The sequence below is a fragment of the Tachypleus tridentatus genome, chromosome 7 (assembly GCF_004210375.1).
Source record: "Tachypleus tridentatus isolate NWPU-2018 chromosome 7, ASM421037v1, whole genome shotgun sequence".
NCBI classification, from domain to species: Eukaryota; Metazoa; Arthropoda; class Merostomata; order Xiphosura; family Limulidae; genus Tachypleus; species Tachypleus tridentatus.
The window spans coordinates 195,964,698-196,224,053 of record NC_134831.1 but is presented as its reverse complement, the minus strand read 5'-3'; the positions used below and the strand labels follow the sequence as shown (position 1 = coordinate 196,224,053).

General features: G+C 34.9%; 2 protein-coding genes and 1 long non-coding RNA gene across 6 annotated transcripts; 2 read left to right on the top strand and 1 right to left on the bottom strand.

Moving 5' to 3' along the window:
• Positions 1-100,738: 100,738 nt before the first annotated feature.
• LOC143257899 (uncharacterized) lies at positions 100,739-103,991 on the bottom strand. The gene is made up of 5 exons (XM_076516924.1): positions 103,917-103,991; positions 102,882-102,960; positions 102,339-102,750; positions 101,987-102,233; positions 100,739-101,622 (listed from the first exon to the last, which is right to left on the bottom strand). Exons 1-5 carry the CDS (start codon positions 103,989-103,991, stop codon positions 100,975-100,977), a joined length of 1,461 nt encoding a protein of 486 aa, XP_076373039.1. The 3' UTR covers positions 100,739-100,974.
• A 2,687-nt stretch (positions 103,992-106,678) lies between these two features.
• LOC143257644 (trithorax group protein osa-like) lies at positions 106,679-259,042 on the top strand. Of its 4 annotated transcripts, XM_076516685.1 has the most exons (17): positions 106,679-107,897; positions 154,398-154,574; positions 160,717-160,806; positions 213,827-214,013; positions 221,935-222,033; positions 222,737-222,853; positions 223,574-224,302; positions 228,600-229,003; positions 230,278-230,316; positions 232,141-232,329; positions 235,975-236,185; positions 245,088-245,646; positions 246,423-246,717; positions 250,333-250,513; positions 253,492-253,542; positions 254,714-254,925; positions 255,848-259,042. In XM_076516685.1, the coding sequence occupies exons 1-17, from the start codon at positions 106,923-106,925 to the stop codon at positions 257,984-257,986; spliced, it is 6,654 nt and encodes a 2,217-aa protein (XP_076372800.1). In that variant the 5' UTR covers positions 106,679-106,922; the 3' UTR covers positions 257,987-259,042. The 4 variants fall into 4 exon arrangements, with proteins under 4 accessions (XP_076372800.1, XP_076372801.1, XP_076372803.1 ...); XM_076516686.1 differs by lacking the exons at positions 106,679-107,897; positions 154,398-154,574; positions 160,717-160,806 and adding an exon at positions 170,499-170,666; XM_076516688.1 differs by lacking the exons at positions 106,679-107,897; positions 154,398-154,574; positions 160,717-160,806 and adding an exon at positions 197,783-198,854.
• Positions 216,109-221,718, top strand: LOC143257645 (uncharacterized). The gene is made up of 2 exons (XR_013031974.1): positions 216,109-216,466; positions 216,672-221,718. It is a non-coding gene; the product is annotated as an uncharacterized LOC143257645 (long non-coding RNA).
• Positions 259,043-259,356: the final 314 nt, after the last annotated feature.

Sequence of the window (259,356 nt, the reverse complement as noted above, 5' to 3'; positions counted from 1 at the left end):
GTTTGTTAATTCGTGGTTATACAAGCCCTGACTTGGTTTGTTAATTCGTGGTTATACAAGCCCTGACTTCGTTTGTTAATTCGTGGTTATACAAGCCCTGACGGCGTTTGTTAATTCGTGGTTATACAAGCCCTGACGGCGTTTGTTAATTCGTGGTTATACAAGCCCTGACTTCGTTTGTTAATTCGTGGTTATACAAGCCCTGACGGCGTTTGTTAATTCGTGGTTATACAAGCCCTGACTGCGTTTGTTAATTCGTGGTTATACAAGCCCTGACTTCGTTTGTTAATTTTGTTAATTCGTGGTTATACAAGCCCTGACGTTTGTTAATTCGTTTGTTAATTCGTGGTTATACAAGCCCTGACTTCGTTTGTTAATTCGTGGTTATACAAGCCACGACGTTTATTAATTCATGGTTATACAAGCCCTTACTTGGTTTTTAATTCGTGGTTATACAAGCCCTGACTTCGTTTGTTAATTCGTGGTTATACAAGCCCTGACGGCGTTTGTTAATTCGTGGTTATACAAGCCCTGACTGCGTTTGTTAATTCGTGGTTATACAAGCCCTGACTTGCGTTTGTTAATTCGTGGTTATACAAGCCCTGACGGCGTTTGTTAATTCGTGGTTATACAAGCCCTGACGGCGTTTGTTAATTCGTGGTTATACAAGCCCTGACTTGGTTTGTTAATTCGTGGTTATACAAGCCCTGACGGCGTTTGTTAATTTGTGGTTACACAAGCCCTGACGGCGTTTGTTAATTCGTGGTTATACAAGCCCTGACTGCGTTTGTTAATTCGTGGTTGTACAAGCCCTGACTGCGTTTGTTAATTCGTGGTTATACAAGCCCTGACGGCGTTTGTTAATTCGTGGTTATACAAGCCCTGACTTGGTTTGTTAATTCGTGGTTATACAAGCCCTGACGACGTTTGTTAATTCGTGGTTATACAAGCCCTGACGACGTTTGTTAATTAGTGGTTATACAAGCCCTGACGGCGTTTCTTAGTTCGTGGTTATACAAGCCCTGACTGCGTTTGTTAATTCGTGGTTATACAAGTTCTGACGTTTGTTTGTTAATTCGTGGTTATACAAGCCCTGACTTGGTTTGTTAATTCGTGGTTATACAAGCCCTGACTTGGTTTGTTAATTCGTGGTTATACAAGCCCTGACTTCGTTTGTTAATTCGTGGTTATACAAGCCCTGACGACGTTTGTTAATTCGTGGTTATACAAGCCCTGTGTTAATTCGTGGTTATACAAGCCCTGACGACGTTTGTTAATTCGTGGTTATACAAGCCCTGACTTGTTTGTTAATTCGTGGTTATACAAGCCCTGACGGCGTTTGTTAATTCGTGGATATACAAGCCCTGACTTCGTTTGTTAATTCGTCGTTATACATGCCCTGACGACGTTTGTTAATTCGTGATTATACAAGCCCTTACTTGGTTTGTTAGTTTGTGGTTATACAAGCCTTTACGGCGTTTCTTAATTCGTGGTTACACAAGCCCTGACTGCGTTTGTTAATTCGTGGTTATACAGGTCCTAATGGTGTTTGTTAATTCATGGTTATACAAGCCCTTACTTGGTTTGTTAATTCGTGGTTGTACAAACCCTGACTTCGTTTGTTAATTCGTGGTTATACAAGCCCTGACTTTGTTTGTTAATTCGTGGTTATACAAGCCCTGACGGCGTTTGTTAATTCGTGGTTATAGAAGCCCTGACGGCGTTTGTTAATTCGTGGTTATACAAGCCCTTACTTGGTTTGTTAATTCGTGGTTATACAAGCCCTTACTTGGTTTGTTAATTCGTGGTTATACAAGCCCTGACTGCGTTTGTTAATTCGTGGTTATACAAGCCCTGACTGCGTTTGTTAATTCGTGGTTATACAAGCCCTGACTTCGTTTGTTAATTCATGGTTATACAAGCCCTGACTTGGTTTGTTAATTCGTGGTTATACAAGCCCTGACGGCGTTTGTTAGTTCGTGGTTATACAAGCCCTAACGGCGTTTGTTAATTCGTGGTTATACAAGCCCTGACTTCGTTTGTTAATTTGTGGTTATACAAGCCCTGACTGCGTTTGTTAATTCGTGGTTATACAAGCCCTGACTGCGTTTGTTAATTCGTGGTTATACAAGCCCTGACGGCGTTTGTTAATTCGTGGTTATACAAGCCCTGACTTCGTTTGTTAGTTCGTGGTTGTACAAGCCCTGAGGGCGTTTGTTAATTCGTGGTTATACAAGCCCTGACGGCGTTTGTTAATTCGTCGTTATAGAAGCCCTGACGGCGTTTGTTAATTTGTGGTTATACAAGCCCTTACTTGGTTTCTTAATCCGTGGTTATACAAGCCCTTACTTGGTTTGTTAATTCGTGGTTATACAAGCCCTGACGGCGTTTGTTAATTCGTGGTTATACAAGCCCTGACGGCGTTTGTTAATTCGTGGTTATACAAGCCCTGACGGCGTTTGTTAATTCGTGGTTATACAAGCCCTGACTGCGTTTGTTAATTCGTGGTTATACAAGCCCTGACTTTGTTTGTTAATTCGTGGTTATACAAGCCCTGACGGCGTTTGTTAATTCGTGGTTACACAAGCCCTGACTGCGTTTGTTAATTCGTGGTTATACAAGTCCTGACGACGTTTGTTAATTCGTGGTTATACAAGCCCTGACGGCGTTTGTTAATTCGTGGTTATACAAGCCCTGACTTCGTTTGTTAATTCGTGGTTATACAAGCCATGACGGCGTTTGTTAATTAGTGGTTATACAAGCCCTGACGGCGTTTGTTAATTAGTGGTTATACAAGCCCTGACTTCGTTTGTTAATTTGTGGTTATACAAGCCCTGACGGCGTTTGTTAATTCGTGGTTATACAAGACCTGACTGCGTTTCTTAATTCGTGGTTGTACCAGCCCTTACTTCGTTTGTTAATTCGTGGTTATAAAAGCCATGACGACGTTTGTTAATTCGTGGTTATACAAGCCCTGACGACGTTTGTTAATTCGTGGTTATACAAGCCCTGACGACGTTTGTTAATTCCTGGTTATACAAGCCCTGACGGCATTTTTTAATTCGTGGTTATACAAGCCCTGACTTGGTTTGTTAATTCGTGGTTATACAAGCCCTGACTTCGTTTGTTAATTCGTGGTTATACAAGCCCAAACGACGTTTGTTAATTCTTGGTTATACAAGCCCTGACGGCGTTTTTTAATTCGTGGTTATACATGCCCTGACGACGTTTGTTAATTCGTGGTTATACAAGCCCTGACGGTGTTTGTTAATTCGTGGTTATACAAGCCCTGACGACGTTTGTTAATTCGTGGTTATACAAGCCCTGATGGTGTTTGTTAATTCATGGTTATACAAGCCCTTACTTGGTTATTAATTCGTGGTTATACAAGCCCTGACGGCGTTTGTTAATTCGTGGTTATACAAGCCCTGACGGCGTTTGTTAATTCGTGGTTATACAAGCCCTGACTTCGTTTGTTAATTCGTGGTTATAGAAGCCCTGACGGCGTTTGTTAATTCGTGGTTACACAAGTCCTGACTGCGTTTGTTAATTCGTGGTTATACAAGCCCTTACTTGGTTTGTTAGTTCGTGGTTATACAAGCCGTGACGGCGTTTGTTAATTCGTGGTTATACAAGCCCTGACGGCGTTTGTTAATTCGTGGTTATACAAGCCCTTACTTGGTTTGTTAATTCGTGGTTATACAAGCCCTGACGGCGTTTGTTAATTTGTGGTTACACAAGCCCTGACGGCGTTTGTTAATTTATGGTTACACAAGCCTTGACGGCGTTTGTTAATTCGTGGTTATACAAGCCCTGACGGCGTTTGTTAATTCGTGGTTATACAAGCCCTGACTGCGTTTGTTAATTCGTGGTTGTACAAGCCCTGACTGCGTTTGTTAATTCGTGGTTATACAAGTTCTGACGACGTTTGTTAATTCGTGGTTATACAAGCCCTAACTTGGTTTGTTAATTCGTGGTTATACAAGCCCTGACTTGGTTTGTTAATTCGTGGTTATACAAGCCCTGACTTCGTTTGTTAATTCGTGGTTATACAAGCCACGACGTTTGTTAATTCGTGGTTATACAAGCCCTGACGACGTTTGTTAATTCGTGGTTATACAAGCCCTGTCTGCGTTTGTTAATTCGTGGTTATACAAGCCCTGACGGCGTTTGTTAATTCGTGGTTATACAAGCCCTGACTTCGTTTGTTAATTCGTCGTTATACATGCCCTGACGACGTTTGTTAATTCGTGATTATACAAGCCATGACTACGTTTGTTAATTAGTGGTTATACAAGCCCTGACGGCGTTTCTTAGTTCGTGGTTATACAAGCCCTGACGGCGTTTGTTAATTCGTGGTTATACAAGCCCTGACGGCGTTTGTTAATTCGTGGTTATACAAGCCTTGACGGCGTTTCTTAATTCGTGGTTACACAAGTCCTGACTGCGTTTGTTATTTCGTGGTTATACAAGCCCTTACTTGGTTTGTTAGTTTGTGGTTATACAAGCCGTGACGGCGTTTGTTAATTCGTAGTTATACAAGCCCTAACGGCGTTTGTTAATTCGTGGTTATACAAGCCTTTACGGCGTTTCTTAATTCGTGGTTACACAAGCCCTGACTGCGTTTGTTAATTCGTGGTTATACAGGTCCTAATGGTGTTTGTTAATTTATGGTTATACAAGCCCTTACTTGGTTTGTTAATTCGTGGTTGTACAAACCCTGACTTCGTTTGTTAATTCGTGGTTATACAAGCCCTGACTTCGTTTGTTAATTCGTGGTTATACAAGCCCTGACGGCGTTTGTTAATTCGTGGTTATATACAAGTCCTGACGGCGTTTGTTAATTCGTGGTTATACAAGCCCTGACTTGGTTTGTTATGGTTATACAAGCCCTGACTTGGTTTGTTAATTCGTGGTTATACAAGCCCTGACGGCGTTTGTTAGTTCGTGGTTATACAAGCCCTGACGGCGTTTGTTAATTTGTGGTTATACAAGCCCTGACTTCGTTTGTTAATTTGTGGTTATACAAGCCCTGACTGCGTTTGTTAATTCGTGGTTATACAAGCCCTGACTGCGTTTGTTAATTCGTGGTTATACAAGCCCTGACGGCGTTTGTTAATTCGTGGTTATACAAGCCCTGACTTCGTTTGTTAATTCGTGGTTATACAAGCCCTGACTTCGTTTGTTAATTCGTCGTTATACATGCCCTGACGACGTTTGTTAATTCGTGATTATACAAGCCATGACTACGTTTGTTAATTCGTGGTTATACAAGCCCTGACGGCGTTTGTTAATTCGTGGTTATACAAGCCCTGACGGCGTTTGTTAATTCGTGGTTATACAAGCCCTGACGGCGTTTGTTAATTCGTGGTTATACAAGCCCTGACGGCGTTTGTTAATTCGTGGTTACACAAGTCCTGACTGCGTTTGTTATTTCGTGGTTATACAAGCCCTTACTTGGTTTGTTAGTTTGTGGTTATACAAGCCGTGACGGCGTTTGTTAATTCGCGGTTATACAAGCCCTGACGGCGTTTGTTAATTCGTGGTTATACAAGCCCTGACGGCGTTTGTTAATTCGTGGTTATACAAGCCCTGACTGCGTTTGTTAATTCGTGGTTATACAAGCCCTAATGGTGTTTGTTAATTCATGGTTATACAAGCCCTTACTTGGTTTGTTAATTCGTGGTTATACAAGCCCTGACTTCGTTTGTTAATTCGTGGTTATACAAGCCCTGACTTTGTTTGTTAATTCGTGGTTATACAAGCCCTGACGGCGTTTGTTAATTCATGGTTATACAAGCCCTGACTTGGTTTGTTAATTCGTGGTTATACAAGCCCTGACGGCGTTTGTTAGTTCGTGGTTATACAAGCCCTGACGGCGTTTGTTAATTTGTGGTTATAGAAGCCCTGACTTCGATTGTTGATTTGTGGTTATACATGCCCTGACTGCGTTTGTTAATTCGTGGTTATATAAGCCCTGACTGCGTTTGTTAATTCGTGGTTATACAAGCCCTGACGGCGTTTGTTAATTCGTGGTTATACAAGCCCTGACTTCGTTTGTTAATTCGTGGTTATACAAGCCCTGACGGCGTTTGTTAATTCGTGGTTATACAAGCCCTGACGGCGTTTGTTAATTCGTCGTTATAGAAGCCCTGACGGCGTTTGTTAATTTGTGGTTATACAAGCCCTTACTTGGTTTCTTAATCCGTGGTTATACAAGCCCTTACTTGGTTTGTTAATTCGTGGTTATACAAGCCATGACGGCGTTTGTTAATTCGTGGTTACACAAGCCCTGACGGCGTTTGTTATATAGTGGTTATACAGGTCCTAATGGTGTTTGTTAATTCGTGGTTATACAAGCCCTGACGACGTTTGTTAATTCGTGGTTATACAAGCCCTGACTTGGTTTGTTAATTCGTGGTTATACAAGCCCTGACTTCGTTTGTTAATTCGTGGTTATACAAGCCATGACGGCGTTTGTTAATTAGTGGTTATACAAGCCCTGACGGCGTTTGTTAATTCGTGGTTATACAAGCCCTGACTTCGTTTGTTAATTTGTGGTTATACAAGCCCTGACGGCGTTTGTTAATTCGTGGTTATACAAGCCCTGACTGCGTTTGTTAATTCGTGGTTATACAAGCCCTTACTTCGTTTGTTAATTTGTGGTTATACAAGCCCTGACGACGTTTGTTAATTCGTGGTTATACAAGCCCTGACGACGTTTGTTAATTCGTGGTTATACAAGCCCTGACGACGTTTGTTAATTCGTGGTTATACAAGCCCTGACGGCATTTTTTAATTCGTGGTTATACAAGCCCTGACTTGGTTTGTTAATTCGTGGTTATACAAGCCCTGACTTCGTTTGTTAATTCGTGGTTATACAAGCCCTGACGACGTTTGTTAATTCGTGGTTATACAAGCCCTGACGACGTTTGTTAATTCGTGGTTATACAAGCCCTGACGGCGTTTGTTAATTCGTGGTTATACAAGCCCTGACTACGTTTGTTAATTCGTGGTTATACAAGCCCTGACGACGTTTGTTAATTCGTGGTTATACAAGCCCTGACGGTGTTTGTTAATTCGTGGTTATACAAGCCCTGACGACGTTTGTTAATTCGTGGTTATACAAGCCCTGATGGTGTTTGTTAATTCGTGGTTATACAAGCCCTGACTTGGTTTGTTAATTCGTGGTTATACAAGCCCTGACGGCGTTTGTTAATTCGTGGTTATACAAGCCCTGACGGCGTTTGTTAATTAGTGGTTATACATGCTGACGGCGTTTGTTAATTCGTGGTTATACAAGCCCTGACGGCGTTTGTTAATTCGTGGTTATACAAGCCCTGACTGCGTTTGTTAATTCGTGGTTATACAAGCCCTGACTTTGTTTGTTAATTCGTGGTTATACAAGCCCTGACGTCGTTTGTTAATTCGTGGTTATACAAGCCCTGACGGCGTTTGTTAATTCGTGGTTATACAAGCCCTGACTGCGTTTGTTAATTCGTGGTTATACAAGCCCTGACTGCGTTTGTTAATTCGTGGTTATACAAGCCCTGACGACGTTTGTTAATTCGTGGTTATACAAGCCCTAACTTGGTTTGTTAATTCATGGTTATACAAGCCCTGACTTGGTTTGTTAATTCGTGGTTATACAAGCCCTGACTTCGTTTGTTAATTCGTGGTTATACAAGCCACGACGTTTGTTAATTCGTGGTTATACAAGCCCTGACGACGTTTGTTAATTCGTGGTTATACAAGCCCTGACTGCGTTTGTTAATTCGTGGTTATACAAGCCCTGACGGCGTTTGTTAATTCGTGGTTATACAAGCCCTGACTGCGTTTGTTAATTCGTGGTTATACAAGCCCTGACTGGCGTTTGTTAATTCGTGGTTATACAAGCCCTGACGACGTTTGTTAATTCGTGGTTATACAAGCCCTGACGACGTTTGTTAATTCGTGGTTATACAAGCCCTGACTTGGTTTGTTAATTCGTGGTTATACAAGCCCTGACTTCGTTTGTTAATTCGTGGTTATACAAGCCCTGACGGCGTTTGTTAATTCGTGGTTATGCAAGCCCTGACGGCGTTTGTTAATTCGTGGTTATACAAGCCCTGACTTCCTTTGTTAATTTGTGGTTATACAAGCCCTGACGACGTTTGTTAATTCGTGGTTATACAAGCCCTGACGGCGTTTGTTAATTCGTGGTTATACAAGCCCTGACGGCATTTGTTAATTCGTGGTTATACAAGCCCTGACTTGGTTTGTTAATTCGTGGTTATACAAGCCCTGACTTCGTTTGTTAATTCGTGGTTATACAAGCCCTGACGACGTTTGTTAATTCGTGGTTATACAAGCCCTGACGACGTTTGTTAATTCGTGGTTATACAAGCCCTGACGGCGTTTGTTAATTCGTGGTTATACAAGCCCTGACTGCGTTTGTTAATTCGTGGTTATACAAGCCCTGACGGCGTTTGTTAATTCGTGGTTATACAAGCCCTGACTTCGTTTGTTAATTCGTGGTTATACAAGCCCTGACGGCGTTTGTTAATTCGTGGTTATACAAGCCCTGACGGTGTTTGTTATTTCGTGGTTATACAAGCCCTGACGGCGTTTGTTAATTCGTGGTTATACAAGCCCTGACGGCGTTTGTTAATTCGTGGTTATACAAGCCCTGACGGCGTTTGTTAATTCGTGGTTATACAAGCCCTGACTTCGTTTGTTAATTTGTGGTTATACAAGCCCTGACTGCGTTTGTTAATTCGTGGTTATACAAGCCCTGACTGCGTTTGTTAATTCGTGGTTATACAAGCCCTTTGGTTTGTTAATTCGTGGTTATACAAGCCCTGACGGCGTTTGTTAATTCGTGGTTATACAAGCCCTGACGGCGTTTGTTAATTCGTGGTTATACAAGCCCTGACTGCGTTTGTTAATTCGTGGTTGTACAAGCCCTGACTGCGTTTGTTAATTCGTGGTTATACAAGCCCTGACGACGTTTGTTAATTCGTGGTTATACAAGCCCTGACTTGGTTTGTTAATTCGTGGTTATACAAGCCCTGACTTGGTTTGTTAATTCGTGGTTATACAAGCCCTGACTTCGTTTGTTAATTCGTGGTTATACAAGCCCTGACGACGTTTGTTAATTCGTGGTTATACAAGCCCTGACGGCGTTTGTTAATTCGTGGTTATACAAGCCCTGACGGCGTTTGTTAATTCGTGGTTATACAAGCCCTGACGGCGTTTGTTAATTCGTGGTTATACAAGCCCTGACTGCGTTTGTTAATTCGTGGTTATACAAGCCCTTACTTGGTTTGTTAATTCGTGGTTATACAAGCCCTGACGGCGTTTGTTAATTCGTGGTTATACAAGCCCTGACGGCGTTTGTTAATTCGTGGTTATACAAGCCCTGACGGCGTTTGTTAATTCGTGGTTATACAAGCCCTGACTGCGTTTGTTAATTCGTGGTTATACAAGCCCTAATGGTGTTTGTTAATTCGTGGTTATACAATCCCTTACTTGGTTTGTTAATTCGTGGTTATACAAGCCCTGACTTCGTTTGTTAATTCGTGGTTATACAAGCCCTGACGGCGTTTGTTAATTCGTGGTTATACAAGCCCTGACGGCGTTTGTTAATTCGTGGTTATACAAGCCCTGACTTGGTTTGTTAATTCGTGGTTATACAAGCCCTTACTTGGTTTGTTAGTTCGTGGTTATACAAGCCCTGACTGCGTTTGTTAATTCGTGGTTATACAAGCCCTGACGGCGTTTGTTAATTCGTGGTTATAGAAGCCCTGACTGCGTTTGTTAATTCGTGGTTATACAAGCCCTGACTGCGTTTGTTAATTCGTGGTTATACAAGCCCTGACGGCGTTTGTTAATTCGTGGTTATACAAGCCCTGACTTCGTTTGTTAATTCGTGGTTATACAAGCCCTGACGGCGTTTGTTAATTCGTGGTTATACAAGCCCTGACGGCGTTTGTTAATTCGTGGTTATACAAGCCCTGACGGCGTTTGTTAATTCGTGGTTATACAAGCCCTTACTTGGTTTCTTAATTCGTGGTTATACAAGCCCTGACTTGGTTTGTTAATTCGTGGTTATACAAGCCCTGACTTGGTTTGTTAATTCGTGGTTATACAAGCCCTGACTTGGTTTGTTAATTCGTGGTTATACAAGCCCTGACGGCGTTTGTTAATTCGTGGTTATACAAGCCCTGACGGCGTTTGTTAATTCGTGGTTATACAAGCCCTAATGGTGTTTGTTAATTCGTGGTTATACAAGCCCTGACTTGGTTTGTTAATTCGTGGTTATACAAGCCCTGACGGCGTTTGTTAATTCGTGGTTATACAAGCCCTGACTGCGTTTGTTAATTCGTGGTTATACAAGTCCTGACGACGTTTGTTAATTCGTGGTTATACAAGCCCTGACTTCGTTTGTTAATTCGTGGTTATACAAGCCCTGACGGCGTTTGTTAATTCGTGGTTATACAAGCCCTGACGGCGTTTGTTAATTCGTGGTTATACAAGCCCTGACTTCGTTTGTTAATTCGTGGTTATACAAGCCCTGACGGCGTTTGTTAATTCGTGGTTATACAAGCCCTGACGACGTTTGTTAATTCGTGGTTATACAAGCCCTGACGGCGTTTGTTAATTCGTGGTTATACAAGCCCTGACTTGGTTTGTTAATTCGTGGTTATACAAGCCCTGACTTCGTTTGTTAATTCGTGGTTATACAAGCCCTGACGGCGTTTGTTAATTCGTGGTTATACAAGCCCTGACGACGTTTGTTAATTCGTGGTTATACAAGCCCTGACGGCGTTTGTTAATTCGTGGTTATACAAGCCCTGACTACGTTTGTTAATTCGTGGTTATACAAGCCCTGACGGCGTTTGTTAATTCGTGGTTATACAAGCCCTGACTTCGTTTGTTAATTTGTGGTTATACAAGCCCTGACGGCGTTTGTTAATTCGTGGTTATACAAGCCCTGACGACGTTTGTTAATTCGTGGTTATACAAGCCCTGACGGCGTTTGTTAATTCGTGGTTATACAAGCCCTGACGGCGTTTGTTAATTCGTGGTTATACAAGCCCTGACTGCGTTTGTTAATTCGTGGTTATACAAGCCCTGACTTGGTTTGTTAATTCGTGGTTATACAAGCCCTGACGGCGTTTGTTTGTTCGTGGTTATACAAGCCCTGACGGCGTTTGTTAATTCGTGGTTATACAAGCCCTGACTTCGTTTGTTAATTCGTGGTTATACAAGCCCTGACGGCGTTTGTTAATTCGTGGTTATACAAGCCCTGACTGCGTTTGTTAATTCGTGGTTATACAAGCCCTGACTTGGTTTGTTAATTCGTGGTTATACAAGCCCTGACGGCGTTTGTTAATTCGTGGTTATACAAGCCCTGACGGCGTTTGTTAATTCGTGGTTATACAAGCCCTGACTGCGTTTGTTAATTCGTGGTTATACAAGCCCTGACTGCGTTTGTTAATTCGTGGTTATACAAGCCCTGACGACGTTTGTTAATTCGTGGTTATACAAGCCCTGACTTGGTTTGTTAATTCGTGGTTATACAAGCCCTGACTTGGTTTGTTAATTCGTGGTTATACAAGCCCTGACTTCGTTTGTTAATTCGTGGTTATACAAGCCACGACGTTTGTTAATTCGTGGTTATACAAGCCCTGACGACGTTTGTTAATTCGTGGTTATACAAGCCCTGACTGCGTTTGTTAATTCGTGGTTATACAAGCCCTGACTTGGTTTGTTAATTCGTGGTTATACAAGCCCTGACGGCGTTTGTTAATTCGTGGTTATACAAGCCCTGACTTGGTTTGTTAATTTGTGGTTATACAAGCCCTGACGGCGTTTGTTAATTCGTGGTTATACAAGCCCTGACGGCGTTTGTTAATTCGTGGTTATACAAGCCCTTACGGCGTTTGTTAATTCGTGGTTATACAAGCCCTGACTGCGTTTGTTAATTCGTGGTTATACAAGTCCTAATGGTGTTTGTTAATTCATGGTTATACAAGCCCTTACTTGGTTTGTTAATTCGTGGTTGTACAAGCCCTGACTTCGTTTGTTAATTCGTGGTTATACAAGCCCTGACTTCGTTTGTTAATTCGTGGTTATACAAGCCCTGACGGCGTTTGTTAATTCGTGGTTATACAAGCCCTGACGGCGTTTGTTAATTCGTGGTTATACAAGCCCTGACTTGGTTTGTTAATTCGTGGTTATACAAGCCCTTACTTGGTTTGTTAATTCGTGGTTATACAAGCCCTGACTGCGTTTGTTAATTCGTGGTTATACAAGCCCTGACTGCGTTTGTTAATTCGTGGTTATACAAGCCCTGACGGCGTTTGTTAATTCGTGGTTATACAAGCCCTGACTGCGTTTGTTAATTCGTGGTTATACAAGCCCTGACTGCGTTTGTTAATTCGTGGTTATACAAGCCCTGACGGCGTTTGTTAATTCGTGGTTATACAAGCCCTGACTTCGTTTGTTAATTCGTGGTTATACAAGCCCTGACGGCGTTTGTTAATTCGTGGTTATACAAGCCCTGACGGCGTTTGTTAATTCGTGGTTATACAAGCCCTGACGGCGTTTGTTAATTCGTGGTTATACAAGCCCTGACTTGGTTTGTTAATTCGTGGTTATACAAGCCCTGACTTGGTTTGTTAATTCGTGGTTATACAAGCCCTGACTTGGTTTGTTAATTCGTGGTTATACAAGCCCTGACTTGGTTTGTTAATTCGTGGTTATACAAGCCCTGACTTGGTTTGTTAATTCGTGGTTATACAAGCCCTGACTGCGTTTGTTAATTCGTGGTTATACAAGCCCTGACTGCGTTTGTTAATTCGTGGTTATACAAGCCCTGACGGCGTTTGTTAATTCGTGGTTATACAAGCCCTGACGGCGTTTGTTAATTCGTGGTTATACAAGCCCTGACGGTGTTTGTTAATTCGTGGTTATACAAGCCCTGACTTGGTTTGTTAATTCGTGGTTATACAAGCCCTGACGGCGTTTGTTAATTTGTGGTTATACAAGCCATGACGGCGTTTGTTAATTCGTGGTTATACAAGCCCTGACGGCGTTTGTTAATTCGTGGTTATACAAGCCCTGACTTCGTTTGTTAATTCGTGGTTATACAAGCCCTGACGGCGTTTGTTAATTCGTGGTTATACAAGCCCTGACTGCGTTTGTTAATTCGTGGTTATACAAGCCCTGACTTCGTTTGTTAATTCGTGGTTATACAAGCCCTGACGACGTTTGTTAATTCGTGGTTATACAAGCCCTGACGACGTTTGTTAATTCGTGGTTATACAAGCCCTGACGACGTTTGTTAATTCCTGGTTATACAAGCCCTGACGGCATTTTTTAATTCGTGGTTATACAAGCCCTGACTTGGTTTGTTAATTCGTGGTTATACAAGCCCTGACTTCGTTTGTTAATTCGTGGTTATACAAGCCCTGACGACGTTTGTTAATTCGTGGTTATACAAGCCCTGACGGCGTTTGTTAATTCGTGGTTATACAAGCCCTGACGGCGTTTGTTAATTCGTGGTTATACAAGCCCTGACGGCGTTTGTTAATTCGTGGTTATACAAGCCCTGACGACGTTTGTTAATTCGTGGTTATACAAGCCCTGACTGGTGTTTGTTAATTCGTGGTTATACAAGCCCTGACTTGGTTTGTTAATTCGTGGTTATACAAGCCCTGACGGCGTTTGTTAATTCGTGGTTATACAAGCCCTGACGGCGTTTGTTAATTCGTGGTTATACAAGCCCTGACTTCGTTTGTTAATTCGTGGTTATAGAAGCCCTGACGGCGTTTGTTAATTCGTGGTTACACAAGTCCTGACTGCGTTTGTTAATTCGTGGTTATACAAGCCCTTACTTGGTTTGTTAATTCGTGGTTATACAAGCCCTGACGGCGTTTGTTAATTCGTGGTTATACAAGCCCTGACGGCGTTTGTTAATTCGTGGTTATACAAGCCCTGACTTGGTTTGTTAATTCGTGGTTATACAAGCCCTTTTGTTAATTCGTGGTTATACAAGCCCTGACGGCGTTTGTTAATTCGTGGTTATACAAGCCCTGACGGCGTTTGTTAATTCGTGGTTATACAAGCCCTGACGGCGTTTGTTAATTCGTGGTTATACAAGCCCTGACGTTATACAAGCGTTTGTTAATTCGTGGTTATACAAGCCCTGACTGCGTTTGTTAATTCGTGGTTATACAAGCCCTGACTGCGTTTGTTAATTCGTGGTTATACAAGCCCTGACGACGTTTGTTAATTCGTGGTTATACAAGCCCTGACTTGGTTTGTTAATTCGTGGTTATACAAGCCCTGACTTGGTTTGTTAATTCGTGGTTATACAAGCCCTGACGGCGTTTGTTAATTCGTGGTTATACAAGCCCTGACGACGTTTGTTAATTCGTGGTTATACAAGCCCTGACGACGTTTGTTAATTCGTGGTTATACAAGCCCTGACTGCGTTTGTTAATTCGTGGTTATACAAGCCCTGACGGCGTTTGTTAATTCGTGGTTATACAAGCCCTGACTTCGTTTGTTAATTCGTGGTTATACAAGCCCTGACTTGCGTTTGTTAATTCGTGGTTATACAAGCCCTGACTTCGTTTGTTAATTCGTGGTTATACAAGCCCTGACTTCGTTTGTTAATTCGTGGTTATACAAGCCCTGACGGCGTTTGTTAATTCGTGGTTATACAAGCCCTGACGGCGTTTGTTAATTCGTGGTTATACAAGCCCTGACGGCGTTTGTTAATTCGTGGTTATACAAGCCCAAGCCCTGACGGCGTTTGTTAATTCGTGGTTATACAAGCCCTGACTGCGTTTGTTAATTCGTGGTTATACAAGCCCTGACTTGGTTTGTTAATTCGTGGTTATACAAGCCCTGACGGCGTTTGTTAATTCGTGGTTATACAAGCCCTGACGGCGTTTGTTAATTCGTGGTTATACAAGCCCTGACGGCGTTTGTTAATTCGTGGTTATACAAGCCCTGACTGCGTTTGTTAATTCGTGGTTATACAAGCCCTGACTAATTGTTTGTTAATTCGTGGTTATACAAGCCCTGACGTTTGTTAATTCGTGGTTATACAAATTCGTGGTTATACCCTGACTTCGTTTGTTAATTCGTGGTTATACAAGCCCTGACTTCGTTTGTTAATTCGTTAATTCGGGTTATACAAGCCCTGACGGCGTTTGTTAATTCGTGGTTATACAAGCCCTGACTTGGTTTGTTAATTCGTGGTTATACAAGCCCTGACGGCGTTTGTTAATTCGTGGTTATACAAGCCCTGACGGCGTTTGTTAATTCGTGGTTATACAAGCCCTGACTTCGTTTGTTAATTTGTGGTTATACAAGCCCTGACTGCGTTTGTTAATTCGTGGTTATACAAGCCCTGACTGCGTTTGTTAATTCGTGGTTATACAAGCCCTGACGGCGTTTGTTAATTCGTGGTTATACAAGCCCTGACTGCGTTTGTTAATTCGTGGTTATACAAGCCCTGACGGCGTTTGTTAATTCGTGGTTATACAAGCCCTGACGGCGTTTGTTAATTCGTGGTTATACAAGCCCTGACGGTGTTTGTTAATTCGTGGTTATACAAGCCCTGACTTGGTTTGTTAATTCGTGGTTATACAAGCCCTGACGGCGTTTGTTAATTCGTGGTTATACAAGCCCTGACGGCGTTTGTTAATTCGTGGTTATACAAGCCCTGGTTTGTTAATTCGTGGTTATACAAGCCCTGACTTCGTTTGTTAATTTGTGGTTATACAAGCCCTGACGGCGTTTGTTAATTCGTGGTTATACAAGCCCTGACTGCGTTTGTTAATTCGTGGTTATACCAGCCCTTACTTCGTTTGTTAATTCGTGGTTATACAAGCCCTGACGACGTTTGTTAATTCGTGGTTATACAAGCCCTGACGACGTTTGTTAATTCGTGGTTATACAAGCCCTGACGACGTTTGTTAATTCGTGGTTATACAAGCCCTGACGGCATTTTTTAATTCGTGGTTATACAAGCCCTGACTTGGTTTGTTAATTCGTGGTTATACAAGCCCTGACTTCGTTTGTTAATTCGTGGTTATACAAGCCCTGACGACGTTTGTTAATTCGTGGTTATACAAGCCCTGACGGCGTTTTTTAATTCGTGGTTATACATGCCCTGACGACGTTTGTTAATTCGTGGTTATACAAGCCCTGACGGTGTTTGTTAATTCATGGTTATACAAGCCCTGACGACGTTTGTTAATTTGTGGTTATACAGGTCCTAATGGTGTTTGTTAATTCATGGTTATACAAGCCCTTACTTGGTTTTTAATTCGTGGTTATACAAGCCCTGACGGCGTTTGTTAATTCGTGGTTATACATGCTGACGGCGTTTGTTAATTCGTGGTTATACAAGCCCTGACTTCGTTTGTTAATTCGTGGTTATAGAAGCCCTGACGGCGTTTGTTAATTCGTGGTTATACAAGCCCTGACTGCGTTTGTTAATTCGTGGTTATACAAGCCCTTACTTGGTTTGTTAGTTCGTGGTTATACAAGCCGTGACGGCGTTTGTTAATTCGTGGTTATACAAGCCCTGACGGCGTTTGTTAATTCGTGGTTATACAAGCCCTTACTTGGTTTGTTAATTCGTGGTTATACAAGCCCTGACGGCGTTTGTTAATTTATGGTTACACAAGCCCTGACGGCGTTTGTTAATTCGTGGTTATACAAGCCCTGACGGCGTTTGTTAATTCGTGGTTATACAAGCCCTGACGGCGTTTGTTAATTCGTGGTTATACAAGCCCTGACTGCGTTTGTTAATTCGTGGTTATACAAGCCCTGACTGCGTTTGTTAATTCGTGGTTATACAAGCCCTGACGACGTTTGTTAATTCGTGGTTATACAAGCCCTGACTTGGTTTGTTAATTCTTGGTTATATAAGCCCTTACTTGGTTTGTTAATTCGTGGTTATAGAAGCCCTGACTTCGTTTGTTAATTTGTGGTTATACAAGCCACGACGTTTGTTAATTCGTGGTTATACAAGCCCTGACGACGTTTGTTAATTCGTGGTTATACAAGCCCTGTCTGCGTTTGTTAATTCGTGGTTATACAAGCCCTGACGGCGTTTGTTAATTCGTGGTTATACAAGCCCTGACTTCGTTTGTTAATTCGTCGTTATACATGCCCTGACGACGTTTGTTAATTCGTGGTTATACAAGCCATGACTACGTTTGTTAATTCGTGGTTATACAAGCCCTGACGGCGTTTCTTAGTTCGTGGTTATACAAGCCCTGACGGCGTTTGTTAATTCGTGGTTATACAAGCCCTGACGGCGTTTGTTAATTCGTGGTTATACAAGCCTTGACGGCGTTTCTTAATTCGTGGTTACACAAGTACTGACTGCGTTTGTTATTTCGTGGTTATACAAGCCCTTACTTGGTTTGTTAGTTTGTGGTTATAGAAGCCGTGACGGCGTTTGTTAATTCGCAGTTATACAAGCCCTAACGGCGTTTGTTAATTCGTGGTTATACAAGCCTTTACGGCGTTTCTTAATTCGTGGTTACACAAGCCCTGACTGCGTTTGTTAATTCGTGGTTATACAGGTCCTAATGGTGTTTGTTAATTTATGGTTATACAAGCCCTTACTTGGTTTGTTAATTCGTGGTTGTACAAACCCTGACTTCGTTTGTTAATTCGTGGTTATACAAGCCCTGACTTCGTTTGTTAATTCGTGGTTATACAAGCCCTGACGGCGTTTGTTAATTCATGGTTATACAAGCCCTGACTTGGTTTGTTAATTCGTGGTTATACAAGCCCTGACGGCGTTTGTTAATTCGTGGTTATACAAGCCCTGACGGCGTTTGTTAATTTGTGGTTATACAAGCCCTGACTTCGTTTGTTAATTTGTGGTTATACAAGCCCTGACTGCGTTTGTTAATTCGTGGTTATACAAGCCCTGACTGCGTTTGTTAATTCGTGGTTATACAAGCCCTGACGGCGTTTGTTAATTCGTGGTTATACAAGCCCTGACTTCGTTTGTTAATTCGTGGTTATACAAGCCCTGACTTCGTTTGTTAATTCGTCGTTATACATGCCCTGACGACGTTTGTTAATTCGTGATTATACAAGCCATGACTACGTTTGTTAATTAGTGGTTATACAAGCCCTGACGGCGTTTGTTAATTCGTGGTTATACAAGCCCTGACGGCGTTTGTTAATTCGTGGTTATACAAGCCCTGACGGCGTTTGTTAATTCGTGGTTATACAAGCCCTGACGGCGTTTGTTAATTCGTGGTTATACAAGTGACTGCGTTTGTTATTCGTGGTTATACAAGCCCTTACTTGGTTTGTTAGTTTGTGGTTATACAAGCCCTGACGGCGTTTGTTAATTCGTAGTTATACAAGCCCTAACGGCGTTTGTTAATTCGTGGTTATACAAGCCTTTACGGCGTTTCTTAATTCGTGGTTACACAAGCCCTGACTGCGTTTGTTAATTCGTGGTTATACAGGTCCTAATGGTGTTTGTTAATTCATGGTTATACAAGCCCTTACTTGGTTTGTTAATTCGTGGTTGTACAAACCCTGACTTCGTTTGTTAATTCGTGGTTATACAAGCCCTGACTTTGTTTGTTAATTCGTGGTTATACAAGCCCTGACGGCGTTTGTTAATTCATGGTTATACAAGCCCTGACTTGGTTTGTTAATTCGTGGTTATACAAGCCCTGACGGCGTTTGTTAGTTCGTGGTTATACAAGCCCTAACGGCGTTTGTTAATTTGTGGTTATAGAAGCCCTGACTTCGATTGTTGATTTGTGGTTATACATGCCCTGACTGCGTTTGTTAATTCGTGGTTATACAAGCCCTGACTGCGTTTGTCAATTCGTGGTTATACAAGCCCCGACGGCGTTTGTTAATTCGTGGTTATACAAGCCCTGACTTCGTTTGTTAGTTCGTGGTTGTACAAGCCCTGAGGGCGTTTGTTAATTCGTGGTTATACAAGCCCTGACGGCGTTTGTTAATTCGTCGTTATAGAAGCCCTGACGGCGTTTGTTAATTTGTGGTTATACAAGCCCTTACTTGGTTTCTTAATCCGTGGTTATACAAGCCCTTACTTGGTTTGTTAATTCGTGGTTATACAAGCCATGACGGCGTTTGTTAATTCGTGGTTATACAAGCCCTGACGGCGTTTGTTATATAGTGGTTATACAGGTCCTAATGGTGTTTGTTAATTCGTGGTTATACAAGCCCTGACGACGTTTGTTAATTCGTGGTTATACAAGCCCTGACTTGGTTTGTTAATTCGTGGTTATACAAGCCCTGACTTCGTTTGTTAATTCGTGGTTATACAAGCCCTGACGGCGTTTGTTAATTCGTGGTTATACAAGCCCTGACGGCGTTTGTTAATTCGTGGTTATACAAGCCCTGACTTCGTTTGTTAATTTGTGGTTATACAAGCCCTGACGGCGTTTGTTAATTCGTGGTTATACAAGCCCTGACTGCGTTTGTTAATTCGTGGTTATACAAGCCCTGACTTCGTTTGTTAATTTGTGGTTATACAAGCCCTGACGACGTTTGTTAATTCGTGGTTATACAAGCCCTGACGACGTTTGTTAATTCGTGGTTATACAAGCCCTGACGACGTTTGTTAATTCGTGGTTATACAAGCCCTGACGGCGTTTGTTAATTCGTGGTTATACAAGCCCTGACTTGGTTTGTTAATTCGTGGTTATACAAGCCCTGACTTCGTTTGTTAATTCGTGGTTATACAAGCCCTGACGACGTTTGTTAATTCGTGGTTATACAAGCCCTGACGACGTTTGTTAATTCGTGGTTATACAAGCCCTGACGGCGTTTGTTAATTCGTGGTTATACAAGCCCTGACTACGTTTGTTAATTCGTGGTTATACAAGCCCTGACGACGTTTGTTAATTCGTGGTTATACAAGCACTGACGGTGTTTGTTAATTCATGGTTATACAAGCCCTGACGACGTTTGTTAATTTGTGGTTATACAAGTCCTAATGGTGTTTGTTAATTCGTGGTTATACAAGCCCTTACTTGGTTATTAATTCGTGGTTATACAAGCCCTGACGGCGTTTGTTAATTCGTGGTTATACAAGCCCTGACGGCGTTTGTTAATTAGTGGTTATACATGCTGACGGCGTTTGTTAATTCGTGGTTATACAAGCCCTGACGGCGTTTGTTAATTCGTGGTTACACAAGTCCTGACTGCGTTTGTTAATTCGTGATTATACAAGCCCTTACTTGGTTTGTTAGTTCGTGGTTATACAAGCCGTGACGTCGTTTGTTAATTCGTGGTTATACAAGCCCTGACGGCGTTTGTTAATTCGTGGTTATACAAGCCCTGACTGCGTTTGTTAATTCGTGGTTGTACAAGCCCTGACTGCGTTTGTTAATTCGTGGTTATACAAGTTCTGACGACGTTTGTTAATTCGTGGTTATACGTTTGTTAATTCGTGGTTATACAAGCCCTGACTTGGTTTGTTAATTCGTGGTTATACAAGCCCTGACTTGGTTTGTTAATTCGTGGTTATACAAGCCCTGACTTTATACAAGCGTTTGTTAATTCGTGGTTATACAAGCCACGACGTTTGTTAATTCGTGGTTATACAAGCCCTGACGACGTTTTTTAATTCGTGGTTATACAAGCCCTGTCTGCGTTTGTTAATTCGTGGTTATACAAGCCTTGACGGCGTTTGTTAATTCGTGGTTACACAAGCCCTGACTGCGTTTGTTATATTCGTGGTTATACAAGCCCTGGTGTTTGTTAATTCGTGGTTATACAAGCCCTGACGACGTTTGTTAATTCGTGGTTATACAAGCCCTGACTTGGTTTGTTAATTCGTGGTTATACAAGCCCTGACTTCGTTTGTTAATTCGTGGTTATACAAGCCATGACGGCGTTTGTTAATTAGTGGTTATACAAGCCCTGACGGCGTTTGTTAATTAGTGGTTATACAAGCCCTGACTTCCTTTGTTAATTTGTGGTTATACAAGCCCTGACGACGTTTGTTAATTCGTGGTTATACAAGCCCTGACGACGTTTGTTAATTCGTGGTTATACAAGCCCTGACGGCGTTTGTTAATTCGTGGTTATACAAGCCCTGACTTGGTTTGTTAATTCGTGGTTATACAAGCCCTGACTTCGTTTGTTAATTCGTGGTTATACAAGCCCTGACGACGTTTGTTAATTCGTGGTTATACAAGCCCTGACGACGTTTGTTAATTGTTGGTTATACAAGCCCTGACGGCGTTTGTTAATTCGTGGTTATACAAGCCCTGACTACGTTTGTTAATTCGTGGTTATACAAGCCCTGACGGCGTTTGTTAATTCGTGGTTATACAAGCCCTGACTTCGTTTGTTAATTTGTGGTTATACAAGCCCTGACGGCGTTTGTTAATTCGTGGTTATACAAGCCCTGACGACGTTTGTTAATTCGTGGTTATACAAGCCCTGACGGTTTGTTTGTTATACAAGCCCTGACGGCGTGGTTATACAAGCCCTGACGGCGTTTGTTAATTAGTGGTTATACATGCTGACGGCGTTTGTTAATTCGTGGTTATACAAGCCCTGACTTCGTTTGTTAATTCGTGGTTATACAAGCCCTGACGGCGTTTGTTAATTCGTGGTTATACAAGCCCTGACTGCGTTTGTTAATTCGTGGTTATACAAGCCCTGACTTGGTTTGTTAATTCGTGGTTATACAAGCCCTGACGGCGTTTGTTAATTCGTGGTTATACAAGCCCTGACGGCGTTTGTTAATTCGTGGTTATACAAGCCCTGACTGCGTTTGTTAATTCGTGGTTGTACAAGCCCTGACTGCGTTTGTTAATTCGTGGTTATACAAGTTCTGACGACGTTTGTTAATTCGTGGTTATACAAGCCCTAACTTGGTTTGTTAATTCATGGTTATATAAGCCCTTACTTGGTTTGTTAATTCGTGGTTATAGAAGCCCTGACTTCGTTTGTTAATTCGTGGTTATACATGCCCTGACGACGTTTGTTAATTCGTGGTTATACAAGCCCTGACGACGTTTGTTAATTCGTGGTTATACAAGCCCTGACGGCGTTTGTTAATTCGTGGTTATACAAGCCCTGACGGCGTTTGTTAATTCGTGGTTACACAAGCCCTGACTGCGTTTGTTAATTCGTGGTTATACAAGCCCTGACTTGGTTTGTTAATTCGTGGTTATACAAGCCCTGACGGCGTTTGTTAATTCGTGGTTATACAAGCCCTAACGGCGTTTGTTAATTCGTGGTTATACAAGCTTTTACGGCGTTTCTTAATTCGTGGTTACACAAGCCCTGACTGCGTTTGTTAATTCGTGGTTATACAGGTCCTAATGGTGTTTGTTAATTCATGGTTATACAAGCCCTTACTTGGTTTGTTAATTCGTGGTTGTACAAGCCCTGACTTCGTTTGTTAATTCGTGGTTATACAAGCCCTGACTTCGTTTGTTAATTCGTGGTTATACAAGCCCTGACGGCGTTTGTTAATTCGTGGTTATACAAGCCCTGACGGCGTTTGTTAATTCGTGGTTATACAAGCCCTTACTTGGTTTGTTAATTCGTGGTTATACAAGCCCTGACTTGGTTTGTTAATTCGTGGTTATACAAGCCCTGACTGCGTTTGTTAATTCGTGGTTATACAAGCCCTGACGGCGTTCGTTAATTTGTGGTTATACAAGCCCTGACTGTTAATTTGTGGTTATACAAGCCCTGACTTTTGTTAATTCGTGGTTATACAAGCCCTGACTGCGTTTGTCAATTCGTGGTTATACAAGCCCCGACGGCGTTTGTTAATTCGTGGTTATACAAGCCCTGACTTCGTTTGTTAGTTCGTGGTTGTACAAGCCCTGAGGGCGTTTGTTAATTCGTGGTTATACAAGCCCTGACGGCGTTTGTTAATTCGTGGTTATACAAGCCCTGACGGCGTTTGTTAATTTGTGGTTATACAAGCCCTTACTTGGTTTCTTAATTCGTGGTTATACAAGCCCTTACTTGGTTTGTTAATTCGTGGTTATACAAGCCCTTACTTGGTTTCTTAATTCGTGGTTATACAAGCCCTTACTTGGTTTGTTAATTCGTGGTTATACAAGCCCTGACGGCGTTTGTTAATTCGTGGTTATACAAGCCCTGACGGCGTTTGTTAATTCGTGGTTATACAGGTCCTAATGGTGTTTGTTAATTCATGGTTATACAAGCCCTTACTTGGTTTGTTAATTCGTGGTTATACAAGCCCTGACGGCGTTTGTTAATTTGTGGTTATACAAGCCTTGACTGCGTTTGTTAATTCGTGGTTATACAAGCCCTGACGACGTTTGTTAATTCGTGGTTATACAAGCCCTGACTTCGTTTGTTAATTCGTGGTTATACAAGCCATGACGGCGTTTGTTAATTAGTGGTTATACAAGCCCTGACGGCGTTTGTTAATTAGTGGTTATACAAGCCCTGACTTCGTTTGTTAATTCGTGGTTATACAAGCCCTGACGCCGTTTGTTAATTCGTGGTTATACAAGCCCTGACTGCGTTTGTTAATTCGTGGTTATACAAGCCCTTACTTCGTTTGTTAATTCGTGGTTATACAAGCCCTGACTACGTTTGTTAATTCGTGGTTATACAAGCCCTGACGGCGTTTGTTAATTCGTGGTTATACAAGCCCTGACGGCGTTTGTTAATTCGTGGTTATACAAGCCCTGACTACGTTTGTTAATTCGTGGTTATACAAGCCCTGACGGCGTTTGTTAATTCGTGGTTATACAAGCCCTGACTTCGTTTGTTAATTTGTGGTTATACAAGCCCTGACGGTGTTTGTTAATTCATGGTTATACAAGCCCTGACGACGTTTGTTAATTTGTGGTTATACAGGTCCTAATGGTGTTTGTTAATTCATGGTTATACAAGCCCTGACTTGGTTTGTTAATTCGTGGTTATACAAGCCCTGACTTCGTTTGTTAATTCGTGGTTATACAAGCCATGACGGCGTTTGTTAATTCGTGGTTATACAAGCCCAAACGACGTTTGTTAATTCTTGGTTATACAAGCCCTGACGGCGTTTGTTAATTCGTGGTTATACAAGCCCTGACTACGTTTGTTAATTCGTGGTTATACAAGCCCTGACGGCGTTTGTTAATTCGTGGTTATACAAGCCCTGACTTCGTTTGTTAATTTGTGGTTATACAAGCCCTGACGGCGTTTGTTAATTAGTGGTTATACATGCCCTGACGACGTTTGTTAATTCGTGGTTATACAAGCCCTGACGGTGTTTGTTAATTCATGGTTATACAAGCCCTGACGACGTTTGTTAATTTGTGGTTATACAAGCCCTGACTGCGTTTGTTAATTCATGGTTATACAAGCCCTTACTTGGTTATTACTTCCTGGTTATACAAGCCCTGACGGCGTTTGTTAATTCGTGGTTATACAAGCCCTGACGGCGTTTGTTAATTAGTGGTTATACATGCCTGACGGCGTTTGTTAATTCGTGGTTATACAAGCCCTGACTTCGTTTGTTAATTCGTGGTTATAGAAGCCCTGACGGCGTTTGTTAATTCGTGGTTACACAAGTCCTGACTGCGTTTGTTAATTCGTGGTTATACAAGCCCTTACTTGGTTTGTTAGTTCGTGGTTATACAAGCCGTGACGGCGTTTGTTAATTCGTGGTTATACAAGCCCTGACGGCGTTTGTTAATTCGTGGTTATACAAGCCCTGACTGCGTTTGTTAATTCGTGGTTGTACAAGCCCTGACTGCGTTTGTTAATTCGTGGTTATACAAGTTCTGACGACGTTTGTTAATTCGTGGTTATACAAGCCCTAACTTGGTTTGTTAATTCATGGTTATATAAGCCCTTACTTGGTTTGTTAATTCGTGGTTATAGAAGCCCTGACTTCGTTTGTTAATTTGTGGTTATACAAGCAACGACGTTTGTTAATTCGTGGTTATACAAGCCCTGACGACGTTTTTTAATTCGTGGTTATACAAGCCCTGTCTGCGTTTGTTAATTCGTGGTTATATAAGCCCTTACTTGGTTTGTTACTTTGTGGTTATACAAGCCGTGACGGCGTTTGTTAATTCGTGGTTATACAAGCCCTTACTTGGTTTGTTACTTTGTGGTTATACAAGCCGTGACGGCGTTTGTTAATTCGTGGTTATACAAGCCCTAACGGCGTTTGTTAATTCGTGGTTATACAAGCCTTTACGGCGTTTCTTAATTCGTGGTTACACAAGCCCTGACTGCGTTTGTTAATTCGTGGTTATACAGGTCCTAATGGTGTTTGTTAATTCATGGTTATACAAGCCCTTACTTGGTTTGTTAATTCGTGGTTGTACAAGCCCTGACTTCGTTTGTTAATTCGTGGTTATACAAGCCCTGACTTCGTTTGTTAATTCGTGGTTATACAAGCCCTGACGGCGTTTGTTATTTCGTGGTTATAGAAGCCCTGACGGCGTTTGTTAATTTGTGGTTATACAAGCCCTTACTTGGTTTGTTAATTCGTGGTTATACAAGCCCTTACTTGGTTTGTTAGTTCATGGTTATACAAGCCCTGACTGCGTTTGTTAATTCGTGGTTATACAAGCCCTGACTGCGTTTGTTAATTCGTAGTTATACAAGCCCTGACGGCGTTCGTTAATTTATGGTTATAGAAGCCCTGACTGCGTTTGTTAATTCGTGGTTATACAAGCCCTGACTGCGTTTGTCAATTCGTGGTTATACAAGCCCTGACGGCGTTTGTTAATTCGTGGTTATACAAGCCCTGACTTCGTTTGTTAGTTCGTGGTTGTACAAGCCCTGAGGGCGTTTGTTAATTCGTGGTTATACAAGCCCTGACGGCGTTTGTTAATTCGTGGTTATAGAAGCCCTGACGGCGTTTGTTAATTTGTGGTTATACAAGCCCTTACTTGGTTTGTTAATTCGTGGTTATACAAGCCCTTACTTGGTTTGTTAATTCGTGGTTATACAAGCCCTTACTTGGTTTGTTAATTCGTGGTTATACAAGCCCTTACTTGGTTTGTTAATTCGTGGTTATACAAGCCCTTACTTGGTTTGTTAATTCGTGGTTATACAAGCCCTGACTGCGTTTGTTAATTCGTGGTTATACAAGCCCTGACTGCGTTTGTCAATTCGTGGTTATACAAGACATGACGGCGTTTGTTAATTCGTTGTTAAACAAGCCCTGACGGCGTTTGTTAATTCGTGGTTATACAGGTCCTAATGGTGTTTGTTAATTCATGGTTATACAAGCCCTTACTTGGTTTGTTAATTCGTGGTTATACAAGCCCTGACGGCGTTTGTTAATTTGTGGTTACACAAGCCTTGACTGCGTTTGTTAATTCGTGGTTATACAAGTCCTGACGACGTTTGTTAATTCGTGGTTATACTAGCCCTGACTTCGTTTGTTAATTCGTGGTTATACAAGCCATGACGGCGTTTGTTAATTCGTGGTTATACAAGCCCTGACGGCGTTTGTTAATTCGTGGTTATACAAGCCCTGACTTCGTTTGTTAATTTGTGGTTATACAAGCCCTGACGGCGTTTGTTAATTCGTGGTTATACAAGCCCTGACTGCGTTTGTTAATTCGTGGTTATACAAGCCCTGACTTCGTTTGTTAATTCGTGGTTATACAAGCCCTGACTACGTTTGTTAATTCGTGGTTATACAAGCCCTGACGGCGTTTGTTAATTCGTGGTTATACAAGCCCTGACGGCGTTTGTTAATTCGTGGTTATACAAGCCCTGACTACGTTTGTTAATTCGTGGTTATACAAGCCCTGACGGCGTTTGTTAATTCGTGGTTATACAAGCCCTGACTTCGTTTGTTAATTCGTGGTTATACAAGCCCTGACGGTGTTTGTTAATTCATGGTTATACAAGCCCTGACGACGTTTGTTAATTTGTGGTTATACAGGTCCTAATGGTGTTTGTTAATTCATGGTTATACAAGCCCTTACTTGGTTTTTAATTCGTGGTTATACAAGCCCTGACGACGTTTGTTAATTAGTGGTTATACATGCTGACGGCGTTTGTTAATTCGTGGTTATACAAGCCCTGACTTCGTTTGTTAATTCGTGGTTATACAAGCCCTGACGGCGTTTGTTAATTCGTGGTTACACAAGTCCTGACTGCGTTTGTTAATTCGTGGTTATACAAGCCCTTACTTGGTTTGTTAGTTCGTGGTTATACAAGCCGTGACGGCGTTTGTTAATTCGTGGTTATACAAGCCCTAACGGCGTTTGTTAATTCGTGGTTATACAAGCCTTTACGGCGTTTCTTAATTCGTGGTTACACAAGCCCTGACTGCGTTTGTTAATTCGTGGTTATACAGGTCCTAATGGTGTTTTTTAATTCATGGTTATACAAGCCCTTACTTGGTTTGTTAATTCGTGGTTGTACAAGACCTGACTTCGTTTGTTAATTCGTGGTTATACAAGCCCTGACTTCGTTTGTTAATTCGTGGTTATACAAGCCCTGACGGCGTTTGTTAATTCGTGGTTATAGAAGCCCTGACGGCGTTTGTTAATTTGTGGTTATACAAGCCCTTACTTGGTTTGTTAATTCGTGGTTATACAAGCCCTTACTTGGTTTGTTAGTTCGTGGTTATACAAGCCCTGACTGCGTTTGTTAATTCGTGGTTATACAAGCCCTGACTGCGTTTGTTAATTCGTGGTTATACAAGCCCTGACTTCGTTTGTTAATTCATGGTTATACAAGCCCTGACTTGGTTTGTTAATTCGTGGTTATACAAGCCCTGACGGCGTTTGTTAGTTCGTGGTTATACAAGCCCTGACGCCCTGCGTTTGTTAATTTGTGGTTATACAAGCCCTGACTTCGTTTGTTAATTTGTGGTTATACAAGCCCTGACTGCGTTTGTTAATTCGTGGTTATACAAGCCCTGACGGCGTTTGTTAATTCGTGGTTATACAAGCCCTGACTTCGTTTGTTAATTCGTGGTTATACAAGCCCTGACGGCGTTTGTTAATTCGTGGTTATACAAGCCCTGACGGCGTTTGTTAATTCGTGGTTATACAAGCCCTGACTTCGTTTGTTAATTCGTGGTTATACAAGCCCTGACGGCGTTTGTTAATTCGTGGTTATACAAGCCCTGACTGCGTTTGTTAATTCGTGGTTATACAAGCCCTGACTTCGTTTGTTAATTCGTGGTTATACAAGCCCTGACGACGTTTGTTAATTCGTGGTTATACAAGCCCTGACGACGTTTGTTAATTCGTGGTTATACAAGCCCTGACGGCGTTTGTTAATTCGTGGTTATACAAGCCCTGACGACGTTTGTTAATTCGTGGTTATACAAGCCCTGACTTCGTTTGTTAATTCGTGGTTATACAAGCCCTGACGACGTTTGTTAATTCGTGGTTATACAAGCCCTGACGACGTTTGTTAATTCGTGGTTATACAAGCCCTGACGCCGTTTGTTAATTCATGGTTATACAAGCCCTGACGACGTTTGTTAATTTGTGGTTATACAAGCCCTGACTTCGTTTGTTAATTCGTGGTTATACAAGCCCTGACGGCGTTTGTTAATTCGTGGTTATACAAGCCCTGACGGCGTTTGTTAATTCGTGGTTATACAAGCCCTGACGGCGTTTGTTAATTTGTGGTTATACAAGCCCTTACTTGGTTTCTTAATTCGTGGTTATACAAGCCCTTACTTGGTTTGTTAATTCGTGGTTATACAAGCCCTTACTTGGTTTGTTAATTCGTGGTTATACAAGCCCTGACTACGTTTGTTAATTCGTGGTTATACAAGCCCTGACGGCGTTTGTTAATTCTTGGTTATACAAGCCCTGACGGCGTTTGTTAATTCGTGGTTATACAAGCCCTGACTACGTTTGTTAATTCGTGGTTATACAAGCCCTGACGGCGTTTGTTAATTCGTGGTTATACAAGCCCTGACTTCGTTTGTTAATTTGTGGTTATACAAGCCCTGACGGTGTTTGTTAATTCATGGTTATACAAGCCCTGACGACGTTTGTTAATTTGTGGTTATACAGGTCCTAATGGTGTTTGTTAATTCATGGTTATACAAGCCCTTACTTGGTTATTAATTCGTGGTTATACAAGCCCTGACGGCGTTTGTTAATTAGTGGTTATACATGCTGACGGCGTTTGTTAATTCGTGGTTATACAAGCCCTTACTTGGTTTGTTAGTTCGTGGTTATACAAGCCGTGACGGCGTTTGTTAATTCGTGGTTATACAAGCCTTTACGGCGTTTCTTAATTCGTGGTTACACAAGCCCTGACTGCGTTTGTTAATTCGTGGTTATACAGGTCCTAATGGTGTTTGTTAATTCATGGTTATACAAGCCCTTACTTGGTTTGTTAATTCGTGGTTGTACAAGCCCTGACTTCGTTTGTTAATTCGTGGTTATACAAGCCCTGACTTCGTTTGTTAATTCGTGGTTATACAAGTCCTGACGGCGTTTGTTAATTCGTGGTTATAGAAGCCCTGACGGCGTTTGTTAATTTGTGGTTATACAAGCCCTTACTTGGTTTGTTAATTCCTGGTTATACAAGCCCTTACTTGGTTTGTTAGTTCGTGGTTATACAAGCCCTGACTGCGTTTGTTAATTCGTGGTTATACAAGCCCTGACTGCGTTTGTTAATTCGTGGTTATACAAACCCCGACTTCGTTTGTTAATTCATTGTTATACAAGCCCTGACTTGGTTTGTTAATTCGTGGTTATACAAGCCCTGTCGGCATTTGTTAGTTCGTGGTTATACAAGCCCTGACGGCGTTTGTTAATTTGTGGTTATAGAAGCCCTGACTTCGATTGTTGATTTGTGGTTATACATGCCCTGACTGCGTTTGTTAATTCGTGGTTATACAAGCCATGACGGCGTTTGTTAATTCGTGGTTATACAAGCCATGACGGCGTTTGTTAATTAGTGGTTATACAAGCCCTGACGGCGTTTGTTAATTAGTGGTTATACAAGCCCTGACTTCCTTTGTTAATTTGTGGTCACAGAAGCCCTGACGGCGTTTGTTAATTCGTGGTTATACAAGCCCTGACTGCGTTTTTTAATTCGTGGTTGTACCAGCCCTTACTTCGTTTGTTAATTCGTGGTTATACAAGCCCTGACGACGTTTGTTAATTCGTGGTTATACAAGCCCTGACGGCATTTTTTAATTCGTGGTTATACAAGCCCTGACGACGTTTGTTAATTCGTGGTTATACAAGCCCTGACTTCGTTTGTTAATTCGTGGTTATACAAGCCCTGACGACGTTTGTTAATTCGTGGTTATACAAGCCCAAACGACGTTTGTTAATTCTTGGTTATACAAGCCCTGACGGCGTTTGTTAATTCATGGTTATACAAGCCCTGACGACGTTTGTTAATTTGTGGTTATACATGCTGACGGCGTTTGTTAATTCGTGGTTATACAAGCCCTGACGACGTTTGTTAATTCGTGGTTATACAAGCCCAAACGACGTTTGTTAATTCTTGGTTATACAAGCCCTGACGGCGTTTGTTAATTCATGGTTATACAAGCCCTGACGACGTTTGTTAATTTGTGGTTATACAGGTCCTAATGGTGTTTGTTAATTCATGGTTATACAAGCCCTTACTTGGTTATTAATTCGTGGTTATACAAGCCCTGACGGCGTTTGTTAATTCGTGGTTATACAAGCCCTGACGGCGTTTGTTAATTAGTGGTTATACATGCTGACGGCGTTTGTTAATTCGTGGTTATACAAGCCCTGACTTGGTTTGTTAATTCGTGGTTATACAAGCCCTGACGGCGTTTGTTAATTCGTGGTTATACAAGCCCTAACGGCGTTTGTTAATTCGTGGTTACACAAGCCCTGACTGCGTTTGTTAATTCGTGGTTATACAGGTCCTAATGGTGTTTGTTAATTCATGGTTATACAAGTCCTAAAGGTGTTTGTTAATTGGTGGTAATATAAATCCTAATGGTGTTTGTTAATCCTCGGTTGTATAAGTTCTATAGCTATTTAGCTTCAAACAACGTGCTTATAATAAACCTTTATCATATACAGCACGACGTACATATGAAAAATTACTTTTACTCGTTAAAGTTTGACAGTGGTGTTTGCTATATACTGGATGGATAGTAATGAATTGTACCGCTCGCTTGATTTAATAATCATAAACATAGTTTGTATATCGTAATAACTTGAAAGTTACCTAGTTCAGTATACACGTAAAATACACACATATGGATTGAAGCTGGCATCGAGCCTGCTAAAAATAGGTACCTTGCTCTTTGTTAGCCACAGTAAACCTTCGAGAACTATGCAGTTCTAAGAAGAATTAACAACAGACAGTATAGAAAGAAGAAATATACAACTAACCGAGATAGAATAAATACGTTCAGTTAAAATAATGAAATAAAATTACACATTTACATCATTATAGATTTAATGTTACACCAATAACCAGTATCCTGTTTTTGTTGTCGATCGATATATCTGTGTATGTGTGTCTGTTCGCGCGCACGCACACAATTTATAGCAAAACCTAAACTCTACATCTAGAAACTGGCACGAGTTCTTGTTTATTTCATTGTCTATATCCGTTATAGTTAGAAGTTTTGAGTTTTTTTTAGGTATGGTTTTGCTTCGGTTCAGTTTCTTGGATTTGGCCACGACCTAGTTAATTATTTGTATATATTCGTAAAAGTCTGAACTGTATTATTTTATATACAGTAATATTAATTGTACAGTATCTCTTTTCACAAACTTCATTAAATCAGAGCATTAGCTAACCCTCTTGATTCAACAACTCGATATATATCACTTGTAACAGAGACCCAGTATTAAACTCCTTAGAACCACAAACTCTCTTGGCTCAACAACTCGCTTTATATCTCCGAGCATAAAAAAACATAGTTGTTGATAGCTGTCAACTAGTTATCTATCGTTCCTTCATTCTCTAAAATTTAGGAATGACTAGCGCAATAAGCCATTGAGTAGGCTTGCGTGTATAACAAGTAAAAGGACAAGTCTCATAAGTTATATCTCTTTTTACAGATATTGGTAAGAGAGAACCCCCAAAAGACTCCCTTATTAGTTTCTTCTCTACGTTTCTCGAATATTCATCTCTTTCAACTCATTCTTAAATGAAAGAAAAATAAACTTTTTAATGAAAAAGTGGATTTAATTCCAAATATTTCCATTCGTACTCTACAAACAACACAAATTTGGTGTTTACTAACAGGTAACCCCATTCATTGTTTTTGCGGGAATTTACATTACGTCTGTTGTACTCTGATAACCCGGGTTTGAATCCCTATCTTATCCAAATAATACGTTCAGGAAGTAAGATTACGTGATAAAAAGTAAATAAACGTGTTAGTAGTAATTTAAAAAGAATACAGGCGAAGCATTGAATGTCGTGGTCCTATCGTAGAATAAATTACCGTCACCACACTGAAAAGAAATTTGGTAAGTATAAAAAGATTTTTTCTGTATATATTTAGTTTCAGAAATTGGATTATACAAAAGTGGACCACAGTAAACCCTGAAATGATTACATATTTACTGTATATTCATTGTTTTTGCTAGTACAATTAGTTCATACATCTTTTCATAGTGAAGGCAATAAAACTGAATTACCTCTTAGTACCGATGCGGAAAGTAACATCTTGCTAACCCTAACTACCTTTCGCATACTAAATAGTAATACGAGAGATAGTACATGCGGAGGGCTAGAGTATTATGGTCTTTTGTTCACGATATCATAGAAAACTTCTATACAGCTGCTTTCGTCTTTATTGTTCGATTGTTTACCATATTTAAATATTGATGGGTTTAGACAGAACATATAAATTAAGCTCAAAACCGAATATACCAGAATAATTCTGAAGAATTTGAAGAAACGTCATACGTAAATTCACAATAATATATTCACAATCAATGATTACCTTTGACGAATTAAACTAGCAACAAGATGGATCAAAATCGCAGGGGCAGCAGCTGCATTGGTTCGTTTTAAATTTGACAAAAAGAAAAAAGGCGCAACGCCATCAGGCTGACGCCGTGCTGGCCGCGTGATTCATAGGTTGATTGCTTACACATTGGATAAAGTTTTAAAGTTTCTGCGTGCCTTGACCACGCCTTCTATTTAAATAAGCCTATCATTAACCCGCACCAGTTGTGGGTGGGCGTAATAATATCAAGAGGAATAGGTGGAGTTATATGCAATCCGTAGAGATGAATGGGCGGAGCGATTTGCACGAGGATTTACCTTCTATGATAACATGCAATGGAGAGAATGAAAAACAAACAAAATAGAAAGAATAACAGCGTTAGAAGAATGGAGAAGAACGTAAGTCTAGAAAATGTAAAAACTAAAAAGAAAGAATCACTAAATAAGGTAGAAATAAAAGTATTTAAACAATAGTGTTCGCGTTAATAGTGGAACTTCACACAATCAGGTTTAAGCAACGGAAGAAAGGCAAAATATTAGGCCCGGCATGGCCTAGCGCGTAAGGCGTGCGACTCGTAATCCGAGGGTCGCGGGTTCGCACCCGCGTCGCGCTAAACATGCTCGCCCTCCCAGCCGTGGGGGTGTATAATGTGACGGTCAATCCCACTATTCGTTGGTAAAGAGTAGCCCAAGAGTTGGCGGTGGGTGGTGATGACTAGCTGCCTTCCCTCTAGTCTTACACTGCTAAATTAGGGACGGCTAGCACAGATAGCCCTCGAGTAGCTTTGTGCGAAATTCCCAAACAAACAAACAAGCAAAATATTATGATAAATAGTTAACTGTTATATGTACAACTCCAAGAAGAACTATTCTACGAATTTTATATGAACAGAAGATGAAGTGGATCTCTACATATTTATGAAAAATAACATCTGATATGACCAAATAGTAAAGAAATAAAAAATTTCGTATTCTGTTTTTGGCTAAGTTGGGATTGAACGTATAAGATATTTTACAATCTAAATCAATGTTTATGTTGTCGACTATTTCTGTATTGCTTCATTTAAAGATGTCATAGCTGTTCTAACAGCAGTTATTTCTATAGATAAAAAAGGGTTGGAAAAACTGCTGTACTGCTTAAAACAATAACACGTATTTAGAGTACAGTTTTTCAGGCTTGCCAAATGTTCCTAACACTACATGTTAATAAACACTATAAGGTTAAATGTAGCAATTAGCAGCAATGATCTTTTTACAGAACACATAATGAACTAAATCGGGTACGGTTAATAAACACCTTAAGGTTAAACAAGATAAGCAGCAACAATGTTACTTTATACGACCTTTTGTTCTCTCGCCTTAATGTCCTAACACTGCGAGGTTAATAAACACCACATTGTTACGTGTACTATTTACAATGTCACTTTGTAACGCGATTATATTTTTGTGTCATTTTTAATGTCTTGACATTTCGTTAAATCTAAATCGCTTCTCGCGTTCACTTATTAAAACAAAGCTGGAACTTTTTTTTTTTCAGTTCAGTATCTTAAGCAGTAATGAATTTTACTCCAACAATAATCCCCATTCTTCGATCTTATGAGAGAAACTAAATAAGATTTCATAACAACACATAAACCACACTATATCTGCCACATCCAGTGCCGACGAGGCTTTTTGTACAATACCAGGGCTTTTGAGACTGGATGGGATACGACAAACAAGATAAATGGTTGATATTTTATTTCTATCATCAAACAATGGTTATTATTCTGATGATATTATTCTCCACATCGGAGGACATACACAGCCAGCGAAGACTTTGTGGAGACATGAGAATGGTTGTTTCTTAATTGACTTCAATATACATACATACACACACATATATATATGTATATATATATATCCAATTACAGTATCAAAAAGGCTAAAGAGTGGCTCATATAAATTTGGTTTATGTTGAATATGAACAATTTTTACCTGTTGTATTTATTTTGAAATTTACAATAAAACTGGAACGAACTTATCTTCGTTGTCCGTTTTATTACAGCGACGACTTTCGATCGTGCGAGTCCAATGAGAGAAACTAAAAGCTTGATTTACAATTTATCTTACTGCTCTCTAGTGGCATATTTGGAAACAGCTAATTTATTAGACGTTTCGGCTTTTCTGGTTGAACCAATACTTTATCATTTCCATTAACGCCAGCTTTTTACTCGTATAAAACATAATCCTATTTTCTAGCTTATACAGTGAGTTAGTCAGATCTTGTTTTTTTGCGTTTTTTGTTTGTTTTTTTTGCTTTTTAAATAAATCTATTGAATAATAATGATGTCACAAAACATAAGTAATTCTATCAAGTATTGTAAAGATTTATTTCACTTAATATCTTTACCTTCGCCGAATATACTCTGAAGGATAAAACAGAACAAAAAACAAAGAAACCATTTTAACGTTATTGAAAACTTTATATTCAAAAGTCTGTTTCCTTAATACATGTGTTTAGGTATATAAAGAGAGAGATACTACAGAAAACCAATGTTTTGAATATATATACACACAGAGATAGACATATTATGCGTACAATGTATAATAGTATTTAATGAGCATAGCATAAATAACGGATGAAAATTATAATGGATATTAGCCCCTGACATTTATGACACCTTGCAGCGGTATGTTAGCGTGTCTGCAGACTTAATTACATCGTGCATTCTTGTAAAGAAAGCTGGCAAATAGACATGTGCGTATGAATGATCCTTCCAGCTAATTTGAAGCCTCGAATTAGGTAAGAAAGCACACTTACTAGCGAAATTCACGTCTCGATTTAGGTAGGAACGCCCACTTACTAGTCAACTTTAGGTCTCGAGTTAGAGAGGAACACCCACTTTCTAGTCAACATTAGGCCTCGGGCTAAGTAGAAACACCCACTTTCTAGTCAACTTTAGGTCTCGGGTTAGGTAGGAACACCCATTAGCTAGTCAATTTTAGGCTTCGGATTAGGTAGGAACACATGTTTGTTTTACAGTTCTCATGTTTGTGATGTAAATTTTGTATGTCTGTTGCTTGGATTTAATATCAGTTGGATGTTACTGATCTATCACGTGCTCTAGTGGTGCCATAAAGAGGTGTATCTCTGCTTGTTTGTTTCTTTCCAGGTGTCTGTGATGACAGAACTTGTGTTATAAGTTCTCTTTACTCCTTCTGATGTCTTTGGTGGCAAAAATATATGCTGTATTATTGCTATGCTTTCTGCTCTTGTTGTGTTACGTCTGTGTTTGTGTGTGCTCGAGGAAGGATTAATCTTAAGCAAGTATGTTGAAGAGTTACACGAAATTAATGGCACCCTGACTGCTGAAAGGTACGGAGATTCATATCCATTATATTATTCCTTCGAAAACAAAGGTTGTTGGACATGGTCTCATCTTTCATTACGACAGTGATTCAAAGAATGTGATGGTGAATTGATAGCTGGAACTAATCAAAGAGGTCGATATAGGCTAGGCCTGCCTAAAGTCTTAATATGAATGTTATTAAAGCTAAATGGACTTATGATCAAACTGTTAAGGTAAAACAGCAACCAGTCAACGCGACTGAATTTTGCACGGTGATATGGGATCGTTGGAACAATATTTTACAATCGTACATTGATAAATTCTAACAACCTACGAGTGAAAGTGAATAAGAATGTATAACAATACACCACTCACTCTATATTTGATATATCCAGCGCCAGAAACGCCTTTTGCGCAATATTAAAGCTCATTAGACCGGTTGGGATACAAAGACATGCAATTATTATTATTTGAGACATTAAACTTTTTTTTTTTTGTAATTAAGCACAAAGCTACAGAATGTGATATCTTTGCTCTGCTCACCACGGGTGTCGAAACCCGATTGCTAGCGATGTAAGTTCACAGACAAACCACTATGTTAGTGTGGGGGGGAGTGGCTTTGAGACACTGTACTATGAACAAACAGTTATTGTGATGTGAACTAAATAAATTGACAAGGAGTAAGTTTTATACATTTTATGCGAGTCTTTTAAAATTAGAGGTAACATAAGGATTAATAACGGTTATTAGGCTGATATAAAATAATAATGGAATGTATAAGATATGTTGCTTTCCTTTTCTTCTGTAATATCGTATTGTGCTATAATTTCGTCATTTAGCTAGAACCACCCCTTATTTATGTCCCGTTCTTGCGTACCAACCATTTTGTATTTCCACAATTGTTTCCCAAACTGAAATATTTACGATTCGGTTATAATGAGAGTAACATTATAGCAACACAGCACAAACGTATGGATGTTGCTAGTCAGAAAAAAATGTGTTATATGTTCATTATCACTAGCGGTTTAAACAAAAATTGTTTTATCAATCTTTACAAAATCGTTTTGAATAACTAAAAAAAAATGAAAGAGTCAATAGAAGTTTCACTGCCTCGAGCAGAAGAATAACTAATGATCCCGAAAACAAAATTAAAGAATTAATAGGTGTTTACAAAAACACAAACACAAGTGTGAAAAAGTGTCGTGTCAGACAATTGTACTTATACAAGATACAAAAGTATGTATGTGTAGAGAAGTGTCAAATACTTTGGTGAAATCCGACGGGGAGATCTCTGTTGTATGCCGTGAGTTAATCATCGTGAGGCGGTTCGTGTTGTTGTCAGGCTTCGTGTTCGGTAGATCCTGTTGTTGTATAGACCGCCTGCAGGTGTTATGTGATTCATGTAGGTAGTACTTATATTAAACATCAAGCGTTTTAATTTTTGTTATTATACGTGTATGTTTTTAGTCTACTGTTCAGCTTTATGTTCTTCTTCGGTAAACATGAATACTAAATTGCATCGTGTTCTTAATCTCGATGGCACCTTACGCGACGAATAAACCACACGGCCAGTTCTATAGCTACAAGGCTCGGAAAGAGGAATGTAACCTATTAGAAACACTCGCCGCCTGCACAGTAATTTTCAACCAGTACTTTACATGATACACATCAAACTGATTAGTATCTGTCAACGAATACTTTACATGATACACACCAAATTGATTAGTAACTGTCAACCAGTACTTTACATGATACACACCAAACTGTAAATTTCAAACTCACAATCAGATATACTGATATAGAGTAGAACACACGATTTTTACAGATTTTCGAGTGTAATATACTCTTATTTACTTCACAAACTAAACGGTAACGTTAAGTACTGGCGAAACTGAAAAGGTAAACACTCATCCATCTGTGAGAATCGCAAAGATTTTTTTTTAATATAGTCTGAGCTTCATAAAAATACTGGTGAGTGTGATAATTAGAGGTAGTGTTAACTACATAGATATGGTGATTGGCTTACCTTTCGAACTTACCTCGTTCTTAACCAATAAAACGTTTTACAGATATATAACAAAGATAAATTATGTTTTTTCAATAAAACTCCAAACATTTTCGCAGCATTTTTGTCAGGTCAGATTTTGTATTACAGATATCACAATTTTTCAGCTGACTTGGCCCTACAGCAGTTTAATAAGAAGAAAAACTGATTTGTCGGATATGAATTTAAAATGACATGCTTTACATATTAACCCTTAAATAGCATCCATCATCAGTTGATGCTGCTACCTACAACATTCCTGCTGTTTAAGGGTTAACGGCTGATGTTTAAAATATAAATGCACAGTTCAACAAGATACGAACTTCTTAATAAATTGAAACATGAAATGTGGTTTTTATATGAGATAAATTATGAGAATAATCAGCTGAGAACTGTAGTTACAAGCTACAACAACTCTCTTTTCAATGACTTTAATCAGCTGAGAACTGTAATTTTGGAATTTTTCATTATCTTGTGAGTGGTCTTTATATCACGTCTCTAAGTGTTTGATACAATCTGGTGTCGGTTCTGTTCGTGGAAACACACATTTTGTTTTATTCATTTTTTTTATCCAGGTGTTTGTTAATAAAGGTTAAAAATTAAAGATAATTTGAGGTATCTGTTAGAAAAGTGTTTAGCAACGGGGCCACTTGAACTGTCTGTTAACAAAAGGTTAAGATGCAGGTATAATTTGAGCTATCTGTTAACTATAGTATTTAGTAATAGGATCAATTACGCTGTCTGTTAATAATAGGTTAAATTAAAAAGGTGATTAATGCATTTTATTAATAAAAGTTAAGCGGCAAGATCATGTCTTTGAAGAGTCTCTAACATCTCAATCAAGTAGATTACTTATTAAGAGACTTAACTAATGCTTTTATATTATCAGTGTAAACCTGTTCAGCTTCTATTTTGCTAAAAATAACATAATCATTTTAGTGGCTCCCCTAATAGTGAAATCATTGATAGAAACTAAATTAGGTTTTTAAAGTGCAGACAGATGGAAAAGAAACTTTTAGAGTATTGTGAGAGAAAGAAAGCTGGAAAAAGGATAAACTTTCTATAAAATGCTTCGACATAAGATATTTAGGATTGACTTTAGAAAATGAGATAAAAAAGTATATTTAATTGCGTGTTGTGGAGCCTATACTTGATATCTGCTGTGTCCACTGTGGGGAATCTAATTCCCAATTTAAGCATTGTAAGTCGGTAAACTTACCACTGTCTTACCGAGAGACATGGAGATATACTAAACTTTTTCTTGAATTTTTTTAAACGAAATACGAACATTGAATATTTTGAAGATTTTTTATTTCTCCTAATTGGATGATTTCGATTCTCCGGAGGAGGGGAGGCTCTCCAATGTAGAGGTAGGGAAATCAACGGGAGGCAAACACTTCCTTATATCCGAGTAGCGAGGTCAGGTCATTAATATATGAGAGGAAGCGTATGTACATATAACAAAGACAATCTTCAATATTGGTCTTATCGCGCGCACACGTGCACACACAAATTCATTGATCTTAAGAGTTTGTTGAACAAAATCACATTTGAAAATCGAATCCCGAATGTTAGCACTGTAAGTCCGTAGGCTTACCGCTGCCCCACCAGAAGAATCTCGCGAGATAAACTTTAATGATTTTCTTTACGGGTTAATCACGTCTCACATAGTTATTGCAAGATTGTTAATCACACATTACAACATTTGTACTCTAATTTAGGACCTCTCCACATACACGCTTTTCAATGCACCAAAATTATGAAAATTTCTCTCACGGAAAGCAGGAGAATGCATAAAATGTAATCCACAACACAAGAGCTGTCAGGGCTCAGACACGAGCCCCAGATCCCGGCCGTAATGGGTTTGCGGGTGGCGTACAAAATATCGACCGAATTTGTCTGCTCCACATCTGTTAAATGAGAACAATTTTGATATAGGTTTTGCAGAGCTTTAGAAGAAAAGCTATCCATGCTATTAGACACATTTTATCTGTCATGCAAATAAACATTATCTCTTGAAGTATTATTTTACTATGACCACTACGTCCTGTAAAATTTAACAACGTACATAAATTTCACGAATTTTCATTACTGTACATTCTTCAGTGAAACATTATAAGTGCCAATCATACTTAGTTGCTTATGTAATTGACTGTTTCTCATTACAATTTTTGAAGCAATAAAATTATGGCGTCGGTCAAGTGAAAGCATGTACACGTTCGGGGTTTTTATATGCTAGTTTTCACGACATTCTATTTTATGAACTATAACCTAATGTCTTGCATAACGTTTGAATAGAAAACGTAGATAATGGAGTTTAGATATTACGAAATTAACTAAAATATTGATATGTAAAGTTTGAGTAAATTCAACTAGTACATTCTGCAGTGATGCCTATATAACTATGCATCTGTCAAAGTAGAACCATTAAATATTTCTTCTTTCTTTTCATCCCCCAATTCCCCTGGTGGAAGCTTATAACTTTAGTGAAATTTAAATTTTATGATTGGTTTGGTTTGTTTTGATTTCGCGCAAAGCTACACGAGGGCTATCTGTGCTAGCCGTTCCTAATTTAACAGTGTAAGACTAGAGGGAAGGCAGCTAGTCATCATCACCCACTGCCAACTCTTTTACTTACGAATAGTGGGATTGACCTTAACATTATAACGACCCCACGACTGAAAGGGCGAGCATGTTTGGTGTAATGGGGATTCGAGCCAGCGACCCTCAGATCGCGAGTCGAGTGCCTTAACCACCTGGTCATGCCAGGCAAAATTGGACAATACTTCAAAGAAAACTTCTGTCCTTTCCTCTCACGTGAGGTACAGAACACTGCCCTCTATCTACAAACATTACACGAAAAAGAGCTCAATTTTCTTGGCAATCCATCGATCAGCTGATGAACACTTTAACAACGAAAGAAACCATAATTTCTTAAGCTGTAATTTCAGTCTCTACAATGACCATTCATCATTGTCAACTCATACCTGAAAAACCTGGCTCCACGCTTGGAAACCAACACCTGGAAATACGGAGGAAAGAAACCGACGTCCGCGTGATTATTACATTAAGATTTCGAAAACATAATCTGATAATTATAATGAAACTGTAGCTTCATTTTTGTGACCCTCTGAGCCTTTTCACTGTAGATAAAGGTGCTTTAAATGGCTACTATTGTATGGTTCAGGATTTATTATCATACCAAAAATAATAGTATCATTTAGTTGCTGTTGTTTTATAAGCTTTTGAAACTTGGAAGATTTATGCAGTATCTTACATATACTTAATGTGAGTTGTAGTAAATATGTACTGTTAACATCTCGAGAGAGAATAAATCGTTAGTTTTCTTGTATCGACACCTGCTATGTTAAAATACACTAAACAATACCTACATGTATACATACACACAAACACACTTATTTTTATGTAACAAACATAATAATAAAAGTTGGGCTAAGATGAACCCAACCCCTAACGGAAAACGAAATTACTAGTACCACAATAAACACCTTTTTGTAATTACAGTGTACCTTGCATGATACTGAATCAGTCTGATATTATACTCGTTTAGTCTCCCTGACAGTTATTAATGCAGATATGAACATAAAAAGTTGCATGTACACTAAAACACACACATATATATTGTTATGTCGTTGGTTGGTCGGTTCTTTTGAATTATTTTATAAAACTAATTTTAAGTCCAATCTACTTAACTAATTAGTTTATTTCCTGTAAGCTTCAACACTTGCACATTGTCGTAGGGCTATGCTATAAATGACGTTCAAACCTCTCTAATAATCTAAGACTAACTTCAGATCAAATCAACTTACACAAAGTAATCACGATAGCTAACACACTGACTGATTTACCCGAATATCATCTTGAAATTACTTAACACACTTCACAAATGTTTCTTATTTATAATCTAGCTTCGAATATGCGAGAAACACAACGTCTGTTCATAGAGTTCTAGGTGTACCTCGCTGGTACAGGGTAAGTCTACGGATTTACAACGCTAAAATCAGGCGTTCAATTCCCCTCAGTTGACTCAACCAATAGCTCGCTGTGGCTTTGCTATAATAGACCACACCCTTTATAGGTCTATCTAAACATCATACATCCTCTAGCCAACTTATAAATTACAACGTTAAAATATAACTTACAGTATATATTTATACTTAAATCCAGTAATAATTGCGCATTCACATATATAATTCTTATTATTGTCCACAGTTAGGAGGAAATAGATTAATAGTACTTTACGATCATTTCTCGTTTTACTCTCTTGCTTGAAAAATTCTAATTCAGCTCTGCAATTCCAAAAAAAATAATTATATTTTTAACCTGATCATTAGAATTAGTAAGTCGGCAAATATATGACTAATAATATAAAAAGGAGAAAGAAATAGGTATAGAAGTATTTGTTTATTCTGTAAACATTGTTTTACATCTTAATTAACCCTGCAAGCTTAGTGATCTTTATAAACTGAAATTCGCAATAAGCTGTTTCATTTAAACCTTTATTCGTCCGTTCTACAGACTGTATGAGATAAATGGCATTTACAGAAAAAAAGAAAGAAAGAAAGCGGAAGATCAAACATGCTGATTAAGTGTTTATTTTGATTTGTTAATAAGCCTTTTTTTTCGTTAATAAATATTGTTATAGATGCATCAGGCAGCTGACGAACGATAAGGAAGCTTGTTATCTAACCCTAACATTTCATACCAAAGGTGAGATAGGCCTCGTTCTTGAAGTTAACTATCGGAAACGTGACTTCATGGGAGAAGAGATACAAGAAGAATAAAATATAGGGGTTCACTGTTAATAAATGTGCCTGTGCAGTATTTGACGAAAGGTAAATGAAATAAATAGTGATATTTGAAGTTGTCCCTGGGATACGAAGTGGATAAATCGTGTCAGGTGTTGCTATAATAACACGGTAGTTACCACGCTCGTTCATCAAACTGTAGTTGACTAAACATTTTCCATGCTTCTAGTTCTAAGTCTAGTAAGAGTTTTGTATGCTTATTTTTAAGTACTCTCAAGACACTGTCTCAAGTTTATTTGTTATACAAAACAAATGTTGCATTAACTAAAGAATTATTTGATATATGTTCGGGACGTTGTATTTTTCGTAAACTTCACCAGTTTACAATTTATTTTACCACTCTTAGTGCAGTTTCACTAAGCTGGGTTTGTAGTATTGTAAGTAGTACAAAAGGAAGATGTACAATAACTGTTTTCTTTGACATTAAATTCAAGCTATATTTACGTTTCCATGGCAACATCTAGCTATTTTTATGTTGCTATTCAATAACAGTAGAGCTACAGCTATTCTACGTTTAAGCAGGGCGAAAGTTTACGGACAAGTCAAACCTAGCTTAATGACGAAAACAGCCGAAGGGAGTTACATGATGAACGGTAGAGATTATATCTAAGTTACAGGATGAACCTCCTAGGCCTTATAGCATGTTTTCACTACTGTGATACGTTTGGGTAAACTTTTATTGAATTTCCTCCCCCACCATCTTTCCCACTACTCCGTTTTAATTTATATAGCTTTTTAGATAGTTTTAGCTTTTTCTTATCTATAATTTTCTTTTAATTTTCTCTCTGTGGTGAAAAACAATGAAATTACAGTAACAATTATGTATCCATCAAATCACACTATGCCTTAGGCTTATGTTCAAATAATGCTCATGTGAACCCGCGTTTATTCCAAATAAACTTAGACCTAATGAGAAAATCATGTTCATAAAAACGAAAACAACAGATTAAATTAGTTTTCGCTTTTCTTAACTACTTTTAGGTGTATGTTCCTTTTCTCCTGGAAGGAGACAACGAAAACATCTGTTGTTATGACCATTCAACTGTCCTTCAAATGAACTTGTAATGTTCTTCGTGTTATTATCAATTGCCAAAAACTTATTCTTATGCCTAGCATTTTTTAAGAAGTTAAACAACAGTCTTCAGTTGCTTTATATAATTTAAAACAATTTCTCAAGATGTTAAATTGTTTTTCATAATATATTTAATTTCATAAAAATCCTGAATTCGCTTCCATAAATTACACCAGCTTTACAAGATATGGAATTATTTTAGTAGATAATTACAATTCCCTGTGAAAGAACATACTTTAAGTATTGTTTTAGTCATCATGTTTGAGTAAACCATCTCAAAACACTGTGACTTATATAGATGTATCTAACGCATTCGTCTCACGCTAGTACAGCGGTAAGTCTACGAATTTACAACGCTAAAATCAGAGGTTAAATTCCCCTCCGTGGAGTCAGCCCGATGTGGCTTTGCTATATGAAAACACACACACTAGCGCCTTCATTTTGAATCATGTAAAGCTTACCTCCGAAACTGACCTTAAACAACTCCATTGTTAAGCATGTCAAGTTATCTGTATAACGGTGAACTATCACAAAGAAATGCATAAACCTGCAAGATAGCAAAATGCTTTTTCATACTCTCTTAAATGAACAGTACGTTTTTCGGTCTTGCATTCAAACCACATTTTTAAGAGATTGTTACGCGACAGAAATACAGTTTCTGTATTCTCATAATTGAAGAAGTAATCAAAAGACACAAACGTAACATAACTAAAGTTTCTTACTTTATGATTTAATGTGATTTGTTGACATGATTTAAATGATTTTATAAAAACTGTATTAAATAACAATAAACATTTCATTATGACGTCACAAAAAACTAGTATACTAAGGCAAGCCTAAACAATAACATATGCGTAAATACGTAAAATCTAACCAACAAAATACTTGAATTTTGTTGTACTTCATTACACACGTAAAGGAACTTTATCTTATGGAATGATAATCACAGCTTTTAATTAAAATAATTTAAAATTATAATTACCATAATCAGAAACGTATTTGCTGTGCAATTAATAGAATTAATTGCCTTGTGGGTAAATTTCCTGATTTTTTTTTGTCAATTTCAAATCATTAAATCATATCTCATTCGAAGTTTTATAACGTTTGGATTTTTGTTTGCTTCACAGATCTGCCGGATGGCGTCCCATGGTTTAATATTTTTACAGCTTGATATTATAATAAAAATATTTTTGAAATATATGTTATTTAGATAGCTAGACATACAGGTAACTCAAGATTACATTATGTCTTTATACAATTTTGGTTTTAATCATTCTATTAAGTATTCGGATAGATAGACAAAAGTACATGAAAGTTAAGCTCAATAACACGTCACACTTTCATATAACTGCTTTATATGCCTATGTATTCGTACGATTAATCTAAAGTCTACTATTCTGTTTTTTCTTTTTGTAATTAAGCCAGAGAACGAGTACAACAGATGGCAAAGTATTGTATGTAAAGCAACTCGTAAAGGAAGTTTGGAAACGAACTCGAGTAATAATGACTTATAAATTTAACCAGTAGCCTCGTTATAGCTATGTGCCAACGAACCGCGTCGGTGGATATTTAAGTATCTGATTAAATTGTCAATTGTATGTAACAACTACGAAAAAAAAATCGTTGTTCACTCACTTATTATTCCGTTAACAACTTCCCATTTCTCCTCTAATTCCCCTCAGCCCTGATAACACGTCTGAAGGGAACGGCTGAACGAGAACCAATTAAACAGACCAATAATATTAATCTACAAACTGTATTTGATAAGCGGGAAGGGAGTGAATGAATTTAGTGACAAGCACATTAATGAAACCACATATATTTGATTTTTAAAAATGCCGTTAGTCACGTAATAACACTAATAAACTTGTGATATTGAAGTGTATATATAAATATATGTAAAAGTATATTTGCCAGGTGCGTTTAGTAAACAGGTTGTGAAGTTAAAAATAACTTCCAAGACCTTTGGTAGACCTTTCCACATAGAGAAACAACAATCAGTATTATATATTGTAATTCTTAGTGCATTGTAGGGGGAGAGGGTAACATTGCATGTTTGTAAGGAGAACGATTTTGATGCGTAAATACAAACAGGAATGAGCACGCTAGACTTAAACCCTGCCCTTTTTACATTGTTTCAAACAAATAGGTATTTGACTCACACGTGACTTATTTAACCTAACGATAACACGTACTTCGCGAGGGATGAGGCTTATCGCTACACATAAGCTAGAAGAAAGTCGTTCTTCTCTCAGTGAAGAACATGATATATAAAGTGAATACCGAGCGCGAGGTACAAAAAAGTCTGAAATAACCGTTAAGAATTTAGTGTTAGAAAAATACGCCACCATGGTCATAAAAATAATTTAGTAATAATACATAAAGCTCGAGCATCGTGGAAATTCAATATTTATTTCTTTAAGTAAGGAAGGAACAGGCACTATGAGATTCTATTTCACTTTTGGGCATAAGTAGATCATGTATAACTAAATAAAATATTTCAAGGCGCATTACAACATATAGGAAACAAAAAAGAGTAGAATATCCAGATGGCAGGAAGGTTAATAAAGAGGAGTTATTTGAAATATAACACATTAATTACTTAACAGTAGGATTGCCAAGGTTTCCAAATAAAACATGCGCCAAAAACCACCCTATCCTATTCATACGCGAAAAATCGAACATGCAGTTGGTTACGATATATTATACGTATATGTACTAGTAATTTACTTAAAATGTCGCTAATATTTCCAGTATAACAATTCATAAATTTCGAAAACAACTTTTTCCCTTGCTTCCTACCTGTCACATCAGTACCGCTAGCCCGTAGACGGCTCGGCCTATCGCTACAAGGTTTCACCACCTTACTTATATGGTTTGTGTGTATCGCTTTTGATATTCCAATAAATGAGAAATGTATACAGTTTTTGTAATAAATGGTAAAGATATCGTGCACTTACTTAAATACTTTTAACTCCAATGCAACTCAACAGATGGCGATACATATCGATGAGTTTCTAAGGTAAAGGTAACCAAAGAAGAGTATTAAATGAAATATGAATTTTAAAGCGAGTAGGGATCCTGCTACAAAAGACTAATGAAACAAGAATTTAAATTAAAATCACAACTTTACAAACTCTGTTTTCTACTCTGGCAGCTTTATATATTTATCTGTAAGCCATTATAGAATCACGTTAAATAAATTTGTGATTGTGATTTTAATTCTTGTGAAAGTTATCAGCTGTACTGAACATTTATTGATGTTATGTGCATTCCTTGGTCACATAAAAACTGGAAAAATAAATAGGAAAACATTTTAAATTTTTAACGGAAAGTGTGGAACGTTGCTGCAGTAAAAAAGTAAACAAACAAGTGGTACTAGTTGAATAGCTTTTAAAACGATTTTCAATCACTACTGTAGTTGACATTGTTATCTGGATAGTTGATAAGGCAGTCTAAATTTCATGAACAATCCTTACCTTCTTTTAAAATTTTAATTCTTTTCCCCTCTTTGTAAACAGCACACACTGGCTGTAATATCTGTATCGGAAGTTTTTTTGTTTGTTGCTAAGTGCAGTGCTCACCACGGGTATCGAAACACGATTTATATGGATAGAAGACATATAGAAAATACGTCGTTACAAGGCTAAAGAAAGAGAAACTTCAATGAATGAAAACCTGTGAATGCTCCGTCACGAAATATTATCATCTTGATGTATCACAAAAATTGAAATAGCGTTCTATGATATTGCGATAAATAAAAAATATATGCAGATTTTTTAATAAATGGTAAACATATCGTGCACTTACTTAATTCTTACAGAATTGGTCTTGAAGATATATTGAAATCTATACTTAAAGATATGTTGTTAAACCAAAATATATTTACAAGTTGTTAATGTTAGAAGTATTGACATTTTACGAATTAAAAGTTTTCATAGATAAAATTCATAGATATAGTTTCAGTATAATACAAAAATCACTGAAAGCTGAAATTCCAGAAAGTCTCCGGGCCTAGTGAAATGTGCAAAATATCTTTAAAGAAGGAAACAGCTTTAACATTATGCATACTCGTATATGTATATAATATTTTTAACGGTGTTTCGTCTGCTGTCATATAGTTACTGTCATCAAGCACTGGGATACTAAAATTGAGTATATTTTTGTTTGCAAATGATTGATTGTCGCTCTCAGAACAGATTATTTAGACTTTATAGTTTTAAAAGTTTCTTTAAAACCAAATAGAAAAACATTCCGAACTTTTACACGTATTTAGTGTTTTCCTCAGTCGATGTTTTACAATTTACGTGGTTAGTCATTATGAATGATAAAAGACAATTACGTTAGTAATACGCGATATTCTAGTGGTATATTCGTACTGGTACCTACGTTCGTTTGATTTTTGTTTCCTAGGATACGTCATGATTTATTATTAGGTTTCTTTATAACTTTACTGTTTGTCTATACTATACTGTGTTTGTGTTAAGGGTAAAGCAACGCAGTGAGCTACCTGTGGTGTGACCATTATGGGTATTGAAACTGTTTTTAGTGTTAACAGTTTTTAGACTTTCTGTAGAACTACTGAGGGGTAAAGGTGGAATGAGATTTTGTGTATGAATGTGCTAAGCCTAAAGCGTCTATCCGGCAGGTTTTAATGTCATTTTTGAGTTATTTAAGCTTCACCGCAATATATTTCATGCTATGTTTCACTAGAAATTTTGTATACTTTACCGATTTCGTTTTTAAGTCTTAAAGTTAGACAGATTTTAACCATTTGGTTTTAATGAAATTTGTTTTATATTTGGTATTTTAAATTAAATTTTGTTTGATGTACCATTAAAAACGTCTTTTTTTATACATTTCACGAGACATAACACTTGTAACACTGTTAGTTTTTACCATAAACATAATTCTATACGGCTGTGTAGTGACGTCAGTAAAGTTTGTTTTTTTTTAAGTTGATATTTCAGGTCTAATGACTGCATTTTCAAAGTTTTTTTTGAAATTTTGATTTCTTTAATTATAACTGAATTTAAATAAAGTAATCTTGATTGAAATAAACTTTGCAATTTCTACTTTCTTCAGGATTCACAGGTGGCATGAAGTAAATCGCAGGAAATGTATTATAAAGTTAATCTTGAACGCTGAACCTAAGGGGTTATATGCTCATCTAAGACAGTGAGAAATTCAGTGAAACATATTTTAGCTGTTAATGGTTATGAGTTATTGAAGTGAGCATTTTTAATATATGCCCGGGATAAATTTTTATATCTTACTTGACATTCTGTATAAAATATCATTTGATTTTCAACTATATTTATTTAGCTAGATGTGTGTATATACGCGTAAACAAACAAGATAAAATAATTTTGTTCGGAGACTTTGTTCCATCTATTAGGATCAGTGCACCATTTTAAATGATTTAAAGCAGACGCTTCAATGCATACATTAAACTAGTCCGCACGATTGTATCTACGAAGAATAAAAAGTAGTTAGGAATAAATCTAGAAATTTTGTACTCATTACAGTTCTATTCAAGTACATCTGTAACCCTTGTGCAGTGATTAATGTTTTAGCAGTGTACTAAAATATCTCAATTAAAATTCCTAAAACCAGTGTGCTGTAACAGAATTAACCCTGTTTCTGAAAGTAATTTGTTAAATGTTATCTAGAAAGGAAGACTTATTTTAACAGCGATTTTATGCAGAAGTAGTAAAATGGGATTTATTTGCAGGTTGTGAAGACTAAAGTATCATGCGAGCTCTTATCAAGAACTTCGGAGAAACTAAAGATTAGGCCCAGTGAGACCCATTGTAAACACCTGCGTAGAAAGTGGTACTATAGTCTAATGAGCTAGTCTTTTAAAAATAGCTTGGCCAATTAGGCTAATTATGAATAATTTAGGATAATTATCTCCCTGGATAAAACTTTCTATTTTCAACTCTGTTGTAATGAAACGAGTTTTAGCGTGTGACCTTTCCACATTTAGCCTGAGTATCATAACGAGTAGATACAACTAGACCTAGACCCACACGATTGTAGTTAGGCCTAGCAGTAATCTGGAGGCAATGATTTCGTGTGATACGATCATTCATTGATGTAGACCACGAACACGAAGAGATTTGGTCTAGTAATTAAAGAACTTGTACCGCTTTTTTTTCTCCTTTTTTCTCTCTACTTTCTTTTTAATTTTTCTTTCTTTCGATACAAAACGAGAAAATTCTTTTAATGTTGAAAGTCCGTGCCACCCTCCTTCCTCGACAGCCATGCCATTTATCACTAAACCAAAGAATTCCGACAATTCTGAAGACGAGCCCTAATTAGGCTTACCATACTCAAACAGTAGTCCAGGAAAGTGTTTCCAAGAACACGCAATTCAGCTTTTTACAGTATTAACACAACGTACTAGATTTTTTTCTTCAACGTTCTGTCTCTTGTTATGTTACTCTACACCCCTCCTCCTTTGCTCTATTGTTATTTCATTTAAGCTCCTCCCCTTTCCATACCTCTGGAGTTTCTATCGGGAAATAGTCCACCCTGACTCCACTTGTGTAATATCGAACTTAAACACGAATGATTGGATTTGAAATGGACTCAAGAAATAAATAGGAAATCCGTTAACTCGGTAATAGGATTTCGAGAAGTACAAATTGTGAAATCACAGACAGCTGTTAGGCCGGTGGAAAACGTTTTTTTTTAACTTATAAAAAATGTGAAAGTTTTCTCTGATGCGTGAGCCGTTAAAATTGATCTTTTTTTGTTTTTTTTCCAGAGTGTCAGGAAGATTATTGTAGACCTGCATGATAGTTAATCAGGAAATTCGCTACAAATCACCGAAGTTTTTAATGGAAATCGTAGTACATAATTCAACTTTTTGATAGGATTACTTTCTAAATAAACGGAAGTTCAATTCGATTGTTCGGTTTTGTATGCTTCTTCTTGTTTTTTTTGCAAAACGCATTAAGGTTTCCTTCAACGTCAGTTCCGCCCTCTAGATGTTCAAGTTGCTCGCCTATTTTTGTCTAGTCCTCCCTGTTGGTATAGCTATTATCAAATAGTCTACTAACGAGAAGTACAAAAACACAAGACTCACATAAAATCAAGAGAGCTTTGGACAAACGTATGGATATTTGTACATTAATATTTCGTCATGGTGTTTATTCTTGTTGTGTCGTCACGATCTTTATACTCTGATATTTCGTCCCGGTATTTATACTATAGTAATTTCTTCACAGTGCAAATCTGATATTTTATCATGATGTTTATGGGCTGATATTTTTTCACGGTGCTTTATACTGTACTACCCCCACAATGGGACAGTTGTATGTCTGAGAACTTGTACTACTAAAAACCGGATAGCCCTTGTGTAACTTTTTGCATTAAAAAAAACCCACAAACAAACAAACAAAGAAACCTACTTTACTGTTTTTATACTTTAATCGCAAACAAAATACGAACACATTTTTAACCACTCAACTCTTTCGTTAGAAAATATTTTTATTTCTCAAAAAGATATATTTTAATAGCAGTTTCAGTATATTTTACGTATCATAAGTTGTTTTCTTGTATTATTGCGACACAATGAATACCTCAAGCAAATACGTAACATATTAAAATTTTTAATTTGATATCTGTAACATATCGTATTAAACTTGATACCGAGCGAGGTATTTTCCATTATAAAAAAGGCGACCTCATTACGTAACATAGTTGTATGTGCTCTTACTTAACTGGGCTGGACGTGGTCTGTTGGTTATCGTTTTGGGCTGACGATTGGGAGGTTGAAAGCTGAAACTGTGACACCGCCAGAGAAGTTCTACACTTCTCGCTGTAGGTGCATTATTAAAGTAACAGACGATCTCGGTCTTCCTTATCGTCAGGAACTGGACATAACACTTTGGCTACAAGTACTGCTTTCTGGTCAGTAGTGGGAAATTGGGAACAAGTACATCTGAACTAGCCGAGTAGCCTAAGTACTCATAAGGTGACTTTGAGGTTAAAAATACCTATATCTAATTAGCTTTGTTACCAGTATTAAGCTATTTTATGATTTTCATTCTCTCTAACATCTATTATACTTAAAAACAGTACTCGGCCTAATAGCCTATTTAATTTATTACTCGCTTCAGAAGTTTCTTGTCGGTTAACAAGCAGAGATGGAACGATTCCAAGGACGAAATATAACATTTCAAACTAATTGCATTTCTACAGATGGACGGATATCCAACAGGATATATTCCGCGCTCTTTTACTGATACCAGGCTATTAACCAATCGATTGTTTTTCAACTTTCACTGAATATCTATTATTAAAACTTCTTTGATCGAAACGTGCTCTGAATTGATTAACTTAATATCGTTGACCCATCAAAGCCATTGAATTCCACACACTCAAACAAAAAGAAAAACTTTGGGCATGATTGATGAAGGTATGTAGGGTCAGATTACAAAACATACTTTTACAATATAATTATATAAGCTGACATACCAATAAATTTGATTCGGCTAAAACATTCAAAATACAACATAAAAAAGCTTCATTCGAATATTTCTATACGTTCTGGGAAAAAATATCAGATGTAAACAATAGTGAGTGTTAGTATTGGATATGAGAAGTTACTGTAAAACAATGTATACTGTAACCAGTGTTAGTATTGGATATTAGAAGTTACTGTAAAACAATGTATAATGTAATCAGTGTTAGTATTGGATATTAGAAGTTACTGTAAAACAATGTATAATGTAATCAGTGTTAGTATTGGATATTAGAAGTTACTGTAAAACAATGTATAATGTAATCAGTGTTAGTATTGGATATTAGAAGTTACTGTAAAACAATGTATAATGTAATCAGTGTTAGTATTGGATATAAGAAGTTACTGTAAAACAGTATTAGTGAGTGGCTAAGCAAACCCAAGACCAGAAACACAGTTAACACTAAGGACATCCAACTAATGCTCTAAACTAGAGTACTTACAGAGATTTTATATATAATTTATAATTACTAGTAATTACATTTAATAATTATATTATTGAAGATTTTTAGCAACTCCTTTGACAGACGTTATTATACAAAATGTACATGTCACAACGAACTTCATCTAGCCCCCTGATGTCTGAAATTTAGATGATCATGTTTAACAGTACATAAGCTTGTTCATTTTGCCTTATAAGTCTACAAATAGAACATAAGATCATGTAAACGATTATACTCAGGCTGTAATAAGTCTATTTTAGATCAACATTTGGTCGATTCTACTGAAGCTGGAATAATTTTATTTTGGGTCAACCTTTAGAAAATTTTACTAAGTCACGAATAAGTCATCTTGGATGAACGTTAAATGATTTTACTTAGTAAAATCTCTCTGTTAAAGTTTCTGTTTCCTTTCTCTCTCCGCCTAGAATAAACTTCATTTGTCCGACACTAAATAACTGTCAAACTTATATATAAATAAATCTCTCAGTAGGAACTTTATACAATAAGAAACCAAAAAATTACTTATCTGAAAATTGAAACTAGTAAACTCTCTGAAGAAAAATAACTTTTCCTTATAGTGGTACAAATTAACCACATTGACATATGGTTAATAGTCTTCAAAGCTAAAACAAAACTTGTGTAATGTATCTAATACATTCTCTCTTGACAGTGAAACAGTTAATTCAACTTTGAAAAAAAATCCACTTTTACTCAGATCTAAGTGATTCGTAGTCTCCAAATCAGAAGTCCACCTTGATCCATACTAATATTTTTTTCAGTATGAAAGAGTCCATCTTAACTGACTCTTAAACATTTCAACTTTAATAACAGGAAGTCCACTTGTACTATGTTCGTGCAGTCTTGTTCACCCTAGACGAAGTCAACTTTGTTTAAGATTTGTTAGGTTTGACTTAACTCGTATTAATTTCATTTTGCGAAATCTCACACGTTTACTCAATGTAGAATAAGTCCACTTTTTTTAAAAAAAATTATAAGTTTTTACTTGCCTATAGGAATTCCATCTTGAAACAAGAGGGGCACTCAGAGGAGGACACGCCTCCACTGCACCTAGCGTTGATCATATTTGGCTACATGAGGTCACACAGGAAGTACAGCTTGAGTAAATCAAAATAAATTTACTTATGCTAGAAAAACGTGAACCCTGAGTCGAACTTGTAAGTTTCTATTCAGCTTTTATTGATCCTGTCTCGGGCACGCGAAAATCATTTTAATTAACACTAAAAATATTTTACTCAGGTGTGAAAAAGTTTAATTCAACAAAAACTTGGATAATTCTACTAGGTATGAGAAAGTCTAATTCGACTAAAACCTGTATGATTCTATTAGATGTGAGAAAGTCTAATTTAATCCAAACCTGGATGATTCTATTAGGTGTCAGAAATCCTAATTCAACCAAAACTTAAATGAATCTATTAGATGTAAGAAAGTGTGATTCTATCAAAATTTGGGTGATTTTTAATAATTTGACGAATGTGTAGATTATTTTATCCAGGTTACAAAAGATCTAATTTGACAAACACCTGGTTAAGTTTATTTGAATTGAAGAAGATCTACTTCGACCAACATCCGAGTGATTCTACTCAGGCAAGAGAAATCTATTTCAACCATAATTTTGATACTTTAAATCTCTTCACATGCCTGAAGTTGTTGATGCTCAATTAATAATGTAGCATTTGTGACAACACATGATAATTAAAACTGCATATGACTTCTTTAATTGGATGAAAGCAAAATTGGTCAAAATACTTTTCACTGAGGTCTTTTTTTTTTAAATGATAAGTGGTCTTATTACAATGGCATTAATTGTTTTGTACTGATTACCATTGCAGAGAATATTAAAATGTAAGATGTAAAAACTGAGAGTTGTCTTTTTTAAACATGATTTGTAAGGTGTATTTTGAGACCAGTGAATGTAGAGTAGAATGCTGACTAATCATTTATTGTAATTTAATCATTTTACTTTTATGAAAATCGGATATGCAAACTATAGAGAGTAAAATATCTTTGAAAATGGTCTTCTCAAATGACAGATAAAATATTGATTTAATGTTTATAATGGGATGATTAGGGTGGTTGTGCAAAAATACCAGGTCTATTGATTTACCACTTTTCGACTACATTCAAACCATAATTGTAATTAATGTACCGTTACGGGTGTTTCGAGATCTGGTAATACCGCTGCTTATTTCTTTCTTTCAGAATTTTTAACTGATGGACTGAAGGGAAGGCATCTACTCAACAGCGCCCACCGCCAACTCTTGAGATAGTGTCCTTAAGCTAAAGGGAAAGTTTTTTAATGTCACTCTTGATAACGCGGCGTTGGAGAGCGTTTTTGCGACAGTGGGATGCGAACCATGAAGCTTCTAATTTACGGCCGTGCACACTAATCACTAGGCCACATCCGTACTTCTAGTAAAATGATAACTTACCATCTTAGATTTAACAAATATAAAAACTTGTAAGTGAAAAAAAAACTGAAAACGTAAATAGTTAATAAACAAATTAGTAACTGCTTTCTCTATTACACCTCCCCACGTGAACTTTTATCTTCGTTAAAGAAGTTATCGTTTCCTCATTTCAATCAAAATGTTGTTTGTAATTAAATACGAAGCTACACAAGGGCTGTCTGTGCTCTGTCTACCACGGATATAGAAATCTGTGTAACTGGGATGGAAGGGTGGGGGTGAGAATTTCAATCAAATGTCGGAGTAATCTTTTTATTTTTTCCTCCGAATGATAAAAAAGATGAAATTATCATAATTAGTCTCTTCATACGAAGTGTAAGAGTTAAGACTAACTTATTACGTTCAAACAACAAATCGTTATTTACATTAGGCTCCAACTAGAGACTCATAAATGACCACCCATTACCCTACCTTCCCAGAACGCTGGCTTTTCACTGGATGCGGAACTGCTGTCACTCTGTAAATTACCTCCTTAAGAGGCGACGTGTTGCATGCTCCTTTCGTAGAGCTATACGTTAGGAAGGTAATAATCCAGTGCCACATGTTTTCTAATGTCTTTCACTTCTGTGAAGACCCAGACCGAGTCGATTTCCTGGGATATGTGTATTGTAATTGGTTTATATTTTACTCTGGAACTGTAAGTCATACTGTAATTTCATATGCACGTTGTTAATTATGTAGAAAGCTGAATTACTTTAGGGTGAAGAAGTTTCAAGAACCAAGAAACTCTTTAAAAATGTATAATTTACTGCAAAAACTATACCTGTTCACCAAATAAGACTGTACACGAGTTTCTCTTCCCAAATACGAATCGTGTCAGCAGTTTTGCAAACATGGTGTTTGTCTTCCCTAACATGAATCTTTTGGTATTTTTATAAACACGGTGCTTATCTGCCCAAATTAAATTATTCTGATTTCTGCTTATATTGTACATTTCATTTTTATATTAAGTTGTGTTGACCTCTGTTTCACATTGTATGTTTCATTGTTCATGTATTATTCCTCATGAAACATTGTTTATGTAGTTACTTTGGTAATTCTCTATAATTCTGTAAAGGAAAGAACAGAACTTCAAAAACCGACTTATGTTGAATTTTTTTTATTCTGGATATTCACGGTAACCAATAAAAAATGGCAGTAAAAAAAATGAAGACATCTATTTAACATCACACACAGAAGGTAGATATTAAACAATATACACAGAAGAAATATATTAAACAAACAACCAACTCTTAGGTTACTCTCACAAAGCATCTTTGTTTTTCGTTTTTTAAGGAGGTAAGTCATGGGCTCTGGATCCAAAGTCCGACATGCTAATTATGTGCCACAAGTATGGACGAAGCTAGGATCGATGTGTTTCTTTTACTTCAGTTTTTACTAAATTTTCATAATCACGTTTTACATTTCTTTCTACATACAGCTATCACTATTTATCTATCTGAATAATTAAAATATTGCACATATAGACTGTGTTCTTACTGTTACCTTTTCTATATTAGGAAAGACAGATATTAACCAGATTAATAAAACATATTTTACAATGGATGAAGAGTAAATGATTGCCAGTGAATTTTCGAATAGGGTGGTTAGAACTTTGGCCTACAATGTCCTTTGTAATGTCTGTCCGTCCATCTATCAGTTTATCTATTCATCCCACTAGATCAAATACTTCAAAAACTCTGTACGTAACATTTCAAGTTGATAGTTTGCAATAATATATATATATATATATATATATATTATTTTTATTTTAACTCAAAATAAGTTGTGTACTGAGACCTAATTGCATGAATTATCAGTTTAACTTTCGCATTTACTCTACTGACACCAACCATGCCAAAAATATTTTTTTTAAACAAATTCTTTCGTCAGGGTCATAACAAGTGCGAGAGAAAACGAACAGCGTGAGAGTTTCTGTTGAGCAATTTATAAAGTTAGCAGGTCATTTGTCAGATAACGCCCTCTTGTGATCGTACGTGACTACTCCGAGACTTAATCTTTGTCGCCATCTTGATGGGACGAGTAAGCGTCATCACCTTTCACTTGACTTAGACATTGAGTGAGAGGTTTTGTTACTAAAGTGGAACTGTTGCTCTACCTGACGGCGACACATCTAATTCAACCTGCTTTTTGTTGTTTTTTTTTCCGGTGATGTAACTCCAAGGGTTATTGCAATGACGTGTCGGATTTCCATTTAAAATTAAATGGATTTTTTTTTGTCTCTATTGCAAACAGGACCAAATGGTTTATGGAAGCTTCTAATTTAATTATTGACAAACGGCTTATCGCAACTTTTGACGTTCAACAATTACATCTTATGAATCTTGATAGGCATATAAATTTGTTTGTTGTTTTTTGTTGTGTTTTTTTTTCAATAATTGTAATTGAATTTCTTGGTATCGATTTGGGCCGTGGTTACTATCGACGACTATCTAAAATATTCATACACTTAAGAATCAAACATATTTTTTGATAACGTACACTCAACCCTTAAAACACATGAATCACTTTCAGATTCAAAATCAATAATTTTTTATTTATTTAGTATCTTCGTGTTCAGTATTTTGAAGGTTTATTATGAAAAATTAAAACAATATTTAAATCAAAAAGTTTTATATACGGTTGTACAACGTAATCAGTTCCCCAGTAGTACAGCGGTATGTCTTCGGCCTTACGATACTAGAAACACGGTTTTGATACCCATGGTGAGCAGAACATAGATAGCCCATTGTGTAGCTTTGTTCTTAATTACAAACAATCACAGTCTAAGGGTACTTAACCCTCTATTGTTCGTGACTAATACCGCTAGAAACAGGGTTTCAAAACTCGTGGTGAGTAGAGCATATATACCCCATTGTGTAGCTTTGTGCTTAATTGCAAACAAACAACTTATTTAGATTTTCTTACCAGCTTTTTGGTAAACTGGAAGAAAAAAAATTACCAGAGTTTAGATCTTTGTCAGATGTGTGAATAATATTTGATACCCGAACTTTCGTTATTTAAAGATTAGACATGAAATCTCGTGAACTAACTACATTTTGGTTGCAACTGATTAAAAATGTATATTTTCTTGAAAAACAAAATATCCGGAAAAGATAAGAAAAGAGAAATTCTAAGTAATCAAGCTATAGAACGACGAATAAAATAAAATTCCTATTGGAAAGAGAAGATATTACAATCCTTTAGTTGAAATCGAAAGTACCGACTTAAAACGCTAAAATCCGAGGTTCATATTCCCTCGGTGGACAGCGCAGATAATTGTGTAGCTTTGAGCTAAACCGTTTAGCTGTACTCCGTACTTTGTGTCAAACAATTCAGATTTGATAAAAAAAAATTGCTGTCGTTTAGTTGTACTTTACAGATTAGATCAAACAATTAAGATTTGATAAACAAAACATTTACAACCGTTTAGTTGTACTCTACAAATTATATCAAACAATTCAGATTTGATAAAAACAACTTTATAATCGTTTAGTTGTACTCTACAGATTATATCAAACAATTCATATTTGATAAAAACAACTTTGTAATCGTTTAGTTGTACTCTACAGATTATATCAAACAATTCATTTTTGATAAAAACAACTTTGTAATCATTTAGTTGTACTCTACAGATTATATCAAACAATTCATTTTTGATAAAAACAACTTTGTAATCATTTAATTGTACTCTACAGATTATATCAAACAATTCATATTTGATAAAAACAACTTTATAATCGTTTAGTTGTACTCTTCAGATTATATCAAACAATTCATATTTGATAAAAACAACTTTGTAATCGTTTAGTTGTACTCTACAGATTATATCAAACAATTCATTTTTGATAAAAACAACTTTGTCATCGTTTAGTTGTACTCTACATATTATATCAAACAATTCATATTTGATAAAAAAACATTTACAGTCGTTTCTCAACCCAAACTAGCCGTTTTTACATATAAATCGTTTAGTTATACTTTACATTGTGTGAAACAATTTATATTTGATAACAAACGTACAATCGTTTAGTTGTGCTCTACACATTGTGTCAAACAATTTAGGTTTTCCGATATTATGAAAAACTATAACAGCATATAAATATGCTAGAAACAATGGACTATTTCATCGTTAAAAGTGTAATATATGAAATAACATGTACCCAGTCTGATGATAAATACATTATTGAAAGCGGTCGTCCAGTACATGAGCATCATACGGAACATATCCTAGCCACCGCGAATTTCGATTCTAAAACCACTGTCGTACACTTTCTAACGAAACGTGCAGCAGATAAAACACTATTTAACATTAAGCTCGTACTAAAATGTCGTAGTTTTGTTGATCGTAAACGTAAACTGTCTATTCTGATTCAATCTTATTAAACTCAAATAAGCAGAAATAACTTTAGCCTTTGTAAATAACGTTTTTGTGTGTTTTTTACTACATTTGTTCATTAGTTTGCAATTTTCTTTCTATCATTTTTCTAGTTCCTTTCATGAACGTGAGATAACATGTGAGATTTCCATTGCTTGTTAATTTCTAATTGTTGTATGTGTTGTTCTCAGTTTTCAGTTTATATGTAAAAATTAAATAATAGGTTGAACGATTGCTAAGTTTTATATACTTTTAAATTTTTATTTAAAGAAAAGTGTCGTTTCAAGCTAGCGTTATTCGTTAGATCTAAATGTTTTAACTATATTTGTTTTCTTATCAGTTTATATATGACGAAGTAAGCCTTAAGAAAGGCGTAAGTCGAAACGTCAAGTTCGAGTTATTTTCCTTTTCTAAAAGTACAAATTCGTTTAAATGTGCTCTACAGTGCTTAACGAAATCTATCGGTGGATCCAACATGCGCGTCTCGTTACCGCACACAAAAAAGTAGGGAATAAAACTCTCTCTGTATTTGGGGGCCGTATGTGTATTATAAGAGTGATGGTCGAATCAGACAAGATTAGGCCAAGAGTTTGTCTAGTGGGTGTTGCTGATTACCACCTTGCTCTATCTATTTACCAGTTCAAAATTAAGGATGGCTAGCGCAGATAACCATTAAGTACTTTACGCGAATATCTGAAATACCTTTACTAGTTGCTTGAAGGTCATCAGTTCCGTTGTAAATTATTTACACATGACATAGGTTCTTTCTCAAGTGCCAGTGTGGGATTTAATGATATAAAGATTGTGATCCGAATATTTATGGTCCGCGTCCGCTTTCCGCAAAAATATGTAGGTGCGTTATAACAGTGGCGGTTAAATTGTATTACTCGGTCAGAAAAGAGTTGTTGTACAATACTTGGTGGTGGGTACCACTGAGTAGCTGTCTTCTCTCTAATTTCTCAGTTTATATTTAGCAACGGATAAGCGCCTGTGTAAGGTTTTTCCCCCAGTTTTATTTTAAACTTCTTATCTGAACATAAACTCGAAACCATGGTCCATAAACAGTCAATAAAAGAGTATTTTAAACGGATTTCTTATTTTAACAGATTTTGTTAACCGTGTCGTTTATTAGCATCTAAGAATACATCTTTCCAACTGTCAAACAACCATATATAAAGAAGTGTCGTTACAACCGTTCCACCTTTTTAGGACTTACATGTTAATAATGTTAAGATGAAATTAAAGAAACTTCTAAGCTATATATCAAAGGAGTGAATTAAGATTGATTTTAAAATTACAACCGAGGTGGAGGAAGCAATTTTTGTTTGCTTAAGATACTCAGAATAGTGTGCAAAGCATGCCAGTGTTGGGGGGAGTCTAGGGACATGATCCCCAGAAAAGAAATATGTGCTGTAATATTGAATTTTGTACTAATTTTACTAAAATTTACTGGAGGTATTAATTATTTGCAAGGACTTATTTATGATTCGTAAAAATAGGTGTTCACTGGCTCTTATACTTATAGATATAAGCAAGCACAATCATGTACACAGGTTACACTAGTAATTTAATATGCACTATTATAGTTATTTATACGTATTACTATAAATTTATCTATACACCTTGAAACAAGTGCAAGTTTAAAAAGTCGTACAGTTACTGTCACAAAATGTTGGTTTGGCTGCTGCCCTTTCTACCGGTTCTACTTTGTGTGCGTGAAGTATGCGTAATCTAAATAAATGAAGTAAGTCCACTACATGTGTATTTTCAACAGTGGTGTTTCCATGACAGTAAAAGCTTAGGCTTAAGTTCTTGACTATGTATTCAACTGTCGGTTGTAAATAATTGATGTATTCAATTGTCGGTTGTGAACAATTGATGTATTCAACTGTTGGTTGTGAACAGTTGAAATATTCAACTATATGTTGTGAACGCTGGCAAAACATTACAATTTCTTTAATTATCGCAGTACGAAAGAAGAAACCATACCGAGCATAAAGACTGGATCAATAAACTAGTTATTGTAAAAGGAGCTGTCATGATTCAGGCATGTAATATTCATCACTGTAAACCTGTTTCAGGCATGTAATCTTCATCACTGTAAACATATTTTAGGCATGTTTTATTCATCACTGTAAATATATTTCATGAATATAATCTTGTGAATCAGTATTGTTGTTGAGCAGTCTTATTAAAACATGCACTAACCTTTATCTTCTTCATTCTAACCTAAGTCAATATTGTTGTCAAACTTTCTTAATAAGAAGTAGAACATGATTTTGTCCTGTCCTACAAATCATTAGTGTTGGCTAATTGTTGAACGTCGTTTTATGCAATCTTTTCAAGCTTTGTGCCTTTACTTGATTTACTAACTAAAAATTCAAAAGATGAGATAACAATACATTTATCAGGGTTTGTAGAACTGCTCCATCATGGCACCCACGTTTCTTTTGTTTTTTCCTCTTGATTTGTTTTACAGCTTAAGTTTATTTTTACATCGACTGAAATCAAACTCTGACAAATTATCAATAAACTTAAACTCGAAAATTTAAAAAAAAAATTCATACAATTTGGAAGTTTTCGAAAATGTGGTATCAAAATAAATTAAAAATAATATATATAATATTTATAAAGGCATTCCTTAATATCACTGATATATTTACTCTTTTTTACTACACTTTTTTTTATAAAACTTTACCACATTCTGCAACATAGATTAACTATAACGGGATGGAATATTTAAAACAACAATGTTAGAATGTTTCATTGAAGAAAGTTTAAGTCGTAAACCCCAAATCCTATATTGACGTTTATGATGATTTTATGCGGATTTGTTAAGAAACTTTTACGAGGCTGTCGTTCTCGGCATGATAACCCAGCAAGATTTCACATTTGACATTTCTTTTTTTTGGCAACATGCCAGTAAAGTGGGTGAAGTTAGGCCTAATTAAAATTCAAATATCTAAATTGCTTGTTGAACGTATCGAAACTTTATTCTGGAATGAATCTAATTGGATGACGCACCATTCTTCGTCGAATCCTGATAAAGATCGTGGATAAAAAATACTTAGAAAGAGCTGTAGAACGTCTTGGATCAATGCCGATTTGCAATACTAGCTCCGCCCTCATTGTGCACGTAACAACTAGATTAACTCTAAGTATAGACATATTCATAGACTCGCGCTTTTTGTAAGCGTTGCCATAGTGACCAGCCCATCCCTTGTCCTATCGTTCTTTATCCCTTCTTTTGAACACTGTGCATCGTTAAGACTGAATTACCAGTCTAGCAAAGCTGCGCTGGCTATCGAGGGGAAGGTCGAGATATAATCAGTGGACCATCAACGAACGCTCAACTCCTCCTTTCTTCGAGCGAAACGACCGTTTAATGAGTTGGAAGAGCAATTTACCGAGCATATTTAGGTAACGTGATACGCTCAGACGTTGTGCTAGCATTCCATATTAACTAACAACATTACGTTTGCCACGTGTTATCAACGTTTCATAGAGAAACACACGTAGGAAATATCCTATACGTCCTTCGCCATGTGTGAATTTACACATTAATCTGAAGAAATGTACCGACTGGTGTTTTCACACAAAACATCCGTGGACTAGTTGATTGAAAACATTTTACCGAACGCGATAAATGGCTCATCGTGTTTAATTAGGAAGTCAAATTAAATAAATCTATAACAGATAACATCAGTAATTTGAGACTGTCTCTTTACTGCTGTGTCAGTTACTCTCACATACAAATAACTTGGTTTTATGTTTTAATTTGAGATTGTCTTTTACTGCTGTGTCAGTTACTCTCACATACAAATAACTTGGTTTTATGTTTTAATTTGAGACTGTCTTTTACTGCTGTGTCAGTTACTCTCACATACAAATAACTCGGTTTTATGTTTTAATTTGAAATTTTCTAATTTGTCTAGCAGTGACAAAACTATGTTGTTTTAACTAGTGGATATTTAATCACATCTTACTGGTTTAAAGTACATACGTTAGTCAGGTGTTATTGGTTTAAACCAATAGATTTGTTAGTCAGATCTTATTGGTTTAAACAATGGATTTATTACTCAGAACTCATTGGTTTAAACAATGGATTTATTACTCATATCTTATTGGTTTAAACAATAGGTTTGTTATTCAGATCTTATTGGTTTAAACAATAGGTTTGTTATTCATATCTTATTGGTTTAAACAATGGATTTATTAGTCAAATCTTATTGGTTTAAGCAATGGATTTATTACTCAGATCTTATTAATTTGAACAATGGATTTGTTATTCAGATCTTATTGGTTTAAACAATAGGTTTATTACTCAGATCTTATTCGTTTAAGCAATGGATTTATTACTCAGATCTTATTGGTTTAAACAATGGATTTGTTATTCAGATCTTATTGGTTTAAGTAGTGGATTTATTGCTCAGATCTTATTGATTTAAACAATAAGTTTGTTATTCAGATCTTATTGGTTTAAACCATGGATTTGTTACTCAGATCTTATTGGTTTAAACAATGGATGTATTACTCAGATCTTATTCGTTTAAGTAGATTTATTACTCAGATCTTATTCGTTTAAGTAGATTTATTACTCAGATATTGTTGGTTTAAACAATAGGTTTGTTATTTAGATTTTATCGGTTTAAACAATCGGTTTGTTATTCAGATTTTATTAGTTTAAACAAACGATGTGTTAGTTAGATCTTATTGGTTTAAACAAAGGATTTATTACACAGATCTTATTGCTTTAAACAATAGGTTTGTTATTAAGTTCTTATTGGTTTAAACAATGGATTTCTTAGTCAGATTTTATTGGTTTAAACAATGGATGTTATTCAGATCGAATGGGTTTAAACAATGGAATTATTACTCAGATGTTATTGGTTTAAACAATAGGTTTGTTATTCAGATATTAGTGGTTTAAACAATGGATTTGTTATTAGGATGTTAGTGGTTTAAACAATGGATTTGTTATTCGGATCTTATTGCTTTAAAGGATGAATTTATCACTCAGATCTTATTGGTATAAACTAGAGGTTTTGTTATTCAGATCGGATAGCTTTAAACAATGGATTTGTTCGTCAGATCTTATTGGTATAAACAATGACTTTTTTTTACTCAGATTGTGTTGGTTTAAACAATATGTTAGTTATTCAGATCGTATTGGTTTAAAGAATGTATTTCTTAGTCAGATATTATTGGTTTAAACAATGGATTTGTTATTCAGAACTTATTGGTTCAAACAATGGATTTGTTTTTCAGATTTTATTGGTTTGTGGATCTAAACAGTGGATTTATTACTCAGATGTTATTGGTTTGGAACAATGGATTTATTACTGAAATTTTTTTCATTTTAAGTAGTAGATTTATTACTCAGATCTCATTGGTTTAAACAATAGATTTTTTACTCAGATGTTAGTGGTTTAAACAATAGGTTTCTTTTTCAAATCTTATTGGCTTTAAACAATGAATTTATTACTCAGATGTTATTGGTTTGGAACAATGGATTTATTACTGAGATTTTTTTCATTTTAAGTAGTAGATTTATTACTCAGATCTCATTGGTTTAAACAATAGATTTTTTACTCAGATGTTAGGGGTTTAAACAATAGGTTTCTTTTTCAAATCTTATTGGCTTTAAACAATGAATTTATTACTCAGATGTTATTGGTTTAAACAATGGATTTTTTTTTCAGATCTTATCAGTTTAAACAATTGATTTATTTCTCAGGTCTTATTGGTTTAAGGAGTGGATTTACTTCTCAGATCTTATTCGTTTAAACAATTGGTTTGTGTTTTATATCTTATTTGTTTAAGCAATGGATTTATTATGCGATTCTTATTGGTTAAATAGTGGAATTATTACTCATATCTATTTGGTTTAAACAATTGGTTTGTTATTCAGATCTCATTGGATTAAACAATGTATTTGTTAGATTTTATGACTTTAGGTAGTGGATTTATTACTCAAAATGTATTGGTTTAAACAATAGGTTTGTTATTCATATCTTTTTGGTTTAAACAATGAATTTGTTATACAGATCTTAGTTGTTCAAGTAATTTATTTTTTTACTCAGATTTTATTCGATTCAACATTAGGTTTGTTATTCAGATCTTATTGGTTTAAACAAAGGATTTGTTATCCAGATCTTATTGGTTTAAACAATGGATGTGTTATTCAGATTTTATTGGTTTAAACAATGGATTTATTACTTAGATCTTATTCGTATACGTAGATTTATTACTCAGATCTTATTGGTTTTAACAATAGGTTTGTTATTTAGATCTTATCTGTTTAAACAATCGTTTTGTTATACAGATCTTGTTACTTTAAAAAATGGATGTGTTAGTCAGATCTTATTCGTTTAAGCAATGGATTTATTACTCAGATTTTATTGGTTTAAACAATGGATGTGTTAGTCAGATATTATTGGTTTAAACAATGGATTTGTTAGACTTTATTGCTTTAAGTAGTGGATTTATTACTCAAAATTTATTGGTTTAAACAATAGGTTTGTTATTCAGATCTTATTGGTTTTAAAAATGGATTTCTTAGTCAGATCGTATTGGTTTAAACAATGGATGTTACTCAGATCGAATTAATTTAAACAATGGAATTATTACTGAGATGTTATTGGTTTAAACAATAGGTGTATTATTCAGATATTAGTGGTTTAAACAATGGATTTGTTATTCGGAATTTATTGCTTTAAAGGATGAATTTATCACTCAGATGTTATTGGTTTAAACTATAGGTTTGTTATTCAGATCGTATAGCTTTAAACAATGGATTTGGTAGTCAGATCTTATTGGTTTGAACAATAGGTTTCTTATTCAAATTTTAGTGGTTTAAACAATAAGTTTATTATTCAGATCTTATTGGTTTAAACAATAGATGTGTTAATCAGATCTTATTGGTTTAAGCAATGGATTTATTACTCAGAATTTATTGATTTAAACAATAAGTTTATTATTCAGATCTTATTGGTTTAAACAATAGATGTGTTAATCAGAACTTATTGGTTTAAGCAATGGATTTATTACTCAGAATTTATTGGTCTAAACAATGGATGTGTTAGTGAGGTCTTATTGGTTTAAACAATGAATTTGTTAGTCAAATCTTATTGCTTTAAGTAGTGGATTTATTACTCAAATCTTATTGGTTTGAACAATTGGATTGCTATTCAGATCTTATTGGTTTAAACAATGGATGTGTCAGTCAGATCTTTTTGGTTTAATTACTGGATTTATTACTCAAATCTTATTGGTTTAAACAATAGGTTTGTTATTTAGATCTTATTGTTTAAACAATGGATTTCTTAGTCAGATTTTATGGTTAAAACAATGGATTTGTTAGTCAGATATCATTGGTTTAAGCAAAGGATTTATTACTCAGATTTATTTGTTTAAACATTGGATTTGTCGATTAGATCTTATAGGTTTAAAGAAGAGATTTCTTAGTCAGATCGTATTGGTTAAAGCAATGGAGTTATTACTCTGATCTTATTGGTTTAAACAATAGATTTGTTATTTAGATCTTATTGGTTTAAACAATAGATTTATTATTCACATCTTATTGGTTTAAACAATAGGTTTGTTATTTAGATCTTATTGGTTTAAACAAATGGATTTGATAGTCAGATTTTATTGGTTTAAGAAATGAAATTATTACTCGTAACTTATTGTTTAAACAATAGATGTGTTGGTCAGATTTGATTGGTTAAACAATGTATTTATTTCTCAGATCTTATTGGTTTAAACAATAACTTTATTATTCAGATCTTTTTGGTTTAAACAATGGATTTGTTTGTCAGATTTTATTGGTTTAAAAAGGGATGTGTTCGTCAGAGTTTATTGCTTCAAGTAATTGATTTATTACTCAGATCTTATTGGTTTAAATAATTGGTTTCTTATTCAGATCTTATTGGGTTTAACAATGGGTTTGTTATTCAGATCTTATTGGTTTAAAAGTGGATTTGTTATTCAGCTCTTATTGGTTTAAACAATGAATTTGTTAGTGAGATGTTTGTGGTTTAAGCAATGGATGTATTATTCAGGTCTTATTGGTTTAAACAGTAGATTTATTACTCAGATCTTATTGGTTTGGAACAATGGATTTATTACTGAGATTTATTTTATTTTAAGTAGTAGATTTATTATTCATATCGTACTGATTTAAACAATAGTTTTGTTATTCAGATTTTTTTAATTAAAATATAAATTTGGTGTTCAGATGTTTTGGATTCCAGTAATTGATTTATTACTCAAATTTTATTCGTTTGAACAATAGGTTTATTATTCAGATCTTATTGGTTTATACAATGGATGTGTTAGTCAGATTTTATTGGTTTAAATTATGGATTTGTTACTCAAATCTTAATGGTTTAAACAATAGGTTTGTTATTCAGATCTCAATGGTTTAAACAATAGGGTTCTTATTCAGGTCTTATTGGTTTAAACAATGGATTTGTTTTTCAGATCTTATTTGTTCAAACAATTCATTTATTTCTCAGATCTTATTGGATTAAGCACTGTATTTACTACTCAGATCTTATTGTTTTAAATAACAGGTTTGTTATTCAGATTCTTTTGGTTTGAACATTGGATTTGTTATCCATATATTATTGGTTTAAACAATGGATGTATTTTTCAGATCTCATTGGTTTAAACAATCGATTTTCTACTCATATGTTAGTTGTTTAAACAATAGGTTTCTTTTTCAGATCTTATTGGTTTTAAACAATTAATTTAATTCTCAGGTCTTATTGTTTTAAGCAGTGGATTTATTTCTCAGATCTTATTCCTTTAAACAATTGGTTTGTGTTTTAGATCTTATTTGTTTAAGCAATGGATTTATTATGCGATTCTTATTGGTTTAAGTAGTGGAATTATTACTCATATCTAGTTGGTTTAAACAATAGGTTTGTTATTCAGATCTTATTGGATTAAACAATGATTTGTTATTCAGATCCTATTTGTATAAACAATTGATTTGTTATTAAGAACTTATTGGTTTAAATAATGGAATTGTTATTCATATTTTATTTCTTTGAACAATGGATTTGTTATTCAGATTTTACTGGTTGAAGCAATTGATTTGTTATTCAGATCTCATTGGTTTCAACAATGGATTTGTTATTAAGATCTTATTGGTTTAAGCAGTGGATTTACTTGTCAGATCTTATTCATTTAAACAATTGGTTTGTGATTTAGATCTTATTGGTTTAAACAATGGATATTTTATTCAGATTTTATTGGTTTAAGTAATAGATTTATTACTCAGATCTTATTGGCTTAAACAATAGGTTTGATATTAAGATCTTTTTGGTTTATACAATGGATTTGTTATTCAGATCTTATTGGTTGAAGTAATTGATTTATTACTCAGAGTTCATTTGTTTAAACAATTGGTTTGTTATTTAGATCTTATTGGGTTTAACAACGGATTTGTTTGTCAGTTCTTATTGGTTTGAAAATGGATGTGTTAATCAGATCTTATTGGTTCAAGGATTTGATTTATTACTCAGATCTTATTGGTTGAAACAATTGGTTCGTATTCAGATTTTATTGGGTTTAACAACGGATTTGTGATTCAGGTTTTATTGATTTAAACAGTGGATTTATTACTCAGATCTTATTGGTTTGAAAGAATGGATTTATTACTGAGATTTTTTTGGTTTTAAGTAGTAGATTTATTACTCAGATCTTATTGGTTTGAACTATAGTTTTGTTATTCAGATCTTTTTGGTTTAAAATATGGATTTGTTATTGAGATCTTATTGGTTCAAGTAATTGATTTATTACTCAGTGTTTATTTGTTTAAACAATAGGTTTGTTATTCAGTACTTATTGGTTTATACAATTGATTTGATTGTCAGATATTATTTGTTTAAACAATATATGTATTAGTCAGATATCATTGGTTTAAACAATTGGTTCGTTATACAGATCTTATTGGTTTAAACAATGAATGTGGTAGTCAGATATTATTGGTTGAAAAATGAAATTATTACTCTTAACTCATTGGTTTAAACAATGGATGTGTTGGTCAGATTTGATTGGTTAAACAATGTATTTATTTCTCAGATCTCATTGGTTTAAACAATAACTTTATTGTTTAGATCTTTTTGGTTTAAACAATAGGTGTGTTATTCAGATCTCATTGGTTTAAACAATGGATTTTTTATTTAGAATTTTTGGTTTGAGCAGTGGATTTATTATTCGGTTTTTAATGGTTTAAGTAGTGGAATTATTACTCAGATCTAGTTGGTTTAATCAATAAGTTTGTTATTTAGATCATATTGTTCTAAACAATGAATTTATTACTCAGATGTTATTTGTTTAAACCATGAATTTATCACTCAGATGTTGTTTGTTTAAACAATGAATTTATTACTCAGACGTTATTGGTTTAAACAATAGGTCTGTTTTTCAGATTTTATTGGTTTAAATAATGGATTTGTGTTTCAGATGTTATTAGTTCAAACAATTGATTTATTTCTCAGATCTTATTGGTTTAAGTAGTGGATTTACTACCAGATCTTTTTGGTTTAAACAATGGATTTGTTATTCAGATGTTATTTGTTCAAGTAATTTATTTTTTACTCAGCTTTTATTCGTTTAAACATTAGGTTTGTTACTCAGATCTTATTGTTTAAATAATGGATTTGGTATCCAGATCTTATTGGCTTAAACAATGGATTTGTTTTTAGGACCTTATTAGTTTAAACCATTGATTTATTTTTCAGGTCTTATTGGTTAAGCAGTGGATTTACTACTCAAATCTTATTCGTTAAACAATTGGTTTGTTAGTCACATTTTATTGGTTTAAACAATGGATTTGTTATTCATATCTTATTTGTTTGAAGAGTGGATTTGTTATTCAGATTTTACTGGTTGAAGCAATTGATTTGTTATTCAGATCTCATTGGTTTCAACAATGGATGTGTTATTTAGATCTTAAGCTTAAGGTTTAAGCAATAGATTTAATACTGAGATTTTATTATTTCAAGCAATTGATTTATTTCTGATATCGTGTTTGAATGAATTTATTACTCAGATTTTATTGTTTTAAACAAGAGGTTTGTTTTTTAGATTATTTGTTTAAACAATGGATTTGTTTTCCATATCTTATTGGTTTAAACAATGTATGTGTTATTCAGATTTTATTGGTTTAAACAATGTAGTTATTAATCAGATCTTTTTGGTTTTAACAATAGGTTTGTTATTCCGATCTTAATGGTTTAAAGAATGGATTTGTTAGTCAGATCTTATTAGTTTAAACAATGGATGTTTGTCAGATCTTATTGGTTTAAATAATGGATTTATAACTCAGGTCTTATTGGTTTAAATAATGGATTTATAACTCAGGTCTTATTGGTTTAAACAATACGTTTGTTATTCAAGTCTTATTGGTTTAAACAATGGATGTGTTAGTCAGATCGTATTTGTTTAAACAATGGATTTTGGTTTAAACACAGATTTTATTGGTTAAAGCAATGTGTTTGATATTTAGATCTTTTTGGTTTATACAATGGATTTGGTATTCAGATCTTATTGGTTGAAGTAATTGATTTATTACTCAGAGTTTATTTGTTTAAACAATAGGTTTGTTATTTAGATCTTATTGGTTTAAAGAATAAATTTGTTATCCAAATCTTATTGGTTTAAACAATGGATGTGTTAGTCAGATTTTATTTTTTAAAAAATGAAATTATTTCTCGTAACATATTGGTTTGACAATGGATGTGCTTGTCAGATTTGATTGTTTAAACAATGTATTTATTTATCAGATCTCATTGGTTTAAACAATAACTCTATTATCCAGATCTTTTTGGTTTAAACAATGGATTTGTTTGTCAGATCTTATTGGTTTGAAAATAGTTGTGTTAGTCAGATATTATTGGTTCAAGGATTTGATTTATTACTCAGATCTTACTGGTTTAAACAATTGGTTCGTATTCAAATCTTATTGGGTTTAACAACGGATTTGTTATTCAGTTCTTATTGGTTTAAACAATAGGTTTGTTATGCAGATCTTATTGGTTTAAATAATGTTTTTTTTTCAGATCTTATTTGTTCAAACAATTTATTTTTTTGAGATATTATTGGTTTAAGTAGTGGATTTACTACTCAGATCTTAATCGTTGAAACAATTGGTTTGTGTTTTATATCTTATTGGTTTAAACAATGGATTTGTTATTCATTTCTTATTGGTTTAAGCAGTGGATTTATTATTCGTGTCCTATTGGTTTAGGTAGTGGAATTGTTACTCAGATCTCTTTGGATTAAACAATGGATTTGTTATTCGTGTCATATTCGTTTAGGTAGTGGAATTATTACTGAGATCTCTTTGGATTAAACAATTTATTTGTTATTCAGATCTTATTAGTTCAAGCAAATGATTTATTACTCAGATATTATTGGTTTAAACAATTGGTTCGTTATTCAGATCTTATTGGTTTAAACAATTTATTTGTTATTCAAATCTTATTGGTCTAAACAATTGATTTATTACTCAGATCTTATTTTTTTAAGCAATAGTTTTGTTATTCAGTACTCATTGGTTTATACAATTGATTTGATAGTCAGATGTTATTTGTTTAAAGAATGTATGTATTAGTCAGATCTCATTTGTTTAAACAAAGGATTTATACTCAGATTTTTCGGTTTAAACAATCGGTTTCTTATTCAGATCTTATTGGCTTGAACAAAGAATTTATTAATCAGATCTTATTTGTTTGAAAGAATGGATTTAGTACTGAGATTTTTTGGTTTTAAGTAGAGATTTATTACTCAGATCTTATTGGTTTGAACAATAGTTTTGTTATTCAGATCTTTTTGCTTTAAAATATGGATTTGTTATTTAGATCTTATTGGTTCAAGTAATTGATTTATTACTCAGATTTTATTCGTTTAAACAATAGGTTTGTTATTCAGTAGTGATTGGTTTATACAATTGATTTGATAGTCAGATCTTATTTGTTTAAAGAATGTATGTATTAGTCAGATGTCATTGGTTTAAACAAAGGATTTATTAGTCAGATTTTTTGGTTTAAACAATCGGTTTCTTATTCAGATCTTATTGGTTTGAACAAAGAATTTATTACTCAGATCTTATTTGTTTAAACAATGAATTTACTACTCAGATTTTATTGGTTTAAACAATAGGTTTTTATGCAGATTTTATTGGTTTAAACAATAGGTTTTTATGCAGATTTTATTGGTTTAAACAATAGGTTTGTTATGCAGATCTTATTGGTTTAAATAATGTTTTTTTCAGATTTTATTTGTTCAAACAATTTATTTTTTTGAGATGTTATTGGTTTAAGCAGTGGATTTATTATTCGTGTCTTATTGGTTTCGGTAGTGGAATTATTACTCAGATCTCTTTGGATTAAACAATGGATGTGTTAGTCAGATCTTTTGGTTTAAACAATTTATTTGTTATTCAGATCGTATTAGGTCAATCAATTGATTTATTACTCAGATATTATTGTTTTAAACAATGTATTTGTTATTCAAATCTTATTGGTCTAAACAATGGATTTCTTACTCAGATCTTATTGGCTTAAGTAATTGATTTATTACTCAGAATTTATTTATTTAAACAATAGATTTTTTATTTAGATCTTATTGGTTTAAAAATGAATGTCGTAATCAGATTTTATTGGTTTAAAAATGAAATTTTTACTCTTAACTTATTGGTTTAAACAAAAGATGTTTTGGTCAGATTTGATTGGTTAAACAATGTATTTATTTCTCAGATCTCATTGGTTTAAACAATAAATTTATTTTCCAGATCTTTTTGGTTTAAACAATGGATTTGTTTGTCAGATCTTATTGGTTTGAAAATGGATGTGTTAGTCAGATCTTATTGGTTAAAGGATTTGATTTATTACTCAGAGTTTATTCGTTTAAACAATAGGTTTGTTATTTAGATCTTATTGGTTTAAACAATAAATTTGTTATCCAGATCTTATTGGTTTAAACGATGAATGTGGTTGTCAGATTTTATTGGTTTAAAAATAAAATTATTACTCTTAACTTATTGGTTTAAACAATGGATTTGTTTGTCAGATTTTATTGGTTTGAAAATGGATGTGTTAGTCAGATCTTATTGGTTAAAGGATTTTATTTATTACTTAGATCTTATTGGTTTAAACAATTGGTTCGTATTCAGATCTTATTGGGTTTAACAACAGATTTGTTATTCAGTTCTTATTGCTTTAAACAATGAATTTGTTGATGAGATTTTTTGGTTTAAGCAATTGATTTATGATTCAGGTCTTATTGATTTAAACAAAGAATTTATTAATCAGATCTTATTGGTTTGAAAGAATGGATTTATTACTGAGATTTTTTTGGTTTTAAGTAGTAGATTTATTACTCAGATCTTATTGGTTTGAACAATAGTTTTGTTATTCAGATCTTTTTGGTTCAAAATATGGATTTGTTATTGAGATCTTATTGGTTCAAGTATTTGATTTATTACTGAGATTTTATTTGTTTGAACAATAGGTTTGTTATTCAGTAGTTATTGGTTTATACAAATGATTTGATAATCAGATCTTATTTGTTTAAACAATGTATTGATTAGTCAGATCTCATTGGTTTAAACAAAGGATTTATTACTCATATCTTAATCGTTAAAACAATTGGTTTGTGTTTTAGATCTTATTTGTTTAAACAATGGATTTATTATTCATATCTTATTGGTTTTAGCAGTGGATTTATTATTCGTGTCTTATTGGTTTAGGTAGTGGAATTATTACTCAGATCTTTTGGTTTAAACAATTTATTTGTTATTCAAATCTTATTAGTTCAAGCAAATGATTTATTACTCAGATATTATTGGTTTAAACAATTGGTTTGTTATTTAGATCTTATTGGTTTAAACAATAAATTTGTTATTCAGATCTTATTAGTTCAAGCAATTGATTTATTACTCAGATATTATTGGTTTAAACAATTGGTTTGTTATTTAGATCTTATTGGTTTAAACAATAAATTTGTTATGCAGATCTTATTGGTTTAAACAATGAATGTGGTAGTCAGATTTTATTGGTTTAAAAATTAAAATTATTACTCTTAACTTATTGGTTTAAACAATAGATGTGTTGGTCAGATTTGATTGCTTAAACAATGTATTTATTTCTCAGATCTCATTGGTTTAAAAATAACCTTATTGTCCAGATCTTTTAGGTGTAAACAATGGATTGGTTTGTCAGATCTTATTGGTTTGAAAATGGATGTGTTAGTCAGATCTTATTGGTTCAAGCATTTGATTTATTACTCAGAGATTATTGGTTTAAACAATTGGTTCGTTATTCAGATCTTATTGGTTTAAACAATGGGTTTGTTATTCAGATCTTATTTGTCTAAACAATGGATTTCTTACCCAGATCTTATTGGTTTAAGCAATGGGTTTGATATTCAGATCTTTTTGGTTTATACAATGGATTTGTTATTCAGATCTTATTGGTTGAAGTAATTGATTTATTACTCAGAGTTTATTTATTTAAACAGTAGGTTTGTTATTTAGATCTTATTGGTTTAAAAATGATTGTGGTATTCAGATTTGATTGGTTAAAAAATGTATTTATTTCTCAGATATCATTGGTTTAAACAATAACTTTATTGTTCCGATCTTTTTGGTTTAAACAATGGATTTGTTTGTCAGTTTTTATTGGTTTGAAAATGGATGTGTTAGTAAGATCTTATTGGTTCAAGGATTTGATTTATTACTCAGATCTTGTTGGTTTAAACAATTGGTTCGTATTCAAATCTTATTTGGTTTAATAACGGACTTGTTATTAAGATCTTATTGGTTTAAATAATGGAATTGTTATTCATATCTTATTTCTTTGAACAATGGATTTGTTATTCAGATTTTACTGGTTGAAGCAATTGATTTGTTATTCAGATCTTATTGGTTTAAACAATGGATGTGTTATTTAGGTCTTATTGGTTTAAGCAATAGATCTATTACTCAGATTTTAATATTTCAAACAATTGATTTATTTCTGATATCTTATCTTCATTGTTTAAATGAATTTATTACACAGATCTTATTGTTTTAAACAATGGATGTGTTATTCGGAATTTATTGGTTTAAACAATGGATTTATTAATTAGATCTTATTGGTTTTAACAATAGGTTTGTTATTCCGATCTTAATGGTTTAAAGCATTGACTTGTTAGTCAGATTTTATTGGTCTAAACAATGGATGTATTATTCAGATCTCATTGGTTTAAACAATCGATTTTTTACTCAAATGTTATTGGTTTAAAGAATAGGTTTCTTTTTCAGATCTTATTGGTTTAAACAATTGATTTGTTATTCAGTCCTTTTTTATTTAAACAATCGATGTGTTAGTCAGATCTTATTGGCTTAAAAAAAGGATTTATTACTCAGATCTTATTGGTTTAAGCAACAGGTTTGTTAATAAGATCTTAATTGTTTAAACAATGTTTTTGTTTTTCAGATTTTATAAGTTCAAACAATTGATTTTATTTTTCAGATCTTATTGGTTTAAGCAGTGGATTTCTTAATCAGATCTTATTGGCTTAAGTAATAGATTTATTACTCAGATCTTATTGGTTTAAACAATAGGTTTGATATTCAGATCTTTTTGGTTTATACAATGGATTTGTTATTCAGATCTTATTGGTTGAAGTGATTGATTTATCACTCAGAGTTCATTTGTTTGTTATTTAGACCTTATTGGTTTAAACAATAAATTTGTTACCCAGATCTTATTGCTTTAAACAATGTATGTGTTAGTCAGATTTTATTATTTTAAAAAATAAAATTATTACTCGTAACTTATTGGTTTAAACAATGGATGTGCTGGTCAGACTTGATTGTTTAAACAATGTATTTATTTCTCAGATTACATTGGTTTAAAAAATAACTTTATTATCCAGATCTCTTTGGTTTAAACAATGAATTTGTTTTCAGATCTTATTGGTTTGAAAATGGATGTGTTAGTCAGATCTTATTGGTTCAAGGATTTGATTTATTACTGAGATCTTATTGGTTTAAACAATTTGTTCGTATTCAGATCTTATTGGGTTTAACAACGGATTTGTTATTCAGTTCTTATTGGTTTAAACAATGAATTTGTTGATGAGATTTTTTGGTTTAAGCAATTGATTTATGATTCAGGTCTTATTGATTTAAACAAAGAATTTATTAATCAGATCTTATTGGTTTGAAAGAGTGGATTTATTACTGAGATTTTTTTGGTTTTAAGTAGTAGATTTATTACTCAGATCTTATTGGTTTGAACAATAGTTTTGTTATTCAGATCTTTTTGGTTCAAAATATGGATTTGTTATTGAGATCTTATTGGTTCAAGTAATTGATTTATTATTGAGATTTTATTCGTTTGAACAATAGGTTTGTTATTCAGTAGTTATTGGTTTATACAAATGATTTGATAATCAGATCTTATTTGTTTAAACAATGTATGTATTAGTCAGATCTCATTGGTTTAAACAAAGGATTTATTACTCATATCTTAATCGTTAAAACAATTGGTTTGTGTTTTAGATCTTATTTGTTTAAACAATGGATTTATTATTCATATCTTATTGGTTTTAGCAGTGGATTTATTATTCGTGTCTTATTGGTTTAGGTAGTGGAATTATTACTCAGATCTTTTGGTTTAAACAATTTATTTGTTATTCAGATCTTATTAGTTCAAGCAAACGATTTATTACTCAGATGTTATTGGTTTAAACAATTGGTTTGTTATTTAGATCTTATTGGTTTAAACAATAAATTTGTTATGCAGATCTTATTGGTTTAAACAATGAATGTGGTAGTCAGATTTTATTGGTTTAAAAATTAAAATTATTACTCTTGAATTATTGGTTTAAACAATAGATGTGTTGGTCAGATTTGATTGCTGAAACAATGTATTTATTTCTCAGATCTCATTGGTTTAAAAATAACCTTATTGTCCAGATCTTTTTGGTGTAAACAATGGATTTGTTTGTCAGATCTTATTGGTTTGAAAATGGATGTGTTAGTCAGATCTTATTGGTTCAAGCATTTGATTTATTACTCAGAGATTATTGGTTTAAACAATTGGTTCGTTATTCAGATCTTATTGGTTTAAACAATGGGTTTGTTATTCAGATCTTATTTGTCTAAACAATGGATTTCTTACCCAGATCTTATTGGTTTAAGCAATGGGTTTGATATTCAGATCTTTTTGGTTTATACAATGGATTTGTTATTCAGATCTTATTGGTTGAAGTAATTGATTTATTACTCAGAGTTTATTTATTTAAACAGTAGGTTTGTTATTTAGATCTTATTGGTTTAAAAATGATTGTGGTATTCAGATTTGATTGGTTAAAAAATGTATTTATTTCTCAGATATCATTGGTTTAAACAATAACTTTATTGTTCCGATCTTTTTGGTTTAAACAATGGATTTGTTTGTCAGTTTTTATTGGTTTGAAAATGGATGTGTTAGTAAGATCTTATTGGTTCAAGGATTTGATTTATTACTCAGATCTTGTTGGTTTAAACAATTGGTTCGTATTCAAATCTTATTTGGTTTAACAACGGACTTGTTATTAAGATCTTATTGGTTTAAATAATGGAATTGTTATTCATATCTTATTTCTTTGAACAATGGATTTGTTATTCAGATTTTACTGGTTGAAGCAATTGATTTGTTATTCAGATCTTATTGGTTTAAACAATGGATGTGTTATTTAGGTCTTATTGGTTTAAGCAATAGATCTATTACTCAGATTTTAATATTTCAAACAATTAATTTATTTCTGATATCTTATCTTCATTGTTTAAATGAATTTATTACTCAGATCTTATTGTTTTAAACAATGGATGTGTTATTCGGAATTTATTGGTTTAAACAATGGATTTATTAATTAGATCTTATTGGTTTTAACAATAGGTTTGTTATTCCGATCTTAATGGCTTAAAGCATTGACTTGTTAGTCAGATTTTATTGGTTTAAACAATGGATGTATTATTCAGATCTCATTGGTTTAAGCAATCGATTTTTTACTCAAATGTTATTGGTTTAAAGAATAGGTTTCTTTTTCAGATCTTATTGGTTTAAACAATTGATTTGTTATTCAGTCCTTTTTTATTTAAACAATCGATGTGTTAGTCAGATCTTATTGGCTTAAAAAAAGGATTTATTACTCAGATCTTATTGGTTTAAGCAACAGGTTTGTTAATAAGATCTTAATTGTTTAAACAATGTTTTTGTTTTTCAGATTTTATAAGTTCAAACAATTGATTTTATTTTTCAGATCTTATTGGTTTAAGCAGTGGATTTCTTAATCAGATCTTATTGGCTTAAGTAATAGATTTATTACTCAGATCTTATTGGTTTAAACAATAGGTTTGATATTCAGATCTTTTTGGTTTATACAATGGATTTGTTATTCAGATCTTATTGGTTGAAGTGATTGATTTATTACTCAGAGTTCATTTGTTTAAACAATAGGTTTGTTATTTAGACCTTATTGGTTTAAACAATAAATTTGTTACCCAGATCTTATTGCTTTAAACAATGTATGTGTTAGTCAGATTTTATTATTTAAAGAAATAAAATTATTACTCGTAACTTATTGGTTTAAACAATGGATGTGCTGGTCAGACTTGATTGTTTAAACAATGTATTTATTTCTCAGATTACATTGGTTTAAAAAATAACTTTATTATCCAGATCTCTTTGGTTTAAACAATGAATTTGTTTTCAGATCTTATTGGTTTGAAAATAGATGTGTTAGTCAGATCTTATTGGTTCAAGGATTTGATTTATTACTCAGATCTTATTGGTTTAAACAATTTGTTCGTATTCAGATCTTATTGGGTTTAACAACGGATTTGTTATTCAGTTCTTATTGGTTTAAACAATGAATTTGTTGATGAGATTTTTTGGTTTAAACAATTGATTTATGATCTTATTGATTTAAACAGTGGATTTATTACTGAGATTTTTTTGGTTTTAAGTAGTAGATTTATTACTCCGATCTTATTGGTTTGAACAATAGTTTTGTTATTCAGATCTTTTTGGTTTAAAATATGGATTTGTTATTGAGATCTTATTGATTCAAGTAATTGATTTATTACTGAGATTTTATTCGTTTAAACAATAGGTTTGTTATTCAGTACTTATTGGTTTATACAAATGATATTATAGTCAGATCTTATTTGTTTAAACAATGTATGTATTAGTCAGATCTCATTGGTTTAAACAAAGGATTTATTACTCAGATCTTTTCGGTTTAAACAATCGGTTTCTTATTGAACTCTTATTGGTTTAAACAATTAATTTACTACTCAGATCTTATTGGTTTAAGCATTGGATTTACTACTCAGATCTTAATCGTTGAAACAATTGGTTTGCGTTTTAGATCTTATTTGTTTAAACAATGGATTTCTTACCCAGATCTTATTGGCTTAAGTAATAGATTTATTAGTCAGATCTTATTGGTTTAAGCAATGGGTCTGATATTCAGTTCTTTTTGGTTTATGCAATGGATTTGTTATTCAGATCTTATTGGTTGAAGTAATTGATTTATTACTCAGAGTTTATTTATTTAAACAATAGGTTTGTTATTTAGATCTTATTGGTTTAAAAATGAATGTGGTAGTCAGATTTGATTGGTTAAACAATGTATTTATTTCTCAGATCTCATTGGTTTAAACAATAACTTTATTGTTCCGATCTTATTGGTTTAAACAATGGATTTGTTATTCATATCTTATTGGTTTAAGCAGTGGATTTATTATTCGTGTCTTATTGGTTTAGGTAGTGGAATTGTTACTCAGATCTGTTTGGATCAAGCAATGGATGTGTTAGTCCGATCTTTTGGTTTAAACAATTTATTTTTTATTTAGATTTTATTAGTTCAAGCAATTGATTTATTACTCAGATATTATTTGTTTAAACGAATGGTTTGTTATTCAGATCTTATTGGTTTAAACAATGGGTTTGTTATTCAGATCTTATTGGTCTAAACAATGGATTTCTTACTCGGATCTTATTGGCTTAATTAATAGATTTATTACTCAGAGATTTTTGGTTTAAGCAATGGGTTTGATATTCAGATCTTTTTGGTTTATACAATGGATTTGTTATTCAGATCTTATTTGTTGAAGTAATTGATTTATTATTCAGAGTTTATTTGTTTAAACAATAGGTTTGTTGTTTAGATCTTATTGGTTTAAACAATAAATTTGTTATCCAGATCTTATTGGTTTAAAGAATGAATGTGGTAGTCAGATTTTATTGGTTTAAAAATGAAATTATTACTCTTAACTTATTGGTTTAAACAATAGATGTGTTGGACAGATTTGATTGGTAAAACAATGTATTTATTTATCAGATTGCATTGGTTTAAGTAATAACTTTATTGTCAAAGATCTTTTTGGTTTAAACAATGGATTTGTTTGTCAGATCTTATTGGTTTAAAAATGGATGTGTTAGTCAGATCTTATTGGTTCAAGCATTTAATTTATTACTCAGAGCTTATTAATTTAAACAAATGGTTCGTATTCAGATCTTATTGGTTTAAATAATGGACTTGTTTTTCAGATGTTAGTTCAAACAATTGATTTATTTCTCAGATCTTATTGGTTTAAGCAGTGGATTTACTATTCAGATCTTATTGGTTTAAGTAGTAGATTTATTACTCAGATGTTATTTGTTTGAACAATAGTTTTGTTATTCAGATTTTTTTGGTTTAAAATATGGATTTGTTATTGAGTTCTTATTGGTTCAAGTAATTGATTTATTTCTTAGATTTTATTCGTTTAAACAATAGGTTTGTTATTCAATACTCATTGGTTTATACAATTGATTTGATAGTCAGATGTTATTTGTTTAAAGAATGTATGTATTAGTCAGATCTCATTGGTTTAAACAAAGGATTTATTACTCAGATCTTTTCGGTTTAAACAATCGGTTTCTTATTCAGATCTTATTGGTTTAAACAATGAATTTATTACTCAGATCTTATTTGTTTAAACAATGAATTTATTACTCAGATTTTATTTGTTTAAACAATAGGTTTTATGCAGATTTTATTGGTTTAAAAAATAAGTTTGTTATGCGGATCTTATTGGTTTAAATAATGTTTTTTCAGATCTTATTTGTTCAAACAATTTATTTTTTTTGAGATCTTATTGGTTTAAGCAGTGGATTTACTACTCAGATCTTAATCGTTGAAACAGTTAGTTTGTGTTTTAGATCTTATTCGTTTAAACAATGGATTTGTTATTCATACCTTATTTGTTTAAGCAGTGGATTTATTATTCGTGTCTTATTGGTTTAGGTAGTGGAATTATTACTCAGATCTCTTTGGAATAAACAATGGATGTGTTAGTCAGATCTTTTGGTTTAAACAATTTATTTGTTATTTAGATCTTATTAGTTCAAGCAATTGATTTATTACTCAGATATTATTGGCTTAAACAAATGGTTTGTTATTCAGATCTTATTGGTTTAAACAATTGGTTTGCTATTCAGATCTTATTGGTCTAAACAATGGATTTCTTACTCGGATCTTATTGGCTTAATTAATAGATTTATTACTCAGATCTTTTTGGTTTAAGCAATGGGTTTGATATTCAGATCTTTTGGTTTAAACAATTTATTTGTTATTCAGATCTTATTAGTTGAAGCAATTGATTTATTACTCAGATATTATTGGTTTAAACAATTGGTTCGTTATTGAGATCTTATTGGTTTAAACAATTTATTTGTTATTCAGATCTTATTAGTTCAAGCAATTGATTTATTACTCAGATATTATTGGTTTAAACAATTGGTTCGTTATTTAGATCTTATTGGTCTAAACAATTGATTTTTTACTCAGATCTTATTGGCTTAAGTAATAGATTTATTAGTCAGATCTTATTGGTTTAAGCAATGGGTTTGATATTCAGATCTTTTTGGTTTATACAATGGATTTGTTATTCAGATCTTATTGGTTGAATTAATTGATTTATTACTCAGAGTTTATTTGTTCAAACAATAGGTTTGTTATTTAGATCTTATTGGTTTAAAGAATGAATGTGGTAGTCAGATTTTATTGGTTTAAAAATGAAATTATTACTTTTAACTTATTGGTTTTAACAATAGATGTGTTGGTCAGATTTGATTGGTTAAACAATGTATTTATTTCTCAGATCTCATTGGTTTAAACAATAACTTTATTGTCTAGATCTTTTTGGTTTGAACAATGGATTTGTTTTTCAGATGTTATTGGTTTGAACTATAGTTTTGTTATTCAGATATTTTTGGTTTAAAATATGGATTTGTTATTCAGATCTTATTGGTTTGAAAATGGATGTGTTAGTCAGATCTTATTGGTTCATGGATGTGATTTATTACTCAGATCTTATTGGTTTAAACAATTGGTTCGTATTCAGATCTTATTGGGTTTAAACAATGGATTTGTTATTCATATCTTATTGGTTTAAGCAGTGGATTTATTATTCGTGTCTTATTGGTTTAGGTAGTGGAATTATTACTCAGATCTCTTTGGATTAAACAATTGGTTCGTTATTCAGATCTTATTGGTTTAAACAATTTATTTGTTATTCAGACCTTATTAGTTCAAGCAGTTGAGTTATTACTCAGATATTATTGGTTTAAACAATTGGTTCGTTATTAGATCTTATTGGTTTAAACAATGGATTTCTTACTCAGATCTTATTGGCTTAAGTAATAGGTTTATTACTCAGATCTTATTGGTTTAAGCAATGGGTTTGATATTGAGATCATTTTGGTTTATACAATGGATTTGTTATTCAGATCTTATTGGTTGAAGTAATTGATTTATTACTGAGAGTTTATTTTTTTAAACAATGAATGTGGTAGTCAGATTTTATTGGTTTAAAAATGAAATTATTACTCTTAACTTATTGGTTTAAATAATAGATGTGTTGGTAAGATTTGATTGGTTAAACAATGTATTTATTTCTCAGATCTCATTGGTTTAAACAATAACTTTATTGTCCAGATCTTTTTGGTTTAAACAATGGATTTGTTTTTCAGATGTTATTGGTTTGAACAATAGTTTTGTTATTCAGATATTTTTGGTTTAAAATATGGATTTGTTATTCTGATCTTATTTGTTCAAGTAATAGGTTTATTACTCAGATCTTATTGGTTTAAGCAATGGGTTTGATATTGAGATCATTTTGGTTTATACAATGGATTTGTTATTCAGATCTTATTGGTTGAAGTAATTGATTTATTACTGAGAGTTTATTTTTTTAAACAATGAATGTGGTAGTCAGATTTTATTGGTTTAAAAATGAAATTATTACTCTTAACTTATTGGTTTAAATAATAGATGTGTTGGTAAGATTTGATTGGTTAAACAATGTATTTATTTCTCAGATCTCATTGGTTTAAACAATAACTTTATTGTCCAGATCTTTTTGGTTTAAACAATGGATTTGTTTTTCAGATGTTATTGGTTTGAACAATAGTTTTGTTATTCAGATATTTTTGGTTTAAAATATGGATTTGTTATTCTGATCTTATTTGTTCAAGTAATTGATTTATTACTCAGATTTTATTCGTTTAAACAATAGGTTTGTTATTCAGTACTTAATGGTTTAAACAATGGATTTGTTAGTCAGATCTAATTGGTTTGAACAATGGATGTGCTAGTCAGATCTTATTGGTTTGAAACAATGGATTTATTACTCTGGTATTATGGGTTTGAAGTAGTAGATTTATTACTCCGATCTTATTGGTTTAAACAATACGTTTGTTATTCAGTACTTATTGGTTTATACAATGGATTTGTTAGTCAGATTTTATTGGTTTAAGCAATAGGTTTGTTTTTCAGATCTTATTGGTTTAAACAATTGATTTGATAGTCAGATCTAATTGGTTTGAACAATGTATGTGTTAGTCAGATCTTATTGGTTTGAAACAATGGAGTTATTACTCAGGTATTATTGGTTCAAACCATAAGTTTTTTTTCAGATCTTTTTGGTTTAAAATATGTATTTGTTATTCAGATCTTATTGGTTTAAACAATGAATTTATTACTTAGAGTTATTTGTTTAAACAATGAATTTATTACTTAGATTTTATTGGTTTGAAGAATAGGTTTGTTATTCAGATCTTTTTGGTTTAAACAATGGATTTATTACTCAGATGTTATTTGTTTAAACAATGAATTTATTACTCAGATCTTATTGTTTTAAATAACAGGTTTGCTATTCAGATCTTATTGGTTTGAACAATGGAGTTGTTATTGAGTTCTTATTGGTTTAAACAATGGATTTATGACTCAGATCTTATTGGTTTGAAGAATAGGTTTGTTATTCATATCTTTTTGGTTTGAACAATGGATTTGTTAATCAGATGTTATTTGTTCAAGTAAGTTATTTTTTTACTTAGATTTTATTCGTTTAAATATGAGGTTTGTTATTCAGATCTTATTGGTTTAAATAATGGATTTGTTATTCAGATCTTATTGGTTTAAACAAAGGATTTGTTTTTCAGAACTTAATAGTTTAAACCATTGGTTTATTTCTCAGGTCTTATTGGTTTAAGTAGTGGTTTTATTACTCAGATCTTATTGGTTTAAACAATAGGTTTGTTTTTCAAATCTTATTGGTTTAACAATTTATTTGTTAGTCAGATCTTATTGGTTTAAACATTGGATGTGTTAGTCAGATCTTATTGGTTTAAGCAATGGATTTGTGATTCAGATCTTATTGGTTTGAACAATGGATTTATTACTCAGATCTTTTTGATTTAAATAATACGTTTACTATTCAGATCTTATTGGTTTAAATAATGGATGTGTTATTCAGATCTTATTGGATTTGACAATGGATTTATTACTCATATCTTATTGGTTTAAGTAGTATATTTATTACTCAGATATTATTGGTTTAAACAAGATGTTTGTTTTTCAGATCTTATTGGTTACAACTATGGATTTGTTTTTCAGATCTTATTTGTTCAAGCAATTGATTTATTACTCAGATCTTATATGTATAAACAATAGGTGTGTTATTTAGTTTTTATTTGTTTAAACAATGGATTTGTTATTCAGATCTTATTGGTTTAAAAATATGTTTTTTATTCTGATCTCATTGGTTTAAACAATGGATTTGTTATTCAGATCTTTTTGGTTTAAAGAACGGATTTGTTATTCAGATCTTTATGGTTTAAACAATGGATTTATTACTCAGATCTTATTGATTTAAACAATAAGTATGTTACTCAGATTTTTTTGGTTTAAACAGTGGATGTGTTAGAACTGTTCTTTTTGAGTAGTAGATATATTAGATAGAGCTTTATTTCATTTATATAAATGAAATTTATATATAATTTAATAATTTTATAAAAATTATAAATTTATTGTATAATTGGTGGATTAGTGAATCATAACTTTAATTTTTTTAATCTGTGTATTTTTTGTTAGAATTTTATTGGTTTAAACTTTGTAATTATTAAATTGGATGTTGTTGTTAGCGCAGCAAAGAAAATCTAAGTGAAATTTGAAGTTTATACATATATATATTTGTTATGTCATTTCGTACGTACGTGTAGATTAAATCACTTTTTGAACCATAATTTTCGTGAAAGGCACTCTCGCACTTTTAAATCAATTTACTTTATCATAGTATATTTTGAATTTTAATTATAGTTTTCCATTTTCACAGTTTTAGCTAAAGTTAACGTTTTAATTGTGCATTTCAATTTCACGAACAATACTCTGTTATCGAGTTAGTTTTCACCGTATTATAATTTCAACATCAATTACAGTTTTCTAAACGATGTATAGAAGAACTAAATTCTGCTTTAAAATTTTTTTAGAGTGGTAAGAAACCAAACAGAACACAATAAACTTCAACATTTAAACTAATCTTAGAAAATCTACGTCGCCTAGGAAACCTGAATAGGAACAAAAGAAAAATACGATGGTATACTTAATTAATGATGTATAACGATAGAAATCGGAGCTACACAATAGATTACGAGTATCGAAACCCGATTTTTAACGTTATAAGGTTGCAGACTCTCCCCTGAATCACGTAGTGACTTGAGCATAAAGATAAATAATGCTGCAAACCGTAACATGAGGTGTCTAGTGTCCTACTTCTATAGGTAGAGCTTAAGTTATGTTTTCTAGGCTTGTCGGAGTGAGTCGAACAACTCAGAATGGAAACCAGAAGATGACAATATGGCTGTTGAGTTTTATTGTGTTTTCTGATATGGAAAAAAAAAAAAAAGAGGAAGAAAGATACAAACACGGCTCACAATATTGTATAAAACTCAGAATACAATGTATGCTTCCTTCTCTAAAAAGACACCATTAATTTCACAAGTTAATCTCGATTACAAAGGTTTCTTTCAATGAAAAGCTATTATTGTTGTTTTTTCAACATTTGAATTGAAATAAAATGTTCAGTATGTTTTATTTTTATATAGATTAAACTACCAGATCACACATCACTTTGGTTCAGGCATAGTCGTTCCTAACATTCAGATACTAACCAATGGGAAGACAGATAGCCAGTAGCACCCGTCGCCACGAGAGTTTTGTAACGAGACCGATTATAACTCTTATAACCCATTCACAGTTATAATTTAACGGATAATCTTGCTGTTCGACTAAAGGAACCCGATAGCTTAACACTTCTAAATAAAGGGCGGCTCATGCAGATAGCCGTCGAAACATTTTGCACGAAATTCAACAAAGAAACACTGTGGTTATTGAATACATTCGATAAATATTTATGTATCCAAAAAAGCTACCTTCAGTTGTACTACTTTACTTCATTTACAATACATATATATATATATTTCCTGTGCCCCCCCCCGTGCCATAATGATATGGGTGATCATTAACAAACTTGAAAGCTTATACGTTAAACTAAACACTGGAGTTTGATTTCTTTGTTGAGCAAAATACAGACAGCCCATTGTGTAGCTTTGTGCGAACAAAAGATGTTGCAACCAAAAGATGTCTATCAACCAGTAGAACAAAACCTTGTAAGCAATGCCAATCGACATAATTTTTGGAAGAACCCTGGCGGATCATGAGTAATCATATGGACTTATAATGTTAAAATCCAAGGCTTGATTTCTCACAGTAGGCATATCAAATAGCTGGTAGTGGCTTCGCTAAAAAAACAAAGAAACGCACACTCATTAGTAAAAGCATAAAAACAATTATTATAAAAAAACACTAGGTGCCTTCAGCTCTCTCCACAGCCATGAGCGCTTTTTCTCTCCTAATGACTACAATAATAGTAAACGCGAGATAACTTTAGTTAGGCTACTTACAGTTATACGTACACGGATGTATAAACTGTGCTTTGTTTTCTTGTAACTTAACAGATGGCGCTATGAGCCAGTCAAATGTTGCTCGTAAAACCAAAAAGATCACTTTCAATATTTATTCGTATATTTTCGAGTTAATTTCTTAAAAATGTATTGCTATTAGAACATATCAGATGTGTACTGTCTATAATTAAAATTATTTCTGTGAGTTAGCTATTAAAGCATATTTCGTTGACTGTTACGAAGGCCCATCATTTTTGTCACTTGCCCAAACTTAATTTTCTTATGCGTTAGTAGATGGAGCCACAAAACAGATATACCTGTTTAGATTAAAAATTCCTAGCAATTTGCTATCACACTACAATCTTTCTTAATTTTATGTTTCCATTTTGTGTTCATATAAGACAACCAAGTTTAACAACAACATTAAAAAAACGTTTACTAAGAACGTGATGTCAAGTAGTACAAAAATATAAAATCCTTCATATCTATTGTTTTTGATAGACATCATTGAAAGAATTGAGAGAAATGAAACAGCACATGTTAGGCATAATTTAACAAAATAGTTTATTTTCATACCAAATATACTCGCTCTTTCAACCATGGGGGCGTTATAATGTTTCAGTCAATCCCACTATTTTAAAAGAGTAAAAGAGTAGCCCAAGAGTTGGCGGTAGGTGGTGATGACTAGCTGCCTTCCCTCTAGTCTTACACTGCTAAATTAGGGACGACTAGTGCAGATAGCCTTCGTGTAGCTTTGCGCGAAATACAAAACAAACAAACAAAATCTATTACGAGATGTCGGTTGTTATCTTCAACTGTTCGTGAAGTTTATTTCACGAAAGAATCAACCTGACAACTTTTACAGACTACTAAAACATAGAACTTGCCTCAAATTTAAGTTGTAAGAGCGTTCTGAGATCGAAAGTCTGTTAGCAGCGTAACAAAAAGGTATCAGAAGCTCACAAAGTCCTAGAAACCAAAACTTTACAAGCACCCAGCAAAAGATGTTTTCACGTGAAAAGGAATTTAAAAATGCCTTTGATCTATTGTGAAGAAAACGTTTCAATTTACTGTATCTCAGAATGGCCGATATGGATATTAACGCTTTTACTAATTAAGTAGAGAACAACGTTTCGACCTTCCTAGGCCATCTTCAGGTTAACAAAGAAAGAGTCTGGAACTAACTGTTGCTGGGCACTTTTATAAAATACAATGCAATAACTGCCACGACTTCTATATTGGAGAAACAAGCAGAAAAATGGAAACTAGGTTAAAAAAAAACACCTTCACACATTTTTTGAGTACTGCAAATCCAATAAACACGACATAACCATAGAAAACACCCAGTAGGGAAACAAATATAAACAAACACAAAACCAAAGAAGCCTTACTAATACAACTAAAAGCAAAATTAAACCAATATAAAGGAACACCTCTATACCTATAGTAATTAATATGGCCCAGCATGGCCAGGTGGGTTAAGGCGTTCGACTAGTAATCTGAGGGTCACAGGTTCGAATTCCCTCGTACCAAACATGTTCGCCCTATTAGAAATGTGGGCGTTATAATGTGACGGTCACTCTCACTATTCGTTGGTAAAAGGGTAGCCCAAGAGTTGGTGGTGGGTAGTGATGACTAGCTGCCTTCCTTCTAGTCTTACACTGCTAAATTAGGAACGGCTAGCGCAGATAGCCCTTGTGTAGCTTTGCGAGGAATTTACTAATAAACAAACTAATTAATAACATAACATCTACAATTCCGTACCCATTTATACTCTCGTCCCTAAGACGTATGCCCCACAACAGTCAGTTGCAAACTCTCTCTTTGTTAACCTGAAGATGACCTAGGAAGGTCGAAACGCTGTTCTCTACTTTATTAGTGAAAATATTAATACCAATACCAACTGTTCTGAGATGCATTTTTATTTTAAGTGGGTTTCTCGTCATCAAGAGTTTCAGTTTATTATCTTTCTAATGCGTATTAGGTAGAAAGTAATTAGTTTCAAAAATATAAATCACCGACAAAGTTTACAGGATCAATATATATATATATATGTACGTATTTATGTATAACAATGAAGATAGTCATAGAAACGTAAAACAACACTTGTACAGAAGTCACGAAGGACGACCAAAGCAACAAGATGGTGAAATTCATAATGGTATAAAACTACCTCAGAAATGTGGCTGAGCGCTATCCAGTGGTTAACATTACGGACGATGAAACTGATGTCCTGTACTAATGTTCAGTTACCATTAAAAACTCATGCTTTGTACTTTTGAGCCATGGTTAAGTTATAAGTGTGACAGTCAAATTCCACTATGTGGCCTGACAAGAGTAGTAGTGTTGACTAGTTGCCTTTTTTCTAGTCTATCACTACTAGATTAAGGACACTCAAAGCTTCGTGTAGCTTTGCGCAAAATCCAACAAATAAAACAAATCGTGATACCAACGAAAAGCGAACAATGTATACAATGCACTATTACTTGAGTTATTTGCTTTACGCTTTGTTTTCAACGCACGGCACTAGAGTGTTGTTCCAAGTTTCTTATATTATTCTTCACGATTCTATAAAACATTTTGAACTTCTCAGCTTTTACATAAACCTCTCAGCCTTACGAATATGTACATCGGGAAACAAAATAAATTAGGTAACATTTTCGTGCAAATGTCGAGAGGAGTCTCGACCTACATTTACGTTAGAGGAAGACATCAGTTTCGCAAGTGAAAACATGCCTCGCTGACCAGGTTTAAAATATATTTCCAAATTTAATTGGTGTGTTGTATAGGATTGAGTTTTTCCCACCCCCAGAGGAAGGTATGCAGTGAGATTGTTCAATTGTACCAGAAGCCAAAATATTTTGAGATTTGAAACTACATCTTAGTCAATCAAAACCAACACTCGCATCTGTAAAGTGCAAGAGAGCTACGGTTACGAACGCGAATCCTCACACCCATTTATCCTTCATATCAAAGCAATTGTCATGAAAGTGGAGACTTTATCTGGTACTGTTAGCAAGAAGGATTAGAAGTTCACAAAAACTCGCCACCAACACCGCTGTTTTTAAGGGAAGTATATATATTTACAAGTCTATTAAAGTAGCTGTGAGAGACTGTTGCATCTTTGGCCTCCTGATACATGGCCTGGAAAAATGGAACCAATGCAACTATTATAAACTACATATCTACGAGTGTATTAAAGTAGCTCTATTGGACTGTTGCATCTTTGGTATACTGACGCGTGGGCAGAGAAAATGGAAGGAATTCAATCATAATAAACTACTTATCTACAAGTCCACTTAGGTAGCTCTGTTGGACTGTTCATCTTTGGTCTGATGAAGCGTGCCCTTGGCTGATGTCTGAAAGAATCCGATCTCATAGAAACATGGCTGCTGTTCAGAGGACACAGAGTATGATCACTTGGAACAATATTGTTGAATGTAATCATGATGTACAAAAGGTGTAAACGAATTTCCTTACCCAGAAGTCACTATTTTGTGGGAGCTTTGCGTACTGTGTAATTGGATGTTACTGTTGCCAGAGGTGAGAGTTAGGTTTAAGTGCCATTTAAACATAGAAAACCAAAGAACACGTACAAACTGTTATTGTCGTTCGTCATTTGACTCGAAGACGAGAAGTCATGACACGTTTAAACCGGCTTCGCCATTGACTCTCATGTGGCCAATTACAATGCACGGAAACTTTTTTGGTAACCGAAATTAATTAGTCGATAATAATGTTATAATTAAGCCATGATGGGATGGGCTGACAAGTGAATTCTGCAATGTTATCCAAGGACAGACCAAATTCATCCAATTGTGCCTCGATGCGAAGGCCAAAAGCAGTAATGGTATATTGTCTGTTCTGAAAAAGTATGGCCCACTGAGGAAGGAAAACACACCCCCAGGTGGGATATCTTGGTAAGGAACGAAGTTTAGAAGAATATAGTAAAGACAGTCGCAAACGGCGAAGATGCAGAGAAGGTTCATGAGATTCTACGAATAAGTTTTGAACTGGGGAGGTGTGGAAAGCCCCAGTGCAAAGTCGAAGTCCTTGATGATGAATGGATCCAGCATCTTTAAGGCTGAGGGTCTGGCAGAGCCATAGACCAGTGATCCATAGTCGAGTTTTGATCGAATAAGAGCACGATGTATCTTTAACATAGAACATCGATCCGCTCCCCAACTGGTGCTAGAGAGGACACGGAGGATGTTCAGTGCTCTTGTGCATTTGACTCGTAGCTGATTTAAGTGTGGTATAAAGGTCAGCTTACGGTCAAAGATAAGCCCCAATAACTTGGTCTCAGGGACCACTGGCAGCGAAACTTCACCAATACGGAGCTCAGAAACAGGGTGAATACCCCGTTGGCGGCAAAAGTGCATGCAAACGGTTTTATAGAGAGAGAAATTAAAGCCGTTCGCCATAGTCCACTTCAGTACACGATTTAGGGTAGTTTGTTGTTGCTGCTCAATATATCTCATGCTCGTCGACTGACATGAGATGTGAAAGTCGTCGACATAGAGCCCGTTTGCAATAGTGAGAGGGAGTTGTTCAGTGATGGCATAAATCTTTATACTGAAAAGTGTGACACTCAAAACACAGCCATAGGGGTCTCCAATTTCCTGTAGAAAAGTACGGGAAAGTGTCGAACCGACACGAACTTGGAATCTCCTGTTTGTTAATAAAAATTTGATAAAGATGAGTAAATGGCCACGTAACCCATTAAAAATGCCATACCTCCATGTTGTGTCATAAGTCTCCTCAATGTCAAAGAATATTGATACAAGATGTTGTCGTTTGAGTAAGGCTTCTCTGATTCATGTTTCAAGTCGAATCAGGTGGTCAATTGTGGAGTACTGTTGTTGGAACCCACACTGGGTGGCAGACAGGAGGTTGTTTGATTCGAGGAACCAAACAAGACGAGCATTAACCATCCTTTCTAAGGTCTTACAGAGAAACTCGTCAAAGCAATTGGACGGTAGTTTGAAGGAATCTTGGGATCTTTTCCAGGCTTAGAGAAAGGTAAGATAATAGCCTGGCGCCAGGCATTAGGAAAAACATTCTCCTGCCAGATCCAGTGAAAGACAATTAGAAGAACACCAAGAGAAGCAGGAGAGAAATAGCGTAGCATGTCATAGTGTACATTATCAGGTCCAACAGAGGTATTGCCAGACCGATGAAGGGCCATTTTCAATTCCACCAGTGTAAAGGGACAATTATAATCAAAGAGGCAGTCAGTTCGAAAGGAAAGATGTGAACGCTCTGCCCGAGTCTTGATGGCCAAGAAGGTGGAGGAACAAGCAGAAGTGCTAGATACCCGGCAAAAGCTTTCACTTGGAGTATCGGCGATGCTCCGGACATCAGCTACGAATTGGGCATCAGAGAGTGAGATCGAGAGGGGGACAGAATTGTAGTGCCCACTGATCTTTCGAACCCTGTCCCATATGACCTTGGAACTGGTGGTAGAAGATATGCTAGTTGTGAACTTAATCCAAGATTCCTTCTGGCTTTGACGTGCACACACCATGTGCACGGACCCGTTGGAAAGCGATGCGGTTTGAAAGTGTGGGATATCTACGGAAAGTATCCCAGGGCCGTTTTTGAGCCTTTCGTGCCATGTGGCAGGCAGGATTCCACCACGAACGAAGATATCATGGAAAACGTGTCGAGGTTTTAGGAATACACTGAGCATCTGCTTGTATAATACAGTCAGCTACCGCTGCCACACAGTCATCTATTGATGGCTGACTGACGATGGCAGGATCAAGTTCTGCGAGAGCAGTGAAAGTGAACCAGTCTGCCTGATCCAGCTTCCACCGGAGCCCGCGGGTAGGGTGGCATCGACCACGGCAAGTCTCTCTCAAAAGTATAGGAAAATGATCACTGCCTTGTGGATTATTGTCAACCCTCCGTGAAGAATGGGAGAATAATAAAGGGGAGCAAACCGAGAGATCAATAGCAGTAAAGAACTGACTAGGTGCGTGAAAATAAGTGGAAAAATCAGTATTGAAAAGAGAAAGCTTGTGATATGAGAGCATATGCTCAACAGAGCGACCCTTCCTATCTATAACAGCACTTTCCCGGAGGGGATGATGTCCATTAAAGTCCTCCAGGATTAGAAAGGGAGACGGCAACTGTTCAACGAGAGCATCAAGATCTGATTGATCATATGTCTCTCCAGGGGACAGGTAGAGAGAACAAACAGTGATGGTATGACCCAAGGAAACACGGATGGCTACGGCCTCCAAGGGTGTGTTGAGTGACAAAGATAGGGTGGGCACATGCTGATCAACCAACAGTGCCTCCCCTCCATGTACTCGTTCATCACACAGCCTGTCATTTCTGTACAGGGAAAACTGCCGAAAGAAGACTGTATCGGCAGGTTTCAGAAATGTTTCCTGTAAGGAAAGACATACAGGATGGTAGGAAGCAATGTTTTGATGTCATCCAGATTAGAACGTAAACCTCGGCAGTTCTATTGTATTAAGGTGGCCATTTTTAATGACGTGTAGGCGATTTGGCTGGAGAACCCTTCTGTTTACGACCACGTCTTTTTTCCTTACTGTCCTTATTCGGAGGAGATCTGTCGACCTCCATGGTTCCTGCCTTGGGTCGATTGGCAGGTCTTGATTTGTTGGAAGGGGATTCCAGTAACTTAGGACACAAACGAATGATTGTTTTGCATCTTGGGGTGGGAGAAAAAGATGTATCTGAAGAAATGCCTTTATTTGAAAGCAAAGGATGTGGATCTTGGGGTTTGTTGGAATGTATGGGAGGAAAAGAGATGGGTGTAGAAGTTGATTCATCAACCTCTTTAACCATGGAGGTCAAAAGTGTTTTTTGAGAACAATTATCTTGGAAGCACAGAGAGATCTGTCTGCACTCCCACTATAGTTGTGGAACAAAGTTCAGCAGCATATGTCCGAGATGAAGTGGCGGACAGCAATTTCCGAGTCTCAGGATAACTAATGTTATGAGTCGTTTTCAAACGCTTCACCTCTTTTTCTTTCAACCATTTTGGGCAAAAACGAAAGTAGGAAGGGTGAAAGCCATTGCAGTTGACACAATGTGGGTCCGTGCCACACTCATAAGCATCGTGGTGATGTAAATGTCAAAACGAGGATATTTGTCGGCAGTGTAGCTTCATCTTTGCGAGTGGAGATGCGCCTTACTGTAGAAACACCTTGAGTGGAGAAACCAGCGAGAATCTCTGACTCGGGGACGTTCTTCAAATCCCTCTCAACAAAACTCCTCGTGATAAATTCAAGGTAGCACGAGAGGTAACCTCAATAGGTACATCCCCAATTTTTTTGAATTCAAGAGAAGTTCACTGTGTTGGGATGTGGATGTTTCAACCAATATGTCTCCAGATCGAAGCTTTTCTACTGACTTTGGAAAGCTAGCAAGTCCCTCTAGTCCTTTCTGAATATAAAAGGGGGACATTTGCCCTAAAGGTTTTTCTGAAAGAAAATGTAATATAAGAAAATGAGGTACGTGTGTTACAGATGTTGAAGTTTGCTGCTCAGAGTCTTTAAGACGTGGTCGTTTACCTATTGACTGTTTTCTCACTATTTTATTTAATTTTTTCGTAGGAGGATCCATAGGAAAAAAGGAAAATTTCAGTACCCACTGACCCCACCTACCATGGAGTCCTACGAGGGGACATTGCAGCAATGCCAGGGTTTCTTGAGCACTATACCCAAAGACCAGCATCAGACACAATGTCCACAACACCTGTTGAGAACTTCCAACACTTGTACTTGGTTGACTCTAGACCAAGTGGACCAGCCGATTGACCCAAGAGGGCCACTCAAAGGCCGCCCGTCTACAGGAATTCAAGGCCAAAGTAGTGTGTTAGGGTTGGACCCCTCAACCACCAGGATCCTCTCCTCCCATTCACGGGTTGCCACGCACGGCAAACACGTAAGTGGATGTTTAGATCCCAGAGGAGGTAACCAGAAAGAATAGAACCTTCCTTGAGAGGTCCCCTCACCATGTACAAGAATCCACACCGAGGAGAAGCGGTCGGCCACACGAGCTCACAAAATGGACCGCCGTAAAAATCGTCTGTTCACAGTTGCAACACTCACTACCGAGTTCCAACCTGCCTCTGGAAGCAACGTCAGCACAAGAACTGTTCTTCGGGAGCTTCATGAAATAGGTTTCCATGGCCGAGTAGCCACACTCAGGCTTAAGATCATCTGCTGGAGTGGTGTAAAACATATCGCCATTGGACTCTGATACAGTGGAAATGCATTCTCTGGAGTGATGAATCACGTTTCACTACCTGGCAGTCTGATGGACGAATCTGGGTTTGGCAGGTACCAGGAGAACGCTACCTGCTTGAATACATAGTGCCAACTGTGAAGTTTGTGGAGGAGGAATAATAGTCTGGGGCTGTTTTTTTATGGTTTGGGCTAGGCTCTTTAGTTCCAGTGAAGGGAAATTTTAATGCTACAGCATACAATGACATTCTAGAGAATTGTGTGCTTCCAACTTTATGGAAACAGTTTGGGGAAGGCCCTTTTTTGTTTCAGAATGACAATATCCCCGTGCATAAAGCGATATCCGTAAATAGATGGTTTGTTGAGGTTGGTATGGAAGAACCTGGCTGGCCTACACAGAGCCCTGACCTCAATCCCATCGAACACCTTTGAGATGAATTGGAACACCGACTGCAAGCCAGGCCTTCTCGCCCGACATTAGTGCCAAACCTCACTAATACTCTTATGGCTGAATGGGAGCGAATCCTCGCAGCCATGTTCCAAAATCTAGTGAAAAGCTCTCCCAGAAGAGTGGAGGCGGTTATAGCAGGAAAGGGAGGTCCAACTGCATATTAATGCCCATGGTTTTGAAATGAGATGTTTGACAAGCACATATGGGTTTGATGGCCATATAGTGTTATCAATTTTCATAAAAAAACGACTGTTAAGGGGGGTTAGCCAGGTTAAGCAAACAAGTTCTAATTATTATCAGTTTTAATTCAAATGATTTGCAAATAGGATTTTATTAGGTGAAAATTGATGAAATAACACAATTTATTTTATTTCTTTAACACAATTTACTCAATCTATTTTATCTAATTATTTAATTTGAATACACGCCAACACGAGCAAATTTCACCAGTAATAGCAAGAAACCATGAGTGAAAGAAAAGTAGAATATATTATGATATGTAAATTACGATACATCTACAGTAAAATCTGCCTAAGGCGGAATCGTACGGGACCGAGTAAAATTTGCGGCTTAGACATAGTCAATATGCATTTCCTTAAGATTTATCATTTTTTAGTGGAACGTTATACTCGCTTGACTCAAGGGAAGTAAGACGTTTGTGAGTAAAGTTATTATATTGTTTATGCTATATTTATTAGAATAAGAACAAAAATAGATATTCAAAATATACATAAGTACACAAAATCTTAATCAAATTTATTTGAAGGTAGTGTCAAATTTCAACTGTTTTTTAATGAGCTTTCTCATGCGGTTAAAACAGAACGCCAGTTCTTCTGCCTTTTCACAAAGTTCATTTTCCCCCTTCATTTTTGCATACAATTTGATGGCGTTAATATAACTTAACACTTGCGATGAAGTAGGAATTTTTATTTCCTCACTATCTTTCTTTTGTTCATCTTCTGAATCTCTCATACTATTATAATTTTGCGATTCTATTATAGTTTAAATTAATTTCATCAGTTTCTGTTAAAACATTCTTGTCAACGTTCACAAAACTTACCGTGTTCACAGAATCATTTGCATCAATTTTCGCCATTATCAAGAATAAATCCACAGTTTCGAAAGCACTTTATTACGCATTCATCTTTTACGCATTTGGTTGAATGACTTAAAAATGCAATTGCACCTAACACGTCAGTTTTTATCATCATTTCAGATGCTCTTTTACAGTTATCCATGTTTGCAATAATATGATGAAGCATCAGTTTTCTGTATTTCAGTTTTATATACTGTATAATTCCATTACGTAGTGGCTGTAGAAGTGATGTTGTATATGGAAGTAGAAAGACTAAACGAACATTTGAAAGTTGAATTTTTGGGTGACAAGTTGCATTATCTAGGAAAAGTAGAATGTTCCTATTTTCTTGGTGATGGGAAACCCACTTGAAATCAAAACGTTTCAAAACGTTGTTCTTTCCTTATAAATAAAAGTGTTAATACCCATACCAGCAGTTCTGAGATACATTCCTATTTTCTTGTTCCATTCTTTTGTTTAACTGCAAAAATAATGACGGCAAAAAACAAAACAACAACAATATATTTAACCAATACTTACTGTAACAAAATGTCTAAGAATTTATTAATATTTAAACAAATTATTAATTAAATAAATTAATTTTTAATCAAAAACATTTTTTCCGCTTTACTCAGGTTCTAATCCTACTTGTTGATAGATGAGGTAGGTGAAAGATAGTTTTCCGTCCGTGTTACACAGGTTCCGCCATATAGATGGTCTTCTATAAGAGAAATCTTAAGATAATGCTGCAAAATTTTGGTACTTCCGGTTTTTACAATGTTTCTGCCTTATGCAGTTTCCGGCTTAGACAGCTTTTATTGTACTATATCCAGTGTCAACGAAGCCGTTTAGTTAATGCCAGACCTCATCAGGCCAGCTTAGATACAACAAACATTTATTTCTTCATGAAATGAATGTAACATCTTATATTTTTTCTTGCAATAGAAATACCATAAAATTTATGAGTAAAAGTACAAACAATCGCGACTCTCTTCCGTAATCATTATACTACTGCAGATTTAACTTGGACATTTAAAAACTTATTGGTCGGAATATTATGCCCAGAAAATCTTTTGTTTAAAAAATGTTATTAATAGACTTCTCTGAAGATGGTGCCGAACGATTACACTCTGATTACATTTTTGTATTTTAGTAAGTAGTTGAATTTAAATATTGATTCTACATTTTTACAACTTACAAACATAATTCAATCAAAATCTTTTAAAAATAAAATACTAATGTTTAAATTTAAATTCTAAATCATCGTTTTCTTGCATTTTAATATGCTTAATTTATCTGAACAGGTTTGCTACTTTAACATTCTGTCCAACGGTAATGACATGTTTCCGTGTATCGTACAAATAAATTCACAATCCAAGGAAAATGATTGCCTAGAACCTATCCATTATTGGACAATTAGTAAAGCTCCTTGTTCTAAATAATAGGTCTTAAAGTTGTATTTAAAGGCCCTGACTGAAACTGGAGTATAGCCTGTTTTATAATGTTATAAACAACAAAAAAAAGGCAATATTGAGCTATATATAAGATTTAATTAGTGTCTGCGTCAAATTTAATAAATCTAGGGAACGTCGTCATCTTTTAGAAACCTCGACTTTCTGACGTCGTATTTTTAACTATGAATCAGTTTTTCTTATTTAAAGTAGATAATCATGTAAAAACATATCTTAAAAATCCCCTTCCAAATTAAACTCCGACAATTACATGGATTTAAATATTTTATGCCTATAAAGCGTGAATGATATGTTAAATGAAGACGTAAAATAGAGATTTGCGAAATTAAATATGATAATGAATTTGTTTTGAATTTCTGCGTTAGCCATCTCTAATTTAGGAGTGTAAAGGTAAAGGAGCGGCAGTTAGTCATAACCACCAACTGTGGGACTTACCTAGTTATAGCTCCCTTATGGCTGAAAGGACGAGCATATTTGGTGTGACATGGATTCGAACCCACAGCCCTCGGATTATGAGGCGAGTTTCTTAACCACCTTACAATGCCGGGACGAGATGTAATGATAATAAAACAAAGTATTTACAAACGACAACGCTTGTATAATAATAGTTCAGCAATTACAGATACAATTTTTAAAAATCTCACACTAAAAACAAACTTAAATTTAAATATGCTTACGAGGAATTAATACACACAGTGGCGGCGCCAGGATATTTTCGTTGGTGGAAGGGGGGGGGCTGAGGTAAACTGTGGAGAGGCTTCCCAAAATGCCATCAATATGAAGTATAGATGGTAAATTATAATAATGTAAATACCAAGGTACATTTCAGAAAGGTGTACTGTTTTGAACTACGTTTTCAATGCAGTTTTCATCAGAAACTCGTACTCTGATTAATAATTCATTATTACAAGCCCCAGTGACTCAGCGATATGTCTGTGGACTTGCAACGCTAAAAACCGGGTTTCGATACCCGTGGTGGGCAGAGCACAGATAGCCCATTGTGTAGCTTTGTGGTTATTTCAAAAAAACATAAAAAAACATTATTACAAATTAGAAATAATCTGTTTATGAAAATATGCGTATATGTAAAAGAGGAAGCTCACCTAAATTCCACCCAAGGTGATACATAGTAATAAAGAACATCAAGATTAGCTTAGATTGAACATTTAATATACCATTAAGAATAAAGCTACAAATAAAAAGAAATATAACATAAAGACATAGTTTACATCGCAGAAACGAATTATCCCATGTGAAGTTAATACACTCTGAGGAAAAGTAAGGTCACTATCAGGCTAGCTATCTTTCATCATGTTGTGTTTATAGTCAATATTACTTCAAAACAATGCACCTGTTCTGGTAATTGGCGGCAAATGTGTCTATAACACTATCAATCGCGTGTTGTTTTGCCCTCCTGGAAGTTTACTGATATAACAGTAAGGTTACTGGTGCGGTTGTTACCACTGCTGTTGCACAAGTATGTCTTGAGAAGCTTCAGACATGAGAAACTTCTCTCACAGGCAGCTGAAGTGACAGGCAGGGTCACAGCGATGCATACAAGTTTGTGGAGATCCATGAAGGCATCCTTGTATGGCTCCAGCATGGTTGCAAGCTCCAATGGTGTGGATACTTCCTGCCACTTGTCTTTCTTCCTGGCAATTAGCCGGTTCAACTGGTGGACATCCACTGTGAGGTCATCCTCTGCCACACTATAGTTTGCTGCCATTCCTAAGAGTGCTTGCTTGTCCAGAAATATGGAGTGTTTGGGGTTCAATGCAGTTGCACCCATCAGAACACTGCAGGCATCAGAGGAGAATCTTCTATTCAGCTCGTTGAGCATACTGTCTATGATGGCATAGAAGGTGTGTATTCTGGTATCTGGTATTGGTTCATCTCTTTGACCAGTACTAGATGTGGTTATGAATTCGTCCAGGTGTCTGGGGGGCAGATTGCTGTCCACCGTGACGCACTGTCTCAGTGCGTATTCCCACTTTCTTACATATATCCTCAGCAGACTCTTCCAAGTCTTTCCATGCTGCTTCAGTTCTCATTTCTAAGAGACCAGAGATGACAGATTGTACTAGGTCCTCTGCAGAGGCCAGCTGCAGGTGAGGTGACTGGAGGTGGTCTGATAGCTGTTTTGCCATCAGAAGTAGTTTTTCTATGGCCACTAGACTGGTTACGAACTGCTGATTTAGGAGGATGCACAGGCTTTTTGATTCAGTGGCTCTGTGGTCATTGTTCCCCTCCACAAGACGCTTTAGGGTTGTCACAATGGCAGGGAGGGTTATTTTCGCAGCCAGACAAGCAGCATGTTGACAGGCCCATCTTGTGTCTGACAGTTGCTTCAACTCTATGTGCTGGTTCACGGGTTCAAGCTCCTTCTGTACCTTCAGAAATTATTCATGCACAACCGGTGTAGAGAAGAACTTGTACAGCTTCTGAATTGTCACAAAGAACTCTGCTGCAGCCTGGATGTTGTGCACACAATCAACTAACACAAGGTTGAGCTTGTGTGCATAGCAGTGGACATACACAGCCTGAGACACCTCTCTCCTGAACCTATCCTGTACGCCACTGATGTGCCCTGACATGACTGCAGCTCCATCATAGCACTGGCCAATGCAGGCATTATGGTCAATACCACATTTAGCCAGAGTTTCCATGATTTTCTTTAGCAATTAATCTGCATCCAGAGCCTCAGCAGCTGTGAAGTCCAGGAACTCCTCGTGAAGGCTCTGTTGGTGGAGGTACCTTATCACAATAAACAGCTGTTCTTGTTTGCTCATATCCTTTGTTTCATCCACCATTAGAGCAAAATGCTCAGCTTCCATGACCTCTTTGCTGATATCCTTCCTTGTCATTCCAGCTATGATGTCAAGTAGTTCGTTTTGGATATCATGGTGCGTGTACTTGGCATTGCCGGGACCACTCATCTTCTTCTTCACGATTTCATCATACCTGGAAATTATGTCAAGAAGTTCCAGAAAATTGCCCATGTTATCTGACTGATTACCTTCCCTGTGACCTCTCTGGGATTCATTCTGGCAGGCTATGTAGAGCAGTGCATCTATCACGGCTCTTATGTAATGTCGGTTCTCCTCCACAGTTTTAGCATGGCTTGCATCGAGAGTACAGTATGTTAGATCCTTGCACCCTTTGTTTTCTGCAACTTAAACTCTGCCCAAGCTTGCATGGCAAACTTGTGTCCTGCAGAGGTATCATGGGACTTCAGTGATGTGGTCGTCTTCTTCTAGTTCCAGAAGCCTTCATTGGTGAAGGACTTCTCAGTTTTACTGAAGTGTGTGTGACTGAAAAGACGACATGCGAAGCAGAATGCAGCATCTTGGGTCACAGAGTACTCCAACCACGAGTGCTGATCACACCAATTCTTGTTGAATTACCTTGACTGGCCACTGTATTTTGTGGCCGGGTATCTCTTCAAGTCTGGACAGGTAGGACCACTATCTGGAAGCTGGCTCAGGTCCTTGGGTCCTGGTGATAGTTTTTCACCATGGGTGTGAGTGCTGCCCTCTTGCGGCTGGGGTCCCACACTAGGGTGTCCGCATTCTCACCATCACGATCACCACTGTCCTCACTTGCACCACATGTGTTTGTAGGACCATCTACTCACTGTCTCTTCTTGGGTAGCAGGTCGTGTTGCATAATTAACCCTATCTGTAGTATGACCAGTTTATGTTTTGGTGGATGATGTCTGACTCTTGTCTTGTGTGTTGGTGTCCTTGTTTGAAAACGAGTCGCTGATTTAGATTTCCTTTTATTAATCCAAACTGAGTGTGTGTTCCAGTGTGAGGCCGAGTACCAGAGAGAGCGAGAGCTGCATAAACAAACATAACTCCCTTTTATACAGAGCGCGCGAACGTCAAAGTAACCCCAAGCCGGCTGACTGTTAGTACCACTTCTTACTTCCAAGTTGTGTTAGTTTATATGAAACGAATGGGAATTTCTCTCCTTATATTGGCATTAGGGCTTACAAAGGATATTCATTTTGAACATTGAAATCTTAGGAAAAGATATAACATGCATACTATTGGGTCATTTCATGAATAAGGAACAAATAGCAACTTAACATAGTTCAACATTACGAACAACTGCTCTGCGACATTGAAATCACCAAATTACGTTAATAGCACATGAAAATCCAGGACATATCCGTAAAATACTGTTAAAGAAAGTGTTTATCTTTAACCATATAGCACAAGTACTTAATTATAGGGTAGTGATAATATAAAATTACATGGCTAATTAGGGAACACAAACACAGCTTTGTAAAACTGTGGGCAGCTAATGGGAGTGAGCTGGGGGTGGCACCTGGATCTCGATCGGGCTGAGGCGATCGTTAGCCGTACGCAGAGCGTGCACCATGGTCAGTGGCTTGGTGATCATACGCTTAAGGCGTTAGAGGTGGGAATCACGCGCTCGAGCAAAGCAAACCCGCAGCCTGGATATTGAATGGTCATAGTAGCACCAAAACAAAATGTTTAAATTGCAGTTGACCTTCACAGAAAGGCTGGTTTCTTCATAAGTTCACATTATTCATACAGGCCAAACTGTGATTGTGATATTGTTCTTATTATCATAAGTGTGACAAGCACCTGTTACAATAATGTAACTACTACATTACATTAAATTAGGCACTTCTAAATAGCCCAATGACAATTACAAATTTCATTCTAGAATTGTTTAGAAATATTATTTGGTCAGTGAACATGTAAGGTTATTATCTAATCATAAGTATAACATTAATTAGATTGTAAGTCATAATTTTAAGTGTATGCCACAATCATCAGTGCAATTTTGGATGGCTGATACACAATGCAAAATGATCTCACAGAGGACACAACACCGGCTAAATGCTTCATAGTTTTGACCTATGCACAATACACTTATATATGCATGCTATGTTTTACTTTTCAATAAAAGATAAATGAAATTAATGGGTAAATACCTGGGAAACCTCTGGTTTATCAAGTAAAATCGCTGATGATCTGTTGTAACTTGAAATCAACATGGTTCTACAATCTTCGTCAAAGCTCAAGATAGAATGGTATTACACAGGGAGCGGCAATACAGCGCATGAGTTTCAGTGCATTCAGTACGTTGCTATGGGACGCATGACACATACTTCCGTCTTAATGAAGACGTTGAGATATACAGATCTGTGTCTCTTTGATGTTAATTGTTAAGCAACAACGACGATTATGTTTTTCATATTTTATTAATATATGTAGGTAACAATATTGGGGGCTGAGGGGGGCCCAAGACCCCCTTGGCGCCGCCACTGAATACACAAGTTCATAATTAATATAAAATAAAACGTATATAATTTAGATTTATATATAAAAACACAGATTTTTATTATAACATCAAAATCATTGTTGCAAGCTTCTATGGTTTGTTTGTTTGTTTGTTTGTTTATTTTTTGAATTTCGCACAAAGCTACTCGAGGGCTATCTGTGCTAGCCGTCCCTAATTTAGCAGTGTAAGACTAGAGGGAAGGCAGCTAGTCATCACCACCCACCGCCAACTCTTGGGCTACTTTTTAACCAACGAATAGTGGGATTGACCGTCACATTATAACGCCCCCACGGGTAAAAGGGCGAGCATGTTTGGCGCGACGGGGATGCGAACCCGCGACCCTCAAATTACGAGTCGCACGCCTTAACACGCTTGGCCAGCTTCTATGGAATAAAACAAACAATCTCGTAATGAATTAGTACAAAACAGTGATAACGTTAGTAGCACCAGAATTACTAATGAAAGAAGTTTTTTCTATAACCTATCGGCACGTTAAATGGTATTTGCTTTTCCTTTTTTTTCTGACGTACTAAATGTTTAAATGCATTTTATAATTACATTTAGAAGACAGAATTACTCTTTAATTAGGTTTAAAAACGAGATTTACTTACCGTTCAAAGTACGTAACATTTAATACCGAGTTATAGGAAAGATGAACGTTTTTGTTATTAGATTGGACAAAATTACAATATATTATATGTATTCCTCAAAGTAAACTTTGAAAACGATATACTTTTTACACGTGTGTTGAATTACATAATCAAACATATCAAATACTTACTAAGCGTAGGTACATTGATAAAAACGAAAACATGAACAATAATATATATAATGATGAAAGTGATCTAAGAAATGTTTTAGTTTTGTTTTTAGTGTAAAGAAACAAAATTTGTTATGTATGCTCAGTTACTGCGAAATATCTAATCACGGATTTTATTGAAGTTTTCAATTTGATTTTGGCAATAAACAAGCTTTCACGAATTTACAGAAATGTGTGAGCAAGAAAATATACAGTAGTTACAAATGATAATAGCCTATTCACTCTATAATCGTGCTCTTACGATTACCACTCACGTTAGTTTCTTACTGTTTTTATTTTATGTATTTGTTCACAGTATTTCTTTTGTAAAGTAGCCGTAATACATAACTGACATTTTTGCTTGTAAACTGCGGGAAAATTAATGTATTAACCATTGAAATTAACAGTTTATGTCATTTGGGAGAGTAAGTTTCCATGCTTTAATAATTTACAGTATCTTACCGAAAATAATTTTATGTGATTTGTCAATTCACATGTTTGAGTAGCCTGACATACAACACGTTGTTAAAAAGCAGGTTATAAAATGAAGTCGTTCATCACAAATTTTTATATCGATATAAACACTCAGCAGAAGCGGGACACTTCGTACAACTTGCGGCCAAAATGTTATCTAAGAGGCCGACGTTCCTTAAAATACTCGTAGAAGAAACAAGTTTTTCTGTTCCGAGCTTCGAACTTGTGTACAGGCATATTGGTAATATAACAAGCAGGGGCGTTTTGTGCAGAATGCCTTAGACGCCTCACTTATCAGCACACACGAATGACTACGCAAAGTTGGAGTTTTTAGAAAGTAGTTCTTAAACTTACTAATAAAATACTTCTTTGAGTGCTTGTAATCCTTGAAAGTCAGACGTAGATTTAAGAATAAAATTATTTGTTGCACAGCTTTTTACATATCTTTTTTTATCAGTTCTAAATCTGTGATAAAACAAGAATATTATGCGGAAGGATTTACTTTTTTTTTTCTGATGGTTCCCGCTTTTGAAGTGTGCATAGAATAATTGTGTATATTATATATATCAGTGATAAGGCCACGTTGGTATAAACCTTACTTTAACATATAGTCAACTTTCTTGACTCAAAACACGTGTTCTCCCAAATGTCAACAAGGCCCACCATGATATGTAGTTGTTCTAATGTAACGTAATTTTAAGAATGTGACGATGTTTAAGTATAGGGTGGTGGCTTAACACAGCAGTATGGCAGCGCGTGCACAATCTGTTGTAAACTGTAAGGAACAAACAAGGCCTGACAACGTCGACTATTCAGCCCGAAATGGAAGTACGGATTTTAAAAGCGGAACGTCGGATGAACGTTGTATTGAAGAGGTCAGTGGAAACGGAATAAATAATAATGTCAAGTCAACAAATATTAACAGTATTGGGAACCAAAACAGAGAGATGATAATGGAAAGCTACCAAGATAGAACTGGTACTGAAATGTCCACCGGTAGGCCTAGGCCTGGAAGTGGTAATGGAAATCACGAACAGCTTTCTTTTCCAGCAAATCTTGAGAGACACCGTATGAATTTTGAATGTCACGGTTTGAATCAGAATTCTAGAAATACCATTGCAGCTAGTGTACAAGAAAGTACTAACTCTGTTTCACTCGTTGGATATAGTGCCAGTGGAGTGTACACTACGGAGCGTGGCAGCTACTTGCAGGAACAACATGGCGGATCGGGTATGTCGGCGAACATTAATGCTAGTGATGTTATGAGTGGAAACACGCAGCAGAGTAAAGTCTATTCACAATATAATCCAATACAGGGTAGGTTTCCCCAACTGCAGAGGGTTAATATGGGCCCTCCCCAAAGACCAGGAAATGCCTCGATGATGGTAAGTTATGGAAGTAATTCATCACCTCAAGTTCAACAGCAACAACAACGTTTTCTGTCAGGTCAAAGCATAAGTCAACAGGGCGGACCAACTCCTACACTGAACCAGCTTTTACAAGCTCCAAACACTTTTCAGAGATATCAGAATAATTTTGGAGACTATAACTCTGTCAGTACAATGACAAAAGGGCTACCTGTTGATGTGAATAGCTCAAACTCGCCTCAGTTTGTTGGTAATAACCGAAGTAATGTGATTCCACAAGCTGAAGGGTGGGGAAGTGTCAGAAGTCCAAACTCATACCATGCTCAGATGTCAAATACAATACTTAGAAACCAGGTAACTGCCATTTAGTGTGATGTAATGCTATACTAATGGTTTTGATAATTATGACTTGATATATTTTTAATTCTTACTTGCCCAACATTTTATGGTTATATAAGTTTCTTGCAAAAAATAGATTATAACATAAATATATTGATGTTTAGGCTTAACTTCCTATTGACTTCTCTAAAAGACTCAAGTAAGTTATTATAGGTCTACTAGTACACCACACAAGCTCAAAATCTGCTTTAAGGACTATTTTTTATTTACTTGTAGCTTGATTTCCATATGATAGAAGATATCTTTCATTCTTGTGACAAAAAATTTGTGAGTTCTTCTCAAAGACTTGTATGGTTGGCATGGTAATACAATTTGTATATTTAAGATGTAATTTCAGATAAGGTTTTATCAGTGTGTTGGTGTCATATGTGAAGTTGTGAAAATAGATAGCTTTTACAGCTTATTACATGAATTTGTCTTGTTACATTCACTTCCAAATAGTTAGTACTTTTATTAGAATAAAAATGTAATTTGAAGTGGTTATTTGTTATTAGAATCAATTATACAGGCCCAAGTGTAGTTTCCAAAAGCATTTTGACAAAATGGAGATTAAACAACTTGTATTTAGCATTTTAGTGCTAAGCTTCATTATTTAAATTTGGTAAATAAAATGATTGGCAAAAGCAGGTCTAGAGCCTAAATTTTGGACTTGGCTTACTAGATGAAAATTATGGTTTATATCACTATACAGTTGATATATTTTAAGTTGGATGTTTTCCAAATTTTCTGATACTATATTGTTAAAAAGTTATTTTCCTTAATTAATTATTGAATAGTAGCTTGGTGTTACCTTAAGAGTTCACTTACCCAATTGAAGTTTGACTTCTTTTGTCCAATTGACTGCTTTCTTGTCTTTTAGTACGTTCTTATACTATTTAATACCACTCACTGTGTACATCCGATTGTGTATTTAATACCACTCACTGTGCACATCTGATTGTGTATTTAATACCACTCACTGTGCACATCTGATTGTGTATTTAATACCACTCACTGTGCACATCTGATTGTGTATCTAATACCACTCACTGTGTACATCTTATTATGTATTTAATACCACTCACTGTGCACAACCTCTACCATATCTGAAGGCAACCCATTCCAAAGATTAATTATCTTCTAAGAAAAATTAAACTGTTTTAGCTGAAGATAATTCCTATTCTGCCAGAATTTATACTTGATTCCCCTAGTCTTAATGTTCTCACTGTTAAATATGAAAAAGATTATGCATCGACACTAGCTAACCTTTCTCTGAACTCTTTCTAACAGTCGACTTTTTTTTTTTTTTTAAAGTTAGGATCCAAAGACTGAACACAGTACTTCAAATATGGCCTAACCAGTGACTTATACAATGAAATTATAACCTTTTTAGACTTGTGTTCAGTATTTCTGTAGATACAACCTAAAATACTATTTGCCTTACCAATAGCAACAGCACATTGCTTGCATGGTTTCAGAGACTGATTGATGATAACATCATGATCCATTTCTGTTAAGGTTATTCTTATCCAAACTATACTTATAATTCAAATTATAACCTACATGTATTATCATGCATTTATTATATTTAAAATATCATCTGCCATTTATTTGCCCAACTCCTTTTGCAAGTGAGCAGCATCCTTTTCACAGCTAGCAACACCCAAGACGTTAATATCATCAGCAAATTTAAGTAATTTATTGACTGTTCCTTCGTCTATGTCATTGATGCAAGTCTAAAAGAGGAAAGGCCCTAACATTGAGCCCTGAAGTATCCTACTTGTGACAGTAATCCAGTTTTACTGAATTTGATGGAAATAACTTGAACAATGTTATAAAGTAAAGGGATTATGGTGTAATAGTCGATCAGTCTCTATAGTCATCCAACCAGTATACTGTTGCTAATGGTAAGGCAAATAGCATTTTAGGTTGTATATACAGGAATAGTGAATACAAGTCTAAAGAGGTTATAATTTCATTGTACAAGCTACTGGTTATGCCACATTTGGAATATTGTCTTTGGTCTTGGGTACTCTACCTTAGGAAAGACACTGAATTGTTGGAAAGGGTTTAAAAGAAGGATTACTGGAATTGTGTCTGGGATGGAGGGGTTGTCATGCAAGAGAGATTGAAATCTTTCAAATTTTCTCTTGAAAGAAGAAGAGGTAGAGGGATTCTGATAGTTTAAGATTCTAAAGAAAATTAATATTGTTGATGCATCATATTTTTTCATATTTAACAGTGAGAATATTAGGACTAGGAGACATAAGTATACATTTTGACAGAGTAGGAGTCATCTTCAGTTACGACAGTTTTATTTTATTAAGAGTTTGATTGGTCTTTGAAATGGGTTGCCTTCAGATGTGGTGAAGGAAGTAAATTTAATGAATTTAAGAAAAAAGTTTGATAATTATATGAAAGTTAAAGACTGGCTTTAAGATTTTTTTCATGTATTTTTAATTATTCTAATTTAGTTCAGAGGATGGAACAGCCAAGATGGACCAATAGGTCCCAAGTTGTTCCAGAATATTATAACAAACCTTTGCTTTATTCCATGTATCCACTCTTTTATCCAGTTATTCAACTTATTCTTTCAGCCTGTAATATCCTTAAACAATCAAAATGTAAATATATTAAAACTATTAGTACAAATACCATTGTGAAATAAATCATTTTTCTAGTTTGTAATTGATAGATAAGTAGTTTTTGAGTACATTTAGATTTTTATGGCATTTTTTCACAGTTATTGTTTCAACATTTAGACTTTACTACAAGTGCAAATATCACAAACCCAGAAGTGTTATTTTAAGCATACAAACAGCCAAGATGAGTAGGAGTATTGTTCCTTTTATAATATAACGAATATCATTCCTCATGTTTTTTTCCTGAGTATTAACACCCTTACCTTAGTGAAAAGTTGATGACACGAGTAGCTTTAAAACCATTAGATTATTAGACGTAATTAGGAATATTTAAATATAGCACAGTGGTGTGAGAAATCCACCCCATTTGCATGGGCCTTCCTGACTTGGATAAAATTCACTGGTTATTTGAGCACTAGCATACAAGAAACATATATTTAGTTTTTATATAATAATAATAATGGACCAATAAACTGTTAATTGATGTTTCTTGACAGTACAGGGTAAGATCTGAATATAAAAACTGCACTGTGATCTGCTGTAGTTCCATATCTCTAAATATTTCAGTATTTTCCAGTAGACATAGTTTGTTTGTTTTGGAATTTCGCACAAAGCTACTCGAGGGCTATCTGTGCTAGCCGTCCCTAATTTAGCAGTGTAAGACTAGAGGGAAGGCAGCTAGTCATCACCACCCACCGCCAACTCTTGGGCTACTCTTTTACCAACGAATAGTGGGATTGACCGTCACATTATACACCCCCCACGGCTGGGAGGGCGAGCATGTTTAGCGCGACGCGGGCGCGAACCCGCGACCCTCGGATTACGAGTCGCACGCCTTACGCGCTTGGCCATGCCAGGCCCCAGTAGACATAGAATGTTTTAAAGTTACCAGTCTTTTATGTTTCTGATGTTCTTTTTCACTGATTTGTGAGTTCCTTCCAGAAAAAAACAAATGGATTGTTTAATCCTCTTTTTGTACATTAGTTTTATTAGCCACACACTAAATTAAACAAATTTCAAAATTCTATGTTTTTAATTTGAGTTTCAAATAAATTATTGCATAATACTAAGCAATACTTTATTTCTTCTGGAAATTTTCACAAAAATAGAAGAGAATAAAAGTTAGATTTTTTTTAATCCTGTAAATGATAACCCTGTTTTTTAACAAGTATGTAAGGATTTAGATGCTCATTATATGAACAGTTGAGTGAATTCAAGAATTTAATAATTTGCTTTTTTTCACAATTAAAATTCTGAAAGCTCAGTGTAGAAGGGCTGTCTCATATATGAACTTCAAAAACAATCTAGCATGGAGGCTGAAATTGTTATAATACACTTGCTTGCAAATATTATGATGTACATGAATATTTTTATTGGTAAGCTAGCTCTTGTGGCTTATAAACTCATTTATTTATATGTAAATAGATTTTATTATTATTGTTGTTGTTTTCTTTTTTGCTAAATTCAAGAAATTGTGTTTTACTTGGTATTGATCTGTTGCTGGAGTTTTAAATGGATATTGATGGACAGTTTCAATTGGTCACTCAGTTTGTTGATATTACTATACATTACGTCAGTATTCTTCATGGCATACTTTTGGTTATTTTGTAATTTTTGGGAAGACCTTATAAAAGGAGGAAGTCCATTTTTTAAAGTCTGCAACTTTGGTTTTTTGTTTTGAAGGGATCACTATGTTGATCCCTTCAATACGAGTCGGGTACTGCAGGACTAATAATAGTTGTTTAGGATTGTGTCTTTAACTACTTGCTTGTCTTAAGGAATGAAATATAGGATTTCATACAAAGTTCAAACTACTGCATCATTGCATCCAGAATAGTAGTGATTCTTTCTGTAATTTCTTCTGTTTATTGAGAGTACAGTGGCTTAAATTATAAAAATTAAAGGTTTTGTTGTTTTTTTTAGTTCCTACAGTTCAAATTTGTTTAGTGACATCTTAAGAAAAGTGTGATCATAATTTGGAAAAATTAATTTTTTTTCAGGATTCAACATTTTCAAACATTCTTCCATACCTTGATAAAAGTTGCCTTTAGTGTATATAAGTTGCTACTGGAAATATTGAAAATTAAATTTAATATTTTGTAAAAACAAAATACAATATTGTGAAACAGCTTAGATTTAATTTGTATATTAATTATAGGTATTTGAGTTTGTTGTTATAAGTCTTTGTTAAGATCTTGATGGTAATTATGACCTACCACCTAAACCTTTTAAACAGTGACTATGTTTATTTATCATGAATATTAAGAAATATTGATAAGCTTGTGTTGAATTAGTTTGAGGTACATATTTCTTTTAATTTAACAGCTGTCTATTATATCCAGTGTATATCTGTACAGAAAATGTTCATACACCTTACAATCTAAATGTGCATATGTTAGCACAGCAATGGATATAAACAAAAGGCAGGTGTGAATTTACTTTAGTAGACATTTTGTACAATCACATATTAAAAACTTGTCAAAGTTTTTGAAATGTCTAATCTTAATTTGTAGAATAAAATTATAAGTTTATTTATTCTTAGTATTAAGTACATAAAGTTTAGCTTTAACTAAACTGAAACAAAAAGTATACACAAGTTACAGTGTTAATTGATCTCTGTTGAATTTAGGCTGTACTTAATAAAGGCTTAACTAAAGCTTGAGACAAGTAGACTTGCAGATTTTGGTGTCTGTGATTAGAATTCTTTTGTATTATTCTAGAAATCCTGTATTTAAAGAAGTGCAGTTGCAGTAAAGATGCTAAATTGACAACAAATGTTTTGTATGTTTCCACTAGTTCTGTATGTATTGGTGGTAATGTAATGAGTTTGATTATAAATGTTGTTATATACACTATGGTAATACACTGGAATGTTTCCTTTGAATCTCTTACTCAAACTGGTTTATATTTCACAAAAATATGTTTTTGTGAAATATATGTTGCCGAGCTATAAATGAGCAGAAGTAATCTTGATGAATTATGAAACCAACAAAAATAATTTAAATGGTTTATTTAGACTTGTTTCTTGGAAGTAAGAGTATTTGCATATTAAGCAGCAAAGATAGGTTTTTGTTGTTTTGTTAACTTGTACCTGATGAAGTGCAATAGATTGTCAAAAATGTGATAAGCCATCATAGATTGCTCGAAGAATACAGTACAGTATAGTATCAACTGAAGTATCACAAGACTATGATTATTAAACATCATTCCCGATGCACTTACTTGAAAGGACATCTGGATCTGTGCATATTTTATTATCAGATCAAATGTTCATGTTCTTAAGTAAAATTTAAAATGTTCCTGAGTTTTCCACAGGTGAAAACTTGCACAATAATGATTTTTGATTCTTTCTATTGGGATCTATAATGGGATGAGCTAGTACATTAAGCATGGTTTCCAGTTACACGGTCTAAGACACCTTAGTGCTAAACTTCCATCAAACGAGAATTTAATCATAGCCATCACTTTTTGGACATCATTTTTTTCCTTATAGTTCTGAATGCAGGTAGCTTAATTGCTTTGCACCATAAAATGCCAAACCAACCTAAGAGTTGAATTTGTTTTTTTACAGATACGTTTTAAGAGGTTGAGTATGTTCTGAATTTCAAAATGATTTGAAGTCACATATGTGATTTAGTGCCAGTTTTTTGTTTGTTTTTTTATGGAGGGTGAAGATCCTTTCTAGATCCACTGCAGGTGTTGTTCTGTCCTGTATAGTTGTGGTATCTTTTTATGGAAATTGAAGACCCAGCTCTCTTCCCTTTCTGGACTCACTGATGTATACATTGAAGATGACGTCATGTTCTTTACTGCTGTCTCTTGTTGGAGGATAAAGATTCTGGTCTCTTACCTTTTTGGATTCATTGATATGTACACTTGATGTGTTGTTATATTCTGTATTATGGTGTTATCTTTTATTGGAGGATAAAGATTCAGATAGCTTCTTGTGATAGACTCAGCGATGTGTACACCTTAGGTGTTTTCCTATGCTTTATTGTTGTGGTACAAGATAATAAACTACTAAATTTACTCATATCTTCAGCTAGGTTTCTCTTGTATTTTCAACACAAAATTCATTTTATTTGATAAATTCAGCAATACTCTTGTTACTGTTTACAGCTTTAGAATAGATGACCTCTTTAAAAGTTTTCACATAATATTATTTCCATTTGATCTTGTTTAGAATAATAATGAACCACGTTAGCATATTAGCCATAGTTGGTTTTACTTTTTGTATATTAAGACTAATATATATAGTTAATACTTGCTATATAACAGTTTGGTATATGTGACACTACCTCATGAGTTAAATTAATTTGTGATAATTACATTTTTTGCCATATTTATGAGTTATAAGCCTCATTTCTAAGACATTATTATCACTAGTTTCTAGAGGCTTATCATGTTTCCTTTTTGGCTTTTGAAGAAGACTGTACATTATGTTTCTTTTTTATAGCCATTTCTGTACATTTGTTAAATGTTAAGGGTTCATTAAGAGTTGTGTTTTAAACATCTCGTAACAAGTTTGATGTTATATTGTTGTGGAAGTTTCAGGTTTTTTTTCAGTTTCATGTTTATTATTTTAAATCTTTATAAACACTAGTTTTTGGTTAAACTGTAGATAAATTGATGCTACTACTTGACACAATTTAACTGTAAACAGCATGTTGTAAATTTGTCATGATTTCCTTTATCTGCTAAAGTTATATTGTTAATGAGCTTTCACTGTTCAAATGAATTGACTTAATGAGTTTTCATTGGTCAAAGGAAGTAAGCAGTTTAATGAGGTTTAAATGGCAAAGGAAGTATTGGGGAGTGTTGAAGAGTAATTGCTTTTTAATCTTATTTTTTATTATTATAGAGATTGTTATGCATTATTATCTTAACCCTTTTGTAATGGGATTGGATAAAACAAATGCATTTATATACATATTTGCAGACTTCAAATAATTATACTGTAATCTACTGTATATATATTTTACATAAAATTAGGTAGACTTTTAATAAATATTTCAATTTTTTTTGTATTCAAAAATTCAGATTTTTTTAATGAACTATTTTTGCTAAAATTTGTTTGTGAAAATATCAAGTTTGTTTCTTTACTAATCTAATCCATGTGTGAAGTGATTTAATTGCATGATTTAAAAAAACAACTTTTGTCTTAAAAACCTAAGATATTATTTGTGTAATCTCTAAAACTTTTAAATATGTTTCAAATGTTTGTTTTTTCTAAAACTATATTTTGTCTATTATTTTCTTTACCCTAACATTAGGGGTCTGTTGGTTTGACTGAACTCCTAACCAGTATAGAATATTAGGAAATAAATATAAATTATGCTTTTTTCATTCTAGAATGACTGCAGATAAAAACAGAAAAACACAAATCTTTAGTCTAAATAGCTTAAAACTCATAATGTTATACATTTATATATGTTTATTAATTTTATTATATTGACTTTCCAGTTATATCAGACTAACATTAAAGAAGTTGCATTGATGTGGCATGCATATACTCATGTTACTATATTTAATGATACAAAACCAACCTTTAGTCTTTACAAAGTGACATGTCTTGGTTGTGTTTTAGTGGACTAGCATTTTGTAAAATAAAATAAAATTTCAATTATTATACATTATATATGTATATAAATTATAACTGTTTACAAACAAATTCTTAAACTTTTTATTAAAACAAAACAGTAAGTAAAGAAGTAAAGAAAATAATTCTCTCTTCTTGTGATGACCTTTGTATTTAGTGCTGCTGCTTGTAGTTTTCTAAGTCTTAAGAAATTTTGCGTGTGAAGGATGTGAAACAAAATAATGTTTTTAGGTTTTTTATACACATTTTAATAACCAAAAAATTGCAAATTATTAGGTAGATATTATAAAATTCTATTCTAATTTGTCAGGTTTAGTAACTGAACTGTAATTTTGTCTTAACAAATGTGAAATTTTGAGTGGACTAAAGATACAACCTATCTCCTTTAAATCTTGTTTCGAAAAGAGTGAAATGACATCCTAATATGTGAAAATAGCTGAGAAAGCCACAAAGGTGAAAGATATTCTGAGCTTTCGATTGGTTATTCGCATGTCATATGCACAATTAATTGTATGAAAGGGTCCATTTCCACAAATGGAAAGAATGGGACCAGTGTGTTTAATTCAGTACATGAGCAATATAAAAAAACATAGGAGGTTCTTGTTTTATATTCTAGGTTATCAATATCAGTAATTTGAGTTCCTAATTTGGAAGAAACTATAGACTTTGTATTTTGACATTATAAATATCCAATATGAACCAGTGCTACATTTAACATACCACATGACACAAAAAATCAATATTTAAGTGTTTTTTATCTACTTTTAAATTAAGAAATTAAATAATGTATAATACTATAATTTGAATTATAATCAACAACTTGATATGGAATGTAATGATATACATTCATAAAATAGTAGTTCAATAAAAGTTTAAATGCAAGTCAACAAATATGATAACATTGCCTTTACCCCATGACCTGTAGCAATAGGGTTAATATGTGTGTTTAAGATTAACCTAAGCTTTCCAAGCTGGCTGAACCTTGTGAAATATTATTGGGATTATGGCCATAAATAATATTAACAATGTGAGTATGCAAATGATGAAACAATGATGTCTGATGTTTATAAATAGGAATGCAAATAGAGCATACTTAGCTGAACTGATTACCAGACTGATTTTCGGTTTTGTGTTGAGTATATAGCTTGTTATTATTGGATGATAATATAATCTTTATCACAACAATCTGATAGTAAAATTGTTCATCATTATGAGATATTTATATATTGTTTTTGGTTTTTATTTGTTTGTAAGATGTTAAACTGTATTTCAGGTAATATTTTTTTCAAATCTAATGATGTTCTAAGAACTGTGAATGAAAGTAAAGATAAATATATTACAGTATGTCAATCATACTGTATCTGCTATGTCCAGTGCCCATTTGAAGGTTTGGTATAATATCAAGGCTTATCAGGCCAGTTGGGAGTGACATAATAGTGGTATGTGTGTGTCTGTGTATTTATCATTAATTTTTTATTATCATTAACTTTAAGGGTGTAAATCACATTGAGAGAGAGAATTTCAATTATTATCAGGTTTAGTCAGGTTTATTTGTAATAATTAATAATGCAACATTATTTTATTTCTTATTTTTAGTTATTGTTTCTTTATATGAAATGGCAAAGAAGTGGTTAATAATGTTTTTTCAGTTCCTTTTTTTAATGACCTTCAAAAGTGACTTTAGAAGAGTTGAATTTTTGTACCAAATGTTCAGAATTTACAAGTTTATTAACTCCTTCCACCTCCATAATCTCTTTCTCTCAAGGATAATCCCCTTAACACTCCTGGGGAGCCTTTAGAGGCTGGATCAATTACTTTTCAGGATTTTTTGGCTGAAATATGATTGTCTTTTTTCATAATTTCTCTTTGACTGCAGTGGTTTTGTACAAAAATAATGTTTTTGTTTGTTGTATTGAAGTATAAGAGTTTAGACAAAATTAATAACTTGGTAATTAAGTTTTAAACTTTTTGTCTTTCTTTCTCAATATGGAATTGAGCTGCTATCATGTTGTTACATAATATGGGTTTATTTGCATGTGGTATGCTCTTTTATTACTCGCACTTGCAATGCTGAAAATTTCATGATGTTTTCACAGTTTTGCTGAGTGGTCATAAAATTTTCTTTTCTTTTGTTAAGCAGATTTTTTTTGTGGTGATTTAATTTTCTTTTCTTATTTTCTGTTAAATGACTGAAACTATGAAAGATCAGTAGTAGGTTCATTTGGTATTAAGTATGATGTACTTCTGTGATATTGGTAAGCAAAATTGAAGTGAAAATGTATCTCAGAATGGCTGGTATGGATATTAACACTTTTATTGATATGGACAGAACAATGTTTGAACCTTCATAGGTCATCTTCAGGTTAAGAAAGAGAGAGTTTGAATGTGACCATTGACGGACATGTCTTAGTGACGAAAGTATAAATGGGTACAAGATTGTAGGGGTGTTGCAGGTGGATGTTAGGTTATTAATTAGCATAGGTATAAAGGTGTTCCTTTATATTGGTTTAATTTTGGCTTTAGTTGGTGTATAAGCAGGGCTACTTTGGTTTTTGTTTCCCTACTTAATATCTGGGTGTTTTGAATGGTTATGTTGTTTTTATTTGATTTGCAGTGTTCAAAAATGTGTGAAGGTGTTTTTTGTGTTCTTTGAATCTAGTTTCCATTTTTCTGATTGTTTCTCCAATATAGAAGTTGTGGCAGTTGTTGCATTGTATTTTATAAATTATGTTGCTGTTGTGTTTGTCAGTTTCATTGCTACATAGTATGGACTTTAGTTTTGTACCTGGCTTTTGAATAAATTTGGTGTTTACTGGAATGTTGTGGTTTGTTATAAGTTTCTTCTAAATGTTTATTTTTTCACTGATGTCAGGAACACATGGTATGCAGCAGTATAAGGTTTTGTAGTTTGTTGTATCTTGGGATTTATTTTTGTTGGTCTAGGTGTGTGCATATAATATTTTCCACAGTTTATTGAGAAAATTTGTTGATTTCATCTTCCGTTTTATCAGGTGAGCATAGTTTTGTGGCTGTGTTTATTTGGTTTCTTAATATGTTAAGTTTTTGTTTTGTTTTGTGTGCTGAGTCCCAGGGAAAGTATAATCCAGTATGGGTAATTTTTTTTTCTGTGGATTTCTGTTTTGAATCATGTATCAGTTCTAGTGATTCTGAGGTTAAGAAATGTTACTTGGTTAGTTTTTTTCCTGTTTACAGGTGAACTTAATGTTGGGGTGTATAAAATTAACGTGATTGAAAAAACTATGTGTGTGTTCTGTAGATGTGAATCCAGCAATTGCCCCTTGGTGTGGATTTCAGTACGTGGTGAGAGGACCTCCCAGGGAAGATTCTATTCTTTCAGGTTACCTCCTCTGGGGTCTAAACATCCACCCACGTGTTTGCCATGCTTGGTGACCTGTGAAGGGGAGGAGAGGATCCTGGTGGTTGAGGGGTCCAACCCTAAAACACCAAATGTCCTCCTTTTTAATTCAGAAGGGGCTGGAGGGACTTGCTGGCTCTCCAAAGTCAGTAAAGAAGCTTCAATCTGGAGACATTGGTTGAAACATCCACATCCCAACACAGTGAACTCCTCTTGAATTCAAAGGCTAATGGGGATGTACCTGTTGAGGTTACCCCTCATGCTACCTTGAATTCATCACGAGGAGTTATTGTTGAGAAGGATTTGAAGAATGTCCCAGAGTCGGAGATTCTCGCTGCTTTCTCCACTAAAAGAGTTTCTGTAGTGAGGTGCATCTCCACTCACAAAGATGTAGTTACACTGCCAACAAATATCCTCGTTTTGACATTTACATCACCACATGCACTTGCCACCATCAAGGCAGGTTATCTATATTGCTGGGTACGGCCGTACATTCCAAACTCTCTCCGATGTTTCCAGTGTCTGAGGTTTGGTCACTCAAAGATGTCATCTTGTGGTTCCCTGACATGCTAATTGTAGTGGCAAGGACCACGATGCCCATGAATGTGAAATGGACCCACATTGTGTCAACTGCAATGGTTCTCACCCTTCCTACGTTCGTTCTTGCTCGAAATGGTTGGAGGAAAAAGAGGTGCAGCATTTGAAAACGACTCATAACATTACTTATTATTCAGAAATTGCTGTCCACCACTTCATCTTGGACATATGCTGCTGCACTTCATTCCACATCTACAGTGGAAGTGCAGACAGATCTCTCTGTGCCTCCAAGATAATTGTTCTCAAAAAAATTAAAACACTTTTGACCTCCATGGTTAAAAAAGTTGATGAGTCTACTTCTATACCCATCTCTGTTCCTCCCATACATTCCAACAAACCCCAAGATCCACAGTCTTTGGTCACAAGTGCAGGCATTTCTTTGGATACATCTTTTTCTCCCACCCCAAGTTGCAAAATAATCATTTATTCACGTCCTCAGTCACCCAGGGCAGGATCCATGGAGGTCAACAGACCTCCCCCGAATAAGAACAGTAAGGAAGAAAGACATGGTCATAAACAGACGGATTCTCCAGTCAATTCGCCTACACGTCATTAAAAATGGCCACCTTGATACAGTGGAACTGTCGAGGTTTGTGTTCTAATCTGGATGACATCAAAACACTGCTTCCTACCATCCTGTATGTTTTTCCTTACAGGAAACATTTCTGAAACCTGCAGATACAGTCACCTTTTGGCAGTCTTTTCTATACAGAAATGACAGGCTGTGTGATGGACGAGTACATGGAGGGATGGCACTGTTGGTTGATCAGTGTATGCCCTCTCTGTCTTTGTCACTCAACACACCCTTGGAGGCCATAGCCATACGTGTTTTTTTGGGTCATACCATCACCGTTTGTTCTCTCTATCTGTCACCTGGAGAGACATATGATCAATCAGACCTTGATGCACTCATTGAACAATTGCCATCTCCCTTTCTAATCCTGAGGGACTTTAATGGACATCATCCCCTCTGGGGAAGTGCTGTTATTGATGAGCTCAAAAATGGGCCTGGGATACTTTCCTACACTTTCAAAGTGCATCACTTTCCAGCAGGCCATGCACGTGCTAGGTGGGTAAGACGTAAAAGCCAGAAGGAATCTTGGGTTAAGTTCACAACTGGCATATCTTCTACCACCAGTTCCAAAATCATATGGGACAGTATTTGAAAGGTCAGTGGGCAATATAACTCTGTCCCCCTCTCAATCTTGCTCTCTAATGGCCAGGAAGTAGCTGATATCCAGAGCATCGCCAATACTTTAGATGAAAGCTTTTGCCAGGTATCTAGCACTTCTGCTTGTTTCTTCACCTTCTTGGCCATCAAGACTCAGGCAGGAGGTTAACCTCTTTCCTTTTGAACTGACTGTCTCTATGACTATAATCGTCCCATTACACTGGTGGAACTGAAACTGGCCCTTTATTGGTCTGGCAGTACATCTGTTGGACCAGATGATGTAATCTATGACATGCTGTACCAATTATCTCCTGCTTCTTTTGATATTCTTCTAATTGTTTTCAACCAGATCTGGCAGGAGAATGTTTTTCCTAATGCCTGGTGCCAGGCTATTATTTTACCTTTCTCTAAGCCTGGAAAAGATCCCAAAATTCCTTCAAACTACCATCCAATTGCTTTGACGAGTTTCTCTGTAAGACCTTAGAGAGGATGGTTAATGGTCATCTTGTTTGGTTCTTTGAATCAACCAACCTCCTCTCTGCCACCCAGTGTGGGTTCCAACAACAATACTCCACAATTGACCACCTGATTCGACTTGAAACATCAAACAGAGAAGCCTTACTCAAACGACAACATCTTGTATCAGTATTCTTTGACATTGAGAAGGCTTATGACATAACATGGAGGTATGACATTTTGCGAGACCTCCATATATATGGGTTACGTGGCCATTTACCCATTTTTATTAAAAAATTTTTAATGGACAGGAAATTCCAAGTTCGTGTCAGTTCGACACTTTCCTGTACTTTTCTACATGAAATTGGAGACCGCTATGGCTGTGTTTTGAGTGTCACACTTTTCAGTATAAAGATTAATTCCATCACTGAACAACTCCCTCTCACTGTTGCAAACAGGCTCTGTGTCGACGACTTCCACGTCTCATGTCAGTTGTTGAACATGAGATCACGTACTGAAGTGTACCACAGATAACGGCTTCAATCTCTCTCTCTCTAAAACCATTTGCATGCACTTTTGCCACCTGAGGGGTATTCACCCAGATCATGAACTCTGTATCGGTGAAGTGTTGCTGCCTGTGGTCCCTGAGACCAAGTTCTTGGGGCTTATCTTTGACCATATCCTGACCTTTATACCACACATTAAGCAGCTACGGGTTGAATGCATAAGAGCACTGAACATCCTCCATGTCCTCTGTACCACAAGTTGGAGAGCGGATCGATGTTCTATGTTAAAGATATATCATGCTCTTATTCAACCAAAACTCGACTATGGATCACTGGTCTATGGCTCTGCCAGGCCCTCGGCCTTAAAGATGCTGGACTCCATTCATCATCAAGGATGTCTACTCTGCACTGTGGCTTTTTGCACCTTCCCAGTTCAGAACTTATTTGTAGAATCTCACGAACCTTCTTTGCACTTTCGCCGTTTGCAACTGTCTTTACTGTATTCTTCGAAACTTCGTTCCTTACCAAAGCATCCCACCTGGGGTTGTGTTTTCCTTCCTCGGTGGGCCATACCTTTTCAGAACAGATGATCTGCCATTGTTCCTTTTGGTCAGCCCATCCCACCATGGCTTATTACAGTCCTTAAATGTGACCTTTCTTTTAAGTCATCAGAGAAAAGCAGATACTCCTGATTGGAAGTATAGTCTTTTATTTACTGAACAACTTTCAAACAATCTTTCCATTCCAATTTATACAGATGGTTACAAATCAGGTGACTCTGTGGGCTCTGCCATGGTTTGTTGTGGTTTTGTGGTTGTGCACAGAATCTTCTCTACAGCTTCTGTGTTCACTGCTGAACTGTTTTGGTTGTAGTGAATGGTGTAAGGGTTGCTAATTGGTCACTGGGGGTGTGTATCAGTTAGTTGGGGCCTTGGATATAAAGTTCTAAAGCTATCTTACAGGCTTCAGTTGTTGGTACTTCTTTGGAAATGGAGATTACATCAAAACTGGCTATTAAGGCTTTATGATTTCGTTGATTAAGAATATATTTAAAGTCAAAAGAATCTTTGAAAAAGGAGCCTGCTGATGTTAATAGTTTTGTGTGGAAATTCTTTGTTGTTTAAGATACTGTTTTAAGGTGTTTCAAGGAAACATGTTTTGAGTTCTACCTGGAAAGACAGGTTGTTGGTTGTCAGTGGAATTATTGTCAAAATTGTCATATTTCTGGTGGTTGTTTTTCATTGCTTTGTTGGTGTTTTCAGTTTGTGTGGATTACCAGTCTTCTAGATAGGTCTCCCAGGCAGGCTTACATTTCGATGGATAGAATATTGAGAAAAAAAAATTCAAGTGAAGCAGTCTTAAGTTATGTATGCAAAATTACATTATAGGGGAATTTTTTTAGTTGTGATTTTAGTGAAATAGACTCATTTAAGTTATTGCTTTGAGGACTCGGCTCTTATGTCGTCACATTATGTCAGTTGCTATTAATGATGTTGATTCATGTTTGTTATTGAGTGCACACATGGTGTCTAAATTTTAGAAGTATCATTATGCTACAGAATGTGAGGCAATAGTTGCAAATTTTTCGAGGAGATGTGTTCGGTAACATAATATGGAATGTGGCCCTTTCTAAAGAAACAGTCTTGTATATGTAGAGACATGAATATAAAATTTCAAACTTTTTGAACAATTTCTGTTTCCCCCATTTTCCATGAAATGGAAGAGATTCAGTTATATTTTGAATGTATAGGGGTCAAGAAGATTTAATTCCATTTATCAGGTACTAGGGCCAGGGGTTGCACTGGGATCACATTTTATCTCTCATTTTGGATTACTTTGAGATTTATGTTTGTTGCTATTTATACTCTACTGTTAGTTGTGCATAATGTAAAGAAAATAATTACACTCATTTGAGTCAAATCTATTTCAGAATGAGGGACTAAGTTTAGTAAGGAAGTTAATGTTGTAGTGTGAGTAACTTACACATGAGTAATAAGAAGTTGATGAAGACATTGGTTCTATTATGCTCCATGATAATTTTTTATGGAATAACTATTTACTTATCGTCTTTTGATATAACTGTCAACTCCAGACAACTTAATGTCACTTGGAAATAGAATACCCTCACAGGAACTACCATAATAGGAACATGCACGTACTTTTATTAAACATTAAGGTTTGGTGATGTGGCATCTGGGATTAATTGGAAGTGCTTTAGTCCATATAACATGATATTAAAAAATTAAGTGGTCCCTGTAAGCAGTTGTGGCCACTTCAGATTCTCAGAAAAATATCAGAATGGCCATATCTATTTTTTTGTGCTTGTAAACTGTATAATATCAGATATTGTGAGCTATAAATTATACATATTAACCACTGTATCTATTTCACCATTTTTCTAATTTCTTAAGACAAAATTTGGTGTGTGTGTTTTTGTGTTTTGAGAAAGTTTGTGGTAATTTGTATAATTTTTTTTATTTTTGAGCAAAGAAAACTTGAAGAGGAAGTTATAAAGTAAACATTTATGGTTTATCATTAAAAAAAAAAGATAACAGAAGTAGTGCATGAAATATTGACAAGATAATGTAACATAAGAACAGGAGAACTTGTGGGAGTGGGGGTCATTGTAATGCAAGTAACCAGCCCTTATGCAGTGCTGTATTATTCTGGTTATGCATTTTCTTATTCGAATATTTCTTTACTTCGATTTGGCTCTAAGTATCAGTTCTTAAAGCACTGCACTTTATTTTATAAGCAATTGGTAGAAAAGACTGATAACTGAATGGCAAAGGAAGCTTTCACATATTTTTCTTGCTATATTTTTCCACCTTACATTTCATAAGTCAGAGGAAAATAAACAATTTCATAAATTAACTGTGTGATTGTGTGACCTCTTATAAATTGTGGTATGACAAAAACAGGACTGAAAATGACTTAAGTGTAACATGAGAAATGATAGAATTGTCCACTGTAGTAACAGAAACTTTCCATCTGGTATTAAAGCATAATAAACAAAAAAAAGGAAACTAGTAAGAACTCCAAGCTGTCCCTACACACCATTTCTGAAAAAAATAAGATTAAAAATTTAAATCCATTTCTTATTTTACACAGACTTTTAAATTTGTGTGAAGTATAGACTGTTCAGTATTGCAGATAGGAACCTATTTCATATGTTGATGATTCTGATAGAAAAATAAAACTGCCATAATTAGAGTCTAACATGTCTTTTTTTCCAAATCATAAGATTGTCTTGCAACTTTTTCAAAATAATGGAAAAGAAATCAAAGGACTTTACCCTATTGATTCCCCATGTAGTGTTATTAACATTGGTAAAATTGCATCTCTCCCTTAAATAAATTGAGAGAGATTATATTCTATTCCAAAAAAATATTTCAACATTTATGGTCACCACTTCACACACTTTCTATCATCCAAGTAACTAGTAAAAGCCTTTAAAGAAGATACCATGTTAATTAGACAAGCTTTCCATTTAGTGAAGCTACATTGGCTTTATTTTATGATATCGTCCTTCATTAAGTACTTTTGTAAAGTGTTCTTTTATCAGACCCTGGAACTTTTTCCACTATAGAAGTAGGACTAATTAGTGTGTAATATTTTGGCCACTTTTATCCTCTCCTTCACATTAAAAAATATGGTCTTTCTAATCCTCAGACACTTATCTACTGTCTGTTGACCTACCATAGAAAGAGAGGCTGAATATTTTATCTTTAACCTTATTTAAAAACCTGTAGAAATTTTTGTCTATCCTTAATCTTTTAGTGTTTTTTACTTACCACCAAGTGATTAAAAATGTTGAAAGCTCAGTTATCACATAGGCTTTAAAAATAACCTTGTTATCAGCATCCTTTAAGAACCCAATCCACATTTTTGAATTTTTGTTACTTTTAACATTATTAAAGTTTTTGCAATTGGATTTGATATTATTAGCTAGCTGTTGCTCTTAAGTCCATTTGGATTTATTTCACAATTGTTTTTTAACCAACTCACCAGCTTTCCTATAGTTCTGTAAATCTTTCAACTAGTATGTAAATTTAAATATAAACTTGTACCACTTGTCACTGGTTCTATCATTTACATCTTTTGTTAGGCAGTTAGGTGTGGTCTTTCCTGTTATCCTCTTTTTCTGTGTAAAACCAGATCAATTCTTGGTTTGTTATAACAGTTTGTTAGTGACAAATCTTGTTTCAAGACCTCAGAATTGTCTTTATAAAAATTAGGAACCACAAATTATATTTCCTGTATCTTAACATTTAGCGAAACATCATACTAACCTCATGACGACTCTCCTCCAAGTGTTCAACTCTCATTAATGTTACCAATCTAATATGGTACACCCCCTCCCAAAGTTGTCTCTGACCATTTGTTAGAACTGTGACAGATAGTATAGATTGACCTTTGGAGGTTTGGAACACACAGTGGTAGATTTAAGATTGTGTGGACCCTATATCCCATGTAATTTTATATAGAATAAAATTATCAGTGGGCTTCCATTAAGATCGTGTGCCCTGGGGCTGAGCCACTACCTAAATATGCCACTGGAAACACAGTACCAAATGGGGGTTCAAACCTTCAATAACACTAACCTCAGAATTTATTGATGATGTTAACATAACCATTAGTTTATACTTGATTGAAAGTCCTTTTATTTTGTGGGTAATGAAAAAAAACACATTCTTATGTAATTAAAAAATACATTATATAAAACAGTAATGATGACTTTTTAATTTAAAAATTAATTCATGTTATTTATGTGTATGTGATTTCTAGGTGTGAACTGTATAGCTAGATTCAGTAAGCTTGCACTGCAAGAGTAGACTATATAAAGAACTGCAACTAAATCAAGTAAGACAAACCTTTATTTAACAGTCAGTTTTTCTGGCATAAAAATATTGATTAATTTAGCATAACCTAATAATAATAATAATAAGTAAGAAAGTCTCAGAACAAAACAGAGTGACACTGACAGTTCCATCAGAAAATAAATGTGGACCTTTAACTATAAGAAAAATTACAAGAGAGTGTGATATCATTAGTCATGTTTGTTTTTAACAACATTTGTAACTGATTAGAGATATATCTTTAAAATTGGAGGATAGAATTACAGCCATGTTCATTTTGTCACATTAAAATTGCTGGTGTTAGTTTGTTTTATATTTCATGGTTATTCTATCATAATACTTTCCTTAAGTCTTGCACACTGTGTATTCATCATATTTTGATTGAAGTAATGGCTACTAATCATATACTTCATCCCCCTCCTTCTATGGTGCTTTAACATAATATTTTGCTAACTTCTTTTTGTAAGTTTGTGTGGTCTGTGTGTGCATATGTTTCTTTTTGGTGTTTTTTTTAATAAAGCTATACACTTTATACACTCCCAAGTAACATGTCTAAAGTTAAAAGTCTTTCATAATTAATGTATTAGTATTCTTACTGGTGATTGGCAACAACTGGTGCTGTAACAGTGTACTGGTACAGCACAGCATTTGGCCTCACTATATTGTAATGCCACAGTCCACAGGTTCCTCATTACCAGCTGCTTCCAGAAGATGTGGCTACTTATCTATCTAAATGTCCATTATGATTATTCTCTAATCACAGTCACTTGCTGTGCACATACAGATAAACTGGACCCAGTCAAAATGATTGTGAAATCCTGGACCTTGCCAGAAACTCTGGTGCTGGTTTCTGCAATGAGATATCATTCCTCAAGTTTTTGTTAGAAACTGCATAATTATGTTACTTAGGGTACTTGCAGTTTTGACATCAAGTTTACCAAATCTTAATCCACTCATCAAACATTACAAACTGATATGTCTCAAGATAAACCTGGAAAACTTTTCAATCCCATTTTTCTTATAGTAAAGAAAATATTCTCACATGATTTGATGAAAGAAACTTTTTTCTTGAGATTCAGACAGTTTGCCTTGTGAATTATTCTTATGTTTTGAATATATATTTGTATAATTGTGTATATAATCTTGTGTGATTTTGAGATGAACACTGAAAAATGTATACTGTACTTTCAAAAATTCTTTAGTACAAATAAAATATGATTAACATATGTTGCTCAAATCAACTGATACTGCGTCATCAAATAATGTATTTTTACAGTTCTTGTAACAACTCTGAACTTAATACATTTTCTCATTGTTATCATTTGTCTGATGACTTGGTCTCTGATTGTATTCTGTATAGATTCAACCTTGTGACCACCATTTTTATTTAATCTTCAGTCTCAACAAGCTACAGTTCATCTCTTATATAAAGAGCCATCATACCTTTTTTTAGAAGGTCTTATTGCTATTAAATGTATAATCTAGATTGTCAAAATAATGCCTATTATTAGTATTCCCTAAATCTAACAAATCAGTTCTCAGTAATTCCCATTGTAAGCATGTGTATCACATAGAAGGTTCAAGATATTCAGATTATACTGACAAACTAACTGGTTGATCTAAAATATATTATTATCAGTTTTTATGAACAGTGCCATTTAAAAAAAATATATAGATGAGACTTTAAAACATAGTAGTTGTCAACTACCTTTGACACATTGAACAGGTTTAGGAAATGTAATGGACATAAGATTATGTTTCAATGTACTACAGCCTTTGACAGTGGTCATAATTTAACCTTACTATACAGAAGATATTGTGATACTTGTCATTTGACTTGCAATTGGTCAGCCCCAAGAACTGCTTTTTTTCCATTAGCAAGAGGAAACCATGACTTCAGTGATGCAGACTGGGACAGTAAATGATTAGTTGCTAGTAGTATGATCTAATGTGTCACAAGTTTTCCTTTTATTTTGTAATAACTCTAAAACAATAATACAAAATAGATGTTTTGACCTGGTTGTGTTGTTCTAATCGTATAGACTAGTGAAAGTGGATTAGTGTTGTGGTGCTTCTTCTAATTACAATGAAAGAATAATGTTTAGAGTATAACTGATCTGTACTTCCATTCATGTGTACACTTAAGAGTTTGCTGCATTTCCACAGTGACAGACAAATAACACCTTACCAACATCTAAAGGTACCACAAACCATAATCTTCAATACATAGGCTACAATTGAACTGGAACTTACCAACATCTGAAGGAACTACAGACCATAATCTGTAATACATAGGCTACAAGTTCCTCACATTATTAAGAAGAAAGTTATCCACATTCTCTGTAGAAGTGAAAAACTGCACAACAGAGCATTAGGACAGTAATAGGCTTTGAAAAAGAATGTTCTGACTCAAAGAGTTATTACGATAAAACTGAACATATTTACTACCACTGTGTTAATACCATGACAAAAAGGGATTTGAAGTTGACTGAAGATTACAAGCCAAAAGATCACAAGTTTCCAGAAACAATAAACTAATGACTGTTTTTATAAGAAAGATAGCCAAAGAAACTGAAACAAGACAACTCCATTTTACTGTGTACCTTTCAGGAATTTGGTCTGCCTAAATGTTGTCTTGTAAACCAACGTCTGTGTATATTCAATGATCTGTAGAACATTTTCTTGTTCAGAGATATTTTCAAGTATTAATCTTTGCACTGGAGACTATGTAACCCTGACTACAAAATCAGCACTGAAAATGGTAGTTCAAAGGGCAGAAAGAGCAATAGAACATAATTTATATAAAGTGCAGTTAACCTGCAGTATGTATGTATGAGAACAAAACATTGACAACAAATGAAAACCGAAACATGCCTTTCTAACAGCAGTTTTCATGTAGCTGAGTGTGAACCTGAGTACATTCATGTGTAATCCATATGTAACTGTATCATCCACTAAGGAATCTCTTCACCACTCATATTTAATAAATATGGTCTCTTGTGCACCCCCTCTATTTTTAAGTAAGTTAAGTAATGAGATATGAGATACATTTAAATGCTATGTGTGTTGTAATAAATATGTATTTTCATTAATAAGAAATATATTCAAATGCTTGTAATCTTATAATTAGTACTCTCAGATTATTTAATCATGTATAATATAGAGAAGAAAAATGTATTTATTTTAATTTGGTAATTATTGGTGTGTGCGTGTATGTTGACAAGGGCAAGTTGATGTTCATTATACATATTGCACTTGCATAATTTCATTTTTTATATTTCTGTGTATTATATTGGGTGTTTACTTTGCCACAAATTGTAACTAAATCTGTCAGTTTTGGGCAAAATGTGACATAAAATACATAATACCATGTGAATGGCACTTTGTAAAATGTTATGGTGTGTGCACTTTGTTCCCTTCCTACCCTCTCATTTTAAAGATTTATTTTAACTTGGCAACATCACAACTAGAACAATGTTTTAAGACTTTTGTGTTGACTAAATGGAGTAAAAGTATTGTAGGTAATAAAAACTTGTGATATTATGTTGGTGGTTTAGCTGTCAGTATAAGCATTACACTTGGAACTCCTTTTTAGAGAATTATCTGTACAAATACTCAGATCATCCTTATAGAGCATTATGTTTATAAATGTACTAGAACACCCTTGTAGAGCTTTGTGTATAAACATTACATTGAGAACACCCTTGTAGAGCACTGTGTGTGTAAACTTTATACTTAGAACACTCTTGTACATCTTTATTTGTATAAAATTTATGCCTAGATCACTTTTGTAGAGTATGTAAAATTTCACAAGAACTAATAAAAAAAAATTGAAGCCCTTCTTTCCATAATTTTACTGTTTCACAGTGTATATTGCTTTTCAGCATGTTTGTATTCAAAGAGGTTTTAGATTACTGACCTTCAATATGATATATCTTGATTTCTCTAAATAGGATGAGTCATAAAATCTTAAATTAATTTATCCAGATTAAATACTTCATTTACTCTCTGCTGACTATGATTGTTGTGACAGGGGTGTGTGCCATGAAACCTTGTAAGTGCAGTAAGTGATGGTATAATAAACCTAAAGTAAAGACATAATCTGGGATCATCTAGCCTAGAGCCACGTGTGTGCCTAAGATTTATCATGAAAGTAAAAATATCAGTTCAGTTTTAAACTTAAATAATTTCTGAACTAAGCTGTTTTCTGTTACATCACTAATGTTTTAAATAATAATAAAAATAAAAACTCTTCAATCACTGGAGTTTCTAAATTAAGAAATCAACAAACATTTTTACCAGTTTCTGTTCTATGTACATTTTAATGTACACTTCCAGTTTGTAGACTAAGAACAATATTAAGTTATACTTTTGTTGCTGAGCCACATGATATAGAAGCCATTGTTGGAATACAGTATTACAAAAAGATAGTGGCATTTCTATATATTAAACATTGTTAATCTAACTAATTTTTACTAATAATTTTGCTACAAATATTCCACGATTTCATTTTATGAATGAGCTTAGTTTTTGTTGGCTCAAAAGCAATTTACCAATGTTTGACTGCCTCTTTGTTGGTCAAGCTTGGTTTTGCAAAACTTATTTATTTCAGTTAGCTCTGAAATGTGAGGTTAGGTTATACTGTGGAAGGAGGTGATAATACTTGTCTCATCATTTTTGACAGGCTATATCCTAGTTATTTATATTTCTGACACTATATGTGATGCCATCTATTAAGGTTTTTTTAAACTATTATAGTATTGATAATTCACTCATTTATTAGTATATCTTGTGAATATTGAACGAGTAACTCTTTGCTATATCGTGATTATAGTATGGAAGCGGTTAGAGCTGGATACTGTATTAGTGAATTAAATGTGAACCATCACATTATTGCCAAGTCTCACAATCTAAAGAACTGATGAGATAGTTTGGTAACTATAAAATATCAAGGGATCTGAGAAGAAATTGGTGGAATTAACTGTAGTTTTAGTGATATTTTTGTTTGATTTTATGTAGGTAGGAGTGTGTGTGACTTGTATGTTATTAGGGACCTTTTAACAGAGAATGCCATAAGCTTATAAGGGATTTAATGTATAAACAGCTTAACAAAATATGCTCAAAGCAAGAATGTGTCCTTTGACAACAATTAAACAGTCTTTGTGGAAAACTGTATTTTATGAATGTTTGATGAAGAGCATTGTGTTAGAGTTTGTAAATTTGTTTGTTGATGGTTGTCAATATAAATACCCTATTATGTTGCTGGTTATTTATCAATGTAAATACTGTATTGAGTTTTGGTTTGTATATCTTTATATTGTTAATTATTTGTCTATATATATATACCATATTAAGTTCTAGTTTACAAATTTTTGTGTTGCTATTTATTTGTCAATATAAGTACTGTATTTAGTTCTCTAGTTTGAAAATTAGACTGCTTCATTTGTATCAGTAGATGAGGGTGAAGATTTTTATTAAACAATCTTTGGGAGCAGATATGTAAAGCAAATTTCATCATGAAAACTTGACAATTATCTTTAATAATTATTATTTGTAATTGTAATTTGTTAATAATTTTAATTATAAAAAATTAACTAGCCTCTACTACCACGTGCTCGGTAAAATAATTCCTGTTTTCTGGCATTGAAGATTTTAATATCATGCTTCCTATATGATTTACAGATAATGCTATTTTTGAAATTAACTAAAGGCTGTGTCAGTGGAATGCAAATTTTATAAATATCACTTTCCATGAGTTGTAATGATAAAAACAAGTAATGTAATCTGTTACTGATATTTACCCAGTTCTAACAGAAGTATTTAGAAATTATCCCACTTCAGTATAGTGTTATTCAAAAATAGGCTGTAAAAATTTATTTGGGGTTTTGATTTAAAGAGAGGTTTCTAGGTTATTTGTATTTGATATTTTGTTTACTACATGGCTGCTACTTTCCTGGCAGATTTGAAACCAATTTAAAATAGATATAATCCCCTTCCCCCAGTTTATGTATTTCATGAAGACAGAAACTGAATATATATGTGTGTTAATATTATTTAAGCGAGAACTGGAACTGTAGAGCATATTCTGTTAATAGTACTTCTTTCTGATAAGTCACGTGCTTGAACGTTTTGGTCAGTAGAATTTAAATTTCGGAGGCAAAAAAGTAAACACAGCTGACAGCAAAGAACTAAAGCAGAGAAGGAACTGTGATTGGCCAGGATTACCTACAAGATGTAGCATTAATCACATACCTGTCAAAGGCAGAATGGGAATTAACTCGTTCGGCGTGACTTTGTAACCCATTTCACTGTCTATCCAGCTGATGTTGGTGTTGATCGTGGTGGTGGGCACTGAAAAACAGTGTATTAGGTGAAGTAGCATATTCAGGCTTAAACTGATTGTGGGCTGGGGTCTTACAACGGTATCGGGTTGTGTGCTGGTTGAAAACCACAGACGGGATTTTTAGAGTAAATGAAACAAAACAAAAAGCGGATTACCTAAAATAAGTGCCCGTCGTTATAATATTCTAGATTATTGGCTACATCAATTAAATATATTGAGAAGGTAGAAATAGAAGACTTCTGTCTTAAATTTACTGTCATACTCGTAAGAGTAAGTTTTCACATTTTAAAGTATTCAGAGCTACAGCGTAAGGTGTACTTTTTCATTTTCATATCATGTGACATGGGTGTGACCCAGTGTGTTAGCGAGTCGGACAATATGTCCTAGAGTTACTTGGTTCAAGTACTGTTGTTGCAATAAAAAAGTTAATAAGAAAAGGGGGAGAGATAAAGGTGTCTCACAATGTGGAACCGTGGTTTCGTTGTAAGGATAACAACAGTTTCAGTATTCGTTAAGAAAAAACCGTTTTTGGTGGTTGTGTCAATTTTCTGGTCTTATTAGTTCAACGTTCGGCTTCTGTAGTGTTAAAAATTAAAACCAAACTACAAAATGCAATACTTTTAAGTACATGTAAAGTTACACGGTAAAAAAATTCTTACCTTTTTTACATAAATACGTAAGAATTCAAGGACTCAAAGACAGTTAATTTAAGAAAAAAATTATGTAAAAATAAATCTTGCACGCATTAGATCGCTACATCGTACATGATGGAAGTGAATCTGTTTCTCTCACCCATAAACATGTTTTATATGGGTTTAGTAATTACCCTAATATATCATTAGTATATTGTTAGGGAGTTTATGTAAATATAAGTTACGAAATGAAAATGACTGTGGAACACATGGACTATTAGTAGCGAGTGTATCCTTGTGTGGATGGTGACCGTTGTACATAAATGGACGTGGACGCGGCCCTGACAAGGGAATTTCATTCGTGCTACATATAAACTTTCATGAAATCAACGCCTTCGTTTGTGTAGCGTTAAACATTCGAACAGTGCACACATCAAACCTGTGCAGAAGGGAGGAGGGCTCAACATTGCACCTGACCTTCCCGATTCCATATGGATCCAAATCTCGATGAAGTAGAACCTGCGTGAATATCTGAAACAAAAATAGTTTTCGGGTAATCTCGTAAGAGTAATTCTGTTTTGCCAGCTTTGATATAACACCCACCTTATTATTAATTGTTGTTGGAATATTAGCGACTTTAGTTGCATGCAGTATAGGTTTCAGTAAAAGTATAATCACGAAGGTGTTTTTCTTCCCGATTTTTTAGCCAATTTAAACAATAAAGCTCTTCTTGAACTTTTCAGTTTGAGTCATTATGAGGCCTAATGGTTTTATCGAGTTTTCGTATTCAGGTTTTAATACAAGTATATTGACTTAAAGCTCCTGTATACAATCTAAGGTGTAAGTTTACTTCTAATTAATTACAGGTTCGGGAAGGTAATTTTGAGAGAACTTCCAAAAGTTACTGACTTTCTGGACTACAACAGAAAGAAACATACACACGTTTTGTGTTGAGTGAATTATAAAATAAGCAAAGCATGCAGCTGACTATCTGTTTCTGTGGCGACCGCATGTACTCGGCAATATAGAAAAGTTTCTTGAATTAACGCTGAAATCCTGAAGTCGGACACAGGTTGGGTTGATAGGCTTAAGAACAGTTCGTGTTTGTGGTGTATTATTCAGTACTAGTTGTGTTTCTGTGTGGTTTAACTGTTTTATTTCTTGTTTGGCACATACTCGAGGTGTAGTAACACAGTTTAATGTTGCTACTAATGAGTACACTACATCACGGTTTTTCAACTATGCTCCACGGAGCCCTGGGGCTCCGCGAGGAAATTTTAGATGTTAATATCTTTTTTCCTAAAACTATAAAAGTGAATCAGAATGCGCTGTACAAAAAAGGTAGAAAGTAAAATATATCTTTAATATAACACGTTTATCACGTATTGGGCCTTTTAATATTTTATTCTGCCTAACACCAGACGATTTCATTTAGCTTAGGGGAAGTTCAAAGGTGAAAGTGTTAATACAATATCAATTAAACTTTGACAGTGGCAACACTGGTTGCTAGTAGATATGGCACCATCTCAAGATCGCATGCGTCATTGGAGATGCAAAATAGCTTGGTAATTTTCGTACGAAATATTGGTCAACTGTAGGTAGTGATGCCAACTGTCTTTTAAAAGCCAGATCTGAATTAGCGGCTAAATCTCGAACCAAATGAAACTTGTCCAAATTTGAAACATTGCGATGAAGTATCAGTTGTTTCAATTTCAAAGTATATTTATATGAAGTATAATTATATTTACGACAATTATAATTGGTAATTATTAGATTAGGTTAGGTTCGTTGCAGTTTAATTATGCAAACGTCGTTTGGTACCAGTGAGTTCGGCCCGGCATGGCCGGGTGGTTAAGGCGCTCGACTCGTAATCTCAGGGTCACGGGTTCGAATCCCCGTCACACCAAATAGGATTGCCCTTTCAGCCGTGGAGGCGTTATAATGTTACGGTCAATCTCAGTATTCGATGGTAAAAGAGGAGCCCAAGAGTTGGCGGTGGGTGGTGATGACTGTCTGCCTTTCCTCTAGTCTTATACTTATAAATTAGGGACGACTAGCGCAAATAGCCCTCCAGCAACTTTGTATGAAATTCAAAACCAACCAATTCAAAGAAACCATACGCACGCATGACATCATGTTTAATTTTGTTTCATTTCGTTCGAGACTTAGATGCACGTCAGATCTAGCTTAATATTTTCTTATTTGGCTTAAAATTTATGTAAAAATGTAAAAAAAAACAAAAAACAACAAGTTACCTTTTTCCTTCAGAAAAATATATTATTCTAGCGGCCTAGCCTTTTTCCACAAATCTTTATTTCTGACTTTGTTATAGCAACACTGATCTTAGGTCAGCATGCCATTGTATGATGATAAAACTCAAGCTCTTGAACGAGTTTTCATTAATAAGCTATTTTATGTCCGTGAAAATACTTTTGAAGTGCCAAAGATATAAGAATACGTTTTTAGACAAATTGATAATTAGTTGTCACCCTTGTAATGGATAAGTGACTGAATATCGGTAATAAATCTGACACGAGTAAAAATTTTCCTAGGCCTAATTCGAATTCATCGGTGTTATCGTCGTGTGCAAGTACTTCAACACAGGATGATGCAAGAAATACCGAAACAAGAAATAAAAGAAAGTATCATTAAAGTTTTATTGAATACGGTTTTACATGGACAGGTAATAAAAATGGACCTAGTGGGTTGTGTGTTGAATGTGGAACAGTGTTGAGTAACAGTAGTTTGCATCCAGCAAAGTTAAAACTGCATCTACAAACTAAACACCCCCCAATTAAAAAAATTCAACTTCCGAGTATTTCAAAAGAGTTTGGGATTATATGCATGGAAAGCTACATTTCGTTCGTTTGTTCATCAGGACAACAAAGGCGCTGTTATTGCTTCATATCCTGTTAGTTACTGCGTTGCAATAGCAGGTGAAGCTCATACAATTGCAGAAGATTTGATAAAACCATGCGCGCGATTGATTAGAAATTTCTTTAAAACATTAACTCTGTGTCCCTTTGTTACAACTCGGTTTCTCGAAGAATCAAGGATATGTCAGCAAATTGCTTAACGGAGTTAATAAGGCAAGTAAAAGTGAGTCCAATTTTTTCGCTTCAGATGGATGAATCAACAGATGTCGCAGGTTATGCGATGTTGCTTGTGTTTGTTCGCTATATTCACGAAGCTAGTTTTGAAGAAGACATGCTAATTTGCAAACCTTTGCCTACTCAAACAACAGGCAAAGAAATATTTAAACTTATCGAGTTATTTGTGGAAGAACATGAGATCCAATGGCAGCTTTGCTCAAGTATTTGCACCTGCAAAAGAGGTATTGAGTGATGTGATCAAAATAGTTAATTTTAAAAATTCAAGACCACTCAATGCCGAGGATATTCAGCTTACTCTGTGAGGATATGGGAAGTTTGCATAGAAATTTGCTGCTTCATACTGAAGTCCGATTCTTTCTCGGGGAAAAATGCTTGCTCGGTTTTACGAACTGCGTGAGGAGATAGGTTTCTTTTTTATGTGAATGCCATTTTGAACTTGCATACAAATCAAGGGACAAGTGCTGGTTACAGAAAGTGGCATACCTTTTGGACGTATTTGCCTATTTAAATGTAGTGAATGCTACAATGCAGGGTACTGGGGTAACGTTCTTCAAAACTCAGAGTAAAATGGAAGCGCTTCAACGTAAGCTAAAGCTTTGGGTGAAAGTATAATTATGGAAGAACTTGATTGCTTCGAAAATCTCGGTGGTTTTATTTGGTTATGAATGAAACTTGCTTAAGGGAAGATGCAAAAGTTTCAGTCTTGCAGTACATATCTGATTTCTTGATAACGAGAAACCCACTTGAAATAAAAATGTACACATATCTGATTTGTGTACAACTACCATGGAGTACTTCCCTCCTCAGTTACAAAAAGTACTGTGGATTCAAAATCCCTTTGTTGACTCTTCAACTACCAACGATTTGTCTTTGTAAGAGAAAGAACAGCTTAGAAATTTCAACTAATTACACCCTAAAATCGAAATTTCAGCGGAAGAAATTACACAATTTTGTATTCAAATGGCCGTGGAATACCCTGAAATAAGTAACAGAGCTTTGAAAATCAGGATGCGTTTTCCAACAACATATTTTTGTGAGCAAACATTTTCACTATATTCAGCTACAAAGACCAAATTTAGAAACAGGCTAAATATTGAAAATGATTTGCGCTTATACGTAACAACCGTAACTCTAAATATTGAACTACTTTGTAGATAAAAGCAAGCCCATCCGAGCCAGTAATAAATAAGTACACTGTACTTTTACGAATATAAATTTTGCAAGCAGAAAATTTTGAACAGTTAAGTAAAAATAAAAATTGTTCTTTAAGTATTGATATTTTAAATAAACTTATATTCTAAAAGCTTGAAGTAAACTATCTGGTGCTAGTGACTGGTTTCCATTTTTAGTGCATTTTATTTATTAAGGCTCCGGAGTATCTTTTCTTTTTTAATGTGAAGCTCCGCAGGTCTAAAAGTTTGGGAACCCTTGTACCATATTAAAACGAAGTTAGGGCTCGCTACATCGTTACAACTCATATCGCCATGTCTGGTCATACTTTATATGACGACCGTGCATCTTAACAGTAGCCCTGCATCATAGTGTCCATTGCATACGACTTCGTCATATGGTTGTTACGTCCAAATTACATCATTCTTCATTCACGTTTTCCGTTTTCCATAAACTGTACGAGGACAAGGTTTTATAAGAACCGTTTTCAACAGTCCGATCACTCACAAATCTATAGCGCTTCGTCCAGAGATTTGTCCAGTATTTATTCCCATGGAATAGCATTGATACCTATTTAATTTTATAACTGTTTTAAGATATGCAACGGTTAAATGGAGGGTATGACAGGTAACCTTGTCTTGGTGAGCTTATACCCCGTTGACTTTGTTTTCAGACAAATACTTTTTTTAATTATATTGGTTATTGTTGCTTGGAGCACGTGAACGGCTTCTGTTACTGTTCTTTATGTTCGTAACTTCTCACTTTTTACGAGACGCTGACTTTTATTTCATAAGATTGAAACGACTTATTGCAGGTCTCTTTTTGAAGATCTGGTTGTCCAGCTCGATCCGTATTCCTTTGTTTTCCAGTTACACTAAGTTCAGTGGATATTCCCATCATAGAGTTGTAATTCCCCAATGTAAAAACATCATTATGAGCTGAACATGATTTACGCAGACAAAAGTTGTCATGTACCTTTTTGTCCTTCAGTGGGGCGTTAGTAAGCTTATGGGTGTACAGCGCTAAAATTCAGGCTTTGATTCCCTTGTGTGGGAAGGATGCAGGTAGCCAAGTATGTAGCTTTGCGTTGAAGCTCAACAACACATATCCTTCGCAATCTGACCAATTTCCGGTGACATCACACTAGCTATGTAATGCTAAATAATATGAAAATGTAGTTCTGATACATCCCGTTCAACCGCAAATTTGTATCGGCTGTGGTTATTTATTATCACATGAAATATATATCTTCATGAGTATGTCTTTTAAAGAATAATAAAACACCATGATAATTTTTGTATTATATAATTTCAAGTTACCGACATACCAAGATTCAGCGATATCAATACTATATTTTTATTAGCTCCTTTGTTTTGACAAAATGGGTTTTTGTTTGGCAAGACAAAAGTATGTAATTACCATAACAATAATATTCTTTATACGAAAAATGAAACTGAGTATTTAACATTTTAAATTTTTGGGTAAAACGTTTCATTTAGTTTTAAAAATGCTTCGTTCTATACTTGCGCAATATACCGAGTAATTTTTAAAAATAAAACAAAATTTTAACCTTTTTTCTAAAAAAAAAATAGACTAAAGATTTACCTTTTATTACAGACAAAATATATACTGAATCAGTAAGAAAAGTTTTGAAGTAACGGGTAAAACTAAAAAAAAAAAAAATGTGGAAGACAAAGTTAAATTACATTTTAGTGTTCGTATAAAATGCAGTTTGTATTTTGTGATTTGTGTCTAAGAAGACGAGATACGTGAAGGATAGTGTGTTTTATATCATTTTCCGTATGGCATAAAATTTGCGAAAATACGTATACGCAATGTACGAAGTTGAGTTCAGTATGTCAAGAGTTAGGCAATTCTTGTCTGACGCAGAAGCTGCAACCAGGCTGTGTGGCCTTTTTATTACACGTAGCCTTCCACGAAAGCCTTGAACACTTGTTTGAAACTGGTTAGGCTAGTAATCGAGTTCCCCCACGCTCCATGCATACATGCATGCTTAGACCAATTACCTGGGACCAATTTCTGGTTCGCAGCATAGCATTAAGTTTCTCGGTCGAACTTGTTGCGGGTCTGTGTTGTAGGAACAGACTCGTTTGTGTGTGTGTGTGTGTGTGTGTGTGTGGTGTAAGCGGGCCGACGTTCCATTCCACGTTTGTTTTTTAATTCCAAGTATAATATCGAAGTTTTGCTATATACATCCACGTTGTTCTCTCTCTCCTTATTTAATTTTATTATATTCAATTTTTTACAAGCATTTTTCCTTATTAGTGCATTTCCCTTTGTTTCTTTAACACTCGTTTTATTTTATTACATTGTTTGTAATATTTAATCTTTAATTCATCCAGTCTCTCCATAAAAGCGAACTCATAATCGGTTTTTAACTGTTTATGACGACTTTGGAAATGTGACTTTTTTCACTTAAGTTATCTTTAGTGCAACTGACTTAAGTAGAGAGTCTAAGCGTGCCACATTGTGCTACTGTATTGGAAGTAAAAAACACAAAACCTTACATTTTGGGGTACAATGTAATATTTATTATTACTTACAAACGATTAGTTTTGGTAACAGAGTTAATATCATCAGAGCTAATGTCTACCAGATATTTGTCCTTCATTCTGCCAAAAACGTCGATTCTCGTGTTTTTTCTTCATATATTGTGATGAATCTTTGAGTTTATTGTTCACGTTCCACTAACGTGAACCAAAATGATATTTCGTACATCCTGGACGCGTGTGTGTTATAAGGGTGACAATCAAATCCCATACTTTATTCAGACACGAAATAGATGCGTTATCTCTAATCGATCACTTCAAAATTAGGGACGTAAAATGCACATAGCTTTTGTGCTAATATTCAAGAACAGTGTAAGCATTGACGATACTTACTTAACATCGAACAGTGTTTATTAAACTGGGCGTCAGGTAGCAGGCTGTAGTGATCACACTAACCTGTATAAACTGTTATTTTACTTCGGACCGTGTTTATTAAACTGGACGTTGAGTAGTATAGACTGTAGTGATCACACTAACCTGTATAAACTGTTATTTTACTTCGGACCGTGTTTATTAAACTGGACGTTGAGTAGTATAGACTGTAGTGACCACACTAACCTGTATAAACTGTTATTTTACTTCGGACCGTGTTTATTAAACTGGACGTTGAGTAGTATAGACTGTAGTGACCACACTAACCTGTATAAACTGTTATTTTACTTCGGACCGTGTTTATTAAACTGGACGTTGAGTAGTATAGACTGTAGTGATCACACTAACCTGTATAAACTGTTATTTTACTTCGGACCGTGTTTATTAAACTGGACGTTGAGTAGTATAGACTGTAGTGACCACACTAACCTGTATAAACTGTTATTTTACTTCGGACCGTGTTTATTAAACTGGACGTTGAGTAGTATAGACTGTAGTGACCACACTAACCTGTATAAACTGTTATTTTACTTCGGACCGTGTTTATTAAACTGGACGTTAAGTAGTATAGACTGTAGTGACCACACTAACCTGTATAAACTATTTGACATCAATGTTTCTTACTCTGGTGTTAGGCTGGAACATAATATTCTTGCTTCATGGATGAAAATAGTTTTCTTGTATTCTGAAATTTTCCTAACGTTACGAGATTGTTTGTGTTTCTCACTGTTAATTATTTATGGTAGGTTTGAATGCTCACCCCATGATCTACATGAATCCAGTTGTGTCGATCAAGCTCCTTCACGCCTGTTAGCCCTATACTTCTATAGTTATCCAAAGGGGGGTTCTACCTTCAACAAACAAAACAAAACAACTTAAGATTTCCTACGACGAGTTTAAATGTGTTGGTGAAACTCAAAATATTTTTTTCTCTTTCATTTTTGCAAAAAAATAAAATTTATTTGCAGGCTATTATTATGGGATTAATTATGTGTTGTCTTTGTCCCTAGCACGAATTTATGCCCTTCCCCCAGGTAGCACAGCGGTATGTCTGCAGACTTGTACAGCTAGAAATCAGGTTTTAATACTCGTGGTGGGCAAACCACAGATAGCCCATTGTGTAGCCTTATGCTTAATTCTAACTAAACGAGTGTATGTATGTTTTCTTACAGCAAAGCCACATCGGGCTATCTGCTGAGTCCACCGGGAGAAATCGAACTCCCGATTTTAGCGTTGCCAACCAAACGAAACAAACAGATGAATTTATGTTAGGAGAGATTTCTTCTTCTACGTGTTAAGAAAAAAAGGTACCGGTTTCTTTGCATTGAAAATTTGTAGCAAATATTAATTTCAAAAATATATCTATAACCCATCTCCAGGTTCACATCTGACCTGTACCCATTCAATATGGTGTTCTTTTGTCGTTTTAGTACAAATTATATAAATTCAAGATATAATAATTAAATATAGTTATTAAGAGGTGTAGTAACACAGAATGTGGAACATATAAAATACTGTATTTTACTAATAGATATCCGGTATTATAGAAAGCGATAATTTGTAACATCACATTTTGGACATCCTAGACCGATTAGTTAGTTAGTTGAATATAAATTAATGAACGCCTTTGTTGGTTATTAGGTGCACCTCCTCCAGCCCATAAATTTTCTTTACTGTTTAAAGCTAGGTGGCCTTTAAGAAGAACTATAATCTCGATGCATCATCAAATGGTTCTTTAATTTACAGGATACTCTCGTTGACGTGGCAGTGTTAAAAAAAGTCATCGTTTTTCTGGTTTGTTTTAACGATAAATAAATGTAAGACTTTCAATGAACTAACGAAACTAGATTGTCAGATATTATCCGTGTAGGATATGTTTCCCGCGCATTGTTTATTCGAAATAGTTTGTTTGTTTTTAAAGTGGTTACTTACGTTGATATTTATCAAACTGGGTTATATTTTTGGGTTTATTTGCTCGTGACTTTATGAAGACGCGCACAGAAGTAAGCGTAGTGACGTTTACAGTGTATATTTGAAGAAAAGGTACTGAAATAAAGTTTAACGGCTTGCTGACTCATTTAGTTTTTCTGCCAGTAGCACCTAGTATTAAGTTTACGCCTAGAACGACGGTTAAACAAAGAATTAGTACTGCGAAGACAGTCCACTCAGCCTGAATAGCTGAATCAGACTAACAGTAGCACTCCAAGCAACAGGTTTGATACACTACTGGTATTCAAGCGAGTTTCTTACAAATAAACTTTGCACGTGTACACGTACAGTACACGTATTTATATGTACAAAAGCTGACAAAGTGACGTCATTTCCAGTTTTGGTTTAAGTTTAAGATCCTAATTATCGAACACAATAAATTTTCCCTGTTTTTCAGTCAAGGTCATTATTTTGTTACTATATTTTTTCCCAACAGTTTACCACATCGGTAGAAAGAAACATGGTGATAAAATATGCTGTTTCAGTAGATACGAGAATAAAAGTTTCATAGCTCTATTTTATGGTGTTATATACTCCAACAGTGTCCTAGCGTTCCTGGTGCTTCTGCACGTAAGTAATGTAAAATGCTAGCCAAAATTGAGCAGCAAAATGTTCCAACTATGTTGTCACCTTAGGTTTATAAGGCAGCATACAGGATCACACACAAAAGCTGTAATGATTTTAAAGAGATCCCAAATCCGAGCTCTATAAATTCAAGTTCCCAGATGTAACACCGTGTTATATGCTCACTTGTAATTATAGCAGGGGTTACATAATACATTTACTATTTTATATGGCTACTCGATTTGTCTAACACACATCACAGTGCGAATAATACAAATAATTAGTAAGATTATTTCTCAGTATGTACGATCTAATGTCAAAAAGGGGAAAAAATAGTTCTAATTACAAACCCCAAACTCCCGAACGTGTTGCATAATCTGTGCAATGAAATAGGCAGCTTGATTAAAAAAACAACTATCATAACAACCACCATATCGCGCTATTCATAATTTATTATTCTTTTTAAAGATGGGTATGGATCGTCTTAACAATAACTCTTTGGTGTAAATCTCTTTTTCGGTAGTATTATAATGTCTATATTAAGCCACGTTTCTCTATCCTTTGAATGCAGACAAAGCCGCAGTCTAGTTAAATTGGATTTATTGTAAATATTTGTGGTTTAAATGTTTACTGTAATATAAGAAAGTCCGTATGTACGTACACATTTTGTCCATGGTAAATATTGTGTATTTGCTGTCAGAGCTCTTGCAGGAAAGCTGTCGTTCGGGCGTCTCTAGTAAATTTATGTAAAAGAGTTAGTCTGTTTTATGGATTGGCCCGGCATGACCAGGAGGTAAGGGCGCTCGACTAGTAATCTGAGGATCGCGGGTTCGAATCCCCTTCGTATCAAACATGCTCACCCCTTTAGCCGTGGGGGCATTTTAATGTGACGGTCAATCCCACTATTCCTTGGTAAAAGAGTACCCCAAGAGTTAGAGGTGGGCGGTAATAACTAGCTGCCTTCCACCTAGTTTTGAACTGTTAAATTAGGGACGGTTAGTACAGGTACCTCGGTAGCTTTGCGTGTGGCGCAGATAGCCTAGCTGCTTTGTGCCATAAACGCCAAATCGAACAACCAACCAAGCTTTGCGTGAGATTCAAAACAAATTATTGTATGTGTTCAAAATTCATCAATCAAGAATTCTACAACAACCTTTGTGTTTGTCGTGAATAAAAAGTATAAAAAATCTCTGGTTGAATGTAACTAACAGTTCCCAAATATTCATTTAACTTGAAGATGACGTAAGAAGGTCAAAACGTTGTTCTGTACTTTATTTTAATTAAAGTTTTAACACCAATATCAGTCGTCTTTATAATCCAGAATTCGTTTCCGAGCTGTTCTTGCTCTGACCATCTATTGTGTTGAAATCTATAAAGTCGCAAATCGCCGTGAAATTAAAATTAGGTATTTTAAAACTTTTTCGAGGAACCTAGTTTTGTAACTACGGTAACAGTCGAGAGATGTCTCGCATCTCGAACAGTTATCTCAGGCTGTTTCTTTTGTGCATTTCAACTATAATCTGAAGAAACGGAGTACCGGCATAATGGGTATTTCCTATTATTAACTTTAAAGGTTTTCAGTGTTTTAAATTATGCTTCTAAATACAGAGATATATTGACTGTGTTATATGAGACAAGAAACGCATTAAGACGGTCATCACATACACGTTCTACCCTTTTCCCCAAGTGTAATGAAAAGCGTTGTACTTAAATTACTTTCTTTTGTCTTACAAAAGATACTTAAGTTCAATATGTTTCGGAACACACAATTTGTTTTGTGTCTTTTTACGGACATTTTATATTGTTTATTTTCAAAGATGTTTAAGTTTTATCACATGGGTGACTACGGTAAGGGCCGTTTGACTCCTTTATATTTTATACAAACTGAACGTCGTAGTTGAACTAAATATTTTTAGTAATTTTTTATTAGAATTGCAAATTCGTGTTTGTATTTAAGTACACATGACACGTATTCTTTTAGTCTGTTCAAGCTGAATCACTATATCCATATTTTGCCTCTCCCCACCTGAAAATATTTCCATGGGCTCTCGCTTGATCATTTTGAACAAAGCGATTCTTCATTTTTTTCCTCCCAGTCAGATTTAGATTCACAAACACACAAAACAATTTCATATACATTAATAGGACCAATAAAGACGATATTTCTTGAATACATAAAAAAAAGAGCTGGTAAGTCGGAGGCAAGGACACTTCATGTTTAAAAGCTGGTAAAGAGCACGTGGCATATGTTAATTAGCCACGTGCTCGTATAGTTACAGTAATCATGCGTCTGTCGACAGGTGTATGTAACAACCGATAACATCGGCATCTTTTGAGGTCACTACGCTCCCGTTTACTCATTCTCAAAGACCCTCCTAATCGCGAAAGGAGGGAGAGGAGCGGTCACCATTGTATCTCATCAGCTGATAACCTTTCCCACCAGGTGTCATGATAGGAATTTCTGAACTTACATGAGTAAACCAGTTCGGGATTCTATTTACATCAGAAACTGTTACACTAATGATATTAAAAAACGCTTTAAGAAGTAATCTTCTGAAATATTACTTCACCTTTCAGATACAGATACAACTTTCTATTTACAGTAGGAACTAGTGAATTAAGGCAACAATAACATTTTATAATGTTTAAGTTTCTCATCCAATACTAGAGGAGGTCCCAGTGTTATTTAAATTTGGGGATGTGGGAAAAACAAATTTAAAAATGTCATTTTTCATTGAAAGGCCCAGCATGGCTCGGTGGTGAGGGCTCTTGACTCACAGTTTGAAGGTCACATTAAACATGCTTGCCCTTTCAGCCATGTAGGCATTATAATGTTACAGTCAATCCCACTATTCATTGGTAAAAGAGTAGTCTGACAGTTGGTGGTGGGTAGTAATGACTAGCTGCTTTCCCTCTAGACTTTCATTGCTAAATTAGGGATGGTTAGTGCAGATAGCTCTCATGTAGCTATGTGTGCAGTTTAAAACAAATATCTTTTCAAATGAGAGAATCACATTTCTGTGCATGTTTGTAAAGATTGGATAAAAGTTTGAAAATAAAATTACCTAACCCTGAAGACATCTACTGTGACATTGAAGATGGTTGCATTTCATGAACAAAAGACAGTTTTATTTTAAACTCATAATTGGTTTTGTGATTTCAGGTTTTGAGTTCAGTGGGGGTAGCCCATGCAGAAGCCCCAGACCCTGTTGAATACTATTTACACAGGATGTATTAGAAAGTATGGGAGTTCATTACTCCTACATGCATTACTTCTGTAATGTCCTGGCTTTTGTAAGTTTGTAGTAACAAATTATGAAATAAACACACACACACACATACACACACACTCGCAAAGCTATATGTATTGAAATGAACATGAAAAATTAAAGATGAGAAACATGAAGTACATTTTTTACATAAACACATACAAAAGGGTCTTTGACATGTATTGTTTAAGGTCTGTATTAGTATATATTGTCTTTTGTATAAGGCTTAAACAAGTTAAACAAGGTTTAAATATTTTTTGATAAATTTAAAATGAAATGGGTATATGTACTTCACTATGCAGAATAATTTCAGGCAAAATATATAAAGTTCATTTTGTTAAATAAAGTGCTGTAGTAACAGTTTCCTGAACATAACTTGAAGCAACCTCTAGCACCAAAGGCAAGTTGTTAGCATGTCGAAATTTGCATCTAATGATGGCCTTATTAATTTGAAAATAGGGATGGCTAGTGCAGATAACCTTTGTGTACTGTTATATGGATATCTGAAATAAAACCATAATGTAAACATGGATCACTTTTTTTTTTTTAGCTGCAACATAGAGCTTGTAAAATGATTTTGAATTTTTTGTTTTGTTTTTTGGAGTACAAAATTTTAGCTTATAGCTCCATCATCACTTCACAAATTTGAAATCTAATCATAGTTTTTAGACTCAGAAGATTAAACTCTTTGATTGATGTATTTGGTCACACCCAAAATGTCGTAGACTAATTTACTCTAATCCTGACTGAAAGAATTTCAATTTGAGGATAGGCCAGTAGAGATCCTGATGAGTAATAAAATTGAATTGGATATATGCTCTCTCCACTCTTGGTATTGTTGATGCATGAAAATATAGGTAATAAAAAAGAAAACAAAGGTCTAATAGATTAATTCACTGTATTCCTGCCTAGAAGAATATTAATTGGAGCAGCTGTTGAGGATTCCTTCTTGTTTCTCATGTGATTGGAATAATTATTACAGAGAATTGAGCACATTATATTAAAATGATTTTGAATGTGCATATCAGCATACCATATAAAAGTTGAAGGCAGTATAAGTCATGGTAATACAGAATGTACTAGAACTATATTTTTACATTGATACTGGGTATGTAGTTATGATATCATTAGGAATTTGATTGCTTTTGGGAAGGTTATTATTAAAGGACTCCTTTTGTTGGAAAATATTTATACATTCAGATTATAAATGTGTTCAGATTGAGGTTTTAGAGTTTCATGGGGATATCCCTTACAAAGGCATAATGGTATTGGGAAAGATGGGAATATGGATCAACTTGGGATATCAGGATGATGCAGAAATAGACCTACAACGAGTCTTTCCATTGGAACCAAAGTGAGGAAATCGAGCATCTTATAAAAGGTGAGAATCAGTAATCATAATGATCAGTGGCAAAAGCTGTTAATGTGCCCCAGGAAACAGTGCATGATATAATCAAGAAAAGCCTCTTTCAGAAAAAATATATGCTCAAATTGCTTCTACAACATATCTATTTAATCACCACCTATTTAAAGCATCTGGGAAATGAAATGGTTATTCATGCTATTCCATAGAAAGACATACCAGTCAGGTTTACAGATGTAGCTCCAATGAATATCTGTGTGAGTACACTATTGAAAAATGTTTGGAAGAAGTCATCCATGCACAGTGGGTTGAATACAGAAAGGCATGAAGGTAAGAGTGGCATGACTTGGAGATGATATCTTAAATGTTGGAGTTTTTGCAATTAAAACTTTGCTGCAGGGTTATTGTGAAGATGCACAGACATCAGATAGAGGATGACAGGATGAATTGACATGAACTTTAACAAAGTGTTGAGGGTTTAAAACTGTTTCGATATAATGTACTCAATCTATATATAATTCTAAAGTTTGTACGGGAATGAAGTAGTTAGAATAGTGTGTAACTGTAGTAGACTAATTGAGAACTTGCATTTATCTTTTAACATTGTTGATATATTTTACCAAATAATGTTTGGTGTAAGTTACATTTGTTGTTTCACTTAATCAGAAAGCTCATTATACTTCATTATCTTTTAAAAATAGAAAGTTTTTTTAGAAAAAGAAAAGAAGGGCATCCATTATTTCATCAGCCATTTGATGAACTATCTTTGTTAACTGTGGACAGAATATATAAGACCCCTTAAATAATGATTATTAATGTGTAAAAGACAATAATCCTCAAGGCCAGGTGGTTAGGGCAATTCATGCATAGTATGTAGGTTGCAGGTTCAAATCCCAATCCCACCAAACATGCTTGCCCTTTCATCCATGGTGGTCAATCTCACTATTTGTTGGTAAGAAAGAAACCCAAGAATTGGTAGTGTGTGTGATGATGACTAGCTGCTTTCTCTCCAAGTTTTTTATTACTAAATTATTGATGGCTAACACACATTGCCCTTGTATATCTTTGTGTGAAATTCAAATCAAACCAAAAGTAAATAAATGTGTGTTTAATACAGATATTTTGTTGTGCTAAGTACAACAAAGTTATGTTGTAAATTTTGTTATGAGATAAAGGTGTTTTAGCACATTCAGTGACTTTAAACATACAACACTGTAATTTTGAGGTTAGAGTATTTAAACAAAAATTAAAAGATTAGAAGTTTGGATTACAAAAATCATTTGCTCAGTGGTAATTGAAAAGTTCTAGACACAGTTTGTATTTGTTCATAATTAGCAATAATCACATAAAACATTTGAGCATAAATCAGTATGTACATCTGGCAGGGTTAACTGAAACTAGTAAAAGGTCCTTGGAAAGTGTCTTATGAGTTACATTATTTACACCAATTTTTAACTTACTTTTATGTACCTTACAAAGGTAATAAGTGATGCATTTAGTTTGTTGAGGTATTTTTTTCATTTGACTATGCTGATAATATTGCAACTACAATTTGCAATAATCTTGTTGAATAAGAATTAAAGATCAAAGTTTGGAAGTGGCTTGACTGGGTAATGTAAAAATGTGTTGTCGAAAAGTCATATATTTACAGTGAAGTTATTTGTGTTTTTTTTTTATTACCTAGTCAAGCTGTATCAAAACAATTATTTCTAAAAAGTGGGCTTCTCATTATCAAAATAAAAATTGAATATGTTGTTAAGAGTTTGATTCATTTTTGTCATGGGGTTTCACACAAAGGTCATGGGTTATTCTAAACAATACTACGCTAGATATAGTTCTCATGGTAATCACGTGAGGTGTGTTAACCATTTTCCTGTTATAATCAGACTTTGTTTTCCCTCTCCTAAATCCATTGGATTCATGCAAAATTTTAGAGTAGTGAACTTTTGAAGGTTAAAGATCAAGGTCAAAAGGTAATCAGTTCATAGAAATTCTTTCCTAACCTTGTGAACATGGCGTTTCAGTATTTTATTTTTAACTTGGTATGACAAAAGCTGATGTTTTTATGGTGGTTTAAAAGTAACATTGTTTGAAAAAACATGATTAAGCCATGCAATGAAGAAATCTAGTTAAAGCTTTTATTGGTAAGGAAATCATTTTTTTAAGTCAGTATTTTGTAGATATGATATTTATCATGATATTGGCCAACACATATCCACTAAGACAGCACAAAGATTTAGCAGTTAAATTACATTTTAATACTGATTTCACAAACAAATATAAAATAAAAAAGATTTTATTAGTAAGAGTTATTATTTACAATATCTGTTCAAAGTATTTCCTTCCTAAATAAATGTATAATTCTTAAGTTTGGTGATAAAAAAGAAATTTCTACATAACAGGCCAAGAATTAAAGATGTTGTATTTTGTGCAACAACACAAAACCCCAGTGTGGCTTTACTGAGTATAGCTTTATTTGAACATTATACAAACACTGGTAGTGTATAGAATACCAGAAAAATGGCTTTGTTTTCCTTGCCTTTTAAAGTGCTGTCTTACTTTCTGAAAACATCTTTAATCTTGATGACCTTGAAATCCTTTGGAACAAGGGATAAGAACTTGCAAAGAATCTTAGAACTTGAACTTGTACAGTAATGTATGTAAGTACATGTACTGTTCACCAAATGTAAACACATACACAGATAGGACATTCAATTTCACTCTTTTGTGCACACATCATCTCCCTTAATTTATAATTCCTGCTGTGTTCATTGGATTATTTATATGTATTAATCCTACCTGGAACACACATTAATGTCCTCAATGGTAAGGCTGTTGTAACAGGAGAAATGGAAGGAAAAAAAAGGAGATAAAAGACTACTTTGTTATGCAGTATTAACATTATTATTTTTAAATTTTCAGAGATAGGTTTTGAAATTAAGTAGATTATATAACGTAAAAATCTTTTGCCGTGTAAAACTTGGTATTAGAACTAAGTGGAATAAAATAATTTAAAAAGTTTGACTAGTTTTGTGTACCTTACATTCAGAAGAGTTCATAATGTGTCAGTGTTTCAATTATTTGATGTAGACATTTTTTAAAATGAAACAGTGTAACCACATTTTGAGTGTTGTTAGGTGATAAGAAGAGAACTTGGACCAAACTGATGCAAGTGTGGAAGAGTAAAAGGCTTTTTAGGTTCATAAAAAAAAGAAAAGACGTGTATATTGTAGGTCACTGAAGTTGTTATAAAAGGAAAATGCCTAATAAACCCTACTGCCCAGAAAAACAAACAAAAACATCTCTTAGGTTTTGTTTGCTAGTGAAAACTTGAAAAAGTAGAAAACATAAAAATTAGAAGTTATTATTTTTTATTAATATTGAAAATTTAGAAAAGAAAAACAAACACAACTAAAAAAAGTTATCTTTGTTTCTTTGCTACTGAGGCAATTTGATTAAAATTGTAGTAACGGTTAAAGAAGGATATGGATATATAGTTTTAAAAGTATAGACTCTGACTTATAAAAATGTAAAAACATTAGACTATGTTGATAATTACAAAGATTGCTGTTAATAGGAGTAACTACACTACTTGTATGTATATTACAATAACACTATGTAACATAAATTTTGTTCCTGGATAATGTGTGTTATTTCTTAATTGCTTATGTTGTAAAAGTACAGAAAATGGTCATTATTCCCTTCAAACTTTGCTTTTGTGACTTGAATAATGAAATTTAGAAATTAACCTATTTTCTTTGCAAAAATGGGCAAATTTGCACATTTTCATTTACATAAGGTCTGAATAAAACAACATATGAATCAAGATTTACATGTATTTATACTAAAGTTATAGAAAAATGTTTAGAAGTGAGTAGTTTCTCGAGATTTGCGACTGTAATGTAAATCACTTCCATGTATCAGCCCCCAAATATAATCTCCTATCATGTTTTCGTTATAAGCTCCCAGGTCACAAAAGCAAAGTTTGAAGAGAAAAATAGATCTTTTCCATTTACTTTAGGCATAAACAATTGGGAAATAATACTTTCTGTCCAGGAACAAGAAAAGGTAAACATTTTGTTACATAGTGTAATTGTTGAGCTAAAGTTGATGTTTTTTGTAGATTCCATTCTAGTCACTGCCAAATAGGCTGATATGATTTGAGCTACTTTAAAAATTTTAATTTCAAACTCTATCTGATATTGTATACTGAGGCCCAACTGTATATAAATGTAATTTTTTGTTTTTGAGACACTCTCCTGAGGCAACAAGAAGGATGTCTTAATTGCTTTGTGCAGCTTTTCTTTTCTTTCTTTGCCTCCAAGTGTACAAATATTAAATTATTTTTACTTTAAAGTCTTTAAAATAATTTGTTTTGAAATTGGATTTCAAATTTCAGTTGTATTAACAGTGTTCTAGTGGTACTAATTTGTTAGTTATTTAGCACTGATAAATCATAAGATTATTTATATGTATTAAATCTAGCTAGATATTGAAGCTTTCTTTAATAAAGTCATTTTGTGACAAAATATGCAAAACTGATTTTTATAAAGTAAGTGTGTCACATATATATGATATTTATCATGACATTAACCAGCACGTATCAGTTTACATAGCAAGACCATTCAGGCAATGAACTATATTTTATACTAATGTCACAGACAACTACAAAAACAAATTTAATCGGTAACAACTTAGTTTGTATTTTGCTTTAAAGAACTTCTTAGACCTTGTGTATTTATTGTTGTCTTACTTCTGGTGAAATGCTTTCTTGTTCAAGTATCAAGTAACATAGTTCATTTAAGTTTGTTTACAAAATTTGCACCCACTAAACACTTCAAAGCTGGGTTGTATCATCCTGAGACAACATCATATCCAATTGGGTGGCTTGGGCTTTGCTGTAGTTTTTTAGAAGTTTCTGTAAAATTTAATATAACAGTCCAAGATTCTTAAAAAAACAGTTTTAAACAAAGAATTGAACAGTGAATAGATTTTTTAACACTGACTGTAAATTTATTTGTTGGAAGAGTTCTCTCTATTTCTTTAGATAATTCTCAACAATCATGTCTGAAATATTATATCTAATCCATATGTGGTGAGTGAGGTAACACAATTTTTAGACCAATTTGAAGTTTTCTTTAAAGTACGAGAGAAATACACTAAATTATTTAGAAAGTTTTAAAACACAAGATAATGGAAAGTTATTATAACTTTGCAATGATTTTATTCACATGCACAGTAGGCCTAGATGATTAAATATAAACACTAGAAAAATAAAAAAAGTATTTATGAAATAGTGAATGTGTTAAATATTTGTCAAATAACATACAGGGCAGACACAAATAGTTCACATGTTCAATGCTATGATTGGCTCGTTTCAGACCAATGGAAAGGCCATATTAATGTAAAGCTACAAATGAATAATGTAAATCTTACAATGAACTGTTTTTAACTTCATTTATCTGACAAACTAATTTCAGTAGCTTATATGTTAAAAATTAAACTTGAGCTTTTGTCTTAAACCTAAAATTTATTTATTAAAAATCACAGAAAAGTAAAACATTTCATTCTTATATCTTTACATATACATTTATTATATCATTTGATATTGCATACATCACTGGAACTAGATTATTTTCTTCATCTACACTTTGTTCAAAGAGAATGAGAGAAAATTTTTGTAAACTGAGAGAGTCATGTGGAATAAAATTTAAATAGAAACACATGGTAATTGGTCTTAGTGCAGTTGCAATTTCTTTTTCATTTGTCTGTAGAACTAGCAAGTTTAGTTTTTTTTTGTTATTGTTTGGAGCCTACAAATTTATTATTTTATTTGCTCCTCTGTTCACTGTTATAGTTATTTACTCATTGCTATGAAATTTCAGGGACCTCCACTTTCTGAACCAAGTGCTAAAAGGTTATTCCTGGCACCAGGTCAGCAGGGAATTAGTGCTTCACCATCCCCTGGTCAATTTGGTCAGTCATACTCTCCTCAATTATTTAGCCCATCACAGTCTCAAGGATCAACAGCAAGAAATACAAATCCAAACTTCTCTCAGCAAGTAAGAAGATTTATAGTTTACTTTTTTATATGCAAGAGCAAAAATTATAATTTTTGTGGAAGAGTAGCTTACCTTTATTTAAATTTGCAAACTTTGAGAGTTTGATGTAAATCTGATTAACAGTATTTTGTTTTCAGCTGCAAAATCTACCCTGTTATGTGTTGGGTTTCTAGGTTAAAACATATGTTGATTTTTTTTCTAAATTTATTACTCTAGAGTACAAAGTATAAAATCTTAAAGATTTGCTTGTTCTGTTTTTCTAAGAGAAGCTTTATAAATTAATGATGCACATCCATGTTATTCAACATTTTACTGTCTTGCTGTCGTTTTGACTCTCAATGACAGCACCATTTTAAACATGTTCTGTCCCAAGGTTTGTCTATAACATTAGACAGTGTTATTGGTGATCGTGACACTGTCTACCTTGGAAATGTTTTTAGTTTTTTAAAGGTCATTAATCTTTTGAATGCTATTTAAGTTTTTTAATTTATACATTAGACCTTTTTATAATGTGATTCCCTTTTAAGAATCAAAGCTCATCTAGTTTGATTTGAAATTAGAAAATGGCTGTAACGTCAAATTACTCGAAGCTTAGACTGGAAAGGCCAAATCTGGGTGGCTAATGCTGATGTTTGAACCACCCGTTAGTCATCCTGGCAAGTTATAATAATTAAACTTTCACTACATGTCTTTTAAAACTTTTATTATTTTACTTTCTGAAATGGGCCATAACATCAAATAACTCTGAACCAGGACTGGAAAGGCCAACTTCAGGTGACTAACAATGGTTTTTGTACTTACCTGTTACTCTTCCTGGCGAGTTATGATAATTACAGTTATGCTACAGAAAGACCTTTACAACTTGAATTACTGTAGTTTTTCTCTTACTGCTGTAGACGTGATGTAAACATGGGTTTCATGCTATTTATGTTTTTTAAATTTTGTTTTGTTTTACCTTAATTTCCTTTTATGAATTTTATTAAATTTAATTTTAACTTCTTACCAGATGTTTGGTGCAGATAGCCTAGCTGCTTTGTGCCATAAAACACCAAACCAACCAACTATATTATTCCTGAAATATGCTCTTTATGTGACTTAAAATGAAGGAGCAGGTTGCTTAAAATAGGAAAACTGAATTTAGGCACATGGAATGTTCTTAGTAGTGCATATAAACATTGTTTTTTCCCATTATTATCAAGTTACAGCTTGTACATTGAGGTAGAGTATTTTTAAAAGTGATGCGATGTTTTGATCACTGATATAATCATTCTCAAGTAGATGAGTTTTAACAGTAAAGAAACTTTTTAAATTTGAATACTTGAGAATGATTGCACCAGTGACTGAAAGGTTGTACCAGTTTTAAAAAAGTATTATTCCTTATCATAAAAGTTGTAACATATAATAAAATAATACTTGTAATCAGCCAGTAAACTCAGAACTAAACAAAGACATAGCAGTACAGAGTAGCCATCAGAGTTTTCTTATTTAGATTCAACATTTATTTATTTGTATGACCAATAAATGCCAGTCAATAAGGGTACAAAGTTTATAGGGTATAACAATATATGAATTAGTGTTGATACTTATAAATGCATCTTCTTGAAGTAGTGTTCCAACAAAAATATGGTTAAGAACCACTGACTTAAATCTATGGTAATGAATTGATAATATAAGAATTGAATGTATTACAAAAAAAAGGTCTGACTATAAAAAGAACAAGAAGTTTACAGCCTCATATTAGATTTCTCTGTGAAACATGTAGATAACAGAATTAAAATTTACAGATTCTTGCAAATTGGAATGTAGGATTTTATGTAGATATTTAGGCTAAAATGTAAAGGTACCTATTACTTGGTTTACTTTCTGGCTTAAGGACCAAAGAATCAGAACTTTATAAGAAATGCATTAAAATACTGATCAAAGACCCATTGGTGAAACAGCCAGAGATTGGCCCTTTATCACTACCAAGAAATATAGGTTTGTTGCCAACAAATGGTTGGCTGTTCATCTAATTTGCCATTTTTAAGTTTATAAGATAGTATATGTGTCTGTGTATATATACATATATTTTTTTTTAAATCAAAGTTTACACTTAGTGTCTTCTTTATTAAATCGAATAACCTTATCTGAATTGAAGAGTACCAAACACTTTGTTTATGTTGTATTTGCATCTTTTTTCCATGTTGAATAACAGCAAGGACAAACTGAAACTGGAGAATGATTTCCTTGCAGATGAAGATTTTGTTTTATAAAATTAAATATTATCTCAGGTTGTGGATTCTCTTTACAAGTCAGGAGCTTAAATGATTACCTAATGAAACTGGGGTAATTGTTTATTTGGTCATAGTTATTGTTAGTGCTTGGGTAATAATGTATTAAGTTTATTGTTGCCCCAAGCATATATATGAGGAAATACTCATTCAAATTGTTTTGTTTTTTTTAATAAATTTTCCTAAAAATGCTTTAAATATGTTGCTTAAAGTGTCATGATTATCATTTACTTAATTATTTGACTTTAAGCCATTTAGCCCAAAGGTACTTGAAATCCAAAACTGTCTGTTGGGTTATTATAAGCATGTAAATGAAACTATTTTTTTCTTTTAATGATAAAGCTTTCAAAAAGTTTTGCTTTTCATGTTAAATTCTGTTGATTTTGTTTATGATTATTTTATGATGTTAAAGCTCTCCTAAAATTTATAAATTTCAGTTTTATGTTTGGAAATAGTAAATACTTTGTACACCTGTCACATCTGGTAGTTAGTTATGTGTTTTATGTTTGGAAATAGTAAATACTTTGTACACCTGTCACATCTGGTAGTTAGTTATGTGTTTTATGTTTGGAAATAGTAAATACTTTGTACACCTGTCACATCTGGTAGTTAGTTATGTGTTTTATGTTTGGAAATAGTAAATACTTTGTACACCTGTCACATCTGGTAGTTAGTTATGTGTTTTATGTTTGGAAATAGTAAATACTTTGTACACCTGTCACATCTGGTAGTTAGTTATGTGTTTTATGTTTGGAAATAGTAAATACTTTGTACACCTGTCACATCTGGTAGTTAGTTATGTGTTTTATGTTTGGAAATAGTAAATACTTTGTACACCTGTCACATCTGGTAGTTAGTTATGTGTTTTATGTTTGGAAATAGTAAATACTTTGTACACCTGTCACATCTGGTAGTTAGTTATGTGTTTTATGTTTGGAAATAGTAAATACTTTGTACACCTGTCACACCTGGTAGTTAGTTATGTTAATGGATTATGTCGAAGTGACAGTTTTTACTGTGACATTCAAGAGTGTTAGCCAAGACTTTCACTAGGGGCAAACCTGTGCTTATTCCTTCATTTCAGTCATAAAACTGATCATTAAAATGAAAGTATGTCTCTTTTGTTGTAAACATAATAGTCTATAAAATATGATTTTGGCTATTTGAATAACATGCTCAAAAGTGCAAATTAACAGGGTTTTCTTCTACAGGAATTATATTGTGTCTTGTCTTCACTTTGAGGCCTGCTGTAACTATAGGATTTTTAAATTTCAATATTTTAAATAGTCATTAAAATCCATATGTTTCTCAGTATTTATGTTAGTGGCAGAAAGAGAGAATGTGGATATAAATATCTATGTTATAAGTTGTTTTATTTCTCTATTGTAATAACTTATAAAATTTTGCAATTTTGTGGAAGTTTTTCAATTGCTAATAACCAATTCTCCATTCAGTTCATGATATATATAGTTTGAAATTTAAGATACTTTGACTTTTGCTGTCTTGTTAGTTTTGTGACTAACATTTGAGCTGCTACACATGTTGGTTATTTTGTAATTAACCAGATTTATTTTATACATGTTTTTTTAAATATTGTTTAATGTAAAACAAAATGTAATCAGTGATGAGTTTAGGTGTGCTGGAACATAACTGATGCTAAAGTTGTTAAAAGCCTGAATAATAATATGCATAGGAATGCTTGCAATCTAAGGTAACGGTACAAAGAGAATGCAACCACCTTTAATGGTATGATCACTGCATCTAAAGACTGTTGCTCTGCAGTGTAACTTCCTCTGCATAATTTGTTTTCACAGCATCCTGAGGTAAATTATTACCAACCCCCAATGTTGTTCTTTTCCTCTTTAATAAACTAAGTGTGTGTTCTCTCTTTTTCAACCATGTTAACTTGGTACACCCCAACATTAAGTTCATTTTTGAAGAGGAAAAAACTAGCGAAATATCATTTCTTAACCTCAAGATCACAAGAAGCAATATGCAATTTAAAAGAGAAATCCACAGAAAAATCACCCATACTAGACTATACATTCCCTGGGACTCAGCAGTGAAACAAAACAAAAACTTAACATATTTAGAAACCAAATAAACACAGCCACAAAACTATTCTCACCTAATAATGATGAAATCAATGAACTAAAAACACTTCATTAATATCAACAAATTTCCTCCAAAAACCATTGAAAAAATTACACAAACCCACACACCTAGATCAACAACAAACAGTAATAAATCCTGAGATACAACAAATTGGAAAGCCTTATACTACTGCATACCATATGTTCCTGACATCTGTGAAAAAATAACCAATATTTGGAAAAAAAACTTATAACAAAACATAACATTCCTGTAAACACCAAATTTATTCAAAAGCTAGGTAGAAAACTAAAAACTAAAATCCATACTATATAAAAACTACGCTGAGGAACACAACAAATTTATAAATTACAATGCAACAACTGCCATGACTTCTATATTGGAGAAACAAGTAGAAAAATTGAAACTAAGTTCAAAGAACACAAAAAACACCTTCACATGTTTTTGAACACTGCAAATTAAATAAACACAACATAACCATAGAAAACACTCAGATACTAAGTTGGGAAACAAATATAAACAAATGCAAAATCAAAGAAGCCCCACTTACACAGCAACTAAAACCAAAATTAAACCAATATAAAGGAACACCTTTATACCTATACTAATTAATAACCTAACATCCAACTGCATTGCCCCTACAATCCCATACCTGTTTATGCTCTCGTTCCTAACACGTGCCCGGCAACAGTCAATTGCAAATTCTCTCTTTGTTAATTTGGAGATGACCTAGGAAGATTGAAATGTTGTTCTCTGCTTATCAATAAAAGTGTTAATACCTATACCAGCCATTCTGAGATACATTTTTTTTTGGTGTGAGTTTCTCATCATCAAGAAGAGCTTATGCTTATTGGTGTGCTGTATTTTCATCTCTAACTGATAGCCTAAGGACTCCTGCACACAAAGTTCCCTGTGTATATTGGATATACTGATTGTATTTGTGCAGTTATTAAATCATTAATTATGTAAACTGTACATACAGTTTTGTTGAAAAACATGTTACTGTAATGTTTTCACCAAACCTTCATTCCTTATTTCTACTTTTGTGTAGTTAGGTAAACTTTGAGGTTTTGAACAATGTTTTATTTTTATTTTTCTTATCATCATAATAGTATTAAATTTAGGAATATTTAATCATTTTCTTATAATTAGATTGAAGTGTATTTATGCTCTTTATGATTTTCCAAACACCCTCACCATTCTTGTGGTATCAACAACTCTTTCTCTAAATGTAAGCAAGGTGATTTCTTTGTTCCATTTGCTCAATAACTGCATGTTTTTAACACTCTTAGCACCTCTATTATATCAACATTCTTTCTTAATGTTTCTAAACTGATTAATTTATTTCATTTCTCCATAACTATTTGTTATCCAATTGCATATTGTTTCATTTTGTGGTGTACCTTAGGATAAATATTTCACATGAAAGGTATATGTTTAATTTCAGGTTGGTTGTCTCACTGCTTTTGGTTAAATATCATATTATGTATTAAATTTTATCACAATATTCCAGAATTACAGTGATAACCTAACAGTATCCTTATTTTATTTTTACACTTATTCTGGACATGAGGACATTTCTAGCTCTATTATTTAATGCATTTTTAAAGCTCTCTTAGAATGTAAATATAAATCAAATTGTATAATAATACAAGCATAATAATGGGTTACTTTATATAAAAGTGTAATTTTTTACAATTAACATGTATCTTCCATACTTTGTGGACCAGTGTGTTATGTCTTCTGATTATTTTTATTAGGTTGTGAGTCAACTTAGCATACAGCAAAATTCCCAAGCCAGAGGATTTGAACACCAACCATCTTCTCAACAAGGCAGCTATCAGCACCAGGTGTGTAGTTATTGTTGCATACAGTTAGTTGGTAACATTGTGATTTCTATTTTATAAAATATATATGTTAGTTTGGGAAGTAAAACGTTTTGACTTAGAAGAAACAACTAATTTTGTAGCAACTTGAAAAAATAACATAAGCATGAATCTTTATGGACCAATACCAAGTTAACTTATAATGTTTGATTTTTCTGCCTAACCTAAAATTAGAACGAAATTAGTATTAGTTAACATAGAAATAATAACTCGACCATTTCGTAGAAGTATAACGTAAGATAACATTAAATACGAGAAAATTAGTTTATTTAATAGATTGAAAAATTCTCATTAATGTGAAAGCTATAAACTGATAATAGTGGCATCATGAAGAATTATGTAACGTATTGACTTATTCACTTGTGCGGTTGAAATAGTTTCTTTCTGGCTGTGACCGAGAATATTTGTTACAAAGAATGATAAGATTTAGCTCTCACTAAAGCTTCTTAATGAGAGTTTAAAATCACTTAAAGTTTTGATGATCTGGTTTGTACTTTGGAGAATTAGTTTATAAAGTTATCAAGAGATGGCGCGACATTTCACACGCCGAAATCTATAGTTTTACTGACAATAGTACCTGTGTTTGTTTGTTTTTTTTTAATTTCGCAAGGGCTATTTGCGCCAGCCGCCCCTAATTTAGCAGTGCCATTACCACCCATCACCAACTCTTGGGTTACTTTTTTACCAACGAATAGTGGGATTGACTGTCGCATTATAACTAACCAACGTCTGAAAGGGTGAGCATGTTTGGTGCGACGGGGTTTCGAACCCACGACCCTCGGATTACGAGTCGAGTTCCGTAACCAAATGGCCATGCTGGACCAAGTACATGTGTGGAAACATTATAAAAAAAAATGGTTAAGATTATATATATTGACCCAGATCTTCACTTTACTTAGGTAGCAACACTGCCCCGACCAATGTATAAAGTTTAACATTCTTTGTGTAAATTAAAAAGGAAGAGATAATAATAATTTTTTTTAAAGAAATATGTTGCTAATTACAAATCTTAACATTTTCCGTAATTGTTGTATATAAAAGAGGGGCGCTATGTGTTACATATCTGGTTTACAAAAATATATTGCTTATAATAATCTGATTTCTTGAGGTAAAAAAACTTGCAACTGCCACCAGAAATAAACGATTCTTCGTGACCAACGTTGCAGTAACTCGGCAACTTCATTGGAATTGATTTGTAAGAAGAGTCTCCATACTGGCGGCTCCTCCAAGCCCTCGGAACGCAATTCGTTACCATAGCAACAAGGCTTGGAGGCCTTGTCTTTGCTATTACGTTATTATTGCAAAAGAATCATTTGAGTAAGGAGTGTGATCAGCTCCGTGTACAAATATGGAACAAATAAGAACTTACAAGTAAATCGTTTGTTTCCACAATTTATCTGTCAGTAGGTCAGTGATATTAAGTTGATGATCTGGGAAGGGTTTTTCTTGTTTATTCTGTGAAATAAGTGTAAAGACGACGTTTATTTAACAGTTAATTTTACAACCCCTGTGTCCAAATTAAAAACAACGTGGTTTTATATCTGCACTTTAGAAACACGTACTTTTCTTAAGCATTGTACAAGGACTTAGAAAAAGAATTTAAAACATGTCACATACATGTCTTAAAACCAAAGGTAATGGGGAAAATAACGAACACACTCAGCTACTAGAGCCGTAAGCGGCTTATATTTTGACTTAAAATTTAGTTATATCCGTCTGATTTATTATGGGGAGAAGAACAGGTATTTTTTGTATTTTGCAGTTGTTTAAAAAGTGACCAAATAAACCATCTAGTATATTTTGAAGTATTCTGTTGAACATTTTCTTACGTTCCGGACTCAGTCCTTTATTACAGGGGCATTACAAGAAGACGTAATCTGACTGAAGAATAAGATTTTATTTGATTCCAGATTTGTAAGTAACTGGACTGTAGTAACTCTCGCCTTAGTTCCACAGTCTAGCGTAACAATGTATTGAAGCTTTTTATGTTTTTTTAGCAAGCTAAACACATTTCAGAAAATTCAGTTCCAACAACACAACATAGATTTGTTCACCTCCTTTACTTTTAAAATGAGTCAAAGAATAAGTTAAGTGACGAGATATAATGCACAGAAACACATGAACATGCTACATATGTTGTAGTAATTGCTTATTACTTTCATTAATTATTGATTCTACCTTAACATACTTGTGGTTGGGAAACGCTGACTTGACGTATCTGGCTTGTGTAGTGAAAAATAACAGTAATCGTAAAAAAACAAACTGCATTAAGCCTTGTGATTACAAATTGTACAAGAAACCCATGCAATTGATGATTTATTTGAATTATTTACTATCTGTCGATTTTATAATTTTTTTATCAGATCTTCAGTATTTCTGAATTATTCCCTCTTTTACAGTATAACGGTAGTATTTTGTATTATGAAACCAAGGCTTCAAAAACACTTATCTTGTCAGTTAAAGCACTGTGGCAGTGTAAGGCTTTTTTGGCTAAAATGGTAACCTATGCAAGCAACATCCAGTATAAATTATTACAGAAAACACAATGTATAATCTCCTGAGTGTATATCCCTGTACCTGGTGAGGGAACCTCCCAGTGAAGGTTCTGTTCTTTCAGTTTACCTCCTCTGGGATCTAAACATTCACCCATGTGTTCGCCGTGCATGGTGACCCGTAAAGGGTAGGAGGGGATCCTGGTGGTTGAGGGGTTCAACCCTAACATACCACTTTGGCCTTGAATTCCTATAGATGGGCGGCTTTGGGGTGGGCCCCCTAAGGTCAGTCAGCTGGTCCACTTGGGTTAGAGTCAACCAAGTACCAGTGTTGGATGTTCTAAACAGGTTTTGTGGACATTGTATCTGATGCTGGTGTTTAGGTATAGTGTTCAGGAAACCGTGGCGTTGCTGCATTGTCCTTGTTTGGTATTGTAGTGGTCCCTTCGTAGGGCTCCATGGTGGGTGGGGTCAGTTAACGTCGCAACATTCTTTTTTATTATGGATCCCCCAAAAAAAAAACTTAAATAAAATAGTAAACAAAAAACAAAAAAACAGCCCACAGGTAAACGATCACATCTAGAAGATTCTGTGCAGCAATCTTCAACATCTGTAACACCTGTACTTCATTTTCCTTTATTGAATTCTCTCTGACAAACCTTCAAGGCAAATGTATCCCTTTTGTATACAGAAGGTGATATATTGGTGGAAACATCCACATCTCAACACAGTAAACTCCTCTTACATTCAAAGGTGATTGAGGATATATCCATGCTACTTGGAATTAGTCACGAGGAGCTATTGTTCAGACGGTTTTGAAGAACATCCCCGTGTCAGAGATTTTCGTTAGTTTCTTCATCCAAGGAATTTTTGTACTGAGACGTATCTCCTCTTGCAAAGATGGAATTATGATGTTGACCAGTGTTCTCATTTTAACATTTACATCACCAATGTTACATTTCAAACCCTCTCAGATGTTTCCAGTGTCAACTCGAAGAAATCATGTCGTGATTCCTTGACGTGTGCTCGTTGCGGTGGCAAGGAACACGATGCCTGTGAGTGTTACACAGACTCTCATTGCGTTAATTGCAGTGGATCTCATCCATCCGACTTTCATTCTTGCCATAAGTAGCTCGAACGTTACTGTTTACCACTTCATCTCGGATTATGCTGCTGCAATTCATTACACTACTACTACTCTGTGTTTCTAAAAGAATCATTCTCAAATTATATGAAAAGTCTTTTGACCTACATGGTTAAAAAAGCTGATGAATCAACATCAACACCCATCTCTGCCCCTAACATTCATTCCAGTAAACTCAAAGATCCACTTCCTTTTGTTCCGGGTACGAGCATTTCCTCGGCTACATATTTTTCTCCCGTCACTGTATTCCTCTTCTAACGACAGAGACCTGCCCAATCGACCCAGGACAGGATCCATGGAGGTCGACAGATCTCTCTCGAATAAAGACAATAAAGAAAAAAGGCATGGTTGTAAATAGAAGAGCTCTCTACCAAATTTGCTCGTACATAAATAAAAATGACAATTTTGATACAATGAAACTGTTGAGGTTTACCTTCTAATATGGATGACTTCAAAGCACTAATTACTTCCTACCATCCTGTATATCTTTCCTTACGGGAAACATTGCCACTGGACACACCCTTGGAGGCCGTAGCCATCTGTGTTTCCTTGGGTCACACCACCACTGTTTGTTCTCTCTACCTGTCACCTGGAGAGACATATGATCAATCAGACATTGATGCTGTTGTTGAATAGTTGCCTTTTCCCTTTTAAATCCTGGGGGACTTTAATGGACCTCTGAGGAGGTACTGATATTGATGGGGAGGGATCGCTCCATATGGCGTATACTCTCTGATGTTTCTTTTCAATACTTGTTTTTATATTTATTTTCATGCACCTAGTCAGTCCTTTACTGCCATTGATCTCTTATTTTGCTCTCCTTCACTATTCTCCCACTTTTCATGGAGGGTCGACAATAATCCATGAGGCAGTGATCATTTTCTTATAATTTTGAGAGAGACTGACCGTGATCGGTGCTACCCGACCTGCGTACCCTGGTGGAAGCTGGATCAAGACAACTGGCCTTCTTTCACTGCTCTCACAGAATTTGATCCTGCCATCAATAGACGACTGCATGGCAGCAGTGACTCGCTGTGTTATACAGGCAGCTGCTCAATGTATTCCTAAAACCTCGACACGTTTTCTACGATATCCTTGTCCGTGGTGGAATTCTGCCTACCACATGGCACGGAAGGGTCAGAAACGGCCCTGGGATACTCTTCATAGATATCCCACACTCTCGAACCGCATCACTTTCCAGCATGCCCATGTATATTCTCAGCAGGTAAGACGTCAAAGCCAGAAGGAATCTTGGATTAAGTTCACAACCAGTATCTCTTCTACCACCAGTTCCAAAGTCTTATGGGACAAGATTCAAAAGGTCAGTAATCAATATAATTCTGTCCCCTTCTCGATCTTACTCTCTGATTACCAGAAAGTACCTGATACCCAGAACATTGCCGATACTTTAGCTGCAAGCTTTTGCCAGGTATCTAGCACTTGCACTTCATCCTCCACCTCCTTAACCATCAAGACTCGGGCACAGCAATCACCTCTTTCCTTTTGAGCTGATTGTCTCTATGACTGTAATCACCCCTTTACACTGGTGGAACTCAAACTGGTAGTACGTCAGTCGGACCTGATGATATACACTACGAGGTGCTGCGCCACCTATCTTCTGTTTGTTTTGCTACTCTCCTGATTGTATGTAACTGGATCTGGCATGAGAATGTTTTTCCCAATTCCTGGCACTAGGCTATTGTCCTACCTTTCTCTAAGCCTGGGAAGGATCCCAAGATTCCTTCAAACTACCCTGCAATTGCCTTGACGAGCTGTCTCTGTGAGACCTCAGAGGTGGTTGTTAATGCTTGTCTTGTTTGGTTCATCGAATCAAACAACGTCTTCTCGCCCACCCAGTGTGGGTTCTGACGACAGCACTCCACTATGGACCACCTGATTCGACTTAAAACGTCAATCAGAGAAGTCTTTTTCAAATGACAACATCTTCTTTAATATTCTTTGATCTTGAGAAGGCTTATGATACTACATGGAGGTATGGCTTTTTGTAGCACCTTCACGTGTATATGGGTTACGTGGTATTTGCCCATTTTTATTAAAAACATTTTTAATTGATATGCGATTCCAAGTTCTTGTGGGTTTGACACTTTCCCTTTCTTTTCTACAGGAACTTGGAGTCCCTCAGGGCTGTGTTTTGAGTGTCACACTTTTCAGTATAAAGATTAATGCCTTCACAACTGCCTCTCACTGTTACAAACGGGCTTTATGTTGACGACATTCATATTTCATGTCAGTCGTTGAACATTAGGTAACTGAGGGGCAGCTACAGACTGCCCTCAGTCATTTACTGAAGTGTATCACGGTTGTAACTTCCCTCTCTAAAACTTTTTGCATGCACGTTTTCTGCCAACAGGGTATTCACCCTGATCCTGAACTCCATATTGGTGAAGTTGTGCTTCCTGTGGTCCTTGAGACAAAGTTCTTGGATCTTATCTTTGACTGTATACTGACTTTTATATCACACATCAAACAGTTATAAGTCAAATGCACAAGAGCACTGAACATCTTCTGTGTCCTCTCTTTCACCACTTGGGGATCGGATTGATGTTCTATATTAGATATATCGTGCTCTTATTCTATCAAAACTAGACTATGGTTCTGCCAGGACCTCGGCCTTGAAGTTACTGGACCCCATTTATCATCAGGGACTTCAGCTATGCACAGGGCTTTCTGCACTTCCCCACTCCCGAGCTTATACATAGAGTTTAATGAACCTCCTCTACACCCCTGCCGTTTGCAACTGTCTTTACTCTATGCTTTGAGACTTTGATTCTTACTACAGCATCCAACCTGGCGTTATGTGTTCCTTTCTCAGTGGGCCATGCTTTTTCAGAACAGATGATCTATCATTGTTCCTTTTGGCCTTCGTATCCAGGTGCAGTTGGATGAATTGGGTCTATCCTTGGATAACATTGCTGTATCCACTGGTCAGCCTATCCCACCATGGCTTATTACATTTCTCAGATGTGACCTTTCTTTAAGTCATATGAGAAAAACAGACACTCACGATTGGAAATACTGTCTGCTATTTGCTGAACATCTTTCAAATCATCCTTCCATTCCCATTTATACGGATGGTTCAAAGTCAGGTTTGTTGTGGTTCGATGGTGGTACACAGAATCCCTTCTACAGTTTCTCTTTCACTGCCAAACTGTATGGCGTTTATCTTGCCCTGGATCACATAGAAGCTAAGCAGTACTCAAATTGTAGTATTTATACTGACTCGCTTATGGAATCGCTTCATGTTCATTGTCACCCTGTTTTCGCCGATATTCAAAACTGAGTGGCCCATTTCTCTTTGACATCTACTTCTATCTAGTTTTTCTGGATACCAGGGCACGTTGGTATTCGCGGGAACGAGAACTAACTCTGTCTGCTGTAACGCTATCACTGCCTTGCCTGTTTCATACATGGACAAAGGGTCCTATGTTCAAGTCTTGTCTCCGTTCCGATTGGCAGTCGACTTGGAATGAGCAACGTAAAAACAACCTTTTCCAAATAAAACTCTCTGTTGTACTTTGGTCACAGTTTTTTTAACTCATTGTTTTCTTTAATATGGAATTTATGCAACAATGTGTTGTCTGTGTGACATTCAGGCCACAATAAGCCACATTTTACTGTTTTGCCGTTGTTGAGAGTCATAACGTCGGCAGCATTCTAAACATATTTTGTCCCAAGATTTATCCATAACGTTAGACAGTGGTATTGGTGATGGTGACACTGTTCACCTCAGAAATGTTTTTAGATTTTTAAAGGCCATTAACGTTTTTAACGCCATTTAAGTTTTTAGTTTATAAATTAGACTTTTTTTTTAAATATGATTCTTTTTTAAGAATTAAAGTACAACTCGTTCAATATGAAATTAGAAAATGGCCGTAACGTCAAATAACTCGAAACCAGGACTGGAAAGGCAAACTTCAGGTGTCTGAAGCTGATGCCTGAACTTACCCCCGTTAGTCATCCTGGTGAGTTATAATAATTACAATTATGCTACAGAAAGTCCTTTACAACTTGTGTCACTGTAGTTTCTCTCTCACTCCTATAAACGTGATATAAAAATTGGATTTAAAGCTATTTCTGTTTTTAATTCAAAAATTAAACTGTTTTGTTTTACCTTAATTCCTTTTTATTAATTTTAGTTTAATTGTAATTTGTTACCGGACATTTAGCGCAGATAGCTTAGTTGCTTTGCGCCACAAAACGCCAAACCAACCAACCACAATATACACTGCTGGCCAAAATCTTAAGGCCAATCAACATAAAGAAAAAATATGCATTTTGCGTTGTTCGACTCAACCACTTATTTGAGTAGAGCTTTGAAAGATGAAAATGAGAAAAGGGAAAATAAAAATAAAAAACGTTTTTAGCATTTAATAGGGAAAATGTGAACACTATGAAATTAGCTTAAATACCAGCTGGTCAAAAGCTTAAGACCATACTGAAACGAAGCGTTAATCGGTAAACACGTAACAAAATTTAGTCATTTGTTTTCAAGCATTAGCGTTGTCAACATCTCCCACTGACATCTCCTGTGTTACATTGGGTAAAAACATGGCAAAGGCTAAAAAGTTGACAGTTTGTACGTGGCAGAATTGTTGAGCTGCAAAAGCATGGTCTCTCTCAACGTGCTATCGCTGGTGAGATTGGGCGTAGTAAAACTGCTGTTGCAAAGTTCTTGAAAGACCCTGAGGGATCCGGAACGAGAATTTCAAGTGGTCGGTCCAAGAAAATTTCGCCAGCGTTGAGCAGGAGGATTAGAAGGGTTGTCCGGTAAGACGCCAGTCGATCGTTGAACCAGATTAAAGCCCTTACGGACGCAGAATGTTGCTCAAGAACAATAAGACGTCATTTACGAGAGAAATGCTTTAAAAATCGTAAACGTCTTCAAAGACCACGCCTTCTTCCACACCACGAAACAGCTCGGTTAAACTTTGCTGAGAAGCACCAAACATGGGACGTAGAAAAGTGGACGAAGGTTTATTCTCTGGTGAGAAAAAAATTAACCTGGATGGTCCAGATGGCTTCCAACGTTACTGACACGATAAGGATATCCCACCGGAAACATTTTCTACATGACACAGTGGATGAGGTTCGATCATGATCTAGGGTGCTTTCTCATTCCACAGAACAATGGAGATTCAGGATATACAGAGACGTCAAACAGCAGCTGGCTACATTGGTATGTTGGAGAGAGCATCCTTATTGACTGAAGGCCCTCGCTTGTGTGGAAATGACTGGCTCTTTCAGCAGGACAATGCTACAATCCACAATGCCCGCAGGACAAAGGACTTTTTCATGACGAATAACGTGATTCTTTTGGACCATCCAGCATATTCGCCCGAACTGAACCCCATTGAAAATGTTTGGGGGTGGATGGCAAGGGAAGTCTATAGAAATGGGCAAATGCTTATATCGACCATACCAAAGCGAATGTTTGAAATTATTCTCAATGATGGCCGTGCAACTCACTACTGATACCTCTTGTTGGGCATTTCCTACCCTGTTTAGGACTTCTTTTTGGTATGGTAATGATTAAATTTCGTTACGTGTTTACCGATTAACGCTTCGTTTTAGTATGGTCTTAAACTTTTGACCAGCTGGTATTTAGGCTAATTTCATAGTCTTCACATTTTTCCTGTTAAATGCTAAAAACGTTTTTTATTTTTATTTTCCCTTTTCTTATTTTCATTTGTCGAAGCTCTACTCAAACAAGAGTCTAACAACGCAAAATGCATATTTTTTCTTTATGTTGATTGGCCTTAAGATTTTGGCCAGCAGTGTATATAAAAAGAAGTATGTAATAATAATAATTGTGACTAGTTATTGGGTAACATATTTTTCGATAATTGTTTATAAATAGTAATATTTATAGTGAGTTTTGTTTTTGTTTACTTAGAGTTAGACCTAGCGGTAGTGTGCTTAACTATGTTTTTGCATGTTGAAAGCTCGTGACGCGTTATCTCTAACATTAAAAGATCGCCACTCACACTTCTGTTCTCTTCGTCCGAGTGGCTGAGCGCCAAGTTTGGTGACTTATGAAACTAAAATCCACAGTACGGATAGCCCATTGTGTAGCTTTTAACGTCACAAAAATCGTTCAAATCACAGTCTTGGGCTGTGTTTGCATTTTAAGAGATGAAGAAAATCCCAATGTCTGGCACAACTTGACGGTAGGTGCTATTAACTAACTACTTTCCTTCTTTATCAGTATCGGTTCAAAACAAGAGACATCGTAGAAAGTCTGAGTAAGTTTCCGCGAATATCTTATAACAGAACGGAAGAAAAAGTCTGTGAATAAATGGTTTTTAAATTATAAATCATATAATGCAAGTTTGTGCCTGCTTATTTTGACTTTTACATTAAGCTTTCATTCATATTGGTAGGCGAAAGCGTAGTAGACTTCCGCATTCCTATAGGAGAAAACATGAAGCTAGGTGTATGCATCTGAAGCAGAGCTGTGATTTGCTGATATATAGTGTCGTTAAATGGTTATATGGTACACGTAATTATTCTTACGTTTCCATAGAACTGTTTTAATGTAGTGTTATTAAAAGTTTACGACGAGTAAATGGAATTTTAATGACGTTTTATCACATTTGTTTAATTTATGGATTCCTATTACTGTTTGCCTTTTGTGACGTTCATCATTGAACCAAATACGTTAGTTGGAGCGAGAGCCATTCTTATGTTCCGAACTGTGTCGGTTGAATCGTCTTCCCACTTCATTCATTCATTTTCATATTCTGAAGAAGTGTGCAAGAAACGTTGTTCGTGCCTTTAACATGTACAGCAATAGAAGTTATAATGAGTACAAAAAACGAGATACCAAGACTTCCGTGTAATCCGTCTAAGCGCGTGCTCCTTCATCCTGTTTCTTACACGTTATTAAGAAATCTATCGTATAGTTTTAAAAAGTGATATGTAGTTCTTGTGTAATTTCTTATAAGCATAACGTTATTTCATATTTAATTACTACAGATTACAGTCTTGAGCGAGGGGGTGGGGAAAGTGAGCCCGCAGTGTTCTGTGACGTCTTCACATAGAGTGATTTTTCACGTATATATTTAATTAAATACCTATAGTCTTTTCTCTACTGTCACACGGAGCGAAAGACTGGTGTCGGGGTTCACAAAGATTCTCGTAACACTGAAGATTATTTGTTAACTAGACAAGATGAATGCTTGCACTCAAAAGCACAGTTTAGTTTTCAGTATATGTTTTTTACAGTCAAATAAACGAAATGGCGGTTTTCTGGTATGCACCGTTATCAGTAATGAGAACCAGAATTTCCTTACTATGTATGTTGTTGTTTTTTCCACAAATAATATATCACAAACTAATGTCGTGAGGACTTTGGATCTTTTAGCGTTGATCGTTTTTTGTTTTTATTTTTTTGAAATGGTACTTTAAGGACTAGAGAATGTTTATTTGTAGGAACTATATAATTTTAAAGTTAAACCAAGAACCCTTCCTTTTGCTTTATCTAGTATTTATCGTTACCAGAGTTTATATGATGGAGCCTATTTGTCTTTTTCAAGAGCGAACAGGTATTTTTTTTATTTTAATTTTTTTAAATTTTGAAATAGTTTCGACAAAATCAGTGGCGATGAAAGTTAATTTTGAAGTGAATACATCGAGAAGCAATGAATATCGATGCAGTAGAATTAATAAAAACAAATTGGTGGACAATTTCGTAGAAGGTGCTGAATATGCAAATCAGATGATTATAAAAAAGTCATTTTAGCGTGTTTGACCATTCTCACTATAAAATGATTTCGTATACATTATGATTCTATTTATTATTTTGAATTTTTTACAGTATTATTTTTGAAAATATGTATACAACTGCTAAAATTATTATTTTTAAATAGAATAACCTCTTTATACCATATTTCGTAATGTGTCAAAATATATAAGTAATACAAGTTTCAGGAGAATTTAAAGGTAAGAAACCTGTGACTAATTACTCAAAACAACGGAGCACTGTGAATAATAAAATGTATGAATTAAGATCTTTAAGTTTTTTCTTTGACACCTCTCTGTTTAGTCTATTTTGTATAACTGTTACATGTTCTGTAATCCACGAAATGTGTGTCGTATCACTTGGGGATACGTTTGTAGTTTTGGAGGTTATTTCGACTGCTAACTTATAATAATTTAAGGCATCTTCCCTCAATTTAAATCGGATATTAATGACTGCAGCGTTACATCTCATATAATTCCGAAAGGGGTTGTAATCGTCAGTGTTTATAGGAGAATGAGTAACGTTTTGTCTCTTCCCATATCTTCTTTGGAAATACAGGTTGACTGACGAACTACTTCCGTTGTGATAAAAGACGACTCTAACCCAAACACCACATAATTTTTCCTCTAGGTGGTCTACAAATGACCCGGATATTACGTCAGCATTTTATGATGATGATTGCGTTTATGTGTGATGATTGTTTTAATTTTGAGAAACCACTACTTTTTTAAATGTGTGCGTCTATCAACATGTATGGTTGTGCGTGTATTTAACTATTTATACAAATTCATTTGTGTATTTCCTTTATAATACAATTTTATCACTGTTTGTGTTTTACTACAGGAAACGTAGAATATCTGTAACTGAATACTGTTGTTAGTCTGATACAAAATTATTAGTGAAAAATGTAACGGCCTTTCATGAACCTTTCAAATGTTAGTCTTAAAACTATATACGCACGTTGCAATTTCTACTACTACATTCGACGAATCAAATATTTCTTTGTAAGCTCAGCGGTCGTCGACTTTCATCATTCTAACTGGGATAGGCGTGCAGGTCGTTAGGCTCAGCGTTTAATTACGCTAGCTGACAACTAAATATAATTTATGTATAGGGATATACATTTCACTGTGACTTTGGACGCTCGATAAAAATAAGTCCCCAAAATAGAACAGTTTCGAAACTAAAATCCTGTGGTAGTGGTTCTCGTACGATAATAACGGTTGTGAAAGTAGACACTACTTCACCGCGAGTATTCATAATTGATATCATTGTAAAGAATACATAATAATTGTAAAATGTAGTTGAATTTGTTCTTAAGTCGAGTTAATTGAACAAATATCAGTAGAGCACGCTCCATATATATCACTAATCAAGATCCAAACAGTACAATTTTTTATCCAGATTAAAAATATTTGAGCCTATCGTTTGGTGGTGATTTCAGGAGGTCACGGCAGTATACAAAAATAGTTTAACATATTTATAAATCAGTGTAATTATTTTAATCAGTAAGGAATAATTAAAAATACACGTGAGGGGCTTACGTTTTTATTGAAAAAAATATCTGGCTATAATTTTTTGTGGGGCTATTACAAGCCTGATGCTACAATGCGCGTATATTTGTGCTGAAGTTATGAACCTCAACTGGTATGTTATACCAGAGAGTGTTTGCCTTTTAACAATAATGGTTTGTATCGTTAAGCTGCAGAAGTTTGTTTATATGTGTTAATTATAAAACATATGATACACACAGTGTTGGCTGTCCTGTAAATGCGTGCGCAGCTCTGATTTTGGAATCTTCATTTTTAATATTGAGTAAACGTTTTCCTTTAGTTATCTTCAAAGTTCTTTGAGACTTTCTGTATTCTACTCTACTGTAAACGCTTGTTCTAAACATTGTTTAGATTCTCTATTCTCTGTCCTTCCCTAAACATTTGTTCTATATGAGTACATCCTTTGAGCTTTCACTTACCGCGCGGGACCAACATTTCTTACACTCGTATATTTTTAGTTAGTAGAGCTTTGAATTACAAACTTTTAAACACATTTTATTCTGTCTTATTGCGTTTTGTGCAACAAATTGAGATTCTACAATCACACACACACTAGTTAATTTTGCAAGAATCTCGTATTGAAGCTTTTAATATACGAGGTCTGTTAAAAAAATACGCGGACTGTTTGAATTGCGCGGCTCCAGTTGGTTCCAGGGGAATCCACTTGGTGTCGCTAGGTTCGCACAGATCAGCTGATTACGACGCCATTTCCCGATTGCAGATATCTTCATTTGTGTATTAGCTACGCGCTTTTAAGTGAAGTGCGATTTTTTTCGTTTGGCGGATTTCAGAATGAATGATCTGAAGGAGCAACGACTTACGGTGATGTTGCTATGAAGCGTACGGCATGTTTCAAGTGGCATGAACGTTTTAAGGATGGTCGACAGTCCATTGAAGATGATGAGCGTCCTGGACGTCCTTCCACGTCAACTGACGACCCACACGTCGACAAAATCAACACCCTGGTTCGGGCAAATCGAAGTCTGACTGTCAGGGAGCTTGCTGAAGAGCGTGGGATATCAGTTGGATCTTGTTACGAGATTTTGACCGAAAAATTGAAGATGCACCGCGTTGCTGCGAAATTTGTGCTTCAGAACTCGTGAGTTTTTGGCCAAACACTCGATCACTGTTCTTCCCCACCCCACCCCCCTACTCACCTGACCTTGCTCCTTGCGATTTTTTCTTGTTCCTCAAACTCAAAAGACCCTTGAAAGGAAGATTTGAGACGATTCCCGAGATTAAGGCAAATGCGACGAAGGAGCTGGAAGACATTACAAAAGAAGCGTACCAGGACTGTTTCAACAAGTGGAAACACCGTTGGGATAAGTGTGTGCGTTTGGGAGGAGAGTACTTTGAAGTGGTCCCAGACCTGTACCTTCTAAATAAAGTACATTTTGTTTTATGACGTCAGTCCGCGTATTTTTTGAACAGCCCTCGTACGAAAACTTTTCTGTTTTACTCGCTGACATATTTGTATTTTCGTCCGTGACAGCCCACAGTAAATTATGAGAATATATCTATCTGTTCAAGTGAAATCGAGGGCCCTTTATATACGTTGTATCCAAGAAATTAACTACATTGACAAGGATAATTTGAATCTATTTAAGGCCGTCAGACTCGTGGAAACATCCAATTCTGCATTTCAATCTGTACTTGATTTCTGATAGTAGTACGTGGAGTTCTGTTCCAACATGATGAACGAATTCTCAGAAGAATCTGGAATTACTTTCTGCTACAATTTAATACGAAAATCCCGTAACTGTAGCGGGTAATGATGAAGTATGTCTTGAAACAGGCAATAATAATAATGTTAATACGTTTTTATAGTTTAATGGATCACCTTTTTAAGAAAAACACAGTTTATTTTCAATAAAAATATACTGTTATTAACAGTAATATAAATAAATATCCTTCTTACCTATGATTTATTAGTTCTTATTTTATAACGAAATGATTCACATAATTTATGTTAGTGTAGTCGGGCCATCCATGGCTGGGTGGCTAGGAAGATTGACTCGCAATCTGAGGGTCTCGGGCTCGAATCGCTATCCAATCAAACATGCTTGCTCTTTCAACCATGTAGGCGTTATAATGGCCTCACTATGGCCTTGGAGTTGGCGGTGGGCTATCGCTTTTAAATTAGGGGATGGCTAAAGCAAAAGTATGCCCACATGTAACTTTGCGCGTAATTCAAAACAAAACCGAAACTGATTGTAGGAGATCGTAAGGGATTAATTTTGACTTGTCTTTCCTCTCCTGGAGAAAATTTGTACCTAAACATAATTTCCCTAAGCTTTTTCATATAATACTTATATTTGATATTTTGTTTAATCTCAGGATTATCACTTAAATCGTGTAACTTTTATGGGTTGCATCACTAGTCATTTCATTTAACAAGTACCTGTAAATATAGCTTTTCAAATTTCCCGCTATATTTAATATGGAATTTAAAAATAGGAAAGTGTTATTGTTGCCAAGAGCGTGGCTGTTTTTTTGTTTTTGTTTTTTTTCGTGTGGTGTGTTTCAAACACTTGTTTTCACATGTGTGGCTTCCTTTCTTCACTAGTGTGCGTGTGACAAATTACACAGTTTGAGATAATTATATTGTTTAACGTTCATTGTTGCTCTATAAACCAGTAATTATGTAATTTTCACATGTGTGGCTTGCTTCTTTCACTAGTGTGTGTATGTGTGACAGTACTCACACAACATGCTTTTCTTTTCATCTGTTGGTAAAAGAGTAACCAAAGGGTTGACGGCTTGTGGTGTTCACTAACTGCTTTTCATCTGGTCTTATCACTTCTAAATTTAGAATGGCTGGCTCAGATAGCTCTCGAGTAGTATTACTCAAAATTTAACAAACAGATAAGAGCTCAACCTATATATATGCAGTCTCGAGTCGGTTCATAGAAAAATTGCACACAACGTTCATTGTTTAGGACTTTCTCAACATGGTGTGTTCCGTGTGAGTGTATTGAAAGAAGTGAAACACATGCAAAACTGTTTTAGGAGAGACATGCATAAAAAAAAGAGCTTTGCTGTACTTTAGTGCATAACTTTTAGTCCTATCTGTGTGTGAAGTGTACGTTCATATGTCTTGCCACTATCAAAATAACGCGTTAACATTTGTGAAAACAAAATTTGAGTTGTTAACCAGCAGTGAACCGCAACTTCTCTTATGTTCCCTCCTGTTCTTTAATCCGTGAGTTTATGATATCCAGTTGTTGTTTTTTATAGCGCAACTTTTGAAATTCTAACCGTTTGATGTCAATAAATCTATCTGATATCCGGGACACTGAAAACCGGGAAGAATTAGAACATTATGTGGACGGTGTCGGAGCAACAAGTGATTCGAAAGAAACATCTGCTGTGTTGAAGGGCGTTCAAAACTTAGGATAAATTAACATTCAAACTAAATATTGGAGTGGGGGGATGGGGTAGATTGGATACACCATCTTGATCGGAATATCCAAATCCGCTGGGTTTGTGTAAGGCGGTCTGATACTTTAAACTACAACTTCTATGTGATTTTACTAGCAGTTCAATCCCACATGCGAGGTTTCAGAAGTAAATCAATGTTTGACGTTTGTCCGTGTAATGGAAGGTTCGGATATGTGACGTCGTTCGGAAACAAAGATTCACACGCGGCTACGGTATAGTTTTTTAAATAAAATCCCTTGCTTGGTGTTTCTTTCTGCTTTCGTTTGCAAGATGGATTTGTTTGTCAATGTTGTGTTGTGCTTATGAAGAGCCATAATTAGATGTTTTGACTTTATACTAATTAGCGCAGGCGATCGATCTTAAATATGACTATATACCGGAACAGTGTGCGCATTGATCTTATCAACATGGCGAGATAGAGAAAAAGGCCGCAAACTTCTGAACTACGTAGTTTTTCAGTCTTGGTTGCTAAGGCAACATTTTGGTAGTGGTTAATAATCATGTCGCTAGATGGCAGCGTTTGCGGTTTCATGGTACAACTGGTATGACTATTTTTTTTTTTTAAGTATATTCAAACGTGTATGTGTTTGGAGAGATCGATTCAGTTAAACCTACAATTTCTAATATTTATTCATTATGGCCGGACTGATATGAAGTTAGTATTTTAATATAAATATTTGATGGAATCTATTTCGCAGTATTTTTAAAGCACAGTTACAATTATACTTTTTTTTTCTTTCTTTATCGTAAAGTTAAAGGAAGTCTGAACGGGTAACTTACATGCTGAGAAGCTATGGTAGTAGCAATCTTGCTGTAGTTTCTTACTGCTGGTGACGTAATTTTAGCTTATTTTTATATTACACTTTCTGGGTTGCGTCAGATGGCTTCTCTTGTTAAGTAGGCTTTTTGAAGCCTTTATAATGTAGATATTGAGAATAATATTCTGATGCTAAGAATTTCTTGAATTGGGCGCTAAAATCTGCTCTCAGTGAGAAAATAATGGCAATTGGCACTGAAAAGGATAATACAGTAAAACCTGTCTAAGGCGGAATCGCACGGATCCAAGTAAAATTTCCGGCTTAAGCAGGTTTTCTGGCTTAGACATAGCGAACATGCATTTCCTTAATTATATATAATTTTTGAGCGGAACATTATACTTGCTTGACTCAAGGGAAGTAAGACGTTTGTGATTAAAGTTATTATACTGTTTATGCTGTATTCATTAGAATGATAACAAAAATAGACATTTAAAATATACACAAGTACACAAAATCTTAATCAAATTTATTTGAAGAAAGTGTCCAGTTTTAACTGTTTCGTTTTTTTTAATGGGCTTTCTCATGCGGTTAAAAGAGAACGCCAGTTCCATGGCCTTTTCGTGAAGTTCATTTTCCCCCTTCATTTTTGCATACAATTTGATAGCGTTAATTTCACTTAACACTTGTGATGAAGTAGAAATTTCTATTTACTCACTATTTTTTCTCTTTTGTTCATCATCTGAATCTCTCGCGCTGTTGCCGTCTTGTGATTCTCTTATAGATTTTAAATCAGTTTCTGTTAAAACATTCTTGTCAACGTTCACAAAACTTTCCGCGTTCACAGAATCATCCGCATCAATCTTCTCAATCAGAGTTTGGATTTCACTACAATCATCACAAAAAACAATTTGCCCACAATCTCCGCCATTCACAAGAATAAATCCACAATTTCGAAAGCACTTTATTACGCATTAGATTGAATGACTTAAAACTGCAGTTGCAGCTAACACATCAATTTTTATGGTCATTTCAGATGCTCTCTTACAGTCGTCCATGTTTGCAATAATATGCTGAAGCATCAATTTTCTGTATTTCAGTTTTATACACTGTTGTATAATTCAATTATGTAATGGCTGTAGAAGTGATGTTGTACATGGAGGTAAAAAGACTAAATGAACATTTGAAAGTTGAACCTATGGTTGACAAGTTGCAATATCTAGGAAAAGTAGAACATTCCTATTTTCTTGTCCCAATTTTTGTTTAATTTGTTTAAAAATTCCTCGAATATAGCACTTATCATCCAGGCTTTATTATTCACTTTCAATTCCACAAGAAGTTGATTATTCTTAAATTTTTGAAACAGCTCGGATTTTCATTTTTACCTCTTACCCATGGTTTCTCTAGTTTTCCATCAGCAAATGAGACCAAAAGTAGAGTCAATAGTTCTTTTGAATAGCGACCTCCGGAATAATTACGGAAGAGAAAAGAACAGAATATATTTAACCAACACTTACTGTAACAAAATGCCTGAGAATTTATTACTATTTAAACAAATTATTAATTAAACAAGAATTTATTAATACTTAAAGAAATTATTAATTAAATAAGAAATTAATATTTAAACAAAAACATCTTTTCCACTTTACTCAGGTTCTAATCCTACTTGTTGATAGATGAGGTAGGTGAAAGATAGTTTTCCGTCCGCATTACGCAGGTTCTGCCATATAGAGAGCTTTCTATAAGAGAAATCTTAAAATGATGCTAGAAAATTTTGATACTTCTGGCTTGTACAGGTTTCCGCCCTATGCATCTTCCGGCTTAGACAGGTTTTACTATATATATATTACATATGTCACAGGCAAATTTGAAACGGCTTATTGCCATTAACTCAGCAATGTTTTTCTGTAATTGAAGGGCCTAACATGGCCTGGTGGTTAAGGCGTTGGACTCAGTATCTGTGGATTGCAGGTTTGAATCCCCATTGCCGAAGTGTTTGCCCTTTCAATTTTGGGCCATTATAATGTTATGGTCAATGTCACTATTTGTTGATAAAAGAGTAGTCCAAGAATTGGCTGTTTGTGATGTTGACTAGCTGCCTTTCCTCTAGTCTGTGATTGCTAAATTTGGGAAGGCTAGTGCAGATAGCCCTTATATAACTACTCAAAATTCCTACCATCAAACAAATCTTTAAGTTGAAGTTAAATATCAGAATTGGATTTGCACAAAATTTCCTGATTTATTAGAATTTGAGAAGTATTATATTTTATTGTTCATGCTACATTATTAATTATATTCCTCGGTGTATACAGTGTTAAGATTTTGTTGTAGCGTTACATTAGAGGTGACCATTAAACACTCGGGGATTCTAGTAAATTGATGAACTTAGAAGATAGACATTTTTTATTCAAAATTCTTGCTTCAATGGAACTTGAAACAAGCAATAATTCTGATTGACTTATGTCTACTGCAGGTCTAAACCACAATCCTGTGAAAAGTTTGGTTTTTATGGACGTGTACAGGTTACCCAAATCAGATATTTGTTAAGTTATGGCCATCTAAAACAAATATTTATGACGTATCTTGCGGTCTAAATCATATATTTATGACGTGATCTGGATGTGTAAGATGTATATGGTGAGTGGTGTCTTGTAAATGAGATATCTGTAAAGTTCTAGTTGTGTAGATCACAGGTTTGTAACACATTTGCTGTAAATTCCATGATTTATAAAAGTGTTTAATTGTGTTTCAGCCCCCCACACCCTGACTTCATAGTGAGCCTGAGAGTATCTAACACTAAAATCGCTTGTGTACCTTTCAGCTTAGTAACAAACAGTGAGCATGTTTTAAACTTTAACCTTATTTAACAGTTCCATTGATCTTTATTTTAAGTAAGTAATAATGAAATGTAAATCACAAGATCCATGTAGCAAAATACAAGTGAAAGATTTTGATCAGTGTGACACCTGGTGGTAAAAATCCAATGCATTACCCATACTTTTTTTATATTATTTTTTCTTAAAAGTGAAAGCTAATACTTTATGGGCTTCACTATAGTTAGTTTAGGGAAATGTGTAAAGTGATTTAAATATATATTATAACCATAAATTTTAAAACTATAAATAAAATATGCTGCATATATTTAATAATTTTAGTAACATTTCTCAGATTTTACTTTATTTGTATTCATATAACACATTTTTGTATTTACTACAGAATAATTTAATAATTTTATCTAAAATTTCTTTATTAAACCTATTAACTTAATTTTTGTATCAGTATTTCAACATTATTAATAAGATATTGTAATTTATTACAAATCTTAGAATATCTGAATAATTGTGAAGTTGCAATGTTTACACTAGGTGGGTATGGCATCATAAATTTTTAAGCCATAAACACAACATATTAAAATTAAACAAACTATGCTGCATATTTTAAAAAAATATCCTAGGTTACAAACTACAACATGAGATTATAGAATGTATCCAAGGTTTTGGAGATGACTGTGGAAGTAGGATTCACATTGTGGTGGGGATACACTGTATATCAGCCTTAACTTCCAATTTACTACTCTCACATAAGAAGATTAGAAATTACAGTGAGATGTGGGTGCTCAAGCCTACAATCTCCCATATGTATATAAATATATAATGTTCATAACAGATGGGTATGGTACATTTTACTATGCAAGGAGGGTAAACCACAAATTAGAAAGACAAAATCTTTTCTTTTGTAAATAATAAAATTATTAAAATTATAATAATTATATTTTTTTTATTCTTATTTTAACTTGGGAGAGCAGTCTCCTTCCCACAACTGTTTGCAGGCAGTAAAGGGTAATATAGATGTCTGTAATGTTCAATATATTCCTAATTTGTGTGATAGTGATATTGTTTGTTCTTACAAGTGTCTTATTTGGGTTTGAACTGTACAAACATTTTAGTTGATTAGAAATGTCTGTCCTCTATCCTTAGAAAGCCTTCATGTAGATTGTAAAATACATAAAATTGGCAATGGTGTGCTATTAAGATATATATTTAAATATGTAGGTGTTTTGTGTCCTATACACAGTGTTGATAAACTTATGTCACAAAGTTTATAGATAAATATATATATATATATATATATATGTGTGTGTGTTCTGTGTTCTTTAGACAGTGTTGATAAACTTATGCCACAAAGTTTGTAGATATTTATATGCATATGTATGTGTTTTGTGTCCTTTAGACAATGTTGATACACTTGTGCCACCAAGTTTGGAAATACATATACATATACACACACATATGTAGGGGTTCTGTGTTCTTTAGACAGTATTGATAAACTTATGTTGCAAAGTTTATACATATATGTTTACATATCTACTTCTTTTTTGCCCTGTAGACTGTGTTGATAGCTTATGTCACAAAGTTTATAGATATATATTTACATATGTATGTGTTTTGTGCCATTTGGACAGTGTTGATAAACTTATGTTACAAAGTATGTAGCCATATTTACATATTTATGTGGTTTGTATCCTTTAGACACTGTTGATAGACTTATGTCACAGAGTTTGTAGAGAGATATTTAAATATGTTTGTGTATTGAGTTCTTTAGAGTTGATAAACGTATGTTACAAAGTTTGTAAATACATACTTAGATATGTATGTTTTGTGTTCTTTAGAAAGTGTTAATAACCTTAGGTCTCAAAGTGTGTAGATTTCTATATGTGCGTCGTTCTCTGTAGGCAGTTTTGATAAACTTATATCACAAAGTTTATAGATATGTATTTACATAGGTACGTGTTTTATGACCTTTAGACAGTGTTGATAAACTTTTGTCCGAAAGTTTGTAAATATATGTATACACGTATGTAGGTTTTTTGTGCCCTTTAGACATTGGTGATAAACTTACGTCCCAACATTTGCATATATATATTTATATATGTAGGTGTTTTGTGTCCTGTAGAGATTATTCATAAACTTGTGTCGTAAAGTTTTTATATATATTTACATATGTATGTGCATTCTTTTCTTTTGACAGTTTTGTAAATTTGTCACAAAGTTTGTATATATGTATTTACATATCTAGGTGTTTTGTGTCCTTTAGACAGTATTGATAAACTTGTGTCACAAAGTTTGAAAATATATATTTTCACATGTAGTTTTTTTTGTCCTTTAGACAGTGTTGATAAAGTTATGTCACAGAGTTTGTAATTATATATGTACATATGTAGGTGTTTTATACCCTTTGGACTGTGTTGATAAACGTTTGTTGCAAAGTTTGTAGCTATATACACTGCTGGCCAAAATCTTAGGGCCAATGAATATTTTGCATTGTTAGACTCAATCACTTATATGAGAAGAGCTTCAAAAGATGAAAATAAGAAAAGGGAAAATAAAAATAAAAAAACGTTTTTAGCATTTAATAGGGAAAATGTGAACACTATGAAATTAGCCTAAATACTAGCTGGTCGAAAGTTTAAGATCATACTGAAACGAAGTGTTAATCGGTAAACACGTAACAAAATTTAGTCATTTGTGTTCAAGCATTAGCGTTGTCAGCATCTCCTACTGACATCTCCTGTGTTACATTGGGTAAAAACATGGCAAAGGCTAAAAAGTTGACAGTTTGAATGTGGCAGAATTGTCAAGCTGCAAAAGCAAGGTCTCTCTCAACGTGTCATTGCTGGTGAGATTGGGCATAGTAAAAGTGCTGTTGCAAGTTTCTTAAAAGACTCTGAGGGATACAGAATGAGAATTTCAAGTGGTCAGCTCAAGAAAATTTTACCAGCATTGAGCAGGAGGATTTGACGGGTTGTCCGGCAAGACACCAGCTGATCGCCAAACAAGATTAAGGCCCTTATGGACGCAGAATGCAGCTCAAGAACCATAAGACGGCATCTACGAGAGAAAGGCTTTAAAAACCATAAACATCTTTAAAGGCCAAGCCTCCTTCCACATCACGGAACAGCTCCGTTAAACTTTGCTAAGAAGCACCAAACATGGGACATAGAAAAGTGGACGAAGGTTTTGTTCTTTGATGAGAAAAAATTTAAACTGGATGGTCCAGATGGCTTCCAACGTTACTGGCACGATAAGGATATCCCATTAGAGACATTTTCTACATGACACAGTGGAGGAGGTTCGATCATGATCTGGGGTGCTTTCTCCTTCCACAGAACAATGGAGGTTCAGGTTATACAGAGACGTCAAACAGCAGCTGGCTACATTGGCATGTTGGGGAGAGCATCCTTATTGACTGAAGGCCCTTGCTTGTGTGGAAATGACTGAATTTTTCAGCGGAACAATGCTGCAATCCACAATGCCCGCAGGAAAAAGGACTTTTTTATGACGAATAACGTGATTCTTTTGGACCATCCAGCATGTTCGCCCAATCTGAACCCCATTGAAAATGTTTTGGAGTGGATGGCAAGGGAAGTCTATAGAAATGGGCAAATGCTTATATCGACCATGCTAAAGTGAATGTTTGAAGTTATTAGTAATGACAGCCATACAGTTCACTACTAGGATCTCTTGTTGGGCATTTCCTACCCTCTTTAGGACTTCTTTTTGGTATGGTCTTAAACTTTTGACCAGCTAGGATTTAAGCTAATTTTATAGTGTTCACATTTTCCCTATTAAATGCTAAAAAAATTTTTTTTCTTTTTTTTTCGTTTTCTTATTTTCATCTTTCGAAGCTCTACTCAAAGAAATGGTTGAGTCTAACAATGCAAAATGCATATTTTTCTTTATGTTCATTGGCCTTACGATTTTGGCCAGCAGTATATGTATGTGTTTTTTGCCCTTTGAACAGTGTTGATAAAGTTATGTTAGAAAGTTTGTGTGTGTGTGTGTCTATATATATATATTTAGCTATGTATGTGTGTTGTGTCCTCTAGACAGAGTTGATATATTTATATCACAAAGTATGAATATATAAATTTACATATGTATGTGTAGACATATTTTTTAGACAGTTATTTAGACAGTGTCAATAAACTTACGCCTCAACGTTTATAGATGTACATTTACATATGTATGTGTTTTGTGATCTTTAGACAGTGTTGATAAACCTGTGTCACAAAGTTTGCAGATACATATTTACGTATATATCCTTGCTGTGTCTTAAACAGCATTGATAAACATATTTCTCAAAGTTTGTAGATATATATTTACATATCTAGGGGTTTTTGCATCCTTTTAGACAGTGTCGGTAAACTTTTGTCATAAAGTTCGTAGATATATTCTTACATATGCATGTGTTATGTGCCCTTTTGATAGGGTTGAGAAACTCATGTCGCAGAGTTTGTAGATATATATTTAGAAATGTGTGTGTGTTCTTTAGACAGCCCTTCGGTGTGGATTCCTGTATGTGGTGAGGGGACCTCCAAAGAAGGTTTTGTTCTTTCATTGCACCTCCTCTGGGATCTAAACATCCACCCACGTGTTTGCCGTGCGTGGCAACCCATGAAGGGGAGGAGAGGATCCTGGTGGTTGAGGGGTCCAACCCTAACACACCACTTTGGCATTGAATTCCTGTAGACGGGCAGCTTTGGGGTGGCCTCTTTTGAGTCAGTCGGCTGTCCACATGTCAACCAAGTACTAGTGTTGGATGTTCTCAACAGGTGTTGTGGATATTGTATATGATGCTGGCATTTGGATATAGTGCTCACGAAACCCTGGCGTTGCTGCAGTGTCGTTGTTTGACATTGTAGTGCATCCTCTCTTAGGGCTTCATTGTGGGTAAGGTCAGTGGGCACCAAAATTTCCCTTTTGTATTGTGGATCCCCCAAATAAAAACTTAAATAAAATAGTGAAATAAACAGTCCATAGGTAAATGACCATGTCTTGAAGATACTGAGCAGCAATCTTCAACATCTGTAACACCTGTTGTACCTCATTTTCTTATCCTTCATTCTCTTTCAGACAAATAGTTAGGGCAGATGTCTCCCTTTTTTATTCAGAAAGGACTAGAGGGACTTGCTGGCTCTCCAAAGTCAGTAAAGAAGCTTCGATCTGGTGATGTTGGTTGAAACAACCCCATCTTAATGCAGTGAATTCCTCTTGCATTTAATGGCAATTGCGGATATACCTATTGAGGTTAGGCTTCATGCTACTTTGCATTCATCACGAGGGGTTATTGTCAAGAGGGATTTGAAGCACATCCCAGAGTCAGAGATTTTTGCTGGTTTCTGCACTCAAGGAGTTTCTGAAGTAAGGCGTATCTCCACTCACAAAGATTGCAATTACAATGCTGACAAGTATCCTCGTTCTGACGTTTACATCATCACGTCCACCTGCCACCATCAAGGCAGATTATCTTAATTGCAGGGTACAGCCATACATTCCAAACCCTCTCCGATGTTTTCAATGTCAACGGTTCTGACACTTGAAGACATCATATCATGGTCGTTGAAGTGGCAAGGACCATGATGCCAACGAGTGTGAAATGGACCCTCATTGCATCAATTGCAATGGCTCTCATCCATCCTACTTTCGTTCTTACCCTAAATGGTTGGAAGAAAAAGAGGTGCAACATTTGTAAACGATTCATAACATTACTTATCCTGAGGCTCGAAAATTGCTGTTCACCACTTTATCTCGGATGTATGCTGTTGCATTTCTTTCCACAACAACAGTGGGAGTGCAGATAGATCTTTCTGTGCCTCCAAAAGAATCATTCTCCAAACAAATTAAAAGTCTTTTGACCTCCATGATTAAAAAAGTTGATGAATCAACTTCGACACCCATCTCTGTCCCTTACATACATTCCAACAAATCCCAAGTTCAACTTCCTTTCGTTCTAGGTACAGGCATTTTTTCGGATACATCTTTTTCTCCTACCCCAAGATGGAAAATGATCATTCATTTACATCATCAATCACTGGAATCCTCTTCTAGTAGCAAAGGTAGTAGGTCTTTTGACCTACATGGTTAAAAAAGCTGACGAATCAACATCAACACCCATCTCTGGCCCTAACCAGCAAACTCCAAGATCCACTTCCTTTTGTTCCGGGTATGAGCATTTCCTCGGCTACATATTTTTCTCCCGTCACTGGATTCCTCTTCTAACAACAGAGACCTGCCCAATCGACCCAGGACAGGATCCATGGAGGTCGACAGATCTCTCTCGAATAAAGACAATAAAGAAAAAAGGAATGGTTGTAAATAGAAGAGCTCTCTACCAAATTTTCTTATACATAAATAAAAATGACATCTTTAATACAATGAAACTGTCGAGGTTTACCTTCTAATATGGATGACTTCAAAGCACTGATTACTTCCTACCATCCTGTATATCTTTCCTTACGGGAAACAGCTCTGAAACCTACCGATACACAGTTACATTTCGGTAGTTTACTTTGTACAGAAATAATAGGTTGTGTGATGATTGAGTACATAAAGGGGTGGCACTGTTGGTTGATAAGCATGTGCTCACCCTGTCTTTGCCACTGGACACACCCTTGGAGGCCGTAGCCATCTGTGTTTCCTTGGGTCATACCACCACTGTTTGTTCTCTCTACCTGTCACCTGGAGAGACATATGATCAATCAGACCTTGATGCTCTCACTGAACAGTTGCCGTCTCCCTTTTTAATCCTGGTGGACTTTAATGGACATCATCCTCTCTGGGGAAGTGCTGAAATTGATAGGAGGGGTTGCTCTATTGAGCTTATGCTCTCTGATCACAACCTTTCTTTTGCCAATACTGGTTCTTCTGCTTATTTTCATGCACTTAATCAGTCCTTTACTGCTACTGATCTCTCAATTTGCTCCCATTTTTCATGGAGGGTTGACAGTAATCCATGAGGCAGTGGCAATTTTCCTTTAATTTTAAGAGAGACTGGTCTGGTTGATGCCACCCTACCCGCGTGGAAGCTGGAATACACAAATTGGCCATCTTTCACTGCTCTTGCTGAATTTTATCCTGCCATTGTCTGTAAGCCATTAATAGACAACTGTGTGGCAGCAGTAGCTGACTGCATTATACAAGCAGCTGCTCAATGTATTCCTAAAACCTTGACACGTTTTCCACTATATCCTCGTCCATGGTGGACTCCTCCCTACCACATGGCATGGAAGGCTTAAAAATGGCCCTGGGTACTTTCCATAGATATTTCACACTCTCGAACCACATCGATTTCCAGCGTGCTCATAGACATGCTCAGTGGGTAAGACGTCAAAGCAAGAAGGAATCTTGGATTAAGTTCACAACTGGCATATCTTCTACCACCAGTTGCAAAGTCATATGGGACAAGATTTGAAAGGTTAGTGGGCAATATAAATCTGTCCCCCTCTCGAGCTTGCTCTCTGATGGCCAGGAAGTAGCTAATTCCTGGAGCATCACCGATGCTCTAGGTGAAAGCTTTTGCACTTCTGCTATTTCTTCCACCTTCTTAGCCATCAGTACTTGGGCAGAGTGATCACCTCTTTCCTTTTGAGCTGATTGTCTCTAAGACTATAATCATCCCTTTACACTAGTGAAACTGAAACTGGCCCTTCATCAGTCTGGCAGTACATCTGTTGGAACAGATGATGTACACTATGACATGCTGCACCTTCTATCTTCTGCTTATCTTGATATTCTTCTAATTTTTTTTAACTGGATCTGGCAGGAGAATGTTATTCCTGATGTCTGGCACCAGGCTATTGTCTTACCTTTCTCTAACCCTGGGAAGGATCCCAAGACTCCTTCAAACTATCATCCAATTGCTTTGATGAGGTGTCTTTGTAAGACCTTAGAGAGGATGGTTAATGCTCGTTTGGTTCCTCAAACCAAACAACCTCCTCTCGCTCTTCTAGTGTGGGTACTGACAACATCACTCCACCGTGGACCACCTGATTCGACTTGAAACGTCAATCAGAGAAGCCTTTTTGAAACGACACCTTGTATCAATATTCTTTGAGAAGGCTTATGATACAACATGGAGGTATGGCATTTTGTGAGACCTCCTTATATGTGGGTTACATGGCCATTTGCCCACTTTTATTAAAGAATTTTTTAATGAACAGGACATTCCATGTTCGTGTGGTTTCGACACTCCCGTTCTTTTCTACAGCAACTTGGAATCTATCAGGGCTGTGTTTTGAGTGTCATACTTCAGTATAAAAATTAATGCCATCACTGAAGAACTCCCTCTCATGACTGACATGAGATGTGAAAGTCGTCGAATATAAGGTATATTGGAAATACTGTCTGCTATTTGCTGAACATCTTTCGAACCATCCTTCCATTCCTATTCTTACAGATGGTTCAAAATCAGGTGACTGTGTGTGTGCTCTGCCATGATTTGTTATGGTTTGGTGGTTGCTTGCAGAATCCTCTCTACAGCTTCTTTGTTCATTGCTGAACTGTATGCCATTTCTCTTGCCCTGGATCACATAGAAGCTAAGCAGAACTCAAACTGCACTATTTATACTGACTCGCTTAGTTCTCTACTGGCCCTGGAATCGCTTTACGTTAGTTCACACCTTGTTCTTGCTGATATTCAAAACCAACTGGCCCATCTCTCTTTAACATCTACTTCTATCTAGTTTTTCTGGATAACGGGGCACGTTCGTATTCGCGGGATCGAGCTCGTCAACACCACAGCTAAATCTATCCGCTCTGGCACTCTCACTGCTGTGCCTATTCCATAGATGGAGTATGGTCTTGTATTCAAGGCTCAGCTCCATGCCAGTTTGCAGTCGACTTTGAGTGAGGAACGCAAAAACAAGCTTTTCCAAATAAAACCCTATATTGGACTTTGGCTGTCTTGCTTCCATAAGGATCAGTGAGAGTATGTTCTTCTAACTAGACTACTCATTGGTCACAGTTTTTAACTCATCGTTTTCTTTTATCTGGAACTGATGCACCAATGTGTTGTCTGTGTAACACTCATGTCACAGTAAGCCAAATTTTACTTTCTTGCCGTTGTTACAACTCTCAACGACGGCACCATATTAAACATGTTCTGTTCCAAGGTTTATCCATTACGTTAGACAGTGTTATTGGTAATGGTGACACTGTCCACTTTGGAAATGTTTTTAGTTTTTTTAAAGGCCATTAATCTTTTCAGTGCTATTCAAGTTTTTTAAGTTATACATTAGACCTTTTTTAATGTGATTTCCTTTTAAGTATCAAAGTGCATCTAGTTCGATTTGAAATTAGAAAATGGTCGTAACATTAAATAACTCAAAACCAGGACTAGAAAAGCCAACTTCAGGTGAATAACTGTGGTTTTTGAACTTCCCGTTACTCATCCTGGTGAGTTATTATTAAAATGTTGCAATAAGTCTTTTAAAACTTTTAATACTTTTTGAAAATGGCCATAACGTCAAATAACTCGGAACAAGGACTGGAAAGGCCAACTTCAGGTGACTGTTGGTGGTTTTTGTACTTACCTGTTACTCTTCTTGGCAAATTGTGATAATTATGCTACATAAAGTCCTTTACAACTTGTATTACTCTTTTATGCTATTTATGTTTTTCAAACATTGTTTTGTTTTACCTTAAATTCCTTTTATGAATATGACTAAATTTACTTTGATTTTAACTTTTTGCCGGATGTTTGGAGCATATAACCTAGCTGCTTTGTGCCATAAAACACTAAATCAACCAACCATCTCTAGACAGTGTTCATAAACTTATGTCGCAAAGTTTTTAGATATATGTTTTTGTATGTAGGTGTTTTGTGCCCTTTAGACATTGTTGATAAACATGTCATGAAGTTTGTAAATTTATGTGTACTAATATACATATGTGTTTTATGTCCTATAGACATTGTTGATAAACATGTCATGAAGTTTGTAAATTTATGTGTACTAATATACATATGTGTTTTATGTCCTATAGACGGTGTTGATCGACTTATGTCTGAAAGTTTCTAGATATATATTTATATATGTACTTGTTTTGTGCCCTTTAGACAGTGTTGATAAACTTGTGTCACAGAGTTTGTAGATGTATATTTAGATATGTATGTATGTTCGTTGTTTTCTTTAGACAGTACTGATAAACGTGTTGCAAAGTTTTTAGATATAAATTTAGATATGTGTGTGCTGTGTTCTTTAGAGTTGTTGATAAATGTATGCCACAGAGTTTGTAGATACATATTTCCATGTGCGTTGTTTTCCTTAGACAGTGTTAATAATCTTGTGTCATAAAGTTCGTAAATGTATTTTTACATATGTAGGTGTTTCGTGTCCTTTAGTCAGTGTTCATAGACTTGTGTCACAAAGTTTGTTGATGTATATTTACATATGTGTGTTTGCTGTGTCCTTTTGACAGTGTTTATAAACTTGTTACAAAGTTTTTAGATATATATTTGGACGTGTTTGTCCTGTGTACTTTAGAGTGGTTTATATGTCACAAAGTTTCTACATATATATTTACATATGTATGTGTTTTCTGTCCTTAAGACAATGTTAATAAACTTATGTCACAAAGTTTGTAGATATATGGTTACATATGTATGTTTTGTGTCCTTTTGGTATTGTTCATAAACTTATGTCGCAAAGTTTGTATATATATAAATATGTATGTGTGCTGTGTCTTTTACACAACATTGATAAACTTGTGTCACAAACTTTATGTATATTTACATATGTATGTGTGCTGTATCTTTTAGACAGCACTGATAAACTTATGTCACAAGTTTGTAGATATATATTTACATATGTAGGTGTTTTGTGTCCTTCAGACACTGTTGATGAACTTATGGCACAAAGTTCATTGATATATATTTACATTTGCAGGTTTGTTTGTCCTTTATCTAGTGTTGATAAACTTATGTCGCAATGATTGCAGATATATATTTGCATATGTATGCGTTTTGTGTCCCGTAGACAGTGTTGACAAACTTATGTTGCAACGTTTGTAGATAAATATATACATATGTAGGTATTTTCTGCCCTTTACACAGTGTTGATAAACTTACCTCACAAAGACTCTAAATATATATATATACACCCACACACATGTAGGTGTGTTGTGCCCGTTAGACAATGTTGATAAACTTGTGTCACAAACTTTCTAGATATATATTTACATATGTACGTGTTTTGTGTCTTTTAGACAGTGTTGATAAACTTGTGTCACAATGTTTGTAGATATATATGTTTGTATACAGATATGTAGGTGTTTTGTGCTGTTTAAACTGTGTTGATAAACTGATGTGACAAAGTTTGTATGTGTGTGTGTGTTTGTGTTTACATATATGTAGGTGTTCTGTGTCCTTTAGACAGTGTTGAAAAACATATGTCACAAAGTTTGTAGATATATATTTAGATGTGAGTGTTCTGTGTCCTTTAGACAGTGTTGAAAAACCTATGTCACAAAGTTTGTGTTAGCATCTGCTTTTAAAGATAGATCTATGAATGAAGTAAGATTTTTTTTCTACAAGTTCCCTCTATAGATTTATTGAATTGTCTCTCTAACTGTATTACTAAATTGTTAGGCTCGTCAGAGGATAAACTTAGTAACGTTCCATTGTTTTCTTTTTTGTGAGATGTGTTAGGTTTTAAGTTAAATGATATTGCTGTATTTTTGTCATAATACTGATGTGAAGAACAACGTTAAAAATGTTTATTTTTAACTTTCTGACAGATTTTGTGTTAGATCTGATAGTGCTTTATTTAGTAGGCGTTAAATTGACTGATATAGGGATAAAGGGATATAATTCATCTGGAAAGGTTTGTGAATGTTAAATTGTTTGATTTACTGTTTTTAAAACTGGTTTTTGGAATGAAATTTGAAAGAAATATTCCTTCATTCAGTGTTTTTAGGTGTACTTTCTCTATAGCGGAAGCTGAGTGGAAAGTGATTATTTTTCAATAATTTCTTCATCTAAAATGAAGTTGAAATGTGTATTGGAAAGAAGCGGTCTGTCCGTGGTACTTGAATTTTTCTCTTGTTATGGTATCTTTTGGTGAGATTTAGTTAGCGTTAAATCTGATCTTTTCTGTGTTTTAGTATCAAATAAAAAACGAAATGAGATACTGGAAGCTATTTTTTGTTTTGTTTTATATTTTTATTGTAGGCAATTTAACAACAACAAAAAAAGGTCCACTTAAACGACAGTAGTATCTTAAACACGTAATCTAATGTATTATACTGATTTTTAAGATTTTCTCGTGAATATCGCTATTTGATGCCGGGAGAACTCGCTTTGTGAAATGTTAAAAGTATATTTAAACTTTGCGAGCGTACTTGAGAAAGATCGACCGATTATGTGAAATCGCATCCCAGAGTAAATATAATACGCTGCATGCTGCCCGAGACAAATTAAAAAAAAATCGCGTCTTAAGTAACTGCCTCGGGCAATGTGTTTTGACTATGGCCAACATACTATTTGGACTCGTGAAAGAACTACTTTTCTCGTGCCCTGGTGACATTATCTGTTACGCTGCCTTCTGAGGTTTCGACACTTTTTGAAATTGACTACAGTCAAATTTTTGAGCGATTCCGCACTTCTGAAAATGAAAGAAGTGTTGTTATATTTTTGAAGCAATTCTTTTATTCTTTTGTTGAATGTCAGCGGGTGGATATGGACACGTGTCACCATGAACATATTGAGCATATTTCATTTCATGTTGTGTGTTTACACTCAGAGGTGTAGGTATAGTTCTTGGTTTCTAGTGTCTTGTTAGATAACCTATAAGTGTTGTGGTTAAATAGTAAAAATATATTTGTAACACTTGGCTAAATAGGAATGTTTATAACACATGGCTAAATAGTAGTAGTGTCTTTGTAGCATTTGTTTATATTGTACGAATGTCTTCATAATACTTGCTCATTTTGTAGGAATGTCTTTATGACACTTGACTAAATAGTAAGAACATCTGTATAACGTTTGATCAAGTGGAATAGATACTTTCTTTTTACCTTCAATGATGGGAATCAACATTCAACCCTTGGGTTAATTAGTGTTTCGTAAGGTTATGTTTACTTAAGAGTGCATAACAATCTTTTAACTAGTGGTATTTGAGGTCAACATGCAATTAATCTTATGTAAAAAAAAGAGAAAAGTTATAATTTTCAGGGTGTGCAAAATGATAGATGAGATGTATTTAAGCAATATTTTTTTCTGGTTATTTCCATATATTTGTTTCTCACTGGTCATTAAAGGAAACAAAAGGCAGGGCCTACTCCAGCAGGCGTGTATTCCTGGTGTATTTTGTGCTGCGAATGTTTGTATAACTGACTAGCAAAGGAGATAACTAGAAACATATTTTGTATTAAATAAAGACATAAATAATCAGTTTACGTGATTATTGTAGGTTGTAGTTCGTGTATTTCCGTGCTTCCTCTCATATGCATACTGTTCCTTGCTCTGTCACCTCTCTTTGACAGAATAATGTTAAGTTACTGCCAGCTTGGAACGAAATTTGTAATATGATTTTACTTACTGTAAACAAAAACTGCATACCTTAGAAAGCTCAAACATTTTATATTATCATAAACGTATATTTAGAAGGTGTATTTGTGATAGAAAGTGAGTAAAAGAACATATGTGACTTATCTGGTGCACACCTGAGAAAGTCCAGTATATCTTATTTACTGGCATTATTTTGACAGTGTCTGTGAAGTAACTAAGAACTAAATAATCAGTTCCGGAAAGAAAATAATGAAGACATATGACAGAAAACATAAAATCAGTAATATAAATTTTACTTAATCAAATCGTGACTGTTAACAGATGGCAAAAACAAACAATAACAAAAAATCTGTTAATAATCACTGAACTGTTAAGTTACTGTTTTGTTTTCCTGAACTGGTGGTTAAGATTATCGACTCAGAATCTGTGGGTCGCAGGCTCGAATCCCCGTCAGCTGTGAGGCGTTATAATGGGACAGTCAATACCAATTTTATATAAATAGCAAAAGAGCTGGTGGTGGATGATGTTCACTAGTTGTTTCTTTTTCAATTTATCACTACTAAATTAGGAACAGCTAGCGCAGATAACCCTAGTGTATGGTAACACTATTAAATTAGCAGTAGCCAATGTTTGTACTGAGAATTTAGTCACTGTTACCACGTTAACATTTACGAACATTTTTTTCAAAACTGTAAATTAGACGGTTCGCCACTTTTTGACCAAACGAGGGTACTACTGTCGAATTGACATGTATGTTATACACGTTGCCCGTGTGATGTGTTTGTTTGTTTGTTTTGGAATTTCGCACAAAGCTACTCGAGGCTATCTGTGCTAGCCGTCCCTAATTTAGCAGTGTAAGACTAGAGGGAAGGCAGCTAGTCATCACCACCCACCGCCAACACTTGGGCTACTCTTTTACCAACGAATAGTGGGATTGACCGTCACATTATACACCCCCACGGCTGGGAGGGCGAGCATGTTTAGCGCGACGCGGGCGCGAACCCGCGACCCTCGGATTACGAGTCGCACGCCTTACGCGCTAGGCCATACCAGGCCTCCGTGTGATGTGATATGGATTGAAATTGGCTATTTGGAGTAAATATATATCAAATTATTAGGTTGCTCCTCGTGCCTTGTGGATTATTTGTGTTATTATAAAGTAATAAAGGTTTAAATTCCTTATCTTATTAACTTCAATGTTCTTATTTTCCAAACTTTAAATGTTATTCCACGGAGAAATCGCCCTACGCACTTTGGAACAATGGATGTGTTATAAAAGCGTCGTTTAAATCCCACTATTGCAACTGGTAAAAGTTATCGATGGGGGTGTGAGCTAGGCACCATCCTTGTAGTCTATTCCCTCAAAGTTAGGGACGTCAGATGGATATCTCTTGCGTAACAAACAAACAATCAATCTATTTGTGGATACATAGTTAAACTTAAATCTGTACAGGTTATAATAAAAGTGAACTGGAACAGTTCTATTATTGTAAGGATTGATGAAACTTTACCCTAACGCTTCTTTCTAAACTACTTAAGGTTGTTTGAGGTTAGTTTGAGTGTTTCATTTGTCGCTGCATATTTGAGTAATATTTGATGATGGCGTGCTGGGATGAAGCATTCCTTTAATGTAATTTATTTCTACCGTGTTAATCATGTTATAATGTGTGTTGTTTAGAATTAACCTCATTAATTTAGAGGTTACTTTTTAGTTTTGCCCTTCACTTTGGATGAGAAGAAGATATTAACTTTTATTCAGTCATTTGTCCGTACGTTGTCACAGGTTTTCCCCCATTCTTTGTTTTGTTGCTATATCATATCACAGGGTTTGTCTGTTGGTAGTGGTGTATGTTGTCTTATGTTTACTTACCTCTCTAACGCCTCTTTTGTTCATTAATTCCCCTTTTTTATTTACATATTTTTTTCTGATCCTTTACATAATTTTACACAGTCTTTGGTATTTGTTTTTTTTTTTTTGTAGGTATATCTTTTCTAATGTATTTATAACTTTTTCTTGTAAATGTTTATTTTTAATAAAATCTTCCTGTACTTCTACGTCTTTATCATTTCAGTAAAACCAAGTTGGAAGAATGAGATCTTGGGGATATTAAGGGGGTTAAGTCGTCTTCTCCTCAAATCCTCTTTTATCTCTCTCTCTTTTAATTAGCTTGTATAACCATGCCTTCTTAATACCAGATTTATTAGCATTTTTTGAACAATGCCTGTGCTTTACAGTTCCTTGTTTCGTTCGTTAGTATCTTTTATTAATAATTAGCTTTACTGTGTTTTTTTTTTAATTTTATTGGCTAGTAATTTTTGGTTTCCAATTAAACGTGTATAGTTTTCATTAAATTTTCTAGCTCTGTACATTGGTTTTGTAACAAGATTTGATGTGTATATGCATATAATACAAACCTTTATATGTGTGTGTACTATCAGCGCAAATGCCTTGATTCTCATAAACCTACTTAATCCGCTGTTCAAACAAAAAGTTATTTTTAATATGTGTGCGTGTATATATATACTGTTGGTTTGTAGCTGTTGGTGCAAATATTGACTAAGATTTATAAATACTGTCCTTCTATTTTATTATTTACACACCACTAACTAAGCCTGTTACGTTGTGTTTAACATATACATTTTAAATAGTTCCTGCAAATGAATGCCGTAAAATAAACGATTTTTTTCTGTTTTAAACTGGAGAATTAGGACTAAAAACATCGACCTTCCTCCAGAAATATTTTGAAGAAAAAAACATTTAGAACTAGTTTTCAGTAATTCATTGTGAACAGTTCCCTTGATATTTTGCTTTACTGAAACCATCAATATCGATAGTATTAAAAAATAAGTAGCGAATCCTCCATTTTTATTCAGTTTATACCACCTGTTGTAATTTCTTCACTGCCATTTTCTTTATGTTCTTAACATACTCCACACGTATTTCTTACCTTTGAAGCACCAAAGATTCGTAAATTAGAGTTCATCTGTATCTTCGATGTATCGATGTAATATTTTTGAATAATTTTTCTAGTTAATATTTTAGGCGCTTTCAAGGATAAAAAGTTCCAATTTCCATAATTCGTAAATGCAGCCTTTAAACAGTATGAAAGAAGAGCAATCTAGCTGGCGAAAGAGAGAGGGAGAGGCGGTTTCTCCAAAGTTGCCTTTCTGTTAATGACTAGTAGAGTTGAGCCTGTATGAGAGGCTAGCTAAATAACAAAGAACTGCCTAGAGTTGGACCCGCGTGAGAGACTAGCGCAGGAAGGGAGGCTAAACTGCGGCTGTCACTGTGCCAGAGAAAGAATATCGACAACTTTCCTAATAAATGGACCTTCAGTTTGTGGTAGGGAGCTTTACTAAACTCGCACGCAGCGCTTCAGTAGACACGAGCAGCAGCGTTGCCTATCCCAGACTCTTGCCACATAACAAACGGGAAATAATTCAGACGCCACTAAAAACTCTTTCTGAGAGAAAACGCCCTTCTTGGAGCCGCTAGGATCTGTCTTAGTAAGGAGGTTGAAACGAACGAAAAATTCACAAAATTTCTATCAGTTTAGTAACACTTACAATGACGTCATAACGAAATAAATAGAAACATGGCCACCCCTTTTTCTAGGAAATGGAATAGGTCATCGGTAGGTTGTTGGCAGTTCATGGTATGGCGGGCACGGCTGCATGCGCCCCGTGTTATCCACGTTGCCTGCCTACGATGGGTTGTTGAGTGTGCTTGCCAAATCCGGTCCTTTTTATTGAAGTTTCTGCCGTACTACCAAACCATGCCGCTGTGCACAGGGACCGTCTTATTATTGTGCAAAAGTGCTATGATAATAATAACCCTTTTGACGTTATACACTAGGATTTTCCATAGAACCCAACGTTATGTGATTTATCATGTAAAACGTTGATACGATGGGGAAGAAGTGTAAAAAATCAGTTTTTAATATGTATGAATGTACATTTATAAGCTTGTGAAAATAAGTATATTTCTGTTTTACAGAAAAGTTGGAAGGTCCAGAGAAGGATTATTTTTAAAAGACGACTTACAAATATATCAATATCGTGGAATTGTAATTCTTAGCCGTGCTAGTACAATGCAATAATAAAAGTCGGAATAACTTATTGTGCTTTACAAACTACTGTACCACTAGAAAAGTGTGCTTTGGTTGACAGGGATTCTGTAAGCAGGTGTTCGCTGTTGTAGGATGAGTCTCAAGAACCCCTTATGTTTGGCCGAAGCCTGTACGCGCACCGCATATGGGTAGGGTAGGAACGCAGGCAATTAGACAGGCCTTATAATGGGGCTCGTTCACGGTGTTGCAGCGCCGCCACTTCGGATCGAAACCGTCACATGGGCACGGATTCTCTTCATGGCCGGTTCTCTCGGTAGGATCGAACTGTGAGCACGTTTCAAAGTCGTCTGGTTGTGTAGTTGTAGTCTATAGAGTTTTCCAACAGCCCTAGTTGTTTCTAAGTATACCACAGCAACATTGGAAGTTGGGACTAACAAAGCTCGCTGTTCTAGTAAGTATATTCGTGTTCGTTGATTTGTGTTTGAACTTAACTGTCGTTGAAAAGCAAGTTTATTTTTATATCTGAGACAAAACTATATCATTTGCTGTTCTGAACCGTTGTTATATTCATTAATGTGTATGTGCGTGTGTATACGATTTAGAAATTTTCTCCACTGGTTAGTGGTTATTAAAAGTTTTTATAATTAACGTGTAGAAACTTAACACTTTTCCACCCTATATCTGAGAGGTTTTAGTTCACCCCAAACCTGATATATATCGACTGTATGGCGTAAATTCTTTATTTTGAACGGAAAAACTGGCAGTATTTGAAACGCGAACCCTTTGTATCAGTATATTTGTTTTTAACAAAAATTGTGTATTATATGTGTGATATTTTTATATTACTTCCATACATGCATTTATTTTTACATAATTCAATGACTTAGGACCAGAGCTGACTGCAGTGGAGACATACGGGGTGTTTTAAAAGTTTCAAATGGTTGTGCCAGATTCTGTTAAAATACCAGTCATTAGCGTTGGCTCATAACGTCAGTGAAGTTAGATTAAAATGTTTCTAAAGGTATTGTGTTATGTATCGACCTGAGCACGCGAATTTCTAGCATGCATGTGACAGGAAAGTAGGTAAGATATTTTGTGATATCCAATTTGAACTTCCCTCCAAGCGTCATTTATATTGTGTGGTTCTCTCTCTCTTTATACGTGCCAGTGTTTGTATACATGTCTGAAAACGTCTTGGGCGTATATGGTCGATTCACCAGACATTATATACGATGTGAATATAACGTAAGAAATTTATTGATGCTGCGAACATTATATTTATACACTCATCTTTTGTTGTTTCGTATTTTATACGCAGTTCTTTGATATTTAAAAGCCTAATCAATTTTAAAAATCACATTAATGTTATCGTTTCTTGTTGATATGGTCAATTATGGATAAACAACAATTAAGTGTGCTCAGGAAAATATAAATCTCAATCCCTCAACATTTTGATGTTAAAACTCACGTAATACTAAGTTCCTCAGTTGTTCAGCGGTAAGTCCGAAAGCTTATGACACTAAAAATCGAGTTTTAATATCTGTGTTGAGCAGACCACAGATAATTCATTGTATAGCTTAACAACTAACGGTGTTTTTTTGTACATCAATAAACAGTACCAAGGAACTTGTAACATTGAGGAAACACCTTAAAAAAGTGATCCCCTTGTCGAAAGATTTTTAACTTGTGGTTGTAATGAGTTGAAATATTTCAAACAGAAAATATGATTTTTGAGAAGAATTTAAATGAAAATTCAGAGAACATACGTAGTGTCACGTAACAGTTGTGTCTGTATTATTAACATAAGCGTTCGAATAAAATCCAGTGTCTGGAACCCGTTTATAGAACAGTCACCACGTGGAGTGATTGCGTTCTGTTTTTGCTATACTGAAAAGTTCTGTGAAATGTGATTGTAGAGGTGTCTTAGTACGTAATAGTATTTTTCGTCTCGACTTTATAATTATTTTTGTATATAGATAATTGGTTTTACAACGTAATATTTTTATTTGCCAACTCATAATAAATGTTAGAGTTCTAAACAAGAGACTGCTTGAAGTATTGTTATGGTATAAGTAACTTTTACTGTGTTAGTAACAAATAAGAAATAGTTTCTGTACAAGAACTTGTCTCGAAATGTCTGGGTTTATTAAATCGAGCAACGTTACTCGTAGGCTTATATAGCCACCTGGTGATCGTTTTAGGTACCATTTACTTAATTTATTATATTTAACCCCAGCTGTGACCGTGTTTTACAGTGAACGTCATTTGAAAGCTTGTGACGCAGGTTATAAAATTCTCAATAAATAGTGTTAATAGTGTGAAAAGTATTACCACACAGTTTCGTTAGTTTTTGCTAGCATTCGCGATACGTTTTGAGACTTGTGCGTAGTGAACACCGCCGTGCCTCAAATTTTAATCAGTAATCTGGTTATGACTGACATGAGTAACAATAATTTACCTATGATTATTAGTTTCAGTTTCCCAGTTACACATGCTCACACGCATTTGTTCGTGTATGTTCTTGTTACCTGAATATTTCATATTTAGTTGTTAACATAACGAAAAACAACAGAAAAATGGTGACGAAGTAAATAGTGAAGTTTTTGGAGGTGAAACTTTTTGTTGTTCTCAGTTTACATAATATTTATGTAAACATGGGTTATAATGACTAACACGTGTGGTAACTTTGATGTCATGAAAATTATATATATATATGTATCATATCAAACGGAAAACATTTTTTATGCCTTTTTAAGTATCTCACGATAATACTTTTCGATCTTATGTTACAAGGAAAAAGCGTCGCATGTTCTTGGGGTTCGAAAATCGGTAGTCTAGGCAAAACATTAATGAAGCGCGTGTAAAGTTGCATGCACGTCACTCCCACTTCGACGAAGATCGCTTTTGTCTGAGACAGATACGTAACCCAATTTTCCTCCAACTGATTATGTGCTTTGACAACTATTGTCAGTCAGATATTGCCACGTGAGTATATAACAAACTGGTAAAATAGGGAAAAAAGGAAGAGAGTGAACCCAGGGACAAATCAGGTGCAATAATGTGTATACGTGTTTGGGCCACAGTTGACCTGTTGCCCGAACATCATTTATTAATGTATTATTTGAATCACCTGTGGACTTGTGAAGCATACCTACGAATACATCATGACACTTTACTCCATTAACAGCCCTCTTTCGGTGTTTTGTGTTACATTACAATAAGGATAGGGTAGATTGGGATGTGGTAGAGCTAACTAATGTCAGGTGTTTTCCCAGACTGCTTGACGCCGTAGACTCGTGCGTGATAGCGTATAATTATAACAACTTGTTGAAACTAGACTAAGTTGTGGCGAAGACCTGGCTATAATCCCACACTGGTACTAGTCGACGTTCATACTTCCCCGCAAATTTCTTGTTTATCGAACGTAAATCACTTAAACCACGTATCAGATGAAGTTTTGTGGAAGCGAGAAATAGCTGATAAACAAACATTTGTCAGATCTAAATAATTAAGGTTGTGTTAAATGTTACTTTACATAATCGAGCACGCGCTCTTTCTGTATGTCACGTGCGATTTCATAACCACGGAGTTACACGGTTTCTTGCCTTTTGTTATTTTTCTCTTGTGTGGCGCCTAGATACAGCCGTCAGCGTGACGAAACTAAACTAAATACCAGTATCACGTGCATCGTTACTTGTCAGTTGTATGTGATTTAAATATTTAAGAAAACCTTTTTGTTTTTTCTTCTTGTGGATGTTTCAAATCTTCACTACCCGCCCTCTCATTTCTAGTGATATTACTTTACAATAGTTTTTCAGTAGTTGATTTTATAACTCGAAATTGTCATTTCTGTTATCCGACAATACAGGCGAAATGTTGTTTACGTTATATCTTTTGTCCTAAATTTTAAAAATTATTTTTCAAGGCAATTCATACGGTAATACACATTGAGCCCTTGCAATGAGATAAATTACACTGGTTTACAAAAAAATATTTTGTCTGAGGCAAGAATGTGAATAGGTGTTTTTTACTAATTTGGGTGTGCTGAATTCAAATTTATAAACAGTTTTGCTCTATCACCTCTATTTTTCTGGCTTTTAAATAGTCTCATTTTAGTATATACAGAGTATATACGTGCTTATTTCAACAGTTGCAGCAGCTTATTACAGATAAAACAGGATAGATAAAGAACATTGATGGAATAAATATACTTGGATGACACAATGTACACAATTCATAGTACCGCAGACAGTTAGAAGTGTGTTTTCTTAGATGATCTGGTGTATTTTGCCTCCGGGATGTCACGCAAGAGCATCCAGCAGAAGTCTCCCATCATGCTGGGGTTCCACTTGCCTTGGTAGTTGCTCTCCATCTTTGTGATGTCTTGGTGGAATCTTTCTCCGTGCTCATCACTCACTGCTCCAAGGTTTGGAGGGAAGAAGTTGAGGTGGGAATGGAGAAAATGAATTTTGAGTGACATTCGGCATCTCATATCCTCATAAGTCTTTAGCAACTTCTCAATACAGGCTTGGTAATTTGGTACGCGTGTGTTACCAAGGAAGCCACTACAGACTGACTTAAATGCTTCCCATGCTCTCAGTTCCTTTAAGGTAAGAAGCTACTCAAAATCAGTATCCTTCAGCACTTCTCGGATTTGATGTCCGACAAAGATGCCCTCTTTGATCTTAGCAGCACTGAGACCTGGGAACACAGTAGACAAGTGTTGGAAGGCAGCACCATTTTTGTCCATGGCCTTCACGAAATTCTTCATCAAACCAAGCTTGATGTGAAGAGGAGGAAGAAGCACCTTCTTCATGTCAACCAGAGGATTCTCCTTGACGCTGTGTTCGCCAGGAACGAAAGTGCTTCTAGACCCCCAGTCTTTCTGCTTGTAATGCTGGGATACAGCTCGACTATCCCAGAGACAGAAAAAGCAACAGTACTTTGTGAAGCCCGCTTGCATACCCATAAGAAGACCAATGACCTTGAGGTCCCCACACAGACTCCACTGGTACTGGTTGTACTTAACAGCTTCTAAAAGAAGCTCCATATTGTCATAGGAATCCTTTAGATGGACAGAGTGTGCAGTGGGAATGCTGGGATATTTATTCCCGTTGTGCAGAAACACCGCCTTGAGACTTCGCTTGGAAGAGTCTATGAAAAGACGCCAGTCTGAAGGATTATGTGGCAAACCAAGGAAAGTGAACAAGCCAGGTACATTTGTGCAGTAGCACAACTTGTTTTCAATGTCGAAAAATGAAGCAAGGTCTTTGTTCCGATTCCTGAAACTGGTGATCCTTACATCTTCCTGGACTAGGTTCCACTGTTTAAGCCGAGAAGCCAAGAGCTCTGACTGCTGTTTTGACAGATACAAATCACGAGCAAGGTCATTCAGGTCTTCTTGCGTGATCCAGTGTGGCTCATTGCCACTTGTTCCTGAATAAGAAGAGTCAATATCTTCGGAAGAGATTGACTTGGCAGAATATTTCCTTGGAGACATTTCTTCATCTGATGAGGAAAGAAGATCCTTATTTACTGGAGGTGTTGGGACAGGAAGATCATCTGAATGGGGAACGGGTCTCATAGCAGATGGAAGGTTGGGATATTTGATCTTTTTTCTAGAAGATGCATTGAAACCAGTTATATTTGTTAGACAAAAATAACAATCATCTGCATGGCTTCGTGGCTCTCTCCAAACCATCGGGACTGCAAAGTTGAAAGCCGCTTTCTTGCCATTAAACCAAGCAGTTAGTCCATTGTAGCAAGGTTTACAACAGATGTGTGGAAACCAAGATTTGTCCTGATCACCAATTTTACAGTCAAAATAATATAAGTAGGCAGTTCTGAGGAGGGAAGTGATGGTTCGACGCTGTGCAACTGTCGTGAAGTCCCCACACACGTAGCAGAAAGAATTGGCCTTGTTGAGGCATCCTCGGTGTTTTGACGAGCTTGAAGCCATTGGAGAATCTGAAAAAAACAAAGTAAAATTAAATCATATGTAAGGCAATAATAATTATGTGCGTCGTTGGAAATTGTAATACAAATATATACCCAAAAGATTGTGTAACACAATTATCGAGGGACACCAACCTCCTGCGCTGACTGCCAGTGCACTACTGGCTGTTGATTGAGACGTGTTAGCTACGCTTAACTACCAAAATCCGTCTTGATATATAGCTATATATGTATAATGTAATGCTATCACTTACATTTACTGCATAATAACTAAAAAAGAAGACATAAGTCACACAATATTGGAAATTAACCCTGAATGCATATACGCCTTTATGTACAGTATGCATATCTAAAAAACTAGAGGTGATGAGTAAAAACGGATTTCAAATCTGAATTCAGCACCCCCAAATTAGGTTAAAACAGCTATTTTTGTGCTTGCCTCAATTTCTTTGTAAACCAGTGTTGTTATTTTTTTATGGTTACAGTATATCTGGGGTATCTTTTCTTTCGCTGGCGATTCCAACATGACCAATTTTAACACCAAAAAAAAGAAAAAAAAGAAAACTGTCTCAGTCACTGCTTGAGACCTGCAAGAAGACTTGTAAACTAGTCAATGAGATAGAGTAATTACGCCAAACCCCAACATTATATTGTTGTTTTCTGTGAGTTCTGACCTTCTCGGCCCGTTATGGTCAAGTTGTTAGGACGCTCGACTCGTATTCTGAGGATCGTGTGTTTTAATCCCCGTCACACCAAACATGTTTGCCCTTTCAGCCGTAGGGGCGTTGCAACGAGCAGTCTCACTATTCGTTGGTAATAGAGTAGCCTAAGAGTTGATGGTGGGTGGTGATGACTAGCTTCCTCCCCTCTAGAGTAACACTGCTAAATTAGGGACGGGTAGCGCAGATAGCCTTTGTGTAGCTTTGTGCAAAATAAAAAAAAACAAACAAATTTGACCTCCTTCCCCCATCAAAAGGACTCGAAACGTTCCAGTCTAACCTTTTAGTATGCTAATGTATTGAGGGCAGTATCATCTTGATTGCTCTAAGTGTGACACCGCAGGAGCACAAATATATATGTTTGGGTTGTTTGACAGTTGATCCCATAAAATCCATAAAAAGGTCTAAATCAGAAAACCAAAAATTGAACGGCGTCTGGACATATTGGACCAAGATATAAGTCACATCAACCTGCCCAGAAGTGGTAGTCGATTGAAAAGTATTTGAAAGAAAATAGAAAAACAACGAGACAGAGTTACACAAAGGATAGTTTCTTGACACAAATGTTTCATTATGTTAAAATACTTAGAATTTCTATAAGAATTATAATTCACTCAGCTTCTTTAGAGACTTCGTGGATTGAACAAATACTACGTAAGTTACGTACATATTGTTGGTAAATTGTTGTTAAGAGTAATTGAGAGATTGTTGCTGAACTATGCGATTTTTAGGGACAATCGAAATTGTAACTTGGTCCCTAAGAGAATCAATCGTGACTTGACAAATAAAATAAAAATAAAAACAAGTTCATTGCACGGCCTTCAGGTAGCAACTATTAAATATTTATGCGCTAGTTTCATAAGTACAGAATATGAAATTTCAAAGTTTGTAAGTTGTAAACTCTGGAAAAACAAAAGGGGGGGGTAGTTTTATATAATCTGCTAACAACAGGTTTAGTGAAGTGGCACATCTTGTTATCTAGCAGATGAAAAAGACACCTATGAAACAGTTAAGTCGAAAATGAACGAGAGTAGTAGGTACCTTATACTGTAAATAAGTGCAGTAGAGAGATAAATAGATGCTTTAATATTTACGACGTTTCTGGGCGGAATTCCTTTTCTCTAGTGACTTAAAATCACCAGAGAAAGGGCGTTCTGTCCCGAAATATTGTGAACAGTGGAACAGTTATCTCTCGACGGTTTGTGTGTAATTATGTTTTGGCAGTAAACTAAGAAAAATAAATAAATGTATTCTCCAGATAATTATAGTAATAAACGTTTATTTCATTAACGTTTCGCCATTGCGGCTGATTCAGGCAGAAATGAAAAGTTGCCGATTGCTCTGTATAGTAAGGGTTTTTTGTTAACTTTACCAGTAAGCTAAAAATGTCTAAATCCTTCCTGTAGTGTTTCTGAAAAAAAAAATTCTCCATGTTTTTTAACAGCTTCAATAATGTGCATGAACTACTATCATTGTTGTCTGAGAACAGTCGATTGTTGTAAAAATCTAGCGGACGTGGTGGGGGTAGATTATAGATGTATTAGGTTGCAAATGTTAAATTTTCAAGGCTTAGCAAAAACAAAATAACGACGCATATTTGTCAACTTTCACGGATAACATTCTTGTCTTATGTTTAGCAACGAGAATCTAAAACGTTGTAAAATATTTGAAAACAATCAACTTTCATTGTTGAACTCTTCACGAAACATAGACAACTACAATGAAATATAAAAGTTAACACCTGCTACAGTGAAATACAAGTAACTAAAAGTCATAATTATCATAAATTATTGTTATCGATTGCTTTTTTTGCACGAGTTGGCTTTCAAGTATGTGAGCAAATACTTAAAAAAATTTATTTTTACTTATAAGAAAGTGTTAGTCCATGACCATCTGAAACGCATGAATTCGTGTCAAATTTACACACAACGATGTGTGTGCTTATGTTTAAATTTCGGGAGGATTAATTTCTGAACACCATATCGAAATATAATCATAATTAGTTAGGCCTGTCATAAAACGGTTGCATTTCAAACACACTATGTTCGCAATATTAATTTCTGACACGACGCTTTTCTCTTAATTCAGAGTTCCTGAGGCCGGCGGGACATGCACAAGATGCCCGGCAAGGCCAAGTGGTTAGGGCGCTCGACTTGTAATTTGCGGGTTCGAGTTCCTGTTAGACCAAACATGCTCGCCCTTTCAGTCGTGGGGGCGTTATATTGTTCGGTCAGTCGCACAATTCGTTGATAAAAGAGTAGCCCAAGAATTGGTGGTGGATGGTCTTACACTGTTAAATTAGGAACAGCTAGTGCAGATAGTCTTCGTGTAGCTTTGCACAAAACACAAACACGAGAAGGACAAAAAAACACACTCACTGTGGTCGGAACGCTACATGTGTAACAACAACAGTGGTTATGATGTGAACGTCTTCTATAAGCTGGCGAAGCATGAGTGTAATTATCAGGTCATCCCTTAAGTACTGCGTTCAAGTCAAGATAGTTGTTCTGCAGACTTCAGAACAGATGAAGCAACGTCTGGAGAATAAGGAGGATGTGGAAGTTTTCCCAGTCTATCTCCTCAGTCTTTGCAGATGTGATTCTTGTTGTATGGGGTCGTGCATTATCCTGGTGTAACACGACATATTTACGACTGATCAAAGCAAGTCTCTTTTATTTAAGTGCAACATTCAAGTGTTCTAACTATTGAAAGTAGAAGTCTGATGTAATCATTACATTGAGTGGCAGCAACTAAAACTGGATCACGCCAACAATATCCTACCAAACACCCAACAAGACTTTGCTAGAGTGTAGGTTCATTTTGGACTGTGCTTTAGCCAATTTACCTGCAATGAGCCATTGTCTGTAGCGCTTAACATTTTTATAAAATATCTATTTTGCACCTCCAGTCACTAACCTGTCCAAAAAAGGTGAGTTACGTTCACGAGAGTGCAGAGAAGTGCAAATAGCCACTCTTGCTCTGAGGTTTACTTCTGTCAAATCATGGGAGACCCTTTTTCCAAGTTTTGACAACTTTCCAAGCTGTTGCAGATGACGGTGAACTGTTGAATGGGAAGAATTGAGCTTCTGTGCTAGTTCTTCAAACGTTACAGCACAATCTTCAACAAGTCGTTATTAAACTCAACAGGACCACCTTTAAGTGGCACACCACTTAAGCTGTAGTCACCTGATCTGAACTTCTGAAACCACCTTCAACATTTTCTTTCATTGAGAGTCCACACCATAAACACCTTGAACATTTTGTGTAGTTTCTGCTGCACTATTGCCTTTTTTAAACTCAAAAAGAATTATATGCCTAATGTGCTCCTCTGACACATCCATGTTTACAAGGGTTTATTCCATTAATGATCTGAAAAAGTAAAGTTGAGTTAGTTTCTTTTATTTGTCTGAACATTTTTATGCTCGCCCTACTACATATTGTATTCAATAAAGCCTTCTACAAAGACACAAATGTTGTTGCACTTTCTGTATTAAATTATTGGGCGCAGATATCCCTTGTGTAGCTTTACGCGAAATTAAAAAACAAAGAAACAATTACTTATGGGATGGGTGACCTGATAATTATATTTGTTATTAGCGTTAGGTCTGTTTACTTTATTCAGTCGCCTGGTAGAACCTAAAGGTGTTCCTGCTTATTTTCATATGCACATTCCAATATTTTCTTCACACAGTAATACTTAATTACAAAGTTATATTTACGAAACACGATCTAGCCCTATAATCTAGCCAAAGGTAAAATATGTACACACTAATAAACACATACATTCGAATATTGGAATGTGCTTATGAAAATAAATAGAACGTAAAGGTGTTTCTGTCGCTGTGTATTTTATATGTTGGGTGAGAAACCAGCTTTAGGATCAATATATTATTTGCGGATGTGAGCTGTCTACAACACAAGCTTATTAAAATAAAAATTAAATGTGTGCGCTAGTTTTGCTCCCCCCCCCCCCCCTCCAAGTGGCATTGCGGAATATCTACGGACTTGCAATGCTAGAAACCGGGTTTCGATACCCATTGCTTAATTCTAAACAAACAAACTTTACAGTCGCAATTCTTCCAGAGATTTTCATTGGAGTTGAGGTTTATTTCGAATAATCATACAAGATGTGTCTACTCTAAACTGTCCCTAATTTCGGACTGGTAGGGCTACAGGAAGGGTAGCTAGTCAACGGTGGAAACCACCAACCTTTGACCTGTTCTTGTCTGTCTGTGTAGTCTGAAATTTCACACGCATTTGTTTAAATAAAACAGAAACCTAGGTCATTTCGTTTGAATTTAGGATATATGAACTGCTATGTTGAACACCTTTTCAACTTGCATCTAGTGTATATTACGTAGGTGCGGTAACGATAGTAATATACTAAGTGGAGATAGCTATGGGTACAAATATCACGTTTCCTAAGTCAAGTGAGTTACCGAAGTTTAGATAAAAATATTCTGGAAACACCTGAACTCGTTATGGGCAAAAATAGGTCACTTCTGAAGTAAAAAAAAAAAACGTCGAGATAATTATATCTGGGGGTATACTAGAGTTATTTTTAAAAAGAAAATCACATTTCCCAAGTCAAGTAAGTTATCGAAGTGTAGATAAAAAATATTCTGGATATATCTGAACGGCTATGGACAAAAATAGGTCACTTTTGAAGTAAAACGTTGAGATAACTATGTGCAACAGTATTCCGGTTTACTGAAAAACCCAAGAATACGTTATTATATATCATCGCAGTATTTATCGTTGCAAATTTTTCTTTCTTTTTCTTCACGTTTTTCATGAACGTGGATTTAAAATATAGTTGCGGGTTAAACGTCTTAAACCTTCACTCGATGTACGATGTACATCTAAGGACTTTCTAAAGTCGATTGAAACTAGTTTCACTGAGGACAATTGCATCTTATTGTTTCGGATTTCGAGAAGTGCTCTCGGGACAAACGTTTGATAGTTCCAGTAATCACGTTTTAGCATGCCTGTGTGTGAAGATCTAAACTGCACGCTGTATTTCTCCACACTTTGGTTCTTATTTATTTATTTGCATCAGTGAGACAACGTTGAACTGAGAATAGCTTCGATTAAAATACAGTATTACATGCTTCGCAGCGTAGTTCAATATGTGGAATTTACGGTTACTGTCGGTGCGTGAAAGATATTATGATAATATAAGTTTTTTTCTTTTTTTGTCATGTATCGATTTAAAAACGTATTTTTCATACTAGAAGAAATCATCCCTTCCCATGTTTTCTGTGCGGTTGTTTCCATTGCAATTCAAGAATTTTTCCAATTCGTTCACTGTTAAAACGTGTGATAAAATTGTCAGTTATTTGTTGTTTATAAAAATCGTCTTGAGGGAGGGGTAGGAATTGTGCTAATACCTTTTCCGATACCTTCAAGAAACATCATCGAATAGTAATTAGCTTTCTCATGTATTATGTAAGCTTCATATTTTAATACTGAATAAATTTGTATGGATTAATAAATCAGTCACTAATAGACATTCGTGTAAACATACATACATATTAGTGAAATTAAATAATTACACACAAATGAAGTCAAATGAGTAACAAAATCATGAGGAAGGACTGTTAAAATCAGCATATCTTAACCTCTGATTAATTGTTTTATAACTGTACATTTTTAAGCCATAAACAAAGCACATTAAAATTAAACAAAATATGCAGCGTATTTTGTTTAAATTTTAATATGCTTTGTTTATGGCTTAAAAATGTATGGTTATTATATATACACTATTGTTAAATTTTATGACCATCCATCCGCCCTCAAAATATTAATAGGTTATTATACATAAAATCGACCTTTCAGTTTGGACTTCAGCGGACTTGAGCTATTGTAAATAACCGATTAAATGGATGATTGGATCGTTTATTGTTCGCATTGTTTTATGTTTTTAACTGAAATGTATGGCTAAATTACCTTATATACTTTGTTGGACTAATGACCGTATCATACACCAAATAAAATATAAAATACAAACTATAATAAACTTTGAAATGATATATATTATGAAATTAGCTTTGAGATGTAATAGCGAAAACGTGCTACATACTTTAGTTCTTATGTGGTTTTGTTGGTATGATTTTACTTATTAACAAAATCATAATATTTATTTAATAAACTTGTATTACCAACATCACAGTATTAATTCCTGGTTTGGTGACTTTACCACTGTTGTGTGGTTTTTGACGTCTCAAAGAAGCATTTGTTTAACTTGTTCTTGCTTTTTCTGGTACGACAATTGGAAACATAACCGGCCTGGCCTGCAATCACGATAAACATCTCGACGGGTGACCTAGTGTAAACAAATATAAGCCAATTTAAAAGTAATTTATTACCTCTCCGATAACCAGCGGCGTAAAGAAGGGCACTAGTAGGCGTGGTTAGTCGTGGTGTGTTTAATGGATGATCTTTTTTTTATGTCTTCGTGTTGGCTTTTTTATATTGTTTTATTCTGAAAGAGAAGTGATGAATGGAAGGTAGGGAAAATCTGCGGAAGAAGGGATGAAGATATTATACAGCTCGGTCGGTGTCCTCATCTGTTTTGAGTGATGTATGTGGAAGTAGTTGCTTATATAACAAGTGTAGGCCGTATTGTTATATATAAATAGAAGATGGGTTTGGCTAGGCCTATTTGCTAGAGTTCTCAGACGGTGAATCAGAAGATTCCCTGTTCGCGGCACGTTCGCACTTTGGGGCCTTTGATGTAGAACTGTACAGTGAACTCCTACTATTCGATCAGATAAGAGTACCAAAAGAATTGGCAATGGCTGTTGTTGACTACTGTCTTCTCTCTAATTTAATAGTTCAAAATCTGGAACAGCGATGCACTGGTACCCTTTTTGTAGGTTTTCGCGAATATTCTGAAATAAGGAAAAACTAATGTCAGGTTTAGATAGTTTTTTGGAATGTTTACTGTCAACACGAAGCTTGATGTGCAGCGCTACCTGACGAAACGCGAGTTATTTAGTTGAAATTTACCAAATCCTTTACAGAAATAAGGTAACAGTAGTAACACTGTGATAGAAGGTTATCTCGATCGCAACATAAAATTAAATTGCACTTCATTTCTGGCATTATAGTTAATGATTGACGTCAACGCCGACTGGATGTAAACATTCCCTTCAATTTATGCAACAAAATGACAGCATTCTAAATTTTTCACTGGAAATTATTAAAAGTGCTGTTTTTTGTAAACTTTCAGCGGATTATTGTTCATCTTAAATCATTCCTCCGTGTTTTTCGATTTTCTTTGACTGTTTGTAATAGTCGAATTGGAGATATTTTCCCACCACATAAGGATGTGCTGTAGGTTCGATTTAGGCCAAGAAATAACGTCAGACTTGGTGTATAATTTCATAAAACAAGAGCAAAAAATAAAATACTTATTTTACCTTTCCACATAAAGGCGGTATCTTTTTTAATAATTGTGTGTTATATATTGTTTCTTTTTTAACATACAGCGAACTGATATTAATAAAAGTTGTGCGTACTTTGTTCGTTAGGTATGATAATATTCATGGATAACAAACTCGGTACACGTTAAGATTGAACTAATAATACATCTGTTAAACAGAAATCTGGACGGTATACCTCTAAATATATTGACTGCACCACAGCATATCGTTGACTAAGGTTATATGTGTTAAGCTTAATTACGGCGTGTCGATGATTTGCATTAGGCCTAAGGCAAAGTATTTCCAATATTTACGTCAGATGGTGTATCACAGATTAAGCCTAAAATACAATACCTATATAAGGCCTAAAGCGGAGTATTGGGATTACTGAACATTATATTAATTTCAAAAATTTACCTTAATGTACTGCAGATACTTGTTGTAAACGAGTAAGCACTATATGTACGCGCAGATACCCCTCTAATAGCTTTGCGCGAAATTCAAAAACAAACAAACACAAATTATATGTGCATGTGTGAAATAATGGCGATTTATTCTAGTGGGATGTTGTAGATCAAGATTATCGATGATGATATATGTGGAAAGCCTAAGGCTGATTACGAGAATTAACTAGCGTTTTCAGATTTTTAGTTTCTGAATCATGCGTTGCGAGGTGGGGCGTTTTACATTCATGTTAGTCTTAAAATGTTTAAAACGACTATTAAAGGCAGAGTTAAGTAGGCGTTAGAAGTGTCTTTTTTATGCCTAAAGAGTCGTCGAACTTTTCTTCCTGTTGAAAGTACATTCGTGTCAAGTTTTTGACAGATTGCTTGCTTCATTTGAAACTATTATTTGATTGATTTCTTAAATAATTGCACCCCTACACACACTACCGTTTCAGCGGAAAGCTGAAATAAGGGTATGTAAAATGGCTTTAGCACATAGTATAACAGTTTATTTTGTTGTAAAAATGTTTTCATGTATTGTAGCTCGACCTATGTAAAACTTAACAACTCTACGCGCCTTCTAATTACCCTTAGTAGGCACATGACAGATAGCCCATTGTGTAGCTTTGTGATTAACAAAAACAACTTGTGAAAAATAAATTATGTGGATATAGTTTTAATGGTAGAAATAGTAAGCTCTTAGAAACGTTTGCTGAATTTGAATGTCTTTACGATTAGTATTACGACATACGTTGCTGCACGTAGTGTGTAATAAGTTGAATAATTGGATAACGGAAATAACACTTTCTTAGTATGTATTTGATAAAGTGTTTATGTCATTTGACCCTGTAACATTTAATGTTGGTGTTTCTACAGGACGCAGCAACTGTCCTTGATGAGCTACAACCTGACCCTAACGAAAGAAAAAGTGGCAGCACCACGCCCGTCCTGAGGACTCCCAGTACCCCGCCGTCTTCACAAAGTCAAGGGGTGTCTCCCCTCAGACCGGCCCCGTCGCCCTCGGGATCATCGACGGGGTCGCGGTCATTGTCTCCTGCTGTCGGTAAGAATAGTCATTTAATTGGTTAATGCTATTCACAATCAGATTTGTAGTATATATTTAACAGACTAAAAATGGCCTGAACAAAGTAGAACGTTATTATTTCAGTGACAGACTGGTAAAAGGTGTTATTGTACTGTTAATTATCAGGCTTTTAACGTAGTGTACGAGCAGTCTGTTAAGGGGTATTTTAGTTCATCAACATCATCGAGTAGCAAATTAACCCTTCGATTACTAATATGAGTGCCACCTACAGCGTAGTTAGTCCTTGCTTCATGAGAGTGTACCTCGTCGCTAAGACTGACTATTAACACTCAGGCTTAAATAATAAAGAAGAAAGAAACATTTGCAAAACTTAAATTGAAAAGTTTTGAGTATCTTAAGTTATCTGATTTAAAGCGAATCTTACAATTGGGATCATACCTGCATACGTTAGTGAAAAGCGAGAAGCAGATAGTTAATGTTATGGTATTTTTGTTACAGTTAGCTTAAATCTGCAGTCATCTCATGTATGGTAAACAGCTGTACACATACTTCTATTCAAAAATAACTAGCCTGAAGTACGGCATGGTGTCGTGGTATTCTCTGGTGTATTATTATTATCATCACAATCTTTTCGGGCGTTTAATTTATATTTGCAGTATTATTATTTTTATTGGGAGTAGTACTTAATTTTGTGGTTTGATATTCATATGATCCTTGTTAAAATGTGAAGTAACAAGTTGTTTTATGTTTTTTTTTCTCGAAATGTCTGTAATTTATTGGGTAATTTTTAACTCTAGGTTAGCATTGACATGCAGGGTTAAATTTTATAATTTATTTGACGTGAAATAACCGTACAATTCGTGATGGATACGAGAAAATGAAAAAAAAAATGTATAGTAGGTTGTTCGGATGTGGAAGTGCTTTGTTTTGCGACAGTTGTCGTATTCAACCTCTTGTAAACTATCAACTTAACGTTGTTGTTCCTCGGAAGGTTAACGATCTTTATCGGAGCCAACCTGACGCACTTGTGACGTGATTGGCATTGTCCGTGAAAACCCACCATTTTATGTGGCTTTCATATATATACGTACGTCACACCTACCAGCTTGATGATGTCATTAAATTAGGACACCCCCTTCTTTCGTTACCGACCTCATTCTGAGCTTTTACAGCATCCTCGTGTGACGTCGTCTTTAACAGCTGGCACGTGCCATTTATTGATGCTAACATTGACCTTGAGAAAACGGGGAGTTGTACAGATTGTTAGTGGGAGACGGAAAGAGGGTTTACACAGGTAGTAGCTTTAACAAAGCAACAGGCTAGTCTGAATACACGTCATGAATAGATAACACCTCTTGATGCCCAAGCTTGAGGCTGCGCATAAAAAAAAGAAACAACAGATTTCCTGGAATAACTAAAGGAACATGTATCTCAGGACGGCTGGTATGGGTATTAACACACTTTACTAATAAAGCAGAGAACAACGTTTTGACCTGAAGATGATCTAGGAAGGTCGAAACGTTCTTCTACTTTATTAGTAAAAAGTGTTAATAATCATACTAGCTATCCTGAGATACATTTTTACTTCCAGTGGATTTCTCGTCATAACGAATAGAAGGAACATGCTCTGTTTTTCCTTTATCTTTTTTATCATTTCATTCTTTGTGAAGTAGCGTAATACCTTTATTAGGTTTGATAATTCAACGTATGAGAGAGAATTGATTATTTAGTTTTATTTTAGGTGTCACTAGTGATAATTGGCATTTTCAAGGTTAGTGAAGTTTATGCTTTTAATATGCATGCATATGTAATTCTTTTGTTGTTGATATTTCCATATTTCTCACTACAGTCTTATTGTTGCTGATATTCCTGTATTTCATACCACAATCCTGATTTTACTGACATTATTATATGCTTCTATAAAATGTTGATTTACACTATGTAACAAAATTTTTACTTTTTGTTGTTCTTGGGCAGAAAGTGTTATTTCCCAACTGCTTATGCCTAAAGTAAATAGAAGAGACCTGTTTTTCTCTTCAAACTTTGCTTTTGTGACTTGGGTAATGAAATTTTCAAATCTACTCATTTTCCAGAACATTCCAGGTAGATTCAGTGCTGAGTAGCTGATAGAGAATTTTCTAGAATGTTGTAGAACTTACAAGAATTTTCTAGAACTTTCCATAATAATATATATAGAGGCTCACCACTTCAGTTTAGTTCTAGCTGCTTAAGTGAACACACAGACCCATCTGATTTTATCAGAGATGGCATCAAGAAGTTGCAAGCATTCTCCAGATGTATTCTGCTAAGTTTGTGGCCAATTTATCAAGACAAGAGCGAAAAAGTACTGTGTGACAGCATCTGCTAAAATGTGTGAAGCCTGCAAGGCATATTTTGGCATGCCTGTTGGGGATCAAGACAAACCCTGGGCACCTCATTTTTACCTGCGAGCATTGCAAAAAAACTCGAAGGTAAGACGGACAATTTTTGCTTGCTTAAATAGTAATATTTTACACAAGTTTTATACCTTTTTAAAATTTAAATATCTTTTATTTTATTTTTTTAATTTCCAATAGTATAGAAAAAAAATCATACAAAATATTTTACATGAATCTCGTTCACATTAGTTGTGGATGAAATAAATTTATTCTTCATAATAACAATTTTATTTTGCAGGATGGTACAGACAGGAAAAGATAGCCATGAAATTTACTATTCCAAGAATTTGGTGTGAACCCACTTACCACTCAAACAATTGGTACTTCTGCAATATGGACCCTTCCAAATGTTGATCTGGCAAGAATGCATCTGCTCATGTATCCGGATCTTCGATCATCCATCACCACACTGACCTGAGCTCCCTGTACCCACAACAACAGAGAGAAAGCAGCCATTCTCAGAAGAGAGCAGCAAATCGGAGGAGGAGTTAGATGTTGAAGATCCAGATTACGATTTCAGAGGTGCAGCTGGTGAGAGAAACACATACTACCTTAACCAAAGAGACCTCAATGACTAGATCAGAGATCTTGGTCTAACAAAGTTGAATGCCGAGCTTTTTACACTTAGGCTCAAGGAGTGGGACTTGTTAGATGAAAGTGTACAAGTCACAAGTCAGAGGAAACATCAACATTTTTAAGTTTCTTCACTCATCAAAATGGGCTCTGCTTCTGCCACAATATATCCGGTCTGTGCAAGGCAATTGGAATTGTCTATAACCTACACAAGTGGTGCCTCTTTATTGATAGCTCATCCAGAAGCCTCAAAGCTGTGCTGTTCCATAACGGGAATAAGTATCCGTCTCTTCCTCTGGCTCATTTGGTGCATCTCAAAGAGGAATACAACGTCATGACCTTGCTAGAAGCCTTGAAGTACAATGAGTATGGCTGGGAAGTTATTGGAGACTTCAAAATGGTGGCATTCCTGATGGGTTTCCAAGTAGGCTTTACAAAGTTTCCCTGTCATCTTTGCCTTTCGGACACCAGGGACACTGCAAGGCACTACAACAGGAAGTACTGGCCACAATGGACTGAGTTCTCTGTGGGGAGGCACAATGTCATGTGTGAGACACTAGTGGACCTCCTGAAGGTGTTGTTCTTACCATTGCACATGAAATTGGGTCTTATGAAATAATTTGTCACAGCTCTTGATAAGGAGTCTGCAGCTTTCAAGTATCTTCAAGACTTCTTCCCTAAGCTGTCTGAGGCAAAGGTCAAAGCTAGTGTCTTTGTTGGACCACAAATAAAGAAGATTCTGGAGTGCACAGAATTCCTCAAGAAACTCAGCAGGAATGAAAAAAAGCTTGGGGCAGCTTTGTCACAGTGGTTCGGGGGTTCTTGGGCAATCGCAAGACTGAAAATTATGTGGAACTGGTTGAGGCTCTGGTGAAGAACTAGGGCAAAATGGGCTAGGATGTCTCTGAAAGTCCATATCCATGACGCTCATCTTGATACATTCAAGGAGAACATGGGAGCATACTCAGAGAAGCAAAGCGAACACTTCCACCAAGATATACTGGACTTTAAGCACTGCTACCAAGAAGAGTATAACTAAAACATGATGAGAGACCATATTTGGGGGCTGATACATGAAAGTGATTTACATTGCAGTCGCAAATCTTGAAAAACTACTCACTTTTAAACATTTTTGTATAACTTTAGTATAAATATGTATAAATCTTGATCCATATGTTGTTTTATTCAGACGTTATGTAAACGAAAATGTGCAAATTTGCATGTTTTCACATATAAAATAGGTTAATTTCTAAATTTCATTATCCAGGTCACAAAAGCAAAGTTTGAAGGGAATAATAGCCATTTTCTGTACTTTTACAACATAAGCAATTAAGAATTAACACATACTATCCAGGAACAAAATTTGTGTTACATAGTGTTATACAAAGATACATACATAATTTTATTTGTTTACAATAATGAACCTGCTGTTTTCTGTTGCTCATTTAAAGCAACTTCACTCTTGTTTTTTGTCATAGTTTTACAAAGTGATTCCAGGATGGTGAACATTTGTATGTTAATGTGTGTATTTATATATTAATGTACTTTTAGTCTAGCTCCTCGCTAGTACAGCAGTAAGTATATGGATTTACAATGCAAACTCAGGGGTTTGATTTACCTTGGTGGGCTGAGCAGATAGCCCAATGTGACTTTGCTATAAGAAAACAACACACACACACACTTTTACTCTAAAATAAAATATCTGAAAAAAGGTATTTTCACAGATTTTATTTTCTGCTACTAATGTTTGTGTGGGACAAATAAGCTGGCTTAATTGAATTGGTAGAGAAACACTCTGGAGTTGCCATGGTATTGGGGTTAGGGTAGAAAAATTCAACAAAACTGACATTTTTATTTCTGGTCATACATTTCTGTATGTAATAAAAGCCATTTTTAGTTTTAATAAGTAATAAAGTGTACAGCAATTTTAAATTTTCACATTGGTTATTTGTGGTTTCTTTCTGAGGATGTAGATGTGTTTAAGAAAGATTAAAAAATATTTGTTACCTAGGGTAGTTGTATGACCAACACACCACATATAGAATGTTAGGGACTCTGATATAATTAATATTAAACTGTAGAAAGTCATTGAGCTTATATTAAAAAATAATAATTGGAATATGCATACCAGAAAAATAAATAATGCAGCATGCACCAGTTTAACTTGTTTATAAGATTGGACATAAAAAGTAGAAGTTGATTTCTGTCGTGCTCATGTTAGAGAAGAAAGCTCCATTGCATTCCCTGGGTATTAATGGGTGTAAAGACAGTCTCAAATTTAATTTGGCTTGAGAAATTAACTTTTAACCACCAACAATATACTATTGGAGGGGCCCACACGATGCATGACGAGTAATTATTAAACTAGTCTATTAATTTTAGGCATTGCAGTAGGCAATAAAGGGTTTGTTTTGATTTTTTACTATATAAAAATGTGATTGTATGTGCAGTATAGAATTATCAGGTTGTTAAACACAAGCATAGAACAGTGAATGAGATTCTCATTATTCATGAGGTTTCCATGAATGTAGTTATCAAGTGATTTCTTTTTTACCTTTATTCTTGTGATAATTTAAAATTAATATGATGAGTGTTATGGTAGAAATACAGTATTATATGCTAAAATGTTTTTCTTACTTCAGGATGTTTTGAAATCATTACATAAACAGTGTTATACGAGTAATACTGTAGTAAATATTAAAAGCAGCAACCACAACTTCATACTGACTTCTTTGGCATTTGTTGTTTTGAAGTATAAACCAAAGAAATTAGTCTTGATATAATAATTTTCCTGATTTAAAAAAACAAAACAAAAAACTTTGTCCTTCAACTGTGAATTTAATATTCAGGTGTTAGAATTCAAATATTAAATACATTGTGCATAGAGCCTTTATATTTTCATGTTGACCCTTTAAATCTGTTGTTCTAAAATTTAAAACATCACAAATTTGTAAAAGCAATACTGTTTCTTGTTTCTACAGTGAATAGTATGATAACAACCAACTTGTTAAAATTAGCTGCATTCAGAACTTTTTAAATATCTACAATTTATTTACACTCACTTGTGCATAAATTATATTTCAAATTATTTTCTAAGATACAGAGATACAGCATTATTACTCTTGGGCTTTCGCACTTTTTGTGAGTATGTCTATGGACAGCGTGTCTGTCATCCATAAGTACGAAAGAACATTAGGGCCTCACCATACTAGTGCACCAAAAAATATGTTTTGCTATAAACTAAAATGCTAGTTTTACTGTAATATTCCTGAAGGACAAAACACAGATTTTATGGTGTACACAAGTCATTTCAGAATATGTTTATTATAGTTTGTTTTTGGTTTTTGAACTCTCTTCTTTAAACATGTTTTTGTACAATGAATTCTAGTTAGTCTTTAACATGATGCAAAATTTCATTAAGCTTTTGACTGTGGCTGCTTTAAATGTGCTCAAAATTTGTGCAAAGTCGTATACCATGTACAGCACACACATTCAACTTTGAGAGGTATGCATACCATTCCCTTGCAAATCAACAGTCGATGGGTTAATAGCAAACTCACTAATATAAAGCTAGAGAGTTTGTCTCATGAATTATGTAGGAAAATAGGTGTTGTGACCTCATATTAACTGGGTATTTGATATTAGTTATGACTTAAATTTTAAGTTTTAATTAGAGTACACAAATTTTTATTGCTGAGTAAATACTAACTTAAAAAATTCAAAGCAGCACAGACTGTAAAATATCAGAAGCCTTAAAACCATATTAAATTACTATGAGAAGTTGAATTATGGAGTATCAATTGTGTCTGTAAAAGTAAGTTAAAGAAACACTTGGATTGTGTATTTGATGAAACTAAACTAATTTTCCAGTACTTTTTTCATGTATTTGTAATTGCTTTTTGCTTTCTTGAAATTTGCTAATTAAAAAATGCTTTAATAAAGAAATCACTGTTTGTACTTATTTAGATATTTGACTTGTGAGTAATTAGAGAGAGATGTGGATTAAAAATTAGTCAAAAACTTTTTTAGTTTTGACTAAATCTTTGTAAAATTGAAATCAACATTATGAATATTTACTAAGTTAACTCTACATCATTCAAGGTAAAAATTGTAGACTGATCATTTAGCACATCATATTCTTGAAAGACCTACCCAGTTTTCAAAGTTTTGATTTTGTGGGCTTAGATCCACATTTTTCAAACCAAGTATGTTACTTAAATTATAACAATACCTTACAATTGTGAAATAAAATTCCTTTGGGAAAAACACTAATGACCTAGACTTAAATTGTGTCCAAAGTAAAGTCATATTTATAGGTTCATGAAAACTTGTTAATCTGTTGTAGAAGAAAACCCAAGGAGAATAGAAAGGAACAAGAAATGAGACTTCTTGGAAGAGAGGAATAGAGCTCTCAATTCTTCCTTTAATCAGCACAATGTTTTGTGATAGATCGTAAACAATAGTGGAAGAGGCAGTAGTAAATAATAATTAGCAAGCCTTTTTAGTATGTAGGGATATGATTTGGAATTAATTATCACAGTGTTTTGTGATAGAACTTAAAGAATAGTGTAAGAATTAATAGAAGTTGATAATTAATAGGTCTTCTTAGTGGGTAGGGATATAACTCAACGTTCTTCCTTTATTCACCATAATGTATTTATGATATTGTGTGGCATGCACCAAACATTGATGAAATACTTTTTTTTTTTTTTTACATTAAGGATCTTCATAAATACTTTTAACATATTGCTTTGATTGCTATATCTTGTATACTGTTAACAACAGTCATATTTATAACATTATAAATAAAGAAAAAGTAAGATATTAAGAGCACTTGTGTGAAGATTTGTTTAGTGAAAATATGAGGAAAAGCATATGAAATAGGTTTTCTGTGGCATGTATACAAATGTAGTGTTTTATTTTTGTAGGAATTCAACCAAATCTTCCCATGCCTCCTAGGCCAGCCTCAGGTCAGTCAGATAGTGGGACTTCGAATCACATGAACCCATCACCAATGGCAACACAAGGTAAAGAAATAAACTTTTATCCTCAACTGTCCTGTTGTTAACAAATTGATTTTTTTCTTTCTCTGAAATTCGGTGTTACTTTTGAAAACTTAGTCAAAATAATTTTGTGTGTGACCGTGTTTGTGATTTTAAGTAATTTTATATAGCGATAGGTTAAGTTTGTTCTTCCAGTACGAATGAAAAATTTGTCATAGGTTTAATTTGATTAGATAGTTAAATAAATCATAATAAATACGTGTTTAGACTATAGTGTTTATGTAGAAATATAAATTATTTGAAAAATCAAGATGAAAAATAAAGTTTTTGATTTTGTTCACATGTATTTGTGGAAATAATAGTGTCTATTGTTAAGTGCAACATATCTTGAGGAAAGCCTTTTTGCCCTTAGAATATATACTTTGGTTAGTGGATATAAGAAATAGTTTTGACTTTTGAAACTTTAGTTTTATCTTTGGCATCTAATTTTCAAGTCCTTGTACTTCTTAATTACATACTTTAGTCATAACACAAAGTTTATACTTGTATTCTACAATTAAGAAGGTGTAAAACCAAATTTACACTAATGTTTTTTATGGTAAACAGCTTTATGTGCTTTCTTGAACAGAATTAAAGCTTCATATACACCTTTTGTATAAAATAATATTCCTAATTTAGGAATCTCCACCTTTTGCAGTGGCACTAATTTAAGATGTTTCTATTATAGGTTTTAGTCAGCAGATGGCACCACCACTCATGTTTGGAAATAAGATGACACCAGAAGGAATGGGAACAGCCAGTCAGATGGGGACTTATTCACAACAACCTGGTCACTATTCACAAGGTGATTTTTTGTTAAATGATTATAATATGACTAAATAATTCAAAGGGGTAATTAATCCTTTTCTATCCATTTAGTCTTTTTTTAATTTTTAGATGTAATTATGACTGCTCTGTTCATCTGAGACTGTTATCATTCATTTGTAGATATGTTAATGGTTTGTTATCTGTAATCTGTGTTCTGTATTTTTATATATGGCTATGACTTCTCTATCTGTTCCTTTGTCATTCTTCATTACTTATGAATATTGCTATCACTTCTCTGTTTGTCTGTCAGTGTTTTGTAGATGTGATAATGATTTCTTTGTTTCATGTAATTGTTAATTGTTATAGTGTATATGACTATGACTTCTCTGTTTATTTCTTTTTATTTATCACTGTTGTCAGTAGATGTGATAAAGATGTCTGTATTTGTGGAATTAACTCTCTAAACCCATAATCTTTTGCTCGTTCTACCAAATTATTTTTGTGATTACCAAATAATTATCACCACACCTTATTATTGATTTAGAATAGCCCAAAGGGACTTAATAGTTGCTTGCTTCTGACTTAACATTTCAGAAGAATGGAGATAGCTGTCACAGATTACAAACAAACAGGTGATTTGGGAGTTATTGTCTAGATTTAGTACTAGATAATATTAAGTTTAGAATTATACTAACCTCATTCATTTTTGTGGCCATTTTTTGAGACACTCCACCCATTTGCTGCTACGTTTATTTAGGTACCTATCATCGCCCACCAGGTTCCATGGGAATACAACAGTATGGAAGCCACATTCAGGCAAATTACAGTGGACCAGGAGGTCCAACCAGCTTTCCCGGTTCTGGAGGAATGATTCGAATGGTGAACCATGCTGGATCCCAGGGCTACAAGAGTCCCTCTGGTAGCAGTTTCATGAATTCTCACTATCGAAACAATGCTTCACCTCCTGCAACATATATGATGAACAATGCTATGCCTCCTCCTAACCAGTATACAAAAGTTTCTATGACAACAGGAGGAGCACATGCTGCTGCTCAAGCTGCTCTGATGGCAGCTGCCAATTCCACAGGACCCAGACCATCTCCAACTTTACGACAACATCTCCAACATAAGATCTATGGAAACAGTGGGTTCAGCAACATGCTGACTCTTCCACAGAATCAAACAGGTGTTCCCATTCCACCCAGTAATAGCCCAGTGGGCTCACAGAGTGTGACCCATTCAATGGGACCTCCTCAAGTTCCAATATTGTGTACATCCACGCCACCATCTACTGGAAACATTCCAGCTAGCCAAGAACATTCTGCAGTAGTAGCACCTAGTGCTAGTCCCCATTCTCAGCTGCCACCGCTAAACAGGTCCTCACCATTGTCATCTCGTGTGCCAACTCCATCAAGTGGAAATGATCTGTCAAATGCAGCATCATCTGTGGCTACAGGTTTTACCCAGACCTCTGCTCCTTCTGTAGGTGAGTAATGAGTTTAGAACACTGTCTGGTATTTAGTGTCTTGATTTGTTTATGTTATAGATTAAACAGGCTTTATTGATGATCTATATGCCCACCTCAACATAAATATCAATTTCCTACTCTTCTGTTACATATAATTGAAAATTATTGCATCACTTGGGATAAAGAACATTGTTTATTTTAAGGTTGACCCATATTTTCCTCTTTTAATTTCACAATCTTCTGCAAGGCCAACACTGCAATTAGTAATTAAAGAAACCCTGCACATCAAACAGCATTCTCCAGCCATGAATAACACACAACCTTCATTAAAGAAACCTTGCACATTAAACAGCATTCTCCAGCCATGAATAACACACAACCTTCATTAAAGAAACCCTACTCATCAAACAGCATTCTCCAGCCATGAATAGCACACAACCTTCATTAAAGAAACCTTGCACATCAAACAGTATTCTCCAGCCATGAATAACACAGAACCTTCATTAAAGAAACCTTGCACATTAAACAGCATTCTCCAGCCATGAATAACACACAACCTTCATTAAAGAAACCCTGCACATCAAACAGCATTTTCCAGCCATGAATAACACACAACCTTCATTAAAGAAACCCTGCACATCAAACAGCATTTTCCAGCCATGAATAACACACAACCTTCATTAAAGAAACCCTGCACATCAAACAGCATTTTCCAGCCATGAATAACACACAACCTTCATTAAAGAAACCTTGCACATCAAACAGCATTCTCCAGCCATGAATAGCACACAACCTTCATTAAAGAAATCTTGCACATCAAACAGCATTCTCCAGCCATGAATAACACACAACCTTCATTAAAGAAACCCTGCACATCAAACAGCATTCTCCAGCCATGAATAACACACAACCTTCATTAAAGAAACCCTACTCATCAAACAGCATTCTCCAGCCATGAATAACACACAACCTTCATTAAAGAAATCTTGCACATCAAACAGCATTCTCCAGCCATGAATAACACACAACCTTCATTAAAGAAACCCTGCACATTAAACAGCATTTTCCAGCCATGAATAACACACAACCTTCATTAAAGAAACCCTGCACATCAAACAGCATTTTCCAGCCATGAATAACACACAACCTTCATTAAAGAAACCCTGCACATCAAACAGCATTTTCCAGCCATGAATAACACACAACCTTCATTAAAGAAACCCTGCACATCAAACAGCATTCTCCAGCCATGAATAACACACAACCTTCATTAAAGAAACCCTGCACATCAAACAGCATTCTCCAGCCATGAATAGCACACAACCTTCATTAAAGAAATCTTGCACATCAAACAGCATTCTCCAGCCATGAATAACACACAACCTTCATTAAAGAAACCCTGCACATCAAACAGCATTCTCCAGCCATGAATAACACACAACCTTCATTAAAGAAACCCTACTCATCAAACAGCATTCTCCAGCCATGAATAACACACAACCTTCATTAAAGAAATCTTGCACATCAAACAGCATTCTCCAGCCATGAATAACACACAACCTTCATTAAAGAAACCCTGCACATCAAACAGCATTTTCCAGCCATGAATAACACACAACCTTCATTAAAGAAACTCTGCACATCAAACAGCATTTTCCAGCCATGAATAACACACAACCTTCATTAAAGAAACCCTGCACATCAAACAGCATTCTCCAGCCATGAATAACACACAACCTTCATTAAAGAAACCCTGCACATCAAACAGCATTTTCCAGCCATGAATAACACACAACCTTCATTAAAGAAACCCTGCACATCAAACAGCATTCTCCAGCCATGAATAACACACAACCTTCATTAAAGAAACCCTGCACATCAAACAGCATTCTCCAGCCATGAATAACACACAACCTTCATTAAAGAAACCTTGCACATCAAACAGCATTCTCCAGCCATGAATAACACACAACCTTCATTAAAGAAACCTTGCACATCAAACAGCATTCTCCAGCCATGAATAACACACAACCTTCATTAAAGAAACCTTGCATATCAAACAGCATTCTCCAGCCATGAATAACACACAACCTTCATTAAAGAAACCTTGCACATCAAACAGCTTTCTCCAGCCATGAATAACACACAACCTTCATTAAAGAAACTCTGCACATCAAACAGCATTTTCCAGCCATGAATAACACACATCCTTCATTAAAGAAACCTTGCACATCAAACAACATTTTCCAGCCATGAATAACACAGAACCTTCATTAAGGAAACCTTGCACATCAAACAACATTCTCCAGCCATGAATAACACAGAACCTTCATTAAAGAAACCTTGCACATCAAACAGTATTCTCCAGCCATGAATAACACAGAACCTTCATTAAGGAAACCTTGCACATCAAACATTCTCCAGCCATGAATAACACAGAACCTTCATTAAAGAAACCCTACACATCAAACAGCATTCTCCAGCCATGAATAACACACAAACTTGATTAAAAAAACCTTGCACATCAAACAGCTTTCTCCAGCCATGAATAACACACAACCTTCATTAAAGAAACCTTACACATCAAACAGCATTCTCCAGCCATGAATAACACACAACCTTCATTAAAGAAACCTTGCACATCAAACAGCATTCTCCAGCCATGAATAACACACAACCTTCATTAAATAAACCTTGCACATCAAACAGCTTTCTCCAGCCATGAATAACACACAACCTTCATTAAATAAACCTTGCACATCAAACAGCTTTCTCCAGCCATGAATAACACACAACTTTCATTAAAGAAACCTTGCACATCAAACAACATTCTCCAGCCATGAATAACACAGAACCTTCATTAAGGAAACCTTGCACATCAAACAGCATTCTCCAGTCATGAATAACAACCAACCTTCATTAAAGAAACCTTGCACATCAAACAGCATTCTCCAGCCATGAATAACACACAACTTTCTTTTAGATTGCACATTTTCTAATACGTGTTGTAATATTGATGTTGCTTCTAATTTTTCTGTTTTCTTACTTTCTTTCCTTGTATTGGTTTTATTATCATTAAATGCAGCAATGTAATTTTAATGGTGTCCAAATATTGATGCAAGTTTTTTGTTATTTTACTTTAGATACTGAAGATAGAATGTATACAATTCCAGAATGTTTTTACCTTTGCACCTTTTTAAATAAATAATGTTGTTCATTATAAGTGTTGTAATTCTTTTTATTATGAAACTTTGATATTCTTTGAACATGTTGATTATTTATAGTTACCTTTTCACGTAACATTGCAGTTGAAGCAATGAGGATGGTAAAGTTTGATTGAAGAAGAATGTTAAGGATTCTCAAACATTATCACACATTTTTTAACATTCTTCTACATATTAACACATACTCTTTAACATTCTTCAGTGCATTAACACACATTCTTGAACATGTTTCAGTACATGAATAAACATTCTACATATTAACAAATATTCTTTAACATTCTTCTACATATGAACACATATATGACAGAAAAACTTGTATACTAACTACATTTAAATTCACACTATATTAGTTACCCTTCTTTCAGTTAGTGAGTTCTAGAGTTAAGAAAGTAAGCTGTAATATGCTTAAAGAGGTCCTAGGGTCCTTGACAAGTTGTGGAAGAAGTGCTGAAAAAGTCATAAAATTTCATTTTCAATATGAAAAGGTCATTCTTCAAATAACTAGTGTACAAAAAAAAATATAGGTTTTGTTATTGGAATTGGGTTTGTTTAAGGGTAGGGTTTATCTGTGTATAATGTGGGCTGTGCAAGGCTTGTGACTGTTGCAACTTCTACTGGCAACCATGGTTGATGAACAAAAGTGCTAGTTTAATTCTGTATTGCAGGGTTTGAAAGTTCTGTAATCTATAAAGTTTTTATAAACTGAAGGAAATAGTGATTTCTCCTTAATTAGTGCTATTCAGTGTTATTAATAAACAGATGGTGTTGTTTGATCTGTTATTGTAATTAAAAGTGATCTTTTGAAAATAATTTTTTGTCAGCAGAATTAGCAAAAACAGACCACCCTCTTCATTACCTAGAAAACAACAGTATTGTGTTTTAAGCATAATTTCTTGGTGTTAAAAGTATTTATGATACATTTTCCAGTATTTTAAATAAACTCCAGTCAAATCTTTTTAACCCACTCACTGCATCTGGGAATGTATATATTTCCAGCATACTTGAAAGTGTAGTCCTAACTACAGCAAAAGGGTTAAGTTGAAAATTCACCTTGTTTTCTAATGTGTGTTCTTCATTTGCTGTATCCATAGCTCAAACAACCATGGTGACTCAGAGCATCAGCACCCCTGTTTCATCTATCATGACTGCTGGTACAGCTGTTATCTCAGCAGAAGTCCAGTTACAACAACAGCCAGTTAGCATTCAAGTACATCATCACCAGTACCACCACCAGCTTGTTCAGCAAAACAAAATGGCCATGGCTGCTAACCCTCCTTTAGTTATGGATGAAGGAAGTCAGTTGTCTAATGCCTCTGGATCTTCCTCCTTACCAGAGGAGAGATCAGAGACACCAAAACCAAACAGTAAACAGACTCTGTCACACCCTCCAACACCTAACACCATACCTTCTCCTGGTACAGCTTCTATGTCTTCATTCCATGATGAGTTTGAGGTAGCAACTAGTCCTACCTGGCCAAGGACCCCAGCCAGTCCAGTGAGTGTAATCCAGTTTACACTGTTTAAATGAATAACACAGTTCAAACAAATTGTGTATGTATATTAAATAATAATTAAAAAGTGAAGAATTACTAGTAATATTTTATATTTCTTTAGGAGTTCATGTATAGGCATGAGGACAATAGCACTTGGTGTCAACATCTTATATCATTTAGTATAGTTGCTACAAAGTGAACTATGTGTTGAAACAGTTAACATGCTGAGTACTTATAAACTAACCATTCAACAGCTCAGTACTACCACAATAGGCTTATGATTAGTGTGCTCTGACATTTTTTTTAATGGAAAAGAATATTCATAAAGCTAAAGGATGAAAATGTATTTTAAAGGAAACCATTATTTGCTCTTTATGGAAGTGAAAAATCCACATGGCAGAACATTTAGAACAATGGTGACATTCCAAATCCACACTCAAAACCAATCTAGAAAGAACTCTCATATGTAGAATAAGAGCTATTGTTATCAAAGAGAATCCTTCAACCCCTCCAGAAGAAACTGTTGTGATGATGTTGGATATTGTTAACATGATGACTAACAAGGATTTAAAGTTTGATGAGATTCCAGCCTTACTCCTAAGTCAAGACAGATGACGAAATTGGGATCACAGCATTTTCATTGAAGTCTCTCTCTTTCAAGTCCTCTGTACTTTTGTATCTTTGGAATGCTTCAATATGGTCTTGGAAGTCAACATTTTTGTAATTTTGGGAATCTGTGGAGAGTGTGATGTGCTGTTTGTGATTAGCCTAACCCTCTTTTGTCACATTGGAAATTTTTTATGTAGACAGGAAGAGCTTCATAAGCAAGTTGGGACAGTTAAATTAAGAGAGCATTTGCATAGTTTAAGCAATGTTAAATACGTTTAATGTTACCACAATCAAAAAGTTATGTAAGACAATATTTAAAATTAACTGGCAAACTTATAAAGATACATCTAGCAAAATAAGTATGGCTTTCATATGGTTTATTAACTGTATTTTAACTCCTGATTATTTTTTATTCATATTTATAACCTTTTGAGCTTTAATTTGATGAGATATATACACATATACATATCATATGTTGAAAATCTGATATTCTGAGTTAATCCTGTGAGACCTTGTTTTAAGAAAGTCATCTACCTAAATTTAATGCAATTTATGGTTATTTTGTGTAATGTTATTTCTTCTCTTTTTACAAAAACTTTGCACTGAACAACTTTCCAAAAGTTTTAGATGTTACTTCATAATTTAATTCTTCTTTCATTCTTCTCAGATGGTAAACAACCAAACATATGACCACCCGATTGTAAAGGTAATATACTTTATTCTTTCTGTAGCTGTATTATGTTAATACACTAATAAACAACCTGATATTAGATTGGTTGAATTCTTTTTAAAGAACTTGCATTTTATAAGTCATGTTTCCAATGTAATTTTAAAAGTACTATTGCACTTTTTATTTTCAACTTGTTAGTATTTTTCTGAAGGAAAAATAATTGAAAAAGATTCAAAGTTTCATAAGTCTTCTATGAAGGTTTCCACCAAGTAAAGTGTGTAGGTCCAATGTTTCTTCAAAAACAGTAAAAAATATTTTTACTGCCTGAATGTGCATGTAATAAGTCTTGCATACTTAAAATATATACTCCCAGATTCACTTCAGTATAATTTTAGTTTAGTTTCTTTCAAAGATAAGCTATGTTGAAAATTTGGCCAAGGTTTTTAAGAAAGTCAGCTTTTTTGAGAATATTTTTGATGTTTTCAAATATTTCTTGGTTATATTAAGAAACTTTATTTCATATAGAAATACATGCCATTCAGATGATACTTATATTCTTTAAAGTTGCACAGCCATCATGAAAACGGTGGCTGAATTTTGATGAAGCTACACTTTTGATTATTGTTTACATTTATGGTAGATGCTTCAGAAATCTCACTGATCAATTACTTAAACATACATCTGATTACAGAATGTAACGTTTTCAGATTATCTGCTGTATTGTTACAGTTGGCTGTACTTTCTGCATAATTAGGCTTAGTTCATACTGAAGTGTACTTTTGGTTATTGGCTGCATTTTTTAATGTGGGCTATCTTGTTATCTAATTTTTATTCAAAATTGATACTCATATGGTTTGACTGACATGTTTGAGTATCATATGGGATTCTCAAAGCTAGTATATTAAAAATGAATTTTATTAAATCAATCATAACATTTGGACTCTGTTACTAGACATATAAGAAGAGTGTGTCTCTTCAAACTATTATGTAAACAGATATTGCGCAAGTGGCAATGATGATGTGATACTCTAGAATGCTGAGCAATTATGACAATGAATTATTTATAATATTCAAAATGTAGCAAAACTAAAAAATACCTGGATATGCTTAAGTACCACATGTGTGATACTTAGGTTTTGTAAATGTAACAGTTGTGAACATACTTCAATAATTAAATCTACAAAAAGAAACCTATTTAGTCCAAATTATGAAGTTCATAGGATAGGTTGAAATGCATCACAAGCTAGATCACAGATTTGTGTCAAACAACCTAAAGGGATAAGAAATCTGTAAATTTTGCATAAGAGCATTTTAGTGTTTTTATATTTTGTGTGGGTTTTGTAATAAAATAAATTAGACAATTTCTTTTTCTTATAATTAACAAGTGGGAGGAGGATATAAAAGGCACAGTAAAATAAAAAAAATACATTAATAATATTGAGCATTTAGCCTTGATATAAAATCATTTTAATTGCTCTGTTTGTAGTGCTCTTTCAAAAACAGTGAGGTAGAATAAAAAATTGTACTTCCATTTGCTCCATTTTTTTATGGTACACTTGAATGTCCAGTATAGTTAGTAGTGTTTATTTGCCACGTTATTTCAGAGTATTGTAAAATAAAATGTTTAGGGGAAATGAAATAGATCATTCTTATTGGTGATATTTGCTTTTAAATTTTTATTTTAGTGATTTTAGACTGCTACATCAATCAATATCTGAGTTTCATCTGATAGATAATTGGTTGTCAGCTAAATACCAGTCTATTATGAAAAGAATCAATTTATTCTTGTTTTTGTGTATGGATCTGGGAATTCTTGGTAAGTTGACCACAGTACAATTATTTTACTGTAACTTTTTTCAGAGACCCGATGGTTTGCTAAAACTCTATGAGTTGTCTGCTGATCCTGATAGAAAACCATTCCTAGATAGACTTGTACTATTCAGTCAGGACAGGGGAACTCCATTAACTCAATGTCCAGCTATTTGTAAACAGCCACTAGATCTCTACCTATTGTACTTGTCGGTGAAGGAAAGGGGAGGATTTGAAGAAGTAAGACTTTTTATGTTTACAACATTAATATTACAGCATTTCAGTTGTTTCTTTTCTTCAGTACCTGGGATTCAGAAAAACAGTCTAACTGTTGGTTGCAACTTTTACAGCAAGTTTCAAGAAATGTTAAAAGCCTTATTCTAAATTTAGATAGGTAACATGAGATAAGCAACTTCAAGACTGTATTTATATGTAAATGTGTTGCAAAATATCTTCTAGTATAATGAATAAAAAAACTATATCAATGTCATTTTAAAAAGAGTTGCTTCAACATTAAGTTAGGCATTCTTTGAAAAACAAAATTCTATATTTGTAATAAAATGCAGTTTCAAACATTCAAAGTGGGTTCTAGTTTCAACTGCCTAGTTTTCCCACTTTAAACAAAAAAGAAAAAAGAAAATTTATTTTTCATTCTGATGTTAGCTTTGTGTTAAACATAAAAAACGTGGAATATTATTTTTAGCCTTTTCTGTGTATATTCTGTGCTAATGTGGATAGATTTTGGGGTTCATTGTTTGTTACTGATCTGTGTGTAGCACATTTTCAAAATCTTCTCTCCCGTCACCTTATGCCAAGTGTACTTGGCTTGATGTATAGAAATATAAGGTAAATAGTCTTTACAGTAGCTAGCAGCACATCAAAAAGTGATCCTAGTGAAGACTTGTATAAAAACACTAACAGTGTTCAACAGAAACCTAATCATTCATAACCTTATCAAAAACTGGAAAAACACTAACAGTGTTCAACAGAAACCCAATCATTCATAACCTTATTAACAAGTGTAGAAACATTAGTGGTGTTGAACAAAACTAATGATTCATAACCTTATCAAGAAGTTGAGGAACACTAGTGATGTTAAACAAAAATCTTATTAAGAAGTTGAGAAACACTGGTGGTGTTGAACAAAAACTTATTCATTCACAACATTGTCAAGAAGTTGAAAACACTAGCAGTGTTTCTCAACTTCTTAATAAGTGCTGTTCAATGAAATACTTATCAAAAAGTGGTGAAACACTAGTGTTATTGAACAGAAACCTAATCATTCATTACGTTATCAAGAAGTTTGGAAACTTGTGTTGAACAAAGGCCTAATCATTCATAACTTTATCAAGAAGTGGAGAAATAAATACTAGTGGTTTTCAACAAAAATTTACTTATTAATAACCTTATCAAGAAGTTGAGAGACAATAGTGAAGTTGAACAGAAACCTAATCATTAAAACTATTGTCTAGAAGTGAGGAAACACTTGTGGTGTTGAAAGAAAACCTAATGATTCATAACGTTGTGAAGAAGTGGAGAAATACTATTAGTGTTGAACAGAAACCTAATCATTCATAACCTTGTTAAGAAATGGACAAACTCTGGTAGTGTTGAAAAAAAACCTTATCAAGAAGTGGAGTAATAGTAGTGGTGTTCAAAAGAACCTTATCAAGAAGTTGATGAACACTGGTGGTGTTAAACAAAAATTTTATCAAGAAATGGAGAAACACTAGTGGTTTTGAACACAAATCTAATCATTTATAACCTTATCAAGAAGTGGACAAACCGTAGTAGTGTTGAACAAAAATCTTATCAAGAAGTAGAGAAACAATAGTGTTGTTGAACAGATACCTAATCATTTATAACCTTGTCAAGAAGAGTAGAAACACTAGATGTGTTGAATGAAAACCTTATCAAGAAGTGGAGAAACATTAGTGGTGTTGAATGAAAACCTTATCAAGAAGTGGAGAAACATTAGTGGTGTTGAATGAAAACCTTATCAAGAAGTGGAGAAACATTAGTGGTGTTGAATGAAAACCTTATCAAGAAGTGGAGAAACATTAGTGGTGTTGAGTGAAAACGTTATCAAGAAGTGGAGAAACAATAGTGGTGTTAAACAGAAACCTAATTATTCATTACGTTATCAAAAAGTGTAGAAACTCTAGTGATTTTGAACAAAAACCTTATCAAGAATTGGAGAAACAGTAGCAGTGTTGAACAAAAACTTAATCATTCATTACCTTATCAAGAATTGGAGAAACATTAGTGGTGTTGAAAATAATCTAATCATTTATAACCTTATCTAGAAGCTGTTGAACACAAGTGATGTCAAACAAAAATCTTATCAAGGAGTGGAGAAACACTAGTGGTGTTGAACAAAAACCTAATCATTCATAACCTTGTCAAGAAGTGTGAGAACACTAGAGGTGTTGGATGAAAATCTTATCAAGAAGTGGAAAAACACTAGTGGTGTTGAATGAATATCTTATCAAGAAGTGGAAAAACACTAGTGGTGTTGAATGAATATCTTATCAAGGAGTGGAAAAACACTAGTGGTGTCGAATGAATATCTTATCAAGGAGTGGAAAAATACTAGTAATGTTGAATGAAAATCTTATAAAGAAGTGGAGAAACACTAATGTTGTAGAACATAAACCGAATTGTTCATAACCTTACAAAGAAGTGGAAGTACAGTAGAGGTGTTGAACCGAAATCTGATCTTTCATAACCCTATCAAATAATGATAAAACACTAGTGGTGTTCAACAGAAACTTAATCATTCGTAAACATATGTTTTCTTCTCACCTTTTTGTTAAATTTTCATAATTTGTTTTCAGTCTCATTTGTTTATTTCTGCTTTGTTATTTTTTAAAGTAAAATGGAATGTCATAGTAATTATATTTCCTTCTTAATACTGTAGTTTCCTCTGAGTTATTTGGTCAGTCCATCTTAGTAGGTTGAAAGGTATGATGGTTATGATTAACCCTGACATTATAAAGTTTTTAACTTGAGTCAAGTGTTTACTAATTTTCTGCATAAACACATTTCATAAATGGGAAAATAGAAAGTTAAGAAAGATTTTCTTCAAGGTTTTATTTCATATGATCTCACATTATGATTTAATAACATGTTTCTGCATTATTTTATATATTCCTTCCAAGAATTTCTGTTTGTGAAATACAGATTTGCCCACTTCATCAGGGTTTGTTCCTGATCAATTATAACTTTTAATTGCAGTACTCTTTCATCCTCAGAGTCTTTAAATAAAATTGAAAGAGATATTTGTCCAGTAGGGGTAATTGAATAATGGCTCGAGATACTTTGGACCTTCTTTTAACTCTCTTGGCCCAGTCTTCAAGTCAACTGATACACAAGGGAAACAGAATTTTAAAAAAACATGACTAATAATTTTTGCTTGCAAGTAAAACCATACATCATCTGTCTTTAAAATCTTGCTTTAAGACTGTATGTCACTTCTTTATATAACAGAAAGGGGATAAACAAATGAAAATGTTACAGAAAGTTAACCATCTTATTTGATAGATATTTATTTAGTTTTGGTGTGAAAATATTATTTTTTTGGCCTCACACAGTCAATGTTTTCTGGTGGGATAGAATTATATCTTTGAATTTATAAAGCTAAAATCAGCAGTTTCATTTACCCATGGTGGGCACAGTAGATAACACGATGAAGCTTTTCTATAACAAAAAAACATGCACACACAAACATTCACAGTCAGACATTAGGATTATTTTGGGGGGAGGGCTGTCACTAAAGGTGTATCCAAGTCAGTGAAGTATAATATCAGAATATTAAAGTTTGGAAATTTTTAACTCTGCAACACTAAGGGTAAAACAAACAGTGTCTATTTTATTGATGGATAGGTTACAAAGTCCAAGAACTGGAAAGATGTAGCAGGATCAATAGGAATTGGAGCATCGTCGAGTGCTGCATACACATTAAGGAAACAGTACATTAAGCACCTCTTACCCTATGAGTGCAAGTTTGACAGAGGAGGAGTCGATCCACAGCCGATAATCCAGCAAGTTGAAGCTACTTCAAAAAAAAAGAGCAAAAATGTTTCAAATAATTCAAGTAAGTTTTGAAGTTGGTTTAAATCTTATTTTAGTTTAATTCTTTTGAAGTTGATTTAAATCTTACTTTAATTTTGAAGTGGGTTTAAATATCAGTTTAATTGAATTGTTTTGAAGTTGGTTAAATCTCAGTTCAATTGAATTGTTTTGAAGTGGGTTTAAATTTCAATTTAATAGAATTGATTTGAAGTGGGTTTTAAATCTAAGTTTAGTTGAATTATTTTGAATTTGGTTCAAATATTAATTGAATTATTTTGAAGTTGGTTTAAATCTAAGTTTAATTGAATTGTTTTCAAGTAGGTTAAAATCTCAGTTTAATTGAATTATTTTGAAGTGGGTTAAAATCTCACTATAATTGAGTTGTTTTGGAGTGGGTTTTCTTTTCAGTTTAATTGAATTTGTATAAAGTTAGTTTAAATCTCAGTTTAATCAAATTGTTTTAAAGAGAGCTCAAATCTCAGTTTAATTGTTTTGAAGGGTGTTTAAATCTCAGTTTAATTGCATTGTTTTGAAGTGGTTTTAAATCTTAGTTTAATTGAATTGTTTTGGTGTAAATATAAACATCAGTTAAATTACATTGTACAATTAAATATCAGTTTAATTGATATATTTTGAGTGGGTTTAAATTTCAGTTCAGTTGAATTGTTTTGAAGTTTATTTAAATCTCAGTTTAATTTAATTGTTTTGAAGTAAGCTTAACTTTTAGTTTAATTGATTTGTTTTGAAATTGGTATAAAACTCAGTTTCATTGAATTGTTTTGAAGTTGGTTTAAATATCAGTTTGATTGAATTGTTTTAAATCTGAGTTTAATATAATTGTTTTGAAGTGGGTTTTAAATCTGAATTTAATTTAATTGTTTCTCTCTTTATTCTGTTTTCTGAAGATATACCATATACAAGGTGTTCAGAAAGTCACTGTGCAGTTTTGTAATCATATTTTATTCAGTCTATTTCAAGCCAGCAACTGATAGCGGTGTTTAAAAACAAAATAAGAAGCTTCCAGGCCCCTCGGTGTGGATTCCTGTACGTGGTGAGGGGACCTCCCAGGGAAGGTTCTGTTCTATCTGGTTACCTTCTCTGGGATCTAAACATCCACCCACGTGTTTGCCGTGCGTGGCGACCCGTGAAGGGGAGGAGAAGATCCTGGTGGTTGAGGGTCCAACCCTAACACACCACTTTGGCCTCAATTCCTGTAGGCAGGCGGCCTTTGGGTGGCCCCTTGGTCAATCGGCTGGTCCACTTGGGCTAGAGTCAACCAAGTACCAGTGTTGGAAGTTCTCAACGGGTGTTGTGGACATTGTGCCTGATGCTGGTGTTTGGGTATAGTGCTCACGAAACCCTGGCGTTGCTGCATTGTCCTTGCGTGACTTTGTAGTGCGTCCCCTTGTAGGGCTCCATGGTGGGTGGGGTCAGTGGGTACCGAAATTTTTCCTTTTCCTATGGATCCTCAAAAAATTTAAATAAAATTGTAAAAAACAGTCAATGGGTAGCGACCACGTCTTGAATACTCAGAACAGCAATCTTCAACATCAGTAACACACGTACCTCATTTTCTTATATTACATTCTCTTTCGAAAAACCTTTAGGGCAAATGTCCCCTTTTTTTATTCAAAAGGGACTAGAGGGACTTGCTGGCTCTCAAAATCAGTAAAGAAACTTGATCTGGTGACATATTAGTTGAAACATCCACATCCCAACACAGTGAACTCCTGTTGAAATCAAAGGCAATTGGGGATATACCTATTGAGGTTACACCCCATGCTGCCTTGAATTCTTCACGAGGAGTTATTGTTGAAAGGGATTTGAAGAACGTTCCAGTCAGAGATTCTCGCTGGTCTCTCCACTCAAGGAGTTTCTGCAGTGAGGCGCATCTCCACTCGCAAAGATGGAATTACACTGCCAACAAATACCCTCGTTTTAACATTTACTTCACCACGTGCACCTGCCACCATCAAGGCAGGTTATCTCATTGCAGGGTTCGCCATACATACCAAACCCTCTTGATGTTTCCAATGTCAGAGATTCGCCACTCAAAGACATCTTGTCGTGGTTCCCTGACATGTGCTGCGTTGTGGAGGCAAGGACCACGATGCCTATGACTGTGACATGAACCCACATTGCGTAAACTGCAATGGTTCTCACCCTCATACATTCATTCTTGCCCAAAATGGTTGGAGGAAAAGAGGTGCAGCGTTTGAAAGCGACACATAACATTAGTTATCCTAAGGCTCGAAATTGCTGTCCACAACTCCATCTCGGACATATGCTGCTGCACTTCATTCCACAACTACAGTGGGAGTGCAGACAGATCTCTCTGTGCCTCCAAAAGAATCGTTTTCAAAACAAATGAAAAGCCTTTTGACCTCCGTGGTTAAAAAAGGTTGATGAATCAACTACCACACCTATCTCTGTCCCTCCCATACCTTCCAACACACCTCAAGATCCACGTCCTTCAGTTTCAAATACAGGCATTTCTTCTGATACATCTTTTCTCCCACCACAAGAGACAACACAATTATTCGTTCAAGTCCTCAGTCACTAGATTCCCCTTCCAATAACAAAACCTGCCCACCCGACACAGAGCAGGATCCATGGAGGTTGATAGACCTCCTCCAACTAAAGACAGTAAAGAAAAAAAGACGTGGTCGTAAACCGAAGGGTTCTCCAGCCACTTCACCTACCCGTTCTTAAAAATGGCCACCTTGATACAATGGAACTGTCGAGGTTTACGTTCTAATCTGGATGATATCAAAACGCTGATTGCTTCCTACCATCCTGTTTGTCTTTCTTTACAAGAAACATTTCTCAAAACTGCTGATACTGTCTCCATTCGGCAGTTTTCTCTGTACAGAAATGACAGGTTGTGTGATGGTCGATTGGTTGATCAACACGTGCCCACCCTGTCTTTGTCACTCAACACACCCTTGGAGGCTGTAGCCATCCGTGTTTCCTTGGGTCATACCATCACTGTTTGTTCTCTGTACCTGTCCCTGGAAAGACATATGATCAATCAGATCTGGATGCTCTCGTTGAACAATTGCCATCTCCATTTCTAATCCTAGGGGATTTTAATGGACATCATCCCCTCTGGGGAAGTGCTATTATTGATGGGAGGGGCCGATCTGTAGAGCGGATGCTCTCTGATCACAATCTTTCTCTTTTCAATACTGGTTCTTCCACTTACTTTCATGCACCTAGTCAGTCCTTTACCGCTATTGATCTCTCAGTTTGCTCCCCTTCATTATTTTCCCATTTTTCATGGAGGGTTGACAGTAATCCACTAGGCAGTGATCATTTTCCAATCCTTATAAGAGAGACTGGCGTGGTCGATGCCACCCTACCAGCGTGCCCGGTGGAGGCTGGATCAGGCAGACTGGTCCACTTTCACTGCTCTCAGAACTTGATCCTGCCATCGTAAATCAGCCATCAATAGACGACTGTGTAGCAGCGGTAACTGACTGTATTACACATGCAGCTGCTCAGTGTATTCCTAAAACCTCGACACGTTTCCCACGATATCCTCGTCCGTGGTGGAATCCTGCTTGCCACTTAGCACGGAAGGCTCAAAAGCGGGCCTGGGATACTTTTCGTAGATATCCCACACTTTCAAACCGGGTTGCTTTCCAACGGGCCGTGCACATGCTAGGTGGGTAAGGCGTCACAGCCAGAAGGAATCTTGGATTAAGTTCACAACCAGTATATCTTCTACCACCAGTTCCAAGATCATATGGGACAGGATTGAAAGGTTAATGGACACTACAATTCTATCCCCTCTCGATCTTACTCTCTGATGGTCAGGAGGTGACTGATGTTGAACATTGCTAACACTCTAGGTGAAAGCTTTTGCGGGTATCTAGCACTTCTGCTTGTTCCTCCACCTTCCTGGCCATCAAGACTCTGGCGGGCGATCACCTCTTTCCTTTCGAACTAACTGTTTCTTTGACTATAATTGTCCTTTTACCCTGGTGGAACTAAAAATGGCCCTTCATCGGTCTGCCAGTGCGTCTGTTGGACCTGATGATATTCATTATGACATGCTGCACCATTTATCTCCTGCTTCTCTTAATGTCCTTCTGATTGTTTTCAACCGGATCTGGCAGAAGAATGTTTTTCCTGATGCTTGGCGCCAGGCTATTATTTTACCTTTCTCTAAGCCAGGGAAAGATCCCAAGATTCCTTCAAACTACCGTCCAATTGCTTTGACGAGCTGTCTCTGTAAGACATTAGAAAGGATGGTTAATGCTCGTCTTGTTTGGTTCCTTGAATCAAACAACCTCCTCTCGCCCACCCAGTGTGAGTTCCGTCGACAGCACTCCACTACAGACCACCTAATTAGCCTTGAAACATCTATCAGAGAAGCCTTTCTCAACCGCCAACATCTTGTATCAATATTCTTTGACATAGAGAAGGCTTACGACACAACATGGAGGTATGGCGTTTTCTGAGACCTCCATACATATGGGTTACGTGGCCATCTACCCATGTTTATTAAAAATTTTTTAATGGACAGGAGATTCCAGGTTCGTGTGGGTTCGACACTTTCCGTTCTTTTGTACAGGAACTTGGAGTCCCTCAAGGCTGTGTATTGAGTGTTACACTCTTCAGTATAAAGATAAATGCCATCACTGAACAACTCCCTCTTACTGTTGCGAATGGGCTGTATGTCGATGACTTTCACATCTCATGTCAGTCGTCAAACATGAGATATATTGAGCGGCAACTACAAACCGCCCTCAATTGTGTGCGGAAGTGGACTATGGCGAGCGGCTTTAATTTCTCTCTCTCCAAAACTGTATGCATGCACTTTTGCCGTCGGCGGGTATTCACCCTGATCCTGAACTTCATATCGGTGGAGTTTTGCTGCCAGTTGTCCGGAGACCAAGTTCTTGGGGCTTATCTTTGATCGTAAACTGACCTTTATACCACACTTAAAGCAGCTTGGTCAAATGCACAAGAGCACTGAACATCCTCCGTGTTCTCTCTTCTACCAGTTGGGGGGCAGATCGCTGTTCAATGTTAAAGGTATATCGTGCTCTTATTAGATCGAAACTTCGATTATGGATCAATGATCTATGGCTCTGCCAGACCCTCGCCTTAAAGATGCTGGACCCGTTCATCACCAAGGACTTGACTCTGCACTGGGGCTTTCCGTGCCTCTCCAGTTCAAAGTATATACATTGAATCTCATGAACCTTCTCTACACCTTCGCCGTTTGCAACTATCTTTACAATATACTTGAAACTTCATTCCTTACCAAAGCATCCCACCTGGAAATGTGTTTTCCTTCCTCGGTGGGCAGTACTTTTCAGAACAGGCGATCTGTCATTGCTCCGTTTGGCCTTCGCATCCGAAGCAATTGGATGAATTGGGTCTGTCCTTGGATAACATTGCATGTTCCACAGGTCGGCCCATCCCACCATGGCTTATTACAGCCCCAAATGTGACCTTTCTTTCAGTCACCTAAAAAGGCAGATACTCCAGATTGGAAGTACCGTCTTTTATTCAATGAATATCTTTCAAACAATCATTCAGTTCCTATTTATACAGATGGTTCCAAATCAGGTAATTCAGTGGGCTCTGCTATGGTTTGCTATGGGTCAGTAGTTGCCGCAGAATCCCTTCTACAGCTTCTGTGTTCACTGCTGAACTGTATGCCATATCTCTTGCCCTGGATCATATTGCAGCTGAGCAGTACTCCAACTGCACTATTTATACTGATTCGCTTAGATCTATACTTGCCTTGGAATCGCTACACGTTGGCTCACATCCTATTCTCGCTGATATTCGTAACCGACTGGCCCGTTTCTCATTAGCAGCTACTTCAATCCAGTTTTTCTGGATACCAGGCCATGTTGGTATTCGCGGGAGCGAGCTTGCAGACATGGCAGCTAAATATGTCTGCTTCAGCACCATCACTCCTATGCCTATTCCGTTACATGGACTATGGTGTTATCTTCAAGGGTCGGCTCCGTGCCAGCTGGCAGTCCACTTGGAGTGAGCAACGTGACAACAAACTTTTTCAAATCAAACCCAAAATTGGACTTTGGCCATCTAGCTTCCGTAAAGTTCGGAAGGAGGAAGTTGTTCTCACTAGGCTACGCATTGGTCACAGTTTTTAACTCATCATTTTCTTTTATCTGGAACTGATGCACCAATGTGTAATTTGTGTAACACTCAAATCACTATCAGCCACGTTTTACTTTTTTGCCATCGTTACAATTCTCAACGACGGCAATATTTTAAACATATTTTTCCCAGGGTCAATCTGTAACATTGGACAGAGTTATTGGTGATGGTGACTCTGTCCACCTTGATAATGTTTTTAATTTTTTAATGGCCATTAACCTTTTTAATCTCATTTAAGTGTTGCATGTTTATTCATTACACCTTTTTAATTGTGGTTCCTTTTTTACAGTTTTAATCTCTGTCATTCAATTTGACATTGGACAATGGCCAGAACATTAAATAACTTCGACACCAGGACTGGAAAGGCCAACTTCAGGTGACTAACGCTCCTGTTTGAACTATCCGTTTGAACTACTCGTTAGTCATCCTGGCGAAGTTGTTATTATACTTTTACTGCATATCATTTCACACTTTTACTAATTAACTTTTTAGTACTGGCCATATTGACTCATAACCCGGAACCAGGACTGGAAAGACCAACTTCAGGTGACTGGCGGTGGTTTTATACTTACCTGTTAGTCTTCCTGGCGGGTTCGATCATTACCATTCTGCTACAGGTAGTTTTTTACAACTTTGTTGACTGGATGTCAACATTGGTTTTTACGCCATTTTCTGTTTTAATTGCCGTTTTGCTTTTATCTTCAATTACTTCTACAAATTTTACTCCATTTACTTGACTTTATCCTTTTACTGGACATTTGGCTACTCATTATTACGATTTTGCGGAGTGTCTTTTAAAACTTTTACTTTCTTTTACATTTTGATAATAGCTGCTATGACACATAACCCAGAACCAGGACTGGAAAGGCCAGCTTCAGGTGATTGACGGTGGTTCTTGAACTTACCTGTTAATCTTCCTGGCGGGTTATGATCATTACCTTTTCGCTAGAGTAAATACCTTACAACTTCTTATACTCTACCTTTTATCTTAACATTGTAGACTAGGTGTCAACATTGGTTTTATACTTTTTTGTTTTACCTTCAGTTCCATTTATGTCTATTACTACATTTATTTATTTATTTATTTTTTTACATTTTTACCGAATGTCTGGCGCAGATAGCCTCGCTGCTTTGTGCCATAAAACACTAAATCAATCAATCAAGCTTCCAGGCCTCTATTAATACCAACGGGAGTCACTTTGAACATTGTTTATAATTGTCATTCATATTTACCTCCTGTATTCTATATTGAAACATGTCTGTTAATAAATTTATAAATGCACAGTGACTTTCCAAACACCCTGTATAATTCTGTAATTATAGAGTTTCACTGGTAACTGAGGGTTTCAAGTATCAATTATACCTTGTATATTATATATCACAGATAGTCAGAAGTTGAAGAACTTATAAAGCTCATGATGTAGATATTGTAATATTATAATAATTATGTTGTATAGTTCCTTCTTTTGTGAATGAATGGTCACTCAGCTGTGCTGTGTATTGTAGTTTGACACAGTCTTCTCTTTGTTGTCTTTTTGAAGTGAATCTTAAACTTTCCATTTTGTCCATGTTCAAAGAAGTCACCAGTGGAGAACCATCAGACACATAGGGAAATTGTATACTCTCAGAATGTAGAACTTCTTTCACATTAGTAATGGTGTCTATTAACCCTTAAACAGCAAGAATGTTGTAGGTAGAAGCATCAATTGATGATGGCTATCATTTAAAGGTTACAGTTTTAGCTCCCTACAGCCGTAGATTTATGCTCCAAGAATAATAAGTAAATGATTAGAAGTAGCCTTTGTAAGGCCATGAGTCCCAGACCACAGGTATGTATTTTTTCCCTCCAGCCAGACCACAGATTTGTATTCCTTTGTTCCCATCTGGAGGCAAATCGAACTCTACTTTCATTTAGAAATCAGCACTGACCTCCATATCTTTTGATCTGTGTGACAGGTTGGGGCAGTAGCTTCTTACTTCAGCCTGATAGATTATTATGTGTGCTCTTACCATGTTAAATTGCTTTACTCATTCCTTAGAGAAGTAAGGCTTGATAAAGTTGTAAATTATTTAATTTTTATAAAAAAAATCGTGAATGCTCAGTTTTATCACACTTGAAGATGAACTGGTGTAAATTAACCAAGTCTGGATCTGAACAGTAATGACCTGATGATGATTTTGCAAGCCTTTCTACTTTAACATAGTTATTTATTGCACAAAGTCTGTTGAAATGTTTTTGTATCACAAGTTACAGGAATTGTGGATTGCTATTTTTTTATCGTGAGTAATGCAGGTTAAATTATTAAGCTTTAATACACAGTTTTTTTTAAGAACATTATCAGGTACAGGTGTTTATTCTCCCATGTATGTCAGCTAAATTATTAATGGACAAAACTAAATGTACAATTGCCTGCTATGTTGTCTAAAAATCATCAAGTGAAAGGTTTTTATAATTATTATAGTAATTACAGTACTGTTCTTTCTACTCTATCTAGAAAGTAGTTAACACACCTGGAAGATATGTTGTAAAATATGAGAGAACAATTTAATCTCTGTAGAGGTTCTTTTAATTTGAATGTCATGTTTTTACTTTTATAATTACTTCTGTTGATGTTAAAACATAAATCAGCAATAACCATACAAGGTTAAAGTACAATTTATTTGAAACCAGATTGTCTTACTGAATCATTTCTAGGGTAATGTTTCTTGTACCACTAGTGTGGATTTTCTCAGAAGGCTTTAAAACTGTTAAATATCCATGTTTGATTCTTTTCTAGATGCTAATACTCAGGAACACTTTCCTCATCCAGCACCAAATAGCCAGACCATGGATGGTTATCACCCAGGAGGCTATTCTGGCTCTTATCACCCTGGAGCTTCCCCTCACATGAGGGTAGGGGGCATGCCTAACTCTGATTATCCTGCTTCGATACAAGGTCAGCACCCACATTATCCTCAGCCTACACCCCAGCACAGCCATATACCAAACCATGTTGGATCAATGGGTCCTGAAGGTGCCATGCCTAATGCTCAGTATTCTCCCCATCCAACAGCTGAATCCTACAGCTACATGCAAGCATCTGTCAACAACATAGGACCTCCTTACAGTAGCACACAGTCTGCAATGAGTGGTGGTACCTATGGGTTCAGTGGTGCTCCCCAGCCTCATTCAGAGCAGTTTAATCCCCAGGTTACAATGATGACTTCAGATGGCAACTACATAAACAAAAATGATTCTTATAGTCTTCCACCAGGTGGTTTCCCACCAAGTAGAACTGCCACTCAGATTCCACTACAACCATATTCTCCATACCAGGCTCCTTATGACAGAGAGAGGTATTAGGCACTTATTCTTCTTACTAATAACTGAATCAAGATAAAATACTTTTATTTTTCCAATTTTCTTATAATAAAGAATAGTAAGCAGAAGCACTTGTTCCTTCCCAGTTTCTGTCATAAAAAAAGGGGAATAACAGGTCATTTTCTGTTTAGTAACCTCTTGCAAAAGTGTTGTTTTTCTTATTCAGCAGGGTTTTTTTTTCTTTACATGTTTCATCCACAGTAAAGATGCACTTCCGTTTTCCTTTCTAGTTGTCCCATGACTAAAAAATGTATATTAGTTTCTTTAACACAGGAAAAAGTAAAAACATAATATCTGTATTAGTCTCTTTATCACAATAAAGGTAAGAACATATTCTTTTTTTAGTCCTTTTTGTCACAGTAAAGAGTAACATTCTTCTTGCTGTCATCTTTTGATCACAGTAAAAGGTAAGAACATATTTATATTTGCAGCTCCTTTTTGTTACAGTAAAAGGTAATAATCTTGCAATTCATCTTTGTCACAGTAAAAGGTAAGAATATATTTTTTCAGTTTTTTTTTGGTCACAGTCAGAAGTAAGAACATATTATTTTTGTCACAGAAGAATTTGTATTTAGTTTTATTATATTAGTATTAGTATTTTAGTAAATCAGTTTTTAAGCCAAAGTTGCAGTGTTGTGAATCTTTTTCCATAAACTGCCAAGAAATTCAATAATAATAGTTTATTTCCAAGTTTTTTTTGGATGTTTTTATCTTTTTTAATTTCCAAATGTATGTTGATATTGTTTGGTAGGTTTGACCAACAGCAGCAAACTCCAGTAACTGGACCTCCATCTCAGATTTGTCCATCACAAAATGATACAAGTCTGTTTCCTGCACAGCAACGTTATCCATCTCAGCAGGTGATGGCAGCGTCGAGGGAAACACTATCTACACAGCCATCTTATCAGAATCGTATTTCTTCAGCTCCTGGTGTTCATCATGGCCAGTTTACAACAGTTAGTGTCCCTCAATCTTCTGGTCAAAACCAGTATCCCCAGGGACAACAAGAGGGATATCGTGCTCCCGAAGTTCACAGTAATTACCAGGTTAGTAAGTGATCATGGTTCTAAATGTTAAAAAGGATAATTTAGTAAAATATAACTAGTAAATCATTATGTGGTTTGTTCACCTAATGCAGATATAAATTCTTCCCAGACCTGTATGTCGTAAAAAAGCTCCAAGCAACAGAATTATATATTGAAATTTTCTGCATCTCAGTAAAAATCTCCCCTTATTGTTTAAAAACACTGTAAGGACAAAGTTAACCTTTCAGAATTTATTTTATTTAAGGCCCAATTTATATGTATGTTATATATACTTACATTATTTTTCATTTCTTACACATAATTTAATTAATTTCAATTATTTTAAGAAAACAGTAGCTAACATAGATTAATTTGTGCAGTTATATAATGGGTTATTCATGCTAGGCTGGGATTGTTTTAAGTTGCCCTATTTTCATAATGACGAACATCGATTAGCAGTCTTGAAACTAGTTTATGTTAAAAGCATAATAAATGATAATTTATTAGAGAATAGTACATAATTAAATAATGCATGTAGTGGTAGTATTAGGTTGCTTCCAGTTAGTTTCCCACTTCCTATCATCAGTAATTCAAAAATCAGAGACAATGTCACACTGCTTGGACTATACACCAATAGGCATGGTGTGACATAACTCCTGTGCTTTGACTGAAGCTAAAAGTTTCTCTAGTGCATAACTATAACCCTGAAATCAAGTTCTAATATACCAATAACAGACAAAAGAGAGAAGGCATAAATTACATCAAGGTGCAGAGCAGCATCTGATTGATGTACTTTATGATGAAGTAGCCAATGAAATGCCTTCTAAGAACAGTAAAATTTGTGTAAAGATTAATCTTATTGGCTGTTATATAGAAATCTTGGAATCAGTGGCAGAGCAGTTGAAACACAAGTGTTGGTGAGAAGGGTTACATAAAGAGAAGAATGAATAAGCACAGTTCTTTGTGAACATGTCTCAATGCATTTCAGGTTGTCAAAAGAAATCTTGAAATTAATTTTGGCTAATGGGAAAAATTATTTTTTTAACTTAATTTTTAAAATTTATTAACCATTAATTAATATCAGTGATTAAATATCACGCATTTAATATTTGATCTAGTTATCAAAAATCTAGACCTAATTAATTGTCTTAGAACATTACTGGGGGCTTGATTATACCCAGCCAAAATTTCAAAATGTCACATTTAACTTTATGAGTCTCTTTAAGTTGATAGCATTTATGACATTTATGTAATGGTTAATATTACTCAGTAATTTTATGACCTATGTGAAGTTAAATGTGAAAATATTAGATTAAGTTACAGCTGAACAATAAAACTCTTTTGTTGAAGAGTAAAATGTACAAAGGGAACTTTATGCCACATTTAACCCTTTTGCTACAGACTCGCTATAAGATATGAGTTCATCTACACATTTGCACACATTGGATATTTGTGATACTGCATTGCGTATCTTTACAAAATTTGGTGGACGTCTAGTAAATATTACAAGTATTTTGTATTCAAAACATCTGATTTGGTCATAAAATATTTTTGCTAAAGATTTGTTGGCGAAAATAGAGTCTGTTTTGTTACTAATCTGAATGCAATGTGATTTTATATTATGATAAATAAAATTATTCTTTGTCCAAAAAATCTTAAATATTATTTGCATAATCTCTAAAACCTCCTAAATACATTTTAAACTTCTCTTTTCAATAATATTGTATATTTTGTTATTTTCTATATTTCCTAATTATGTGGGGTCTGTCACTTGACTAATCTCATAAACATAAGAAATCAGGAAATAAATATAAGTTATGCTTTTATCACGCTGGAATGGCTACATATTATAACACATACAAATGTTTAGTCTAAGCAGCTAAGTCTCGTAACACTATATGTTTATCATTTTTTATTATATTGAACTTCCAATAATGTCTTGCTAATATTACATAACTTGCATTGACATGGTGCACATGCATTCATGTTACTTATCCAGTAATATAAAACTGACCTTTAGTCTTCCTTGTCTTGACTGTGTTTTAGTGGACTAGTATTTTGTAAAATACAGTCACATTTTTATTATACATGATATATATGCATATAGATTATTACTATTTAGAAATACATTTTTAAACTTATTTTTCTTGAAATGTAGAACAATAAATCAAGAAATAAATCAAACAATTATCTCGTTTTTGTTTTGCTACAACTATTGTACTTGGATGCTGTTGGACATAGGTTGTTAGACCTTTTAACAACTTTGCAAATGAAGTATATCAAAAAAATGTTTAAGTTTTGTATATACAGTTGAATAACCAAAAAAAACATAAGTAACTACACTGGCATCATAGAATTCCACTATAATTTATTAAGCTTAGTAACTAAGATGTATTTAGATTCTAAAAAATATGAAACTTCAAGCAGACTAAAGACACAACTTACTTCTTCAAAATCTTGAATCAAAAGAACATGGTAGCCTTTTCACATATTAAAATGGCTGAGAAAATCACTGTGGATCCATTCTAAGTTGTTGATTGGTTATTCACATCTCATATATTGAAGTAAGTGTATATATAAGGGACCATTTTCAAAAATGGAAAGGGGTAAATGGGCCCACTGTGTTTGATTCAGTGTATGAGCCATATCTTGACAAAATAAAAAGATATGAGGTTCTTCTTTTATATTCTAACTTGATAATGTTAGTAATTGAGTTTCTAATTAGTATGAAACTATAGACTTGGTATTTTGACATCACAAACATCTAATTTTAAAAAGTGCTGCATTCAACATACCACGTGACTTACTAAAATCTATATTTAGATGTGTTCTTTTAATATTTACTTTTAAATTAAGAAATTAATTCACATATAATATCAAAGTTTGAATTATAATCTACAATTTGGTTCCAAACTTACTGACATAAATTCATAAAAATAGTAGCTCAATAAAATTTTGAATACAAGTCAACAAATGTGATGATGTGGCCTCTGACCTATTGCAAAAAGTTTAACTATGAGTTCAGTGCTGGGTGCAGAACTTATGAAGGGTTATGTTAAGAGTGGAATATTTCTCAATAAGAAATTGTCTTAAAATGATACTTTAGAAAATAAAAGTGTAATCATACTTACAGAAATTACTGGCCTTTTACATTGGTTACTGCTGGTTTTAGTATATAAGAAAGAAAAGGGGGCTTTTAAGGGCATTTTTTTTATGTTTTATGTAAAAGTTGATGTTAGGACCAGTATCAGTATTTTTTTAAAGTGTCCATCTAGTGTGACATTTTAGGTTTTTCAGGTGAACTTGTAAACAGTTGTGAATAAAATAATACTTTTTATGTCCTCAGAGTTTACTACCTCAAATGCAGTTTCTTCTAGTTCAAAGAACACCAACAAAAGTATCCCAGCAAATCTTATCACAAAACACTCAGATGTAGAGAACTACTTCAGATAAAGAAAGATTCTTTGGATTTAAGAGTTTTAAACCATATCACTTTCTTTATTGTTGTGTTTAGAGGGAAATCTTGAAATTTGAGATTTGTTAAAGTTCAGGATTATAATTTTTTTCCTTCTTGTTACATTCTATCAGCATTATCGTATTACCTAGCTTACTTTTTCTTTTTTATCCATCCACCAGCCAGGAACTTACAATCATGGTGTGGTTGCACAGAGTAAAGTAGTTCTCCCTAATAACTCTCACCGTGATATGTTCCAGCCAGATAGATATAAACAACCTCCAGAGTTTTGTCGACCACAGATGATGAGTCAAGAGAAGTATTCTTTGGCAGGAGGCTGTGGACATCAACAGACCCAAGGAGGTTAGTCATTAAACAGACACTTAGCTTGAAACAAGTATCTTGTCTATGCCCAGAACTGATTTCACCAAAATGGGGCTAAAAGCCATCCAGATGGAGTCACTTATTTTAACCATTCACACCACTATATGGTAGCATGTTGTTTGTCAATCAGTAGACACTAAACTTGTCATGTAAGGGGAGCTTAATGTTGTACTTTTTACTGTTGTGAAATTGGTAAAACATGTGCATGTCACAAATCAGGAGAACATTGTGTAGGCTACAACACAGCATGTATCTGAATATGATAAGCAAGAAATACAATTATTTATTATTCTTCATTTTGGTTTTATTTACTCTACAGAGAAAACTTTGGGGGACACTGCACAGTAAATCTAGTCTAGGGACTAATTTATCATTGTTGGAAATATTCTGTACAAATGAAATTTTATATTTGAAGTGCAAGGAATCTGATTATTATATTATGATATTTGTTACTAGTCCTATGTATAAGTTATCCTCTGTTGTTATTAGGAAACTCTAGGATGTTCATTTTCTTGACAAATTGAAATTCCAGTTTCTTACTTCATTTGTCAGCGAATTATTGAGTTTATGATGAATTACGTTTTTCATAAAGGCAACTTGTATTTTGAAATAATTGGGATTATTTGAATGCACTGTTTTTTGTTTTTTTTACAATTTGGACAACTGAGGAGAAACATTTTTTACTTGCAGTCAGTCAGTATTTATTAGTTATAAAATATAATTTAAAAGTCATATGACCTGGCATGGCCAGGTCGGTTAAGTAGTTTGGCTTGTAATCCAAGGGTTGTGGGTTCGAATCCAGGTTGCACGAAACATCCTCATCCTTTCAGCCATGGGAGCATTACAGGGTGGCCCATACGTCCCTACCCATCCATATGTTGTTATGTTGTATGCAATTACACATGTATTATAAATTTGTTACTTTTTTTTGTTTAGAGAAATATGGCCAATGTAAGGCCATTTACACTTGATGAGTGTATTGTGAGAAGTACGTGGGTACATGAGTGCAAGAATACTGGTGACACCACACAGATACACTGGATACATAAGATATATGGATGGGTAGGGACTTACGGTCCACCCTGTATAATGTAATGGTTAATCCCAAAATTTGTTGGTAAAAGAGTAGCCCAAGAGTTGGCAGTGGGTGGTGATGAATAGCTGCCTTCCCTCTAATCTTACCCTACTAAATTAGGGATGGCTAGTGCAGATAGCCCTCCTGTAGCTTTGTGCAAAATTTAAAACAAACCAAACAAGGGTCATATAATGATTTAAAATAAACAGCTGTTCATGTACATACATGTGATATTTCATAGTCTGAAAGAAATATCAGGTTATCTTTTAAGTATGTCAGATCTTAGGTTCAGAAAAAGAGAAAGGATTTCAAATGCTTTTAATGTTATTTAATCAATAACGTTTTGTTTTATTATTATTAATTACTTCCTTCCAATGATTCAGAAGCTTCTGAATGACATTTCTATAAAATTCATGGGGTTTGGAACAATAAAAGAATGTAGAGAAGGTAGTTTTGACATCTTCATGTGTTCCAATCTCTTTACCATCAAGATAGTTCTGCAAGCTTCAGAATAGATGATAAACAGATGGAGGAAGATCTGGGAGAATAAGGAGGATGTGGAAGTTTTACCCAGTCTAGATCTTCAATCTTTGCAAATGTGATCCTTGCTGTATGGGAACATGCATTATTTTGGTGTAAAAACACCTTTACGACTGATCAAAGCAGGCATCTTTTCTTTCAGTGCAACATTCAAGCTCTCCAACTGTTGACAATAGAAGTATGATGTAATCATTACATTGAGTGACAGCAACTCAAAGTGGATCACACCAACAATATCTCAGCAAACACTCAACAAGACTTTGCTAGAGTGTAGGTCCATATTGGGCTTTGCTTTAGCCAGTTTACCTGCAATGAGCCATTGTTTGCAGTGCTTAACATTTTCATAAAATATCTATTTTTCATTTCCAGTTACACTAACTTGTCCAAAAAAAGTAAGTTATGTTCATGAGAATGCAGAGAAGTGCAAATAGCCACTCTTGCTCTGAGGTTTACTTCTGTCAAATCATGGGGACCCTTTTTCCAAGTTTTGACAACTTTCCAAGCTGTTGAGGATGATGATGAATTGTTGAATGGGTTGAATTAAACTTCTGTGCTAGTTCTTCAACTGTTACAGCACAATCTTCACCAAGTTGTCATTAAACTCAACAGGACCACCTGAGCGTGGTGCATCACTTAAGCTGTAGTCACCTGATCTGAACTTCTGAAACCATATTCAACATTTTCTTTCATTGAGAGTCTGCACCATAAACACCTTGAACATTTTGTGTAGTTTCTGCTGCATTATTGGCTTTTTAAACTCATAAAGAATTATATGCCTAATATGCTCCTCTGACACATCCATTTTTACAAGGGTTTATTCCATTAATGATCTGAAAAAGTAGTGTTGGGTTAGTTTCTTTTATTTGTCTGAACATTTTTATACTTGTCCTACTACATATTTTAGTCATTAAAACCTTCTACAAAGACAGAAATGATGTTGCACTTTCTGTATTAAATTATCGGGCGCAGATATCCTTTGTGTAGCTTTACTCGAAATTAAAAAACAAACAAACAATTACTTATGGGATGACCTGATAATTATATTTGTTATAAGTTATTAGTGTTAGGCCTGTTTCCTTTATTCAGTTGCCTAGGGTGAACATGTTGCTGAAATAGAGTTATACTCTGTTCTAATTTTTGAAAAATTCAAAGGGACTGCATAATGAATGTAATGTTAGAAATATTATAGGTTTAATATTAGTGTTTTATGATAAGCATGATTAAGTATTTATGACTCTTATTATTTATGACTTTTTTTTAAAGCAGCATATCATATTTAATTAAAGTTAGATGACTTATTACCTCTGTGTGTAGATTAATAATGTAATTTTTGTTTTTTTAGATCATAATCAGTATTTCCGAAGTGCTCAAGGGTTGGGACCTAATCATCAAGGTATGTGATTTAATTCTATAAAAAGAATGTAAATGTTTTTATAGCAAAACTTGATATAAAATATGAGTATTTTTCATTCTGTTTGTTGAAAGAAATTTATTAAAAATGGGTCAACCTTTGAGGAACTGTATGTGAAACATGACTCTTTTGAATATGACTTGCCAAAAATGTTGGTGTGTTGCTAAAATGCTTAAAAACAGATCATAGTTTTAGATAAATATGCTTCTTTTAGCAAATCCTTTTGATGGCTTACTTAGGGTTGAGTACATTATATTAAAATGATTTTAAGTGTGGAAATTGGCAAGCCATGTGACAATTTCTGTATATATAGAAAAGCATCTAAAAATGTATCATAAGAACATTGTAACAGTGTTTGGCATTATTGTGTATAGTGTGTTACTGGAAATATGTCACACAACAGGAACATGTAACAACATTCTGCTTCCAAAGAGGCATAAGGACCATCCAAAACAAAAAAGGGAGCTGCAACAAGCCATATAAAGCATAGTATGGTGTTTTGGTAATGGGTGAGAACTCCATAACACAAAGGTCAGTCAGTGACAAAAAACATCCATGCTTCAGGTGAAGGTTGTATCATAATTTAGAAAATCTGTGTTTGCTTATACACAAGTTGCTTCCACAACATATCTCAGGCAGCTAGAGAATGAAACATGTTCCACACAAAGATACTAGTCAAGTCAGTGGATGCAGAACGAATGGATTTCTATCCTATTGGATTGTTGAAACTGGAACTGGGAACTCCCCTTTACTGCACGTTACTTGGCTTGTAAAAGGCAAGCAAGAATGAGGGGGTGTGCTCTTTGAACATTACAGCTTTATAGAGGAGTGTTTTCAGAATGGAAACTGCTGTGGGACTCAGACAGAGGGGGACTGATCAAGGAAACATTTGCTGTAATGAAATAGTGACCAACTTTTTATAGGCTTAATAAAAATAATAATGTAAAAGGGATAGCTTATGTTAAAGTAGTCAGTTAGTTTGATGTGTCGTATAAAATTGTTAATGGAGATGGTTTTGCCATAGCAGTATATGGAAAAACCTTGTTGAACACTTAAGCATATCTATGAATAAATTATGAAAATAATATTATTTATACTCTTAATTTTTATGCCACAAAATGACACTCGATTTTTTATTTATTTATTAAATCAGGATGGCCACAAGAAAACCAGTATCATCAATATTCCTCATCGAGTCACCATTATTCACAGTCACAAAGAGAAGTTTGGCAAGGTGGTTCTAATTCTTGGGGAATGTCACGTTTCAGCCATCAGGGAGAACTGTTCCCTTCTCAGTCAGTTATTATGGCAAACAAAACACCTCACAATCCTGACCGAATGTTTTCTTCAACTAATAAAATTCAGGTAAGAAATGTAAAAAATTAGTGCTTTGTGTTATTGTCACATGGCCTAGTTTGCTTTTTAAATATACGTTGGGCAAATTGTTTTTAAAATACTTTGGTTATTCCTTTGGAGATTAATTCAGGATTACAAAAACCACCAAATTTGCAGAGGACTACAGCATAAATAAAAATGATACTTGTCATATCCAGAAAATAAAAAAAAAGCAATAACAAACTGATATGATAATTATTTGTTTTATTGTAGTTTTAATTCTTTTGTGAAATATTTGGTTCACAATGAGCTAGTAAAATTAATTTGATATAAATATACCTATTGCTCCTTTAGAGCTGTACACAGTATCCACAGTATCTTCTCTTTGTGTACTTGCAACTAAATGAAGTTAGGCTTTATCGAAAGAGGTTTTGTAACTTTACCATATAAACGATGAGTTTTCAGGACTTATTATTTTGAACAACAAACATTTTTAATATTGTGTCATATACCTGTTAAAATGCTTAGCAGTTGATCTTAATGATATATTTTAGAGAGAAAATTAAGCCTATCGATTTGAGAGGACCAAAACATTCCTCTTCTCAACGTTTCTGGACTTGTCAACATAAAACTTGGATTGACTATTTCAGTGTTATATTAAATGTAATGAAGAAAGTTTATGATATTGGAAATAGAGTAGGTTTGATTAGAAGGCAGTGTAGTTGAAACGAGATCTGTTTATGTGCAGTTTTTTTATTTCATCAGTACTACTATTTATGTTTAAAATTACTGAATAAGTATGTGTATGATAGTCACAGGAAGCCCTTTTTAATTTTAATTTTGGACAAATTTCAAAGTGTGTTTGGGAAAATAAAGTTAAAACTCTCATTTGTAAGATAACAAATATATACTTGTATATTATTTTTTGGTTTGCACAATATATTTCTTGCAGCCCCCTGCTGGGATGATCCACGGTTCATTGTATACTCAGCCAAGAAAAGAAATAATTTTTCCTCTGGACACAGTGGAAGGTGTGACACCAGTATTTACAAAGCGAAAGAAGTTAACGTTCAAGGATGTAAGTCCAGTAGAGGCATGGCATCTCATGATGTCCTTGAAGTCTGGACTGTTGGCTGAAAGTACTTGGTCTCTTGACGTTTTATCTGTACTCTTATATGATGACAACTCTGTACTGTACTTTGGACTAAGCCATCTACCAGGATTGCTAGAGGTGCTTCTGGAACATTACAGACGCTGTCTTAATCTTGTATTTGGTCTTACTGATGATCTTGAGATTGGCTTTGAGGACTGGAGTCAGAAAACTGAAGAACTTCTTGGTAGTGAAGCAAACCAAGTAGAGAAGCTGTGGTTTAAACTACAGAAAGATGTTTTTGATAAAAGTAGTGATTTGGATACAAGTTCTTTGAACAGCATTGATGAAAATGATAAAACTGTTATATTCAAAACTATAAATTATACTAAGAGGACAAAATGGGGTAAGACTGTTGGTGTGAAGCATTCTGAATCTTTGTTTCTTATCGACCCAGACAAGAAATGGGATGTGCATGAAAAATTTGATAGTGGTTTGGAACATTGGCAACTTGAAGGGGGAGATTCAAGTCAACATATTCAGACTAATTTTGAAAACATAGAAACTTTTGTCAAGTATGCTAGAATACTAGAAGAGTCTAAACCTAATGAGAATGAATTCAAGGATCAAGATGAAGTGGTTGATGATCTAGTGGACTATAAAATGAAACCTGTGATAAATTCAGAAGACAAGAGCAAAGCAGATGAAAAAAGATTTAAAGATAGAGAAGACTGTTGTAAATCACCAATGATGGAGAAAGAGGTTTTAGAGGTGAGAGAAGAATTAGAAAAGAGCACAAGCAATGAAAATGTAGAAACTGTTGATATTTCTGCAGAAACACAAGTAGAAAGAGGAACATCTAACAAAGACAGTTTTCTTAGAATCAGAACACCACCTTCTGCACGAAAACGTCCAAAAGAAAGTGATCTGGAGGAAGAAACCTGCACTCGTGATGTGCCCTCTCTTTGTGTAGTTAGTGATGGTCAAGACAACTTAGCCAGACGTTGTCTTTGTTTATCAACATTAATTTATAACCTTTCTTTTGTGCCAGGTAATGACACAGAGATGTCCAAACATCCTGGTCTTCTTTTGGTGCTGGGAAGGCTGTTGCTTCTGCACCATGTACATTCTCCTCGTAAACCTCCTCAGCGTTATTATGATCGGGAAGAAGACATTGATAACATGATCAAAGATGATTCTTGTAGTAGTTTGAATGGGGACCAGGAGTGGTGGTGGGATACTCTGCATATACTGCGGGAAAACACACTAATTACACTTGCAAACATAGCTGGGCAGTTGGACTTGGCTTTTTTTCCAGAGGAAGTCAGCCTTCCACTGTTGAATGGACTCCTCCATTGGGCAGTATGTCCTTCCTCTTATGCCCAAGATCCTTTGCCAAGTCAGCCTTCCCACTCCGTCCTTTCTCCACAGCGGCTAGCCCTTGAAACAATGTGTAAACTATCCATAAACGACAACAACGTGGACCTACTATTGGCTACGCCACCATGGAGCCGGATTGAGAAGCTCTTCTCTTACTTGGTCAGGTCTATGAATCGACGAGAAGATCAAATTCTACGAGAATTCAGTGTGGTTCTGCTGTCCAACTTTGCCCAAGCAGACACTAGTATAGCTAGAGCCATTGCAAATCAGGAAATGTGTGTGTCCCATTTGATTACTTTTGTGGAACAAGCTGAACAGAGTGCACTTCAGGTGGCCAACATTCAGGGCATTAATGCCCTTCGTAAGAATCCAGAATTGATGGGAACAACTCTAGACATGGTTCGCAGAGCAGCCTCCACACTTCGATGTCTGTCACAAGTGCCAGAAAACCAGCCTTTCTTCTTGAAGCACCAACCACGTTTGTTAAGTCTAGTGATGTCACAGATCTTGGATCAGGGTGTAGCCTCCATTGTGGCAGATATTTTATATCAGTGCTCTTCTGTTGACTACAAACCTTGTTCTGAGACTTCTGCCCATACAGAGGAACTTCTGGCAACGTAGCTGATCTTTGGGTAATTACTGGTAATTAAAGGCTTTGTGTCAGCTTGGCATTGTTATCTACAAGTGCAATGACACTGCTGTGTAAATTAGTAAAGAGAGTAAGCCTTAGAAAGACTTTAAAGAAGATTTCTTCAAGCTTTACTTATGACACAGCATATTCCAAACAATAAGAAGAAAGGCCAACCAAGGGAAGGTTGGGAACTTATTTATTATCAAATTTTGGGCTGGAGACTCACACAGAGATCCCTGTAGATGGAGTATGGTGTGTGTTTGTGTGTCTTAGAATAACTGTCTGCTGCTAACCCCTGAGTAAGGGGTAGTAGTGCTTCAAGCCACTGTCGACAGTGGTCTTGTGATCCAGATACCAAGAAATAGTTACCTCAATAGTTGGTGGTCACATTTTCCCTCCAGTGACTCAACCACAGACAACATTGGATAAGCTAGCTTTGCTTCACATTAAAGCACAAATCATGGTACACACCACATCTTGTGCTGCTACAGGTTGTTCCTTATTTGTGTTGCATGTTGGATGGGTTTGTGAATTTTCTGGCAGGTGGAGCTTCTAATCCTGTTGGCAAAAGGAAGTACACATTGCCATAAGTTGTATTTAGTTTCTTTTTTATTATTATTATTAATTTCAAAATGCTATCCTAGTTACTGTAAAGAGTGGCCTGTCATGAAAGGTTTGAATGACAAGAACATTAGACCTCATTAGGTCAGGACTAGGAACCCAGTTGAAGATATAGCTAATGTGACAAAATATATATTGGTGAGAAATAAAAGAACAACTTTTTTCTTGTGTAGATCAACTTGCTCAGAATGTGTAGTCATATGAACCTGATGGTAAAAGGTGAATTATGTGTTTGGTGGTGTTTTAGCCTGATGTTCCCCTCCTTTTTTTTGTCATATGAATTCCTGGTCATTCATTAATGATTTGTCTCATATAGAACTTTTAATTTCAATCTCCTTCCCCATTTGTTTGGTATTGAAGCATTCAGGAGCTTTATACTCTGTATATGTACGAAGATAAATCACAATTAAATGTACAGCAATTTCCTTGTCTGAGTTACCTTATTCTATCTCTGTACCTTTTACTGTTACCACAGTTTCACATCTGATAAGCTAGTGGGTGACATAAAAATAGGAAGGTAATGGTGCACACATAACTACTTCCAGCTTTAATAATAGAACATATCCTATAGTAAAACTTCTTATACATGCTGTGAAATTAATCTTTGTGTAAAAACAGGAACATTATATTTGTTTATTAAATGCAGTTTTCACTCTTTGTTCATCTCGGGCACAGTGAGTTGATCTTGAGCTACAGTGAATGTGCGAAAGGAATGGACACTAAAGAAAAAAAGGAAGCA

Coding starts and splice junctions, on each gene's coding strand:
- LOC143257899 (XM_076516924.1), bottom strand. CDS start 103,991: ATGATCACCAAGCCACTGACCATGGTGCACGCTCTGCGTACGGCTAAC. Junction 102,751..102,881: donor TTTCAGTCACACACACTTCA/GTAAAACTGAGA, acceptor TTTAAGTTGCAG/AAAACAAAGGGTGCAAGGAT. Junction 101,623..101,986: donor CTACACCGGTTGTGCATGAA/TAATTTCTGAAG, acceptor TGAGAACTGAAG/CAGCATGGAAAGACTTGGAA.
- LOC143257644 (XM_076516685.1), top strand. CDS start 106,923: ATGGCAGCGCGTGCACAATCTGTTGTAAACTGTAAGGAACAAACAAGG. Junction 229,004..230,277: donor CAAGGACCCCAGCCAGTCCA/GTGAGTGTAATC, acceptor CATTCTTCTCAG/ATGGTAAACAACCAAACATA. Junction 253,543..254,713: donor GTTGGGACCTAATCATCAAG/GTATGTGATTTA, acceptor TTATTAAATCAG/GATGGCCACAAGAAAACCAG.